This window comes from Dipodomys merriami, unplaced genomic scaffold (genome assembly GCF_024711535.1).
Source record: "Dipodomys merriami isolate MVZ:Mamm:240054 unplaced genomic scaffold, mDipMer1.0.p SCAF_1, whole genome shotgun sequence".
Classification (NCBI taxonomy): Eukaryota; Metazoa; Chordata; class Mammalia; order Rodentia; family Heteromyidae; genus Dipodomys; species Dipodomys merriami.
This window is the reverse complement of record NW_027202270.1, coordinates 33317371-33605728: the sequence shown is the minus strand read 5'-3', so window position 1 is coordinate 33605728 and position 288358 is coordinate 33317371. Positions and strand designations below refer to the sequence as shown.

The following is a 288358-nucleotide window of genomic DNA, read 5'->3' as shown; positions in this document are numbered from 1 at the left end:
GTTAGAGAGACAGGAATACCTCCTGATGCTAGCAGGATACAATAAAGAGAAGATCAAGGCTTGAAAAGCTCCGTTTACATCCGAACTTATTTTAGCTCATCAACTCTGACTGTATTGTTACATGAAAAAAAAAAATCTCGTGTTTATACTCTTAGTTTTTTCTTTGTTAAAAGAGATACCATGATTTCCCTTATTTGTAATATCTAGTATATGTCTAGGATGAGCAGAAAAGGTCAAAAGCTATGTACATACTTTGGTATGTTCTTCCCCCACAGTATAACCCCTGTTTTCACTGTATTTGATTCTGGTGCCTCGTATATACATTTTTTTCTAATTTGGGGAGGGGAAGGGAAATAACAAAATGCTGAAATAAGGATACAGGTTTAACCATTGTAACAATGAGATGTACAAGACACTATGTTGAAAACAAACTTTACAACTTCGGCAGGGGGGAAAGGAGTTGGGGAGGGGACATGGGGAGGGAAAGCATGGTAGAAAAAAAACAAAAGAGGAAGTAACAATGCTCAATAGGAAATGTACTCATTACCTTACTCAGGTAACTGTAACCCCTGTATACAGTATTTTTACAATAAAAAAACATAAAAAATAAAAAAAGAGATCCCAAAGTCCTTATACTTTGTAATGTGCCTGGTGGGAAAACATTCATTTAGAAGCAACTTGGTAATGCTCTCATTTCTACTGCAAATATGAAATGAGAAGAGAAGTGGATTTTGGCAATAGCTAAAAGAGAAACTTTTCAATTAGGTCTTATTGTGATGTTGTAAAGCCTGATTATTAGTAAAGATTCAGTTTTTAGACAAGAGATGGCAGAGTTGGCAGTGGGACTAGTAAATGATTGTCTTCAATTAAAGTCAGCAATATACTAACCAGAAGTACTGTATGATACACAGTGTTTCTCATCCTAATTTTAAAAATATTTTAAAAGATTGTATTATGAACTCACAATTATAATAATCTATTGTTATGTAACTTAGTTGTCAGTAGTAATTATATATAGAGAACATCTAAAGAGGCTTTTAAAAAGTTAGGTTCATTTGTTTAATGATGGAATCTGTAGGAACTTATGTATTTGAAGAAAATCACCTACAACTGCTATGATTAATACATTCTCAAATACAATGTAATAGATGTGTGTATAAATGTAAAAAATGTAAAAGTCAATTTTCTATAGAAGTGAAATTTGACTAAAAGGAAGTTTTCTTAGGCCATTCAAGTGCTATCAATTACATATGTGATTGTTTATTTTGAAAATATAATACTCTAAATTGAGGACAGGAAAGAAATACAAAGGTAAAGGGAATATATTTCTGAGCAGCCCACTTTATAGATGGACATCCTCAGTGGTTCTCTTAACAGAGCTTTGAATTTCATTGCATCTCTAATGGGCATTTCTAATTTTATAAAAACATTTGTAATTAGCCTGCAGCATTGCTAAATGTATTAGTCATTCTTTATTTGCAATATACAAGACATTTTAAGATCATCTGATATGAATATTATATTGAAATATTTTGTCTCCTACATGAATTATTCTAGACCACATCTAGCCAGCTTTATACAACCCATAGAACCATCGTAAACATGTTTTCCCTTTGTGATAAAAGTATTTCACATTTTGAATGTATAATCTTTAGTTTAATAGGATTAGAAGAGCCATATATAACATTCCCCCTAATAATAAAGATTTTATTCCTGTGGTCAGATCTTCATTTTAGAGTATTTAGATATTTATTTTAGAATCCATGTTAAATTACTGTGTAAAATGTGACCTGAATGCTTTTGTTTGTGTTTTTACAACACTGCTAATTTGCTATTTGAATCCTTACTATATTACAAAGTACTGACCGTGATTGGTTCTTGCTTGGTAATGATTTCCATTTTTTATTTCCGTTGTAGTTTCCTAAGGTTATTTGTTTACTTACAGTTCTCTGTGCTTATTATTCATGATTCATTTGTGTGAATAATAATCTGAAGTTTAAAGTTACCAATGTACTTTTTGTGGTGCCAATGCATTTAACATTGGTAATGGAGGATTGGACATAGTGGTACAAGACTGCAATGCCCAGATATACACTAAGAAGGGAAATGTTATTCTATTTTATTGTAAAGATGCTGTACAGAGAGGTTACAGTTACACGAATAAGGTAATGAATGCATTTCTTTTCAACCATTGTGAGTACAGCCCTGATAAAAGTTAGCAAGACTCTGTATCAAAAAAAAACCAACCCATAAACAAACAATAAAACAGCAACAACAACAACAAAAAACCAATCCAGTTAATATAATAGGCTACGAAAGAAGTAGATATAGGTAGATTGTAGTCTGGATTGGTCCTGGGAAAAATATGTGACCATTTATCTGAAAACAAAACAAAACAACAACAAGAACAAATTAGGAGTGGAGGCATGTCTCAAGTGGTAGAATTTCTGTCCAGCCATCACAAAAATATAAAGCCTTGAGTTCAAACCCAAACACTAACATTGCCTAAAACCAGCCAACCAACCAATGAAACAAATCAAATATACTAGTAATGGACATCTAGGTACATTCTGTATCTTCATTCCAGATTTCTGTCAAATATATCCTAAGTTAGAGATATAAGTTCATGAGTGCATTCACCACAGAGCAATGCAGATATGATACCAAAGCATGTGAAGAAAGTCTTATAAATTAGATTGGGCAGAGAGTAGTTGGAGTGTGAATCACACAAGCATTTTTGTCCCAGTTGCCATTGTAAGACAAATTCTCCTGAGAAATAATCATGAGCATGAAGAAAGTTGCCTGTTCAACAACAGCTAAGAAAAGAAAAAGAAAAAGAGAAATGAGAGAAAAAAAAAACTTTGCTGAGAATTAATGGTAGCAAACGAAATGCTTCAGCGAAACAGAATAATATGCTTCAATACTAAAACATTTTTTGTTTGATAATCTAACATTAAATAAGATAAATTCATCAAGAACTTGTAGAAAATGATTTTGACTTGTTTTTTACCCTGTTTTGTGAAGCAAAAATTTAAATTTATTTTTAAATCAATGATGGTCATGGATTGAAGTGAAGATGAGAACTTGAATACATCTCACTGAATTCATCTGAATTTTTGGCTAATTTTGTCCTAGAGTAGTGATGGCTGGTTATCTTAAAAACATGAGATTAGAAATGCAGATACTTTCTTTCTTGGAGGTAACATATACTTGAGAATTCAAAGAAGGAATCTGATCTTCAGTGAGACATGGGGATGGGATCTCAAGTGGCACTGCTGCCTTGGCAGCATGTTGGAGCCGAATCCTGGGGCTGTCATCAGATTACTAAATTTTCTCCATACGTAAGGATTGCTCTGGTCTCTACTACCTATAGACTTGGAGAAGTTTTTGAAAACTGAATCATTTTGATTGTCCAGAGTTTAAAAGTAAAAGCAATGATGGGTAACAATGCTTCATGCCTGTAATTCTACCAACTCTGGAGGCTGATTTCTGAGGATCACAGTTCAAAGCTAGCCCAGGTAGGAAAGTCTGTGGGATTCTTATCTCCAATTACCCAGTAAAAAAGCCAGAAGTAGAGCTGTGGCTTTAGTGGTAGGGAATTGCCTTGAGCAAACAAGATGAGGGACAGAGCCCAGACAGTGAGAACTAGGCCCTGAGTTCAAGTATTAGCCCTGGCACAAACACATGCATACACAAAAGTAATAACAACATTTACTCCAATATGGTACTGAAAGTAAAAACAATTTAATGAAAAATTTCATAAGATACATGACGTTCTCTTATAGAAGAGATAATACATATAAATAAACTTTTGAAAATCTCAAAATACTGGAGACATATGAATCCAAGGCTTCACTGGAATTCAGCAAAAGCAAAACAGAGTACTAATTATATTCTGTATTTCCTCAGAATATACCAGAAAAAAAGAAAACCTGGAAAGCTTTAGTGTAGGGGAATTCAGAAATTAGTAATGTGATGTCACCTTTTCTGCTTATGACAGTATAAAAACTCTAATAGAATTTTTAAAGTTAGTTTAAAAATCTTGAAATACTACAAATTCACTCATTTTGAAATGATCATGCATAAATTTGTGATAACTTGGCAAAATGTGATATCGCATGTAATATATTGCTTTATATACTAGAAATAGTTTTACTCAGTTTTTCCCACATTATTCTATATCGGGCTGTTGATAAGAACATTTTGATGTCCTTGTTCAGAAAGAGAAGGTTAATTACTTTTCATTTAACATATTCAATGAAATCAAAGTAAGTGTAAAATCAGTATTACATATATTTTGTTACTACCATATATATTATATATGAACTATAAATATACTATATATTATATATAATCATAAAATTGTCCTAAGAAACTCAACTAAATGAAATTTAACTTGGCATTTCATATAATATTTTGTCAGTGAGTATTAGTGAATAATTTGAAAGTGCAGTTTAATTTGATCATTTAGCAATTTTCTCCTATTTATATATTGAGCCTTTAAACAGAAAAAAAAATCTTTGGGTATTGTCACAAAATTCTATTTTCATTTGCAATCTAAATGTTATTAAGGTTGTTCATTTTCCAAAACCTGGATACATTATAGCAGGAGTTCAAAATTGGTAATTAAATAAGAACATTGAGGATTTTGTCACATTCAGAATATTTAATTTCCCCTCCATCTGATAATAATTTTGCATGTAAAAAATAACAAAAAAACTAAGTCAATTTGAAATAACCACCCACACACCTTATGGAATTAAAATACTGTGTGGGTTTGAAATCATGAGTATGTTCTGTAAGCATGATCTCCAAAACCATATTTTTCTCAAAAAATTATGACAGTTGTTAAACCGAATGATTTGATATTTTAACATCAGTAACTAGCACAGTAGTCGTTGTATTGTGCTTTATAGTGTTAACTAGAACATTTGGGATTCAAGGACATAGAGTCTCATGATAGTAAAATATAGTAACACAAATTTTAGAATGAAGAGGGAACAGAAAGTCCATTAAAAGCTATCATTTTTAGCACTGCATTGAGGAACTTGGGTGCACATTTGTATATGGAAAACTATGTTCTATATCCAACAAAATACTACATTAATACCATATGGACACAATCTAAGCCTTAGGGTTAATCTTTCCTGGGTACATCTGAGATCTCTGTGTTTGAATTCCTGGCACTGTATAAGTTAAAAGTAAAGTAAGCTTTACAATTATTATGCAGATAAATTTGATATTTAAAGCAGGATAAGAAAATGTAGACATTACTTTCACCCTTACCATCCATTAAATGAGTAAAATTGTTTACTGCACATACATTTTTCAGGGATTCAATAGTCCCAGAATACTAGCTATACTTTTATATTTGCTTCAAAATTACTGAATAGAGAGTGGTATTCTTATACATATGCACCAAATTTTTCTCTATAGAATAATTTTCATGCATAAAACAAATCATTAGAGATAGGAAAAAGAAAAGATTTCATTAGCTGAAAATGAATTGCGCACAACTAAAATGCAATGAAAGTAAGTTATGAAAATTTGTTAAACATTCTTCTTCTTTTGATATCTTCATTAAAGTTAAATTTACCCGGTTTACACTCTCATAACTTAAGAACACGAAACATTTTAAGGCTATTTATTACATTGTTAAATTAGCTTGGAAATTAATTATTTCAATTACTATTTTGGAAAACGTACTTTTGAGTAACAAAGTTTAAATCGATGAACTGTAATTATTTTAGTATTCTTAAACTTAGCTTATACAAGTATTTTCATTTCATCCTTAACAACTATTTCCTCTAATTAAAAATGTTGAGAATTTATGTGTCTTTTTTGGGGGGGAGGGTGGGAGGGTGGGGTGTCGGTTATCAGGATTGAACTCAAGGCCTACTTGCTGTCCTTGAGCCTCTTCTTGCTCAAGGCTAGCAGTTTATTAGTCAAGCTACAGCATCACATTCAGTTTTTGAATGGTTAATGGGAGATAAGAGTCTCATGGGGCCTTTTCTTCCCAGGCTAGTTTCAATCCACGATCCTCAGATCTCAGTCTCCTGAGTAGCTAGGATTACAGGTGTGAGCCACTGGCCCTTATGTGCTTGTCTTTTGTGAGAATTATGAAAGAAACATAGACTACATGATTGGTTAGCATATTTTCTAGGTTCAGAACACTGGATAAATTATAGGTTTCCTTCACAATCATATAAGAAAATATGTCATTGATGGACATGTGACATAAGTTTGAAGAAGGCTTATATTGTCAATGGATATTAAGTAATAGAAAAAATACATTTTTAAAGCTAATTTAAGAAAAGTATAAAAAGGTAAAAACTGCATTCCACATATTAAGATATGTTTAAGTACAATTCACAAACTCTGCCATCAATATTTAGGGTTGACAAGCCTTGAGAGTTCATATTTGCTGTCAATGTTGTGAATTTCTGCATCCCTAATAATGCAATTTCATTCATTTTTAAATCATAATGTTGATAATTTACTTTCTATTTGATCTGTTTAATTAACCATAGTTGAATCTCATTTTGAATCTCAGAATTCTAAGTATTAACTTAGTTTTTGATTAACTTCTCTTTGGTGATATTGGAGATTGAACACAAAGCCTTGGGTTTCTTCATTTGGCCATGACTCTAGCGTTACTTTATTCAGGTTATTTGAAGATAGAATAGTACAGATTTTCTGTTTGAGTGTCAAATATCAATCTCCTCAGTAGCTGGAATTATAAGTATGAGCCCCCAGCATGAAGTCAAATAGATCATTTAGCATATAAAAGAGTACATCTGTATTAGAAAAATACATCTGATTGCTATAATTGTGGCAATTGTAATGCCAAAGGAAAACACTTAAATGTTGTACAAATGGCTCTTCCTTGGCAGAAGTATACAGGCTCTGTGACTAGGCAGCTTGCTAATTGATCCCAAAGTCACTTCAGTTCTGCTGACATTCATGAAAGTTTGTTGCACTCATAAGATATAGATTACATGGAAGTCACAATAAGGGTACATATACTGTTCTTATATAGTCAACAAATATTAAAGTCTACACTGATATACAAACAATTAAAATAATTTTGTCAAGGGATCTCTATGGAAGCTCTACATATTAAGATTACAAAAAGTCACTATATTTGATGTCAGTATAACATGTGGAGGAGATGGGGACAAACAAGTCGTTTAAGGATTCAGGTGGACCTGTTGCAACAATGAGAAATACAAAATGTCATGTCAAAACCAGCTTTACAATGTCGGTGGGGGGGGGGGAGGGGGGTATTATTGGGTGGGGGGAGGGGGGAGGCTGGGAAGGGAGGTGAAGGGTAAACAAAGGAGGAGGCTGCAAAGCTTGGTAAGAAATGTATGCATTATCCTGCCCATGTAATTGTAGCCCCTCTGTACAGTATGTTCTCAAATAAAATAAAATAAAATTTAAAAAAAAAAAGATTACAAAAAGTCGAGTAGTAACTTGGTGCTGATGGCTCATGCCTGTAATCCTAGCTTCTCAGGAGGCTGAGATTTGAGAAGCATGGTTTAAAGCCAGCATGGGCAGGAAAACGCTGAGATTCTCACCACCCACTAACCACCAAAAAGCCAGAAGTGGAGCTGTGGTTCAAGTGATAGAGCACTAGTCAAAAGAAAGAAAGAGACACAGGGAGAGAAAGAGGAAGAAAGAGGAAGAAAGGAAGAAAGGAAGGAAGGAAGGAAGGAAGGAAGGAAGGAAGGAAGGAAGGAAGAAAGAAAGAAAGAAAGAAAGAAAGAAAGAAAGAAAAAAGAAAGAAAGAAAGAAAGAAAGAAAGAAGCAATTCAGAGACAATAACCAGGCCTTGAGTACACATACACTTGTAAGTGTGCATGCGCATTGACACCTGCCCCCTCCACACACACACACCAAAGTCCAGTAGCTGGGAGCTCATATTCAAGCTTCCCCATTTCTGGTTGTATCGCGTGGGAAAGAACACAAAACATTCCCATCTTTAGTCTTCTCACATAAAGACTAGGTAGAGTAACAGCTCCTTCGAGGTTTGTCATGAAAAACAAGCCAAATTCCATATACAAAGTTGTGAGGCTAGTAAGAGCACATAACAGGTGTCCAACATAATATCATTTTATCAATGAAAAAGAGAAATGTGCCCAAAATGTATAATTCTTCTGCTAAGTAATTGGTAGGAGTATTTTATATGTTGTGCTACTGTAGAATTTAGAGCTCTTTAAATGTGATACAACTTTAAGAGGTAAATATGATTACTGATCCATATATCATAGGTGAGGAGAATGAGGCTCAGACATGATAATCTAACAGCCAAGATCAGGTCTATTTGCCAATTGCAGCCACTGAAAAGACTTGTGGAAACTGGCTATGTGGGGAAAATTATATGTGTAGAGATTTGGGGATAATTGAGTTAACTAAATATTTTGTGCTAGTTTGATTGTGAAGATTTCCTCTAATTGGAAATCCCAGAATTATTTGTGCTCAGCCACTTTTCAAAAATGACATATTTATACTCACACCTATATTTATCATTTGTGCTTTAACTACTTTGAGCTCCTCTTGGGACTCCATTCTTTTAACTGTGCCCAAAGAAATACCTCATGCTTTGCATTTCCTTAAGTACCAAAGGAAATTCTCTAAATATAGACTTATTTTCCAAACTTCTGTCCTGTACCTATCCAAACTGATGACTTAGTTTCAGTCAAGTGGGATTTTTGCTGGATTTTCTTGAAATCATTTAAATTTTACTATACCATTGATCACATTCACTTCTCCCTTGGGATAATTCTCCCTTGTCTCTCATTTATTTAAATACTTTCACTACTCCAATATTTAGAGGGAGTCCTCTCTTCTTCAAGAAACATCCATCCCTCATAATTTCCCTGCATCATAAGCAAAATCTCTTGGGGAACATGCTCTGAGAGCCTGACTTTCTGTAAAGTTGAAGCATGGAGGTCAAAAACGAGCCTTGGGAGGGACTTTTTCTGTCCTTCGGTTTCTGAAATAGGATGCTTAAGACAGCATGTCTTCTTTTTCATTATAATAGAAAACACTTTCAAAGTCTGTAATTCTTCTCTGTAAGATAAATAGCATTTCAAAATATGTAAAATCCAGCTCCAAAGGATGTAAACAATTCAGGAGGTTATCAAATGTCATTTTTAGCAGGTATTTCCACCCAGATTTGAATCACCATAATTGATTTCACCAGAGATTGTTATCAATATTTTTCCTTTTCTGCAATTTTTTCTTTACAGAATGTGTCCCTCTAATCCTAGCCTCAGCCCGATACATTAATAAAGATGGCTTCCAGAAGTTTATGGAAAACACACTTTTCTAATTTCTGTCCATCTAGAGGAAGATGCTATGTCTGGAGAAAGTGTTTCAAATCCAGCATCCTGAGAGTTTTTAATTAGATTGACCAAGTTGAATAAAATCACTAAGTCTATTTAAGTCTATTACTGGGCTAAAGCAATGGAAAACTCTTTTTGATTCAATTTAAGCCATGTGATTTGCTTTTGCAGTCTAGAGTTCAATTCTTAAGAACAGGGGGAGGACTGAGGGACCAGAACTCAGTTACCTTAAAAGTACTGAGTCATCCAACCAAAGAACATTGAATATTTCCTGGTCACCTGGCTAAAATGAAATTTCCCTCAGAATGCTTTATCATTACCAATTTAGAAGACTTACATCTTTTAAGTCTCCTTCTAGGTATAATGTGTATTCAATGTTATTGATTATGATATTGCATTCAATTTATTTGGTACATTGAACTTGTAAATGGCCAACTTATTATTTCACTTACCATTTTGACTAACTCTAATGTACTTACTTATGTGTATAATTAATATTATTCATATCAATTATTTTAAATAAGGTGCAAAACAAGTCATCTTAAATGTGACAGGGTTTCCCTTTCCTTTTCTCCCCTCCTCTCCTTTTTCTGTGCCAGTCTTGGAGCTTGAAATGAAATTAGGGATTGGGCACTGTCTCTGAGATTTCTGAGAAAAGCTAGTACTCTTCCACTAGAGCTACAGCTACAACTCAGACATTTTGTGTGCTTATTGGAGATAAGAGTGCTGAGAACTTTCTGTGAAGACTTTGAACTGTGATCCTCAGATGTCAGCCTCCTGAGTAGATGGGATTACAATTATGAGCTACTGGCACCTGACCAAATATGGCAGTTTTAATTTGGTAATATTTTCTTCTTCTCTTAAAAAATATTTTGTTGGGCTGGGAAGGTGGCTCAGTGGGAGTGCTTTCCTTGCATGCATGAGGCCCTGGGTTCGATCCTCAGCACCACATAAGCAGAAAAAGCCTGAAGTGGCACTGTGGATCAAGTGGTAGAGTGCTAGCCTTGAGCTAAAGAGCTGAGGCACAGTGCCCAGACCCACAGTACAGGCCCCACGACCAACAAAAAAGAACAGAACAGAACAGAACAGAAAAGAAAAGAAAAGAAAAGAAAAGAAGCCTTGGATCTAAACAACTGCATAGACCAAATAGACTTAACAGATATCTACAGAATATTTTAACCAACAGCATCAGAATACATGTTCTCATCATAACACAGAAACTTCTTCAAAATAGAGCACATATTAGGTCACAAGCAAATTTGCCCAAATTCAGAAACATTGAAATTATGCCCTACATTCTCTCAGGCCACAAGGGAATAAAATTAGAACACCAAAAGCCATCAAATAAAATCCTGTAACATATGGAGGCTAAACACACTGTTGAAGCACCAGTAGGTCATGGTAGAGATTAGAAAGGAAATTAAAATGTTCATGATATTTAATAAAAATGAAAACAGAAATTACCAGCTATGCTGGGACAACAAAGGCAGTACTCAGAGGCAAGTTTATAGCTCTGAGTCCCTACATCAACCAATTGGAGAGATTGGAAACCAACAATTTAACAAGGCACCTGAAGCTCCTTGAAAAAGAGCAACAAGTTAAACCTCAATCCAGTTTAGGGAAACAAATAACTGAAATTAAGTCAGAATTAAATGAATTAGAATCCAAAAACAACAACAAAAAAACCATAGAAAGAATAAAAAAAACAAAGAGTTGGTTCTTAAAAAAAATTAACAACATTGACAGACCCTTAGCAAATCTTTTAAGAAAAAGATGAGAAGACACAAAAATAAACAAACTCAGAGATAAGAATGGAAATATCACCACAGAAACAACCAAGATTAAGTACATAATAATGGAATACTTCTCAAACCTTTGTGCTAATAAGTTTGAGAATCTTGATGAAAGGTAAGAATTTTTAGCAAATACTGACATGCTCAAACAAAACCAAGATGATTTAAATCAACTTAACAGACCCATATCAAGCATTGAAATAGAAACAGCAATAAGAGACCTCCCACCCTAGAAAAGTGCAGGACTGGACAGCTTTACAGCTGAATTCTACTAGGACTTCAAAGCAAAACTCACACCAATAGTCCTCTAACTCTTCAATGAAATTGAAAATGAAAGTTTACTACCACCAAACTCTTTCTAAGAATCCATCATAACACTAATCCCAAAACCAGGTATGGACTCATCAAATTAAGAGAACTATAGGCCGATTTCTTTGATGAACATTGATGCAAAACTTCTCAACAAAATTTTGGCCAATTGACTTCAACAACTCATCAAAAAAGAAATCATACACCATAATCAAACAGGATTCATTTCAGGGATGCAAAGTTGATTCAATATACACAAATCAGTTAATACAATTCATCACATCAACAAGAGCAAGGATAAGAACCACATGATTATCTCAATAGAGACAAAAAAAGCATTTGACAAGATCCAACACCCCTTTATGATGAAAGCTCTGGAGAAACTAGGATCAAAAGTGATTTCCTCTAAATTCAGGAACAAGACAAGGATGTCCATTCACTCCAGCTCTCTTCAATTTAGTATTAGAATGTCTAGCTAGAGTGTAAGACAGGATGAAAACATAAAGGGGATCCAAATAGGGAAAGATGAAGTAAAACTCTCCCTCTTTGCAGATGACATGATCTTTTATTAAAAGAACCATGGACTCCACTCCCAAGTTACTGGCAAAGTAGCAGGGTATAAAATTAGCCCTAAAAAATCAATGGCTTTTCTAGACACATGAAGAAATGCTCAACCTCTCTAGCCATAAAAGAAATGCAAATCAAAACAACACTGAGATACAACCTCACCCCAGTTAGAATGGCTATAATCAAGAACTCTAATAACAACAGATGCTGAAGGGGATGTGGCCAGAAAGGAACCCTTCTGCATTGTTGATAGGAATGTAAACTTGTTCAACTACTTTGGAAAGTAGTATGGAGGTTCCTCAGAAGACTCCACATAGAGCTCCCCTATGACCCAGCTATCCCACTTTTGGGTATTTACCTGAATGATCACAAACAAGGCCACACTAAAGCTATCAGCACAACTATGTTTATTGCAGGATTATTTACCATAGCTATGACATGGAACCAACCCAGATGCCCCTCATTAGATGAATGGATCAAGAAAATGTGGTATATACACACAATGGAATTCTATGCCTCCATCAGAAAGAAGGACATTGCCCCATTTGTTTGGAAATGGAAAGACTTGGAAAAAATTATATTAAGTGAAGTAAGCCAGGCCCAAAGAAAGATAGGTCCCATGGTTTCCCTTATTTGCAATAACTAGTATATGACTGAAATAAGCAGAAAAGGTCAGATAAGTTCATGTTAGGAGAAATGAACCCCAAGATAAGTACACAAGTGGTTTTTTTTCTTTCTTGCTATTGTTTCTAAAGTATTTATAGGGTAATTTTTTTGTTGCTTTGTATGTCCCTACCCCACAGTATAACCCCTGTTTTCACTGTATTTGATTCTGGTATACTTTGGGGAAACAAATTGTTTAAATAGGAATACAGGTGGACCCATTGCAACAATGAGATGTACAAGTCGTTATGTCAAAAAACAAAATTTACAACTTTGGCAGGGGAAGGGAAGAGTGTAGTTGTGGAGATAGGAGGGAAGGGATGGTAGGGGAAAACATAGGAGGAGGCAACAATGCTTGATAAGAAATGTACTCCTTACCTTGCTCCTGTCATTGTAACCCTTCTGTGCGGTATTTTCACAATAAAAAACTTATTTAAAAAATCATTGGCTTTTCTCTATGCCAAAAACAAGAAAAGTTTGGCTGAAATCTGGAAAGCAACTTCTTTTGTAATATCCCCACAAAAAATAAAATACCTAGGAGTTAACTTAACTAAAGAAGTGAAGGAAAACCAAAGGAGGAGGCTGCAATGCTTGGTAAGAAATGTATGCATTATCCTGCCCATGTAATTGTAACCCCTCTGTACAGTATGTTCACAAATAAAATTAAATTAAATTAAAAAAAAAGAAGTGAAGGACCTCCATGAGGAAAACTTTACAAAACTGAAAAAGGAAATTAAGGCAACTAAGGAAGTGGAAAACCTCCCATGCTACTGTATTGGGGGTATTAACATCATGAAAATGGAAACACTGCCGAAGGGTATCTACAAATTAGATGCAATACCCATCAATATCGCAACCTCATTCTTCAATGAAGAAGCAATCCCAAAATTCATATGGAACAATGAAAGACACCAATAGCTAAAACTATCCTTAGCAGAAAGAACAATACTGGAGGAAGATCAATACCAAATTTCAAATTCTACTACAAAGCCATAGTAATAAAAACAGCTTGATACTGGCACAAGAACAGAATTGAGTACCAATGGAATAGAATGGAAGACCCAGAAATGAACCCACAGGCTTATAGCCACCTAGTCTTTGATAAGGGAACTAAAAAATTAGAATGGAAGAAAGACAGCCTCTTCAGTAGATGGTGCTGGCAAAACTGGTTAATCACCTGTAGAAAACTAAAGCTAGAACCTTATACATCACCCTGTACCAGAATCAACTCCAAATGGATCAAAGACCTCGAAACAAAAGCAGATATCCTGAAAACATTACAGGCAGGAATACGAGAAACACTAAGGCTCTTGGGCACAGGCCACAATTTTCTTAATAAAGTCCCAGAAACACAACAAATCAAAGAAAGGTTGGACAAATGGGATTGCATGAAACTGCAGAGCTTCTTAATAGCAAAGGACATAGCTGGCAAGATCAATAGAAAGTCCACAGATTGGGAGAAGATTTGACTAGCCATACAATGGACAAGGGTCTCATATCTAAAATATATTTAGAACTCAAAAACTTAAATTCCCCAACAACAAATCCTCAAAAAACAACTGCCCAATTAATAAATGGGCTAACGACTTAAAGAGAGACTTCTTTGAAGAGAAGTAAGAATGGCCAATAGACACATGAAGAAATGCTCAACCTCTCTAGCCATAAAAGAAATGCAAATCAAACAACATTGAGATTCCACCTCACCCCAGTTAGAATGGCTATAATCAAGAAATCTAATTGTTAGGTTTTTAAAGAGACACTAGAGTAAGAACAACACCACACACAGTAGTACTCACGTAAGCAGTAGATTTATTCATCATTCCAGCTGGCACCAGGCCAGGTTGGCACTCCATGAGGCCAGGAAAAGAGGTCCTCTGGCCCTGGCCCATGCCTTATCTATGGTAGGGGCAGGGAGGCGGGGGTCGGGAACTGTGGCCAGGTAAAGGAAAGTGGGACCATGTAAGAAGTGGGACCAGGTGGGAAAAAGGTGTGGCTGCATCGAATCCAGACACCTCAGTGCATGCAGATGTGACTTCTTCCATGTGTGCCAGTTGCCTTGGTAATGCAAGTATGGGGCAGAGATTTGGATGTGGGGAGAGTGGAGGCTGCTCATCATGCAGGAGTAGACCTTACACTAATAACAGATGCTGGAGGGGATATGGCCACAGGGAACCCTGTGTATTGTTGGTGGGAGTGTAAGCTTGTTCAACCACTTTGGAATGCAGTACGGTGGTTCCTCAAAAGACATAGAGATTTCTATGACCCAGCAATCCAACTTTTGGGCATTTACCCAAACAATTACAAATAAGGCCATACTAAAGCTACCATCACAACTATGTTTATTGCAGCATTATTCACCATAGCTAAGATGTGGAACCAACCCAAATGCCCCTTAGTAGATGAATGGATAAAGGAATGAGATATAGATATAGATATAGGTATAAATATAGATATATAGGAATCCTATGCCTCCATCAAAAAAAAAAATGACAACACTCTCTTTGTTAGGAAATGGAAAGACTTGGAAAACTTATATTAAGTGAAGTAAGCCAAACCCAAAGAAACATAGGTCCCATGGTTATTTGCAATAACTAGTTATTTGCAATAACTAGTATACATCTAGGATAATCTTACCAGACAAACACAAAATGTCAAAAGCTATATCCATATAATCATATAAGATGATCCTAAAAGAAATGAACCCCAAGATGGGGAAACAAGAGATTTTATCTTTGTTGCTGTTATTTTAATATACTTATAATATACTATGTGCTTTTTTTGTTTCTTTTGTATGTTCTTTCCCCATAGTATAACCCCAGTTTTCACTGTATTTGATTCTGGTGCCCTGAATCTTGTATATACATTTTTCTAATTTGGAGATGGCAAGGGAAATGACAAAATTCTGAAACAAGGATACTTTACAACTTCAGCGGGGTGGATGGGTAGGAGGGAGGAGTTGGGGAGATGGGAAGGGAAGGGATGGTAGGGGAAAAACAAAGGAGGGGTAACAATGCTCCATAGGAAATGTACTCATTACCTTACTCATGTAACTGTAACCCCTCTGTTCAGTATCTTTACAATAAAATATATAAAAAAATTGTTATATGGAAAAACCAATATAATGTTTTATAAAAATTATGAGAATAAATTTCAATTAAGGCAAAAGAGCATTGAATGTTTTACCATTAAATATGGTACAAAAAGTTAATTGTAGGTAAATTATCTTACTAAATAATGTAAGTTCCCTTTGATGAGTGTTGAACATAGCAAAATTCCTCTTCAGATCTTGCAAAGTATTGAGAAGTTCCTGAAAATACAATTCATTTCAACATATTTTTCTAAAAACTGTTCATTATATGTTAATTGTTAATTTGATATTCAGTTGCCTAAATATCTGGTTATGGACTATTAATGCTTGTAACAATGTGCATATTTTAATAAAAATTCTGATCACATCTCTGTCTTGATTGAAAATTACTAAAACAGAAAATGTTAATAATTGTCTATGTTGTATCTCTTCTATTTCATTTAGTTTTACTCTTACATTTATTATTATTACCTGTTATTATTCTGTGCTTTTTTATTTGGATTTCATATTTCAAGATAATTTCTTATGTTGAAATATTATGTTTGACATTACAAACATTGGCAGATATATATATATATATATATATATGATGTTTGAATATGGAGAATATATGCTTATATAGGTGAATAGCTATACATTTTATATAAATATATATATATTTAAGAAGTTGGTTTACTTGATGTAGTGATTTTCTGTATCACATTAATTTTCTTTCTTTTAGTTCAAATGATTTTTAATTGTGACTTCTTGAAAATAAATTATTTAACACATTATCACACGATATATAAACATTTGTGAATCATCCTTCTATTTTTTTTTTTTGGTAGGTCATGCATGGGGCCTGAATTCTGGGTCTAGGCGCTGTCCCTCAGCTCTTCAGCTCAAGGCTAGTGCTCTACCACTTGAGCCACAGCACCACTTCTGGCTTTTTCTGCTTATGTGGTGCTGAGGAATCAAACCCAGGGCCTCATACTTGCAAGGCAAGCACTCTACCACTGAACCACCTTCCCAGCCCTCTCTGATACTTTCAAATTCTCTGTGATTAATTACTAGCATGGATTGTTTGAGTAAATAATCTATATTTTGCCTTCTTTGAAACAAAACATATGTTTTCTATGGTTACTTCATCACTTCTGTGTACATATTATAAACATAGACACATTAATACTTTATGTACATATAATTTGTCAATTACTGTGTGGTGTTGTTTAAACAGAAACAATGTGTACTCGTTTATAGCCAGTGCTGTCACCGAACAAGACATAGAATAGAAAGAATCCTTTTGCTGACATATTTTTAATATAAAATGTAACATTACCACTAAAAGAAAATAAATTTCAAATTCTAAACAAGGTTTTTAAAACTAATGTTTAAGGAAAGATATAGAAAAACTTGGGAAGAATTTTATAGTTAATCCTTGAGCACTTTGATTAAAAGGGACTGAAAAATTAGCTCCTTTATAAAATCCATATTGTCTATGCATATTCCAGATTTTCCAAAGAGAAACTAAAAAGTACACATTTTACTTATAGTAGTTTTCAATTTCAAATTATATTCAGAACCTCTAATATTGCATAAATAATTTTAATTTGATGTGCAAGTATAGCTAATGGAAATGAAGTTTAATTATAAAATAAGTGTATTAGGGCATTCCTAGAAACTCTTCAGGCATAAGATGATTTAAATTTTAGGTGAAAAGTTATATTGTTTATTCCTTAAAAATTTATCTGTGACTAATGGTAAATTATTTTTAAGGATGTCAGAAAATAAATATAGAATGATTAAAATCATTCTATATTATATATACAAAATTATATATATATATATTATATATACAAAATTTATTAGCTCTTTTATATGTTTAAATTTTTAGCTTCTATATAATTTAAAGAATATACCAGAATTGTTTTAGATTAAATGTTTCCATACTTTAGATTACAGCAAATAAAATTTGAAAAACTGACTGTCCACAAAGATCAAATAATCACCTCTCAGCCAGATGACTACACTTTGATTACTTCAAAATTGTGATGAGACTGTATTTTAAAGAGTCTTATAATTTTTTTATTCTCTAGGAAGAAGTTTTGAAAAGTCTGTGAAAATTGTCTTAAATAGTTGAACTTAAAAGTCTGTAAATCAAATAATCTGTGAACTGTCCCAAATGGAAAGGCTTTAAATGTTCATCTAAAATCTATGTTGGTGACAATGTATTAAGGTTTGATTTTTCTAAAGATTCTAAAATTTGAAAAACATTCTTAAGGTTCTACAAAATTTAAGTTACATTTTTCATGTCAAAAAGTATTTTAGGCTGGGAAGGTGGCTCAGTGGTAGAGTGCTTGCCTTGCATGCAGGAGGCCCTGAGTTCGATTCCTCACCACCACATAAGCAGAAAAAAAGTATTTTAATTCATTTTACTCAATCATTTATGTATATTCAATGTAATAGAATATTACATATTTTGAAACTGATGCTGATGAAAGAACCATAGATAGTGGGCATTGTGAATCATATCTATAATCCTAGCTGCTCAGTAAGTAGATAGAGGTAAGAAGAATTATTTATAGTTCAAGGCCAACCTGAGCAGAGTTGAAAAGTCCACCTCTCACAATTATGCTCATCATGGTGGTACATATTTCTAAGACCAGCTACATGGAGGGTATGAGTAAGAGAACTACATTCAATGAATCCAGCCCTTGGCAATAGAATAAAACACTAGCTGGAAACTATCCTAAAGCTAAAAAGGTTAAAGTTATTGCTCAAAAGTTAGAACACTTGCCTGAATTCAAACCTTAGTCCTGTAAAGATAAAATAATAATAAAAATAAACAAGTATTGATTTCACATAATCCAATCATCTTTTCCAAATGAGAAGACCCAGATTTAGGAAGTTTTCAGGACTTGAAAAATACTATCTGGTAGGATTAAGAATGAAATAGTAGTTTCTTGATCTTGATGATCTTGTTTGGATCCCTCGAGCATTAACTAAAGGTCTCATAATTATTTCTGATTCCACAGACTATACTGTGTGCTATGACTATGCGGCCTCATGTCAACCTCATTGTTCTTTTGTCCATCTAATCTTAGGTCTAGAGAAAGACTCATAAAACAGGAGTTCAGTATTTTATAAATGAATACATTTGAGAGTCAATGGCAAATAGCCTGTTTGCAAGGACTGATTTATAGTTATCCTAAAAAAATATGAAGAAATTCATGCTAGTTTCACTTGGCAATGTGTAAAACTACCATGATACATCTATGCAGGAGAACCTAATTTTACATGAATATGAAACAACAGGAACAATACTTACACACCAGCATGCATGAACTGTTAATCACATTACCTTAATTAAAATAGTCCACAGTCAAATGGTAAGGTACAGTATAATGTGATTTACATGCTGTTTTTTAAAAATACCAAACCATATTAACAGAAAAAATATTTAATTCCTTTTAATTCATAGAGAGAGGGTAGTTTTTGACTGAAAATGGCAAGGAAAAATATTTAATGTAATTTAATAATTTAATAATTTGTAGGTTGATTGTAGTGTGACTGTTCTCCTTTAGATTTTTTTTAAGTTTTGTTGTCAAGGTGATGTTCCTTTAGATTTTGATTTTACATTTATTTCTTGAAGCATAATTTCCACAAACTGAAGACTGGAAGGAGAGCTGTGGCTCTAAGTGGTAGAGCCCTAGCTTTGAGTAAAAGAGCTCAAGGGACAGCAGCCAAACTGGTGCTGAGTTCAAGCTGTACAACCAACAAAAATGGTAGTTATAAAATAATGGCATAATTTCCATTGTCTTTAGCATGAAAATTATAAGATCATAATTCACGTTGTAGTGGAGGAACAGAAAGAATACTTAGGAATTTAAGAATACTTAGGACACTCTTTGATAAGTAATTGATCAATCAACAACATTTAGATCTCAATTTCATGGACTAATACTGCACAAAAGTTTTATCATTTATCTTTTAACTTTTGGCTAGTCCTAGGGCTTGAACACAGGACTTGGGCACTGTCCCTGAGCCTATCTGTGCTCAAGGCTAACATTTTACCACTTGAGCCACAGAGCCACTTCTAACTTTTTCTGAATAGTTTTTCCAAAAGAGTCTCAAGGACTTTCCTGCTTGGGCTGGCTCTGAAACGTGGTCCTCAGACCTCAGCCTCCTGAGTAGCTAGGATTACAAGTATGAGCCACTGGGGCCTGGCTGTTTTATCATTATATCATATGTGCATTCTTTATTATCAAATATAAATTTTACCAAAACTTTCAAAATTACTGGCAAAAAATTTAAAGAGGATATATTAAATTTTCTCCAAATGGCTTCCATATATATCCCTTGATGCTTGGATGTATTCAAGGGAGAATTGGGTGGGGGGACAGGGGGAGGATGGGAAGGGATGGAAAGGGAAAACAAAGGAGGAGGCTACAATGCTTGATAAGAAATGTACTCATTATCTTGCCCATGTAATTGTAACCCCTCTGTACAGTATTTTCACTGTAAAAAAAAAAAAGAATTAATTCAGGGGGGGTAGTGAGGGGAAAAAGAAGAGAGGAGAGAGGAGAGAGCAAAGAGGAGGGAGGAGGGAAGAGGGTAGTTGGAGGCGGGAAGAGAGAGGAAGAAGCAAAATGGAAGAAAGAGAGAGGGGGAGAGGGTAAAGGAGAGATAGAAGAAGGAGAGGGAGAGAGAGTGAACTTGTACATTTCTATCTAACTTATTATGAGTGACTTATTTTCAGATGAAATATTTTGCTTAAAATTGTGTGTTCTGTTATGGTGCATCTTTTTAATTATCCATCTTCTAAAATTCTATTTTTTTCCAGAATGACCATTATCCGAGACTCAGGTACAATGAAAATTAATATCAAGTTATTTATTCTTTTGCCCATGCCTTTACTTATCCCCATCCACATGAATTTACACACTTCAGCCTTTTCAGTAAACTAGTATTGAATTTAAAAGAAAATGCAATGAATTTCTTGTTTCACTGCAGGATATAAGGAATGTAGAATCTGACACATCTATCTTTACCTCAAGGTATAAGACCTCAAGTAGAATTTGCATGGAGAGATAAAGAGTAATAATCACAAAATACATTCTACTCTTATGGAGCTTCCTTTAAAACAAATATATGTCATTTAAGAGACAATATTTACCAGAGTCATAAAAGCTAAAAAAGCTAAAAAAGAATGTACCTCTCATTCCATCCATCCCTACCATTTAACTTTCCATAAAAAGGAGAAAATAATGATCCAATGAAACCTAATATATTTCAAAAAATTAGTTATGGAGCTAAAAAAATAGAATAGAACAAAGACAGCCTCTTCAGTAAATGAGCCTGGCAAAATTGGTTAATCACCTGTAGAAAACTAAAGCTGGATCCTTATATACCACCCTCCACCAGAATCAACTCCAAATGGATCAAAGACCTCGGAATCAAAGTAGACACCGTGAAAAAATTACAGGAAGGAGTAGGAGAAACCCTAGGTCTCCTTGACACAGGCCGAAATTCTCTTAATAGAGACACAGAAACACAACAAATCAAAGAAAGGTTGGACAAATGGGATTGGATAAAACTACAGAGCTACTGCATGGCAAAGGACATAGCTAGCAAGATCAATAGAAAGCCCACAGATTGGCAGAAGATCTTCACTAGCCATACAACCAACAAGGGTCTCATATCTAAAAGATACTTTGAAATCAAAAAATTAAACCCTCCAACCACAAATCCTCAAAGAAACAACAGCCTGATAAATAATAAGGTTAAAGATTTAAAGAGAAATAAAATGGGCTGGTTGAATTTTTTTAAAATACATAAACCACAACATAATAGCTCTCCTTTGTTTGTCTTTTAGATGTGAAAATAAATTCCAAACTAAACTTAAAAAAAAAAAGATTTAAAGAGAAACTTCTCTGGAGAGGAAATAAGAATGGCCAATAGACACATGAAGAAATGATCAACCTCTTGAGCCATAAAAGAAATGCAAATCAAAACAACATTGAGATTCCACCTCATCCCAGTTAGAATGGCTATAATCAAGAACTCTATTAACAACAGATGCTGGAGGGAACCCTACTGCATTGTTGGTGAGAGTGTAAACTTGTTCAAACACTTTGGAAAGCAGTATGGAGGTTCCTCAAAAGACTCCACATAGAGCTCCTCTATGACTCAGCAATCCCACTTTTGGGCATTTATCAGAATGATCACAAACAAGGCCATTCTAAGGCTACCAGTACAACTATGTTAATTGCAGCATTATTTACCATAGCTAAGATATGAAGCCAACCCAGATGCCTCTCAGTAGATGAATGGATCAAGAAAATGTGGTATATATACATATATATGTATATGCATATATATGTATATATATAATGGAATTCTTTGCCTCTATCAGAAAGAATGACATTGCCCCATTTGTTAGGAAATGGAAAGACTTGGAAAAAAGCCAGGCGCAAAGAAATCTAGGTCCCATGGTTTCCCTTATTTGCAATAACTAGTACATGCGTAGGACAAGCAGAAAAGTTCAAAAGCTGTGTACATATGTCCATATAAAATGATGTTAAGGGAAATGAACCACAAGATAGGGCCACAATTTTTTTTCTTGCTTGCTATTGTTTCTAACATATTTATAATGTACCATGTGTTTTTTTTTGTTTCTTTGTATCTTCCTCCCCTATGGTATAACCCCTGTTTTCACTGTATTTGATATTAGGGCCCTGCAGCTTGTATATACACTTCTCTAATTTAGGGAGGGAAAGGGAAAAAAACAAAATGCTTAAACAGGGATATAGGTTAACCCATTGTAACAATGAGATGTACAAGACACTATGTTGAAAACCAACTTTACAACTTGGAGGGGGCAGTTGTGGAGGTGATGGTAGGTGAAAAATAAAGAGGAGGCAACAGTGCTCAATAGGAAATATGTTCATTACCTTGCTCATGTAACTGTAACCCCTCTGTACAGTATTTTTACAATAAAAATGTACAAAAAGTTTTGGGTCACTGAATCCAAGTAAGGAAATTGAAGGATAAATATATTTTAAAAAATGCAAAGGTCAAGTCTCCGTGTCATAGGGCCTCTCAAAGACTGAGACTTAACTGTAAAAGTACAGATGTCTTCTTCTATATTCTCTGCCACTTCCCCAACCTTAAGTACTTTTGCATAAGAACAGTAAAAAATGGATGAAATGAGAGCAAGATATAGACTATCTCTGAGAAGTTGTACTTAGGCTGAGAATGATATAGGGAAATAAAACTAAGGAAACTAAGAAAATATGAAGTCCTCTGCATCCATGCTACAGCAAGCATCAAACACAGACTGAGTTCTAGTCATAATAATAATAAATTATCCATGAAAGTTACAGGTTTTGAATGTTACACTAAAATAAATAAATAAGCAAACAATAAAGAAATGCAATAAATGAATAAAGCATGCCAAAATTTCTTGAAGGAAACATAATTTGAAGAAATGAAGTAATTTTAACAAACACCCTTAAAATGATAGATTTTCAAATCATGAGAAAGACAATGTAAAATAAATATGATGATATGTTACGGAATCTAATGAAAAAATAAGTGATGGATTATTGAGTAGAAAGATGGAGGTATGGGCCAATGGCCTCAGCAGGGAAAGAAGACCTCCAATTGAGAATTATAGAGAAAGCAATATTATCCTTTAAAGTAAAGTTTTTTTTTTCTTGTACTCAAAACTTCTGGGACTTCATTGTCAGAACATCTTTCCTGTAAAACTTTGTATGAGAAATGGCATAGATTAGAGGCATGGTAATTCATACAGAAAATCTTTCCCCACTGATGTAACCACTGGAAAATATTTTAAAGAAAAATATTTGATATAGTAAGAGAAGTAATTATAAAATTATAAAAATTATAAAATTATAAAATGTAATTATATAAAATTCAGAGCTAAAACTTGATAAAACAGAAAAAATAGGACTATATAAAGGAAAAAATAAATGCAATAAAGACACAAAGATGTTGGATATTAACACAAGTTAGGCCTATCAAAATAAGAGTACACTGATATATGCAGATTGAAAATAAAGTAATATTGAATAATAGAACAAGACAATACAAGTGAAATAAAATATAGTATAAATTCAGAAAAAAATAACTACAAAAGAAAGAAAAGGATGAAGAGAAAACTAGATATTGCCTACTAGTTGCCTATTAATAAAGAGATCTATTTTCCAAAAGGCAAAATAAATTTAAGCATTTATGAGACTTTAATCACAATATCACAATGGATGAGATGAAGCAATGATTGAACTGACATGGGAAATGGACAAATACACTATTACAGTTGAAGACTCCAAATCTTTCTTCTAATGATTGATATATCAAGCAGACAGAAAATCAGTACAAATATAGAAGACTGAAATGGCATTGTCAATCAACATGACATTTATAATATATTCCCCATAGTTATTCAGTGTGGTTGAAAATTTCTCTTCACTCAAAGATACGAATTTTATAGATTTATTTTTATGTTCAAAAAGTGAGGGAAACAAACAGTTGTCTGTTGATAATAAAGGCATAGTCACACACACACACACACACACACACACACACACACACACACACACACACTCACACACTCACATATGAATGCTATTCATTGATAATAGGGAATGGACTATCAAGCCATGTAGAGGCATCGGTAAATTTGAAGTAAGTGAATATACAGCCACACCAAATCGGATATGTATTTTGTCATTCCACTTACCTGTTTTTCTGTGTAAGGCAAAAATAGAGACAGAAAAGAACACAGGAGATGTTTTAGGATGTAGCCATTCTACATGACACTATAATGTTGGAAACAGAGTAGTGTTTGTTTTACATTTTATAGTATATAAGTAAGCCTAGTTCATGAGACATTTGAAGTTATTGCGGTCTGAGATCTTCAGATGGAATGGAAAATGTGATATGAAAATAGATATTATAAATACATAAAAACTTTACTCACTCATGTGACATATTGATGCACATGTTAATAGTTTTAAAAGTATTCTAATTCTGTATGACCAAGTTTCAATTAAACTGTACACAAATACTATAGTCTAGATAATAATTTTCCATTTGTGTAAGGGTTGAAAAAGCCCAAACAAATATATATGTATAGTGAAATTAACCATGTACATTAGCTGACAAAGGTTGGTTGCTAGACATTGACTGTTGGAATGGGAGATTTCATGACAAGAGGTAATGTTGCAGTGCATTACGATTGGAGTTATCAGTATGTTTGTTTCCTTTAATAAAGATACTAATAGCTATATAGGCATTTGAATGTTTATGAGTTGTAAGCACTCACATATTTCCTAGCTCTTTCATCTGAAAATAATCCATAATCAACCAATAGCATCATCTCATGTCAAGATTTTAAATTTTCTTTTGTTAATGTATTCGATTTTATATTTATTTTTCATTCAGGCATAAAACCTGAAAGTTGCACATAATGTGATTTTTGATATATGCATAATCTTTCATTATGTAATATTTAAGGCAAATTATATACATGTCTCCCTAAAAATGTATAATTTCCTCATGGTGAAAAGATTCACAATGCTTTCCCTTAGAATGTTTCTTTCTTTTTGAAATCTGTAGTTTGCAAGTATTATGCATAGTCACTCTAATATGCAATAGTACATAGAAAATTTCTCCTCAGCCTAACTCTAATTTAGTAACCAATAACAAAAATAGACAGGGTTCTTGAGGTAATGCTTAACTCAGAAGTTGCTGTCGCAAATACAAATACACATATTGTCTGGAACTTATGAAAGGGTTTAGTTTTGCCTTTTGCTACTAGCTCTTAATAAGTTTAAAGAGAAATGAGCAAATTTAAAGAAGAATTTTACTATACCCAATGTGAACTGAAAATGGACTGGAGATAAACACCTGAATATTGACAGTTTCATCTACCATTAAATATGCTTAGACCAAATTGTTAAGTCTTACAGTGAAACTCACAGTTTTGTCTTAAATAAGATGCCATAATTATCATGTAATAAAGTATAGTGATAGATATTGGTAATGACAACTATATATTTATAGGCATATAAATGTTTATTAAAATTGTTTACTAAGTTGGGACTTATTTAAAATTAATGAGTTTTGCAATTTTAAGGGTATCAGAGACTAGCTCAACTAGAACATTTAAATCCCTGATGATGGCAAGAAAAATATTTCATACTGTATGGAAAATTATGCCCCGAATTCCATAACAGTAATTAGATTATATATTAATAATGTTTCCATTAGTGAGATGTTTCATGTGTGAGATGAACTTGTATTATATGAAGAATATACTCCTATTTAACCTTTTAATGTAACATTTTATTTCTGATATTAAACTATTGTATATTACTAAATTAATGGACTATTTTACTTTGCATAAATTAAATTTATCTTCTATTGTCATTTTGTACAAATGATGTTTCGTTTTGATATAAAATCCTATGTATCAAAGCAATTTCTAAAGAGCTTATGCAGCATTACACAGAAAATTAGGAAACTCCTCTGGATATGTTGTATAGTAACATTAACCTGTGATATTTGAAGATAGTTTCTCTTTCATGCTAGAAATTACAAAACGGTCATTCACCTTTGTTAATTCATTTTCTTAGAGTTCATAATGGGCAATGGTATCATGACTATACCCCAAAGCAAAGTGCAAAATGGGATTAAATTGAGTTCTTAGTTTTCTGGCCACTCTTGTGAATTAATCCTTGATATATCTGCTGGTTTCATTCAGGTGTGCTTTGTGTTTATTTATTGTGTATGTTTTCATGCGAAATTAGAGGCGAAATTATGAGTCTTTTTTTTCTTCTTTATGTTTTTATTTGACAACCAGCAATATCATGTTTGTCATTTTAATGTAGATACAATTATTAGGTTATCTGTCATATTACAATATTTAAGTTCTTATTTTATGTCCTTTAAGATACATTAAAATGTATCTTTTTTATTTTTTATTTGAGAACATACTGTACAGAGGGGCTACAATTACATGGGCAGGATAATGCATACATTTCTTACCAAGCATTGCAGCCTCCTCCTTTGTTTACCCTTCACCTCCCTTCCCAACCTCCCCCCTCCCCCCCACCCAATCATACCCCCCTCCCCCCCCACACACAGACATTGTAAAGCTGGTTTTGACATGACATTTTGTACTTCTCATTGTTGCAACAGGTCCACCTGAATCCTTAAACGACTTGTTTGTCCCCATCTCCTCCACATGTTATACAAGCGGAAAAGGTCAGATAATGTGATGTTAGGAAAACGAACCCTTAAATATGTATTTTAATGTTTTCGTTTCTTTCATGCATGTGTTTCTAACGCATTTATAAGATTATTTCTTTGTTGCTTTGTATGTCCCCTCCCCCACAGTGTAACCCCCGCTTTCATTAAAATGTATCTTAAATATTCATTTTAACCTATTTTCTATATTACCCAAAAGGAGAATTTGACAGGCTATTCAAAGAATTCTCGCTAGAAACTCTTCAAGAACCATTATTCCAGCCATATTTTTGAATGTTTTTACTGTCTTTAAGTAGTTGTACAAAGGAGTTGCCATTCATAGAAACAATTTATGGTACAGTGAATACTGATCAATGTCACCTCTTTCAACATTCTTACGTATCCCTTCCTACCCACCTGTTCCTTTATGTATATTATTTTTTAGTTACGTTTTGAATGTTTTGCCATTTAACAGAGCCCTGTATGTGTATAAAACATTTTGATCTGTGTCATCACTTCTTCAACATTTTCACTCCCCTTTGACCCACCCCTTCCCTTCCTTATATTTCTCAATTCTGTGGTATATACAATGAATTCTTGCCTGCATTCCTCCTTCTTCCCCTTTTGTTCTTCTACCCCACTCCCCTGGCCCCACCTTCCTCTCTTGCAAGTATCCATTACCCAGTACTTTGTTGTTAGACTTTGACTTACTCGTTTTCAAGAAATATACTATTTATGCTCTACTTAGTTTCTATTATACATAATTCCTTCCTTGCTTACCAGACAGTGTGTTTACTTGTAGATTTATGGGTATTTTCAAGCTACCATGTATGAGGGAAACCTATGTTTCTCTGTAACCTATATTACTTTGCTTAATATAACTTTTTCCAACTCTTTCCATTTCCTTCCAAATGGAGCAATGACATTCTTTCTGATGAATAGAATTCCATTTTATATATACATATGTAGATATATGTATATATGTATATGTATATGTATATATATATATATATGCTGTATTTTCTTGATGCCTTTGTCCACTAAGGGGCATCTGGGTTGATTCCATATCTCATCGATGGTAAATAATGCTTTAATGAACATAGTTGTGCCAAGAGCTTTAGTGTGACCTTGTTTGTGGTCTATTGGATAAATGCCCAGGAGTGGAATTGCTGGGTTGTAGCATAGCTCCATATTTAGTTTTTTGTGGAACCTTCATACTGCTTTCCAAAGTGGTTGGACAAATTTACATTCCACTAACAGTGTAATACATTTGCCTTTTGGCCACATCCAAGCCAACATTTGTTATTGTTAGTTTTCTTGATTTTGGTCATTCTAACTGGGGTGAGGTGTGATCTCAGTATTGTTCTAATTTGCATTTTTTTTTGGCCAGAAACATTGAACATTTCTTCATGTGTCTATTGACCATTCTTACTACTCCTGAGAAGTCTCTCTTTAAGTCATTAGCCCATTTATTATTTGGGTTATTGTTTCTTTCAGAGTTTATTTTTTGAATGAATAATTTTGGGTTCTAAGCATATTTTGAATATTGGGCCCTTCTCTAATGTATAGCTGGTACAAATATCCTCCCTTTCTGTGGGATTTTTATTTATCTTGTTAACTACGTACTCTGCCATGTAGAAACTTTAACATTTGATGTAATCCCAATTATACAGTATTTCTTTGGTTTGTTGTGTTACTAGGTCTTTACTTGGAAAATTTCAGCTTTTCCTAGGATCCCTAGTGTTTCTCCTACCCTTTCCTGTAATATTTTCATAATATCTTGCCTTACATTAAAGTATTTGTTCCATTTTGAGTTGATTCTGTGGCAGGGTCATATACTCTAGTTCAGTTTTCTGTATGTGGATAGCCTATTTTGCCAGCACAATTTGTTGAAGAGTCTTTTTTCCAACCCATGTGTTTGGCACCATTATCAAATATTAGATGGATTTTGGTCTGTGGAGTCATTTCTGCATCTTCTCTTCCATTGGTCCTACGGCCTATTTTTGTGCCAGAACCTAGTTGTTTTTTATTACTATGTCTTTATAATAGAATTTGAAGTTTGGTATTGATATTCTTTTAACACTCATCCTGTTATGGATTGCTTTTACTATTTGTGATCTTTCATTATTTCATATGAATTTTTGAAGTGTTTTCTCTGCTTCATTGAAAAATGTTGAGATTTTGATGGGTATTGTATTGAATTTGTAAGCTGCTTTGGCAGTATCGCTGTTTTCATGGTGCTAATTTATCCAAACCAGAAACACGCAAAATCTATTTCCTTAAATCTTCACCAATTTCTTTTTTCAAATCCTTAAAGTTTTCATAATAGTGGTCCTTCACATCTTTTTTTAAGTTAATTCCTAGTTGGTGGGTTTTTTTTTTTTTTGAGACTATTACAAATGGGGTTGCTTTTCTGATTTCAGTCTCAATCTTCTCATTATTTGGCATGCAGAAAACTACTGATTTTTTAAATTTTTTAATGTTTTTATTTAAAAATAGTGTGCAGAGGGGTTACAGTTACATGAGTAAGGTAATGCGTACATTTCCTACTGGGCATTGTTAACTCCTCCTTTGTTTTTCCCCTAACATCCCTTCCCTCCCATGTCTCCAATTCCTCCTTCCCCCCACCAAGTTGTAAAGTTCGTAAAGTCTTGTACATCTCGTTACAATGGGTCAACCTATATCCTTGTTTCAGCATTTTGATATTTCTCAGACCCAAGGAAACATAGGTCCCATGGTTTCCCTTATTTGCAATAACTATTATAAATCGAGGACAAGCAGAAAAGGTCAAAAGCTATGTACATAGACCATATAAGATGACGTTAAGTGAAATGAACCCCAAGATAGGGACACACCTTGCTTGCTATTGTTTTTAATGTATCTAAAATATACTATGTGATTTTTTTTGTTTCTCTTGTATGTTCTTCCCCCATGGTATAACCCCTGTTTTCATTTTATTTGATTCCACTGCCCTGCATCTTGTATATACATTTTTCTAAGTTGTAGAGGAGCTACTGATTTTTGTAGGCTGATTTGGAACCCTGGTCCTTTGCCAAAGTTTAGGATGAGCTCTAACAGGGAGAAGAGTCTATAAGGTCATTTAAATATAGGATTATGTCATCTGCAAAAAGGGATAGTGTTACTTCTTTCCACCTTTAGTTACTCTTTAGATTATTCTAGTGATTTCTTGGTCTTGCTAGGTATTCCAGGACTATGTTAAAGAGGATAAAGTAGATATCCTTGTGTCATTTCTGATTTTAGAGGAAATGATTTTTATATTTTCACCATTAAATATAATTCTGGCTGTAGATCTGTTACATAGTCTTTATTATATTGAGGAATGTTCCATCTATTCTTAGCTTCTCCAGAGCATTTATCATAAATAGGTGCTGGTTGGGTCAAAAGCTTTTTCTGTATCCATTGTTTTACATCTATTGATTTACATTTATTGAACTAGCTTTGCATCCCTGGGATAAATCTCAATTATTGTAGTGGATGATATTTTGATAGTTGTTGAATTTGCTTTGTCAAAATTGTATTGAGAATTTTTTCATCTATGTTCATCAAAAAGATGAGTCTATACTTGTCTTTTTGATGGTTCCCTATCTGGCTTTGGAATGAATATAATGCTGGCTTCATTGAATGAGTTTCATAATGATTTTACACTTTCTATTTCATTGAAGAAATTTGAGGTGTGTTTGCACCAGTTCCTCCTTTGAAGTCTTTATAGAGTTTCCCTGTGAATCTATTGAGTTCTGGGCTTTTCTTAGGTCAGAGGTCTTTTATTGTCATTTCACATTCATTACTTATTATGGGTCTCTTTAATTGCTTTAAATCTTATTAGTTCTTTTTGGGCATATTGAGGTCCTCTCAGAATGTATCCATTTCTTCCAGATTCCCCAATTTGTTGGCATAAAAGTTTGCAAAATATTCCCTTATCATATTCTGATTGCTTAGTTGTGATAGTGCATCAATCATCTCTAATTTCATTTATTTGGGTGTTTTCTCTTCTTAGATTTGTTAAGGGACTGCATTTTTTCAAAGAACTCAGGCTTTGTTTTGTTTATTTTTTCACAATATTTTAGTTTCTAATTCACTTATTTTTTTATCTAATTTTTATTGTTGCTTTCTGTTTACTGGTTTTGAGCTTGGCTTATTACTGTTTTTCAAGCAGCTTATGGTGCATTAGAGTGTTGATTTGAGATTTCTTAATTTGCTGATGTAGGAACTCAAAGCTAAAAATTTTCCTCTGAGTATTGCCTTTGCTATTTCCCAGAGAATCTGGTATTTTTGTATTAATATATATATACATAGAGAGAGAACATTACATAAATGTTTAAATTTCCTTTCTTATCTCTTCAATGACCCGGTGATCATTCAGTAATGTGATTTTCGGTCTCCATGAGTTTGAGATTTTTTTTGTAATTGCTTTTGCTGTTGAGCTCTAATTTTATTTCTTTGAGGTCTGACAGGGAACAGGGAGTAATTTCAAGTTGTTTTTTTTTCAATTTGCACAGATGTTCTTTGTGGCCTAGGATATAATCTATTTTGGAGAATATTCCATAGGCTGCAAAGAAGAATATTTAATCTGATTCTGCTGGGTTAAATATTCTGTAGATATCTGTTAGGTTGAGCTGGTCAGTGCAGTTATTGGTCTGAATTTCCTTTACTGGGTTTGTGCCTAAATAACCTATCTAGAGGCGACAATGATGTGTTGAAGTCACCAACAATGAATGTATTTGGATCGATGTGTGTGAGTGTGTGTGTGTGTGTATGTGTGTGTGTTTCAAGTAGCATTTGTTTGCTGCTCCAGCATTTGGTACATAGATCTTTACAATTGTCATTTACCCTTTATGGAGTGTTTTCTTTATTAATATGTAATATCCTTTTTTGTCTCTTCTTATTAATTGTAGTTTGAACTCTATTTTATCTGAAAGTATTATTACTTTGGCCTGTTTATGGAGGCCATTTACTTGAAAGATTTTATTCCAGCCTTTCTCTTTGAGTATCTGTTTGTGTCAGCAAGACATGTCTCTTGTAGACAACAGATAGAGGGTTCTTGCTTTTTGATCCAAGTAGTCACTATATGTCATTTAATTGGAGAGTTAAGTCAATTGATATTGAGAGTTAAGACTGAGAAATATCTGGTTACTCCTGCCAGGGCTGTGCTTCATCTACTCTTACTATATTTATCGGATGATCTTGTATGGAGCATTTTCTTTGCATCTAACATAGATCTTTAAATGCCTTAATTCCTCCAAGGCTTTTTGCATCTGTGATATGTTTATGGAAAAGGTACCCTTTTGTCTGGGTTTCATCCTTTCTCCTGTTGTTTATTATGCCTACTGCTTTTGAGTTGCTTGTGTGTGTGTGTGTCTCTCTGTGTATGTGTGTGTGTGTGTGTCTGTGTATGAGAATATATGTTCTCTGTCACATAAAACATTATGTTGATTAAATTTAGATTTTTATTTAAATTCCTTCAGGTGACATTATAGAGTACTTCTGAATGCTTCTATTTGTTATCACTTAAAATTTTGACAACTGAGATAGGTGCAATTATATTTTCCCTAATTACTTGCATCATTGTACTGTTGTTAGCATCATTCTAAGTGAAAATAGATGTTGTTTTATTTTATAGTGAAAATTAAGTTTACTCTGATAAAAAATCAGTACTATATATGATCATTTGAACAATTTCCTCAATCATTTCATAGTAATTTTTTCTAATTATGACATGTTCTGAATAATTATTATTTCTTTAAACAAAACATGATATTCTTTCACTATCTTACTCAGGTCTGGATAACAATTTCAAAAGGTAGTAAAGATCAGAAAACAAAACAATTGTTGCAAAAAGTAACTGGCTATGTGGCAAATATATTTTTGACTTAACATTTGACTCATTTTTATTTATGTAGCAGTATCTACCTTTCTTAAGACATTCAAATATGTGACATATTCCAATTCAACAATTTTCTTTTTCTTTCTTGCTTGCTTGCTTGCTTGCTTGCTTGCTTGCTTGCTTGCTTGCTTGCTTTTTTGCTTTCTTTCTTTTTTCTTTCTTCCTTTCTCTTTCTTTCTTCCTACCTTCCCTTTTCCCTTCCTTGTATTTTTCTTCTTTCCTTCCTTTCTTTCTCCTTCCTTTCTCTCTTTCTTTCACCTTTCTTTTTCCTTTTTCTTTCCTTTCTTTCTCCTTTTCTCTTTTGGTCTTTGTCTTTGTTTCTTTCATTCTCTTTGTTTTTTTCTCCTTCCTTCCTTCCTTCCTTCCTTCCTTCCTTCCTTCCTTCCTTCCTTCCTTCCTTCCTTCCTTCCTTCTTTCCTTCCTTCCTTCTCTTCTTATCCTGGGGCTTGAACTCCGGGCCTGAGTGCTGTCCCTGAGCTTTGGTGATCTGATGCTCTGCTGCTTGTGCCATAACTCCATTTCCAGCTTTTTGGTGGTTAATTGGAGAAAAAAGTCTCAAGGAGTTTCCTGCCACAGCTGGCTTTGAATCATGATTCTCAGATTTCAACCTCTTGAATAGCAAGTTTTACAGTTGTGAGTCACCAATGCCTGGCTCTTCTTTCTTTCTTTTCCTTTCCTTTTCTCTTCTTTTTTTTATTCTTTTCTCCATTAGACTTTAAAATGGAATTCTTAGAGCCTTGAACCCCTTCTTTGAGGAGTTCTTGTTTGTAAAATCCAGCTTCAACTGCATCAGTTTATAATATACAGCTTTATATTTGCAAAATGTTTTACAGTTAAAAAAGATATCAATTCTATCTTTGTTAAATGCTTGAAATAATGTAGATCTTTAAGAATTACCTAAAATGTTGTTGGAGGTATAAAAAAGATCTGCTGATTTCACCTTGTAAATAATATCAGTATACCTCAATATAACCCAATCACATATAAGCAGATAAAAAATGCCTATTGTGAATGTGCCTGTAATCCTAGGTACTCAGTAAGTGGAAACAGAGGACCCTTTTTGTTATTTTTATTTTATCTTTTAAGTAGTTATCAAAGGAGTTGCTGTTCAGCAAAGTAGTATATGACAACAATGAATCTCAATTAATGTCATTCCTTACACAAAAGGATCTTAAGTTAGAATTCAGCATGAGTAAAGTTAAGTAGGCCCCATGTCAAAATCTACATATAACTAAAAGTGCTGAGAGTTTGGCTCAAGTGGTAGAGTGCTTGCCCATCATGCATAAAACCATGGGCTCATTTCCCACTACCATAAATAAATAAGTAAAAGAACACCTATTACAGCCTACTCCACATATATACTGTATTAGAAATTTAGAGTGAATACATTCTGTAGTAATGAAGTACTCTTTTGTTCCATGTGTTTAGGATTGAAGCCAGGATGGTTATTGTGCTTGCTACAGAAGCATATCACCACTGAGCTTTATCACTAGCCTGAGAAGGTACTATGTTGAGTAGATCCTTAGGTTTTCCTCAGTTGGTTTCTAAATTTTTACAATTTTGCAAGAATCTAGCCTCTGCATTATCTTCTCCTTATAAACCTTTAAGGACTTTGCTCCTACTACATTTTCAACAAAACGGTTTTATTTACCAGAAAGTAATCCCAGCTTACCTCAAAAAAAAATCTCAGTTCAATTCATAGTCTCCCTGACATTGATTCCACTTTTCTCACCCTGGTTTTTCTTCTTTCTATTTCTTATTTGCCTTTCCTAATCCTCATACCCAACCTGTTATCATTTTAAATGTGTATCTATAATCACTTATATATCCCAAGACTATTTGGCATTCTAAACATTGTAAGCTCTCATGCCCTCTTAATTTTATGGTAAATCAAATTTCCTGAATATACTGACTACATATATTTTTAATAATCTCTGATTGTTCTCAGCTATGTAACTTCTTTATAAAATATATATACTTTATATTATATGAGCTATAAAAACTATATGTGATTGTTATTTATTATACCTTTTCATTTAGTTCATTCTTATAATTTTGTATCATGAATTATATTTAATGTTATCTATAATACATCTTTTGGAATGTCTGTATGATTCAAGTCTTTTCTATTATTTCAATTTTTATTATTTATAATATTGATCATATTTTATGAAAAATTAAATATCTGATTCCTTCTTTAATGTTTATAAACATAGCTTAGAATCTTTGTAACTGAGTTTAGAAGTTGAACCCTACAGGTGAGTTATACAAATTCATACTTATTCAAATAAAAATTTTTATAAGGTTTCAAAGGTATCATTTAGCATGTAAAAATAAGAATTCATCTTTAAAATCATTCTCCATTGTATACAGGAATGCTTTATAGTATCAGCTGACTTCTTCAAGCTGCTTAGAATCCAGAAGCACAAAACACTACTGGCCCATCATAACCCTGAACATGAGCCTTTTGGTCTGGTTTGGTTCATGTACACAGCGTAGATTATACAATTTGGTAAAATATTGGGTAATTTGAGAAATGGAAGTTAAAGTTACGTTGATAGTGAGAGGAAATATATGTTTATTAATTAATTTTCATAAATAACATACTAATAAATATTTCAATCTGATTTTTGCTCATTGCCCATTTCATATTATTTTATAAATCTTGAAAATATTTTAAGATGCAAATTATGGAATGAATATATTTTCTTTGAAAAACAATGTTGAAATAATAATCTCTAATACAATATTTGGATTATCAAATTTCCTCTTTGGAAGTAATGAAGTCATGTTGGAGTTTTTGTGAATGGGATTGGTAACCTATGAGAAAAGACAGGAGATGGATTTTTTTTTTTTTTGTCATGTGGAGGTACAGCCAATGAATGTCTGCACAGCAGAGACAGGATCCTTGTCAGAGTAGGAATCATCAGGGAACATGATCTTGAACTTCCCAGTCTTTGGAACTGTAAGGAAGAATTTTCTTTTGTTTAAGCACCCTTTCTGTGGATTTTTATTACATCAGTCTGAAATCACTAAGACATAAATCACTTTGATAGGTTAATAAAATATATACGACTTTAATTTACATTTGCTTCTAAGTTGACACAGCCATAACTAAATCTGACGCCTTAGTGAATGTCGCTTGATCTTTCACTTCTTATAGGGAAGGAGTATACTAGAAAAGAGGTGAGTTACTTTTTCTTACATATGACAGAAATCATTCTACAAAGTGCATTTCATATAAATATCCTGTGTACCTGGTTCCTTAGCTATGGTGTCGCGTTTAATTGAGTAAATTAAACATAATAATAATCCAGAAAATTGTGTAAATTTGTCAATCTATATTTTGTTATAATATAATTTATCAAGTTATGTAGATTTGTAAACTATGTTTTTGTTACTTCTTGCTCACAAAGTCACCAATGACCTTTTTTTTTTTTACTTGCCTTATTAATACTATTCTTCATATTTGCAAGCTACTATCTTGAAACCAACTCTTTGTTTGGAGAAAAGTCTTTCTTAAGCATCTCATTCCCATGATTTAAAACCTTCTTGGGCATCTCTTTTTCTATTTGTTTAGGTTATTGTTCCTAGTGTCACTCCTATTCTAAGGCTTTTCATCCATCACTTAAACTTTCATGTGGTCTCAACTACATTACAAGCTATAAAATAGCTTGACTCCCAAATATATATCTGACCGAACTCCAGATTCACTACTAGTATATGCACAGATGAGATACATCTTATTATAAATAAATCTAAATCTTAACATTTTTGCCAACTTACTTTTCTCCAGACTTGCCCATCTCAATGAATTGCATTACTAATCCTCTTCAGCTAGTGTCAAAACTCTCAGTTGTATTTGGTTGATCTCTTACATGAGCCTCAGCCTATCAGATAACCTCATCAATTCTGGCTCACAAATTGTTCCTATCTTCCTATCTCTACTTAATACCTTAGACCAATCATTTTATTTAAATGTTTTAAAAAATATTCTTTCTTGCATTCACAAATCTTTTATAGTCAGTTTATCACATATTAAATAGATTTACAAGTAGAGTAGAGGATATTTATATCCTTCATTTTTCTACCCAGCAAGGTTTCCTTTTGTTTTTCCACTCTCTCTTGTTTTTATCCTGATATATCTCTCCATATTTATTTCATCTTCCCCCTCTCTCCGCCCCCACCCCCAGTTTCTTCTTTTCTTCTTGTTCTCTCTGGTAGCTCATATATGACATTGAGAAACTCATATCAACAAATTACATGATCTTTTACTTATTAATTCTCTTACAATAGTAAGTACTTATATAAGTATATAGTAAGTACTTATATAAGTACTTACTATTATATAAGTATTATTATGTAAGTACTTACATAAGTACAATAGTAAGTACACAAAACCAAGAAGTATTTTATACTTTCTATTATATTTCTTTATGTTTTTTATATGATAATGCAACTCGGCAATCCTCTCAAATCAATGAGTATAGATAGACTCTTTCATTTAATAGATACATGGAAGTGTGCAGTATATATCATAACTTACACTACTATCATCTTAATGAACTTATCCCTCTTGTCATTATTTATCTTTTTTTTTTATTTTTTTAATTGTGAAAATACCGTGCAGAGGGGTTACAATTACATGGGCAAGGTAATGAGTACATTTCTTATCAAGCATTGTTGCCTCCTCCTTTGTTTCCCCTTCCCATTCTTTCTCATCTTCCCCCGACTCCCCCCTTCCCAGCCCTCCCACCCCCCAGCCAAAGTTGTAAAGTTCATTTTTTGACATGACATCTTGTATATTTCATTGTTGCAATGGTCCACCTGTATCCCTATTTAAACTATTGTTTTTTTCCTTTCCCCTTCACAAATTATATCAACATCAAAGACAGTGAAAACAGGGGTTATACTGTGGAGAGGGACATACAAAGCAACAAAGAAATAATCTTATAAATATGTTAGAAACAATAGCAAGAAAGAAAAAACATTTGAGTCCTTATCTTGGGGTTCATTTCTGCTTGTCTCAGACATAAACTAGTAATTGCAAATAAGGGAAACCATGGGACCTATGTTTCTTTGGGCCAGTTTACTTCATTTAATATAATTTTTTCCAAGTCTTTCCATATGCCAGTTTTTATCTTTATGAATTAATGATGTTGCAATAAATGTTCTTGCAAATATTCTTTAAGTATTTCTCTTTTCTGTGGCAAGTCTCAAGAATTCAATAGCTCAGTCAAAACTTATATGCAATTTTAACTTTAACAAATATTACCATTTTGATTTCAAAAAGACTGTAAAACATAAGAATACAATAACTGTTCATTCTTTATACTTACAAAAATATATTTTTGTTGTATGTTTTGATAAGTCAATTAACTGGCATCCAATTACATAATTACTTTCACAAAAATATTGAAAACATATTTGGCTCTAAGTTATCCCTGCCCTGACCTTTATTCTAAGGCCACCTATTAGAATTGAAAATAAAGGGAAATATTTTCAAAACCCTTATATCAGTAATATATGTTTTACAGGAAAATAAGCTTTCTATCATTATTTTAAGATATGTCAAAGTTCTGCATAATATAAACTTTATAGTTTAGTTTTTGAGCTTGAACCAAAGAAAACTAGAAAATTTTTTCTCTGCTCATTTTTTTCATTGTGTTAATTAACATGTTTCAACAATCCCTATATTTCTACTATTTATTCAGAGCTCACATCATCAAATAGAAAGACAAATTGGTGTCTTGTTCTATTAGTTTAAGTTATACCATGTGTTCAAGATTCAGAGGAACTGAAGCATGAAAACATATAACATCAAGTTTTTATTTTTCCTTCTCATTTAAAGGTTAAATCACTGAAATTCAGGAATGGAATCTATGCAGTTTACAAAGAGATAACGATTGCTTTAGTTGATGGTATCTTGAAGTCCTTTGTAGAAAGGCATTCATTGTGATATTGTATACTTAAATATAGGTCCTAAACTTTACTGATTATAAGATATCATTTTTCATACTATCCCTAATTTATATATGGCATGTAACCAATGACTCACACAGTTTTTAGGAATGTGTTTTCATTCATGTAGCTTTATTAATTAATTTATTATTTTAGTTCTTCTTCCCTTCCAGTATAAAATTCGAAGCCAATGACTATATCACCACCACAAAAGCTTGCTTCTCTTGCAGTATTATTTTTTGTTTTTTACTCACTAGTAAAAAACTTGTGCATGTGTGTGTGTGTGTGTGTGTGTGTGTGTGTGTGTGTGTGTGTGTGTGTGTGTGTGTGTGTGTGTCTGTGCTGGTACTGGGAATGAGCTTTATTTTAAATAGCAGAATTAGAATACAGAAACAGGAAAGTACCTATGAGGCTATTTTTAGCTAATGATTACCTGATAAATACTTTACAAATGATCTGCTTCCTTCAGGTCATACAATAACATCCTTACCTTCAGATAAGGTCAGTATTATTGATTTAATATGCGAGTATATATTTAATATCAGTGTCTATTTGATATACAAGTGTATCTCAGTATTTCTCAGAATTAAATAGCATATATAGTCTTTTAAAATATTCTATAGCATATAGTAATTATACTTGTTGCATAATTTTACTTAAATGTGTTAACATCAAGCTAATTATACAACCCCATATGCTTATAATTCTTATGTAAACACAAAACAAAAAAAGAAGTCAAATGAAAATACAACAGGCAAAATATCCAAATTTGCAACCTTAATTTAATACAACAGATGATGTTGCTTTGCTGAAACCAAATCCTCTCTCAAACATGAGTTTGTTTATGACTGTTTGTGTGTCAATACTGATCTCAGCATACATGAAGTTTATGGGTAACATGTGTGCTCTGTGATAGTAGTCTTCTTCCAAGACTTTCTCCAGTTTAAAGCTGCAGTACCACATCAGCATGCCCCAATAACATTTAGATTTGACCTAGATCAAAAACACTGTTTATATGATGAATTCTGAGATTCATTCTCCTTAGCACAAAAGGATAAAAAAATGTAATAAAACTTGTCACTAATGTAATCCTGAACATGAATATAAACCAAAAATACAGAAGCAGTACTTAGCAACAAATTATCTAGCTATATGGTTATGCAGTTGGTCCAAACCTTTTTTCTTTTCTTTTCTTTTTTTTTTTTCTTGTCTGTCGTGGGGCTTGAACTCTTGGCTTGGGCGCTATCCCAGGGCTCCTCAGCTCAAGGCGAGTGCTCTATCGATTGAGCCTCAGTGCCACTTCCGGTTTCCTAGTGGGTTATTGAAGGTAAGAGTCTCAAGGACTTTACTGCCCTGCCTGGGTGGCTTTGAATCGCAATCCTCAGATCTAGCCTCCTGAGTAGGTAGGATTTTAGGAGTGAGCCATTGGCGCCCATTATAAGTTTTTTTGTTGTTGTTGTTGGTTCTTTTTGTTTTTGTTTTGTCTTTCTTTTTTGGCAATGGGATTGAACCCAGGACGTTGCACTTGCTAGGCAGGTGCTTTGCCACTGAGCTACATCCCAGCCCTTTTCTTTTTCTTTCTTTCTTTTTTTTTTTTTTTTTTGTCGGTCATGGGGGCCTGAACTCTAGGCCTGGGCACTGACCCTCAGCTCTTCAGCAGCTCAAGGCTAGCACTCTTCCCACTTGAGCCACAGCGCCACTTCTAGCTTTTTCTGTTTGTGTTGTGCTAGAATCTAACCCAGGGCCTCAGGCATGCAAAGCAAGCACTCTACCATTGAGTCACCTTCCCAGCCGGTCCAAACATTTTAAGATTATTGTAATAATACAATAATTATTTTGCATCTCATTCATGTATTTCATGACAAAAAAGAATATGCCACATACACATTTGAAGTAGCACTGAATAAGCTTTTAGTTTATTTTCCCTGATGATACATGAGTGAAAGCTCAGTTCACAAAATCTCAAATCCTGACGCAATTTTAACATGTGGGTTTTTCAACCAATTGTTGGAAAACTATCCATGCAAATAGAGTAAGCCCACCTAGTGACTAAGAGAAGTATGTGGAAGTTGTAACATGTGGCCCCAAAGAGCAGGCTGCAAATTCAGAGATTTATTCACTTTAAGAAAAAAAAAGTACAACAATGGACTCACTGGACATTGATGAAAGTGAACTATGCAACTCATGGTGAAGATGTAAGGGAAGAAATGTGAGGGAATGAGAGAACAGATGACACTGTATGTAAATATAATCTCACTGTACATGACCACTAAAACAACAATAAAGTAAAATTAAAACAAACAACAACAAACTAGACTGAGCTGGGTGCTGGTGGCTCATACCTGTAATCCTAGGTACTCAGGAGGCTGAGATCTGAAGATTGAAGTTCAAAGCCAGCCCAGGCAGGAAAGTTCACAAGGCTCTGAGCTCCAATTAGCTACTAGAAAATCAGAAGTGGAGCTGTGGTTCAAAGTGGTAGAGCACTAGTCTTGAAAACAAAAACTAGACTGAATGATATGATGAATTCCAGCCATTGGTTTGGGAAAGAAGGAAAGACAGTGGTTTGCACATTAATGCAACAATGAAATCCCATGAATGACTGATAAAAAGTCAGTATTTCAATCTGATTTAAGCAAAGCAAGAGAGGAACAAGCAACGGAGTATGTAAGTGTAAACACAGAAAACATTAATCTGAAATATAATTGGAGAAAAGTTAAGATTGAAGTAAATGTGGGGCCAAAATGAACTTCAATTTCTTTTAGATTAGTGTCAATTTTGTATTTAAATTCTTAATTCAAGTAAGAAAGTAAGAAATTAATTTTTGGTAAGAAACTTGACAATTAACTACATGTGAATTATAACTATTCATGAAAATATATTAAACAATTTGTGACTTAAAATATTAATTTTGCTTATTTATAGCAACATATTTCAGCTGATATTTCAACCTGTTTTAAAATGAAAGTGACATGATTCCACAGAATATAATTCATGTCAAAAATGCTTTACAACCTTCCTTTACAAACAATTCACAATTGTTTTAAATAATCAGAATAGACTATAGCTATCACAAGTGCTTATTATAATATAATAAAGAATTTAAACATGGTTCCTCATGTGCATCATCTGTTTAAATTGACACAAAAATGAAAGAAAAATGAATGACACGAAGGCAGGAATTGTAATTCATCACTGTTACCAACTTGAACTTAGAACTAGAGAAAGGTCTTGCTATTCTTTCTGGAAGTAGAGTGTTCTCATTTCCTATTTTTTCTCTTCATTGTTAAATTTACTTAAGACAAACAATCCCATGTTTTGGGATAAGAATTCTTTTATACCTAGTAGGTATTAGGTGTACTTAGGAACCAGATTTCATATAGTGGGGCTCACCCTTCTGGAATTAAAATTCATGCAGTGAAAAGTCTGTCAACAGAGCTCACTGGTAATGATAAGTGAAAATCTAGTATGAGAAGTAGTTTAAATGACTGATATAGGTGTAACCACTAAATTTGGATAAAGACGCATAAAAGAAACGTTACAAAATATATTTCTTTGCAGAGACAGATTTACATCATCAGACTTAGATATTTTAAGATATATTTCTTCATGTAGAGAAAAACAATAACTTTGTGAAAAACTTTTTTGTCTTTTCTCTTGCCATCCTTCATGTTTTATTTGTTTGTTATAATTTAGACATAGGGTTAGATGTAATTTATACATAGGATTACATGTCATTTATACATAACATTAGGATTGCCTGTCATTTATACATAACATTAAACTTGATTTTAAAAAGCTACTACCTCAGCATCTTTCCAAAAATCTAAATAAAAAAGGCAGACTATTCTGATTATGATGGATCTTGTCAAAGGGCACTAAAGATTTCAGTAGTTTGATTTATGATGTTTGTGTGTATATATGCATGCATAAACACATATGCATGTGTGTATGTGCAATATTTTAGGGTAATGACAAATTGGTATTTAAACATTATACTTTCTCAGTTAGAGAACTGGCAATTGAACACCAGTGATCTATAATCATCTCCTAAAATATTTAAAATAATTTTTAGTTTTAAAAATTAAAAAAATATTTGTTACTAGAAACAAAAATTTTGTATATAGATTATTATTCTTGCACAGAATATTCATATAACTCTGATTTATGATTAAGCTGGAAAGTGAACTTCATACTGTAGGCAAAGTTTGGAACAGTTCATCAGAGATAGATGATATACTTCAAGTAAACCTAGTTTAGATTATTATTATACAAACATTAACACATTCTCTCTCCTTCTCTCTCTCTTTCTCTCTTTCTCTTTCTCTCTCTCTCTCACACACCCAAACCCCAGTTCATTTGGTTTCCTAAGTGTTTTCTTTCTGCCAAAGGTGTTTCCTTTAAGGAAACTGAAGTAGTTTACTTGGTAATGCTCAGTATTAGTCTGTATTAATAAAGGATTTTTTTTTTTTACCTCTTTGACCCCGGTCCCCAAGTTGTAAGTTAAAGGATTTTTTTTTACCTCTTTGACCTTGGTCCCCAAGTTGTAAGTTTCTAAATCTCTGAAAAACACATAATGATCAAGCATTTCTTCCCAAAGTGTTATCTGCAGAAAATGCTTGTATTTTCAAATTACAAATAAAAACATTTCTGTAAACAATTGGAACTAGGAATTGATTCAACTTCCAAAAATATTTAGTAGAGAAAATTGAATGCTTTTTTTTTCCTAATAGGATTGTATTCATACTGAATCCTAACAAATCTTTGGTAGCTCTCTTTCAAAGAGACTAGAAGTTTCAGAAATTTTAATTTCTCTTCCTCTCAACACTTCCAGACTCCCCCAAGTGGATGTCTGAGAAATTTAGCCAAAGACTAAATAACTGACACTTCATAATGAGCTTTAATCAATCCACATCAACTTTTCTTTAAAAAACAAAACTGAAGCATGCTACATGAAGAAGAATTTCTCTTTAGTTGAATGTAATATTCTATTTCATCACCAAGAACTTAAAATTTACTTCCTTAACTACTGGGACTCCTGCCAAGACTCCCCTTTTACCTGGCCCACCCCCTTTTTCACAAAGTGAAACCAAGCAGTCAGATTCACTGAAAGACCATGTTATGATTTGCAGGATTCCTGCGACATAAACCCTCCTATAGAACACACGAAATAGACTGTGTGGAAACTGACCACTCAACAAATCAGATAAGCGCCACTCATATCTACAGCACCCTTGACTCTGACTTGGAGGCATCAGAATGTCTGGAATCTGCATTAACCAATTAAGCCTTTCAAGGCAAAAAGAAAATAAAGCCTTCAGAAAATCCAATGAAGGCATCGTCTACCAGCCCCGCGTGGCCTGGTATCGATCCCTTTAAGTGCCGACTAATGAGTCCTATGGCTATAGCAGCTCCGTGGCGCGTTTGTACCTGATGGGACTCTTCCCTCAGCCACCTCAGAGGAGCTAAACTTACACAAAGAGAGGATTTAACTGGGTAGGAGGGAGGGTGAGAGGGTGGGAGGAGACAGCCAGGTTCGGGGCCGCCTAGACCCCTTAAAACTCAGCCCCAGAGTCTTGTCTCCCAGGAATACAGCAGACCCCATTCCCTACTTTCCGGAGACAGCCCCGTTCCTTTCGTGCGCAGGGAAATTTTCCATTCAGGTCGCTTGTAGGGCTCAAGCTTTTGTTCACCACCGCTCCGTGGTGAGCAGGAGACAATTGCAAAGCGAGCTCGTGGCGGCGGCGTCTTTTGCCGCAAAGCATGCCTTTCCTCTAGCTTTGGCCATTGAGGAAGCACGGCTGTTCCCGGGGGAGCTGGGTGGGGGTATGGGAAAGCCAGGACCCAGGACGCATCAATCAAGGAGTCCCAGTTTCTTCCTTCAGTCCTAGTCCACTCCATTGCCCCCACCCGTCCCCCAGATGATCATCACACAGCATGCACGCTATCCGAAAATGGGGGCTGGGGTGGCACAGCTTCCCTGGCCTGAAAAAAAAAAGATTCTGAACAGAATACCATTCTCCATATTCCCCAAATCATTTGGAGAGAGAGAGAGAGAGAGAGAGAGAGAGAGAGAGAGAGAGAGAGAGAGAGAGAGAGAGAGAGAGAGAGAGAGAGAGAGAGAGAGAGAGAGAGAGAGAGAGAGAGAGAGAGAGAGAGAGAGAGAGAGAGAGAGAGAGAGTCTAGCAAAGAAGCCAAACCCAGATGAGTAGCGATTATCTCGAGAGGCCCCCGAGGCGGGCACCAGCCCTCGTGGCCTGCAGTTGGAAGTGGATGTCTTTGGTGCTGAATTATTAATTTATTTCTCCCCCCCCACACGCACACACTCGCCCCCACCCTTCCACCCCAACCCGCCGCAGACCAGAAATCGGCGTCTCTTCCTCCCTCCCTCCGCCCCCACCTCGGAGGAGTCTCCCGCGCCTCGGTGGCCGTCGGCTTGGCGGGCCTGGGCAGGCCACCGCGCGGTGCGGGGCGGTGCGGGGCGCTCCCTCTCACGCCCGCCCGGGCTGGCGCGGCCGCGGGTCCCGGCGGCGGGGGCGGGCGGACGGGCGCGTGGGGTGGGGTGGGGAGCAGCGGGTGACAGATGTACTCTTCTGACAGCTCTCAGTATCAGCCCAGTGGCTCCCTGCCATTGGCTCCGTGCAATGGACCGGCAACGCCGCTCACTATAATAACACTCATGCCTGCCAGCGGGAGCAGCTCCGAGTGCGGGCGCCGCGCGCGGGGGACGCCGCGGCCGCCGCGATGCTGCCGCCACTGCTGCCGCCGCCGTGCGGGCGGCTCCCCCTGCCCGCTTCCGCTCGCCACTGACTGAGCCTGCCCGGGCCGGGTCCTCGCAGCCCCGATCTTCCCCGGGAGGAGGGGCTGGGGAGGAGGAGTCGCGGGGAGCTCGTCGTCCCAAGCCGGGAAGCCAACAGCGGCTGCACTCCAGAGACTGAGCAGAGCGCGGGGAGCATGCGGCGGCCGGGGAGCCTGGGCGCGCGGGGCGCGGGGGCGCACTGAGCCCGTCCTCCCCGGGGCCAGCCGGCTATCGACGCTGCCCTCCTGGCCTGCTGGGGCTCCGGGCGGCCCACCCTCCCCTCCCCGCGGCTCCGCGCGAGCTGCTGCTGCGGGCAGGCGGGCGCGGGACGCGGGGGAAGCTGCGGCTGCGGAGGAGGAGGCGGCGGCTGCCCCATGGAGTGTTACTACATTGTCATCAGCTCCACGCATCTCAGCAACGGACACTTTCGCAACATCAAGGGAGTTTTCCGGGGTCCTCTCAGCAAGAATGGGAACAAAACTCTGGTAATCACATTCTCTCTCTCTCTCTCTCTCTCTCTCTCTCTCTCTCTCTCTCTCTCTCTCTCTCTCTCTCTCTCTCTCTCGTTTAAGAATCTTAGAGAAGGCATTTGCTGGATTGAGGTTACAGCGAGGTTTGGAAGGTGTTGCGATTAAGTATAGTTATAATATATTCATTCATTATCTGATGGGCGTGGGGCGAGGAGAATTGGGGGTAGACGGGGGAAATGAAGGCATTTTAGGTATGCTGGGATCCCTGGCTTTGGCAGACACTTCCAAAAAAACCCCGAAAAACAAAAAAACAAAAACAAAAAAACTTGGCCACTACTCCATAAGGCTGAAGATTAGTACCGCAGTCGCTTGCTTGAAACGGTATTGATAGTTCCTCTTGAAAAAGGGGTGGGGGGAGGGAGGGAGAGAAAAATCCTATACCTAAGCGACCCTATCACCTATCACCTCGTTCATCTGAAGGTGAATGAGGATGTGGAGTCTCTGAGGGAGACAGAGGTGGGGAGCCATGTGCCTGGCTCCTGGGAAGGAGGAGGTGGCCCGGTGGAGTTATCATGTTGGCTCTTCCCTTGAAGGACTGTTTGGCAGCAAACTTCTCTAGTGAGAACTTGTCTGTACTCAGCAGAATGATTCCAACACCATCTCACCCTGTCAGCTTTCAGCTTGTCACTCCATGAAGTTTGGGGGTTAGGGTGTAAAGGGCAGTGCCCAGGTCACACTTCAGGCCACTGGGAAATGTGTTCGACAAACCCAACCTACAGTGGTAGAAGGTTCTCACTGGATCACAGAGCTACAACGTTCAGCATCCTAGTAGGAAAGGGAAAAAGGACTCCTGATTGGTGGGAAAAGATGGGCAGAGCATAGAGAATAGTGCTAAAGTGATGGCTCCTACTTTCATTGCAAATTCCTTTAGCTAGAAAAATTCCCTGCCAGGACCAGCTCTCCTGTACTAGTGTCTCTGGAGAAGTAGGTATCTCCATAAGGGAGAAGAGAAGGAGGCTGAAGTCTCATTGGGCCACATACTGCAGAGAGTAGAGCCAAAGCGAAGGTGTAAATTTGGATCCACTAATGTCTGGGACCATTAGCCAGCAGTTTTCCCCCTCGTATTTTTTTCCCCCCAGTATTTTCTTAACTTGACTGGAGTAGAAGTTTAAACCCAAAAGTAAACACATTATTCTTAATCTATTTTTGCTATATATCTTAAAATGCATTTTACACACACACACACACACACACACAAACACACACACACACACAAAACAACAACTGTAGTGTGATTTCCAAGGAGTGAAAATTTTCATCTGAAGTTTTAAATGAATTCTAGCATTGATGGAATGCACCCATGTCTTCATGTTTTTCCTTGTCACAATTGGCTACCTTCTTCCAGGTCCCTTAAAACTCAGAAGCAAGACTAATTTTTGTTTTTCTTGTCATTCTGGATGTGGTTGATTGTTGTTATTACTGAACAAAAGAAAATTTTGTTTGGATTTCTTTGTTTGAGTATTACATAAAGTAGCAAACAATCTAAAGGAGATATTCATACTATTCTGTTCTTAGGGAACTCAACTAGGTGGAAAGGTAAAACTTTGAGGAGGGAAAACTTTTCATTTAAAAAAAGTAAGCACTGATGAAAAAAATTCAATTTCACTCAGAACAAAAAGACAAACTTATTGAATAAGATTTCATGTCCCTAGTTACTCTAACAATGTAGGGGCCAAACACAGTACCGTTCATAGAAAACTAGTTGTTCAACTTGTTAAAATATGATGACTGTTGATTCTTAATTGAATCTTGGGGTTTCTGACAGTGGTTGAATTTGCTTATGCTGACTGGTTGTGTAAGTTTGAAGCTGATAATTTCTTTATCGCTAATGTCTAGGAAAGGTAGGTTAAACATAGTTTTTCCAGTGTAACCTTGTAAATAAAATGAGTAACAAACAGCAACCATCTCAATGAAGTTAATAAGTGTAAGTATAGGCAAATGTCAGAAACAACAAATAATGTGATCTGAAATGACTGACATCATATTCGTTAATCTTAAGGATGGAAATTTAGGAATCTTTTGTGTTCTAATCCTTTCAGGTTGTTTATTAACAGTCTAACTTTGTGTTACTTGTGTGTGAAATTCATACTAAGTCATGCATATTTTCATATGATCATCAAACTATGTTTGAACAATTTCTTTACCAAAATCATATATGTGTTTTCAAGACACCTTTTGATAAGTTTTGTTGTTGAAGATGATGAAATTTATGTGTGTCTTTAAATACAATACAAAAAGTTCTAGACATCTTCCTAAAGGAATGATTTTAATTGTTAAAAGAAATGTCTATACTTATCATTAAAATGTACATACAATGCTATGAAGACTTACTATAAACTATAATTCATTCACAACTAAAATTAGTATACAAGTAGCTTATTAGGTTTAATGCTCTATGAATTAACAACTTTAATAAGAAACAAACTATCTGAAGAGAATATAAGACTTTTGAAAAAGTACTTTGAAAAGTACAAGTTTCTCAATTTATATTTTTAAATTTAGAATTGCCAAATAAAAACCTATGTTTTCCACCTGGGTAATGTTTTTAATCTCAGAATCATGGAATAATAATACAACATTTTATATTTGATTGTTGACATTCTTGAATTTGACTTTTAAAATGTTACAGTTTTAGATTTCATAAGGTGTAATAGTTTTAAAGAATTTGAATAATATCACAAAGGATCTTTTTTTATTTTATTATTTTTGGAAAGTGTAACAAAGCTACTCGGGGAGAAAGTATTTGGATTTGTCCCCCCAAAAGAGCAAATTAATTTCATTTACAAGATGATGAATGTTTTGATTTCACTAAGATTCATATAAAAATAATTTTATAAACTTCAAAAAAGTTCACGAGATTAATGTAAGACATAGAACTGCCAACACTGTATAAAAAGTTACTGCAGTCCATAGTTCAGTGACATTGATTAATATTTTAGCTTAAATTCAAGAACAATTCTGCCACTCATATTGAGATCATCAAAGTATACAATCCTCTCGATATAATATTATGCCTACTAAGCACAGCATTTTGTAAAAAGAGTACCTAAAGACAAACTTGCTGTTAATCTTCAACCTGCTCAGGAACTTTTTCCATTTGACAAATTAAAAATTTACAAATCTCCATTTTGTTCTGTCTTTTGAAGTGATGTCAGTCAACTTGTCATGAGATCTTTTTTTTTTTTACAAACTGCAGCTCTAATATACCTTTAATTTTATGGAAAAAGAAATAAACTAATACTGTATTAATTTCCCAGAATATTTCTGGATAAATTACAGAATCGGTGGCAGTGAATAAAGTTTCCATTTAGTTATATACTTTTACAATTGATTACCCTGAACATATTTGTTCTACATATATACTTAAAAACTTGTAATATAGAATTTCTAAATATGCGCCATATTTTAACTTTTAATTTTATAATCTTAAGTATCATTTCTGAGATTTTGCTTACATTCTGTTAAGTAGTCAGCACTTTATTATCTTATGTCTTGAGGCTGTTTCACTTACTACTAAATTGAAAAAGACTGTGTACTTTTTGGAGTTCACACAAGAAGTAAATATTGATATTGCAAATTTCCTAAGAGATAATGTTACATATTCAGTTGTAGGCATTTTATTTTCTGCTTGCTTCAAAATATGGAGAAATATTGCCAGATTCACAGAATACTTTGACTCTAACTTTATGTTATCTTTTATTCTCAAATGTATAAGCATCACTAAATTCTGTCTGGCCTAAATCCTGTTCCTGTAGGCTGCCCTCCATTTCCAATATAAATGGTAAGGTCAGGAAGACAAGACATATTAATTTATTAATTGGTTCCTCACATACTTGTTATTTAATCCATTCAAAGTTCCATTGCAAAGCCCGGTTCTAGGCACTACAGGTTTTGTGTTTTCAGCACGACTATTACGTGCTATGGTTAGTAATGTTCCTATTCATTTTGGTTCCGCTGAAAAGAATATTCATCTCTTTTGATGTGTGTATAGATTTCTTGTTACTCAGGCTATTTTCACGTGAATAACTTTGCAAAGGAGGAAAACATTTTTTTGTGTATATAAGAACTTACAAAATTTACATAGGTGTTTAAAATACACTATGTGATGGGAGGGGTAAATTCTGGGACTTGAACTAAGCCTGGACACTGTTACTGAATAATTTTGCTCAAGTCTAGTTCTCTATTATTTCAGCCACAGCTCTGCTTCAGACTTTATGATGGTTTATGGAGCTAAGAGTCTCATGGACTTTCCTGCCTACGTTGGCTTCAAACCATGATTTTCAGATCTTGGCCTTCTGAGTAACTAAGATTACATTGGCTTCAGTGGCTATTTTGTTTTAATTATAATTATAGAATATATTTTATTGTGCATGTTTTTTTCCTAAAACGTTTCCTAAGTCTCTTACAGAATGCAATCTGAATACATTTTCCCACTCACTGAGGCTAATTTTGTTGATAAATTAATAGTGTAACTAGGGTTAAACAGATCAATTTCTAGATAGTGCAACTGAAAATTTGACATTGGTAGATTAACATTCTCAACAGAGTTTAAGAGCAAGGATAGATTACTATGGCATAATAATATATTCTCAAACTGTCCAACTTGATTTTTTCTTTAATCACTTTCCTTAAAACTCCTATACATTCACTATTAAATATTATTATAGCATACCTTGTTTTTCTGAACTTTATCTACCAAATTGGTTTTTATTGTGGTGAAACTTTTTATCATATATATATATATATATATATATATATATATATATATATATGCCTTTTTAGAACACGTTCAACTAAGGAAAACCACTGATAGTTAAATTTTTATTGTGAAATGTAGGCGATATTGTGGAGGTGAATGTTTTCAAGTAATACTCTTGATTTTGATTTTCACATAAGCTATTGATTCAGTTACTTGAGGTAGGTGAAATTTACATAGTGGCATTGTATCTTGTCTTTCCAATATTTTGTGGTTTATTGATGGTAAAATTTACATTCTTACCAAACATGAAGGTGAACCAGATCTTCGACCTAGACCTAGACCTAGACTATTCATACAGTTGCGTTCAGGATCAAATTTAGGCCATGGAAGCACTTCATTGAATGTGTATATTTGGTTTTAAATGTCAATTGAAAACTAATGTACTTCTGTTTACCACATTTCAAAATTGATTTTTCTTGTCCTGCATATTCTGTATTTATTTACACTTCGTCCTCTAATGATGAAAGCACTCCAAAAATCAGTGTGCTTATGGATAAAGAATTTTCATTTTTGTACATGGGCCTTGATAGAAGCAATTCTTAGAAAAACAATAGCCTACAAAAAGTTTCATCATCTTTCTACCCCTCTCTAGTATCTGCTTACCATACAGTAGTTGAAGTAATTAATGGACAGTTCTTTTCAGATCAAATATCTAGAACTATTTTCACAGTAACAACAATGGAATGGTTTTAGAATAATATATATTTGTATTTAAGATGCAAGTTTTGGTGTGGCTTAGTGGTAGAACACATTCTTAGCAGTTCTGGATTCTATTGCAAGCACACAAAAAAATCTTAATAACTAAATTAAATTAAAACAGCAGGCTCTCAGTTATTTGACAAGTGTCTTACATATTTCCTTGTTGCATTTGCTCTTTTTCAAAATTTATTTGAACATGATTTTATTCTTCACTTTATGACTAAATAATTTTAGCAGTTTACTATATAACCAAACAATTCACGTAAAATATTTGTAAACTGGTTTACAAGTGTAGCAGTAAAATAATTTTCTTTAGTGACTCTGATTAACTGAGGTAGTACTATTGAAGGTGATCACTGAGATTTAAGAATTAGATTGATCCTTTGGGAAAAAACAATTGTAATTACAATCTGTGGTATACTGAAGTCAGAATTTTTGAAGACAACTTACACTTTTAAAATCATATTTATATTGCCAACTATCAGAAATACAACTGAGAAATATATATGTCTTCAAAGTTTAGCTTGAAATCATTTCACTTGCTGTGTTTCATATTTAATTATCCATTAAATATAAGAAAAGCTTGCAATATATATTTATAATGTCTTCAGCTAGCAAGGACCATTAATATTTCTAAGTGTGTTATAGCATACTTCCTGGCACATTGTAAGATAGAGTCTGGGTAATAAATAATTAAAATTCAATCCTAGTTGTCAATGTAAGCAAAAACCATTACCTGATATACTGTTCTGAACTCTTTCATAATGGCTTGTTACCACTACAAGAAAGTTGCATGCTTTTTTCAATTAACTAAATGTTTATGAGAGCAATGTTGTGTTTAAATGATAAGAAAACTTTCTTCTTAAGTAGCCTTAAAAATCAGTTATATTCAATATAATGGAGAATTAACTAGTCATTTAACCAAATATTAACCTAGGTATTGCTGTTTAGCTTATCTTGTCAAAGTAATTAATATGTAGAATCAGTTGACCTTAAGTTGAGAGAACATTGTCCTTGATAATGTGAGTTAGCATCTTGAAGGCAGTTGATAGTACTTAAGAACAAAAACTGAGGTATCTTGTAAAAGAAATTATGCCTATAGCTAATGAATCAGTTTCTATGTTGGCTAGCAAGGGAGACTGTCTGATTGTCACATTCATGTTTATCAGCCACTACAATTAGTCAAATCCTTAATGTAAATTGTATTTGTATGCATGTACACACACACACACACACACACACACACACACACACACACACACACACACACATGAGTGCACCTCTAGTACCAGTTGTTTCTATGTAGTTGAAGAATTCAGATGTGCAGCATTATTTCATAAAATTGTTTTTAAAACAAGGCAACTAAATGTTGAAAATATAAATTCCATTTGGATTTCATAGCAATAAACCACTGTATGTTGATAACTATATAGGGCTAAACCTTTTTTTTTAACATTTGTTGACTTATAAACCACTGCAAAATAAATTCATTTGAAATCTCTGCTTACATTACAATCTGTTTCTCAAAACTTCCTATCAAAAAACTACTCTACCTCACTATTCCTTTGTAAAGCTGACTCATTTTCATCTACCCTACTCTGATAGTTAGTCATATATACTTTTCTTTGTACTGAAAGAAACTAAATCTGTCTCTGAATGGGAGAAAATACTTTAAAGTTAATTTTAGAAGTACACACTTTATTAGCCTAATATAAAAATGAACTCACTAGAATAATGTAACATAAATGTTTTACATTTTACAACAACAAAATAAAAACCATGAAATATATACAGAATTCCTTTTATGTCCACCAACCAAATCTTATCAGGAACATATCTCAAGCTGAATGAAGCAAGCCCATTGGTATTCATTTGAAGAAGGTAAACTAAGCACAATGGGGAGGGAATATTATGTCATCAAATGAAGTTGTAGATCCAGAGGATTTGGAATTGTTTGAGGTGATTTTTCTAGGTAGGTTAGTAAGGCAAGGGTCACTCTGGATTGGTTACTGTGCTGAAGATTGGTTGGGTTTTTAGATTGGAGTTACAAGGGATAGAGTGGAAGGATAGTTAAAGCAGGTAGAGAAGTTGATTTTGCTTATTTGGGCTGGTAGATGGGGATGTTGAGTAACAGAAGTTCTGGTTCTGTTTATATCAGTGCTCAGGCATTAAGGGGTGGTCTTGCTTTTGGCTAGTATCACCATGATCATAGAATGATCTCATGAGATGTGAGTGTTCTGTGAAATTGTTCATACTGACAAGTAAATTCTATACCTGATTTTTAGATACAGACATACTTCTAAGTGATAGTTCTCAGAAATGTCTGTTAATGATAAGACCAGGGAATGGATGGTTCCAAACAACTTAGGTGAATAAAATGATCAGAGTGCACAAGGTCATCAGAAGAAAAGTACCCAGAGGAAAGAGTTATCCAAGGCCAAGGATAACTCAGGACTAGGTGAACAGTGTCATCAGAGTGTCATCAGAGTGCTATAATCAGAGTGCTATAAGTCATCAGAGATTATAAGGTGACCATAATACAAGGTGACTGGAGGACATGGTGAAGGGAGTTTAGAGAAATGAATTTTGAAGCTGGATTCTAGGCATGAGGAACAGAGGTAGAAAACTTGAGAAGTATGAAGGAACAACAATGAGAATATTTGCCTATATTGTCACATTAGTAGAGGAATTAGTTTGTTGGTTGGTTTTTAATTATTCCTTAGAGCTTCTGCTCTGTGATCCAGTCTGGACTCAAATTATAATCCTCCTGCCTTGGCCTCTTGTGTACTGAGAATATGTGCCCAGCTTACTAGCAGACTTAAGAGTGGTTATACATCCACCTCTTGGGAGATACAAGACAGTGATGTTTCAAAGGAACGGGTTTTATTTGAAGCAAAAGGCAAAGCTGTGGCTTCAGTAAGAAGTTTAAACTATAGAGATTTATTGATAACAGACATTCCCAAGTTGAAGAGATCAAAGTTCAATTGCTTTAAGGCCCAAGAAAACATGGAGAATTAGAAAAGGCAGTCTGGCCTAGCCATATGGAGACTGATGTTGGGGAAATTAAGAAAACTTCTGTCCTGAGCTTGTGATGATCAACATCATTGAAGGATAAGTGTTGTTGTGATAGTCGCAATGTGACCAGTAGAAGTAGTAGAATGGTGAGGGAGGACAGGTGTCAGAGTCCCTTGGGGAACACTCAGAGTCGTCGGGCTCCCCTGTGACTTCTTTGTGATACTGAATCCTGCATAGTTCTAACCTGCATCTAAGAGTTTCTCTTGTCCCATTCTGAAATGTTCTGGGAACACTTACTCCTGTATTTCCTTTCAATCTAGAGTTGAAATCATTAACAGTAAATCAAAGGGCTGCTGTGAAGACAAATAAGCATAGACTACATGGGTTAAAGAATATTTATTTTTCATAGTTCTGGAGGCTGACAAGTCCAGCTTCAAGATACTAGCTGAAGCCCTGCTTCCTGGTTTGCAAATGGCTCTTTCAATGAAGGTTCACATGGTGAAGCATAAGCAGAGAGATCAGCATTAGTAACCTTTATAATACATGAATCCACTAGTGAGTGCTGTGCTGTCATAGCCATTACCTTACAAAAGCTACCACACTGAGTTAGAGTTTCAGCATATGAAATTGGAAGTAAGAGAGATTCAGTGCGTAACAACAATCAGTAGAGCAATATTTGCATGCCTAAGACAAGAAATACTTTAATTAATGACTTGGAGTGACCAATTTTTTTGTCAGTTGTAGGACTTGAACTCAGGGCCTGGGCATGGTCCCTGAGCTTTATTACTCAAGGCAACTTCTCTCCTACTTTGAGCCATAGTACCACTTCTGGTTTTCTGAGGGTTAATTGGAGATAAATATATGAACTTTCCTGCCCTGGTTAGCTTCAAATGGTGATCCTCATATCTCAGCCTCCTGACTAGCTAGGATTACAAGCATGAACCAACAGTGACAGGGAAGCTTTTATTCTGAGATACTTTAGAGAAAAATTCTGATACTCAGGAAGTCACCAAGCATGTGCCCAAGGTTATGGAAAGCAGAGGATTTGGGGACAACAAATTATACGAAAAGGGATTAAGAGCAACTGCAGCTAAGGAAGGGAGGTAAAGACAATGATGCTTGAGTGATTCCTTTAAGAAACAAATCAAGGCATAAATGATGAATTTAAACATAAATTCTCTCTTTGTCTTACGAAAATGTCTCAGTATTGTAATTCAGCATTCTCCTCCAGGAAATGTCAGTGGAAACACTGAGGATCTTCATAATACCTCCTTTAGAACTGGATATATAGCCAGTTAACTCTTGTTAAAAATTCACTTCTGAACAAAACACTTTCATGGTACTGAAGAGGATGGCTTTCACTCCAGAAGTATGTTTAACATCCAGTTGGACATGTCTAGAGTACTCACTGTCGTACTTACCCAGTGATTGAAAGCAAACACTTCATCTCTAAGGACGAGTGTAAATCTTAGCTCTACCTTGGTATTAATAAACAGTGTGTATAACTGCTGTAACCCAAATTCTTAATACCAGTTATGTACCCAAATAACACTACAGTTTTTTAATATAAAAATTTTATAAGAAATTTCCTAGTAGTTTGTGTTTTTTTCTAATGTGAATTGAATGAATTAGGTCAAGACTAAACACATGTTTGTCTTTCCATTTTCCCACTATTGTAATGTGCTTGCTACTCTAGTCATCAAATCTAAATTTTTAAAGTAGAACAAAGAGTAGTATGGAGGAAGAGCAAGAAGTTAAATGTTCTTTTTGCAAGAAAGTTTCCCTGACAAGGTTTGCTTACATCACTTTGGGCAGAGGTATGCCAGAGAACACTAAATGCAGAGAAGTATGCAGTTGTGAACTAAGAAACCTATGCATTACACATTCCAGTATTCCAACAAAAGTCAGGGCTGTGTTAGGAAGAAAGAGGAAATTAATCAAAGAGGCCTAACATGACAAGTCACTCATTATATGGGCGAGATGCACTTTTCTCATTGGCAGTTATTTTATTTTTAAAAGGTGGTACTATCTGCCTTAAAGGTTATTTACAGATCATACAAATATGATAGCAAATGTATAGTAATCTGCACTAGATTCAATACAAAAGCTCTCAATGATCAGTGGTAGCTATTGGCAGTATTTTATACTGTAATGTTCACAGCAGTATTCTATTAGAATACTATTCCCTCATTCATAGCATTTGGTTTTATATAACTTAGACACTTTTAGCTTTGAACTCATCAGTGTTCTCTTTCTCTGTGTCTTACATCATTTCTGCAGTTATAACAGTGTGTCATTCATTAGGTGATTTACATTCAAATTGAAGTTATGTCTCATGGAATTAGAGGTTAGGAAATGCAAAGACACATTGCTGACTGGTTTGGTATCTAGGGAGAGCTTGTTTCCTCAAAGTGAATGCCTCACTTGCTGTTACCATATATGGTAAAAGAGGCAAAGGAATTTTCCCATATCTACCTTATTGAAGTACCAAATGCACTCCTAAGGTGGGTTCTTCAGGATCTGATCATTGTCCACAGGCCAAACCTCCTTGGAGCATTGCCTTGTGTGTGAGAATTTCTACTGGATTCATATGAACATAGTATTCCTGTCATAGAATGCAGTTTATCCATGGCACTCCTACTTTGTTTCTACCTTAGGAATGCATATATAGCAGTGATACTGAAATTAAACATACAACTTAGGGGAGAGGTGATGGAGATCGGGATGGACAAAAACTGGGAGAAAATAAAGGAGACAGTGACACTGTTCAAAACAAAACAAAATGAAACAAATGTAATCATTACCTGACTTATGTAACTGTAACCTCTCTATATATCACCTTTATAATAATATTTTTAAAATGAAAGAATGTATATAATATCCTCGTAGATTAGGTCCCACATATTTGAAGTGATATAAAAATGAAAATCCTAAGGAAACTTTCATATCCTAGTCTATACCTTGACTTCTAAAGTCCATAGAGCTATAGAAACTGACTCTTCAAGTAAACCAAGGATTTCATTTTTACTCTCTTTAATAATAAAAAACGCTGTGATTTCCTTGCTAAGTCTTCTTTACTCACTGCTGTTCTTAGGCTGCAAAATTAATATTTACACTAGGGGGCGGCATAACATTTCCTCTTACACTCCTATAGACAGGCATAAGCAAATAACCATATATGAATACATTTGTCAAATAGAGTTCACACAATTGTCTTAGGTAAAAGTCACTCTAAATTTCATTCTCTAGGAATTCTAAGGAAATATGATGTTGGTTTGATACATACTTTATTCCTGTGCTTTCTGAAGTAGTGATTTCTGACTACTCTCTGTCATCTGTGGATAAAAGTAGGTAGTTAAGGCCATACTAAATAGAGTTGATGACCAGGGACACCTCTATTTGCTGAACTCATGACTGTCATATTAGCCATTATTCATACTGAAATTCACCTAAGTTCTTATTACCAAAAGCCTACTATTTTAATAACTCATAATAGGGAGTTTATTTTTATTACCAATTTATACTAATTTGATTCACATTTTTACAGGCTACAAAATTAATACAATTAAAGTCAGTATATACTGACTACTTTTATTGAAAGAAGGGAAGTTAAAGTATGAAATAAATAATGAGTATTTGGACAAAAATATGGGATTCTGAAATTGATTTCTTACCCATTTGTCACAACTGATACATAAAAAATAGCCGAGAACTTTAATGACACAAATTTTCAAGCTTTATAGATTTAAAGAACTTTCTTCCATAGTAATTGGTATCTAATTTCTTAGAGGGAAGGGTGTAGATTATATAAATAATTCAAACTTTTATTTGTATTTCTAGTTGCTTTGAAATTATTTATTCAAGATACATTTTTTTGTGGAGTAGGATTTAGAGGAACTGATAATATAATACATTCTTAAAAATTTAAAAATTTTTCAGGTAGACTGATGCTAGTAGAAGTTCAGATATGCCTATTACATATTGCTGTTCTAGTAAAGACAATTAATTGTCATACTCTACAGAAAAGGATTAGTGAAGAACAATAATAAAATCAACAAATAGATCCTTGTACAAAATGTACCAAATTGAGCATAAATTGAGAATATAGGAAAAATAACTCATAGTGCTTAACCACCTTAATTAAAATATTATGGCAATAATTCAATTTACCCTTGCTACTGTACCAGTAACTATTTATATTTCAGGTATCAAAATATACCAACTATTTTAGCTAATTAATAAAGGACTGATGTAAGTTTATCAACTATAGAAATGATAGATTATTTTAGGGACTCTCTTCTTTTCCTCTAGTAACACACCTATAGTAGGGACACAGTATATACATAATCTTAAGGGAAGCACTTGTGAATATAAAAAGCAAAAATTCTGCCACCAATCTCTCCCTGTTCCGATCCTGTTCCCCTCCCCTGGCTTCTTCTCTTACTTAACATCCCATATCAGTACAAGCTATTTCAATTTCAATCTGCTTGAATATAATGTATATTTCTCAGAAATCCTTATAATTTTACTAGCTTTTAAAAAGCATCTAAAATTCATTTGAGAAGTAACTAAAATCTTCTGATATAATATCAGAAGTCTAAAAATAATACTAGTAATAGAGAGAGAAATCTGAAGTAAAGCAAAGATCACTGTTCACTTGTGGCCACAATCCCATTTGCATGGGAGAGGAAGAGGGAGGGAGGAAGAGAAGGAATGAAGAAAGGAGGGAGAGAGAGACTCTTTAATGATTTTTAGGTCATGAAGGAAAATATAAGGTAATAGAAGCCAGTACATTGCCTTGAATAACACCCAGAGTTACCTGAAATTGCTCCAGTTTACATTGCTGTCCTGACTTGATTGTAAAAGTGACACCACTTTGCCTCTCACAATTACTCTAATTTGGATGACAATTCATGCGATTGACATGCTAAATGAAGAAACCTCCACAGTGACAAGAGCTTGCCTGTGATGATTCCTTATTGTCAAGCATTCTGACTTGAATTCTGCATTTCCTTAGGATTTGAAGATCCCCACAAGTATACAAAAATTACAGAACATATGTTTAATATTAAACTGTTTTTCTCTATTCAATCTCTAATAGGCATAATAGGCATAATAGCCAAAACAATAGGAATGTAGTCACTTTCTTTCACCATTCTGGTGGGTTGAGTTTGGCCACGTGCAGGATGAGGAGAAATCACTGAAGCCTCTGGGGCATCTGAGGTGCAGTTGTAAAGGTAATACAGTCACAGCAAGTGTTGTCACTGCACATGAACTTTCTCAGGGAAAAGTTCCTGAGAATAGTTGTGTGCTTTGTGTTGTTTCAACAATGTCAGTGGCAGAACTTTGCCTCAAGTTTGAGCAGCTTTGGTTTCCTAACAAACCAGTGCAACAGGCTTCTCTATGAATCTTTTCAATACATGTATTTTATAGGTCATTAGATGAACAAAATGTGTTTATTAAACCTTGAAAATCTAGAATTGTGGTAATTATTTAGTGAGGAAAATTAGGATAACTAAGTTATTTTCTACCACATTGCTTTATATTTACATAGAATAGGCACAATGTTTCTTTACATATCTTTGCTGTTCTCTTTTCTCCTTTTCTGTAATAAAAATTGTGAAGGCATTTCTAAACCTGAGTTTACTTTTTTTGCTGAAGAATGTGAGCAAGAAATTTACCTTGGTTCCTGTCCCTTTATAGCTAACGAAACATGTTTGATTTAGTCTCTTCTATATTACAAATATCATTCTAACATACTATATATGAACATATGAACATATGATCTCTTAATATTATATATGATCATATGAAATATGATCAGATGAATCATACATAATTACTACTGAAATTTCCTAAGTTGGGTGAATAGAATTATTGTAAATATTAACAAGGTAAGGGAAATGGCTAGTTTGGTATCTGATTAAAAAATCAATTATTGTTATTTTTACAAATACTGCTTTCTAAAAGAAAGCTTGTCCTCCTCTGTTACAGATATAATACATGGATGCTTGTTTTTCAGATCAAAAATGGGATGCCAAGGATTAGAGTATAGGCGGTTATGGGAAAACAATGGAAATACATTCAGGGGATTGGTCAGAAAAATTTAGCACTTATATTCAGGATTCTGAAGCTTATTCTATGCATGTTTGCTGTTCATGGAACACAGATTCAACTCTAGATGATGACAATTATCACCTGTAGGTTCAAAAAAGTCACTTTGGATCTCACTTCATAGGTACAGAATCTTCATATCCATGGACACAGTCCAGAAGTGATACTTTTGAAGAGTGCCCAGGAGACTCTTGTATTTCTAGAATGAAAGGCATTTGGCTTGATTTCAATGGATTTGTTCCAAAAAATTGCTTCGATGTCACATGTTCTAATTAATGGCAGAGATGAAGCTTTGCTTCAACATCACTGAGATTGTCTTCCCACCAATCTTTATACCTGTTGATCATAATGATAGTTCATTTAGAAAATTAGCTGCAATACGTTTATCTCATAGTTTTGAAAAGATGAAACAAAGGAGCTTTGGCTATTAATTCTTTGTCTGTTGACTGGTTAGCAATAACTTTCTCCAATTCTGTGGCTTGTCTCTCGGTTCTAGTTATCGTTTCTTTGGTTATGTGGATATTTTATTTGATGTAGTCCTATTTTTAAACATTTTTCTTGTTTACTGAACAATTAAATTAATATTAAAACAACAAACACCTGTGCCTATAACTTCTACAGATTTCCCTACATATCCCTGTAGTAGATTTGAAAATTTGTTTCTTATGTGAATTGTTTGATTCATTTTCAGTTAATATAAGCACAGGTGAGCAATACAGGTTCATTTTCATTATCTTACAAATAGACAACCAGTTTTGTCTGCACCATTGGTTGAAGAGGCTCTCTTTTCCCTTATATATGCTTTTGACTCCTTTGTTGAGCATTAGATGGCTGAATCAGTGTGGTTTTATGTCTAAGCCTTCTATTCCATTTCATTGGTCATCAGGTCTATTTTGTTTCATTTCCATGCTGTATTATTACTGTGGCTCTGTATTGTAATTTGATATTAATTATTGTTATACCTCCAGAATTTCTCTTTTTACAAAGAATTTAAAAGTTAAATAGCAGTGGGATAAATACTTTAATTAATAAATGGCAAGAAGATCTAATTATTTGTTTTGAGAAGAAGAAATATAAATGGCTACTAGATACATGAAGAAATATTCTGTATCCTTAACTACAAAAGAAATGTAATCAAAACTGTGCTGTGATCCCATCTTCCTCCAATCAGAATTATGATTGTTCAGAAAATAAACACCAATAATGTTGGTGAGGATATGGGAAAAAGAAATGCTTTATATGGTGTTTATGGAAATAGAAATGAGTGCAACCACTATGAATATCAATATGGGGGTTCTTCCAAAAACTAAAGAAGTCTATCTTATGACCCTTCCATATCACTATTGGGCATATATCAAAAGGATTATGAATGAACATATGAAAATATATCGGCATACCCATGTTTATTGCAGCTCTATTCATAATAGCCAAAGTCTGCAAAACAGACGAATAGACAAAACATATGGAATATATCTATATCTATATCTATATCTATATCTATATCTATATCTATATCTATATCTATATCTATACACACCTTTGGATATTACACAGTCAAAAAGAAGAGTATTTCACTTGCATAAAAATATATGGAAGTGGAGATGATTGTATTGAGATAACCTCAGGCTCAAAATATCAAATATTACATATTTTTGTTCATTTGTGAAGGTTAGACCTAAAGGACAGATAGCATACATGTATATGCTTATACATACATACATACATACATATATATATACATATATATATATATATATATATATATATATATATATATACCAACACACACATAGAGCATGATTCTAACTATTGAACTATTTAGGGGGATGTTTACAAAGTTTAGGTGAGAGAAGCTAAAAGACAATCAGATGGTAAAAGATTCCAAAATCCATCTATTGCAACTACAAAGATTGTGGTATAAGAAATCTTAGTGAAAACTGAGGAGCAATATGAGGTTAGGGTGGGGAAAGAGAAAATAATAAGATTATTCTGATTAAAATATAATATGTACTTACAATGGTGAAATGCTTGCAGTTAAGCAGGCTGTTTTGTGCAGTGGGTGGGTCATCGTGGTGGGGAAAGGGTTGGGGTAGCTGAATGAGGACAAATAGGTTGGATTCATTAGTTGAATATATGAAAATAGAACAATGAAACATGTTGAGCTTGTTTTAGAATGAGTGAAGGTGAGGGAGAGTGAAGGAAGGAGTAAGTTTGATGTATTGTATGCGTATGTGGAATGTCACAGTGAACCACTACCTCTTTATACGGAATATATGCTAATATATTTTTAAAGAAGGAAAATAGAAAATTAAGTAAGGCAATTAACCGAAATATTGTTAGGTCTTATAAAAAAGAGAGTTAAAACTTGTAGCTGTGTGAGGTAGCACAAAAAGTAAAATCCCACCACTAGGCAGTCAAGTGTGGAAGGGTGACAAATTCACACTACTCCGGGCTAAATTAGGAGGCCAGCCTTGCCTATAGAGTGAGGCATTTTCTCAAAAAAAAAAATAGATAAGAAAATGTATTGTTTTATGAAATATAGGTAATGCTAAGTACTTTTGTAAAAAGTATATAAAACATTTAACAAGTTAAATCTCAGATTTTATTTATGACAGGTTTGCTTTAAGATGCCAAATAAAGTTTATATTTCCTAATTTATACTGTATTCTTAAATTATGACTTTCACAAATGGGATTATCTGTCACCATTTAGGATCTTTACTTATATTGTGATTATGGTATCAGCAGAATAAAACCTGTGTTTTTAAGTGTGGTCCAGTCAGTTTCATAAATTTCTTAAAAAGCCTTTGTTTAATCTAACCTTGAGCAATTTTTTTTGGGGGGGGATCCGGTTGTGGGGCCTGCACTCTGGGCCTGGGTGCTGTCCCTCAGCACTTCATCTCAAGGCTAGCGTTCTACCACTTAGGCCACAGTGCCACTTCTGGCTTTTTTCTTTTTTGCTTATGTGGTGCTGAGGAATCGAACCCAGAGCCTCATGCATGCAAGGCAAGAGCTCTACCACTGAGCACCTTCCCAGACCACCATGAGCAATTTTTTAAACTATGTTTTCAAATCACAAGGATACAGTAATTTAATGTATGTATGTATGTATGTATGTATGTATGTATGTATGTATGTATGTATGTATGTATGTATTTTGTGTGGGTTGTGGGGCTTGAACTCTGGGCCTGGACACTCTTCCTCAGCAATTCAGCTTAAGGAGATTGCTCTACCACATGAGCCACAGCCAATTTTCTGATGGTTTATGGGAGATTAGGAGTCTCACGGACTTTCCTACTCTGGCTGGCTTTGAACAGAGATCCTCAGATCTCAGCCTTTTAAGCAGCTAGGATTACAGGTGTGAGCCACCAGTGCCCAGCCCATCTTTTCTTTTTTGAGTTGTGTTAGATGCAGGGCTAAACATTATGTTTTTAACTTTTATCTGTCTTATGACTACTCTGGAGAATGCTCCAGAATAGCACTAGTAACATTTTTATGTGCATGTCTATAATATTTTGTTTATATTTCCTATATGATTAGAAAACTATATGATAATATAATCATTTATCATATAGTTTTCTAATCATATAGGAAATATGGCTATATATAGCTATAGAGATTAAAATTACAGAACATACATGTCTACCAATAACCATTACTTGTCTCCTCCATCATGGTTTTACTTGTTAACTATATTTTCTTTCATTTCTTTATTTATTTTCCTATTTTTAGTACCAATCTGATCCTTAATTCAAATTCACAATATTTCTTGCTTTGTTAGTTTATCAAAAATGTTCACCAAAGACATATACATGTTTTCTTTTTTCCTAGTATAGATAATTGAATAGACACTATTCAATTAGACTAAGTCAATAGCCAAGTAATATTTTTCATATCTCGTATATTTCACCACATAGAAAAAGTTATTTAATAAAAAATACGATTTTAGGAAATTTGTTTCATTTTCCTCAGCATTTTCTCTCCCTAGTATTTACAATTTTCTATTTGCTAAAAATTAACCATAGTAAATGTTTTTAAAATAGGATAGGTAAAGAATTATTTGCAAGCTGGCTGTTCATTGCTGAAAGTGTACCATCATTTTCTGGTATATATTATAGAGTTTTCTACTCCAGGAAATAAGGTAAAGCAGCTGAAATCTAATCACTGGGCTTTGTAGCACATATTTGTAGAAAGCTGGCTTTCAGTTCTCGTGGTTTATAATATGTAGGTTATCCTTCTGTCTTTCTCAGAAGATTATTTTCAGGGAGAGTACAAGAAAATGAAAATACCTGAAGCTTTTAATACATTTTTCTTTTGGTAGAGAGCTGGTGATTATAAATTTAGTTTCTCTTAATTGCTGTCTGTGCTACAGAAGAAAGGGACAGGGAATAAAAGCAGGAGGGAGCTAGCACCTTGGTATGTGTGAACAAGGAAGAGTCTGCAGGAAGTCTTTGAGTAGCCCTTTGGCATATTCTGGAAGATTTCCTGTTGTCTCTATCCTCATCAATTTAGTCCAAGATAAATTTGAACAATATAAATTTAAAAGTTTAACCAGAAACATTCATCTTATTTAAATAAATTTCATGGCCTTAAAAAACGATTGTAGCCTAACATTATTGTAATCCAAAATATCCTTTGATATATGGGTGGAATAGGGTCATTTTCAAGGGCTAAAGATGTTGCTACGAGGACAAACTATGTTAGTAACTTTTACAGTTAAGAATAAAGGAAGTCATGGCTGGGAAGATGGCTCAGTGACAGAGTGTACCTTGCATGCATGAAGCCCTGGGTTCAACTCCTCTACACCTTATAAGCAGGAAAAGCTGGAAGTGGTGTTGTGGCTCAGGTGGTAAAGGGCTAGCCATGACCTAGGGACAGTGCCCAGGCCCAGAGTTCAGATCCCACAACCAGCAAAAATAAATAAATAAATAAATAAAGGAAGTCAAGATAGTTGGATAAATGAAGCTAGAAATAATGACTGTGTGAATAAAAAAGAAATACACAAATATCCTTAAAATGGAAGCTCACATTATATTGTGTCCGTGGATCACATCTAAGTTCATATTTTATATAATATTTTATATAAATTTTATACAAAAATTCAGGTACCAGTACTACCTCCATTTGACTGGTGAAGAACTGAAGAGAATACTTCTGATTGATTCAGCTTAATTTTGTCTTAGATTCTGTTCTCACCATAATCACAATAAATGATCCCTACTTAAATTCTCATTAAAGTAATGAAAAATTAATGTAGTATTTGCATAAATATCCTAATCTAAAAAATGATAATTAAGCATACATAATTATAAAAATATACCAAATTATAAAGCAAACATGTATTTTCCCAGATAAATTTGTAAATCACTCAATGAATTAAATATGTTGAGGCTTTAAAAATAATTTCTATTACAAAATTAGTTAAGTATATCAAAGAATGAGTTAACAAATATTACACTACTTTTAACATATAAACTCTTGACTATCGGGACATAATGAAAAATAAATAGTACATTTACTTAATGGTATCTTCTAGAACTCTTGCTTGCAAATCATGTTGATTTACATACAAAAGTATATTGCTTAAACTGCAATGAATCATTCTGGATGATAACTTGATCTGATGATTATCCATTTCTCCTCTGTGAGATGCTTAGTCATTAGGGTATAGATTCACACATAGTATCTTGAGCTTGTTGAAAGTCATGCTCAAGGAGAGTATAGTATTACAATCAGTAGAGAAACACGGGAGGAGGGAATTTAAAGTGGGAGACCCAAAATTGCAAATGCAATAAGAAATGCAATACATTCTGGAAAAGTGTTAAAATTATTGGTAGGCTAAAATGTGGAATACAGAAAATACCTGATCAGTTCCTTAATGATAAACATTAATTTACTACATATATAATTTCAACTTGAAAAGCTAAAATGAGCCATCTCTGTCCAATTGTACTACTTAATGACAAAAAAACTGTTATGTATTTACAATAGAATGTTTGGTTATTTAATATATTTTATAAAATCCTTAATTTTTACTGATTAAGAATGATTAATGCATGATATGTAGTGAAAAAATAACATTACTATATAATCACTTCTGTCAACTCTGGAATTTCTGAAAGCTAGAAGAAAGTACTAATATATACTATATAAAAATACTTCAAAACTTTATCTACTTTCCCAAAGTTTTCTCTACTTATTTCTTATAAGAATCATTTAGAAAAGCAAATTTCCTGTAAAACAAGTTTTTCTTCTTAATTTTAACAAGACTGACAGATAATTTTATAAAACATTTAGGTATTAAGGATAAAAATGTAAAATGCATAATAATTTTTTGCAAAACACCTTAAAAATCACGTTAATTCCAGTAAATCATTAGCTCCCGTTCTGACCATTCATGTTAATATTTGCATAGGAGTATGTAATTATATTAAGCTCTATACTGTTCATCTATATATTTTTTATTTGGTCATATTAACATAATTGCAAGAACTTTTATTTTAGAAATTGAAGTCTTAAATTCTGTTGTTTTTGGAATAATTACATATAGGGTACTGGAGAAAGTATATTACTGACTTAGGCACATAGACTTATTTTCCTTCAATCCTCTTGATGACCTCCATGTGACAATTAATATACTAACTGTTATTTTTTCTGTATTAGGCACTAACACTTCATTTTTTTTTAAATAGAGGTACTGTTGAGTACAATGGTTTACAAAGTCAGGTACATGTCCTATAGGAAAAATTATAGATATTAAAAGTAATCTTGATGGCTGGAGATGTGGCTCAAATTGTAGACTATACCAACATGAACAGGAAAGCTAAGTGGTAAAAATAAAATCTAAGTTCAAGCCTTCATATTGGTCTAAAAAATCCTAGTTATTATGCTAATCTCATTTAACATGTTTATATCACATTTTATAACACACTGACACAAATCGATTATATTAGTGTGAAATATATTGGTGTTATACTATCAAAAATTCTTATAATAGATTAGGATATGAGGAAATAATGGAAAGGGATGAAAAATCTTATCATAGCCATAGAAAATAAATTTAAATATTTTGTTTATGATGTAAACATAGAAATTAGTTATTATTTTGTGGCTGATAGAGTCCACACATCCATGGATATTTCAGCTTTACCTTAGTCTTTTCAGTGGCAGGAATTATAGAAACATGTCACAATGACTGGCCCCTGGTCACATCTTTCTTAATTTTTTTTTATTTTTATCAAAAATTTAAGATAGTTAAATCTTATAACATGTTGAACACTGAACAAAGTCTTAGGAAAATAGAGACAATTGAAGTAAATTCTCTTCACCAATAAGAACTTCAGCTTAAAAGTGGTTTTTATCATGGTATTTTATATTATGTGCATATAATATCAAATGCAAAACTTTTCCACCTTCTTGAGAAGAATTTTATTCAGTCAGAATCAATTTACGTCATATATACTTTCGAATAGATTAATCTATTACTGTAGTTCTTTTGTCCATTTTCATAATACACAAATTGTATTCTCTAGATTCAAGCAGCTTTCAGAAAACACTGTGATGCTAAGGATATAAAAACAGTCCAGAAACAACAGAGAAAAAATATTTGATTTGTAAAAAGCAAGTGTGTATATGTATGTGTGTCTGCTAAGATCAACAAAGAGTGAATCAATTAAAATTATTCTCTAGGATACTAATTTAAAATTGATAAGCAGAAAAACAAAAAAAGGAAGAATAGACCCCATGTGCTAACAGATTTTTAAGAAAACCTTCAGTGAGTGGAATGCTGTTTGATTGTTTCTTATAAAGTAAAATAGAAAGTGGCATTTGAAAAAAAGATAGCCACAGGAGAGGAATGTGAGGCTATGCTAAGAAACCAAAACACTGAGTAATCCATCTCTCTTATTATCAGTGGTATTCCACAAGAGAAAAGCCATACACTGTTAGGAAGACAAGAAAGCCAGTCTCTGTATTTGCTGGAAAAATGAGTAGTGGGTATTTCAGTAGTAATTTCTGGATAAAATATTATTCCTTGTCCAGGCAATGGTAACTAAATGTCTGAATATCACCTTCTATCCTCTACCCAAAATCTGCAAAGATAATCGTATTTAACTTTCCATTTGTGAAGTTCAAAATCAAATGATGGGTTAATGTGTACAAGGTATTATAAAATAAAATATTGGGGTATAGTATTAGAAATGTATCTTCCAAACAAACTGACAAAACAAATCTTCACATGAAGTAATATAAAAGTAAATTCTCAAATATAAGATATAGAAGTATTTCCTAACTATACATCTGTTGTACCTAGAGAAATACAGAAAACTGTCATATTGAAGACAGTGAAAAGAAATGATGGAAAATTATTAAAGTGCCAATCTACTAAATTAATATGAATTCTAACCAAATGAAAGCTCTAGTTTTCACTACTCTTATTTTGCTAGTAGCTCCAAGAAACACACTCACATACACACACACACTCACACACATATACACACATTTTTTAGGCTCAAAGTCATGCCAAGTTTTCATAAGTGACAAAAACCAATATCATAAAAACACACATTTGTGGAAAGCGACAACCTTTTCTAGCATTTAACATTAATCAATGCACTTATGGCAGGATTTTTACCACAGTTTTTGCCACCTTAGGAAAATAATTTGTAAACATACACTGACTTGTACATAGATTCTCATTCCCTAGGCAATGTGTAGCAAATATTACTATCAAACTTGAATGAAAATGTCTGATGGATAGAAAATGCAAGCCATATTTAGTTTACATTTCTGTTAGAGACCAAAATACTCTTATTTTCAGGGGAAAATATAATGAAAAGATGTATGTAGAATAAAATGAAGAACTCATTATGTTTTTCTTAACAATTAGTCAAATGTATTAAGAATTCTTTGCCATGTCTTTGAGAGCCTTACAAAATGGTCTTCCTTTCTCATTATTGATTGACAAAAACAGTTGAAGTAATGGTGGCCTGTTGATCAATTTGCAATGGAGTAAAGAAGTTTGGTCTCTTTTATTCAGAATTTCTTTTGAGCAATGTTGATTAAAAGTACTCCAAGAGTGATTTACTGTCAATAAGAATATATTTAATACCAATAAGCTGTATACATAATACCAATAAGTTGTAAATTTTATGTTTTGTATATTAATGGTGATATAAACAACCAAAAATTAATATAGATGATATATAGACTCACTCTAAATGCAATATTTTCAGCCTTCTGTGCACATCTTTCCTTTGCTAAAGAGATGTTTAAAGTATGTAATTTCTAGTGTCCTCCTGATATGCATGTGTATGTTTCTAAGAGAGATAATAAACTCGGTATCATATGCTTTTTTCAACGAACCAGCAATGATTTTACATTGTAAGATTTTTAACTGAATTTATGTGCCAACTTGGATCACTTACAATCTGGGGAAGATACATATTTTCATAAACTCTGATTTATTCATCACATAAGTTCCAGCTTGTAACAGAGAAAAAAGGATCCATATGTAGTCCCTTCCACAGTACAAAAGTTCCATCTTTCTTGGAGGAACTTCATACCCTTTTCTACATAAAAATCTAAACATTTATTTACTATTTGTTTTGTCTCTGTGCCATTTTTCATGAAAGATAGTTATCACTTGCAATTCACTACTATTTAGTTCTGACATTTATAAGCTAGAAATATGGCTGATCAAATTCATAAGCAATATGGTATGTACAGACTCTTGAAAAAATACCCTGCTTTAATGAGTGGGGGCAGGGGAGTGGAAAGCAGCCGCATCTGCATATTGAATTTCAACCTTCTACCTCTGACAGCAGTGAGTGATGGTTCTGTCTGTGAAGGGAGCCTTCTCCTATTGCTTCCAATCATCAAAACAAGCAGGATACTTTGATTATATCTAAAAGGCATTCATGACTGAAACAATTCAATCTCTAGTTAAGAGTCCTCAACTGTAAATGTGAAGGATCAGGTTGGTGAGAGTAGAAGAGAAGTAACAATTCCTTTTTTGTTGTTGTTAAACACCATCTTCAATAGTACATTGCTTGAAAACCATGATTTCAAAATTTATATTAAATTTTATAAAATCATTATTAATAATGTTACAAAAATATAAAATTTCTTTCTTAGCTACAAAGTTGTATGAGTAAAACTCACTAGATAGCAGCCCAGTGGAAATTTAAAAATTATGATAAAATGTAATGCTTTATAACCATATTGACAAAAATAATTTTACATGTAGAAAATCAAAATAATCTCAGGAAATGGATATTTTTCATTATCCTTTTCATAAAGACATCACAGTACAAATAACATTATTTATGTCAAAGAATAGAGCATCTGGAGAGATGAGGATGTAGATTAATCACTTTATGAAGGATACAAATTTAAGTTGAAAGGATTACTCATAATTCTTGTTTGGAATTATTTTAGCTTTTTTTTTTTTTTTTTTGGCAGTCATGGGGCCTGAACTCTGGGCCTGGGCGCTGTTCCTCAGCTCTTCAGCTCAAGGCTAGCACTCTATCACTTGAGCCACAGAACTACTTCTGGCTTTTTCTGCTTATGTGGTACTGAGGAATTGAACGCAAGGCCTCATGCATACAAGACAAGCATTCTACCACTGAGCCACCTTCCCAGGCCCTTATTTAGCTTCTTAATTAGAGGATTTTGTGGGAAGAATTATTTTATATTGTATTATTTCTGTTACCAGATTATCAGTCAATACTACTTTTTCACTGATTGAATTTGAGCAATATAACTGTTATCTATCATTTAAATTCTTCGCTTAAGTGGATTTAAATGAAAGTACTAAATATAGTTAATCACAAATGAAGCTTTATACAACTAAACATGAGCAGATCAGCAGATGATATTAACAGAAACTTTTCTCTTGAAAATTTAATATAAAATATTTATAGTTTTGTTCTCATCATCTAGTTTTTATTGTTTTAATCAAGTTATGTTTGGGTGCTAGTGCTTGTCTAGTACTGTGGATAAAGTTATTCATTTCATAAAGTTTAATATGTCACCCTTCTATTTTTTTTGAGGCTATAAGAAGTCTCTATTTTTTATTTGAGGGAGTGTATGCCAGTCCTGGAGCTTGAACTCTTGATTAGAATTTTTTAAATTTTATTTTATTGTAAAGATTCTATACAGAGGTGTTACAGTTATATCAGTAAGGTAATGAGTATATTTCTTATTGGGCATTGTTGCTACCCATCCTTCTATTTTTAAAAAGATGATGTTAAAATTATTATGCTTCTAACCTGTTTTAAGCTGTTTTGGTCTGTACGTGTATCTTACACTTGGTCATAAGTAAACATAGCTGTGTCAGAGTTATATGGAAATGGAATGACTTAGCTGTTACTGTTGACAATATATATATTCAACAGAAGAGGATTATGTTTATTTACCCAGACTGTCCTCAGGAATGATATATTTATGACTGAGGATAGCATAAACTCTAGTCTCTGTGTCAAATTACTAGAATATTGGGCTTTAAAGAGGATATGTAATTAGCATACCTGGGAAACATCTTTAGAAATACAATTATAATACTACAAATTTATTTTCCTTTCGGTTTCATAAAAATGTATATTAGCATTTTAAAGATGTAGATGAGTGTCAACAGAAATTACACTCAAGCCATACAGACTGTCTCATGTTTGTATTATATTACATTAGGAAAATGATGATTAATCCACATTAACAGTAATTGTATACATTTAGTCCATAGATAAAATGATATTATCTCTGATGATTCTGAAATGTAATTCCTCCCAATATCTACTGTAAGTTAAGCATGGAAGATGAACTTACATTTTTATTCTGTAAAAATGTACATTTTAAATGGTGTTAATGCTCTGGAATAGTGCCAATATCAGGGAAAGCTAACTAGGAAATTCATTAATTATGCTCTGTTTACCATTTTATTGTCAACTCTGATCATTAAAATGATCTATCTTGACTACTCTCATTAGTACCTAAAGTGAATCATAATACAATCAAGCTTAAACAGTATATCAAAATTTCATATTTGTCCTGTTTTCAGAAAAATAAATATGTTGATTTATTGTTATGTAGAATGAACATGAGTTTGTATTTCATTTAATTTGATAGCTCTCTTGTTAATTTATTTCTAAGGAGCTTCATTGTTATGCAGAAATATTTTTACTTGAACACTATATTTTACTGGAAAACAATCTGTGTTCCATTTTATTTTTCAACAAAATTTTCTTACATGACAGAGATCTTGTCTAGAAATGAAATGCATTTACAGTGTGACTACAATGAACTAGCCTAATTAGTATGAGTTTAACATTTATTCATTATTATTGAGTTTATTAGCAAATAAATTGTGCATATCATATGCATAGTATATGGGAAATATGCAATTTAACTGGTTCTGTTTGTTAAATATCCTTTCCATTACAAAAGTATCTAAGAGATGAATAATTCATTTGGTCTGAGAAGTTCTTCAAGTTTATCTCTTGGTTACATTAAGACTCAAGTCATTAGAGATACCAGTCTTTAAATTCCCAGTTTATTAGACCAAAATGGCCTCCAGTTTCTTAGAATGACTTAGGGGGGCTCATTGAAGCATAGAAAGAAAAACTAATTCACTTATTATTTGTTAAATATGTAATTTCTTATATGTGCCAGTCAAATACTCTCAGAACAAATTGAGGAACACATTTATCCTGTTTCTAACCTGTGGAGCTTGGTCTGCTGAGTTAGTACTTGATGGTAATATATCTCTCTATATATAATATATATATTATAAATATGTAGTATAATATATATTATATATCAGCATAAGTATCAGCATCAATGTCTATATCTATATATTACCAAACCAAGAAATCACTTCAAAAATGAAGAGCTTTATATTATGAAGTCTTATTATATAGGATGAGGGCTATTGTGAAATTCAGGTTAAGACCCATGTAAGATAAAGCAGAAGGATATAGGCAATCGTTTACTTTTCCTTAAATATATGTTGAATGAAGCCACTATTGAGTGATTTGAGGCATTCCTATGGGAAAAAAAACACAACAACCTCTAAATTCGTTTTTGTTCAATATTTAATGTTACTAATATGAAAAGCTTGACATATGTCATTATTTATTTATTTATTTATTTATTTATTTATTTATTTAGGTCAATATGGAGTTTGAACTCAAGGTCTGGGAACTGTCCCCAAGCTTTTTTGCTCAAAGCTAGTACTCTATCACTATGAGCCACAGTACCATTTCTGGTTTTCTGGTGGCTTATTGGATAAAAGTCTATCAGATTTTCCTGCCTGGGCTGGCTTTTTTTTTTAATTTAATTTTTTTGTAAAGATAATTTACAGAAGGGTTACAGTTACATATGTAAGGTAATGACTTTAGAACTGTGATCTTCAGATCTCAGCCTCTTGAGTAACTAGGCTTACAGGTGTGAGCCACCATTGCCCAGCTTTCCTTACTGACTTTTTAGACTATAGAGACAACCTCTTGCTTCAAAACATGGAAATGTAGGTTTTGCTACCTAAATTAAGTATGTATTAACAAATATACAACAACCGCTTGCTCCAAAACATGGAAATGTAAGATTTGCTACCTAAATTAAATACATATTAACAAATATGCTCGCAATACCTGGCAAAAATTTACACTTTTCAGCATTCCTTTTGGAGGGTGGTATGAACCCAAGGTTTTCCACTTGTTAGGTAAGCATTCTGTTCACTGAACTGTGCTCCCAATCCTTTTATACCCTAGCTTATTTTTCATATAAGGTCTTATGATCTATAATCATCTTCATACGTCACTCTTATGATGAGGTAGAAGTTATATATTCACATGTTCAGTGTATTTATTGCCTGAGATGCTAAAAAGTCATCAAGTTTCTCTACATAAACTGCCTAGAACCCTATCTCCAGAGAAACAAGAATTAATACATGAAGTTCTGTGCTTGAGAATAAATTTCTGTTATTTGAAGCCAATAATTCCATTGCAAAAGCATTGAAAAACTAATACAAACTGAAAGAAAATGTTTGTGACATTTGCCAGCCTTAAAGGCCTTTAAATTTTTTTGTAGTCTATTAAATTCATATTCAATTTGGTTTGAAATTTTAAATTGATAATCTTGTTTCCTTTTTGTGTAAAAAAGCTGACTATGCCCAAGTTTCATAGAAATTATATTGTTCTTGGTATAGAAGAATGATTATATTGTGTACCAATCTTTTACTTTTGAACTAATTATAGCTTGTTTAATAAATACATACTACTTTGGAAATATACCATTTTAAAGAACAAAGCTATTATGTATTTTGCTCTTTCCTTTAACTGTATGTACCTGTTGGGCAGATAATTTCTATACTTTCAATAAAGTAGTTCTTTCACAAGACAAGCATTTTTTCTATTTGAATTAGCTGCATATTGTAGTTCTAACACTGAAAAGGATTTTCTATGAAAGTTGAGAAGTTAAATTAAACTAGATCCTCCACTTCAAGACTAAGGACTAGTTTGGCAGCAAAATTATAAACCTGCCTGTTTGCTTTTATTTAGACATCATTAAGCACTACAGAATACTCAGTAATTACTGCTGTTTGAGGTACTATAATCACCTTGCATAAAGAGATAGTATGAGAGATAACACTATAATCACCTTGCATAAAGAGATAGTATGAGAGATAACACAATTATAATTAATCTTATATTTTTATGGCTACAGTATTATTAAAGAAAGGAAATATGTCCTCCACAGTCTTACCCCTTATATTTTAGCAAATATAAATTAGTTAATAAAATTTAGCTCAATGAGGGTTGATTAATTTAGTAATTAAATATCTCTTTCTTAATTGCTGACATACCATAACTGAATTTAATTTCATACATCATATTATCTCTATCAAAATGTCTTGTGTTAAGAAATATAGTCAAGACATTGCAGATTTAGTACACATACATTCATTGAAATAGTTGATAGTAATATGTTAATTAAGTACGAAGATGATGATGATGACAGTAATAATTTTGGTTTGTTTTTGAGACATAACCTTGCTATGTAGTCCTAGCTGGCCTCAAATTCAAAATCTTCCTGCATAATCTCACAGTTTCAGAACTATCCTACCATACATTGTGTAAGGTCGATTATTAATTCTCAGTTATGCCCAATTACATACAAAATGAAAGCAAACTGTTTCATAAATTTTACTGCATTGAAAAGCAGTCCTAGATTTTATTTTAAGCTCTTAGATTTTATTTTAAGCTCATTTATTTTTGTGTACTTTATATTTTATATTTTTATATTGTATTATTTTATCTTTTTAAAGGAAAATACTTCTTTATGGAAATATCTATTCAATCTATTCATGCTCTCTGAAATCAGTAATTGGATGATTTATGTTTATCTTCTCCCCAAATAATTTTTGTTCATGCCTGCAACTGACAATGGTAACATAAAAATAATAACTATTAGAGACATTTACATACAATTATTTGTGGGACAGACAGAAGAAATTAAAGAGAAGTGTGGTTTTGGGTTTTGTCTTTCTTTCTTTCTTTCTTTCTTTCTTTCTTTCTTTCTTTCTTTCTTTCTTTCTTTCTGTCTGTCTGTCTGTCTTTCTTTCTTTTTTTCTTCTTTCTTTTCTTTTCTTTTTGCTAGAAAGTCATTGTCAGGAAAGTGGATATTGGCAGCCACCCTGAGCTTTTGACCTTGAGTGAAGGAGGCTGAATGCAAATGTCTCCAGTAACAATGCATATACCACTGGCCATTTTTTAAGAAGAGCAATGGGAAATTAAAAGAATTTTTCCATAGGTATGTCCTTCCCCCACGGTATAACCCTTGTTCTCACTGTATTTGATGTTGGCATAATTTGGGGAGGGGAAGGGAAAAAAGAAATTGTTTAAATAGGGATACAGGTTGACCCATCGCAACAATGAGATGTACAAGATGCTATGTCGAAAAATGAACTTTACAATTTAGGCTGTGGGGTGGGGGGAAATGTAGTTGTGGAGATGGGAGGGAAGGGATGTTAGGGGAAAAACAAAGGAGGAGGTAACAATGCTTGATAAGAAACGTACTCATTCCCTTGCTCATATAACTGTAACCCCTCTGTACAGTACTTTCACAACAAAAAACTTATTTAAACAACAAAAAAAGAAAAAAGTCTATAACACTGTGCTGGAAATTACAGTGTTAAAAAAATGGAGGATGGGATAAGGATACAGAGGTCCCTATGTAGAGCATCACATACTAAACTGGAGAATCTGAGATCCTGAAACTAATATATGTTCTTTCAGTTTGTATTATTTTTATTTATTTATGCATTTGTGTTTTATATTTTATTAGTAATATTCATGCATATATTCACAGGGATATTTTTAGTTTTAATGCAATTTTAAAAAATTGTATCAATGAAGCATTGGCTCTGTGAAATGAGAGCATTTCTTTCTTTGTTTTCTGAAAACAATTGTATAGTATCAATTGGTATTTCTTTATTAAATGATTGTAGAATTAGCTAGTGATGGCTAACAGGCTTTACATTACAAAACAAAAGCAAACTCTGAACAAAAGCTCCTTATATAACCATAAAATTGTTTATTAATATCATCTGAAGATTACTAAATCTTTTAATGTTATCAATGTTTGTTTTCTAGGTCATGTTAATGCATTTGTATTTTGATGCTTCTCTAAGTTCAGATCTATGATGATACCCAGGCTATATTTTATTTTATATTCAGTAATCTTGATCTCATTTTTTCTGACTTTCCCAAAATAAAACCTGGCACTTATATATTCAACACACAGATGCATTACAAATGTTTTAATTCTGGAACCTCATCATTTAAAAAATATCTCATGTCTTGCTCTTTTTTAATTTGCTCGTCAAAAATTGTTTCACCTATAAATGTGATATAAAAATCCCAAATAAAATATTTATATTTAATAATTTCAATAGTAATAGATAAAAGAAACTGAAAAAAATCACAATTCCATATTAAGAACAGCAGGAGCCAAGTATGGTAGCTCATACGAGTAATTCCAGAATCTGGGAGGCTGAGGCAGAGAGAACTAGGGTTTAAAGCCAGCCTAGATTAGACAGGGAGACCTTGTCCCCAAAGGAAAAAGGATGTGGAGAAAAGTGAAGAAAGAGTCTAAAGGAGGGGAGATAGGAATGAGGAGCACTAAAGATTTAAAGAGCATGTTTCAGTGACACAAAAGTTTATCTTCTGAGTCTTCAAGTTTAAAGAAGGCTCTTTAAAGAAGGGAATGCCTGTTGTGACTTTTAGAAGATCCTTGACAAAAAGACAAAAATAAGGCCTGTGACCATGAGCTTCAATGATAAGAACATTATAAACAAATGTGCAAATCAAAGGAAGAGCTTGAGGAACTACAAAGATTGGACTTGATGTTCAGAATTTGCCAAAAGGACACAATGTCAGAGGCGCTCTGTCCTAGAAAAGACACATACTATTTTAGAGTTAGATTACATTATAAAAATAGATGAGTCCATTTCCCCAGCTTTTGTGGATTGAGGTGGTGCTCACATGATCGAAGGTATTGGGAAGGTCACAGAAGCAGGCAGTTAAATATTACTTTTTTGCAAAGGTGTACACAAAAATTTAAAAATACTAACAGGTTGAAATAAATGGTTCCTGTAAAATTAAGTATGGCTTAGGAGGAAAAGTAGGCCAAAGTAATTAGCATCCTCAAATTATTGAAAGTTGTATTATATTGCTATGATCTTTTTCCCTCATTACTGTAGTGAAAATAAAAGACTTAAATTTAAGTTGTATGTCCTTCCAGGTGGGAGTGATGTGAAAAATAAATGCCATTTAAAATCATCTTTTCTTTAGAAAATGGCAAGTTTTGCAACTTTTTGTATACACTCAATGCTGTGAACAAAGCAATGTGCTTTACTGTTTGAAGGACTAGGAGGCAAATTTCCATCATGTACAACTTCTTTCCTTTACCTGCTAATAATTTTGATTACTAAAAAACATACACTAAAATTACAGTGTTCTAAATTGTGCATTCTAAATTAGTATTCTAAAATTGTAGTATATTTCAATTTTAACAACGCAAGTGGAAAGATTATTCACCATCTCCATGATTTCCTTAAAGTCCATTTCTTGTCATATACAATTTTCCAATGAGCATCATGAAATCTTCCCATTGGGTCCTTAGAATTCTGACACTAAAGCACTTGATTATAATGAAGAAATATACTGTAGATAAACAGCACTTATTGGAAAGATTCATGGTTTGAAATATAAAATTTAAACGAACCTATGATTCTATTTCAGGATTTAATGACTAAGTATTCAAGCTTGTACTAAGATATCTATTTTGAGAAGATCCATATCCAAGTAGTTGAAAACCCTATCTTTAGAGAGGTGCCTGTCACCATGTCTTGTACTGCTTCAACCACCCTGGAATTCAGGCTTAGGAGATAAGTTTGTGCTTATGAAGAAGGTGGATGTGAAAGAAAATGTTGTGGATGGTAAGCATTCATGTGGAGATGAACACAGAAATACATGTAATTTTGATAGTATTGAAATATGCAGTTTTCTTGCTCCCAAAATAGAGAAATAGAGACAAGGTATTGAAATGGTAAATGTAATAAGATACATTCAGGGACAAGGGAGGCTAGAAAGCCACTTAAGAATATCCAAGAAACTATTTGTTTTAAGTACCTAATGGGTTGTACATTTGCATAACACATGCCTATGAATATGTAATTCAATATTAATCGAAGATTTAACCACATATTCTTCTTTTTGTGGCTTCTAGTGACAGTGGCTTGTAGCCTAAGCTAGCCTCATATACAACTCTTTCCACCACAGTCTCCAAGTTAAAGGATTACATACATAGACTTCTAAGTTTAGCTTAGATTTCAAACTCTTCTAAGTTTATTCTAATTTAAAAGCATAACCATGAAATGATCAGAAACATTTAAACAGATAGCATATTTTATATGCCATTATGATAGTGACTCTGCAAACCAAGGACCACGGAGGAGGTGCTTTCAATTTGTAACTTTTGAAAATTTATTTGTGACTGCTTATTTGAATATTGTTCAACTGTAGACCAGTAAACTTTGACGAAAGCTTGCTCTACAGGCATAGTCTACTTGCTACTAAACATGGGTTGTTTGATATTTATATTATTTCATAAACATATCTCAATGGGTTTATGTGTATGGGTTGAAAGGATTGAATAAATAAGTTAAATGGAAGAGTAATCTCTGTGATCACAGGCTCTTATTGTTGCACACTAAAGAAGAGTCAGAAGATATTTGACAAGAAGCAGAATGATAGCTGACATACAGTAGCAAGGAGGACAACAAATATGGCATGATTCTGTGCATCTATATACCAGTTCCAGATGAGGCAAAGATTGTCTGCAATGTTCCTAAACCAGATAGGCTGAGGGATCACATAACCATTGCTGGAAACACTAAAGGACACCATTTTCCAGTTGCAAGGGGCCAAACTAAAATGCTTTGTTTTCCTTTGATCAAGGTTAGTGCTTTACCACTTGAGCCCCAACTCTACTTTCAACCTTCTGGTGGCTAATTGGAGAAAAAACGCTCAAGGACTTTCTTGCTGGGGCTAGCCATGAACTGTGATCATTAGACCTCCTTGCCTCCTGAGTAGATAGGATTACAGATGTAAACCACCAGCATCATGCTTGGCTACATCTTTTACAAGTTAAAATTCAAATAATTCAAACTATATAGTTAGTTATTAGTAAGCATAGTAATTCTAAAAGCATTCAAAATGCTTCCCTCTCAAACATAGGCAGAAGAATGTATTACACCTGTTGAGTACTTTATGACATATTAATTCTGTGCAGAAATGCACACAAGATAAATCTACTTTGTTAGTACACTATTCCCACTTTGAATAGAATTTACTAGCATACTTTGCTGTAGGTCCTTTCAGATGGTAGCATTGTATTATTTCATGTTTTTATATTTAGAATGCAATAATGAAATGTTAAATGGTTATCAAAATAAATCTTTTTCATAAATATAAAAATCTTATATATAGCCATTCAGGCTGTATTTGAAATGTTCTTAAGTCTCTGTGTCTGGAGAGAATTAATTTGCCAGTATAAACATTATGATTTTTTAGCATAGAACTGACTTTCTTTGTGGCTAAAAATTCTTCCAAAGTTGAGGAAACTACATCAGCAAATAGTTCATATCTTATCTGCTCTTAATTTATTACATATTCATAAGTTCTGAAATGACCACCTGCAGCAGATGAAATTGGTCTTTTAAATTTAAAAATGTCCCTATTTCCAAAAGTAGATTTTAGTTTTATTTTTATTAGCTTCTACTTCTAAAAGTAGATTTTAATTTTGTTTTATTTTTTATTAGGTTACATTATACAGAGAGGAACTTCATAGATATATGAACAAAGTAGGTTTTAATTTTGAGCTGTATTCACTATAAGAAGATATGCTTGAATAACTTTCTGATCTTGCTTCACAAACTATTGAAATCACAGTCGCATCATTATGAACCAATTTTATAATATTCTACACATCGTTTACAAATACAATTTGATTCAAATAATAGTGGGTGTTAGCAGAAAGTAGTTTTAATTTGAAGTACCATAATTTATAAGAAAATGCAATAAACAGAATAAATAGAGGATTACAATGGAGAGTAAAGGAAAATGACTCAGTAGAGATATTATTATAGTGGATACACACACACACACACAGAGTCATGCACTGCATAAGGTCACATATAGTCTATAATAGATCATGTATATGATGCTGATTCCATGAGATTATAATTGAACTGAAATTTTTTATACCTAAAGAAATGCACACATTTCAACATTATACTATGACATTACTCATGCTTGTGGTTCTGAAGGCATGTACAAACATAAAAGTCTATAACCCTAGCTACTGAAGAGGCTGCTACCTGATGATTGTGGATTGGAGCCAAGCCAGACAAATCTACAAGACAGTTGACTTCCAGAATTGGAGGAATGTCTTAAAAGGTAAAGTGTCAGCCACAGTGTACAAAGAGAGCAGGAGGCCCTGAGTTCCAGCCCAATACCAGCACAAAAGCAAAACAAAACAGAAGCAATAGGATTTCATGACTTTAAACTAGAATTACTGAGATATTCTCTATGATTGGAGTGAACATCTATGAAAAATACACAGTGAACATGAAATTTATAAAGGAAAAACTTCCCATTCACATCTAACCTTGGAAAGAAGGCAATAATTCCCATTCTAAGCATCTGTCACCTATATTTTATACCTGGTAATAGAAAGTATTGAATAACTGATACACAGAACAGCAGGCCTGTATTTCAAAAACATTATGCTGAGAGCAAATCACTTAGAAATGGGAGTGTAATCTCTAGTGACAGAAAGCAGATCAGTGATTGCTTGGGGCCAGATGTGGAGCTGACTAGAAAGAGAAACAAAGGAGCTATTTTCAGTGACACAAGTATATTACATCTTTATTGTGGCCCTGATTGAGTAAGTATACAAACTTATCAAAACCAAACCCATAGCAATATACATTTAAATGACTACAATCATATCATATTTAAATTTTAACTCAAAATGTTTATTTACAGAGCTAAATAGTTTTTATAGAACAGAATGTGTATACATCTATAGCACTATATTTAATACCAAATTATTTCTGAAAAGACATAACTATTTCTCATATATTAGGGATTTATAAATCTGCTATGAAATTCTCCAGCCTGTGCATTCTTTCTCTGGAATCTAATTATGCCAAATATTAAATGAGAAAGGCTTCCTTCCACATAGAAACAAGCTATTTCTGATAGGTTACCTACCTTTATTAGTTGCCTAGGTTTAAGAACAAAATATTTTCATGTTAATGTGAAATGAATCTCTTGCCTAAAAAGATAAGAGAACATTTTCAAAAGATTCACAATTGTTTAGGGTTGATTTTTATTATCTGAGATGGCATGTCTTAACCATAATGCTGACCTGCCTTGTCAACATATAGTATATACATGTATGAACATGAACACAAGTGAACACACAACAGACATGGACACATATGCACACACTCTTGATTTACATCCAAATGACATGACTGAGGATGTGAGGATGTTGAAGGAAAATGCACAAAGCCTTATAAATTGAAAGGTTTATAAGCCCTGTCATTTGTTTTATAAACAGTCGTGTGTTTTGTTTTACTTACTGATGTTTTATTACATCAAGTTGATTTTATTGAATTCTATGACTTCACTTTGTATTGAAAGGAACAATATTATCTTTCATTTCTTAATTCTTAATATGCCCTCAAATGGATATAGTACAGTGTCTCTGCTCGATTCTTCTCCATTCTCTATTCTTTGCTTTCTATGGATGTTCACTCATTTGATTTTTTTTTTTTGGGGGGGGGGGTCCGGTCGTGGGGCCTGAACTCTGGACCTGGGCGCTGTCCCTCAGCTCTTCAGATCAAGGCTAGGGCTCTACCACTTGAGTCACAGCGCCACTTCCGGCTTTTTCATTTTGCTTATGTGGTGCTGAGGAATTGAACCCAGGGCCTCAGGCATGCAAGGCAAACGCTCTACCACTGAGCCATCTTCCCAGCCCCAGATGTTCACTTATTTATTGAACCTTTCACATACTTGTTTGGAGTTTGTTACAATTTACTGTAACAAAAAGATGGTGCCTAATAATTTGTTTTAAACATTTCCTTTTAAGTTGCAGCTTTTTTTTTTTTTTGGTCGATTGTGGGCCTTGAACTCTGGGAGCTGTCCTTCAGCTCTTCAGCTCAAGGCGAGTGCTCTACCTCTTGAGCCACAGCACCACTTCCAGTTTTCTGGTGGTTAGCTGGAGATGAGTGTCACAGACTTTCCTGCCCTGGCTGGCTTTGAAAGGTGATCCCAGATCTCAGCCTCCTGAGTAGCTAAGATTACAAGCTTAAGCCACTGATGCCCAGCATTGTTTGCTTGTTTATGTCAATGTCTTCTTAAACTGCAACAGTTTTAGAAGCATGATTACATTAGTTATAATAAGATGTAGACTGGAAGTAAGGTTGTATGAGTATTTCTTATTCATTATGTCCTGCTTTTTTTCCCTCTGCCTCTTTTGACATTATCTTTGCAGGCATATGTCACTTGATAGCTTATAAAGACAAGTTCATTAATGGCCCTGAAAAACTCCTAACTCATTTTTCCTACTACCCCCAATTTGTAGCTAAATTATGGAAGCTATCAGCTGCCATCATTCTACCTAATTGTAGGTATAAAAATTATCAGCTGCCTGTAATCTTACCTAGTTGTGAGACTAAAATATGAAGAATTGAAATTTGAGGCCTGCCTATGTTAGAAAAGTGTGTTAGACACAGAGGATCCAATGCCTCTGTGTCTCTGATCATATACAATAATAGTTATCAAAATGAACTATGAGAAATGGAGACAAGTTTTTTTTCTTTTTCTTTTTTTCTTGTTTGTTTTTCTGGTTGTATGTATAATGAGGACACAAAACAAGGGTCCATAGAGTGAACAAATGCAGCAGTGGTACTCAATAGAAACCATGTTGAAAATGAATTATACAACTTGTGGGTAAGGACAAGAGAGAAAAACTGGGAGAACAAAGGAAGGGGCGATGTCCAAAAAGAAATGTACTCATTACCTCCTGATTTCTGAGGTGGTAACCTCTTTTTGTTCATTACTTGTATAATTCAATAAAATTTTAATTAAAAAAAGAGTTAGAGTAAATAACAAAAATAACCAGCAAAAGACATGTCTGTAGTAGAGAAGCAGCCAAGCCATCAAACAGTCCTGAGTTCAAACTCTAGTATACTGCCAGAAAAGAAAAATTAAATATGGAAGCTTTTGTCTAAACATGGAGGAAATCCAAAGGAGAAATAGTGGAGACCACACTTCCTTCTTATATTCCAATACAGCTATAATCTTCACATTAAAAAATATTCTTTTAGGATGATGACTGCAAAATGTTCTAGGTACTGTGGTGGATAATGACATATATTTAAGACCACATGTATGTCATGCAAACATGATAAAATGCATATCAATATTCCCTATGTTTTATTAATATAAAATAAATATAAACATAAAGCAAGTATAGTTCTATTCTATTGTACTATAACATGTTAAATATCACATTTATCTAAAATGATAACCATGATGAGACTGTAGTTATAAATTATTTTTTTCTTGTGCCAGTCTTGGATTTTGAACTCAGGACCAAGGCTACCCTGAGCTTTCATGCTCAGGGCAAATACTCTATCACTTTGAACCACAGCCCAATTTCCAACTTTTCAAAAAATTTTGGTAGTTTATTGGGGATAATAGTCTCATAAACTTTCCTGTCTAAGCTGTTTTTCAATTGGAGTTCTCAGATCTCAGCCTCAAGAGTAGCTAGGGTTGCAGGTGTGAGCCACCAGTGTCCAGCTTAAACAAGACATTCACATTAGAAAACCACAGCCAATATTCTTATGTGACTTAAAGTATTGAAAACAGTTAATATCCTATTTTTTAATTTTTTTTATTGTGAAAATACCATACAGAGGGGTTACAATTACATGAGCAAGGTAATGAGTACATTTCTTCTTAATATCCTCTTATCTATTTTCCTTTATACACTGAATATTACTTAGTGATTTTCCATTTATTTCTATGTTGAAAGTTAGCCAATTTTGATTAAGAAATAGTATACTCAAATATATACAGAGTAGACCCTACTTTTTTGACATTAGTTGAAGATTTTGGTAAATTCATTTAAGCTCTTCTCATAGTAAAAGATGTTGAATCATTTTGAGTCAGATGTGTGGCATATTTGAACATTTAAAAGATTGGGGAAGAAGGATTGCAGGTTCAAGGCCAGGCTGAGCCACAAAGTGCAAACATCTCAAAAAATAAGAACATGTTACTGGGGATGTCCACCATTATAACACTTACCTTCTTATTAACCTTCTGGTTAGTAATCCTGTATAAAACAAATACTCCTATAATTTGTTTGTGTACCTCATATGTTCATATAATTATGTATACCTGCATATATATATATATATATATATATATATATATATGCATTTAAAGAGATACACATGTAACGAAAGAAAAGGTAACCAAAGAAAAAAATAATGTCATGAATCAAACACAATCCAATTGACAATCTGAGTTCTGAAGTCAGGGATCATGCAGACAAATTAAATTTCATCAGTAGAATAATTCAAAACTTATTTTACTGTAAAAATTTTAAACCACATTAAAATTAAGAAATATAATATTAACTGGATTATTTGTACTTAATACAGAGTGTATGATATGGAATTAGAAACATTTCTCTTAACTCCTAAAACATTCTAGTGGAGGAATTTTCAAATAGGTAGCTATCAAAGTCCAGAGCATTATCTTAATCATTAACATAAAGACAAGATTTAATGGTTGAATGAAGAATATAGGGCTTACAATATAACAAAACCAAACACCTCGACAAGTTTATATCATTGAAGTGTCATTGGAGTGTTATGATTATATTTATTATTTACATAGTGTATATAATATATATTAATAAGCAAAATATTGTGTATGCATTATCTTTTCTTAGTTTTGGTCTAAGCAATGTTTTCAGACCAAGTTATTTTCTAAGAAAAATGAACTTAATAAAAACTAAAATACTGAAAGGCATGTCAGTCTTATTATTTAAAAATATTGAAATCTACAAGTAGATATTTGACAACTTCAAATTTTATGTAGTTCAATGGAGTTTTATGAACTTTTTTTTTTTTTTTTTTTGGTATGTGTGTGTCTGCTGTCCTGAGGCTTGAACTCAGGGCCTGAGGCTTTTTTGTTTTTGTTTTTGCTCAAAGCTAGCTCCACTTCCAGGTTTTTGGTAGTTTATTAGAGATAAGAGTCAAAAAAAAAAATAAAAAGAGTCTCACAGTCTTTCCTATCCAGGTTGGATTTGAACGACAATCCTCAGATCTCAGCTCCCTGAATAGGCTAGGATCACAGGTATGAGCCACTCTCCCCAGGCTATGTAGACATTTAATAATGATATCCTTATACAATCTTATACCTGTGTTTAATATTTGCACCAAAGGTAGGAAAAGTAGTTTCTTCTCTTTTCTTTTTTTCCCACATGTTATATAAATGGAGAAAATTTTCTCTAGCATCAATAAAACCAATTTTGTGGTTGAGGTTCAGATTGTTGAAAATCTCTATAACTTAATTTCTTAATCTGTACTTCCTGTCTAAAACACCTGACAATGACCTTATCAGAGACATTAAATATATAGATTTTATCATTCAAATCTCTGATGTTTAATATTGAACCACACTGGGGCAGCAGTTGGCAAGATTAGTTTCTTTACATATAAAATAAGTCAGAAGTACCTGGTGTTTGGCTTTTACTTAAAAGGCTAACAATAACTTTACTTTTCCTTTCTTCTTATGTTTTGCTTCAGAACTATAATGTATTTATAATTCAACTGTGAGAAGTTAACACAGAGACACTTGCAGTTCAACAGATCATCCTCAGAAATTCTAAAAAAACAGCACATATCCATTGATGTATGTTATCTCTTACATATTTATTTAAAAATTAAACCAAAAGGAAAATCAGTTTTCTTTGTGTGTGTATATATATACATAAATATATTACTATTATTATTTTATTTTTGTCAGTCATGGAGCTTAAACATTGGCACTGTCCCTCAGCTCTTCAGCTCAAGGCTAACACTCTACCATTTGAGCCAGTTATGGTTTTCTGGTGGTTAATTGGAGATAAGAGTCTCATGGGAGCCAGGCCCTGGTGGCTCATGCCTGTAATCCTACCTACACAGGAGGCTGAGATCTGAGGATCGGGGTTCAAAGCCAACCCCAGGCAAGAAAGGCCCTGAAACTCTTATCTCCAATAAACCACCAGAAAACCAGAAATGGCACTGTGGCTCAAGTGGTAGAGCGCTCGTCTTGAGCTAAAGAGCTGAGGAACAGCGCCCAGGCCCAGAGTTCAGGCCCTATGAAGGAAAACAACAACAACAAAAGTGTCATGGGGGATTTCTTTCCCGGGCTGGCTTTGAACCGCCATCCTCAGATCTCGGCTAGGATTACAGTCGTGAGCCAATGGCACCGGGCAGCTTTTATATTTTATTTGTATCAGTTGCTGTAGCTTTATTTCTGATAAAAAATAATTCATAATTATTTTCCAGGTAATGTTTCTTAAAAATGTCAGTGGTGTTTTTAGCCTGTGTATTATAGCCAATAATTGGGGAGTCTGAAGCAAAGAGGCCCCAAAGCTACAAAAATGTAATTTTTGTTTGTTTTTGTCAGTTGTGGGGCTTGAACTCTGGGCCTGGGAGCTGTCCCTCAGCTCTTCAACTCACCACAAGCACTCCTCTTGAGCCATAGTGCCACTTCCGGTTTTGCGGTAGTTTATTGGAGATAAGAGTCTTAACGGACATTCCTACTGGCTTTGAACTGTAATCCTCAGATCTCAGCCTCCTGAGTAGCTAGGAGTACAGGCGTGAGTCACTGGCTCCCCACTATCATTGAATTTTAAATTATGTCTCCTGCATCAATGTTTTGGCCTTTCATGAGTTAAAGCAATGCTATCTATATAGAAAAATAGTTGTTTTTTTTTTTTTTGGTCCGGTCGTGGGACCTGAACTCTGGGCCTGGGCCCTGTCCTTCAGCTCTTCAGCTCAAGGCTAGCGCTCTACCACTTGAGCCACAGCGCCACTTCCCGCTTTTTTTTTTTCTGCTTATGTGGTGCTGAGGAATCAAACTCAGGGCCTCATGGATGCAAGGCAAGCGCTCTACCACTGAGCCACCTTCCCAGCCCGAAAAATAGTTTTAAATATGTTTCTTTCACATCTTTGATGCTTGATGAAATAGTTTTCTATTTTACATGGATACATATCAAAGGTGTTAATACCATAAATAGTAAAAGAGCAATTAATTTTTCTCTGGAATATTGTTAAGGGTATGATGACCAATAACCCAGGTTATTAGCATGACAATTTCAGAATTTATTGTTCATAAGAAGGAATGGTAGTTGCTTTGAAATATTAATTTCTAAAGTATAGCTATTTATATTCTAAAAATACTACTAGTGGGTAGGTAGTAGAAAAGTATCAATTTAGAATGGAAGAGAAATGGTAGGTACATTGTGGGAATATTGTAAGTAGAGAATGCTTAAGAGCAAACATAACAAGTATTGACACAGTGTAATAAAAACTTTCAAACTTTTCAATGATTTAAGAGTTTCAAAATCTGCATTGTTGATGAAATTTGAAGTTAATACATAGCTTATTTAAAATAAAGTATCTGTAAAACAAGGCTATTGTTAAATGACTTGTTAATTCAATGTCTTCCCAAGCACTTTTCCTCCCCTTTGTTCAGTGAAAATCTATATTGTGATTTTTTTTCTCAAATTCTGTCTGCTTTGTTTACTCATTCTCTTAGAATGATATGAATCAATGCAATGGCAAATGTAATCATTTTTCTTGATTGAAGGCTCAAATAGTATGCAGATGTGTCTATTTAATGGTCTTTCAAATACAGTAGAAATTATGTTTATATGTACATTTCCTGAGCACTTAAATGTATATATTTTCTTTCTATAATACAAATCCAGATTTGATATTCACAAAAAAATACATAAATGGGATTGCCTCAACTCTTGTTATTTCTATTAGTTGAGATATCCTGGCTTACATTTGACAGAAATGCATTGACAAGCAGAATGAGAAAACTTTAAAATGAGAAAAGAACTGTTTCAGGCATATTGTGATAGGAGATTATTGACATAGGAAAACAGTAGGCAAGATAAATGTGAGTCAGTCATCACATGCAATTTGTTTGGAAAGCATTGCTGGCTTCTTCTGGTTGGTCCTTAAGGAAAAGTAGAGTGGACTGGCTATTATTTTTCATGATCCAATCACTCTTGTTTCATTGCTGCTCAACCTATGATTCTGAATTCTTTGCTACAGCTGTTATACTCAGACATCTATTGCCATGCCTGATCTAACTACTGTTTATTTTTATATTGGATATATCAGTTTTCCTTTTTGGCCATTTTCTTACTTGTAATACATTGCTTAATTTGAAAAAGTCTTGACATGATAGGAGATCATTGTTGTTAGGTATCAGTTATCTCCATCTTCAAATGTCTCATGAAAACTTCTTGACCAAGATTTTGTAACTGAATGACAATCATTTTATAAGGCAGCAGCTGTGAAGATGAATGTAGTACTCCAGACAGAATGCTCTGAGGCAAATTCAAGATCTCTGTCAAAAAAACAAGAGCTATTAATAATCCCTGAAAAGGCTTTGGGACGAGGAATCCTAATGACCAAGCTAAATCAGGAGACTACATCTCATAATGCCGTGAAGATCAATCATAGAATGTCAGGAAATTTTTTCCTTAAGATGAAATACCTCCCATGTTTCATTTACCCAAGCGCAACAAGAAGTATTAGAAATGTCAGGTGCCACTATGACTAGCCAACAAGAAATCTCAAGTAATTCATTTGAGCTGAAAGTGAATGGTATTCCCTCTAGGGCAAAGGTGATGCTCTTTATAACTTCTGCAAGAGCTAGTTATTCGGTTCTCACAGAGTTTTCTATGTGTATGATTCCCATCATTGGTAGTAATTCTCTACTTATTTACATAAACAAATCAATCCTTCTCTAACTAGATCATTATCAAATATGCTATCATTTTAGAACACATTTCTGTATCATAAATTCTAGCCTTGATGATTTCTAGAATTAGTGTTTCTGTTCTTGTTTCAGAGTGATACTGCTAAACTGGACAAAGTTTTAGTCTGAGGCATACAACATTGACTTTCACATGAAGGAATATAAAGTAGGATTGCATGGAAATTCAGTTAAAGTTTGTACTATATTGAATAGGTTATAAATTTAATCTCTATTAGCATTTCCTACATATTTTCTATCAGTTGTACAAATAATTTATTAATGATCAGCAGAATTTCTAAAATTCCAATTGCATTCATCACTTCAATCAGATAAGCATAAAACTTGATTTCTGCTAATTAACCAAAAGCAAAGGAAGGAAGTTGACACATTAATTTTGTATTCACATTAGTATTACCATAATGTTCATGTGCATGGGGAATTTATTTGTTTTTATTTGAATTTTGATTTATCAGAATTTAATTTGTCAGTATTTTAACTAAGGGCAGCATTTGTTTACAAAATTATTGCTACAAAATGATTTGTAGAAAATTGGCTACCTAGAAAATTGTCCCACAAGTTATGTCATGGAGCCTAGTGTTTGTTAGATATATAAATTTTGGTTTGGGCTATAAGGAAAGTGTATTTACATTTCAAATGTTTAAAAAATTGAAGGTAGAGAAAAGCAAAGAAACTGCCAGGCATGGGTGGCTCATCCTTGTAATCCTACCTATTTAGGAGGCTGAGATTTGAGGATTGAGATTCAAAGCCAGCCCTGGGACAGGACCGGTCTTGACAATCCTCTCTCTAATTAACTCACCATAAAACTGGAACTGATGCTGTGGCACTAGCCTTGAGCAAAAGAGCTCAGGGACAGCACCCAGCCCTATGATGGAACAGAAGCTCAATAGCAATGTGGATATGACTAGATAAAATGATACTTATTGAAATGATCTCTAAGAAATGAAGCAAGGCCGACTTTTTTAAAGTACTGTTTGCAGCTATTTATTTTTTATTTCTCCACTGCCCTTTGCTTTATTTCCTGTACTCACTAGACACTATGCTGGGGATGAGGGAAAAGGGGAAGCAGGAGAAAAATGAGGGGAGGGGTGACACTGTTCAAAAGAAATATACTCATTACCTTACTTATGTAACTATAACCCCTTCGTACATCACCTTGATAACATTTTTTAAAAGGTAGTATAGAGAAATGGGGAAAAGATAGATTCTTCTTACAGAGTGTTATTCATCAGCAAAGGTTTCACAGAGAAGGTTATGTTTTGCCTAATTTAGAATAATGAGAAAGGAGAAAAAATTTGTAACTCTTTCAATATCTAAATGTTCATGTACAAAATACCACATGCAATTTTCCTTAGATCAGGAAATTGAACACGCTGCCATTCATGTTGAAAAAAAGTTAAGAAATAAATGTGTCAAACAAGTTCACTTTTTTTGAAAATTAGCATAAAATGCATGATATTTATTAGGATCCATCACTACCATCCCAGGAGACCATGTGGAAGCAGGCAGGCAAAAGAGAAAGATTATATTAGAGGGGCCATATTTCCCCTAGGAAATGGGGCAATATAGCCTCTGCCCCTGTCCAGGTGGGTAGCTTTGGGCCTGTAGTGAGGTAAGTGGGCAGGTAGGTCTGGGTGGAGAATGGGAGTGGCTAGCTATATGGCAGAACTCTAGGGTAGGGAGAAGCTCAGTTCTGGGGTGGAGCTGAGGACTGGTGTTGGGGATAATGCTAATAATATTGATGTAGGAAATATGTTTTAGACGAATTTAAATTTGTGGCTTTTTTAATACTTTATTCTTTAAATTTTTATTTATATTTATATTTAGGGTTTATATTTATAAAGACATAATTCATGCAGTGTCAATCATCACAGAATAACAAATATAATTATCATTACTATGTTTATTCAAATGTGCTTTTTATTTATGAAAAGATGGCCACACAAAGCATTGTGTCTTCTTGTTGCCATTGTTTTACGCCAGTCATGGGGCTTGAACTCAGATCTTGGGCACTGCCCCTGGCATTTTTTTCCCTCCAAGCTTCTTTTGCTCAATGCTAGTGGTCTACCATGTGAGCCACAACTCCATTTCTGGCTTTTTGGTAGTTTAGTGTAGATAAACACAGACTTTCCTGACCAGGATAGCTTCAAATTGTAATTCTTAGATGTTAGCCTCCAGAGTAGCTAGGATTACAAGAAGAGTGAGCACCTGACAGGCACCTGACAGTACTGTATTTCTCATCTATTAAGAGATACATAAAATATTCCATACAAATAAAATTCTCATACAATGTATAATTATTCATTATTGACATGTTTTTCTTGACAGTGAGTTCTAAATGGACAGTATTAAATCACTTTTTACACTTACCAGCAGTATTGTCTCAGAAAAGTGGTTGAAATTTCCTTCTCGCCTATCTAAAAATCAGTGGAAACACATTACTTATACATATTACTTAAGTTACAATACATATAGCAAGATTGGCCAATAAATTTTAATAATTTTAATTCCTTTTTTGTATATTGACTATCAGCGCTGATGTATCAAAAATAAACAGGAGAAATATTTTTAATTGCCTTTATTACTGAAAATTTAAAAATTATGTTTTCAAATTTTGTCTTCAAATTTTGTCTGTAGCTATTTAGATGACTGCCTTCAAGTTGTGTTTTTGGTTCTCTTAGATGATTTGGACATAAAATATAATTTTAAAATTATATTAAAAATCTAACTATTTATAGGCTTTAATTAGTAAGGAAAAATATAGTAAATCAAATTTAAATAACGCAGCTAATGTGTTCTATTTTGTTACAAAAATATTAAATGTATCTTCTACAAATGGAAAAGATGTAACAATGTTCAAGTTCAAATATTTATTTACCAGAAACTGTGCTAAATGCTCTTATTATATTTTTTTTACTTAACAATTCACAAAAATTATTGAAGAATGTTTCTTATTGGTATTTCCATCATATTAGAAATTAACAAACTAATCAATACATGAATGCATACACAAACTCATATTGCATAGTTTTGATTGATAAGTCAGTTTCAATGTTTTAGAATAAATCAATTTGTTTTAGCTTTTATATTCATTGATTACATTTTTCTGTCAAGTATGAATATTCTTCAGGTACATGATTTCTCTCTATTGTTTGTTAGTCAGAGACTTGAAGTCAGGGCCTGGGTGCTATCCCTAAGCTCTTTTGTTCAAGGCTAGTACTCTACTACTTTGGGCCACAGCACCACTTCCAGTTTTTGAATAGTTAATTGGAGATAAGAGTTTCATGGGGACTTTTCTGCTGGAGCTGGCTTTGAATCACTATCCTCAGATATCAGCCTCCTGAGTAGCTAGGGTTGCAGGAGTAAGCCATCATTGCCCAGCTATGATTTTGAAATTATTTCAGTGATGGCCTATTATGATTAAAGCATCTCTTTATTTGTTCCTATGAACTTTTATCTTCAACTAATCTTTCTAGATTAAATTTTGAATTTAACATTTACTTTTGTAATTTTAGTTAGTAATTTTCTGTCATTGTATTTTATGAGAAGTTTATTGCCAGTATAAATAGTTTTTTTTTAGGTAAAACTATCTCTTTTTACTGATAGCTTTAACTTTTTTTCTTTTTAAAAATTTTATTCTTATGTAGTGCACAAAGAATTTACAATTCTGTAAGTTAGGTTATGAGTGTAAGTATTTTCTTGAATGTTATATATGTCATACATTTAATTTATAAAGTTTTTAACTTTTCTTTACTTCATGTGTATTCAATCAGTTATACATAGTCCAGTTATACATTTGAAAAAGTCTCACCTTTTTTCTTTTTTTAATCTATGAAGGACTTGTGTGTGATTGCCTTTATCTTGTGTTCTGGATTATGTGTTTAGTTCCAATCACAAAAAGAAAAAAGGAAGAGGAGAGAAAGAGGAAATGAAGGAGAAACGAAGAGAGGAAGGAAGTGAGAAAGAAAAGAAAAAGTGAAATGGAGCAAAGGAGGAAGAGATAGAGGGAGGGAAGGAGTGAGGAAGTGTTAGAAGAAAGAAAATGACAAGGGAGAAAGGATGAAAGAACAGAGAGACAGAAGAAAAAGAAACCTTGGAGCCTAAATTACTTCTCAGATTAGTCCATTTCTCAAAGTAAAAGAAAAAGGCATTGCTTAATAATCAAATGAATTTGATGACATAGTCATGTTTGTTTTATAATTTACATATAGAAGTCTCTTTCCAATGTTTATAAACTCTGTGAGACCCATTTTGCTATTGTCATTAATTCAGGTTGCTTTGTTCCAGTCAATAAAACACTCCATATCCTGTTACTTCAATTGCTAAGAAAGCTCTGTACCACTTAGGTCAGATTCAGCTGTGATGAAACTTATGCAGAATAAATATTGCTTGTGAGAGCAACTCTCTTCCCAAGGCCTATGAAATGTGACAGTATCCTGCTTGCTGACAAATTGCCCTGTAGCAGGAAAGATGTGACCATAAGTATTGATTTCTTTTGTGCGTAGGACTCATTTTGCCACAGCCTGTGAATCGCTTTCCTGAACTGGCAATCCATTAAGTATCACTTTGTGTGTCTCTTTCTTCATTATTGCTTCTTTACTGCTTTATACTTTACTACCTTCAAAATAGATTGCCAACAAAAAATAGGCAAAGAGAAAACTCTGGTGATAGCTCCACATTTCAGAGGCAAATAAATGACTTTATTAGGTAAAACTAGATTTTTGCAACTATGTACAAAGATAGACTTTAAAGAAAATAGCTTAAAAGCATTCATTAAAATATCTTATGGTGAAATAAGTAGTCAAATAAGTAACTCTCTAAAACCAATAGGTTTACTTTGACATTTCATGTCCATTGAAACCAACTCAAAAACATATTACCCACTAGTGACAACATTGTATTTTTATTTATTTCTCTATGTCAGATCAGAATTTTTATGTGTAAATGCAAAGACTACTTCACAGCTTAACTTCCACTATTGCCAATTGCCAACTAATTTATATATTATAAGTATGAATATTGAAGGGAACCTTACTACATTGTTGGTGGGAGTGTAAACTTGTTCAACCACTTGGGAAAGCAGTATGGAGGTTCCTCAAAAGACTTCACATAGAGCTCCCCTATGGCCCAGCAATCCCACTTTTGGGCATTTACTCAAATGATCACAAACAAGATCATACTAAAGCTACCAGCACACCTATGTTTATTGCATAATTATTTACCATAGCTAAGATATGGAACCAACCCAGATGCCCCTCAGTAGATGAATGTATCAAGAAAATGTGGTATATATATACACAATGGAATTCTATGCCTCCATCAGAAAGAATGGCATTGCCCCATTTGTTAGGAAATGGAAAGACTTGGAAAAAATTCTATTAACTGAAGTAAGCCAGGTCCAAAGAAACATAGGTCCCATGGTTTCCCTTATTTGCAATAACTAGTATATGTCTGAGTCAAGCAGAAGAGGTCAGATAAGTTGATGTTAGGGGAATGAGCCCCAAGGTAAATATTCAAATGTTTTTTTTTTCTTTCATGCAATTGTTTCTAACATATTTATAAGATGATTTCTATGTTGCTTTGTATGTCCCTCCCCCACGGTATAACCCCTGCTTTCACTGTATTTGATGTTGGTATAATTTGTGGAGGGGAAGGGCAAAAACAAATCTTTTAACTAGGGATACAGGTGGACCCATTGCAATAACGAGATGTACAAGTAGTTATGTTGAAAAACGAACTTTACAACTTTGCTGGGGAGGGGGAGGATTGGTTGGGAGGAGGTAGGGGAGTATGGGAAGGGGTGCAAAGGGGAAACAAAGGAGGAGGCAACAATGCTTAATAAGAAATGAACTCGTTACCTTGCCCATGTAATTGTAACTCCTCTGCACGGTATTTTCACAATAAAATTTTTTTTTAAAGTATGAATATTGAAGATGATATAATTTATTTGATTTATTTTCTTGATTCTCTTATTGGTGAATTTCACAGTGAATGTTTAAACCTGAAATGCTATAAAATAGCATACTATCTAGCTTTACATATTTATGTTATTTTCACTCCTTTTTATAAAGGACTGGCTTAAGTTTGAGCTTTCCATAAGGTGGTTGAAGCATAGTTGAAGCAAAAGAAGAAAAAGCTCACCTCTTGTAGTTAGAAGAGCTAGAAAATATATTATCTTGATGTTGAAATAAATAGAAGAAACAGAGGCCAAAAACTAAAAATAATAAGGATATTTAAGCTTTTTACAAAGGGACATAATGACCTAAGGGAAGCAAAATGAAAAAGCTTAAACTAATTTGGAAATACTTTTGAAACTTAAGTGTAGATCTGTACTTGGTATCCAGACATCATTATGGTTATGGCTTGGGAAAAACCCCAGACAAAATATCCAGACTACCATCCAAAATTAATGAAAGCAAAAAATGTCAAGCAAGTAACACATCTATTTTCTAGCAAGTATGAGGTTCTTATTTCAAACTTTAGTATCACCAAAGAAGAAAACAATAACAATAATAATAATAATAAGGAGAAATTAGTTGTATTTTAATACATACAAGTGTAAAGTGAAAGAATTAGTGAGAAAGGAAGAAAGGATAGTCTTTGAGATCAACATAACCAGAAAAAAAATATAATAAGAGTAAATAAAATATATCGATTTCTGTATTTTTGGAGTTAGACACCCAAAACTCAGAGCTACAACCAAACATGAAAAAATGATCAGTAATATCTCACATATTAGAAACCAAGAAGACAATATTTAAACATTGCACATACACTGTTGAGCACTAGTGGCTCATGCCTATAATCCTAGCTACTCAGGAGGCTGAGATCTGAATGAGGAGCATGGTTCAAAGTCAGGGTAGGCAGAAAATGTCTGTGAGACTCTTAACTCTAATTAGCAAAAATATGGAAGTGGATTTTTGTTTTTGTTTTTAACCTATAAAATACTTCTTTGTGGATGCCTTTATTTTATATTCTGGATTCCATTAATACCCAGTTATGAATCATTTATTGATATTTTTCCCTTTTATGTGGCATTCTAGCTATTGTCTAGTGTTTTAGTTTTCAACATTCTACTTCACTAAGATAGTCAGTTAGTGACTTATTTAATGACTATATTTTATTTAAAATATTTAACAGTTTTACCTTTTATTTGGTAATTTTTGAATAGAATCAATATTTACTTATTTGAATGAATGCTATATATTTTATTATTTGAGAACTCTAAATTTACTTATTTTAAATTCTACAGTAGAAATTTGTAGTCAGTCTGCATTCTCACTGAATCTCATAGAATGTAAATTAAAACATGGATGTTGACTAAGACCCAAAATAACTAAAATGTATTCACTTGAAAGCATACACAGGAGATTACCTGGCTAGGTGGAAGAAGGGATTGATGTTTTTCTAACATAAAAGACCAAGTACAGTCAGGCATTACTAGACAAGTTCTAAGAAATGCATCATTAGGCAATTTCATCATTGTGCCCACATCAAAATGTCTTACATAGACCTAGATGGTATAGCTAATCCATATTCAGGTATGGTATAGCCTGTTTCCCTGCATGATTTGCTCTACCATACTTTTCTGATTTGTTCTGACAGACTGTCTTTGTTGGATTAGTTCTGGAAAGTGATTTTTTTCCTTCCCAATCAGTTTATGTAGTATAACCAAAATGTCTCAGTTGTTTTCACAGAGACGCTGACAGACTCACTACTTACTTTCACATATGAAAAGGTATTCATTCAGATATAACACTAAATTCAACATTTTAGACAGTTCTAGACTTTCAATATCTCAACCAAACTTTTTTTTTTTTGCTTTAAAAACAGGTATGGTGCTGCAAAGGCCAAATTTTATGTCCTGTCTTCAATTTAAGTCAAAGTTTCTCCATATTTCTTATAGCTCTTCTCCATTTTATTTATTATATTTGAACAAGCCTGTCTAGATCTATTATTGTATTTTGGGAGGAGGAGAGATATGTATACTTGGATTTTAACTTGGCTCCTTATACTTGCTAAGCAGATGGTCTATCACTTGAGCCATGCCCCAGTCCTATCTTTTCTGAGTTATTTTTCAGATAAGAGCTAACTCTTTTTCTGGTCGCTTTAGAGCACATCTTCTTATGTTTACCTTCACCATGTCCTGCCTACCAGTTCTATCTTTATTTATTTATTTATTTATTTGTCTGTCGGTCGTGGGCTTGAACTCTAGGCCTGGGCGCTGTCTCTGAGCTCTTTAGCTATAGGCAAGCACTCTATCACTTGAGCCACAGAACCACTTCTAATTTTCTGGTGGTTGCTTAGAGATAAGAGTCGCAAGTACTTTCCTGCCAGTGTTGGCTTTGAACCACATTCATCAGATCTAATCCTCCTAAGTAGCTAGGATTACAGGAGTGAGCCACTGGCACCCAGTGATCATTTTAGTTTTTAATCGATCTATATTTTGTTTCCAGATCAATCACTTAATATGGCCTGTCTTTAACAAATATTTAGCAATTGATTTAGATGAACAAAAACAACAAGAGATTAAAGGAAGCAAAAGAACAAATGATCTAATCAAGACAGGTAATTAAAAGGAGATGTTTGAAGCTTTTGATTAGTTGAGTATGATATATTGCTTTTCATTATCCCTTCAAAATATAAATAGAATGAATAGAACAATAAAACTGATAGGAGTAAACACATAAACAGTAGAAGAGTTGCTTATTACCATCAAAAACACAATGTGTTGTACATGATTGCATTGCATTTATACTTTTGTATAATTGGCAGTATGAAGGGGATTGTCTGTATCAGTATCACAACAAGTGAGTGATACCTTGCACTATGAAGTTAGGTTACTTAGTGATAGTAACTTTTCAACTTAAGTAGAATCTTATGGGCCACCGTAATGTGGGCAATCCATTTTTGACAGAATGATAATTGTACAACCCATGACTCTAATGCAAAAGACAAAAATAACTCACAGTCAAGGTAAGTCAAGTAAAACTTAAAGTCTTTTCCTCATGCCACAAAAAAATACTGCTATATGCAGAGTCTGTGGGGAAATATTAAAATATACTTAGCATTTTTGTACACAGAAATTAGAAATCATGAATGATGCTTGGACTCTGAATTCTCTCCAAACAGTGCTAATATCAAACTGACATTATTCCTCTTCAATATTCATATACAACGATAGGTCTGTGGAAAGATATTGCTTCAGATGATAAGGTAAGGAAATGCATAGTCCACACAGAATTATAAAAATAATAAAATCAACTGAAAAGAAAACTAAATTTTAATATTGGACTGTAACAGAAGTTCTGAATGGTGTCTCTGGTAAACTCTACGGCTCTAATATTTTCATTTACTTTTGTTTTAAGCATTGCTATTGTTATGGCTCAGTGTTTATAACATGATTTAAGTTTTTAAGTAACACAGTAATTACTTAGCAGTTAATAAACATTGTATTGTATATGGACTTTAATTTGGAGAACTTCAATAACACAGTCAGCTCCTGACATATGTAGACTAACTCTGTGTGATTCTTTTTGTTGTTGGTTTTAGAATTACCTCTAGTGGGTAGAAGTCACTCCAGACCTAGATGATGTCTCTAACCTTTTTGGCACTACATTCTTCATTAAAACAACTGATTATAAATAAGCAGAGGTAGTGCATTGGAAAAATAAAATAGAGCATGAATTATTCAACTCTGCTACTGTACATGCAAATCAACCTCTCCAGTTTGTGGAGTTGAATTATTATGGAAGCATTTAGTTCATGAGCTCTTTCTCGCATCAATTAAATTAATATAATTGAAACAACTTAGTTTTTTTTTTAGCTAAACTGCAGTATGTATTTTAATACTTATTTTATTTCATTCTCATGGCATGGTTTTATGCTTGTATGTTGCATTCCTTGAATGTCTTTGTAAATATATTTCCATAAAAATAATGAATAATTTTGCATTTATACTCACATAATTATTTAATTAATTTTATTATAATTACTGGAAATAACTTGTGCATTATTTTCCCTTCTTTTCAAGTATGCTGAATAAATATTTCCTTGTGTAGTGTTCAGCTAAACTTATTCATTAATAACACATTTGGAATATCAGTTGCATTTTCTTCCAATACCAGGTATATTAATGTTGAAGGCCAAATGCAAGTATTTTTTAGCTTACTTTCATGATAGCATCATTCTACAATTTCTTTTCTTTTGTGGGGGAGGTTATCTGTGGTTTCTTTTTTTAATTAATTAATTTATTTTTATTGTGAAAAAACTGTACAGAGGGATTACAATTACATGTGCAAGATAATGAATACATGTCTTATCAAGCATTGTTGCCTCCTCCCTTGTTTCCCCTCCCCATCCCTTCCCATCCACTTCCTGCCTCCCCTACCCTATCCTCCCCCCAGCCCCCTTGACCAAAGTTGTAAAGTTCATTTTTTGACATAACGACTTGTACATCTCATTGTTGCAATGGGTCCACCTGTATCCCTGTTTAAACGATTTGTTTTTTCCCTTCCCATCCACAAATTATACCGACATCAAATACTAGTATATGTCTGAGTCAAGCAGAAAAGGTCAGATAAGTTGTTGTTAGGGAAATGAACCCCAAGATAAGTATTCAAATGTTTTTCTTTCATGTGATTCTTTCTAACATATTTATAAGATGATTTCTTTGTTGCTTTGTATGTCCCTCCCTCACGGTATAACCCCTGCTTTCACTGTATTTGATGTCGGTAAAATTTATTTTTCTTACACATTCCCTGCACTATTGTCCAAAGGACTTATTTTTCAAAATACTGCACTTCAACCAAATATTGTACCTCTGATTCTGTGGTCCTAAAGTAGAGCTGATAATTGGTAAAGGGTACACAAAAAGTGTACTTCTAACACTGCTGTGTGAAAAGAATAAAACAACAATTGTACAATTCTAGATTTTAGAGTGTTAAAAATGCCATATACATGGCTATGAAATTTTAATAAATATAGGAAATAATTTTAGTTAAAATAGCCTAGAATGTATATTCATTTATATAGCACTTTGAAATTTATTAAGATTATTATCACTCATCAAATATTCCATTGAATGTCTTTAATACTAACTGGGGCCTTGCTCTTGTCCTTTGTTCTAGATGACATCCCGTACACATCCATTTCCTTTGTAGCATGTATGAGTAATTTTCCTTTGTAATCTTTTATTGACTGTCTGAAATATCTATTAGCTTGTTCTTCTCTTCCTTATTTAACTAGCTATTTCTTTAAAACGTGAGTCTAGCCAGATGTAAATATACACAGGCAGTTGGGTCTCCACTTATTCTTTTTTGATACAAAAGCAGCTTCTTCTGAGACTTAGACTTTACAACATCCTGGCCTAAGGAATGATGGAGACCTCCATATCTTCTAGTCCTAAGATGATAGAAAACCATAAACACAAAGAATATTGTGTTTACTAAATACATAAATATATGTATATAATTAGGTAATTGTTTATGTGAAAGACAGAATTTCTTTGTGAATAAATATCCATCTAGCATGACTATGAAAATAGTAAAGCTATAAAACTACATGTATTTTTATATAGGGTTGATGATACTCTGATTTTATTGAAGCTTTTGTTGCCTATAAAAAAATCCCTACTGTCCATTATAGATATAAAGTCTGAGTTTTTTGAAGGTGTAATATATAGTTTCATATAAAATGATGGTAAATAATACATTGCTAGATGTTTTCAAAGGTATACTTTAACTTAATTTTATTTATTCAGCATTTGTGATCATTAGATGATATTTTTTGAGTTAGGTCAGAACAAAAGGTAAGGCAATAATGAATGTTGAAAGAAGTCAGTGGGTTGTAACTTTTCAGGAAATAAAGTATAAACTGTGATTTATAATTACTTATAGGATTGTCAAATGGAAACATTCATTTTTTAAGTTAAAAGTGAAATAGAATTCAGAAACTAAGAATATTACTGATGGCTGGAAGCAAGAAGAAATGGTAAGATAATGCTGTCTGGGGTAAGGAAAAGTTTTGGAAATTGGTAATGGTTGATGGTAGTAGAATTCAGAAAATGTAATTAATTAATGACCTAAGCTGTATACCTATAATGCTTTTAGTGGTCAGTATTGTGTTATATATATATCTATCTCTATCTCTATCTCTATCTATCTATCTATCTATCTATATATATATATGTGTGTTTGTGTTATATATGTATATATATATATTACCACAATAAAATATTCAGACAATTGTACAAACTGTGAAGATAATGTTAGGGATATATAATAAAGAACTTCAAGATCACAGCATACATTTTATATATATATATATATAATATGATATAAATGTGTATATATGTAGGCATGTCTAAGTATACTCAGTATACAGGTACAATCAATTATGTATTCCCCCCTTTCTCTTCTATTCTGTTTATGTTAGACAGGATTGATAGGTACAATTTAGGCTCAATGGAGAATTTTACTGTCTCCAAAATACAGCAATACATTTTGATACTTGGCATATATTATTCATTGTATTTTGAAGAATAAACTAAAAACAGTAATAAAAATGATTTAAAGTTATTAATTCCATCCTTTTTTCAGACTAGGAGTCTTTGAGCTGAAATTAAATTGCCATGCCAGTCTTACTTATTTCATTATTTCAACTATTTCCTACAAATTCACACTTTGAATTTTTCTCAGTTCGTATTGCTTTAAAAATAATTTTTTTTTGGTCGGTCGTGGGGCTTGAACTCTGGGCTTGGGCGCTGTCCCTGGGCTCTTCAGCTCAAGGCGAGTACTCTACCGCTTGAGCCACAGTGCCACTTAAAATAATTTTAATGTTTATTTGTATTGGTATGCGATATTAGTTTGTCTTCTCTGAAAACTCATTCTAGTAGACAGCATCAAGGAAAAGTGATTGAAAAAATGATGTGCTTTTGTGCTAAAATGACATTAAAATTGAATATATAATATATATTCTATACATATATGTGTTTATTTAGGTGCTATTGGCTGACATGTCTATTCTAGCTACTCAGAAGTCTGAGAACTAGCAGATTGAGGTTCAAACATGCCCTTGGCAGGGATGCCTCTGAGATTCCATCTTTAATTACCTGGCAAAAATAAAAAGTAAAAAGTAAAAATAAAAAGTAGAGGAGGCTCAAGTGCTTGAGCACCAGTCATAAGCATGAAAGCCAAGTGGGGTAGACAAGAGAGATAAGAGTTCAAGCCTCAGTACCAGCACAAATGAGTATGTACACACACACACACACACACACACACACACACACACACACACACACACACACATCTCAATTTGAAATATAAGAAATAGCTGAATATTCAAAGAAAAGTAATAAGGAAAGGAATAGGTTATAGAGGCACTGCATTTCTGATACCACTGAAATTCTGATTTCCATAAACAGAAGATGTAGATATTTTCCCTAAAATAAAAAATATAGAGAATCATTAATATAGATTGAGTATTAATACAGATTGCCTAGAGAATACAAATTAAAAGAAAATGTTAATGAATACTGACAGAACATTTGGAGGAAGACACCTGCCAGCTTTTGTTATACTATCAAACTTTGAATGAGTAACAAGCTTTCTGAATTTAAAACACTACATTTCTTCTGAGATGCAGCTACTACAATTATTGATATTTCATCTAAATATTCAAACATTGAACAATGCCTCAAATGATAGTTTCCCCATACATTTGCATTTTATAATGCAGTTCTTTCAAAAAATAAATCTAAAATTTCTCACCATAAAAGAAAATAAATGATTTCAGCAATATGATGTTTGACTTATTCTTTAATAATTTTATAACCAATAGAAATACATGATGATTAGTTATTTGATCTTTGAAATACATATATCAGTAACAGTTACATTTGCCTAAATGTTTTAATAAGAAAATACATTTAAAAGCAATTAATAAATAATAATGTATTTTCAGAATGCAGAGCCTCAATAGCTACATGAATACGATCATACAAACTAATACTTTATGAAATGAACTCGAAGAAAAGGCACGAAAAGTTTTTTTGTTGCTGTTGTTGCTGTTGTGTTGTCTTTTCCTTTTATCTTGTTTGTTGGGTTATATGTCTTTACGGGGAAATGGGGGGGCACCAAAAAGCTTGAACAAAGAAGGAATAAATACAATAGAGGTACTCACTATATGCTATGTGGAAAATGAATTATGTATCTTGTAGGTGAATATGGAAAGGAAAAACTGGGAGTGAGGGAAGGGGAGACATGGTTCAAAAATAATTGGACTCATTATCTGACTCATGTAAATGTAACCCCTCTGTATATCACCTCTACAACAACAATAACATACATATTTAATAAAATATAAACAATAAAAAATTGCAAAGTATTTGCTTGAAACTGGGTTGTGCTATGTAATCAATGTTAGCCTTGAACTCAAGATCCTCCTACCTTTGTTTCCAAAATGCTGACGTATCAGCATGCACGGATTCAAAAATAGTCCTATACATATTACTTGCTGCCAGGCTGTGGTGTCTCACTCAGGAGGCTGAGATCTGAGGACCGCAGTTCAAAGCCAGCCGAGACAGGAGCATATGTGAAACTCTTATCTCCAATTAACCATCAGAAAACCAGAAGTGGCCCTGTGGTTCAAATAGTAGAGCTCTCATCTTCATCTAAAGATCTCAGGAACAGTGCCCTGGCCAGATTCAAGCCCCACGACAGACCAAAAACAACAACAACAACAACAAAACAAAAAACAACCAAACAAAAAAACTTGTCATGACCTTACAGCTGTGTTTTAGAACAAGTTCATACCTACTTGTAAGATATTTTATAGAGCATAAAATATGTTACAAAATTAGATGTATTTAATTAGTTTTTTCTACAAACTTGAAATCTTTAGGAATTTATCAACCTGGGTTAGACCTAAAATTCTGCGCTCTTACACGACTGTAGCAATAGAAACTCGATACATGAAAGTGGTTACTTAGAATATTTTAGTTGTATTTCTTCTCTCAGATTCCCTGTGATCTGGAAAATGATGTTAGTTGGAAGTAAACAAAATGTAACCCAGGGGCAAAAATGAAATATTCAGCAATTACAAGATTTTTTTTTCTCGTTGAATGACACATGAAAATAAAAGTGGCTTAGATTTTTAGGGAAAAAAAAAGTTTAACACAATATATTGCATGTCAGTTCACTTGTAATCCACTTTTTTTTTAGTCCTAAGGTAGAACTCAGGGCCTGGGCTCTGTCCCTGAGCCTCTTTGTGTTCAAGGCTGGAGCTCTAACACTTGAGCCACAGCACCAGTTTTCAGCTTTTTCTGAGTAATTTATTGGAGATAGAGTGTCATGAACTTTTCAGCCCAGACTGGTTTCGAACCTTGATTCTCAGATCTCAGTCTCTTAAGTAGCAAGGATTACAGGCCTGAGTCACAAGTAACTGCCTTTGAAATCCACTTTTAAAAATCTTTTTTGTAGTACCAGGAATTAAACTCAGACCATGAAAAATATTTTTTTAAGTAATAACATAAATTTTAAGAAATAGAAAAGTTCTTGAGAAGCATTTGTAGGCAGACTTTGATATAAAAAGCCATTTTTCAGGGCTGGGAAGGTGGCTCAGTGGTAGAGTGCTTGCCTTGTATGCATGAGGCCATGGGTTTGATTCCTCAGCACCACATAAGCAACATAAGCAGATAAAGCTGGAAGTAGCTCTGTGGATCAAGTGGTAGAGCACTATCCTTGAGCTGAAGAGTTGAGGGATAGCGTTCAGGCCCAGAGTTCAGGTTCCACGACTGACAAAAAAAAAAAAAAAAAAAAAAAAAAAAAAAAAAAAAAGGCACTTGTCCAGTTTTTGATAATGATGCATTGAGTCAACAATGCCTCTGGAAAAATGTGCTAAATAAAATATATTAAAGTTATATAGGCAGACTGAAAAATTAGTGTGCCAAAGTGTATTCCTGGACGTGAAATTCTCACTATCAAAGTGCTATGTAGACTGCAAAGGTATCAGGAGAGTTTGATTATGTTGTGTGCTTGCCATTACTTTATAATTATAAGTAAATTTCTTTGCACATTTTAGTCTACTCATTCAGTGAGAAGTTCTGTAAGGCAATAATTAGTAATTATTATTACTAATAAGCAATGTTAACATACAAAATTTACAAGATCACTTGGTGAAATATCATAACAGAGTAGAAATTCTAGGAATGGAAATTTCTTAAGGCAATGCAGGCTATTGAAAAAACTTGCTTAAATTATGCCACTATTTTTTATGTAACAACAGTGTGGGATATCTTAATTTTTTTGTCAGTTAGACTGCATGGAAACTGAGTTGGAAATTTCTAAAGGCATTTTTTACAAATCTGGTTTTTTTTAAGACAGTTGAACTATAGATGAATATAAACTAGATATTCAGTTAATTATGTCTGTTTAGAAAAACAACTGGGTATTGAATTCTATTTTATAAGACAAAAATAGACAAGTACACTTGTTCCACAATATATGTTTATGAACCTTAATTGGTTTGTGTATGTATGTATGCACACGTGTGCCTGCATATATGTGTATGTGCACAGTAAATGTGCATACTTTTGTGTATTTGTTTAAACCCAGAAATAGCAACCAGTAGCAGCAGGACTTCACACACTGATTCAGCACTTAATTTCTATTACAAAATCCTAAATGTCTTCCTTTGGTGTGAATATGTCTGCCCCTAGGGTAGCACCATGTGTTGAAATTCATTACAGTCTTTCATAAGAACCCAGGAGAGTTTATTCACAGATGTAGATTTGCTGCTGACCCCCCACAACTATCTGCTTGGTCTTTATTATGAGCACAAAGACAAGAAATTATCCAGTGGGAATAATTCATAGTAGTGCATTAGAAATGGTAAGCATTACTCTCAGAAAGGCTGGGGGCTGATAGTTTGTGACACCTGACTGGTATTGTGGCAGCCCTAAGATTTATTTGGAGGATCTTAGCTCCTTTCAATATCATAGCAGACACCGAGATTTTACAGCTTCAAAGAAAGTTGGCACCAGAAATCTGTCTGTTTTATTGATTTTCCCATAAGTGGTTTTAATTATTCATTGAAGGATCCATTTAACAATCTCTTCTATTTTTAACCAATTAAGTTCACATTAAAGATTTACCAATACTCTTCTAATAATAAGTGTTCTTTTGTGGCATTGAGCCATCAGGACCAATTATTAGGATTATTGAAACTTAAGATTATACACATCCAAAGTTAGTGTGCTATCTGACAAATAATGAAAACTATATCTATCTATCTATCTATCTATCTATCTATCTATCTATCTATCTATCTATCTATATCACTGACTAACGTAGAATAAATTTTCAAGTTATTGTTCCTTATAAAACTAGATACATCCTGAACTCATAAATGTTAATGAATGAAAATGTGTCAGCTCTGTATGTCTTAGAATAAGTATAATTGTATAAAACAATGAAATGAAGTAATCAATCAATATGGGTTAGACCCCACAATTATTTCTGATATGTTCATAGAAGTATAGGGTTCTTATTCTTATTGACCATAGAGGAAAAACCTAAAATTAATATAATTTATCAACTATCTGTTTGAAAATTATAGGATATACAAGTTGTCAGATCTTTAGAAAATATAAATATAAATATATAACAAAATATATATAACACATAATATCTATAATGAGGTACTTTATATGTATATAATGTATAATAAACAACTTATTTTATAATTAAATATCTATAATGGTTTGTTGGAAGTTATTTGATTCAGTCTGAAGACTGGATCTCATGTTACATCTTCCAGTTAAGAGTTATTTCTACCTACCTACATATGATAAAACTCATAGTTTAATCTTTTTTATATTATACTCACATAGATTTTTTTAATATCTCAATTTCAACCCAAATAACTACTCATGTAGGATATATTAAAATTGGTTCCTGACAGTCATGTGTTTTCACTTGGTAAGAAATCAACATTCCTAATGTCAATACATTTGCATCTGAGCTCTACAGTATCTTTATATCTAAATATGCTAAAACAAATAGCAATAACAGAAAACAGGGACTAGAAAGGTAGCTTTGCGGTAGAGTACTTGCCTAGCTCTGGTTTAATTCTTTGGCACCACATAAATAAAAAAAATAAAATTAAAAAAATACTTTCAATCTATGTTTGCAGATTTTTTTCTCTTTTCATTCTTTTTAAAATGTATACAGAGCTAGAGTTTATTAAGAAATTGTTTTTCTGTACTTTTAAGTCTTAATGGACTTTTTTACTACATATAAAAATGAGTTGAAGTCAATGAAATTGCTGTAAATAAAGGAAATCAGAATTTCCCTAGTAGTTAATAACTACAATTTAAAAAAATGATGAATCTCACGTTAAAGGCAGGTGCTGGTGGCTCACACCTGTAATTCTTGCTACTCAGGAGGCTGAGATCTGCAGATAGCAGTTCCAGGCCTGCCTGGGCAGAAGATTCTCTGCAAGACTCCTGTCTCCCATTAACCACTCAAAAATTGGAAGTGAGGTTGTAGTTCAAAATAGTAGAATGCATGGTTTCCCTTACTTGTAATAATTAGTACATGTCTGAGACAAGCAGAAAAGTTCCCATAAGTTGATGTTAGGTGAAATGAACCCCAAGATAAGGACTCGAATGTTTTTTTTTTCTTTCTGGCGATTGTTTCTAACATATTTATAAGATGATTTTTTTGTTGCTTTGTATGTCCCTCCCCCAGGGGATAACCCCTGCTTTCATTTTATTTGAAGTTGGTATAATTTGTGGAGGGGAAGGGCAAAATCAAACCGTTTAAATAGGGATACAGGTGGACCCATTGCAATAATGAGATGTATAAGTCGTTATGTTGAAAAACGAACTTTATAACTTTGGCAGGGGGAGGGGGGAGGGTTGGAGGGATGGGGGGGAGATGGGAAGGGATGGGAAGGGGAAACAAAGGAGGAGGCAACAATGCTTGATAAGAAATGTACTCATGTAATTGTAACCCCTCTGTATGGTATTTTCACAATTAAAAAAAAATAGTAGAGTGGTAGCCTTGAGCAAAAGAGCTCAGGGATAGCTCCCAGGCCATGAGTCCAAGACACAAGATGGACAAAAAGGGGGAAAAAAAGAAACTAACATTATAGGAAAACTCAAAGTTATACATTCTGTCCTAAACTTTTTTTAAAATGGAGAGTACCAAAAAATGGTTTTTACACAAACTTTATTCCTTTACCTGTTATGCTTTACTCAGGTTTAATTAATGTAACAGTATATAACTGGCATTATCCAAGGTTGCATTCTTCAGATATATGGCCTATCAAAATAATTCAACTACATGTAGCATGCTGAAGAATGAATCCCAGATTTAGCAAAAAAAAAAAAAAATGGTGTATAAACTGAACAAAGTGAAAGCTTAATTTTAGAACACTGAATGTTTATTTGAAATGTTTTGAGCATATTTTTAAACAGTATGCATTATTTTTCTAAAATTTACATTAGTCTCAGAGTCTTTTGTCTGACAACCTTCTTGGACAACAGGTAGTAAGAAAAGATAAAGCAGGGGGGAAAAAAAATTTAAGTTGCATGTGTCCATTGGGATCTACTGTCCTAATTTGTGAAAGGATTTCAGTGGGGAATTAAGTGAATTAACTGCAAAGTTGGACCCACCTTCGGGATGCCTTTTTGTACCAGCATCATTCAATTATTTACTGTGGACTGTGAGGGACAGGGTGAAATGAAGGTGAAATAAACTACTAGATAGACAATTCCCATTTAGCCGAGGGTAATTCTTCAGAGAACTTGGTAATCAATAGTTGATAATCAAAAGTTGATATTCAATAGTTATTTAATACAGACCTGCTGTTATCTCCCACCAAACCAACTCTATTTTCCATCAAGTGGAAATACATTATCTTTCAAAAGGTAGAGAGTTACAGATTAACAAGAAAACAAAGAATTACTTTAAAAAAATTCAGGCCTCTATGGCATCCTGTATATAAGATTGTTTTATAGTTGTTCCTGTTTTTAATGGAATCTATTTTGTTCCCAGGTTTCTTTTTAAAATGGGAATACAGTTATATCTTCTTTTCCCTCCTTCTTTTCCTTCACTTTATCCTCCTCTTTATATTCTATTTTGTTCCCAGGTTTCTTTTTAAAATGTGAATACAGTTATATCTTCTTTTCCCTCCTTCTTTTCCTTCACTTTATCCTCCTCTTATATTCCTTCTCCTCTTTCTCCTTCTTCTTGCAAAAGTTATACTGCATTTTTGCTTATCACAGAGTCCCCAGTTCTAATGGGAATACCCAGTTATCAACTGGTTTTTATGAAACTATGGATGGAGTCCAGAGAAATGATAATATCAGAAATAACGTTGCTTTTACCAAAATATTATATATGCATTAGTTTCCCAGGCCAGAGGACACATTTTGGGTAAGAAGGACACAAAGTTTCTCAAGAGCCAAGTACACTAATCAACAAAACAAGACTAAGATGAGAAAACCAATTGGTATGGAATGATGTGCTTTAAATATTGGGGAAAAAAAGAAAATGGCATCAAATCTGTGTTAGTATTGGATTTTCAATTATAGAAAACCAAAGGCAAGGTGCAGAGGTGAGTGTAGAAATAAGTGAGAAAAGTTCTGATCACCCAGAATTCTAGTACTTTCTGATGCCAGCCAGTACTCCTGAAGTATGTTAGGTTTCTGTACTAGTTCCGAAGTTTAAGGAATGCCATCTTCCCCACATATCAGCTATCACCAAATGCAATATTACTCATTATACTTATCACTGATATATGGTTTGTATCTGTCAAATCAGTCAACATTCTATTCAATAGTGTAAAAATAGAGCTTTATGAGAATGTGCAATTCTAAATAGAAATTTCAAATATTTTTTATTGTGAAAATACCATACAGAGGGGTTATAAAGAAAAAAGAATTATCTTTTTCCATTTGAAAGAATTAACTTTTTTACTATGTTTTATTTATTCTTGTTATGAATATCATTGTTACATTAAAAACCACCTATGGTAATTAAACTATTGTTTTCCTGAGCTTAAATGAGTATCTGTGGCAAGTAATTAAAAATGTAAACTCGACTGTATTACAAATATTTGCCAAGACGACCAAGACCCCATTGTTCATTTTTTAAATTTAATTTTATTGTAAAGATGCTGTACAGAGGGGTTACAGTTACATAGGTAAGGTAATGAGTATATTTCTTGTCAAGCATTGTTACTCCCTCCTTTGCTTTTGTCCTACTATCCCTTCTCTTTCTCACCTCCCTCATTCCTCCCTGCTCCCCCAAAGTCATGAAGTTCATTTCCAATATAGTGTTTTGTGAGTGTCATTGTTGGAATGGGTTATCCTATGTCCTTGTTTCAATATTTTGTTATTCTCCTCTCCTCCCCAAATTAGATAAATGTACATGTAAGATGTAGGTTACCAAAATCAAATACAGTGACAACAAGGGATATTCCATAGGGAGGGGGGAAACATACAAAAGCAACAAAAGAAAATCACATAGCACATTAAAAATAATAACAACAAAGAAAACCCTCCTGTGTCCATCTCTTGGAGTTCATTTTGCTTAACATCATCTTATATGGTCATACGTACATAGCTTTTGAGCATTTCTGCTCATTTGATAAGATTATCCTAGACATGTACTAATTATTGTAAATGAGGGAAGGCATGGGACCTATATTTCTTTTTTCTATATATTTTTATTGTAAAAATACTACAGAACGAAAACTATAGAAAGAATCAACAAAACAAAGAGTTGGTTCTTCGAAAAAATTAACAAAATTGACAGACCCTTAGCAAATCTTATCAGAAAAAGAAGAGAACACACACAAATTAATAAACTCAGAGATGAGAATGGAAACATCACCATGGAAACAACCAAGATTCAGAACATTATAAGGGAATACTTCTCAAAACTTTATGCTAATAAGTTTGAGAACTTGACAGAAATGGACCTTTTCCTAGCAAATATTGACATGCCAAAACTAAACCAAGATGAGTTAAACCATCTTAACAGGACCATATCAAGCATTGAAATAGAAACAGCAATAAGAGACCTCCCAGCTAAGAAAAGTCCAGGACCAGATGGTTTTACAGCGGAATTCTACAAGGCCTTCAAAGCAGAGCTCACACCAATACTCCTCCAACTCTTCAATGAAATTGAAAGAGAAAGGTCACTACCGAACACATTCTATGAAGCCATCATAACCCTCATCCCAAAACCAGGCAGGGACTCATCAAAGAAAGAGAACTATAGACCCATTTCTTTGATGAACATTGATGCAAAACTTCTTAACAAAATTTTGGCCAATCGACTTCAACAATTCATCCAAAAAATCATACACCACGATCAAACAGGATTCATTTCAGGGATGCAAAGCTGGTTCAATATACGCAAATCAATTAATATTATTCATCACATCAACAGGAGCAAGAATAAGAACCACATGGTTATCTGAATAGATGCAGAAAAAGCATTCGACAAGATCCAACACCCCTTCATGATGAAGGTTTTGGAAAAATTAGGAATCCATGGAACATTCCTCAATACAATAAAGGCTGTATATGACAAACCTACAGCCAGCATTATACTCAATGGTGAAAAATTAAAGCCATTTCCTCTTAACTCAGGAACAAGACAAGGATGACCACTCTCTCCACTCCTCTTCAATCTAGTATTGGAATGCCTAGCTACAGCAATAAGACAAGATGCAGACATAAAGGGGATCCAAATAGGGAAAGAAGAAATAAAACTCTCCCTCTTTGCAGATGACATGATCTTGTATTTAAAGAATCCCATAGACTCCACTCCCAAATTACTCAAGCTGATTCAAATCTTTGGCAAAGTAGCAGGTTATAAAATTAACCCCCAAAAATCAATGGCTTTTCTGTATGCCAACAATGAGAAAAGTGTGGCTGAAATTAGGAAAGCAACTCCATTTGTAATAGCCCCACAAAAAATAAAATACCTAGGAATTAACTTAACTAAAGAAGTGAAGGGGAAGTGGCGCTGTAGCTCAAGTGGTAGAACACTCGCCTTGAGTTGAAGAGCTGAGGGACAACGCCCAGGCCCAGAGTTCAAGACCTCTATGATGAAAACTTTAAAATCTTGAAAAAGGAAATCAACACAGAACTAAAAAAATGGCAAAGCCTCCCACGCTCCTGGATTGGCAAGACTAACATCATGAAAATGGCAATACTTCCCAAGGTTATCTACAAATTCAACGCAATACCTATCAAAATTCCAACCGCATTCTTCAAGGACATAGAAGAGGCAATCCAAAAATTCATATGGAACAATAAAAGACCCCGAATAGCAAAAATGCTCCTCAATGGAAAGAACACTGCTGGAGGAATATCAATACCAAATTTCAAACCCTACTATAAAGCCATAGTAATCAAAACAGCTTGGTATTGGCATAAGAACAGACCTCAGGACCAATGTAATAGAATTGAAAACCCAGAAATGAACCTACAGACCTATAGCCGTCTAATCTTCGATAAGGGAGCTAAAACAATAGAATGGAAGAAAGACAACCTCTTCAGTAAATGGTGCTGGCAAAATTGGTTAATTACATGTAGAAAACTAAAGCTAGATCCTTATATATCACCCTGCACCAGAATCAAATCCAAATGGATCAAAGACCTTGAACTCAAAGCAGACACTCTGAAAACATTAAAGGATGGAATAGGAGAAACCCTAGGTCTCCTTGGCTCAGGCCGAATTTTTTTGAATAGAGACCCGGAAATACACCAAACAAAGAAAGGTTGGACAAATGGGATTGCATAAAGTTGAAGAGCTTTTGCAGGGCAAATGACATAGCTAGCAAGATCAATAGAAAGCCCACGGATTGGGAGAAGATCTTTACTAGCCATACAACGGACAAGGGTCTCATATCTAAAATATACTTGGAACTCAAAAAATTAAACCCCCCAACTACAAATCCTGAAAGAAACAACTGCCCAATAAATAAGTGGACGAAAGACTTAAAAGAGAAACTTCTCTGAAGAAGAAAGAAGGATGGCCAATAGACACATAAAGAAATGTTCAACATCCCTAGCCATAAAAGAAATGCAAATCAAAACAACATTGAGATATCACCTCACTCCAGTTAGAACAGCAAAAATCAAGAACTCTAACAACAGATGCTGGAGGGGATGTGGACAGAAAGGAACCTTATTTCATTGTTGGTGGGAATGTAAACTTGTTCAACCACTTTGGAAAGCAGTATGGAGGTTCCTCAAAAGACTTCACATAGATCTCCCCTATGACCCAGCAATCCCACTTTTGGGCATTTACCCAAAGGTTTACAAACAAGACCACACTAAAGCTACCAGCACAACTATGTTTATTGCAGCATTATTTACCATAGCTAAGATATGGAACCAATCCAGATGTCCCTCAGCAGATGAATGGATCAAGAAAATGTGGTATATATACACAATGGAATTCTATGCCTCCATCAGAAAGAATGACATTGCCCCATTTGTTAGGAAATGGAAAAACTTGGAAAAAAATTATATTAAGTGAAGTAAGCCAGGCCCAAAGAAACATAGGTCCCATGGCTTCCCTTAATTGCCATATCTAGTATATGTATGAGTCAAGCGGAAAAGATCAGATAATGTGAGGTCAGGAAAATGAACCCTTAGATATGTATTTTAATGTTTTTTTTCTTTCATGCATGTGTTTCTAATGCATTTATAAGATTATCTCTTTGTTGCTTTGTATGTCCCTCCCCCACAGTATAACCCCTGCTTTCACTATATTTGATGTCAGTATAACTTGTGGAGGAGATGGGGAAAAACCAGTTGTTTAAGGATACAGGTGGACTTGTTGCCACAATGAGAAGTACAAGTTGTCATGTCCAAAACGAGCTTTACAACGTCGGTGCAGGGGGGGGGAAGGGGGGGAAGGAGAAGGTTTGGGATTGGGGGGAAGGGTGGAGGCTGGGAAGGCATTTGAAGGGTAAACCAAAGGAGGAGGGTGCAATGCTTGGTAAGAAATGTACGCATTATCCTGCCCATGTAATTGTAACCCCTCTGTACAGTATGTTCACAAATAATATAAAATTAAATTTAAAAAAATACTACAGAACGGTTACAGTTACATGAGGCAGGTAATGGTATATTTCCTATCAAGCCTTGTTACCTCTTCTTTTGTTTTCCCCCTACGATTTCTTCCCTCCCCACCTTCCAAACTCTTCCCTCCGCCTGCCCCGAAGTTGTAAAGTTCATTTTCAACATAGTGTCTTGTACATCTCATTGTAACAATGGATCAAACCTATATCCTTATCTCAGCATTTTATTATTTTCCTTCCCCTCCCCAAATTAGAAAACTGTATATACAATATTCTGGGCACCAAAATTGAATTCAGTGAAAACAGGGGTTATACCACAGGGGAGGAACATACAAAAGAAACAAAAAAAAATCCCATGGTACATTATAAAAACATTAAAAACAACAGCAAGAAATATAAAACCACTTGTGTCTGTATCTTGGGGTTCATGTTACTTAGTATCATCTTATATGATCATATGTACCTAGCATTTGAGCTTTTCTGCTTGTCCTAGACATATACTAGTTATTGCAAATAAGGGAAACCATAGAACCTATGTTTCTTTGGGTCTGGCTTACTTCACTTAATATGATTTTTCCATATCTTTCCATTTCCTTACAAATGGGGCAGTGTCATTCTTTCTGATGGAAGCATAAAATTACATTATATACACCACATTTTCTTGATCCATTCATCTAGTGAGGGTCATCTGGGTTGGTTCCATATCTTAGCTATGGTGAATAATACCGTAATAAACATAGTGTTGGTAGCTCTAGTATGGGTTTGTTTGTGGTCATTCGCGTAAATGCCCAGAAGTGAGATGGTTGGGTCATAGGGAAGCTCTATGTGCAGTCTTTTGAGGAACTTCCATACTGCTTTCCAGAGTGGTTGAACACATTTACACCCCCACCAATGGTGCATTAGGGTTCTCTTTTGGCCACATCCCTCCAGCATCTGTTGTTATTAGAGTTCTTGATTATAGCCTTTCTAACTGGGGTGAGGTAGAATCTCAGTGTTGTTTTGATTTGCATTTCTTTTATGGCCAGAGAACTTGAGCATTTCTACATGCATCTATTGGCCATTCTTATTTCCTCTTCAAAATAGACAATCAACACATATAAATGTTTTTGAACCAAAATATTTTATATTTTATAATGAAAAGATAAATATTAACAATAGAGATCCAATAAATACATAGAAATGTCTTTGAACCAAAATATTTTTATATTTCATAATAAAAAGATATATATTAACCAAAGATATTATCTATGTCTAATCTTTATTACTCAGGAGTGTGAAATAAGAAAATCCTAAGCTTGAGGCTATCATATGCAGTTACAGAGCTGGTATTTCAAAATCAAACAAACAAACAAAAATTCAATGAAACAGAGAAAACTCCATTTGTTATAATTCCTGGATATATAAGCAGGGGTTATATTTTAAATGAATTCTATGAAAACTTCCAGCAGCTTTAAATTTCTAGAGATAAGGAATTGCTTTGAATATTAAGATGTCATTAACAAATTGAGAGAATGTCTAAGCTTGGTGAAAGGAATAATTAAGAAAACATTTTCTTTTTTAAATTTTTTTAATTGTGAAAATACTGTACAGAGGGGTTACAATTACATGGGCAAGATAATGAATACATTTCTTATCAATCATTGTAGCCTCCTCCATTGTTTCCCCTTCCATCCCTTCCCATCCGCCCCTCACCCCCCCAAAGAAAACATTTTCTGTTGGAGGAAAGGACAAAGGAGTAAAAAGCAGCTGAGTCATTCCCTAGGTCCTGCATTTCTTTCTGGAGTGTAAACTATGACAAAATTCAAATGAATCTTTGAATTGGATATTTTCTTTGATGGAATGACAACCACTACTTACATTAAATGCAAGAAAATTGCAATTTATTGTTAATTCAATAGTTTCATTTAATCTGCTAATGTGTAAATTTAAGTACAGTTATTACAACCAGAAAAAAACATGTTACCTCATTCACAGGGAATTGCACTTTGAATAGGCTAATAAACTATATTAGGAAAATGGAAAAAAAAAACACTGATTCTAATGAAAGCATGGAAATTCAAAAAAGCAGTTATCCAAACATTCATTCAAGAATGAAACAAGTAACTCTACTAAAGTTACTGTCAGAAGTTACCACTTTAAAATAACTGAAATATTAAAAAATTATAAAAGCACTATACTTCATCATGTTTACAATCTTAGCCTACCAAAGCTACAAGAAGGCCTTAGATTCCTCTAGTTCAGTGGCAAACTAGTCTCAATCAAAGTAGATCAACATTAGATGGTGATATTCATGCGGCTCTTCATCTCCTCTTTTTTAATTTTTTTTGGTCGGTCGGGGGCTTGAACTCTGGGCTTGGGTGCTATCACTCAGTTCTTCAGCTCAAGGTGAGTGCTCTACTGCTTGAGCCACCGCGCCATTTCCAATTTTTTAGTGGTTTATTGGAGATACGAGTCTCATGGACTTTCCCGCTCAGGCTGGCTTTGAACCGTGATACTCGGATCTCAGCCTCCTGAGTAACTAGGATTACAGGCGTGAGCCCCCAGCACCTGGCTTCCTCCTTTTAAATGAAGCATATTTGCTTCATGTCCCAACATATTTGTGATATTAAAATGGTATTTTATTTATCAAATAATTGTTATAAGAGTTTTGCGAAGGAGTTTTCAAATTTTGGGTTTAATGAGTCTATTCAGTGTCATAAAAAAGAATTAGTTTTTTCTAAATTAAGAAATATAATCTGGTTAGAGACATTGCTCAGTTAGTATCATGCTGCCCAAAGAGCTAAAGTGTCAGATAGTGAGTCTGAGTCTCTAGTCTCAGGCCTAAAAATAAAAATAAAAAGAAAGGAGAGAAAGACAGAGAGAGAGAGATGGGGGGAGGGGAGAGAGAGAGAGAGAGGAGACAGTGAGTTTGAGTCTTCAGTCTCAGGCATAAAAAAAGAAAAAGAAAAAGAAAGAAGGGGGAGGAGGGGAGATAGAAATAAAACAAAATACATTGAATTATCTAAATGCACTAATATAAAAATCTACTCACTGTGTCATGCTATTTTAGATGTTATATACATCTACATCAACAGTTCAGTTTGGTGTTTATAAAGCATAATGTTCATCTATTTTAAAATGATGATATTCTCAAAGTTTTCATATACATTCTTTATCACAAAAATTCATTTCTATAGACAGAAAAACTATGTCTTGCTACTTCCTGTACTGCTAGAATATATTTCAATCATATTACTGAAAAATGAATGTACTATTATTTTAATTTGAATCATATAGGTATATTTGTGCCATAGGCAGGGTAATAGTAAAGGTATTTGGGGCTAGTGTAACTTATTCTTTTTTTAACTCTGTATCTTATATTTTCTAATAGAAAGCATGATCTTTAGAATATCATTATTATCTTAATCTTAAGTGATTATATGATTATAATCATTCAAAATGTTTTATTCTGATAATAGCAAGAAATTCTCATTTAAACATACTTAGAAAATTAGGGGCTTTATTTCTAGGGCAAAATTGATATAACAGATCTATAATAGATTTTTGTAACTTGACAGCTCAGTATATGTCATATTTGACCAAAATTCTGTCCATCTCCCAGCTCAGCATCCTGCATGTTGGATGCATTTTTGCCTGCTAATAAAATATCAGAATAATACTGGGTATCATATCTAGATCCAACAGTATCAATGGTTCAAGAAAAATATTTCTTATGACTATCTTTTAGAAATTAGGAATAATTTGATGAAAGAAACCCTACTTCCTGATTTGTCACATTGAATTACTTGGAATACTTGTATATTTGCTATCAATCAATGTCAAGGAAGAATAGTTAACTGGAACATTATGTCAACTCTTGACTCTGGGTAGTGAGTGGATCACATGACTCTGTATCACAAAGTCATATGTGTGGTGTATGAGAGTATATAACTGAATAAAACTTAGATTCTGTGACTAAAGGGAGAGGTGTGACAATTAGGCAAATCTCAATGTTTAATACACACTGTTGATAGTATATATTCATCATCAGCAATTATGAGTACAGACAACTAACAATAAAGGAAAACTGAATCTGAATGGAGTACAAAAATACCATTTTGGGCCTTTTTAAACCAAAGTCATTTCTCACCTCGACTCTGCTTTAAAATAATATTCATATTTGCACTCATAGTGGTAATATGAATGTATTTGCAAGGTTAAATATTGAGGCATCATTGTTCATAATGATCCACTGACTAAAGAGTAAATTAAATACTAAAGCTAAGTAACCAAATGACCTCAGGAAATTTGGCATAGAAGATTGCCAAAACTGCTGCCAACATGCAGACCTTACCTGTCAACGTGGACCTGGTTGTCTTGAGCCGGCTCTTATATTTCCAGTAGTATATCCATCAGAGAGAATATGGGAAAATATTTTATGCAATTCATAACAATAACACTAATATTTCAAAATCTTTACATGTACTTTATATACAAGACCATTATTTCTCATAATTATGTTATCATGCATATTTTGGGTGTCCACTTTGCCACATACATACACAAGCATCCTTGTTGAATGGATAACTGATTGAATTAATACATAAGTGCTACTTAGTCAATCTAATTAGCTCTTAATAGTTCTACTGATTTTATGGTATCTACTGAATAAATACTTGCTGAATAAAAACTGCATTTCCAGAAAATTTCAGCTCATAAAGTCTTTATTTTCCAAGGCTCCGTGTTCTAAGATTCTGTAGAGACAAAAACCAAACAACAAAAAATAAATGAAATTCACTTGAAAGTAATAGTAGTGTTAATGAAAAATAAACAGCATGTATTTTATATAGGCTTTAATTATAAAGACTTATGAAACAATGTAAATACAGACATTAGCTTTCTACCTACAAATCCTTAAATGACTTAATGTTAACATGACAAGAGCAATTTCTGAACAAACAAGATCAACAAAAATAGCAAAAGTAATGTGCAGAAATTGACATCAAAAATGTATTATGTATCTGGAACCTTGACATGGAGTATCATTATCTGAACTTGGTTAAAATTGTATCATGCCAAGTGCCAGTGGACTATAATTGTATTCACTAAGGAGGCACAGACGTAATGATCTTGGTTGAAAGTGAGCATGTGTAGGAGAGTCTGTGAGATTCTCCCTTCCAATTAACAGCACGAATCTTGATGTAGAGATGGAGCTAACAGTAGAGTTGCCAGAGTTGAGCAAAAAAACTAAGGAAAAGTGAGAAGTCCTAAGTTCAAGCTCCATGTGCTTGTGTGCACAATACTCATATACACACACATTTTGTATCTGCAAAAGTCTTGTAAAATTGTTATACAGAAGATATTTGTTTTTAACAGATCATTGTTAAAATGCAAGAGTTGTAAAGAAAGTTGTTTTATATAAAATTTGCCTTATTATAATGGCTTACATCTTAATTAAAAATATGATTAAGCCTTTAAAATAATGTTTTATAATGAGCAAATTATCAGGAATTATGAAAAAATACTATCATAAAATGGGGATAAGAAATAGAACTTTTTATGCTTTCATGTATAATTTCAAGGAATACTTAGAAATTCAGTATGTATAAAACAACATAGGAAGAGAGCAAAGCTTTCTTTTTAAAATATATTTTTATTAACTTTAAGTAGTTGTACAAAGGAGTTGCCATTCAGCAAAGTAGCTTTCTTCATTCTGCTCAAATAAATGTTCTATTTCTTTCAGTGACAGAACTTTTTCCAAAATAATTTGAATATATGCCTTTTTTCCTTCAAATTATACTTTAGTCAGTTTATATTGTTGCTTAAAATTGTTGGTTAGAGGGAAAATTAACATCTAGTTTGATTCAAAAGAAATTAGCTCCTTTGCTTGTCAGTCCTTTCAGTCATTTTCTAATGGCTTAGAAAACATTTTGTCTACAGGAAAAAAAGAAAAGATTTTTTGTGGCACTAGATTTCTAAAATAATCAAATGGGAATTAACAGTTTGATTTTCTTCAAAAAGGAATCGTTTTTCTGCTAACTTCCTATCATAAAACTCTGAAGGCACATGAAAATTTATAAATTCATAGAGCATTCTCCCTGGGAAAAGGCTTTGAGTGGAGAATTCTAACCAGAAACAAATTACTGCAATTAGAGCTACCTGAGTGGTACAGTACAGCCATCTACCTCACTGAAGTGATATGATCCCGGAATTTGTACTACTTGCATTTATATAAAGACTCTCTGAGTGTGTAAAAGCAGATACTTAATAATAACTCATTTGATAAAGAACTTTGGTGACAGAAGAGTTGAGTTTAGATTCTTATAAATCTAGATTAATTATAGTTCCTTAGGGAAATTCTTTGGTATTTCTGTCATAAGCAGAGCAAAGAAGTTCACTATGCTACAAGTAGCATAAAAATAAAACCTACACTTTTAAATCTTGACTTCTAAACTGCAAATATGTTTGCATAAGAATTAAACTCCCTACCTCAGTTGCAGTCAGTAACTGCATATACATCATGACGATCCTCTTCAGCAGTCCTTGTCAGCTTTTGAATTAACATTTGAAATAATTGAATTAATTTAATTTAAATTAATAGTTAATTGAAATTTAAATTCCTTTAAAATTGTGGTATTTCGTAGAATTATTATTTTACCTGTAAGAATAGAAAAAATGAAACAGTGATATGTTCACAACAACACATCAGAAATACTGCCAATAGTCAGGTGCCAGTGCTTCTTCATGCCTATAATCTTAGCTACTAGGAGCCTGAGATTCATTCAGAGGATATTGGTTTAAAGCCAGCCTGGGCAGAAGAATCCACTGGATTCCATTTCCATAGTCGCTAGCAAGAATAAAACAAAACAAAACTACTGGAAAAGTGGCTCAAGCACTAACAGAGTAGGAATAGAGCAAGAAAGTCAAGCAAGCTTGAGGATCTGACTCACTTACTACAAAAAAATAAAATCCCAAATACTATAGAACTCAATAGAGAATGCTAAGCATCATATAATGTATCTCTCTCATCCCATATATAGTGTGCATTAATATGTACATATTTGTATGCACGTGCAATACATGTACAAATATATGTGCATACATATCTATACGTATACATATGCCTGCATATCTATGTACATATGTATATATTTGTGTACACATATGTACATATCCATATAGTGTATATGTGTGTATGTTGAAATATGTATATACATATATACATATGTATATATGTATATACTTTTAGTTCAGCTTCAAACCAGGAAGCTCATGCTAATATTAAATAATATATGTTTGATAAAAATGAAGCATGCTTCTTTAGTATTTTAAATTTCTTATTGTGCTTTAAAAATATGTTTTTCTATTGTTACTACATAGCTTCTCATATCTATGTGTTTGGAATTTTGCTTTTCAATTTGAAATAACAACTTGGACCTAGAAAGAGTTTACATTAAAGTTTCAGGAAATAATTTACAAGAGTGCTACAAGTTGTCTTACAAGTTATTTTAGTTCATAATTGAACATTACAGGAATATTCTTATAAGAATAAATACAGAATCTAATATTTTGCCTCAATCAGATTTAGGATTATGGTTACTATAAATTCAGTGAAATAAAGCTTGCAATATATCGGATACTTTTTCCACTGCAGATATGTTAGACAATTTACAGGAGGAAATCTGATGATCATTTACCTATATAGTCCTTATAAATTCATCCTTATAAAGAATTAACCAACATCACATTTGAAGATACAATCAGGTAATTATGCTACACAGTAAGATGCCCATAGTTATGATATAACAAATTTTGAAGTGATGGCACCAAGAATATGTTTTCATGTTTCATAAATAGGAATATGGCAGTTGTGAAAATGCAACAATCATGGATCATCAGAATGCTAGTAAAACATGTTGAAAGTGTTTATCATGTGAACGATTAAAAATCCATTGTGATATTTATGCTAGGGAATGCAAGCTAACATTTTAGAAGTAATACTTTGGAAACATGGTAGAGTATGCAGCAAAGTATGTAGAATCATCGGTCTTAGTAAGAAAGCTCACTATAAAAGGTTGGAAACAAGATTTAACTTCCATGTACTTAGATATCCTATACTGTCAAGCATATCTGCTGTAATACCATCATTATTTATAGAAGAAAATGAACTATGTCACTTTTACTTCAAATACCTCATTTTAGTCTTCAAAGATTCAAGCTAGTATTTGTCAAAGGTACATTTTTTGTTCAAAATGAGCTATAGATTTCATTTCAATGAACAAGGCAGGGGCTGAGTTTGTAGTGATGTGAACTTTTACAGGTCACAATGTGTTCTTCATTGATTAAATATATTTAGGAGACCATGTGGTATCACATCATGTTTCACTCCAAGCATTGGAAAGAGTTTGAACAAGTACAATGCATTTATGTATTTACTAAATCTGTATTTGTTCTAAGATGCACAGGTTCTCACTCTGGAGTAAACTACAATCTGAGTGACTTAAAAGATCAACAAAAAGTTCCTATTTTTTATAATTTTTTGTTGTTTTAGAGGGTATACAAAGTGGGCTTACCTTTACATAAGTCATTAATAAGTACATTTCCTTTCGCATAATATCATCTGTTCCCTCATTCGCTCCCATTCCCTCCTTCCCATCTCCATCCACAAGTTGTATAGTTCACTTTCATCAATGTCCAGTACTCTCTGCTGCTGCGCTTTTTCACCCTTTTTCCTTTAATTCTGTGTCCTTCTCCCAGTTTCTAATAAATTTATATTTATCACCATTAACATATTGATATATATAAATATGTATGCACATATACATATTACTGTATATTGTACAAATATTTATATCACTATATTTATGGGATTCAGGCACTACATATAGGAAGGTGACATCATACCATTATGTTGCCTTCATAGGCATCTCAGTTTGTTTAATTTTACTTCATAATTTTGTTTTTGTTGTTCATGTGTCCTCAACTCTAGGCCTGGGCACTATCCCTCAGCTCTTCAGCTCAAGGTTAGTGCTCTACCACTTGAGCCACAGCACCATTTCTGGCTTTTTCTGCCAGGGCCTTATGCATGCAGGGCAAGCACTCTACCACTGAGCAACCTTCCCAGGCTCCATATTTTTGTATAGAGGAAAAAAATACCTAATTACTTTTTCAAGTTGTGTCATTAACGTTATGGTTGGCTATTCATAGATGGGGTGGTTTACTTTTCTTTAGTCCTAAATCACTTGAGAAGAATTGGAAATATGCTCTCCTTTAATCTTCTACTCCAACAAAACTGATATTGACAAAGGAAAAAGATGTACAGAAATGTAGGTTGCCTATACAATTGGCTTTTAAGATAAATGACTGATATTGGCAATGGTTCTCAACTAATGCTGTGCCATCTGTTATTGTCATCTAGAAATGGAAATGTATGAATTTCTTAATTGTCAGGAATTACTATAGTGGAAAGTGACTTTTTAATATAAAACAACTTCCCTTTACACGTAGTGTAACCCCACAAACACATATGTACATATCAGTTAGAATATGACTACTTCAGGTGTTGAAGAAAATATGGTTTAGAACTTGAAAACTAAAGTAGTGATTGCCATTTCATAGGTATCAATTGAGCAGCCAAGAGATAATTGGCATGAGCTTCATCTCTGCTACCTTGGTAACATGTTTTGTGGAACTTTAGGCAATTATGGGGCATATGGGGGGAAAAGTCTGACTTATATTCACATAACTGGTAATTTTATCTGCTGGCCCATTTAAAATTCTCTTCTACTGAAGTCACTGGTGAGTATTCATATGAGGCATAAATGTTTTGCACCTATGTAGAAGTTTTGTCTTCCTATTTTGTCAATGGTTTTTCAATTCTGTTCCTTCTGCACTCTTGTCCATCCAACCATTTTATATTTAGTTCTATGATCTGTGATAACTTATTGAGTACCCATATAACTTACATAGATAGGTCAAAATAATCTCTGTTCATTGAATAAAGAGCTTTATAGGTCCCTCATAATTTCTTCCTAATTTAAATATTTCAGTGTTCTTCAAATGCATTCAAACTCTTCATTGGTGTCCATGTACCCATGACTCCCATCTTCTTCCTACTCCAATCCCACCTCTCATTGCACACACTCAAGCCCATGCTCACTAAAGATGAGGCTTCATGTGACTATTCTATTCTTGTCCTTCAGTTCTCTCCTTATGTCATATTCCAAATCACAAGTTTTGGTCTAAAATTCCCCTTTCACACTAATGCTAAAACTGTACTCAATTTCTACTACTTTCTAAAGGAATGTTTGCAACATGTTAGCAATATTTTTGCTGTTCTTAAGATACATGCCATCCTTCAAGGTACAGCACTATCTTCCACTTGGTCAAAAATACTGCTTGAGAGATTTAAGGCATATGACCAGTTTCTTAGGCCTATCTAGGTGGTCATTCCTGTAATATCAGCACTCAAGTCTGAGGCAGAGAATCAAGACTTTGAGTACAGCTTGGGTGACATAGAAAATTGCTCCAAAAAGAGAAGTAAAAATGTTCAAAGCAGAAACAAGTGAATTTCACCTTGTGAAGAATATTGCCTTAGGATCTTCTCTAAACCTCATAAATGAAACCAAGGCATGTAGGCATGCACTAGTTATGAAGTTATATTGAGAATGTATTTGGATTGGACTGATATGTTTTATTCAATACAGAAAATTAAGGGACTTGAAAACATACACATTCTATGCCTGATTTCTCAGAATATTTTCTTGATTTCCATTCTGAAGACAGTATTAGAAATGAAGGACATTTAATAAATTTGACATCTCCTGAATATAAGGAATACATTTGTGCATTTTGAATAATGGAAAATGAGAAAGAGTGCAGGTGAGCATATAATTTACTGTAATTAATGTGTATCAAAAAACCAGAAGATCCTTTCTATAAACATCATAAAAATAATTGCTTTAAGATGAGGAGTTACAATAAATGATTCCTAAAGGTGACTTCCAAATAACGAAAGTTGTGTTGTTGAGGGAAATTTTATTTTTATTTTTAACTCTTGTAGAAAAAAAAAAACAACTCGTTTTCTCTTCAAAAAATTCTACCTCACAGAACATTTCTCAAAAGGAATGATATATCTGTATCTTCTTTGCATTTGCCATTATATCTTTCTTTGTTAATATAGTGCAGAATCACTGCAGCATTAACTTTAGGATGGTCATACCCACTGCAGAGAATGTTATGCGTTTTGAAATAGATATACATGAATGAAACCATCACCATAATCAAATTGAACTTCCTCATCACCTTGTTTCATCAGACCATTTTAACATTGCTTCTCTTGTATTGACCATCCCTAGTTTCTAAGAAATTCTTGATTCATCAATAGTGAACTTTTCTAGATTTATGAAAAGTGTACATTTTGGAGTTTGATTTTTTATTAAGATGTTTAGTGAATGGAATAACTGATTTACACATCAATTTTTGTATCCTATGACTTTGCCATTTTTAACCAGGTCTAACATCGTTATGACTTACCTGAGAGCACAGATAATTTTAGGTTTTCATTTTCATTTTCGTATTTCCCCTGCTTAACTGTTTTGGCTTGAATCTCAGGTAATGTTTACTAGAACTGTTATGAGAATTCCTGTTATTTTTCAGATCTTAAAAATAACCTTACATGTTTTACTATTGAGTTTATTTTTCTTTTTTAAAAATTATTTTATTGTAAAGATGCTGTACAGAGGGGTTACAGTTACATGAATAAGGCAATGAGTACATTTCTTGTTAAGCATACCACATTTTCTTGATTTATTTATACATTGAGGGGCACCTAGACTGATTTCATATCTTACCTATGGCAAATAGTGTTGCAATGAGCACAGTTGTGCTCAGTTGCCATTGAGTTTGATGTTACCTATAAGTTGTCATACATAGGCCTTCTTCATATGTAATCTTTCTTCCTTTTAGTATGTTCTGTCAGTACTGATCTATTAAAAGTTTTAGGTGCTTTACAATCAGGAATTTTGCCATGTACATCGCATCAATTGATTTCTCTGTAAGGAACCAATGTTGTATTTCACTGATAATCCTGCTAGATCCTAATGCGTATTTGATATGTTTAATGTGAATTATATGCATATGTGATCTGTTATATATGTATATATGTAGATTAGATAGGTAATACATATGATCTATCCATCTATATCTATATGTGTATATAGGATCTATTTAATAATAAGTTTAGTTCAATAATAGTCTGCTAAGTTCTTTTCTATGTTCTTTAGAGAAATTGTCCAAGATTTTCGTTTGTGGTGATGTCTTTATTTGGTTTTGACATTATGGTAACAATAGTCTCACAAAAAGAATTTGGAATTTATCCCATGTTTTCAACTTTTTAAATGAACTTAAGAAGTATTGGACAGACTCTTTTTTAAATGTTTCATAGGACCCACTAGGAAATATTTGGATCTCATACTTTATGACTACATACTCACGTTTTCTGTCTTCATTATTGATATTTTCCAACTTTTTCTTTTTTGTTTATTATTTTCCAGTTGTATGTTCATAGAAATTCATGTTATTTATTAGCTTGTTGCTTTGTAATTATTCATAGTATTCTCATAATCGTTTTTGTAATGTTCCCTGAGGTTTTTTTTTCTTTGTTGACCTAAGGTTTGTCAAGTTTAGCTAAACAGAAAAAAAAAGAAAATAAAAGTGTTTCTCTCAGATTATTGTATCATATTTATTATTATTTTCTAATTATTTTCCATTGCTTTATTTATATAGTAATATTTTTATCTTCCTCCTTCTTATAATTGAAGGCGTATTGCTTTCCTCTTTCTCTAGTTCCTTAGAGTATAAAATTATATCATATTTCATCTCTTCTTTCTAATGTAGTCACTTATCACTCTATATTATCCTTTTATGATTATATTTGTAGTGACTCATATATTAATGTTTTATTTTTATTTTATTTGTCTTGAGTTAGAATATTATTCTTGTTTTGTCTGTATACACACACTTTTAGCAGTAAGTTTATACTTGAATATATCAATATATCATATGCTTGTCTCTCTCTCTCTCTCTCTTTCTCTCTCTCTCTCTCTCTCTCTCTCTCTCTCTCTCTCTCTCTCTCTCTCTCTCTCTCTCTCTCTCTCTCTCTCTCTCTCTCTCTCTCTCTCTCTCTCTTTTGTTTGTGGTATTGGAGTTTGAACCCAGTCTCTTATGCTTCCTAGACAAGTATACACCAGGCCTCTAATCATTTTTACTTTTGTTATTTTTCACATAGGGTCTTGCAGTTTTTATTTTGCTTGTCTTGGACAACAATCCCCCTACCTATGACTCCCAGATAACTAAGTTTACAGGTAGAAACTACCTAGTTTCTTTTTACATGAGGGGCTTGCTAACTTTTGCCCACATTGCTCTTGAACCACTATCCTGAGTTGATAGGATTATAGAGATACTCCTCCCCCCACTTTCTTAGTGCTTCTTCATTTCAACTTGACTCATATTTTGCAGGTTCCTTAATTCATATTTGTGGTAAAGATCTCATATGACTTTTGCTTAGCTAGGAAACTATTTCTCCTTCAGAGAAACACTATTTCTGGATACATTATTTTTTGCTTTCAATTCTTTTCTTTCAGCTATTTGAATATATCATCCACTCTCTCCTTACATATAGGATTTGTTGATGCATATTTTCTTTTTATTTTTTGAGTCACTTTTTCTTTGGATGCCTCCAACAGGATACTTTCAGTTTACCTGTTTGAAATGTATATTTTTTCATTATATTTAATCAAATCTGTTGTTGAATCACTCTGGCAAAATATTCTGATCAATTATTGCATCTCTTGATTTGTATTTTTTATTTGCTCTTGTTTCTATTTCCTTGTTTTATTTAGTTAACTGTTTTTCTGTTGTAATTCACCAGCTTTCTTTAAAATAATTACCTTGATTTATTTTTCAGACAACTCATATGTCCCTTTAAGGGTGTTAATAGAGATTTATTTAGCATTCTTTATTATTATGTTCTCCTGAATTTAGGTGTGTTATTAGCTTTGTGTTGGTGTATATTTGTTTGTAGGAACATCACATTATTTTTATTTTCACATTTGCCAATCAGCTTCTCAGATTTCTTTAACTGATGTTTCTGTCTTTGACTTTCAAAGTTATTTTTTGTTTCTTTGTTTTTATTTTTAGTTTCTAGAGCTCATAAAACATCCCTTTTCTTTTGTTTGATCACTATTGCCTGATGTCACAGGCATTTTCCCCTCTCCTATCCCATTCAGCTGGAGAATATTCACATGATGCTGAAATATGCTCCCATGATAACTTTCCTGCTAGATTTTTATGTACTCTTAGTGTGATCTTTCAACTGTGAGGATTCTGTCAACACTTTGGATGTGACACAACAGAAATTAGCCCTCTTGGATGGTGCATTTGAACATCAAAATGTTTAAAACATGCTCTGTTCTTTTCCCTCCATCCACCATACATGTATTAAGTTCTGAATCCATTTTCATTCTTGAAATGGTAATCGGGTCATTGGAAGCCACAAACTACTTTCCCTTGACTCATACTTGTTCCTGAGCATGGGAAAGATAGAAATCAAACCTTCAGAAGTCATTCTGGAATGCTGGGATACTGGATGCTGGGTGCAGGCTCTACTACCTCCATTCCTTCTGGGTGAGAATTTGTGATTCAAGGCAATCTCTCTGTGTGCTAAATTGTGCTGACTTGGCAAGAGTTGACATGGATAAAAGGATATTGCTCTTTTATAAATTTAATTTTGCCAAGAAACACATTGATGATCTTATTTTTCTTGATGCTTTCTTGATTCTTATTGATTCACATTAAACTTGTTAGTGAAATCATTGGCAATGCTTATTTTTAAAGGTAAGTTTTGTAAGGCGCGAACTACTGCAAATAACTGATAAGGTATAGTTAATTAACAAAACCTCCTCCAAACTGTGATAACAAATTCACTCATAGAAATATGCAGTGTGTCTTGAAGACTGTAGTGTTGTGCATGAACACTGAGAGAAATAATAAGATGCTTCCAACCTTAACACAGGTGAATATTCTTTTGTTAGGAAGATAAATCTCTTGGATAGAGGTAGGCATTGGCATTATTTGCTTTCTTCATTGTAAAATGAAGGCATATCAAAGCATGCTGCTTCCTGAAAGAGACCAGAATCAGTCAATATCGTTTTAACAAACTACAAATGGTAATCTGGTAGTCAGATTACCATTTAAATACCCACTGCCAAATGGGTTAAGGGAAAGAAAAACCTCACATAGATTCCCAAACAATCATTCTCTAGAATATGCTTTTCTGGGCCCCATAATTCAAATGGCTTAATTCCTCTATTGCTAAAGCTCCTGCAAGGCTGACGTTTTCTGGAACTATAGAATGAGTATAATCTAGGAAATCTCTTATTTGTGGGAATGACACAGTTGACGAGGCTCCCCTGGAAATATAGTGATTTTTATACCTGAGTTAACAGCTCTAGCTCTTAAACTATAAGACCAATAAATGAAGGGGGCTTGAAATGTATGTCAGTGGTAGAACCCTTGTCTAACATACCTGAGAATGTAGATTTGATCCCTGTTACTGAAAAGAAGGGAGAAATGAAGGAAAGTAGGTAGAAAAGAAGGAAGGAAAGATGGAAGGAAAAGAAAGAAGGAAGGGAAAAAGAAAGAAGGAAAGGAAAATAAATTATGTATGTGCAGTGTTTTCTAAAACATATTCATCATGTTCTGATATCTTTCTTTAAGTGTATCACTATTTTGTGATATTTTAATACAGTTTTAATTATATTTATAAAAGACAGTGAGTACAGATTAGATTTTGAATGATAAGGATTCAGAAGATCTTATTGTTATTCTCTACTGAGTCTGCTTTGTCTCACACATTCTTGTATCGAATATGCATTGAAAAACACATGATTTCTGAAAAAGTATATGCAAGCAGGTGCACATATATTCTCTCAGGTAGGTAAGACTACAATAGATGCATAGCAATTTACAGAACAAGCACATCAAAATTTTGTAATTTCTATCAGAACCATAATTACAATTACTAAGTTATGTTGAACTAGGCAAAAACAATCAGAGATAATCAATTCAGTTTTAATTGCAGGGAAGAGGAAAATAATTATTTAGGAATCCAAAGAAGTATTATGAATCTGGAATAGTTAACAATTAATTGAGGTCTAAGTATAAACATACATACACTTTAACAGAGTTTAATAATTTTAATATTTGACAGTACCTGTTTCATGTATTTGCCCAAGAGAAAGTTTTATATGTATATTATTCTCTATATAATATTTTAATATAAAGATTTTAATAAGAATATTCTTATAATAATATTATGTTATCTACTAATCAATGGGTAATCCTTCATGATTTATGGATAACCAAATCAATAAAAAATTGCACATAGCAAAAAACACATAGTACAAAATTCTATAATGTAAGAAAATAATTTCCATTTCAATAGCTCCTGATGATGATACTATTTTAATTATCTTCAGGTTGTGGAATTATATTTAACATAAAAAGAAACAGATTGAATTATATCTCTTATTTGTGAAGTGAGAATAATACATAAAAACCTGTGTTACCCATGGCATGAAGATTACAATCATTAAGTTTTTAATTTCTTACCATTTTTGTTGTATGCTTGAGACAAATATTAACTTTTAACCCAAGCTGGAATGGAACTTGGTCAGTCATTTTGACTCAACTTTCCAAGTGCATGAATTATAAGCATGTGACATTAGACTCAGCTTTTACTCATATTTTATTACTAGACAAGACAGACTCAACAAATAAGCTGATCAGGCTGGGTGCCAATGGTTCATGACTGTAATCCTAGCTACTCAGGAAGCTGAGATCCGAGGATCGCAATTCAAAGCCAGCCCAGGCAAGGAAAGTCCATGAGTCTCTTATCTCCAATTAACCGCCAGAATACCGAAAGTGGTGCTGTGGCTCAAATGGTAGAGTGCTTGCTTGAGCTGAAGAGCTGAGGAACAACACCCAGACCCAGAGTTCAAGCCCCATGACCACCACCACCACCAAAAAAAACAACCCCCCAAAAAACCCTGATCATTCTAACAGTTAAAATTGCTTGTGTGTATTTGTGTGTGCATGCAAGTTTGTACACATGTAAGCTCATATATAATATATATATGGAGAGAGGGAGAATATCTAGTTTTGTAACTACTGTGTCATGAGAGAGGATATAGTATTTTAAGTGATTATTAAATATTAAATGCAACTTTTTATGTCAGCAACTTTTATACAATAATCTCTAGGTTACAATGGTTTGATTTGCAATGTTTTTAATTCAAAACAATAGGCTTGCATTCAATAAAATGCCTAGATAGAACTTTAAACTTTTGTGTTTTCTCAGTTTAGTTGTACATGGTATGACACTCTCTCACAGCACTCAGAGTTATGAGTCACAACTCCTACTCATCCATGATATCATGAAATTCAGTAAACACATCTTCTTCCCTGAATGGTATTGCTAATCTTCAGTAGGTTAGGGGGGTTATGTGCGTTTTTGACATATGATAGTTCCAACGTGCAGAAGGTTTTATGGACTTAACCTTATCACCAATCAAAGAGTGATCAATTCAAAGCATAGATCACTTTGCAAGTGCCTATGAATGAATTCTATCATAATTTCTTTAAGACTAAAGACATCTTATCAGGGAAGAAAGTTAGACTAATGAATTAGATACCAAAAATTGTATAATTTTTACTAATATTTGTTGAATATTAAAAGGAACCTTTTTCATACTGTATTCTGCAGCTTCTTAAAATAATTTATTTTCTGTTCCTTTTTCAAGACCTTCTTGTGTGAGATTTCCTGCATTCTTTTGACTTATTTCTATTTTTTCAGAGAAATTTAATGTTCAGACCTTTCTCCATATCAATGGATAGACTTGTTTGGTTCATTTTCTGATTGTCTCCAGTAACTCTGCGCTGCCCTTCCAAGTTACTATCACGAAAGCCCCAACTCATTCTGTTTCTCTGTTCACAGCTTATTCCCAGGTCCTAATGTGGCAAAGTAACAATTCTTCTAGAGAAAAGAAGACCCAGATATAATCAATTCACACTAATCACTATCTCTTTTATGCCACAGATCTATTAATTGATAGAAGTTCACAAAGAAACATAATTACATAATTACATAATTACACGTGTGTTTTTAATGAGTTTAAAAAGAAAGTGGGATACTGAAAACAAAAGTGAGAATTTCCTAAGTAATGAAAAATGTGTATTGGGCTCAAGACATAAAATTAGATGTCTCTGAAAAAAGCGAACCTCAAATGCTCAAAAAATAAATTTGATACAAAAATGCTGTGTGAAGAAAAATCCAGGCTTACTAGTACTCGCCCAGTTATCCTATTTTAAGTAATCTGTTTCATACTACAACAAATAAATTAGACACATCTTGGTAATGTATACCTAGATACTATAAACCTAATATTGACAAATGGGCAGGTTAAATGTGTGTTGCAAAGGTCAAATAATGCTACACAGATATAGTTAAGCCAGGCTTCTGTGGCTAGTGCTTGTAGAAATCACTACTCAGGTGGCTGAAATCCAAAGGATCATGTATATTTTGAAGCCAGCCTAAACAGAAAAGTGTATGAGACTTCTTTGCCATAATAACCACTAAATGTCGGACTTAAGGAATGAGTCAAGTAGTAGAGACCCAGCCAAGTAAACAATCAAAGTGAGGACCACAAGAATCTGATCGAACTTCAGTATTGCCTAAAACAAAACAAAGAATGAGCAGCAGAATAAAAGAAGTATTTTGTAGAAGAAACTGATCATATTTTTGGTGTATATCTCTAATATTCACATTATAAACAGAGCTGTGCAGGTCTCCATTATTATTTTCTGGACTGATTGTTAGTTTATTACTGAAATGATACTTTATAAAAAGTATTCTCTCACAGAAAATTATCATCAGATTGTGAAAGTGGCATTGATGGAGATCATAGAATAGCTTTAAGAGTGCTTCAAGATAATAGCATTTACTCTACAGGAAAGATAAAACTTCATTTACAGTGTGAAACCAATCATAACAGTGTTACTTTGCCTAAACTAGTAAAGTAATTATCCAATTTGAGAAAATATTAATGTGAAGACACCATCTGGCATAATACACAATCTAGAGGGCAAAATTAGTCTTATGATGGTTTCTTATAAAAGCATAAACAACACAGACAATCTTTTAAATAGCCTTGTGCATTATTAAAAATGATCCCTAAAGATAAAGGAGGTCTATGAGCATACCACAGAATACTTCTTTATTTAAGGGAATCCCATTCTGTAGTCAGTGTGTAAAGCCTTACTATGTTTAAGTTGGAAGAGGTTTACAAATTGAACTGGCGATATATACTTAGTAGAGTGCTGATTGATATATGAGGATTTCTCTACATGAAAGAAATAGTCATGTTATGGAAATGTTACCAAACAAGCTATGCAAAAATGTCAGAAGTAATTAAAAACTTGTCAAGAAGAAATATTAGCAGGTATATTTCAATTAAAATATAATTTATTTGAATAGATCACAGAAGTTGCTTTGGAGCATACTATAGCTACACATGTTGAGATTACTTATATTTCATTAATATTGCTCTTATTGTTTTATAGATGTATCTATCAACAATTAGGCATTGTTATTTCAAGTGGAATCATAAGAACACAGAGCTCCTTTAAAGAAAACATTTGCTTAAGCAAGCTATTCATGTAAAATATGTCTTGCTTATGGTTTCCAGTCCATCAATTGCTCCACTAAATGCACATATTAAGCACTATAGAAATGGCAACTTCTGTCCATATGGTTAAGTGGCATTAATGTATAACTCAGTGGGAAACTGTAGTGATTAGCATTAATGTTTTCAATGTTTTCTGGAATATGTTGACTACTAGGTTGCACTGCAAGGTATTTGGAGATTTGTTTAAAAAATAGCTATTTTATTTCCATTCATAGTTGTGACAGATTTATCTAAACAGCAATAGATTAGATAGATGACAGTTAGCTAGCTAGCTAGAGAGATGAAGACAGAGCTATATAGCTAACTATCTAGTGAAATAGATGACACATTTTAGAATGTCTTTTATTATCTATAAATAGTTGACCTGGCTATTTAAATATAACCACAAACTTCTATATAGTTATAAAAATTGATAAAAGTTTCTTTATATAACAAGAAACTTAATATAATATAAAATATGTATTACATATTATATATTATACATCATATAAAATTATATAATATATGCACACATAATTATTATATATTATATAATAAGATAATATAATAAATATAATAAATTAATAATGTAGAATCAATGAGGCTGCACATATGTGTTCAATTGTTTTATATCCTAGTCATGTTTTGTCCATTATTCTTTTTTCCCTCTGCTCCTCCTTAGAATCTCTTATCCTTGCCTCAAAAATTATGTGGTAAAGGTAATGATGTGAATATATTCTTTAAAATGTAATAATAAATGACTTAGAATTATATTTTATGCCCAGTGAATGAAGATTTTGAGTATATGTAGTTAGTGTTCTATATGCATTTACAGGGAATTTAAATGGCAAGGCATTTATAGTGGTGAAAATTTTAAACTAAAAGACTGAAATTTTGACATATCTTTTTTTTCTCCTACAAAGCAGAAAAGTGTGTTATGGATATGATGAGATTACATATAATGAATTCAGTCCACAGTCAGTCTCCCAATGCACTAATTCATGGAAGCATGAGAAAGCTTGGAAAAATATATAGGTGTGTGCTGTACTGATTTGCCTGAGGAGTAAGTCAGAAAAGATACCTAGTGATATTAGTAGATTGAGTAAATGGTGACCACCTGCTTATCTTCTCAGTGCATACCTTGTGATAATTTCTCCCATGGAAACATCCTTGAACAGAAAGTATTCCATTTCTAAGCAATTTTACATCTAACTGTAGATAAGACTATGAACAGAAGTAATTACAATGCAAGCTGAGTGACACTGAAAATGTTTATCCATGACTAAGAAAACACAGGTAAAAATGGTGGAAGGTGAAAAGAAGTGTTCCATAACTAAGTTCAACCACAAGAAATCAATTTACAAATATAAATAAGCAGTACATCTCACTTTTCTTTTTAAAAGAATTGAAACCAATGTACAGTGCACAGTGATTAGGTGCTAGGATGTTGGGGGAAGAGTTCTTCATTTTAAATCTTGCTTGTCTGTTAAAAATGGAATGCCTTTTGAAATGTTATAACTTTTCTAAATTTCTTTTAATGACCTATAAGGCAGAAGTGACCGAATTTACATATTAAGTATGCATGGAGAGTACGTCTGGAAGCATGTAAGTCAATAATTGTCACAAAGTAACTATCTTCTAATTGTTATGAAGAACATACTTGTCACTTTTGCATGGAGAAGTACATTAAAAATAGCATTTCAGAGACACCAACTATGGGAAACAAGTAACAAGTAAACACCCATATACAGAAAAGGAGTAAATAAACCTGTAAATGTGTAGTTTGAGTGAACCTCTGAACAAACTCCTCAACAAAATACCGAGTAGGTTAAAAAATGGCCCAGACAAGCAAGTATGAATGCTTCAATTTACAGAATACAAAAAACAATAGAAAAATCCTTAAATTTACAAATAAGTAATTCAAGAAAAAAAATCTGTATGTATAATGTAAACAAAAAATTCTTCAGATTTTAATATCTATGACACAATTGAAGCTGATGGATCAACATTGAGAAATGAATTGTGTTGATGCTTTTAATCACAATGATCAGAAAAGTCAATCAATAAATGGTATCAGTCCATTTGTGTTATTGATTCTATGTGTTATCCAATGAATTTACAGCAAGAGTTCTGATATCCTTGAACTCCAGGCCTGGGTGCTGTCCCTCAGCTCTTCAGCCCAAGGCTCTACCAGTTGAGCCACTGCGCCACTTCTGTTTTCTGAGTGGCTTATTGGAGATAAGTGTCTCAGGCTTTTCCTGCCTGTGCTGGCTTTGAGGATTGGCTTTGAACCGTGATTCTCAGATCTCAGCCTCCTGAGTAGCTTGGATTACAATCGTGAACCACCGGCACCTGGCAATACTTGCATTTTATAAACTGTATTTGGCATTGTTACAGTTTGAATAGGAAATATACCCTGCCAGCTCATGCAGTGAATGCGTGGTCCCCCACTGGTGGCACTATTTAGGAAGACCTAGAAAGTAGATCTCTGAGGACATGCTTTGAAGGCTATAACTGGTCTCTTTCTCTCCTTTCTGTCTGCCATGAATGGAGCAGCCTCTGTCACATGGTCATGATGCACTGTCCCACCATAGGTAGACTCCCTGCAGCCACTGTGAACTTTGAAATCTCCGAACCAGTTTCCTCCCTCAAGTCATTTATGTCAGATAGTCCATCATGGTGGTGACACACAGTCTGACCAATAAAGCCATTCACTGGGTAAAGGTTTTCAAGCAAGGGATTTTCTGATTTTCATTTGAAAAGTGCCACTAATAAGATTCCAGATAAGATCCTGAATATAAAGTATCTAAGCTGGACTTGATAGGTCAATGCTCACAAACCAATCGTGGTATTTGACCATAAATAACAGACTTAAGTAAAATTGTCTCAATAACCCTTGGAGTCCTTGGAGTTGAAGAATTTGCTATTAAGTCATAAGATCCTCTTGTTCTAAAACTCATTCATTTTTGTCTAGAAAATCATTTCATTGTTGGTGCACAGAAAAGCTATTAATATTTGTGGACTGATTTTTATATCTTACTGTTTTGCCAAAGTTAGTTATCAGCAATAGGAGCTTGGAGGTGAAGCCTCTAAAGTTCCTTTAGATAAAGGATCACATCATCTACATATAGATATTTGGCTTCTTTTACTATTTGAATCCCATTTATGTTATTCTCTTCCCTTATACTGCTTGGAAATTCAGTATTGCTAAAAAGGAAAGAAGAGGGTAGACAATCTTTTCCTGATTTTAGAAGAAATGGGTTTTGGTTTTTCAACATTTAATATGATATTGGCTGGAGGTTTGTTGTAAATAGACTTTACCTTTATTGTGATGAGGCCTGCTGCTTTATTTAGCTTGCTTGATCAATAATATGATATTAGACAGACCGACAGATAGATAGATAGATAGATAGATAGATAGATAGATAGATAGATAGATAGATAGATAGATAGATAGATAGATAGACAACAAAATAGAGAAATAGGAGAGATAAAAATAATTATTTTATATACAAATTAATGGAATAAATTGGGCATCATGAATTAATACTAGAAGTTGGAGTCTGTTTTATTACTGGAGGAGTCCAAGTTTCTAACAGTATTTGATGATAACAATATTTGATGATATGTCTAGCCGGATATTAAAACCTTTGACTTTAAATGATATGATTAAATTACAAAGCTTAAACCATTTTTTCCGTATTGCTTCTACCATTTACTTAATGAATCATACATTTTCCTGGAAAAATATAACTTCCAAGTCATGCCAAGCTTTGCTAGGATAGTTATTGTGGTACATCTTAATGTTCAGAATGTGTGAGATAGTGAAGTTCTACTTAGACAAGCAGAAATGCCAGGGCATTTTTAATAAGACCCTAATTGAAATGCTACCATATGTTCTGAAGAAAGTCCCTTTTAAGAAATCACAAAATAAATGTTATGTTTTTGTGTGTGTGTTATTTCAATTTTAGAAAGATTTACTTTGGTTATATTACCAAGGAAACTTTTCCAGTTCTATAAAATTCCTTTATGCTAGAGCACTAATCCTCTATTTACTATTTAGTTTATTCTAATATGTTTTTATAGTCTTTTAATTTGTTCCCTTTATTTAGGAATATAGAACTCAAATTTTTAGAATTTAAAATTTTTATCAGGAATACAATTCCCTAAGACTTATGAATTAAACCAAAGTAAACTAATATATATTTTTAGAAAGGTATTATGAAGAGCTTTATTCAGATATAAATTCTAGGTGTGAGATAGTAGAAAAATAGATAACATGTTACTGATTTTAATACAGAGAACAATATTGGCTTGTGCAAATTTTAAGAAATTTTCTTTGATACAGTTAAAATATATTAAATAAATCATTTGAAAATATATATTCATGCTTTTTCCAGATTTAATCCTGTGGTTTAGAATGGGTAGGAAAGAAGGTGTTAGGACTTTCCTATGTCAAAATTACTCTCATGCTAAGTTCATTTTTGAGGATGGACAGACTTCTAACTCCTTGGAGTAGAATCTGAACCATATGTGTAACTGTTGGAATTCCCTTATTTCGTTGGGACACTGAGTGAAGTTTTTTTGGGACTACATGTGTGCATCACTGCACTTGGTCTCATACATTGATTTTACACTGGTTATTTGTACCCTTAGAGTAACATCTACTGTTTGACAGTTTTCTGTTCCATTTCTTAATTACTCACTTTCTTTATTCTGTAGATTCAGAATCATGACTGCTGATCAGTAGAAGGAATATTTAAATTACTTATAACAATAATTATTTTGACTGACATGTTCTAAAGTTCACCTAATTTTGAAGTGGCAAGGTATATGACAGGGCCTCACTATGCAGCCGAAATTGATGATCCTCATACTTGGGCCTCCCAAGTGCTTGAATGTAGTGTCACCACACCTTACTTTAAATTTACTTCCTATTGCTCACTGTTGATGATTGAGGTAATGGTAGTTGAAGATTAATACTTTAAAAATTGTATTAATATGATTCTATGTGGACCAAAACAGTAATTTTCCAAGGACAGCTCTTTGAGATGTCTCTCCTTTTCAGTAACTAAAGTGAAAATAGAATATAAACATGTGGTTTACTTCTGTACTAATAGAGGACAAATGTTTGTAGGAAAGGATGAAGCAAATACCATTTTTTTAAAGAATAGATTTGTCCATGTCTCTGTTTCTGAAAGGTAAATCCAAAATTACACATTTAAAATCTAGCTGGAAAGTGCCCATTTATCAATTTCTGTAAAACAGATCTTATTTTTCTTCTGATTTTCCCTGCTACTATTCTCTATTACATATTTTTCTAATTATAAGTTTTGCTTCATTAAGTTCTATTTCCCTTTGGCTCTGGCATTCAGGCATAAAGACATAGATAAGCCTACTTTATGACATTCTAGCTCATTATAAATGATAATGAGATATAAACACTGTTGAAGTTGGGAAATCAGAAATCCTAAGTGAAGTCTGGTGGAGGGATTATACAGAAAGCTTCCAGGTCTTTCAGTTCTGATGCTTCCTCTCCTATTGAACTGATTCTATCACAGGTACCAGTCCCTTGAAGTCTAGGCTACAACTTCTGCTCTCCATTGATTGTTCATGGATATAAAAAGCATAGCTTAGGGCAGTGTGATTCATAAATACTAATGACTAATTGGTTGAGTGAAAGGAAGGCAATTTTGTCAACTAGTCATTTTTTGATATAATTTCTGTTTGGTTATATTTGTAATTGTTAGCATTAAAATTATAAAATTTATGGAGCAAATATTGAGCTAGTCATATATATTTTAATATTTATATTTTAAATTTGTATTGACCAAATCATTTCTAGTTATAAATTTATAAATAGTTTTTCTCTTCCATTCTAATAATCAGGCCAGGAACCCATTACTATACTCAATAGTAACCATGTTCATTAAAAAAATCCTCTTTTCTCAGTTTTATGAAGAATACTTTATACATTTATTTCTTAAGTCATTGGTTTCATATAGATTTTGGTATTTCTCACATAGACTTAGAAAAACTCTCACAACTATCCTTCTATTTTTTTAACCATGAAATGTTACTAAACTTGTCTATATGTGTGTTCTATAGCAAACTTTCTCTTTTATAATATATGGATTGAAATATAACTATTTCTGTAGAACTTTATAGTTCTAATTTTAGTCAGATTTTATGACTATCATAAGTGACTACTTTAATGACCTAATAATTCTTTTGAACTATGTATTCTGATTGTTCTCTTAATCATTTGAAATTTTACAGATCCAAAAACCTAGGTTGTATAACATGTTCATGTATATGATAGCTTTTCAGATTAGTAATGCCCCATTTGTCTAGCATAAATAAGCGAACCATTTGACTCATATCAATACTAACTAGATTGAGGAATAAAATTTTTTTAAGAAATAAACACATTTCTCCAAAGAAAATAAAATATCATATCTAAGGTTAAATGTCACACAATCAAGTGAATAGTATAGTAGGAAAATATACAATAAAGGTTAGTAGAATAAAAATTAAAAATCAATTTTGAGTTATTGGTGTATGAGCATCAACCAGAAAACATTTAAAATTATAATTTGGACATACTTTTCTCACATTTGCAGGTTCAGATGTAGTCATGATAGCTTACTGGAAATTTGGGAACCTAAAAATTCTTGGATTATGTGATGATCAATTTTTCTCTGCTGTCTTTCTTTAAATTATATAACTTAATTGAAATGACATGGTTCCTACACAAAAATATTGTAATAAAGTAGAAAATAAATGATTTTGCAGCCATAACAAACTTATATAGTTAATATATTTTGACTCATTCGCTCCATTTGCTGCATTTACTAACCTCTGTGTACCTAAAGTCAGGTTTCCATTGGCTTAATCTGTGGCAGGTTTTCCACAGAATCATCAAAATGACAACAACTGTTCATCTAAAACTACAACGTAATCATAAAATGGTTTGTCCAAGTGAAGTTTGGTAAACTCAATGCTGGTATCTGTGCATTCAAAACACTGAAGCAAGACTTTCTAAAGTTTACTTGAAACTAACTTTTCTTTTTTCTTTTTGGTCATTCCTGGGGCCTGAACTCTGGGCCTGGGCACTGTCCCTCAGCTCTTCAGCTCAAGGCTAGAGCTCTACCACTTGAGCCACAGATCCACTTCTGGCCTTTTCTGCTTATGTGGTAACTGAGGAATCGAACCCAGGGCCTCATGCATGCAAGACAAGCACTCTACCACTGAGCCACCTTCCCAGCCCTAAAACTAACATTTTAAATGTTTATTTTCTGATAGTTGTATAAAGGGATTATGATTTGGTGTTTCCATTTAAGTACACAGTGGATTTTGGTAAGATACCTATTTCATTGTTCTCCCTCTGTCCCACCTACCCTCCTTTCCCTTTGAATTGCTACTGGTATAGGATAAGAGTCAGGGGTCCAATTTCAGTGTTCTAGATGTAAATGACAATAAGTACCATACAATTTTGCAAAAACATGCACAGAAAAAATATGTACTGTTAATTCCTGTTATTTATATGTGATGGGCAAATAAGATAGACAATTTCATGACTATTCTTTGTAGGAGTATTGCCAAATGCAGAAGTGCAATAGCTTCTTCCACCATACGGAAGAACTCAAAATTTCAGTACTTTAACTTACCTTGCCATAATATGATTAGAATTAGTCAATGCATGTACTGTCTATATCCATTGCTACATTCATTTAAGAAGAACTAAAATGCTGAATTAACTGAGACATCTCTTTTCTTCGACTTATTAGTCATTTTGCCCCTGTATTTTAAATCTTTTGTAGTTTATACTTGGGAAATGAATCCTGATGCTCATTCAGCACTGCTAAAGTGAATATGTCATGGAACTCATGGTCTCAATGTGTGTTAAATTAGTGCCTTGGTGATGTTATAAGTGAAATTTCATATTTGCTCCATATTTCTAGCATCTCCCAGGTTACCTTCTTCCCAATGTGAATGCATGTATGCATTCATTTAGTTATGAAGGTGATTAACAACAGGCAAATTTTCTAGAAATTCCCAGTTGAGTTATAAGGTTGCTGTTGTAATCCAAATTGGGTGTAATCAAAAAAAGGATGTTAAGAAACCAAGTACGCATTATGATGACATGCAAATAATATCCTTATTGTACTGTATCCAAGACTCCAGTTTGATTGTTTGGTGGTGCTAAAAAGTATGTCTTAAACCTCAAAATAGATTACAGGCCAGACTTTTCCATTAGAATAAAACTGAATAATTATTTTTCTTTCCAAATTCAACTTCCTTGTGACTAGAAAATCATCTTGAGAGATATCTTTCAGAACTAGAGTTAGGTCACATATTCATTTTATGAAAACAAGGAAAGGGAACTTGTCTATTACATTATTGGTAATTTAGTTTGTAAATTTAAATATTTAATTTATATTCCACCTATTCCTAACTCAATTTTATTATCTGCACAATCAATTAACATTGTTAAATTTGTATGGTATTAAAGAATTTCAAGCACAAAGACAAATTATAATAATTAATTAATATTAAAATAAATATTCATTTTCCTTTGCTACTGTGAGGGTTTGTTTTGTGATTTAGAAGAATTTATTCATCGTTTCAATAACTATCAGTATAATAGATGTAATGACAATATCAATTCAGAATAGTTATACAAGGATAAAATAGAATAAACTATATTATAGATCAACACATTTAATAAGTGTTAGCTATAAAATAAAAATTATTTATTTTGTGGATCCTGGAGCTTGAACTGAGCGCCTGGGTGCTGTCCCTGAGGCCTTTTTTGCTCAAGGTTAGCACTCTACCATTTAAGCAGGAGCACTATTCTGGCTTTTTCTGGGTAGTTTATTGGAGATAAGAGACTCACAGACTTTGCTGCCCTGACTGGCTTCCAACCACGATCCTCAGATCTCAGCCTCCTGAGTAGATAGAATAGAAGGTATAAGCCACCAGTGCCCGGCTTCAAGTAATTTAATATTTGCAAAGTAAGAGAACACTCTCTCATGCCTCTGTCATTCCAGATGCCAATTGCAAACTTAGATCCCCAAGCTCCATACTTCTGACAGAAGATGCAACTTTACGGTTCTATCAGACCTTCAGTTTCAATAATTGAGGACTCTTGTAATTCACAGAAAACTACTATACTCACAGTTATACTTTAATTCATTAACAATATAAATTAATATCAGTCACAGGCTGAGTTTAAGGCTGAGCTAAAGAAAGTAATATATACATGAGGCTTGAGTCCTTTTCTCTCTTTTTTTTTAATTTAAAATTTTATTTTATTTTATTTGAGAACATACTGTACAGAGGGGTTACAATTACATGGGCAGGATAATGCATACATTTCTTACCAAGCATTGCAGCCTCCTCCTTTGTTTACCCTTCACCTCCCTTCCCAGCCACCCCCCTCCCACACAAACAATCATACCCCCCTCCCCCCCCACACCGACATTGTAAATCTGATTTTGACATGACATTTTGTACTTCTCATTGTTGCAACAGGTCCACCTGAATCCTTAAACGACTTGTTTGTCCCCATCTCCTCCACATGTTATACTGACATCAAATATAGTGAAAGCGGGGGTTACACTGTGGGGGAGGGACATACAAAGCAACAAAGAAATAATCTTATAAATGCGTTAGAAACACATGCATGAAAGAAACGAAAACATTAAAATACATATTTAAGAGTTCATTTTCCTAACATCACATTATCTGACCTTTTCCGCTTGAGTCATAACCTATACTAGATATTGCAAATAAGGGAAACCATGGGACCTATGTTTCTTTGGGCCTGGCTTACTTCACTTAATATAATTTTTTCCAAGTTTTTCCATTTCCTAACAAATGGGGCAATGTCATTCTTTCTGATGGAGGCATAGAATTCCATTGTGTATATATACCACATTTTCTTGATCCATTCATCTACTGAGGGGCATCTGGGTTGGTTCCATATCTTAGCTATAGTAAATAATGCTGCAATAAACATAGTTGTGCTGGTAACTTTAATGTGGTCTTGTTTGTAAACATTTGGGTAAATGCCCAAAAGTTGATTGCTGGGTCAGAGGGGAGCTCTATGTGGAGTCTTTTGAGGAACCTCCATACTGCTTTCCAAAGTGGCTGAACAAGTTTACACTCCCACCAACAATGCAGTAAGGTTCCCTTCTGTCCACATCCCCTCCAGCATCTGTTGTTATTAGAGTTCTTGATTTTTGCCATTCTAACTGGGGTGAGGTGGTATCTTAATGTTGTTTTGATTTGCATTTCTTTTATGGCTAGGGAGGTTGACCATTTCTTCATGTGTCTATTAACCATCCTTCTTTCTTCTTCAGAGAAGTTTCTCTTTAAGTCTTTAGCCCACTTATTTATTGGGCAGTTGTTTCTTTGGAGATTTGTTGTTGGGGAATTTAATTTTTTGAGTTCCAAGTATATTTTAGATATGAGACCCTTGTCCGTTGTATGGTTAGTGAAGATCTTCTCCGAATCCCTGGGCTTTCTATTGATCTTGCTAGCTATGTCCTTTGCCATGCAGAAGCTCTGCAACTTCATGCAATCCCATTTGTCCAACCTTTATTTGATTTGTTGTGCTTCTGGGTCTCTATTCAGAAAATTTCGGCCTGTGCCAAGGAGACCTAGGGTTTCTTCTATTCCATCCTGTAATATTTTTAGAGTGTCTGCTTTGAGTTCAAGGTCTTTGATCCATTTGGAGTTGATTCTGGTGCAGGGTGATATATGAGGATCTAGCTTTAGTTTTCTACATGTAGTTAACCAATTTTGCCAGCACCATTTACTGAAGAGGCTGTCTTTCTTCCATTCTATTGTTTTAGCTCCCTTATCGAAGTTTAGATGGCTACAGGTCTGTAGGTTCATTTCTGGGTTTTCAATTCTATTCCTTTGGTCCTGCGGTATGTTCTTATGCCAATACCAAGCTGTTTTGATTACTGTTGATGTGATGAATAATATTAATTGATTTGCGTATATTGAACCAGCTTTGCATCCCTGAAATGAATCCTGTTTGATCGTGGTGTATGATTTTTTGGATGAATTGTTGAAGTCGATTGGCCAAAATTTTGTTAAGAAGTTTTGCATCAATGTTCATCAAAGAAATGGGTCTATAGTTCTCTTTCTTTGATGAGTCCCTGCCTGGTTTTGGGATGAGGGTTATGATGGCTTCATAGAATGTGTTCGGTAGTGACCTTTCTCTTTCAATTTCATTGAAGAGTTGGAGGAGTATTGGTGTGAGCTCTGCTTTGAAGGCCTTGTAGAATTCCGCTGTAAAACCATCTGGTCCTGGACTTTTCTTAGCTGGGAGGTCTCTTATTGCTGTTTCTATTTCAATGCTTGATATGGTCCTGTTAAGATGGTTTAACTCATCTTGGTTTAGTTTTGGCATGTCAATATTTGCTAGGAAAAGGTCCATTTCTGTCAAGTTCTCAAACTTATTAGCATAAAGTTTTGAGAAGTATTCCCTTATAATGTTCTGAATCTTGGTTGTTTCCGTGGTGATGTTTCCGTTCTCATCTCTAAGTTTATTAATTTGGGTGTGTTCTCTCCTTTTTCTGATAAGTTTTGCTAAGGGTCTGTCAATTTTGTTAAGTTTTTCGAAGAACCAACTCTTTGTTTTGTTGATTCTTTCTATAGTTTTTTTGGATTCTAATTCATTTAATTCTGATTTAATTTTGATTATTACTTTCCGTCTACTGGATTGGGGTTTATCTTGCTGCTCTTTTTCAAGGAGGTTTAGATGTGTCATTAACTTGTTAGTTTCAGATCTCTCCAATTTATTGATGTAGGAGCTCAGAGCTATAAACTTGCCTCTGAGTACTGCCTTTGCTGTGTGCCAGAGGAGCTGGTAATTTGTGTGTTCATTTTTGTTGAATAACATGAACATTTGAATTTTCTTTCTAATCTCTTCCATGACCCACTCATGATTCAACAGTGTGTTGTTCAGCCTCCATGTGATACCGGACTTTCTTTGGTGGCTTTTGGTGTTGAGTTCTAATTTTATTCCCTTGTGGTCAGAGAGAATGCAAGGTATAACTTCAATGTTTCTGAATTTAGACAAGTTTGCTTTGTGGCCTAAAATGTGGTCTATTTTAGAAAACGTTCCATGTGCTGCTGAGAAGAACGTGTATTCTGATGCTGCTGGGTGAAATGTTCGGTAAATGTCTGTTAAGTCTAGTTGATCTATGCAGCTGTTTAGATCTGCGGTTTCTCTGTTGAGTTTTTGCCGAGTTAATCTATCTAGTGGGGAGAGTGGTGTGTTAAAATCCCCAACAATTAATGTCTTTGGATTTATATGGGATTTGAGGGAAAGTAGTGTTTCTTTGATAAATTTGGCTGCTCCATTGTTTGGCGAATAGATATTTAGAATTGTAATATCCTCCTGAAGGAGAGATCCTTTAATAAGTATGTAGCGACCTTCTTTATCTCTTCTCATGAATTTTAATTTGGAGTCTATTTTATCTGATATTAGGATTGCAACTCCCACCTGTTTATGAGGGCCGTTTGCTTGGTAGATTTTGTTCCAGCCTATAACATTGAAAATGTGCTTGTTTTTACGGGCAAGATGTGACTCCTGCAGGCAGCAGATAGAAGGGTCTTGTTTTTTAATCCAACTAGACAGTCTAGAAAATGTGCTTGTTTTTACGGGCAAGATGTGACTCCTGCAGGCAGCAGATAGAAGGGTCTTGTTTTTTAATCCAACTAGACAGTCTATGTCACTTAATTGGAGAGTTCAGTCCGTTAACGTTAAGAGATAGGACTGAGAGGTATTTGGAAGTTCCTGCCATGTTATCCACCTTCTTGGGGGCTGCGAAAACTGGGTTCTTCCTAAGGTTCTTGGATTCTCAGTTTGGGTGCAGTTTCTTGGCCTTTGTTGTGGTCTTGTTGGTTTTCTATGTGTAGGACATCTTTAAGAATCTTTTGTAGGGCTGGTTTGGTGGAGATGTATTGTTTCAATTTTTCTTTGCTATGGAAGGTTTTTATTTGGCCTTCAGTTATGAAGGAGAGTTTAGCTGGGTACAGTATTCTTGGTTGATAGTTGTTTGTTTTTAGGGCATGGCATACGTCATTCCAGGCTCTTCTTGCTTTGATTGTCTCTGCTGAGAAATCTGAGGTAATTCTAATTTGTTTCCCTTTATAGGTGTTAACCTTTTCTCCTTGACAGCTTTAAGGATCTTTTCCTTGGTCTGGGTTGATCCTGTGTGGATTATAATGTGACGGTGGGGATCCTGTTAAACAAATTTCCTAGACCATTAACTTCTGTTTCTAGGTGCTCCTCTACACCCATTATCCTTAGATTGGGCCTTCTGATGGTGTCTTCCAGGTGTTGGATAGACCTATCATATTTCTTGGACTTGTCTTGGATGGTTGTATGTTCTTTCTCTATAATATCTAGGCTGTCTTCAATCCCTGAGATTCGATCTTCTGCATGGTCTAACCTGCTGTCAAGACTCTCTACTTTGTTTTTGATCTATTTTCCTTCTAATTGATCAGCTTTGATGGCTTCAAGTTCTTTGTTGAAGCTCTGTTTTAGGTCTTGTATGAATTTCTTTACTTCCTTAATTTGGTGTTCAGTGTTTGTTCTCAAATCACTTAGTTGATTGGTTATGGTTTCTTTGGACTCCCATTCCTTCTGTTGGGTTCCATTCAGCATTCCCTTTGTGGTCTCCCTGACTTCCTTCAGCTCTTTGTTAATGGATTCCATGAATGCCTTTAGTGATCTCTGTGTATTCTCTACCTGGTCTCTCAATTCCTGAATTACTCTTTGATTGGCTTCCTCCCGTCTGTGGGATTCCTGCAGTTCTCTTTCTTCCCGTTCGTGGGATTCCTGCAGTTCTCTTTGAGTGTTCTCAGCCTGCTCTCGCCATTCCTCCCTTTCTCTTTGAGTATTCTCAAGTTGTTCACGCAAATCCTGTATCAGTTTTTGAGTTCCTTCCTCACGCTTATGATATTCCTGTATAAACTTCTGGAATGCCTCCTCTCTCTCCCTATCACACTCATACAGAGTCCTTTGTACATTGTCAAACTTCTCATTTATCATGTTTGCTAGTAGTGTTTGTAGACCTATTTGGGAACTCTCCTCTGGATTATTCTTTATCTGTTCTAATCCCTGATTATCAAGATTGGGAATTGAGATACCCGAATTTGCCATTTTTCTTGTGTTTTTCCGGCTTACTCGGCCCATTTGAGATGAAGATAGCACCAGTTTTGTGCTAGAACACTATCTTAAGGCAACCATCAACCAAATTTTGCGTTTGTGCAGTCAATAGTCTACAGATACAATCTAGTTCAACAGATACATCTATTCAACATCAAACAACTATATGTTAAAGGACTTCGAACCACAGACAAGAATTTGGAAAACCAGAAATTATTAGGATTAGGGAGAAATGTGCGTAAAAAATAGGAATAGATTGGTGTGGGGAGGCACAGGGAGAGTTAACTATGTCCTAATCACAATGCAGGAAATGGGTTGGGTAAGATGCAAGTAGAGGGAGAGAGAAAAAGAAGAGATGGAAAGGGGAATGAAAAGAGACCAGAAAAAAAAATAGAAACGAAAAAAATTAATGTTATTATAGAGGTTAAAAGACCGTCTATTTAGAGAGGAATGTGAATATGTTGAGAGAAAGGGAGGGACATAGAGGAGATGTGAAAAACTTTAAGGATGGGAAAGGGAGAAGAAAAGATCAGAAGTTCAGTAGAGCTAGACAAAAAACAAAAAGATATTTAAGAAAGAAAGAAAAAGAGAAAGAAGACAAGAAAAGAAAGGAAAATGCTCATTCACATATTCCTAAAATAAAAATTATTAGAGGAGAGGAAAAAAAAAAGTTACTGGAAAACAATTATTTTTTCAGAAGAGGCAAAAATTAAAGATTAATAAAAGTTTTAGAAGAGAATAAATTTATATATATATATATATATGGTAACAAAAAACAAAAAACAAACAAAAAAAAGAAAAGAAGAAGAAAAAAAAGAAAAAAAAAGTCTTTTGATTTTTTTTTTGGGGGGGGTGGGAAGAATCCTGTATCTCCCTTTTGTCTGTAACCAGTCTCTTGTTGGAGTCTCTGGTCAGCTTGAGGTCCTGTGGCTTGATTGGTTTCTTAAGTCGGTTGGTTGGAAGAGGCAGAAAAATGGTCTGCTTTACCCAAGATTTTGAGATCCCCCTCCCAGGTTAGTTTTCTTGGAGGGTGATCTGCTTTGAGAATCACAAAAGTGGGGGATGCGGTGATGAGGCTAGGTTCTGGGTAGAGTTGAGGCCTTTCAACAAACAGTAGCTTTTCCCTGGGGCTATTTTGTGATAAAGCTCACAGCGCCCAGCCTGGAGCCATTCTCAGGGTTTCGGTTTTTCAATTGATTGTGGAGGCTGCTAGAGGGAGGGGCAGCCTCTGGCTCTGGTTACCCAGTGAAGAAAGCCACTCCGATGGCTGGCACCTGAGCTGGGTGACTTTTCCCTGGATGGAGCTGAGTCTGGCAGGTCACTTCCCCATTAAGTTCTTGTGACCTGCTAAATGACTCATTTTATTCCAAGGCCTGAGCTGGAGCTAGCAGCTCCTCCGAGCTTTGTCGGTATCCAAGATGGAGATCACTGGTGCTGGGGGGGGAGGGTTGGCCTTCCCTCCTCTGCTCCCTGAGAAGGAGTGAGGATGTCGGGCTTGTACTCACGCCAAGTCTTGGATCCTGGGTCGTCTCTGGTCTGCAAACTGCAGGATGAAGATGTCCGCACCTTGTCGGTTCTTGTTGGTGTTGAGTAGAATCCGCCCGTCCGCTGCGTCTGGCTCCTTCGTCCCGGACTCTCTGTGTGAGCGCTCAGGTATGACCCCGCGGCGGTGGTCGCCACCGCGACCCTGCCGCCGCAGCGGTAGCTGCTGGCAGACGCTCAGATGTGTCTTTTTGCCTTGGCTTTCCCTCTCTTGTCTAACTCTCTGTCCTGTGATGGCAAACTTGGTGTGATTCTCTGGCTTAGGACTGTTCACTGGAACTCTAAAACTGCTTTCTATGCGAGAGCTTGTTCAGATTCCAGCTTCTCCTCTGCCATCTTCCCGGAACCCCCTTGAGTCCTTTTCTCTTAGTGCAAGTTTAGAGAGTACTATCTTGCCAGGGAATGTTGTGTGACTATAATCTGAAATACTGCTGAACAGGATAACCCACCTGAGCTTTTGTGTCCATACCCTTTATACATGGGTTAGTGGCATCATGATTACATGAGTGATTATGCTTTTAATTGGTCTCAATGCCCAGTTCTTCAGGAAGTAGAGCTAGTGCTTCATACTTCCAAAGACTCTTCTGTAAACCATAACACTAGTGAATCTAGCATGGTGTGTTGCCATATAATGATGCCTTTTTTTAATGAGGTAAGACATTTCAAAGCTCAATTATTATTTCCCAAGAGCTGAGTGAAAAGACAAGAACTCTCTTTGGGCAAGACCAAAGTTATTTGCATTATTGAAAATTTAAATGCTGATATCAGTATTTTGGTATGGAAATTTCAGGTTGCAGGTAAACATAGAAGCAATCACTGCGGCTTCCCATTTTGTTAAACAGGAGCACATTATTTTTTGTGGACTTTTTTCATTGGGAAGCTAGACACTTTAGAAAGAATATTTTGGTTGCATCAGTAGCTTTTGTTTTGGTGTTTAGCAAGTTAGAACTTCATTTGCCCTCTAGATAGCAAGTGAAAACTTCAAATTGTGCAGTAGAATTGTAGCTGCCATTTTGTACTTTTATTTAAGTAACAAACAGTTTAGCTTTGCAATTCATATGTTAGGTTTAATTTTTAAACATCAGTCAATGTTGAGTTTTAGGTGTTGGTTCTATTGATTTTTATCAGTTTAATCAAACGTGATTTTTAAAAATGTAGTCCTTTTAGAATAAATGCAAAGTACTAATTTACATAACATTTTGAAAGAAGTAATCTTAAAAATCATTTTAGTCTAAAATGTAGTGTGTAACTATACAGACAAGTATCTTTGCACATTCATTTCTATCGTTATGATAATAAGCTTAAGAAGATAAAAGCTGCTGTTTCTTACTTGGTATTGTTCAACCTGTGCAAGTGTTTCAATTACCATAATTTTGAAAAGTTTTTCGGCTTACAATTCTAAGGTAATATATTCCCTTTCTTGTATTCCATTTCATTTTTTTGTGTTCAGTTGAAAGTACCTGACAGCTGCCTTTGAATTTGTTTTGTAGGTATTTGAAAAGAGTAAAGTATAGGGTACAAATGGAAAAAAAAAGCATAGAACAATGTTGATTCTGACAACCTATCATGTGATAAGAAAGAATTAGAGATTTCTACTTAGATAAAAATAGCATGAACCTTTTATTGCTCATTTATTATAAATTTTTATTTTAAAACTACACATTGAATTTCACTGCCTCAGAACAGATTTGCTAATCACTTAGTCAATAAAATATTTTACAGACATTTATTGATTCCTTATTAAGTATAAATGTATAAATAATTCCCAAGCTCTATGATGGTCATAATTAATTGAACCAGATCTCAAGCAATGTGGTTCAAATGAGCTATTTTGTATACAAGTCAAACTATTGCACCCAGTTTCATGGAATATTGTTCTCTGCTTATTTGATATTGAATCCATTTTAAAATCACTATTGTTCCATCAGAGATGATTTCTTGTACATATCTTTGCCATTTTGATTGAATCTATGAGTTATCCCTGGAAGATGTTATTGATGTTATGGAACATCTTAAGTCACATGACCATAGCATGGTCTATGCAGAATGTTTTACCAGGCTACTGCCACTCTTAATTACTAGATTTAAATTTTTGTATTTTACTCTAAGCAGCACCATTGTCCACTGAATTGTTTAAGCTCAAATGTCTAAATTACTTGTGATTAAGCTTAACATATCTATTGAACAATGGTTACTATTACCTCCATGCCCAGAATTTATTCAAGATGTAAAATTGTTTCTATTATGAATGGGGTCTCAACTTACTCCCAATGTTCAAAATGATTGCCTCATTGAACGATTTTATCTCTGAAAATAACTTTGAGGTCTACATATGAATTGCAACTTAGATTCTTTCCACTTTAGAGACTTTCTCATTGACAAGTTAATCCACACATATCCATTACTATCCTAATTTTTCTTAAAGTGCAAAAATATTTATAATAGATGGAATTGGAATATTGTTAAGATACAGTCAGAAACAAACTTTAATACTCAATAAAATTATATTGCTAGAATCCAGTACTTGATACTACTGTGAAAAGATTACTAGGTATCATCATATCCTATCTTATCTTATCCTATCAAATCTCTATACATACATACATATATAACATATATAGTATATATATCACATATATGCATATATCCTATAAATATATATCTTTGAATAGATATTTTGGTTATGAAATTATATTTCATATAAAAATATTGTCAGGAGAAATCAATACTTTCTAATCTTAAAATATTACTGATGACATAATGTGAGATTTTTCTAATTTATAGCTGAATTATACTGGGAATTATGCAAATTAAATGAAAATTATAAGACACAATTTGAATAGCTTATTCAAAATTAGCATAGACTATAAAAGTCTAAGGTGAAGAAAATTTAAGAGCTGAAGAAGCTGCCTGAAAAAAAACTGTAATATATAGTAACCATGACTTTGGCATCTATATACTAGTTGTAGACATATATGAAAATATCTTACTACAAATATATTTAAGTATGCATAAATCACAAATGTAGATAATATATAACATATTCACATGCATTATATCAACCAATTGATTGATGGGTAAGGAATAAAAAATAAAGAGGGATCATAGGGGTTTTTAATTTTTTTTTTTTTTTGGTCCGGTTGTGGGGCCTGAACTCTGGGCCTGAGCACTGTCCCTCAGCTCTTCAGCTCAAGGCTAGTGCTCTACCACTTGAGCCACAGCGCCACTTCCGGCTTTTTTGCTTATGTGGTGCTGAGGAATCGAACCCAGGGCCTCAGGCATGCAAGGCAAGTGCTCTACCACTGAGCCAACTTCCCAGCCCCATTTTTTTTTTCTTTTTGGGGGGAGGGACACTGTCACTGAGCTCTTTATGCTCAAGGCTAGTGCACTACCACTTTAAGCCACAGAGTCAATTCTGGTTTTCTGGAGCTTAATTGCAGATAAGAGTCTCCCAGATTTTACTGCCCAGGTTGGCTTTGAATTGGAATCCTCAGGTCTCAGCATCCTGAGTAGTTAGGATTACAGGCATGAGCCACCAGAGCCCAGCTACTCATAGTTTTATTGACTTATTTTTATCCTTTTAAATAGATTGTCCATTTTCTTGAGGACAGAAATATTTTTTCTGACTTCTGGCTTCAAAATATTTCTGCATGTATTGGCTTCCTAGTTCCCACCAAAATTAAATAATACTGTATTCAAATAAAACTGGTATTGATTTTTCACTTTATTTAGCTTACACTTGAGATGATTACTCATTGATTAACTTAATTGGAAATAATTCTTGCAAAATATTTAAGATACTATAAAAGTATAAAGAGGCTGGCTGATATTTCACACTTGTGTCAGAACATTTTATTAGGATTTTACTCAGGTTGATAAATATTTACATATTTATTTAGATCTTTAATTTATTTTTTTGTACCTTGTGGTTCTCAGAAAGTTTGATGATTACTAAAGTTAAGAATGTGTGTGGTCCTTTATTTTTAATGTTTAACGGTTGTAATGTTTCTTTAAGATTTATATTTTAAACTGGTTGAAGACTCATCACTCAGTTTTATTAACTTCTTCAATTGAGTTTGTAAACCAATGTAGACATATAATAGCAATAAATAAAAGACCCTAAATAAATAAAAGTAGAAATTAAATGGGGGACTTGATCACAAATCCCAAGGAAATCTGGTAATAACTATATAATCCTTTGGAAGCCTACATTTGAATATACTGTAAGAAGTACCAGAAATGGATGTATTTCTAGAAACATCTTTTTTTTACAATAATTGGACCAAAGTGATATGAACCACTTAACAGATCTACAGGAGGCATGAATGTGAAAGCCCAATAGAATCTCCAAAGATGAAAAGTCCAAGTCTAGGTCAAATCACACCTGACTTCTGTCAGAACTTTAATAACTAACACAATACTCCTCAGACTTTCCATTAAATAGAAAGGGAAGGAACATCTCCAAATTAATACTGTAAATCCTAAGTTACACTAACTTGAAAGCCAAATCATGAAACAGCAAAAACAGAAATTATAGACCACATCAATAAAAATTTTTCAACAGAATTTAACAACATATTTGAAAGATCAGACACCACAATCAAGTTGGTTTCAGTTCAGGAACAAAGACTTCCCAATACATGTAAGTCAATAAATGTTTTATAGCACATAAACAGAATCATAGACAAAATTTAATTGTCCTCACTGGTGCAGGAACAGTCTTTGACAGAATTCAACATCCTTTTATATTTAAAAGGTACTATTTTCATCTTTGTCTGGGTATTTTATATTTTTATTTGGTAATTTAGTAACCATTATTCTTACCACAAGGCAAGAGCGAACTAAAAGGGATTTAAATATGAAAGTTAAAAAGTCTACCCATATTCAGAGATGGTATTATCCTATAAAAAAACCCTAAAAAATCTACCAAAATGTTTCTGCATTCATGAAACACTTTTTAATATATTTTTTCAATATACAAAAAGTAAACAAGAAATTGAAAACTGATTTTGTGCAAATCACCTCAAAAAGTAATATAAAATAAGATTTATAACAACAAAGGGAAATAAAAGACTTCTACAACAAATAATATAAAACTCTTATTTTATGGATTGCCTCTATTTTAAACACCACAAAGCTGGGCAATGCACAATTGTTTAGCATTGTACAGAAAAAAATGATCATAATTGAAAATTTTGTTTTTAATCTCTTTAGGTTATTTTTCAGTGATTTTCTTTTAATTTTACCCACATATAGTTGCCTCAAAGCTTTGTCAAATGTGAGGCCTTCTCTCCATTATCCATACTGTTGCAAGGTAAATCATGATGGAAGCCACATTTTGAAATATAAAATATTGGCGTCTTTATTATATAGTTAACAGGCTGCAGGCCGCCAGTTCTTACAAAGGCCTGCAGCATGCAAATACATATAACACAGCTAGAAACATGCAAAAGAGGAAAGAAATAGTAAGAACAATACCAACAAGCCAATTCAGCCCTAATGGAGAGTTGAATTGGGACTCCATGATGACTGGAGACGAGCCAGGAGACAGGACACAAGACAAGATCATGGTGACACACATGGCATGGAGTCCTAGGCCTAAATATGTCGGAGCAGGGGGCAGTCCAGTCCCAGGCACTGGACTGACAGATCCAGTAACCTATCAGCCAAGTGCCTGCCCCTGCCTCCAGGAGTCTGGGCCCGCTCATTACCTGAAAGGCTGGTGATTGTTGGTGGGAAGTGGGGGGAGGGGTTCTTCCCCCACCTGAAGAGGAGATGCCAGACCCTACAATTCACCTTGTGGCCAATATGGTGCGGGCCAGACCTGGCCTCCTTACTTCAATACCTCTGTGAGGGTTTTTTTGTTTTTGTTTTTGTTTTGTTTTGTTTTGTTTTTATTGTGAAAACACTGTACAGAGGGGTTACAATTACATGGGCAAGATAATGAGTACATTTCTTATCAAGCATTGTAGCCTCCTCCTTTGTTTCCTCTTTCCATCCCTTCCCATCCTCCCCTTGCCTCCTCAACTCAATCCTCCCTACTCCCCCCCCCCACCAAAGTTGTAAAGTTCGTTTTTGACATAATGACTTGTACATCTCATTGTTGCAATGGGTCCACCTGTATCCCTAATTAAACGATTTGTTTTTCCCCTTTCCCTCCACAAATTATACCCACATCAAATACAGTGAAAGCAGGGGTTATACTGTGGGGGTGGGATTCTATGCCTCCATCAGAAAAAATGACATTGCCCCATTTGTTAGGAAATGGAAAGGCTTGGAAAAAATTATAAGTGAAGTAAGCCAGGCCCAAAGAAACATAGGTCTTATGGTTTCCCTTATTTGCAATATCTAGTATATGTCTGAGTCAAGAAGGCGATGTTAGGGAAATGAACCCTAAGATATGTATTCAAATGTTTTTTTTTTCTTTCATGCGATTGTTTCTAACACATTTATAAGATTAATACCTCTGTGTTCTTATCTGCTAATGTTTTCTTCTCTACCATCCAATAAGTGGCTTCATTCTTATTAAGCCTCTATATTTATCTTGAATTTAATTTACATTTTCCTTTGTCATTTAACTGAAACTGTATTTTCATTTATGTTAATCATCAAGAGTGTTAGAAATCTTTAGAAAGCCAAATAGCATTTCAGCTTTGAGTTCCTCCTAAAACACTTTACAGAGAAGTTAAATTTGAATTGCTGCCTCAGCATGCTTTTCATGAGGTATGTTAGAAAGTCAAGAGATGAAGCAGGCTTGTGATTTCTATAGAAAAACTTGACAAACATAAAAGTGGTATAAAGTCATTATGCATAGAGGCAAGCACAGTTGGGGTGTTTTCAGTCTGTCAAGTTTGCATTTTTAAGAAGCTAGTATGGCTTTATGGAAAAAAATTACTTTTTCCAGGTTCTGTTATCTGTTCCTTTGAATTTCAGATTCCATTTGTAAATCAAATTGTGTTCATCCAGATACTGCTCATACCAGAAGCTTAAAGCTTTAAAGGACTATTGTTAGTCACATGGACAGGTTGGTTTGATGTGCAGAAAGTGAATAAAATAGCATTGCAAATTATCAATACAACACTGGGAGAAAATCTATTACTAATAACAGTCCATCCTGGCACTTATTTTTAAGTATAATTGAAAAATCAATCCCACAACAATTTATTGGGTCTTTTATGTGATAGGGCTTAAAGACAAGTAGGAAATAACAAAATGAAAGTAAATAAAATAAAACCGTTTTCAACCTCCCATTAATCACATAAATGTGCAAAATTTGGGCTAATATTTTCTTAAAGGCCATGTTTAAAGTATTTAGTTTTAATAAGCTTATACTATAGGGATTCCTAAGAGTTCTCACGGCTGTTAAGGTCATAAAGATTATGAAAAACTGAGACAGACTTTGGTGAGGTAGGTTTGATCTCAAAAGCTGATAATTGAGGCTCCTGGTGAAATTTGGAAGGTAGAATAATGAGCAAAGCTTCTGATCATCTTCTCACAGAGGATACATCCTGAATTGTCTTCCCAAATGAAAGCAAATTCTGTAGTTTAATTCCTGCATCAAACAAGTAGAGAGAAAAGGAAGGAAGATAATTTTGTCACATTCCATGATATTTCTTTCCTTTTATTCCATTATATCTTCTCATTATATCTCAGATTACAGCTTGTCTTACTGCTAATCTTTCTGCATTGGATAATTTTGTCCATAGACAGATTTATCCTTCAAATAATTTTCAGTGAGCAACTACTGTTAATCAAGTATTGTTCTTAGCTTTATGATTACAGTAGTATGCAAGGCACAAAAATTATTTCTTTGCGTATCAATTAATTGGACCATTGCATTGTGTCCATATCTTCAGACAGGACACATTCTCCCCCTGTGGAAAACCAATTATTGGTTCCACTTTCACGTGAGTACTTAAAGTGACTACATCAGAACTCCCTTGACACTTCCTGGTCGTCTTCTATCTTGTAGTGTCCAAACTCTGGACAAGACCTATTTTATCTTTCTATCATTCATTTATTTAAGTGTACATTCACTGCTCAGAGGGTTTCACCAAAGTATTTCAAATGTATAAATACAGTATTCTACTCAGATTGACTCTGTCTTTCTAACTTTCTACAAGATACCTATTATTATCCAACAGCTTTATTTACACATGCAATGTATTTCAGTATTCTTTAATCTAGACATTATGTTTTCCTCCTTTTACTTCAGTTATGTCCTCTTCATACTCTGTACATATGCATAATACTGTAGGTGTTTATATATATCTTTATGTTATTGATCTAGCATCTGTATGTGAGAGAAAACATGTAACTTATAAAGCAAGCTTACTTCACTTAGCATGATGATTTCCATCCATTTCACTTGAATGGCATAATTTTATTTTAATGGCTGAGTAATACTCGTGTGTGTGTGTGTGTGTGTGTGTGTGTGTGTGTGAACTATATTCTTGATCCATTCATCAGTTTTAGGGAATCTGGGCTGTTTCCATAGCTTGACTCTTGTGAATAATGCTACAATAAACATGAATGTGCAAATACCTTTTGTATACAGATTTACATTTCTAGGGATAAATGCCCAAGAGTGTACTGTACAGTATGGTAATTCTATTTTTTAGTTTCATGTGGAACCTCCATACTGATTTCATTGCTAGCTGCCCTAGTTTCCACTGCTGCCCTCAGTGTACACAGATTTCTTATTTCCCCAATAATTTGTTCCTTCTGATAAATAGCAGGGAAGGTCTTCACATTCTTGAATGTAAATCTGTATATTCTATTAATAATACATATTACAAAGGACAGCATATTCTCTGTACTTCTAAAATTCTAGACAGAAAAAATAATTTAATTACTTTTAATTTTGCTTATTTGCTGCTGAACTGGACATGGATATTTAAAGAAATAATTTAAACAGAATTGATCTTTTATATTTGATGGCAGTTTCTTTTTATGAACTGATTTGTAAGGCTCATAGAAACCTTGTAGTTGAGACACAATTATTTGCAAATATGGATAATTCAGGATTATAAACATCAGAAAACAACTATAAAATGGATTTCTTAACAAAAATTCCTTTGAAGAATTCTCCTCAAAGTAAATAAAGAATTGTGAAAGTTGTGTGGCTCTCTCAAAAATGAAGTAGCTCCTCATGTAAGAGTTCCTAGTCACAGAAGTATCTAACTGAATATAAAAGAGCATTTGTTTCGGGCTGGGAAGGTGGCTCAGTGGTAGAGTGCTTGCCTTGCATGCCTGAGGACCTGGGTTCGATTCCTCAGAACCACATAAGCAAAAAGAAAAAAGGTGGAAGTGATGCTGTGGCTCAAGTGGTAGAGCGCTAGCCTTGAGCTGAAGAGCTGAGGGACAGTGCCCAGGCCCAGAGTTCAGGCCCCATGACTGGATTCCCCCCCCCCAAAAAAAGAATGTTTGTTTCACTCATGAATTGCTTTTTAGCATAGGCAGTAAGTCAAATAACCCCCCTTGTGAGTAATAGGCCTCAAACCACATGTGAAACATTGCTCTTGTAAAGATTTGTTATAGAGTAATCTTTTCCTGTAAAACATTCTAGCTGGTCACAAGAGAAAATGACTTACTGTGCTTACTATATTATATCTACTGGAAGAGATAAGTTGGTGAAAAAAATATTTGTACAACACAGCTAAATCAAATGTAAATTAAAGCAGCACATAAAATAGGAAAAGGCAATGCGATGTGAGATTACAAAAAAAAAAAAAAATAGAAACTCCCAGGCACAGTGGCTCTTGGCTGAAATTATAACTCCTCAGGATGCCAAGATCAAGAGAAATGTTGGTGAATTGCACTCTGGGAAAAAGTTGGGTAGATCCTCATCTCAAACAACATAAAAACAAAAGCCACAAATGGCAGGTCATGCCTATCATTCCAGTCTACATATTAAGTATAAATAGAAGTATTATGACTAAAGTCTTCATGAACTTACTTTTAAATTATTTGAACAATTAAAAACAAAGGCTAGATATTTAACTCAAGTGGTAGAATGTTTTATCAGAAAATACAAGATAAATAGTTTTAAAAAATCACCAACAATATTAATAAATAAATACTTGGAAAGTAGTAAGTAGGCATTCAATTTAGCCCAAAGAAAGAATAAGATTTTATTCGGCAGAAATAAAAGATAAAATTAACAATTTTCTCACTGCTCAGTAAGAATATCAACAATAGTGATTTTTAAAATTGTAAGGATATATGGCGTGCTTTAGAACACATCTTATAATAATAGAGTGATGTTAGAATGTAAAGCATGAAGGGAAAACTAAAGAGAAGCTAAGTACTTTTGCCAAACATATGAAAGGTGTGTTGGCAGGTAAGATAAAAGCTGAGTTTTAGAGAGTAGGAATTGAATGGGGGTTTAAATACTGAACATTACATGCTCTTGTTTACAAGCAGTGTAACTGACTTTCAATAGAAACAAAAAAGAAGTCAGTGGGAAGATAGAAGATAGCTATTAAGAGAGTTACTGTGAAGAGCAGACTTAGACAGATGGTAGGGGAGAAGCAGGGTTGAGCACAGAGTCTGCCCTAACAACGCCAGCACTGGGATTTTCTACAATTCTTGCAGGACAATCCACATTGCTGATTTTGGGGTCTACCATTACTGCTGTACTTTGAGAAAAAAAGTTGAGACTTTTCTTGGGAAATCTTCATTAACAGCCAGTGACCACCAGTGATAGTATTTATGTAAATTGCAACCTTTATTTACCTTCTTTTAAAAAAAAAGATTTTCATACTATTTGAATTACACTCATAGTTTATTTTTGTTAAAAAGACTGCTTTATGAATGTGCTCTATTGCTTTCATGCAAAATAGTCTTCTTGTACTGACAAAAGTCAATGATCTCTTCAATGCACAATTAAAGTACAATTAATAAAAGTAATACACTGCCTTATAAGATGACCACCCTAAATTGTCTGTAAAATTTTGGAGAACTTGTGTGAATTCTAAAGTGTATCAGATATTCCACAAAGGATAATTTAAGAAAACAACACTTATCTCTTTGGTTTTACTATTTTTACCTTTCATTTAATTCTGCTTAATTTTAATATTGAAATCTCTTCTAAGAAGAAAGTAAGTGTGCAAATACAATTTACAACAGAATAATGCATCAAATGATCTAAGGACATATCGTTTCTAAGGAAAAAGTTCCATACATACACTCCTCTTAAATTGACATGAAGAGAATTATGGCATACTGGCTTCTTTCAAAACAGAATATTACTTCTAACAACTTAAGTTTAGTTTCAGCAGTGAATATCTTTATCTTGTATCCTCTCTCAATGTCATCTCTTCAAAGCAGGCTTGCTTCTTCACTGCTATGAATTTTTTTTAAATTTTTTGTCGGTAGTGGGGCTTGAACTCTGGGCTTTGGTGCTATCCCTGCGCTCTTCAGCTCAAGATGGGCGCTCCACTGCTTGAGCCACAGAGCCACTTCCAGTTTTCTAGTGGTTTATTTGAGATAAGAGTCTCACAGACTTTCCTGCCTGGGCTGGCTTTGAACCGAGATCCTCAGATCTCAGCCTCCTGAGTAGCTTGGATTACAGGCGTGAGCCACCAGTGCCTGGCTTGGACATTGAATTTCTATGTCCAAAAGATACAGTTGAATTCAGTGAGTTAATGAGACAAAATCCTAGAAAATAGAGAAGACTTTGTAATTTTTTTTTGTAAAATTCTTGTCACTTTACTTATTTATTTACATTTTGGTCAGTTGTGGGGCTTGGACTCAGGGCCTGGGCACTGTCTCTGGGCTCTTTTGCTCAAGGCTAGTGCTCTACCACTTTGAGCCACAGCATCACTTCCAGTTTTTTAAGTAGTTAATTGGAGATATGCATCTGATGGAGACTTTTCTACCCAGGTTGGCTTCAAACCATGATCCTCAAATCTCAGCCTCCTGAGTAGGTAGGATTACAAGTGTAAGCCACCAGTACCCAGCTTTGTCACTATTTTTAAAAGCATGTTTGAATTTCATTAGGATCTTATTATTTATGGAGAAACAAGTATCATTCTGGAATCATACAGCATATTTCATGATTCTCAAGGCAAAATTTATTTTTTTAAAGAATGGACACTACTACAATGCAAAACCTATCATAATTCTACCTCTGGAAAGCATTAAAGAAATGATTTGAAAAATTATTTTTATTTGTTTATCTGTTCAATAATTTATTTATGTATTGTCAGTTGTGGGGCTAGAACTCTGGGCCTGGGAGCTGTCCATGAATTTCTTCGCTCAAGACTAGCACAGCCCATTTCTGGTTTTCAGGAGGTGAATTGGATGTAACAGTTTCATAAACTTTCCTGTCTGGGCTGGCTTTGAACTGTGATCCTCACATCTCAGCCACCTGAGTAGCTAAAATTATAGCCATGAGCCACTGGCACATAACTTATTTGCTTGTTTGTTTGTTTGAGACAGTCTCACTATGTGACATAGGCTGGCCTCAAATGCATCAGCCTCCCAAGTACAGGGATTATGGGTATGTGCCAACATACCAGCACTAATACAACTTTTGAGTAAATAAAAGCATAAAACCCATATCTTTTTTATTTATATGACTCCTACCTGATATGGATCCATCCTTACTAAAATAGCCATTAAACCATGTTTATATAAGTATATATAAAGGTTTTGTGATTAGCCATGTCATTAATTATAGTCTGAAAAATCCTAATATATCTCTAGTTAACTAGCTACATGCCATACTAGCAGGGATTGTATAGGGGGCTATGAGGTGTTCTTTTACCCCCGATTTCACAATACCTCTGTGACTTGTGTAGCAGTTAGAGGTGTGGTAGGTTGCCTTTCATCTATTTCCCTGGCACACCCCTTCTGATTTTTAAGTGCCCACCAGAAAATGGCCTACACTAATTGCACACTTTCTCTTCATGAGGTTCTTACCTGCTTCTGTTAAGGACAGAACACATGGGTGAGTCATTTTTGTGAGGATGGAAGTTCCAGCAACAGTCTTCCGGAAGTCTTCCCACCTTGTTCTTTATTATCTCAGATTTGTCTCAGCCCAGTGTCTGAGGATACTCTTATGCATCATACTGAACAAAAAAGAACCATGCGGCCTAGGATTTGAAGAAAGAAAGAAAATGTTCTATTTCTAGGACCAAAAGTAATTAATTGAAAATGCAGCAGGAGCACAACAGATGTCCCAGTGTAACAGTGTGTTGAATAATAGAGTTTCAATTGATCTGAAAATCCTCATGAGTATATCTTTTCTTTTTCTTTCCTTCTTTTCTTTTCTTATAATTTATCTTGCAGAGGAAGTTGAAGATCTGAGATTATTTAAGCAACCTGTACTAAATATTTAAGATTTCATCTTTTTGGGGCAGAGTGCAAAAGGAACAGATTATCATCTGAATCTAATGGGATTTCCATCACAAAACAATGCATCCAGGTGAGGCAGGGCAGAACCAGGAAAGCCAACAAAGCCCAGAGACATACACACTCTCAGAAGTGTAGAAATAATAGAAATAGATGTGTATATAGCTCTATGACAGAATTATATCCTTTATTCATAACCTAGGCTTGCTAATCGGAGTTCAGAGATAGCAAGTAAACTGGCATAAAACATCTTTGAAGAGGATGAGTATACATGTTTCTGGAACACTGTAGATGTTGCTCCTTATTTTTAGGAATCAAAGAAGAGAAAAATTACATGAAATGACTAAGCATCTGTGGTTCGTGCCTGGAATCCTAGCTATGTACGGGGTTAAGATTTGGAACTTCTCAGTGCCTAGCCGGCCTGAGCATAAAAAATCCTAATATATCTCAAGTAACTAGCCAGATGCCATACTGGCCATACTAGAGTGGTTCAAGTTGTATTGAGATAGTTATAAGCAAGAAAGGCTAGTGAAAGCACAGGCTTTGATTTCAAATATATAAATCAATGTATAACCCAGGGGTATCTTTTATGAAGTAATTAAGATCACACCTGTATTTGACAGAGTAGAAAATATGTGTATATGTGTGTATCTAGATGTGTATGTATAGTGAGATTATAATCTTAGGAAAAATGCATGAATCTGTGTATGTGTGGATTCATGTTTATGTAAAAATATATGCTTTATTTCTCTCTGAATCATAAATCTACATACTACTACAAAAATACGTAAAATCAAAGAATAGAATGAGTGAAAGAAACTTAGGAAAACATTTGGCTTTAGAACTATGTCCACATTTTTATCACAAAGAATATGTGAGTCGAACTTCTGAGTACATGTTTTATGAAAAAGTGTGTTTATACTTTCATATTTTTCTTTCCTTCTATATTCAGCACCTATTTCTCAAATAAAACCTCCCTTAAAAATGTACATCACCTATGTTGCATTTCAGTATAATGAAAATCTATCTCTCCAAAGTTTGATATAGGATTGCTACTAGAGAAGGGAACTAAAGACTGATAAAGATGCAATTCAGTCCCTCAGATTCAGTCTCCCAGATTCTACACTAAACACCCAAAATTGAGACTTACATGAAAAATTTTTTCGGGGTGTATCACAAGAAGGAAAAGTGTCAATAGGTAGAGGTTTGGGCAAAAATTCATTTTAGTAAAAGAGAGCTAGTAGGAAGAAATGGAAGAAAGAGGGAGAAAAACATTTCCTAACCTTCAGTCCTAGGAAATGGAGAGTGAAAAAGAGTCCATGGTGATTCTGTCTTGAGTATTTTACCTAGAGGATTTCATATTTAAATCCTATCTAGATATCATATTTCCTTGGTACTCTTATTTGTTAGATACAGTGGATTTGCCAGTGGCTTGTGGGTAGGATTATTACCTAAAGCATGTCTCAAAACTCAGAGAAATTTGTGTGAATCTGCGAACTTCCATATTCTCTGCATGATTTATAGATAGAGTGGGAAGCTGGGAAATAATGACACATGTATACACATATACACTATGTGTGCATCTGTGTTCCTGTCACCAAAACAAGAACATATAACAGTATAATATACTTCTTTATTTCAAGAGAATGTAAGGTTATGGTGTGAAACTATTTTATAGTGTGTGGATGATTCCTAAGGGTAAGATTCTTTAAAAAAATCTCATTATAGAAGAAGTGTTTTTGTTTCTTTCATTTGTTTGGCAAGAAATAATAAAGGGGATACTTCTCCACTAAACAAGATATTTGCCACCAGAAGTTTTCTCCACTTGTAAGAGAGTTCATTCTTCATAACATGAATACCTTTCTCAAGATCCAGGTCTGTTTCTGTCATATATAAATATAGAGATTTTTCAAGGTGTAATGAAAAAATCAATGTGTGTCATTTCATCTCTGGAGATTTTATGAGTGATTCATTTATATTTTAACTTGTTAAAAACACCTCTTCAGTGTAAGAATGCCTAGGCTTAAGAATAAAGCTTTTCTTAGATGAGGTAGTGTTAATAAAAGAGGAAAGCATTGGCCACTGTGAAAATATGTGAAGGAGAGCCGGGTACTGGTAGCTCACACCTGTAATCCTACTCAGGAGGCTGAGATCTGAGGATGGTGGTTCAAAGCCAGCCTGGGCAGGAAAGTCAGTGAGACTCTTATCTCCAATTAACCGCCAGGAAACTGGAAGTTGTGCTGTGGCTCAAGTGGTAGAGAGCTTGCTCAGGGACAGTGCCCTGGCCCAAAGTTCAAGCCCCACGACCAACCAAAAGCAAAAAGAAGAAAGAAAAAAGAAAAGAAATGTGAAGGAAATCAAAGTGAGAGAAGTTAAAGCCTTTGTGGTGTAACCCTCATAGCTGTCAGTAACATTATCATGTTCTGAAACATTAAAAAAAAATGAGGAAGTGACTACACATTTTTTCTCCTCAGTTTTTATTTATTTATTTTTAAATGAAAGAAAAAATTAGAGATGGGTTGCTCATATATATAAAATCTTAGCAACTCAAGAAAATGAGATGGAAGATTTGTGGTTCAAAACAACTCAGGCAGAAAAGTGAGATTTTGTCTACAAAATAACCAGTCTAAAGCAGGGCTGTAGGTGTGGCTCAAGTGGTAGAGCCAGCTGAGTGATATGTCAGATCTTAAATTCAATCCCTGGTACAGGAAGAGAGGGGAAAAAAAGAGAAAGAAGGGAAAAAAGAAAGAAAAGAGTGAAGGAATAAAAGAAGGAAGGAAGGAAGGAAGGAAGGAAGGAAGGAAGGAAGGAAGGAAGGAAGGAAGGAAGGAAGGAAGGAAAAGGGAAGAAAACCTTGCTGAGAGAAGTGTTCATTATTTGTGAAGAAATAATTTTGAGCTAGTTATCATAGTCTGTGTCCTTTCTGACCTATTATAAATCATCTTAGAAATATGTAATTATGAACATGTTTAATATGGATACTTTCCTCAATAGACTCTAAAATTGCTTTGAAGTTCTTAGGAACTTTAAATATATACTTATGCAAAGATTTTTAATGTGTTACTATATATAAACACTTCATTGAAAAGCCAAAGGATCTTTAGAAATTTTGAATTGTTGACAATTACATGATGGAAAAAAGTTATTTTACCAGTTTAGAAACCAAGATTTGAATCCTACAACAATAATTAAGAAGCAAAGACACAATTTTTATCACATAGAACCAACTATAGGGAGAGTCATTCTGAAGGAAAGTTGGAGCTCATGGTCACTACCCTTTATTCTCTGTCTGAAGCAAAGCTGCCTTCTGCCAAATTGTAGAGTGGAGGCTACCTTTTGCTGGAATTTATGCACTTCATTGAGAGAAAACAGTGGTATCCTATGTGACTGTCAAGTGGTCAAAAATCCCTCCACTGATTTTAGTTCATCCTTACACGAAGCACTTTTCTTCTTAGAAATTAGGAATAATTTAAAAATGTTCTTTTTTTCTTTTACATATATATTATATATGTATATATATATATATATATATATATATATATATATATTTGGTAAAGATTCTGGACAGGGAGGTTACAGTTACATCAGTAAGGTAATGATTACATTTCCTATCGCTCATTGTTACCTCCTCCTTTTTTTCCCCTACAATTTCTTCCTTCCCCACCTCCCTAAATCATCCCTCCCCAGCACCAAGTTGTAAAGTTCGTGTTCGACTTAGTGTCTTGTAGATCTCATTGTTACAGTGGGTCAACCTGTATCCTTATTTCAGCATTTTGTCATTTCCCTTCCCTTCTCCAAATTAGAAAAAAATGTATATACAACATTTGTTTCATGTTTTCAAACAACTCTCCTCAGGCTATTCCTTGTACGTTAATTATCCACAGAAGCATGGATTTGGGAAATCAATCATACAAGAATAGACATTTGCATTGCTAAAATATTTCCTAGATATTAAACAAGGAAAAAGAAACATTAATTCTTGTTACCAAAAATGAAGATGGGGGGCTGGGTGTTTAGCCCAGCGGAAGGGCGCCCGCCCCGCGCGCGCGCAAGGCCCTGGGTTCGTCCTCAGTCCTGGAAAAAGAAAAAAAAAAGACAAAAAAAAGCTACAAAAGACCAAAAATGAAGATGGCTGATTGAGGCTGAAGCAACAGCTATTTGGATATAAAAACACATCTTTGTTAAGCGAGGTATTAGTATTTTATGGATGAATCTCTAAAAGATCTAAATTTACAAAAGATCTACAACTTGACTGGCCTTTAAGAATAATTTTACTTAGAAATATGCCCACACTTCCTCATCATTACTGATTGTGTTTATCAAATGGCTAGAACTAAGTGTGTTCATTTGTTTTCTGTACTCTCTACAGTAGACTCCAGGCTTGACAAGAAAAATGCCAAATGTCGTGGGAATGACAGACAGTGTCCATGCTCAGCGGTAGTTTACTTTTTAGCAGAAAAAGAAATTAAATAATAAGCAAATAAATAAATGCACGGGTAAATAAATATATAGTAATATTGAGACTGATTATATTCACCATTTTTGGTAGAAAGTGTTTAGTTGATATGCAAAAGTTCAGAAAATTCTTGAGAGAGACATCAGAAATCTGGAATGACAAAGAAAACAAATGGAGATTGACATAGTAGAGATCACAGTGTTTTGGATAAGAATGGTGACAGCAGACGTAGAAAACAAAAAAAAAATGTGCTCAGTTTCCTTTTACTAAAACGCTCTTGTCATTGCTGAGTGAATAGATGACACTTTCAGGTTCTACATTTTGTTGGTTGTTTTATATAAACCACAATGTCTTTTTTAAAAAAATAAATCTCGATGTAAAAGCTAATACTTTAGAAGGAGTAATTATCCTCTCTGTTTGTCAGAATAATTACTCATACCTTTTGAAAGAAGGCAAATTTGGATGTGACAGCGTTCTGTGTTATTAAAAAAAAGAGAGAGAAAAAGTTACCTGAGGATTATCTAGGAGAAATATAATTAGTGCAATTGGCATGTTGAATTTATTAAAGATCCCAGGATTAGTGAATTTTTATATAAACCTGAATATTGCTCAGAATAGAGCTGATAACTGCAGGGATTAGTTTTGGTATGATTAGATATTGCCTGGTTCTCAACATTGCCTGTGAATGGCTTTGAACACCTTACAGTTCACCTCATTAATTAGTGAGTAGAGCAGATTCCATGACATATGTGTATTTTGTATTAAAAGTGTGAGTCTTGGTATGTTTAAATCGGTTTTCAGTTATATTTGAATATATGAGCAATTTGCTCCCAGCTTTGTGGCTGGGGTCAGCATAATCCTCAACTCTCTCTTTTTGATTACTAGGGTGCAAAAGAGGACAGAAAGGTGCTTTATTCATGTGATTAGTCAATCATATTTGGCAGAGGAGTTTTGTCTTAGTTTTCATCTCTATTTCTCTCTGATTCAATGGGCTGTTCTCATTATAAAAAGGTATCTCATAAGTCTTACCTAGCCCCTGCAAACACCTGTTAAAATTTCTTCTTTCTTCAGTCACCACTCACATAATAAGCACTGAGTCCACAGATAAACCATCTCAAATAACTTAGTCTTTTTGTGACATTTCATTGTATTAGATTTTTCTTTCATGATCTCAATTTCTCTAGCACTTAAACCAACTACTATACCCCCCCCAAAAGACATCCAAACCTCTTGTGTATATGTGTGTATTCAGATATTTCAGATATCAGATGTTGCTGTTTCCTTCTCACGAAGATCTGAGAAGCACAAAGAAGTATTTAAACTCCTCTTGGCATCATCACAATGCCTCTGCATTTCTCTTCTCATCCCATGCTATCCCCAAATCATAACCATAAGTTCTGTAATCATTTTTACTTCTAAGAGATTAATTCCTACTTACCAAACAAAGTAAACTGATGCAACCACTCAGCATCCAAGTAAGATTCAAAATTACTTTTAACCTGTATTTTCATGTAAATTATGTTTTCATTGCTTCCTGTTTTTTAAATGGTTTAGGAAATATGATATTTTCATTGTGTGTTCTACAGATATTCTTTTCCTCTCTTTTTCTTCCTAAAGACACCCCTGTGGTTTCAGGAACTATAGTGTTACTCAGCCCCATAGAGGTGATTTTGAAGTATTGACAAAAACAGTAGGTAAATTCTTTAAAAATGACGTTTACTAGACTGAGAAGCTTAACATAAAAACTAATTTATTTACATGATTATAATTGAAATTATGCTCCAAATGATTGTTTCAGCTTTTTGTTGTCTTTTCTGTAGGATTTAGTGTGTGTCATTGAAGCTATATGGCATCACCAGTTCAAAGTCTACTTTGATATTGTCTGATAATATGTCCACTAAAGTGTTCCTATGTAGTTTTCTACATCAAAAATATTGACTTAGCAAAGATTTTACCTTAGCAAAGATTTCATGCCAGAAGTCTTGCCAGACCACTATAGATAACTGGTTATTAAAAGTCACTACGAATATATTAAGCAAGTGTGTCCAGGTTATGGCTAAAATCACCACAGAAAAGAGATTTTTATTGAATTGGAAAAATAGTAGTGTTATATTTTTAAGTGAAAAATACAAAAGCCTGTTCTACTTCAAGTTACAAATTATTATCTTTCTGGCAAGGAAGAACTTAAGGAAAGGGATTTCTGAAATTATTATGGTTTCAATCAAACAATGTGTACCTATTACCTCCAGAACCAACACCAAGTTAAATCACACACTGGGGCAAATGGAATAAAAAGAAAAGTACAAATGGTGACAGCATTCAGAAATGAAAGTTTCTGGAGTTCAGGTAAATGCTGAGTCAAGGCTTTTGACACAAGAGCTTCATATATTAACTGAAATGGAACAAAGGAAAAGAAAACTCACCCTGGAGAAATTACACCTTCAATAGTCATTTTGAAGCCAAAAGTGTAAATCTAAAATGCTTTGGCTAAGATTTTTTTTCCTTAGTGAATTAAATGTTTAGGAAATGTAATGGGTAAACTGTAAGAATGGCTACTTGGGTTTCACTTCAAGCTCTGCCTTCCTTATTTCAACATGTCCTACAATAGTATTTTACTCTCGTAGTAGGAAAATGCTGGTCTTCTGTTAGTTTCTTTTTAACTGTATTTTATCTTTTCTTTTTTGGTCCTCAGGATTGAACTCAGGACTTTGCAACTGCTAGGCAAGCATTTTGCCACTGAGCTACATCTTAGCATGAGTACTAGTCTTCTGAAAGACTGAAATTACAGACTGAAATGATCAGATTACTAATAACAACTCAGATATAAATTCCTTGAAGTGTAGCTGGGGCATGTTTTCTAAATCCTTATTCTATTCTCTGCAAGAATCGCGAATAAGTGTAATTGCTTTCATCCTTTCAGATTACCAGAAACTTCGATCACGCTTATTTAGATCTGGTCAGTCAAAATATGCATTGTATTTTTTCTAGAATTTTACCTATCTTGAAGAAACAGAGACATTTTTGTAGGCAATAAATCCATAATAATGATTGTATAGAAATATATCTTGCTTTGACTAGCATTTATATAGGTATATATATACTTATATACAAATATATAGAAATATAGGTATATATAAGTATATATACCTATATATAGGCATATATATATAGGTATATATGTGTGTGTGTGTGTGTGTGTGTGTGTGTGTGTGTTTGTGTGTTGTCTTGAGATGTGCCAAATAAATATTTCCTGGGTGCAAATTCTATGTCAGATAGTGCTTTGTTCAGGAAATAAGGAAAACAACTAGCTATTCTATACCTTAGAAAAGAATGATTACTTAATAATATTTAATAGTTAATTTATCTTTTACTATAATTAAAATTAAAAGGATACATTAAATATAAGATAAAGTACCATTTTATTTATTTATTAGAAAATTTCTGTTATATAAATTCACACAAAAAACAACAAATGAAAGATGCTTCTTAGAAATTACCGCGCTTTGTATCTTCCATGTGGCTCAATAGAGATTTAGTGAGGTGAGCTATGTTATCTTTTAAGCATTAAAGATAATCAGATTGTGTGTCCTGAGAAAACTAAATTCCTAAACTATCAGGAAAATATTGGATTTCTAACTTCTTCATCAAAAGGATATTTTGCATGGTAAAATCTTAAATTAAATGATCTATATTTTTCTCTTTACCTGTTGACCCTGCATATCTATCCTTACAAGATTATGGTTTAGATATTATGTATTATCACATAAAAATGTCACTATTCTTGTTTGAGCCATGATTGGTACACATTTCATTCACCTTTACTTCAATAATGTTACAGTTTTGTTTAATTTAGTTTATAATACACCAAGCTGTTGATAATAGTATTTCTTCTTAGCAACTGGTGGAACTGTGTGTAAAAGTAATGATTTTCCTACCACAGTGGAAGTTAAGTCTCTAACCTGGTTAAATTGGATGAAATTGTCCACTAGGCAAAATTTCTCTGTACTCCAGCTTCATTTCTTTTGGGAACATGTAATGTTCCTATAAATTATGCCCTATTCAAACAAGTATTCTTACCAACTTTTGTCTCAAATGAACTTTCTTCTTAATTTTGTTAGCTGATCATTACAAATAAATATCAATTAAACATTAGCCATCATCATAACTTTCATGTTGAAAGGTAGTAATGCCATGATTTCAAAGAAAGTAGAATTTATGAACTTGGGTTTGGGTGGTAAATAGCTTTACCTGTAGTTCCATAATGAAGTCACCAGAAGGAAGTTGACTCTACTTATTTATGCTTTAAATTGCCTGCTGGCACTTACTCCTTCACACATAAACTACTACAAATAATACATATCATTATATATATATACATATATATATCAAGCATGATATATGTAAGGTATTGAAAAATTGATTTCAAATAGAAACTTTTTTGCTTTTATATTGCTTATAAAATCCATGTAGCATTAGGCTAGAATCCATGCAAGATTCTTCTCTTGAATTCTGTCCCAAAGACTAGACATTCTCAAAATGTCTAAGTGACTCAAATATGTCTAAGTGACCTTTTCATTCTTTATCGTCTATTTGTATGTTTACCTATCTTAATTCAGCAGGAATATAATTCCCGGTCAGAACTAGACTGGAGAAATTTGATACATGAATTTGCATAAATTATTGGTAGTTTATTTTAGAAATTGAGTATTCCATGTGTGAGTACTCTGTGATTATTTTAAGTGCTCTTAGTGCAATTAATGTAATGAAGTACTAATGAAATCCAGCCACACATTTGGATAACACAAGGTTCTCTGAATAGCTATTTCTTTTCATCTTTTTAAATTACATTTGTTATTCACACTATTGATTCTCATGATATTGCTGTGGAGAGACAATTGATGATAACTGTGTGAAGCTTTTAAACATGAAAACTGTTTACTCTTCTACATTCTAAATAATTTTTGAGTGTCCAGGCTAAACAAAACACATTCATTGTGATTTATGAAAGTCAAATACAAGTCTGGCTGAACAAGTAAGAACAAAAATCTGTAAAAGACCTACATAATTATCTAGACAGATTCATATATATATATATGTGTGTGTGTGTCCATATGTATACCTACATATACATGAATATGTATGGCATATCATATATATGAAACACGTGTTCTAAACATATTGATGCACATATTACACTTGAATTTTTATGATATGAAGAATTCAGTAAAATAAGCTTAGATAATTCAACCTATTCAGATAAGCTTCAACTCATCTCAGCAAGATGGAATTCTTTATGTCAGATAGAGTGACACAAATGATCAATACTTGTTATATTTTCATTTATTTGAGTTCCGATATAGATCTAACTGAAGCTGATGTAGTCTGAAATTCAAAATGTGTTACCATGAATAAAAATGCAAGATTTAGAATTTTGAAAAATCTACCAAAAGCTTATCTTGATTCCAAAATTAATCGTAAATTTAAAAATATCAAAAAATTAACTCCTTAAAATTTTATATAAGATGATATTTTAGACATCTATTGCTTACTTTACCTATCCTTATGCAGAACTGTAAAAAGAATTGTCAGCTAACTTTTCTTTGGATTCTTAAACTAATAAATAAATTATATTACACAGGTAAAAGAATTCTATCTTCTGTACTCAACTATTGAAAACATTTCATAAACAACTATCCAATGACTTATTTTTATATTGTATAGAACAAAAAATATGAACTAAAATAAATACTAGAAATCAACATTAGGAGATCCATTTTGAAAATATACTAACCAGCAGTATTGAAATTGCCAGAGCTGGACTATAGGTTGATAGGAGTTCAGTCATTACTCTTTCTTTTGATCTGTTTGACTCTGATATTTTGTTTAATTCACTGGAGCATTATAAACCAGAAAAGCTATCCTAAGCATCAGTGATTTCCTTCTTCATTATTTTATTATTATACTCATTATGCTAAGTGCTTGTAGCTCATGTTTGTAACCCTAGCTACTCAAGAGGTTGAGATCCGAGAATCTGTGTTTTACGCCAGCCCAGGCAGAGAAATCCAAGAGATTCTCATCTCTAGTAAGCCGGCCAAAAGCCAGAATCAGAAGCATGATTCATTGAAGGCTTCTTCAATGGGACAAAGCCAAACACAACTTTAAGCAAAGGGGGAAGGGAGGAGGGGGGAGAGGGGGTGGGGAGATGGGAGATGGGAGGGCAGCGATAGTAAGGGGAAACAAAAGAGGAGGCAACAATGCTTGATAAGAAATGTACTCATTACCTTGCTCATGTAATTGTAACCCCTCTGTACGGTATTTTCACAATTTAAAAAAACTTATTAATTAAAAAAATAAAGAGGGAGCCCTTTATTTCAAATCCAGGTACTGGCACGTGTGCACACACACACACAAACACCCCCCCCCACACACACACAAATGAATTTTACTTATTATTCTTCTATCTGATTGTCACTGGTTTCAAATTTTAATGTGGATCTGATATTGATTTTTGTGTATTTCTTCACCCAATAAAAAAGCCTTCATTTTAGAAAAAGACAAATTTCTAGAAAATTTTCAACGGTTATGTTGTTTACATATGTCCAACAACCAATTTATGCTATTATGTATTATTAAAGTGGTTTATGAACAAGTAGTGATACACTATTATAAACTAAAGCAAACATTGTGTTTCAGTTTCCTTGGACTTACTTCCTGTTATTTATCTATTATATGGTAGGCCCCAGTATACTTCTTTGCATTAATCATTGTATCTCTTGCTCTCACTCATGACACCTTCTGAAAATTTCTTTGTTTGTTTCTAAGATCTTGCCAGTTTTAAGGAGTACCCATATACCTTCATTGTGGTTTGTCTGTAGTGATTTTCATTTATTTATTTGTCTTCTAGCTTGCTCTTGATAGAGGTAAAGGGCTGTTTTCATCCCATCAGCATAAGCAAGTTTGTGTCATTGTGATTTTCTTGGCTCATTTTGGATTTGGTTAAGTCCTAAGTAGTTACTGTTAAGTTTTTTCCCACTGTGACCTCACTCTCCAGTCCTTCTTCACCATCCAATAGTCTTCTCTTTTTAAAAAATAATCAAAACACACTTAAAAATTGGTTATGGTTGTCCACCGGAATGACAGCATCTATATGAACATGAAGTGTTCTGTGTAGACATTTGACTTTCCAAGGAGAGTAATATCTAGAGTTTATTTTCATTTTTGTTTAACTATTGAACTCAAATGAAAACTTTTAAGACATACTTTTTCCATCTCCATCAGTGAATTTTTTATACATATATATATTATTATTAAATTGTTTTATTGTTATTTATATTCATTATGTTATTTTTTTACTTTCTATATATTTTTTATTACACACATTAAGGTTCATTTCCATGATGTAAAATTTAATGGTCACTTAGGCAATACTTATTGCCATATATCCTTAATCAGAGTTACATACAAATAATTTCATTGCTCTGCAACTCCTTCAGGGATTCATATATTCAAGCACTCCATCACTCACCATGGTCCCTTTACAACCACTGGGCCTTCTTCTAACCTTACAGTGTTGCTGTTTCCAGAATGTTACATAATAGGAATCAAGTGGTAAGAATTTATTTAGATTAATTTTTTTCACCTATAACTATCAGTTAAATCCATCCCATTTGTTTTTATTACTTGCTTGCCACTTTCTTTCATTGCTAGATACTATTCCTTTGTGTAACTGCAAAAAGGCTACGTGATTCACCAGGAAAGGACAACTTACTTGTTGCAGGTCTGAGATTTCTCAATAAAGCTTCTATGAGTATTCAAATGTAAGATTTTGTTTGGGAAGACCTAAGTTTTTAAATCAATTGAGTAACCATCTTGTGGTGTGTTTTCTTCCTCTTAAGATTATACATAACTTTGGAAGAATTTGCCAAAGACATTTCTAAAGTATCCATACCATTTTTCATTTCCATAACAACAGACAAGATATCCTTTTCCCCTACATCCTTCCTTGCAACAGGGACTAAGAGCAGGAATTCAGATGTTCTCATGGGGATATAGTGGTATGTCACTGGCCTTACTATAAATGATTCCTGTGCATCTTCACATGTGCTTACTTACATATGTATCATCTGTTTTTCTTCACTGGTATTAATGGATATAAATATTTTGTTCAATTTGTTAAACGAATTATTTTGTTTACCTAATGTTGGCTTTTTATGGTATGGCAAGGTTAACCTCATAACATTCTTTTTTGTTAAAGTGCATGTTAATTATTTGAAGAGTCATAACCAGAGTATTTTATATATGTACGTATTGTATAGATATAGATATACTTTAATTAGATTGAGTTCCTCATCCACTCTTGCTTTCCCCAAGCCCCTATACCCTAAAAAATTTGCCAATATTATATAATCCTTTGTGTGTTTATGTTTATCTTTTAAGTCTAGTGTCTACATTTCAGAGAAAGCATGCAGTTATTGAGCTTCTGAACCTACTTTACTTAATTTGATGATCTGTAGATCTGTTTTTTTATTGGCTGAATAATGTTACACTGCATAAAAATACCATATTTTCCTGTTGCATTTATCAGTTGTAAGGCATTTGGATTGATTCTATTGCTTGGCTATTGTGAATAGTGCTGAAATGGACATAAATAAAATAATCTAATTTCTTATAAGACAGAGCTGAAATAGGGATTCACTGGACTTACCCTTTTAAGTGATTATTCTTCACTAAATTACAGTTCTTAACATCACCGAAAGTTTTTTCACTATTTCTAAAGCCTTTATTATTTTTTTTAAAAAAATTTATTGTGAAAATAATATACAGAGGGGTTACAATTACAGGGGCAAGGTAATGAGTACATTTCTTATCAACCATTGTTGCCTCGTCTTTGTTTCCCCTTCCCATACCTTCCCATCTATTCCCCCTACCCCCCAAATGTTGAAGCATTAATTCATCCTGTTCTAAAAGATGTAAAAAAAGTGGTCAGACTCTAAATTTCAATCATGACTCCATTCTGTTAGGTATCTAGCATTAAGAAAAGATTTTGTAAATGGATGAATGGATCAAGAAAATGTGGGGTACATATATATGTGTACACACATATATATGTACATGTATATATATATACAGGCATATGTGTACATATATATATATATGCATATATATATATATATATATATATGTATATCCTCCTGATTGCTGCCTCCTCAGTAACTAGCATTGAAGCAAATAAGAGTCACTAGCATTTGGCCCAATACTATTTATTCTTTTATGTTTATTTTCCTCTGCTTTTTTCTTAAACTGCATAAACACAAGTAGTCTCTCCATTCTAAATATCTGTAAATATTATCTAGTGATACATTAGTTAAATTATAATTCATATTTGGTAACTTCTTGTTGATAATTTGAATGCTGGTGAATCACATGAAAAGTATTGCTTTGTAATATGTGAGTGTGTGAGTGTATACTAGTCTATCAGTTCCCTTGAATTATCATCAAATACATATTTTTAAAAATGTATCGTAAATTACTAGCAATTTATTATTTCACAATTTTTTATACTAATGTCCCAAAGCAATGTGTCATCAGATGTGTATCTTCCAGTAACTCTAGAAAAGAATACTACTTTACCTCTTGCACTGTCTGATAGAGCCAGGTGTTACAGTGTCAAGCTATATAATTTTAACCACTGTATCTGCCTCCCCATGGCTTTGGCTATTATTGAGTATGTGTTCTCTGCAGTCATCAATAAGGATATTTATCATTCTGTTTAGAACCTAGCTAAGTAATTTTAGATTATCTAAGCCCATTATTTAAAAAATTATCTCAACTTATGATTAACCAAGATAGGACTTTTTCTTTTCTTTTTTCTTTTCTTTTCTTTTTTTTTGTCAAATAAGGTCAAATTCAGGTCTGAGTACACAGCCTTCCAACCATGAAGATATTAGTATGTTTGATATTGTTTGCAAAGGACTTGTTGACTGGTACCTAGACATGCCTGAAAGAATAATAATTAAATTGTTATTCAAATTCTAATGCCTATGTCACAGCTGGAATCTTATATTGGAACACTACAAACAGAATCAGGATTTACACCTATGTCATGGTACACACACACACACACACATACACAAATGAACTACAATGAACTGGAAACCAAATGACAAATATTGTAAACTTTCTGAAAATAAGTGCTGGGCAATTTACATAAATTGGAAAAGTGAAGAAGGGAAGGAAGCTTAATATAGCCTGAAAGTAGAGCTCAGATTAACTATATGACTATATGGAAAATAAGAATTGAGCAACTGAGATATAGATACAGCAATGAAAAACTACAGATTTAGATATATCTATATTTAACTTCAGATGATATGGAATACTTCAGACTCATGTGGAGCTAATGTTAAAACACATAGTTTTATATGTATCCTTTGAGTTTCTGAGTTAATCGCTATAGTCAGGGCCAATACTTAATTTCTAGCATGTTACCAGGCAAACTGATACATCTGGTAAGGAGAACTTTATCTTCACAATTATGTAGAATTTTTATTCAGGTGTCATAATAAAAGTGTAAATCAAGTGGCTAATAAACTTGAACCCTAAATTTCCTTAAGAATGTCTTTCCCATCAATTTCTTTGAACAAGTCATAAGAGATTTTCTGCTTACAAAGTAAACTGACTAAAAGAAAAACATAGATGAGAAACATATTTCACATGGAGCTATGTAGTTATAACTTATTTGAGTGTCTTAAGGTTTCTAGCAGGCCAAAAGTACTTTTAGCTTTTTATTTTCTACATGTATAGTTGGTAATGTGAAGGAGACTGACTTTGGAATGTGGTTATAAAATGGACAAATTAAATGGTAGAAAGGTTGAGTTAGGAATAATATACTGTCCCCAAACCCTAGAGTTATTTCCTAAATACTTCAGAACTTCTTTCATGTAATTAAAAGAAAATTATAAATTGCCAGGGTAAAACTATCAGCAGTTATTTTTAATCAAAAGTTGGAATTACTATAAAATTAAAAATTTAAATTTAAATTAAAACTTAAAAAGGTTTTGAACAATTTTTGACGTTTTCTCAGAATATTTTAAGTGTAAAGGCTAGAATTCATTGGCAATTTAATTAAATACAACTAGCCAAGTACTTGAAGAAATTAAGATTATAACTTTTTTTAACAGTAAAGCAAGGATATAAAAAAAAATCTGAGTTAATGAGTTTCAAAGCCAAGAGTTTTCCTCCTGAAATATCCAGTCAGTAAGTCTGTTACAAGAAATTACAATTTAAAATGAAGGAATTGTTTATTTTACAATTGAGGAGACTCTTGTCATCTGTACAATGTCTATAATTCTGTAGAAGATCATAAGCTGAATTAGACTGAAAATGTTTAGTCATCTCTGAAGTAAAAAAAATATGCAAGATAAATTCACATTAAAAGAGAGTTTGAAAACATTCACTTTGGTTCCCAGGATGTTTGTAGTCAACTAGTAATTATGCTTTCTGTCCAGCATGACCATCTTCAGAAGACACAATAAATGACACGGAGGAAAAGCAGTACATCCTTGGCAAACTCAGAACTGAACAAGTATGTTTTCAGCAGCATGTCAGAATAACACATAACACAACAGCAACAAAAAATTTATATACTCGTAACTGCTTCTCAGAGAAGTCTCCTTTCTGCATTCATTCATAGACCATTTTTTCCCTAGGTCATATTTTGTGTTTGTTTTTTTCCAAGAGACCATCAGCAAAATTTTGAAATTTAGCATAACAATTCCTAAAAATGCATAAACTTTTAGTTAACTAAGCATATATTTTTCTTAATTTCTAAAGTAACATTTCACAAACATTTTAAAGGGTCAGTTTTTTAAAATCCTATTTCTCATGCAAACACATATAGGAATGGTTTCCTAGGTGCTAGTAATATTCCTCATAATCCTTTTTGACCAGGACTAACAGTTGTAATAACAGAAGATATGCTGTTTAATATATACCAATATATGACACATACTGTGAGATTTATATATACTTAAGACCAAGTATAATTTTCACTTTCACATTAGAAAATAATTACTACCATCTTGCTCATTGTACTAAAAGTAACACTGATAAAATTACTCAGGTGCCTATGGATCATGCCTGAAATACTAGCTACTCAAGAAACTGATACATAAGTATATGATCATGGTTTGATGCTAGCCTTTGCAAAAAGCCATAGTGGAGATATAGCTCAAGTGGAAGGGATCAGCCTTGAGCCAAAAAAGCACTGAGATTAAACCTCAGTAATGATACACACACACGCGCGCACACACACACACACACACACACACACACACATACACACATACATGAGAAAGGTGGAATTGTTTTCTCAGTGAAAAATTAAAATTGCTCTTAGGATTATTAAGGCCTAAAATGAATAACAAACATTAAATCTATCAATCCATCTGTTTTAATAGTAGAGTTGCATTGTTAAATGTACCTATTCTGCTGCTGAATTATCTAAACTTCTAAAAGAAATGCTTGTGTATTTTGTCCTCAATAATGAGGAAACTGGTATGAACAAATATTTCCTGTGTCCTGTGTCCTTTACAGAGAGCCAACATCCTACTTAGCACATTTTACCTTGCCTATTAAAAAAAGGTTCACTAAATATGTATATCAGCTCTAACTCACAAATAAAGAAAACATTGCAACAATCACACTAATCTCTAGTCATATTACTTTTCCTGTAGTGTACAAAAGAATGCTGGAAAATAAAATTGCAGGACACACACCTCAGGTGTCAACTTGTCACCGTGTAACATGCAAAGTGGTTATTAAAATCATTATGCTATCAACTCATGAAGTTTGGAAGTACCAAATATAGCAACCTGGTTTAATTGCTTGCTGTTTTATTTTGAGTGAAAGAAAGAAAAAAGCGGGGTGGAGGGAAAGAGGGGTAGAAGGTGGATGAAGGAAGCTATATGTTTGAAAAATACACACAATTTTCTGTACAAGTGCAGTGAAAAAATTCTCAGCATGAAGAGATTATTGAAGACATTTTTATTGAACTAAGGTTTATAGTCTTCAAATTTGAGGAACAATACATCTGTCTAATCTCAGCTTGAAGAAACACTAAAAGTATGGTATAAAATAATTCAAGTAATCCAATCTGACATTGCATAACAATTGTGCTTTGTGAAATTAAACAGGACAAGGCCCACAAACTCTTAGTTTTTCCCAATCTGTTGGAATGATGAACTGACCAACAGTGCTGTCACTGTGGATTACAACTTGATTTATTTATACTTAAGTGTCCAGCATAGCAATGCAGTCCAGAAAAAGTACTTATTAAACCACTCAATTTTTAGATTCTCTTTTTGGCATTCATATGAATACGTAGATCAATACAACTCAGTGAAAATAAGGAAGAAATAGATGCAAATTCAATATTAGAGTTAGAATACAGGTATGAATTTGAGATTATTATTTTGTGATAGAGGAGAGATTAATATTAAATTTGATTATATTTTAAAATTAAATTTTCTATAAATTTGTCAAAGTAGTAAAAGAAAGTAAACATCTCTCAACTTGATGGAGTTTAATTTCATAATAGTATTTACTGAGAATATGAGACTCTGAACTTCTAAATGCTTGTATGTTTTATAAATTTGTTTAAATATAACAAAGGTTGATAAAACAAGCAGATATAAAGGTCATATAACATATACTCATAGATTTTAATTTTATATTTACCACATCTTATCATACAATAGTAATTTTTATTTTGTAGTTTACTATAGAATTATATAAATAAAGACTTTTTACTTTTTTCATTGAAAGTTAAAACTATTCTTTTACAAAATATGGCTTATATTATGTCCAATTTTTGTTTTGGAGGAGATTGAATTGATCCTGTAATAACTCACAATTATTAGCAAAGGTCAAAGTAATTTACTTCTTTCTGGTAAAGTGATTTAGTCAATCAAATGTATCTCCAAACAAAGCATATTACATATTTTTCTTGCTAGCATTTATTAATTGCAAACCTCATTGTCTTTATAGAAATATTTCATGAATGTATTCTTTTTAGAAAAGCTTAAATACAACCATAAAGAAATTTAAATTCTATATATAACTTAAATTTAATATTTACATTTAGAAAAAACAGGCAGAAAAGGCCAAAAGCTATGTACATATGACCATCTGTTATATCTTACTGTTTTGTTTTGGATTAAATCTTTGTTTTGTCTTTTAATTATTATATAGACTACATTTGTCACACGTTTCATTTTTGCACTAATATTCTTTATGGCTAATAAAGAATGAAATACCTGATATCTGAAGAGATAGACAGTAGCCAAATAGACAGGTGAAGCCTACATATCTAGAAAAATGAGTTTTTTCAGCAATACTCTGACTTACTGATTTTTTTCCAATTGTTGGGATATTATCAAATATTATCTGCTAAGCTTAGGCTTAATACAATTAGAGTTGTTTCTTAACAATATTTTGGATAACAAAATCAGGAACTGAAGAAGTTAATTGCTGAAAGAGTACCAGTTAGGCAATATTTGGGGCAATGCTATGGAGAGTGGATATTTCATGAAAGGTGGGGTGAAACGGATACATAGCACATTTGAGAAGATTCATGTTTTCTGGTTATACTCAGTTGGAAGTATAGAAGGCACAATTGAATTATTTTAACCCTCATCAAAGGACAGAAATTTCGTTCACTTTGACAAGGCAATATTTTACTTGAAAAGATATTACTAAGCTCTTTACAAAATCTGTATTTAATATGTATACAATATATTTCACAGTAAGTTGGCCAATATAAGTTTTCACTTTTGAAGATGTGTGTTAAAAATCCTGTAAAAAGTATCTCTGTATATACATGAATATAGAAATACGTATTTAATTGTATATGTTTATGTGCTCAGTATATAAACTATTTACATTGCATTAATACTTTGACCCTTTAAATAATCTCCCTATGTTTTTCTTCATATGTAAAATGAGTATAATATGAATACTCCAAGTATCACAGAAAACATAAAAATAATGTTAACATTCAATTTATGTTAACTTTCTAATTAAATGCTTTCATATATTAAAACTATAAATGAACTAAAACAATTACTTCTTTAATTTTTTTAATTGAAAAGGTGATGAGCTGGATTACAGTTACATAGGTAAGGCAATAAGTACATTTGTTTATAATCATTGTTACCCCATCCTTCTTTATCTCCCACTTACACCTTCCTATCCCTCCCCCAGGTTGTAATGTTCATATCCAACAGAGTGTTGAGTGTCAATATTGCTGTGGTTCACCCATTGTTCTGCTGTTTCTGTGATTCTCTTTCCCTTTCACATATTGCATTGTTTATTATGCAAAACATGAGGTACAAAAAACTAAGAGAATTGAAGAAAGAAAAGTAAAACAATAGAGAAAAAAGAACGAACTATATACAGGAGAACTTCTAAGGTTCTAAGGAGAACCTCTTGTTTCCATAAGTTGTAGTTCATATGAATATGGTTCTATATATATTTATATATATATATATATATAGTCATTTGCACTAAGCACTTGGGTTATTGAGATCCTATTCAGAAAATCATATACATATTCTGCTTCTGAAAATTGAGGGAGATCATGTGATCTACTTTACTTTAGGTCTGGCTTACTCCATTTAATGTAATTTTTCCCAAGTCTTTCCATTTCCTTATGAATGGAACAATGTTATTCTTTCTGATGGAAGCTTGGAACTCCATTGTGTATAAGTACCACTTTGTTTTGTATCCATTCAGCTACTGAGGGGCACTTGTTTGGTTCCATATCTTGGCTATGGTAAATAATGCTGCGATGAACATCATCGTACTGGTGGCTTTAGTGTGGCCTTGTTTGTGGTCATTTGGGTAGATTCCCAGCAGTGGGATTGCTGGGTCATAGGGTATCTGTATTGAGGAACTGCTTTCCAGAGTGATTGAACAAGTTTGCACTCCCACCAACAGTGTGGTAGTGTTCCCCTTTGGTTGCATCCCCGCCAGTATCTGTTGTTAAATTTCTTGATTATGGACAATCTAACTGATGTAAGGTGGAATCTCAATGTTTTGATTTGCATTTCTTTTATAGCCAGAGAGCGATTCTTCATATGTCTCTTGGCAATTCATATTTCCTCTTCAGAGAGGTCTCTCTTAAGGTCTTTAGCCTACTTTTTAATGGAGTGATTGTTTCTTTGGGGATTTGTTTTGGGGGAATTTAATTTCTTGAGCTGTTGGTATATTTTAGATATGAGACCCTTGTCTGCTGTATGGGTGGTGAAGATCTCCCAGTCTGTGAGGTTTCAATGTATTTTGCTAGCTATGTTCTTTGTTGTTCAGAAGCTTTGCAGTTTATTGCAGTCCCATTTATCCAACCTTTCTTCAATTTGTTGTGTTTCTGGATCTTTATTAAGAAAGTTTTAACTTGTACCAAAGAGCCCTAGTGTTTCTCTTATTTCTTCTTTTAATATTTTCAAGGTAAAAATCTTTGATCCATTTGGAGTTGATTCTGATTCAGGATGACAATTAATTCTTAATAATATTTGTCTTGAATCCTTTGTTAAGTAGATCACATTTTTGTCTTTTGTTTGTTGATCAGATATGGACAAATTGAGGTCTATTATCCATACCTAGCTTGCTAACAACTTTGATAAAGACATTTTTATTGAAATAAAACCATACCACCTGTCTATGTATTAGCTGTGATTGCTTTTGAGAAGTTATGATAGATTCAAAAGACAGTTTGATAGTGCTTACTATATGTGACTCCCATACATGTTTTTAAGAACTATTTGCATTTTCAATTATTAACAAATCACTAATACGTTTTGACAGATGGTTTTTTTCCCAGTACACATATTTGCCTAAAACATCACACATTCCAAGAAACACAAAAGAACCAAAACATGATCCAATTTTTACTTAATACTCAATTTGATAAGCATAGTTGATATATGCTCATTATACTTTTTATTTAAATTTTATTGTAAAGGTGATGTACCAAAGAGTTACAGTTACATAAGTAAATTAATGAGTACATTTCTTCTTGAATTCAAGAAGAACACTTCTTGAATCCCTCCCTCATTTTTCTCCCCATGTTTCCCCTCCCTACTCCCGTCTCCCTCAAGTTGTTCATTTCCAACAGTGTCTACTGTGTATCAATGTTGAATTGGCTCACCCTTTGTCCCGCCATTTCTGTGCTTCCCCTTCGCCTCCCCAAATCAGATAAACTCATATGCAAGACAAAGGATGAAAAAAAAAAAAACAGTGACAAATGGAATGAACTGAAGGGGGAGGGGAGAAAAAAAACTTCAAACAGTACAATAAAAAAACCTCTTGTTGGGTAGGGAAGGGACAGTAGGGAAAAACAAAGGAGTAACAATGCTCTGTAGGAAATGTATTAATTATCTTACTCATGTAACTGAAACCCCTGTGTACACTATCTTTACAATAAAAAAAATTTTAAAAACCCTCTTGTTTCCATTTCCTGGAGTTCATTTCGACAATAATCATTTTATATGGCCAGATGTACATAGTTTTTGAGCCATTATGATCCTCTCCTAAGAATATCTTCCTTTATTCTCGCTGTGTGCATGTTTAGAGTGTGCTTAATTTATCAAGTCCAAGTGGTTTATTTTTTCTTTTACCATTCCATGTGTTTACTTTTAGGTACATTTTAGTTATAACAAATGAGGGAAACCATGAAACCTATGTTTCTTTGCGTCTGGCTTACTTTAGTTAATACAATTTTTCCAAGTGTTTCCATTTCCTTCCAAATGATATATCATTCTTTCTGATAAATGGCTAGAATTCCATTGTGTGTGCATATGTATATATATATATATATATATATATATCAAACATACATATATATCATATTTTCTAAATCCATTCATCCACTGAGGGGCATCTGAGTTGATTCCATATCTTAGCTATGGTAAACAAAGCTGCAATGAACATAATTATGCTGATGGATTTAGTGAACATTTGTGTAAATGCCCACTAGTGCGATTTCTGGGTCATAGGGAAGCTCTATGTTTATTAGTCTTTTGAAGAACCTGCACATTGCTTTCCAGAGTGACTGAATAAGTTTATATTTCTTCTAAGAGTTTAGTGGTGTTCCCTTTTGGCCACATCCCTACCAACATCTGTTATGATTAGTTTTCTTAATAACGACCATCAGAATCCCAACAACATTCTTCAATGATATAGAAGATGCAATTCATATAAAATAAGAGAAAACCCTGAATAGCAAAAAAAAAAAAAATCCTTACCAGGAAGAACAGTGCTGGAGAAATATCAATACTAAACCTCAAACTCTATTACAAAGCCATAGTAATAAAACCAGCTTGGCACTGGCACAAGATAGGCCTGAGGATCAATGGAATAGAATAGAAGACCCAGAAATTAACCCACAGACCTTTAGCCATCCAATCTTTGATAAGTCAAAACCGCAGTATAGAAGGAAGACAGCCTCTTCAACAAATGATGCTGGCAGAATTGGCTATACAAATGCAGAAAACTGAAGTTAGGTCCTATGTATTACTCTGCACCAGAATCAATTCCAAATGGATCAAAGACCTCAATGTAAGATGAAACACACTGAAAATATTACAGGAACGGATAGGGGAAATATTCGGGCTTTTTGCACAGGTCAAAACTTCCTAAGTAATGATCCATAATCACAACAAATCCAAGAAAGACTGGATAAATGTGGTTGCATCAGACTAAAGTGTTTTGCATGACAAAGGACATAGCTAGCAAGATAAATAGCTCATTGAATGGGAGAACATCTTTACTGACTATGCATCAAACAAGGGCCTCATATCTAAAATACACTTAGAGCTCAAAAAATTAACACCCCAAAAACAGATCCTTAAAGAAATAACAGCCCCATTAATGGGCTAAAGACTTAAAGAGACTTCACAAAGAAGAAATAGGAATGGCCAAATGACACATGAAGAAATGCTCAACCTCTCTGGCCATAAAAGAAATGCAAATCAAAATGGAAAGGCTTGGAAAAAATTGTATTAAGTGAAGTAAGCCAGGCCCAAAGAAGCATAGGCCCCATGGTTTCCCTTATTTGCAATATCTAGTATATGTCTGAGTGAAGTAGAAAAGGTCAGATAAGGTGATGTTAGGAAAATGAACCCTAAGATATGTATTCAAATGTTTCTTTTTCTTTCATGCGATTGTTTCTAACACATTTATAAGATTATTTCTTTGTTGCTTTGTATGTCCCTCCCCCACAGTATAACCCCTGCTTTCGCTGTATTTGATGTCTGTATAATTTGTGGAGGGGAAGGGGAAAAACAAATAGTTTAAATAGGGATACAGGTGGACCCATTGCAACAATGAGATGTACAAGTTGTTATGTCGAAAACGAAATTACAACTTTGGTGCGGGGGGGGGGGGCGGGAGGGGGGGGGAGGGGGAAGGGTGAGGGAAGATTGGATCGAGGGATGGGGATAGAAGGGGGAAGAGGATGGGAAGGGATGGGATACTTGATTAGAAATGTACTCATTATCTTGCCCATGTAATTGTAACCCCTCTGTACAGTATTTTCACAATAAAAAAATAAATATGTTAGACACAACAACAACAACAAAACCAATATTGACATTCATTATCATTATGCTTGCTAAAATTAGCCTAGCATTCCCATTAAATTGACCAAATATAATAATTGTTTTTCCGCCACATCTTGTCACCAAAATAAGAAATATAGAAAAGTGTTTAGATGTCCAATGTGTCTGAAAATATGTACTCATAGATAAAAAATAAAATTTCATTAATTGTCAAATGTCACAAGTACTTCCTTCACAATATAATTCTTTTCATAGGCAACATTATTGTGTTAGACTCCTCCAAAGCATAGAAAAATCACAGAATATTTGATTTGCAGATGAATTTCGCAATGACAAGTACTGAGGTGTTACAAATTCACAGTACAAAATTGAGCTCACATTTGTCAGATGTTCCCTATTGGGGATGAAAATAGCCAATTATGGTCACAATTAAGTGTCAGAGCTCAGCCAAGCTCATCAGGTACCAACACAAAATCACTGATGAGGAAATGACACATAGCACCAGCTGGCCCACATTTCAGTCACATGCTCCTCATTCCTCTGCAGTTTTGGTAGTTTGGCCTACCAATTTACCTTCTAAACTGTCCACCGATCAAATCAGTAAATTGAATTAATAAATTAGTAAATTGAATTAACATAAATGATAATCATTTATTTTCAATTTTGTCCTAAACCACTAGGCAAATGTTACCAGGAGTATTACTATTATGGCTTAGTAAGAATTTAATATACAACCAATGTTTTTCTTTGATTTATTTTCTTTAATTATTATTTAATAAGCATAATAATAAAAGCACTAGATTATCAGGACTGAATTATCAAATAAAAACTTAAATTTAAGATGAATGAGTCATTGCAGAATTGCAGGTTCCACTTAATAATCTAAAATTACAACATAGCTGCCAAACAATACTTTAAGATTTTTCCTTTCAACTCTTACAGACTAATCCTGGGGAGAAGTATCATTAAAAGAAGGATGTTATTCTTTTACAATAGATGAGAGAAATGCTGTCTGTCACAGGGAAGCATTCTATCTTGGACCATTTTTGTCTCTCATATTGTATACATTGAGTCAATCTCTACACTAGTATATAAATGAAATGTAAATCAAGACCTTGGATGATAGCATTGCTAGATGAAAACTGTAAATTAAGTATGTACCTTGGAGGCTTGTTCTACACTCATTTGCCTGTAGATTCATAGATCAGTTATTTTCATATTCTGAAAACAAAATATCCAACATAAAAAGAAAATCACAGGGTCCATGAATCACAACAATATATGTCTCCTTTGGACCCTAGTTCTCCAACTACATATTCTCAGAGAGAGTGAAATTTGGTCAAAATCTCAGAGAAATGAATATTGAGGAATAGTCTGGATGAGGAAAATATCTCTTTATTACCCTTGTGCTAATTTCATATTTATAAACTTTTTTGGTTAAATGAAATATATTACTAAAAATTTTAAAGGAAGGACTCATGATTCCAGAAGAACTGTTAATTTAATATTTGCATATTCCATCTTTTCCCTGTTAATCATTCTACTTAAGATAACAGTTAATAAAGTAAAACAAGCTCTTCCTCTCTCAGTTAGATTTGACCTTGGAAGATCACTGGGAGAGAGGTTATGAGAAGAAAGGTCAACTCTTAGGAAGGTATGAAGTACAGTCACCAAAATTTTCATTCAAGGGACAAAGGTACAAAATTCCTAGTAACGTCATCCAAAGAAGATCTAGGTTCCCTCTGTTAGTGGGAATGGCATTTTTCTTTTTTCTTTTTTTTAAGCATTGGGAGTAGAAGAGGGGTTGAGGGTGGTGTTAATTGGAAATAAGATCTTGCAGACTTTCCTGACCAGGCTTGTTTTGGACTACAATACCCAGGTCTCCACCTTCTGAGTTGCTAGGATAATAGACTTGAACCACCAGCTCAGGGGTGTTTTGTTTTTTAAATCAATATAGACTTTGGTCTGTATTCCTTCTTTTTTTCTAAGTATAAAGGTGATGTACAGAGGAGTTACAGTTATATAAGTAAGAAAATGAGTAGAATTCTTGTTACTCCTTCCCTCATTTTCTCCCACCATCCCTCCCTCCGCTGACTCCCACCCTCTCCCCAAGTTGTAAAGTTCATTTCCAACATAGTGTCTTGTGAGTATCACTGTTGTATTGGTTCACATTTGTCCTTTGTTTCACAATTTATGTGGTTCCCCTTCCCATCCCCAAATCAGATAAACTTACATAAAACACAAGGTGTAAATAAAAAAACAGTGTTAACAGGGGTAAAAAATTAAAAGAAAAAAATTAAAGAAAAAATTAAAAGTGAAAGAAAAAAAGAAATAACTGCATACAGTGCACTAAGAAAAAAACACAAAACAGCAACAAAAACTAAACTTTGTTATTGTATCTTGTAGTTTATTTTGATTAGTATTATTTTATAAGGTCATATGTATATAGCATTTTCAAATGTTTTACTGTAGTTGAAACATCATTAGGAAATCATGGAAAGATTATTTTTTTGTGAGGATATTGACCCGATTTAATTTGATGCTACTTGGTTGATGGTATCAACTCTGCCATTCTCCAGAAAATGGAAATAGACTGAATTCATTTCATTTATTATTAATTAACAGGAATAACCATCCATGAAAACAAATTAATAAAGTAAACAATTCCTGGTGAAAAATGAAACACCTATGTTTAAGTTAGAGAACTCTAACTCAATAAAATTTATAACTCTAAAGACATATATCTCCATGTATGTTTGTGTTACTGTGTGATGAATAGCACCATGAGACCATTTGTAGCATCCATGACTGTGAATTTTATTGTATTGATTTGTTCATTTTAGCCAGAAAACTATGGATACCCAGTGAGTTACATACCTTATCTTATAGATTATAGGATACTGTGGAAAGCATTATAAGAATAAAAGGATATGTAAAGTTACTCTCTATTCTTAAAATACTAAATGGGAGGTAATATAACTAATATAACAAAATTGTAAAATGTTCATTCCTGAATGATGAGATCAAAAATTTTAGGTAGAATTAAGATTTGAGTTAAGTGTTGAAACAACCCCCTATCTAGAAAATGACCAGTAAAAAAAGAAATTCCAGCACAGAAAAAAAATCTGGCCACATTGTAAAAGATTTTGTATAATTGACAGAGTACAGGTCAGCCAAAAATCTTACCTAGTATGATTAAAACAAAAATTTAAATGGGGAGTGAACAGATGTAGCTTCATTGGATCATCACTTGCACTTGATTTTCTGGAAATATCTCCAAGGATTTTTAAAAGCAAAATTTAGTTATGACACCTACTTGACTATAAGACTGAGTCACAGAATTCTCATCCAACCTGGAGCATAGTCACTGAAAGTATATCATGTTGAATCACATAGTGTGTACTTTGATAAAATGTCTTTTGCCACCCAGTGATTATTAATTAAGCTCAATGAGAATGATGAGTTTTTGCCTTTTTTGTTGTTGCAGTGAGTCTACACACACACACACACACACACACACACACACACACACACACACATTTTGCTCTATTCTCAGCACTTAATACAGTAGTGGCCCCATATAAATTTCTCAAATTCATATCTAAACTGACTTTCTTGACAGTAGGAAGCTTACTTTAGTAATCTCTTGAATGATAAAAAAAATCACAATGCAGTATCTCTAATTTCTACATATCAAGAAAACCACAGTTAAGCAAATGGTTGATTAGAAAGAATAACAGGTAGCTGGAATCATTTAAAAGTACCAACTATCATGTTGCTAGGAAGATCACTACCTAGAGATTTAATTGTGAATTGCAGAGCTATTCTGACTCAAAATTGCTGTGTTACACTCATCAGGACAGTGAAGTTATTTACATGTCAGTTTCTCATTTGTTAAATTAAGGAACTGGCCATTATACAACTGTTTTACTTGTTGGGAGCTATTTTTACACATTCACCACTACATTTTTCAGTGAAACCTCTGCTTCAAAGCTTGTTGCTTTGCTCCACAAACATGTAATTTAACACCTAATTGTCTCTACATTATAGGAAATGAGAAAGTTGTCATGGAAAGGTCATTGAGGAGAATTTATTCAGCACAGCATGGCAGTTTCTGGCTCTCAAGTGCTGCTTGGATATAATCACTTGTCTGGTAGCTAAGAGGCCTTTCTAAACTTGAGTAGATTTTTCTGACCTATTTAAAACCCTCTTAAATTTCTGGCATCTTTTTGGAACATAGGGACTTAATTTGACATATGTAAATGAGTTCCCTTTCACCTGGGTAGTTGCACCGCATATCTGTTGGGTTAATAAATGCGGTTTTAAGCATATCTTTTGTGTAGGTAGAATTTTAAATACAAGGAAAAAATCAAGGCCCTGACATCTTCAAGCCTTGTAGCCTCTACTTCACATTGTTATCCTTAAAAGTCTTCATTCTGAGCACTACTTTTATGACTTATGAACATGTTCCTTTTAGAAAACTAAAAGTATGCTTCAGGAAGAAATTGTCCCCTGTCAACCATGTAACATTCATAAGTATTTTCCTGTGAATGGTAGTGTTCTCAATGGCCCTTACCCATTTCTAGAATACAATGCTGTACTCGTTAAATTCATCATACTGCAAACTAAAGACAAACAACAGCCTATACTGAAGGGTCTCACTAACATTTTATTTATTTATTTACTTACTTACTTTTGGTCAGTCAAGGGCTTGAACTCTGGGCCTGGGTGCTGTCCCTCAGCTCTTCAGCTCAAGGCTAGCACTCTACCACTTGAGCCACATGCCACTTCAGGTTTTCTGGTGGTTTATCGGAGATAAGTGTCACAGATTTTCCTGCCTGGCTGGCTTTGAACAACGATCCTCAAATCTCAGCCTCCTGAGTAGCTAGGATTACAGGCATGAGCCACTGATGCCCGGCTTTCACTAACATGTTGACTTCGTTAAAATAAAGAAAAGATTTATGGATCCAAGTAGAAAAAGGCCACAAACTTTTTTGTTGTACGCATTTTTTCTTGTATTGTTTCACTATGGCATGTTAGTTTATGGCCTCTTGTCAATTTTTCTTGTTTTGATACATCTAAACACTAAGTGACTTAAGTCTCTAGAATGACATTTTAAAATAAAGAAGTTCAGAACATATGCTGTCACTTGACAAATGCATTTTGAACGGAGAACTGGGAACACAAGGCCTTTTGCCATCATTACATTTTCCTTACTGTTGATTCTAGGCCCCTCAAGCAATACAACACCCAGGAGATTTCTTAATGGAATATAACTTTTGGCCACAGATTTATTATCTTAAACAAAGAATATGGCAATTGTTCCCAGATGGATTCAGTAAACCACAAGGCAGCCATGATACCTAATCCCCTGAGTGACTGGTACCTTTTTCACTTTTAAAAATTGTTTATGTTTCTTTTTTACTATCTTTAAATAGTTTTACAATGGAATTGTCATTTAACAAAGCATTTGTGAATATAATATACCTTGATCAATGTTACCTCATTCAATATTCTCACTTATACCACTACTACACTTCCCTTTTCTCACTCTTCTTAATTTTTTAAGATATTCATTGGAGTATCTTTTAACACCAAATTATGCTTGATGACAAAAATTGGGCTCTTACTCTTGCCTGATGTGTATATTTGGAAAATGCTTTGTTTTGCAAATTCTTTATTGTGATTAAGTGGTTACATAATTTCACAGTATTGTGGGATATTGATGCTTAGTTAAAGTCACAAACATATTCTATCTTTCATGGGGCAAATTGTCTATCACGGTCTATAAAATTTATGAGTTCTATGACCTTTGCCAATAGTTATTTCTTCCACATTGGGCGATATGTACATTTCTTTTGTTTTGCATAGCATCAGCTGTTTTCTCTTTCCCACTTGTTCCCTCCCTCCCATTGCTGCCATTGAATTGGTTAGTTCATTTCGATCAATTTCCAGTGCAGCTGATGGGTCCCACCCATATATGTGATCAGCAGTGTGGGGTTATTTAGTAGTGATTTAACCAGATGAGTAGAAATCCTTTGTTTCTCAAGTCTTGTTAAAGTGTCTATCACCTTTTCGATTTAACATCCATTTATCAGGGAGACCATGTGCCATTTGTCTCTTTGCTCTTACCTCACTCAACATGAGTTCTTCTAGTTCCATCCATTTCCCTGCAAATGCCATTATTTTGTCCTTTCTATGGCTGCATAATATTCCATTGTGTATAGATACTACAATTTTTGGAACCATTCATCTGTGGTGAGGCATCTGGCTTGTTTTCATATCCTGGCTATTACAGTGCTGCAATAAACACGAAGGTGCATATGTCCTTGTATACTGGTTCCTGTTCTTCAGGAATACGCTTTTTCTTAATCTTGAAGGACAGTAACTATCACTTGACCCTTGGTCAATTAGAGAATTTTAAGACTTACAAGAAATGAGATCAATTTCTTTTTCAGTAACTGCAGATTTTAATAGAAAATTTTATCTCAAAATGATTCAGAAATTTCCTCTTTACTGTGTATCTGTTCTCACTACCCCACATCCATTTTTTTCTTTATGTAGTCTTCTGATTTGTTTACAATTTGTTCTTTAGAACTAATTGGTGCCAACCTTAAAAATACTCCAATGTTTCATCATTCAAGCAATCAATCTTGTCTTCCTCAGATTCTAGTAACATTTCCTTTTTTTTTTTTTTGTCGGTCATGGGGCTTGAACTCTGGGCCTGGGTGCTGTTCCTCAGCTCTTCAGCTCAAGGCGAGCGCTCTACCACTTGAGCTACAGCGCCACTTCCGGTTTTCTAGTGGTTTATTGGAGATAGGAGTCTCACGGTCTTTCCTGCCGGGGCTGGCTTTGAACCGCGATCCTCAAATCTTAGCCTCCTGAGTAGCTAGGATTACAGGCGTGAGCCACCGGTGCCTGGCTAGTAACATTTCCTTTTGTCTCCTCTTACCACTCAACATTTGAATATGTTGGCTCCTCATGCTCTTTTTTTTTTTTTTTTTTTTTTTGTCATTTTTAACCTCTCTTATTACTCTGAAGGACAGCACTGTTGTTTTATTGACTGGCATAGCTACCTTCATGCTTGGCTCACTAGATCAGAAATTGTTAGTGGTTACCGAGGAGAAAACAAAAGAAAAGGTGAAATTAGAAGTGGCACTTATGCTTCATTAGGGATCTTGACATTTATCTTAAATATTTGAGTAATTAACAAATTTTAGCAGAGTAGTTACTAATTCAAATGTGTAGTTAAGAAAGGGTATGACAACATTGTGAGAATTGTATAAGAGGAAGGTTAGGAAGCCGATTAAATATAAAGAGCTGTAGATTAAGAGATTGAATGAAGATAAAGATAGTTTTATATTTTTATATAATATACATATATATCCAATTTGAGACTGGTTTTAAGAGGTGAGTGAAAGGAGGTATATAGCATAAGCATTTCATTCCTGCTTAAACTTCTATGAAAAATTTTGTTGATTTTAATGTAGAAACTGTTTTCAAGATGGATAGATCTTTGGGTAAGGGGAACTGATCAATTTTTGGTTTATAGATTTATATGATAATCTTGTGAACACATACTCACATATTTATTAAGCAACTAGATAAAGCAGTATTATATAATGAGAAATACTATTCATCATTCTCCAACAAACAATTTTAATTTACATGTCTGACAGCTACAGTATTCATTGAGTTAATTTAGGCTAAAGTCTGATTTTTGTCTGTGTGTTCTTTAGTACACATCAGGATTATATTTCTGATTTAGAGTGGAAATTGATAGAAATGGTCCTTTCTGTAATCCACTGATACTGCTTGAACAAAATACTACAGAGTGAAAAGTTTATATAAAAAAGTAGAAATTTATCCCACCCAAGGCTGGAGACAGAAAACTAAAAAAAGAAAGAAAGAAAGAAATGTACTTATTGCCCATGTAATTGTAACCCCTCTGTAGAGTATGTTCGCAAAAAATAAATAAATAAAATAAAAAATAAAATAAAAAACAATTATTTTGAAGAAAAAAAAGAAATGTACTTATTACCTTGCTCATGTAATTGTAACCCCTTTGTACAGTATTTTCACAATAAAAAAATTAAAGAAAAAGAAAGAGAGAAGGTAATAAAATGGATTTTGGAATGCACACAGATATTCAGATGATAACGACCATAGAAATTCTCTGATCAGACAACAGCGATTCCCAAAATGTAGGTGTTTCTCACAGCAGTTAGCCATCATAAATCCCTCTTAGTTCTCTTGGAGCCTCATTTACATGGAAACCAGGCGGGGAGGCAAGGTTCATGAGGAAGTTTAGCTGGAGGCTCCAGCTAAAGTCATGGTTGCCAGACACCAGCAGTTACAAGACATGTAAATGAGCAAACATTCAGGTAATTTCATTTAATTATTTAATTTAATTTAATTTAAATGTTCAAATTATCCCTTTCCTAAAAAATAGGGCAATGTCATTCTTTCTGATGGAGGCATAAAATTCCATTGTGTATATATACCACATTTTCTTGATCCATTCATCTACTGAGGGGCATCTGGGTTGGTTGCATATCTTAGCGATGGTAAATAATGTTGTGATAAACATAGTTGTGCTGGTAGCTTTAGTATGGTCTTGTTTACTGAGGGGCCTCTGGATTGGTTGCATATCTTAGCTATGGTAAATAATTCTGCAAGTTACATAGTTGTGCTGGTAGCTTTAGTATGGTCTTGTTCGTTATCATTTGGGTAAATGACCAAAAGTGGGATTGCCAGGCCATAGGGGAGCTCTACGTGGAGTCTTTTGAGGAACCTCCATAACGCTTTCCAAAGTGGTTGAACAAGTTTACACTCCCACCAACATAGCAGTAAGGTTCCCTTCTATCCGCAGCCCCTCCAGCATCTGTTGTTATTAGAGTTCTTGATTATAACCATTCTAACTGGGGTGAGGTGGTATATCAATGTTGTTTTGATTTGCATTTTTTTTTGGATAGAGAAGTTAAGCATTTCTTCATATGTCTATTGGCCATCCTTCTTTCCTCTTCACAGAAGTTTCTCTTTAAGTCTTTAGCCTACTTACTTATTGGACAGTTGTTTCTTTGAAGCTTTGTTGTTGGGGAATTTAATTTTTTAAGTTCCAGGTATATTTTAGATATGAGACCCTTGTCTGTTGTATGGCTAGTGAAGATCTTCTCCCAATCCGTGGGCTTTCTATTGATCTTGTGAGCTATGTCCTTTGCCATGCAAAAGCTCTGCAATTTCATGCAATCCCATTTGTCCAAACTTTGTTTAATTTCTTGTGTTTCTGGGTCTCTATTAAGAAAATTTCAGCCTGTGCCAAGGAGACTTAGGGTTTCTCCTATTCCATCCTGTAATGCTTTCAGATTGTCTGCTTTGACTCTGAGGTCATTGATCCATTTGGAGTTGATTCTGGTGCAAGGTGATATATAAGGCTCTAGCTTTAGTTTTCTACAAGTAGTTAACCAATTTTGCCAGCACCATTTACTGAAGAGGCTGTCTTTCTTCCATTCTATTTTATTAGCTCCCTTATCGATGTGGTATATATACACAATGGAATTCTATGCCTCCATCAGAAAGAATGACATTGCCCCATTTGTTAGGAAATGGAAAGACTTGGAAAAAATTATATTAAGTGAAGTAAGCCAGGCCCAAAGAAACATAGGTCCCATGGTTTCCCTTATTTGCAATAACTAGTATATGTCTGAGTCAAGCAGAAAAGGTCAGATAAGTTGATGTTAGTGGAATGAACCCCAAGATAAGTATTCAAATGTTTTTTTTTTCCTTTCATGCAATTGTTTCTATCATATTTATAAGATGATTTCTATGTTGCTTTGTATGTCCCTCCCCCACAGTATAACCCATACTTTCACTGTATTTGATGTTGGTATAATTTGTGGAGGGGAAGGAAAAAAAATGGTTTAACTAGGAATACAAGTGGATCCATTGCAACAATGAGATGTACAAGTTATGTACGTTATGTCGAAAAACGAACTTAACAACTTTGGTGGGGGGTGGGGGGAAGATCAGGTGGGGGGAGGGGAGGAGTATGGGAAGGGATGGGAAGGGGAAACAATGAGGAGGCAACAATGCTTGATAAGAAATATACTCGTTATCCCGCCCATGTAATTGTAACTCCTCTGTACGGTATTCTCACAATTAAAAAAGAAAAAAAGAATCTCATGGACTTTCTTGTCCTGGCTGGCTTTGAATTGCGATCCTCAGATCTCAGATAGTAGTTAGGATTACAGGCCTGAGCCACCACTCCTTAGCAAGAACCCATTTCTTAGTTTATTTTTCTGATAAAATTCTGTCCTTTTGCCCCAGCCTAGACTTGAACTACAGTCTTGAACTTTACTCAAGGCTAGTCTTTTGCCACTTTAGCCACAGATCCACTTCGACATTCATGCTGGTTAATAGGGGATAAATATCTTACAGCTTTTCCTGATTGGCTATCTTCATGTCTTGATCCTCTGATGCCAGCTTCCTGAGCAGCTAGGATTACAGTTGTGAACCACTGATACTATGTCTGTCTAATTTTCTTATTTTTAGCTTATGAAGTAAGAAATGAATCAGTCTACCTAACCCACTTAATAAGTGTATTTTATGAATATTATGTAATATATAATTGTGGCATCAAAATATTCATTTTCATGTTTTGCTTTTTGAGAGATCCTATTGTAGATGAGTTTGTATAATTCATATTTGAAGTTGAAACCCCCTGATTTTTTTTACAGTAAGAAGTCCATCTCAAAAGCAATTGTTTACCTGGAGATGTAATATCTAATATGCTTGAGGTACTTAAAAGTCCCAGGTATAATAACATAAGCTAAAGATTGGGAATTTCTTTGATGTAGAAGTTCAGATTTAATTGTTACTGGTATTTATGGCGGACATAATTGCATAGATGTTTACCTGAGTAGTTGGCCATTAGAGGCAGACTTCTTTCTCTGGGGAGTGATTAGAGGGGACTGTGAATTTCAGTAAGTGATCAAGTGAGTAATCTGTCTGGCAGCTCAAGAGCAGTAGAGTAGGCTAAAAAAGAAAATTGTTAGTACACAATGGAGAATACTTTGTCGAACCTAGTCACTAAACTTTAATATCAATATTTCCTGGTGAGTCACCTTCTACCCTTCTCATAAAAAGATAAGTTGCTTCTCTGGAGCCTTGAGAAGGTTTTTATAAGAATAAACCATTTTAATAGAGGATGGGATACAGCTTGGCTATAATTTTTACCAGATAGTCCCGAAAAACTAACAACACTAAAATATAAATCTTCTTTAACTGTAGCCTCAATTTGTAAGAATAAGCAAGTGAAAGAAGAGGCAAAATATAGTTATTCTTCTAAACTAAAGCTTGTCAACCAAGTATGTTTTTTAATCTTTAGAATATATTGCTGGTAACCGTTCTATTTCATAATTTTTAAAAGCTATGTTCGGAAGAAAATAAGTAGATTTGTTTTTAAATTGAGGTAGAAAAGTGAGTCTTTCCTTTGAAGAGCAGCACCAATTGTTAATATACTTCTTTCTATGTATATAATTACTAAGAAAGTAACTTTTTTTCTTTTTTTATTGTGAAAATACTGTACAGAGGCGTTACAATTACATGGGCAAGATAATGAGTACATTTCTTATCAAGCATTGTAGCCTCCTCCTTTGTTTCCCCTTCCGATCCGTTCCAAGCCTCCCCCCCACACCCAAACCTCCCCCACCCCCCAAACAAAGTTGTAAAGTTAGGTTTTCACATGACAACTTGTACTTTTCATTGTTGCAATGGGTTCACCTGTATCCTTATTTAAACGACTTCTTTTTCCCCTTCCCCTCCACAAATTATACCGACATCAAATACAGTGAAAGCAGGGGTTATACTGTGGGGGAGGGACATACAAAGCAACAAAGAAATAATCATATAAATGTGTTAGAAACAAATGCATGAAAGAAAAAAAAACATTGAAATACATATCTTAGGGTTCATTTTCCTAACATCACTTTATCTGACCTTTTCTGCTTGACTCATACATATACTAACTATTGCAAATGAGGGAAACCATGGGACCTATGTTTCTTTGGGCCTGGCTTACTTCACTTAATATAATTTTTTCCAAGTCTTTCCATTTCCTAACAAATGGGGCAATGTCATTCTTTCTGATGGAGGCATAGAATTCCATTGTGTATATATACCACATTTTCTTGATCCATTCATCTACTGAGGGGCATCTGGGTTGGTTCCATATCTTAGCTATAGTAAATAATGCTGCAATAAACATAGTTGTGCTGGTAACTTTAATGTGGTCTTGTTTGTAAACATTTGGGTAAATGCCCAAAAGTTGATTGCTGGGTCATAGGGGAGCTCTATGTGGAGTCTTTTGAGGAACCTCCATACTGCTTCCAAAGTGGCTGAACAAGTTTACACTCCCACCAACAATGCAGTAAGGTTCCCTTCTGTTCACATCCCCTCCAGCATCTGTTGTTATTAGAGTTCTTGATTTTTGCCATTCTAACTGGGGTGAGGTGGTATCTTAATGTTGTTTTGATTTGCATTTCTTTTATGGCTAGGGAGGTTGACCATTTCTTCATGTGTCTATTAACCATCCTTTTTTTTTCTTCAGAGAAGTTTCTCTTTAAGTCTTTAGCCCACTTATTTATTGGGCAGTTGTTTCTTTGGATATTTGTTGTTGGGGGATTTAATTTTTTGAGTTCCAAGTATATTTTAGATATGAGACCCTTGTCCGTTGTATGGTTAGTGAAGATCTTCTCCCAATCTGTGGGCTTTCTATTGATCTTGCTAGCTATGTCCTTTGCCATGCAGAAGCTCTGCAACTTCATGCAATCCCATTTGTCCAACCTTTATTTGATTTGTTGTGTTTCCGGGTCTCTATTAAGAAAATTTCGGCCTGTGCCAAGAAGACCTAGGGTTTCTCCTATTCCATCCTGTAATGTTTTCAGAGTGTCTGCTTTGACTTTGAGGTCTTTGATCCATTTGGAGTTGATTCTGGTGCCGGGTGATATATAAGGATCTAGCTTTAGTTTTCTACAAGTAGTTAACCAATTTTGTCAGCACCATTTACTGAAGAGCCTGTCTTTCTTCCATTCTATTTTTTTAGCTCCCTTATCAAAGATTAGATGGCTATAGGTCTGTAGGTTCATTTCTGGGTTTTCAATTCTATTCCATTGGTCCTTTAGGTCTGTTCTTGTGCCAGTACCAAGCTGTTTTGATTACTATGGCTTTATAGTAGAGTTTATAGCGAATGCTGAGAATCTCCCTCCTTTTATGCCTTTTGATAAGTAATATTATTTTAGGTTTTAAGTTTCTTCCCTTTAACTACATGAATAATTAAAAATATATGTGGATTTTTAAAATAAATTAAGAATTTCCTATGGAATTAAGGTAATCTAAAATGAAAACATCTGTTTGTGCAATTTAACCACTATTTCTCTGAATAAAACTAGCTATTAGTTGTTTAATCTAGAGGCTTAACCAAAACAGCTAATGATATTTTAGATAATATTCAAAGAACTCTAAGACACATTTTCAAATATTTGATACATTGTCTTTGTAATTTTGGGTTTTCAATTGAACTGAATTACAGCAGCATCTCTGTTGTTGAGGATGTTCTAGAAACACAGATCTCCAGGTCCCAGCTGGGCCTATGTAGTCAGAACCTTCAGGAAAGGTGAGTTTGTGGCCTGCTTATATCTCAGGGTGGTTCAATAATTCACATCTGAAGAAAGGAATTTTGTCATATGTAGTGTTGTTGTATTATAATCTATACAAAACAAGCACTACCTTTAACTCTAAAGTGGTAGGGAAATGACACCATTTTAAAAAATGTTTTACTTTCCAGTGAAAATATTTCATCAGTTTCCAATTCCTGGACAACGGCATGAGCAAAAAGGGAACCCTGACTGCCTTGTAGAAATCAAAATTCTTTTTTTTTTTTCCCTAAACTTCTAAATGTGAAAGCAATACTTGACTGGAGAGTAACTTTAAGATTTTATATTTTCTCAAATCTTATCACATGGAGAAATATAAACACATTCAAAGACACAAAGTTTATCAAGGGTTAGTTGTTCTCTATAAGGCTTTTATGCAACCTCACAGTGATGTACAAAGTCATCAACATATACCGGGCCTTCCAAGATAAATATTCAATTTGCCTTTCTTTTTGATCCATATCATAATAAAGCACTCATTCCTTTCTTCTACAAGGAATCATTGAAGTCTTGTCATCATTTGAAACACAGGCCCGTGAGTGCTCTTCACACCCAAAGAGTTTCTGTTTGGCAATTATGGACACAGCAGGAACTTCCCTGTGTATTGGAGAATGTGGACTTACATGGCTTCTTTAAGTTTCAATTCTTACTTTAAGTCTACACAGAATCAAAGATTAACAGGAGAACTAAAATTAGAACTTTGTAGAAAAGTTAAATGCTTTCCAGACATTATTATTATTCTATGATGCATTTTCAATGATTATTCTTAATGCAAATTTCTCTCTGCAAAACTATTTTTTGCTACTTTTATGTGCTAACAATTATTCATAATGAAACCAATTAATGTGGATAAAATATGGATTTATTAACCTTAAAAATACCTCTTTCTGAAATGCTGAGTCAAATTGTTTTCTACTATATTTCAAAACTGAGATGTCAATAATGAATTAATCATACTAGTTCATGACGTATTTCTTTTTATTTATGTAAGATCTCACAACTTTTTTGTTCTATAGTATTTTAATTTTTGTTGCAATCATTTTCAAACGCCAGTAAATATCAATTAAATGTTGACTAATATTAGGTTACTTGTGGCTCATGCCTATAATCCTGGCCACTCGGATAGCTGAAATCTGAGGACAGTGGTTCAAAGCCATCCCAGGAAGAAAAGTCCATGAGAATTTTATTTCCAGTTAAACACCATAAAACCAGAAGTGGATCTGTGGCTCAAGTGGTAGAACACTGATCTTGAGCAAAATAGCTCAGAGATGGTGCCTAGGCCCTGAGTTCAAGCCCCAGGACTGGCATAAAAATATTGATTAATACATCTTCTTAAATATTCATGCAATGTGAATTTTGATGGGTGTTTTAGTATTTTGCATGTATATGAATGGTATTTTGCCAAAATTTCGTTCGATTTTACTCCATTTTCCATATTTTTATCTAGTTTTGAGGATTACTCTTGCCATACATCCTCAACAGAATTCATTCATATTTCACTTGTCCATTCTTCCAGCGATGCAGAATTTTGTATTTCCTAGTAACTCATGCTGTCATAAACAACACAAACTTTTATAAGGTAAATAAGAATTTACCTGAAATGCTATCGTAGCAGTGGAATTTCTGAACTGCATATGCAGACTTAATTTAGCTAAACAATTGTGACTGTTCTATGTTATAAATATCCCAGCTCTGTCCAAGAGTTTTGATCCGTGTTTACTTCAGCAATGTAGTTAACAATTTTGCTTCATTAATTTTCTGTCTAGGTTATATGATTGCTTATTGTGTTACTTAGGGCTAGATTCTATGTCGCTCTCTTTGTCTATTTGCCAAAACTGATATATTGGAATCTAATTACAAATGCGGTTGTGTTAGCTAGTAAGAACTCAAGAAGTAATTAGGGTACAACCCTTGTGCATGGTATGTGTTCTTAGGACAGAGGCTCCTTGGAGTGGCCTAGAACCTTCCACCATGTGAGGACACAAAAGGTGCCATATAGGAAGCAAGAATTTTTTCCTCATTAAATCTTCTCTCACCTTGATCTTGAACTTCCCAACCTCCAGGAATATAAAACATAAATGTCTTTTGTTTAGAGATTATTAAATTTGTTTAATTTCACTGTAGAAGTCCAAAATGACCTAAAACAGCCATGTTTTCATTTTTATTTTATACAAGGAAGTTTCTATCTGCAGAAATAAATGATACTTTAAAATTACATTGTCATTTTAACTGCTTTTTAGAGAATTTTCATGTATTTAGAGAATAAAGTAGAATATTTTCTGCATGTTCACACAAATCTGTAAAGCCATCACTATAGTCTAATTTTAGATTTTTCATTCACTTTTCATTTAGTTCTTTAAAAAGAATCAATTAGCCATTGCTTTCTCCCATCAGCTATCCAGCATAAGGAAAGCAGAAACCCAATCTCTTTCTTTATAGTTTATTTATTCTCAATTTTTCTGATAACTAAAATTGAACCATATTTTCTTTGTGATTGAATTAACATTATATTCACAATTTATAGAATTGTATAACTATTTCCTTTTTATAGTCAAATAATATTCCATGGTATAAATATATCATGTTTTGTTATATCAATTAATATATATATTGTTGGTTTTCTGTTTTTGCTACTTTAATGCTGTATATGTATACATACATATGCTGATGTATACATACATTCACAATTTTTTCTTGAACAATATTTCATTTCTCCTTGTAGCAATTGTCTGGTAATATGGTGACTGTGCATGTAACAGTTTAAGGAACTGCTAAAATGTTTGCCAATGTAGGTCTACCATTTTACATTCCCTAAAGAAATGCATTTCAATTTTTCTACATCCTTTCTACAAATGCTATTATCTGTGTTTTCTTTTTTTTTTTAATTTAGTTTCCACTCTTGGGGCTTGAATTCAGGGGCTGGGTGCTGTCCCTGAGCCTCTTTGTGCTCAGGCTAGCACTCTACCACTTGTTCCACAGTGCCATTTCTGGCTTTTTCTGAGTAGTTTATTAGAGATAATTGTCTCATGGACTTTTCTGCAGGGCTGGCTTCAAACCGCAATCCTCACATCTCAGCCTTCTGAATAGCTAGGATTACAGGCATAAGCCACTGGCACCAAGCTATTATCTGCTTTTCTAAAGTATTTTTGTTATGTTTTATTTTTTGTTTGTTATGAGAATAATCTTTAATATTATGACTGTAGTTAAATTTTACACCTACCATTTTGTTCCTGTTGTCTGTTTTGTATTTTTTTTGTTTTGTTTTTGGCCATTCCTTCTTTAGTTACTTATTTTTCTCTAAATTGACATTGCCAAAGTGAAAATTATAATGATTTTTAACTACATTTTATGCATGTATGTATGTAAGTATGTAAGTATGTATGTATGTATGTATGTATGTATGTATGTATGTATGTATGTATCTATCTATCTATCTATCTATCTATCTATCTATCTATCTATCTATCTATCTTGTTGATTGTGGGGCTTGAACTCTAGGCCTGAGCGCTGTCCCACAGCTCTTTAGCTGAAGGCTAGCGCTCTACCACTTGAGCCACAGTGCCACTTCTGGTTTTCTGGTGTTTTACTGGGGATGAGTTTTTCACGGCTTTTCTTGTCTGGGCTGGCTTTGAACCATTATCCTCAGATCTCAGCCTTCTGAGTAGCTAGGATTACAGATATGACCCACAGGCTCATTCTAAACTACATTTTAAAGTTACTTTCTCAGGGCCCCAAGTGGTAGAATGCACCTGTAATCTCAGCTACATGGAGGTTCCATGGAGGAAGAGAGATTGATGTTCCAGGATAGCTGGGGGAAATGTGTAAGACCTTATGTGAAAAATGAAATAAGACAAAAATGTGTTGGGGGGTATAGCTTAAGTGATAGAGCTCTTACCTTGAAGGACCAAGCTCTGAGTTCAAACACCAGTAGCACCAAAAAAAAAAAAAAAAAAAAAAGAATAAAAGTTAATTTCTCAGTGTTTTTTCTTATTATACTTTGTGATTAATCAGAAATACTTCTAATTTATATTAATGTAACATTCTGGGTACAAAATTCTATTCTGATATTACTATATGATATCAGCTCAAATTTTGCAGTTATGTATTTACACACTAGATATTGCACATACTAGAAACCCACAAATACACTCCTGACATTATTATACTGTATATTTTAACCTTTAAATCAGCTGGGATAAATGTGAACAGTATACATTTAAATTGTTCATTCTCAGTCTTTCATTCTCTTTTTCCCCCAGGCTGTCAGGGTGACTATTTCTGTTTTATGCTTGGGAAAATGGCTCCATTTTTACTCAAAGCCATTTACCTTGTTACCAACACCAAAGGAAAATCAGAAATAAGATGATTAACATTAGCATCAATAAGAAATTCACTTGGTATTTTTTAACTTACTTTAGTGAAAGTTTAAAATCTTTAAAGGAAAATTTCTAAATTGGAAGCATAGTTCAGCATTGGGCAAGCTAGGCAAACCATGTTAATACTAGTGGAAGAATAGAGCACAGAATATTAAGAAAGTGGGCTTCATTTACTTCCCACCCTCTTGATCTGCACAATCATTATTTATTGGGTAATATTTATCAAACATTTTTCAAAGTCTTTTAGAAGTCTTTAAATTTCACAATTCTATGTGTTGGCATCTGTTTGACCATGAAGGAAGGGCTTGATTCAAATTTCGGAGCTCTTTGTAAAATCAGGTTTTCAGTTTTGTCCTGTGACTATGAAGTACAGTGTACCACCTCTTCAGTAAGAAGCACACTCACCCCTAGCATGGAACAGGTTGTGTGAGAGTTTGCTTCTATTTCTCACTCCATTCAGGTTTAATCTTTCCATCTCTAATCTGGCTTCTTCTGTATTTGGTTCCTACCTTTAAAATATCCTATGCCTTGCACAAAAGTGATTATCTTAACACTTGGTCTTGTATCTAACCTATATTATTTTACACCTATTTAGGCAACACTGACAGCTTCTTTCCCATGGTGCAATCTCCCCTGTTCCCTAAAGCTGCTACTGATTCACACAGATCTCATTACAAACTACATGCTACAGTCTGTGCTGCAAACTCATGCTCAATTTTATGTAGTTCCATGCCTTTTTATGTTTAATTCAGCCCTTTGCCTGTGTCCAGGCTTCCATTAACATGGACTGATTGCATATGAACACTGCAGATTACCCAGAATTCTGATCACTTTTCATCCTATTTCACAATGTCTTGAAGCATACAGACTTTTATATTAATATTCATATATTAGTACATCCCAACTGAACTCCTCAATAACTGCATCATTGTCTTTTAGCATTTAAAATTATAATGGCAAAAATCAGGGGAGGAAAACATATGTAAGTGACTCAAAAATAAATTCAGAGAGTTAACTACATTTAACAAGGTCTCGTGTGCCCTGAAGGAGGAGGCACCTGGTTTGAAGAGGGTAATTACCATGTCTAAATAATTGCCTATTTGGAACTTCCGTGACTGCAAGGTCATGGAACCATAAGTTTGCTTTCTTACAGACAAGGTGCCAGCAACCTCTTTAAATAAACAGCCGGGTCTTTTTAAGATCTATGTGAAAAAATACTGCAGATTTGAAGTGTGTGCCCTACTTTCTGGCTTCTGGATAAACTGTTCTGACTAAACTAACTCAGTTCTGTCAAGGCTTCATTCATCCTACTGTAGATCTTCAACTCATTGGAGGTTCCATGGGAGAACATATCCAATCTGTGAAGACCTGCAGTAGCAGTAGTATCTTGTCTTCACACAGCTAATTACCTTCCCCAGAATATTCTTAATTTCTCTCTGGGTGACAAGATTGCTTTCACCACTGCCTTGTTCCTTCAGACCAGAGTTTCTTACCTCACCTCTGAATCCAACAGCAACCTGGAGGATGATCTATTAATTTGCTACTTTCTATATTTCTTTCTCCTTTTCCTATTTTGACATACCATTTGAAGTCATGTCTTATTTCAGTGCAGATGAACTTCCTTTGTGTTTTCCCCCCAAATATATACTATTTCTATGTTTCATTGACCCAGTAATACAATGGCATACATACTAGTCTATACAAATTATTTTTCAATCAGTTAAAAAAGAGAAAGAAATATATTATCATATGTTTTTGGGTTATTTGCATATAATCTTTTTTTTTTTTTTTGCTATTTTTGGGGCCTGAACTCTGGGCCTGGGTGCTGTCCCTCAGCTCTTCAGCTCAAGGCTACTGCTCTACCACTTGAGCCACAGAACCACTTCTGGCTTTTTCTGCTTATGTGGTGCTGAGGAATCGAACCCAGGGCCTCATGCATCAAGGCAAGCACTCTACCACTGAATCACCTTCCCAGCCCTATTTGCATATAATCTTTATTGATGCTTTTGTGTATGGGTGGAAGGGGGTTAAGATATTATCTACCACCACTAGTTTTCATCCTGAAGAACTTTATTAGAATATTTTCTGTAAATCAGCTCTACTTCCAGTGCTTTTTCTAGGTTATGATTATTCGAGAATACATTATATTTTCCTTTATTTTTGACAGACAATTTTACTAGGTATAATATACTTTTTAGAGTCATTTTCCCTTGTTATTTTTCTCTTTTTATTTCAAAAATTTGAATATGATAGCTTATACTTTGTGTAGCTACTGATTTTGATAAGCAGATCAACTATTGAAGTATTAAGGATAACTTTCAAGAATTTCTCTTTGTGTTTTGTAACCAAATATCCATATTTGAGTCTGTTTTTCTTTAGTCTATTTGGCATTGTTTCAGATTCTTGAATGCATATATTCATATTTTGCCTTGTAAAATTTGGCAAATGTTATGCCATTATTTCCTTAAATATATTTTAGCTCTCTTTTCTTCTATTGCTATGTCATGTGTATGTTAGTGAATTTACAAATGCATTATGAATTAGTTGGCATGTACTCACTCTGTTTGCTTTTTCAACAGCCTATTAAAAATTTTAGTCTCAGTAGAACACTATCTTTGCATTCCTCTGGGTTGGCCTAGCTATCTCAGCTTTGAAACTGTTCTCTAACTTAGATCTCTGAAATCTATTCAAGTCAAAACCAAAAATCAGCTATCTGTTATGAATCAAGCTTAGAAGTGAGCATTTGGAAAGATAACCTAAAGAATAAACCGTTCTTTCCTTAACAAGCTAACAGGGTAGAACACTCAGGAAGGTGGACATAATGCATCAAAATACAGAGAAGAGAGAAACAATCCACTTAATTCAGGAAGGCATAGAAACAAATCAGAGAATAATGAAAAAGAGATGGCATTCAGAGGAACCCTAAAGTATAAGCACACTCTAATGGAAGCAGATGTTTGGTGGGAGAACACATAAGGCATGCTTACCAATATATCTTCACTTATAACATCATGTTAATTCTTAGATACAGTTTGTTACTAAGATTAAGGAATTAATTTCAGCAGGTAAGGATTTCATTTTAAAAACCAACCATAAGTTAATATGAAATATCAAAGAAGAGGATATACATAAAAGTCTTAAACTAACACATATTTTATGTTTGCTTTTTAATAAATGAGATCTGTGGTCACATAGCATTTCATAGTCTACAATTACAAATTAGCCTAATATCCTAAGAACATTCTATGTAACATATTTTGCCCCTATGGACAATGATGATACACAGATGAAGGTGGATTTTGTGGTAGTAAGTCTTCAGTGAGAAAATTAAATTGGGAAGATACTGATTGAAAATGAAGTTATGTTGATAATGAAAGTAGAATAGATTTTCATTGTATAAGAAGTAGAAAACTATTGTACATTATAAAGTAGAAAAAAGTTGAATAGTCAACAATTGATTTAAATCTTTTCTCTCACATTCCTTCTGAAACTTGAAAGAACTACTAAATCTTTCTGGTCTTCTTTCCTAACCTATAAATTAGAAATAATCATCCTTTTTTGTTGTTGTTGTTGGTCATGGGGCCTGAACTCTGGACCTGGGTGCTGTCCCTCAACTCTTCAACTCAAGGCTAGAGCTTTACCACTTGAGCCACAGCACCCACTTCCGACTTTGTCTGCTTATGTGGTGCTGAGGAATCAAACCCAGGGCCTCATGCATGCAAGGCAAGCACTCTACCACTGAGCCTCCTTCCCAGCCCCCTAAAAATATAAATTCTTATTTTACAGTTTGTGTAAGGAATATATTATATATGATTGGGATAATGCATGAACAGTTGCAATTACTCCTGAAAATAAAAGCATGAAATAAAAATGAAATGTCTCTGGGGGAAAGAATTTGTATTATATAGCTTTCTGTCACTACACCCAGTGCCTGACATAGTCATTTTATAAAGAGAGAATATTTGCTTTGGCTCACAATTTTGAAGTTTTCAGTTCAAAATCAATTGGCCCCATTACTTTGTGCCCTATGTGGTAAAGCAGCAAACTATGGAAGGTGCATATAGTAGAGCAAAACCACCTACCACACAGCCAGGGAACAAAACAGAAAGAGAAGTATAGGGTGCTATAATCCCCTTTTAGAGCATCCTCCAATCACCTGACAACCTCTTACTAGCCTACACTTTGTGTTGGGGTGTGTGTGTGTGTGTGTATGTGTGTGTGGCTGGTTGTGAGGCTTTAACTCAGGGCCTATGCCTGTCTCTGAGATTTTTCACTCAAGGTTAGCACTCTATCACCGAGTCACAGCTCCTCTTCAGGTTTCCTGGTGGTTAATTGTACAGAAGAATCTCATTGACTTTCCTGGCTGGGCTGGCTTTAAACCATAATCCTCAATCTTAGCCTCCTGAGTAGGTAGGCTTGCAGATGTGAGCCACTGATGCCTTTTATGATTTCCACTTATCTCAGAAGCACACAGCTGGTAACCATTCCTTTAACTCTTGGGACTATGCAGGGACATTTCAGAATCATTCTATAGAGAGATTAAGGAAAGACAATGAATTACAGTGCAGCAAAGTCTTTCCTCTTGATGCCTGTTAGTGAAGACAAGAAGTTTCTTAAACAGAGGCAGTGAAATAAGACTGAAATCCATCAATGTTCCCAAATCTGGAGGTGTGGCTCTTTTTCAGACTTGTGTCTAGAAATGGCTACATCTGCCAGAAGATGAAATTAATGCTTTAGAGAGACAATAATAAGAGCATTGAGTTACAATGGAGCTATAGGATTAAAATGATGAATGAACATTAGCTCCATGGAACATTAAAAATGGAGTACTTCAAGTCAGATTTGATAAGTTCATCCTTTGTAAGTTATTTAATAATGAATATGGCACATAATCAGAAATACATCATATAGAATTTCTATATGTCTTGGGGAAATGATCATATATCATTTTTTTCCAATACAGCCAGACTAAGTTAAACAATGGCTTTTATATGTTATACTCAATGCCTTTACATTTTTCTCTCCATTTTTATCTTGTATGTCTCTTGCCTAATATTTGATATCCTAATAATATAAAACTGCTTTTATTCTCTGGTATTATCAAATGTTCATATAGATAGATAGATAGATAGATAGATAGATAGATAGATAGATAGATAGATAGATAGATAGATAGATAGATAGATAGATAGTGTGTGTGTGTGTGGTGTGTTTTATTGCTGGAAATGGGGTCAAATATTGCTTTTCCTAGGTAATCATTACAGATTCTTCAAATCTCAGCTCAGTTGTCACTATCTCAAGAATTCCCTTATCTTCAATGTGATGCACTGCAGTATATCCTAGATCTTTACTGTAGTGTATATATTGCTACTAATATTTTTGTGACTATCTCAATAGCTACTATTTTCCTCTATGTAAGCAATCTGTCTTATATAGTATGGAACTTAGTTAAGCAGTCATCTATGCACAGAATAGGAAGGATATCTCTCTTTTGGATAGTTTGGTTCTCAAATCTAGGCATTATATTTAGTCTTAATTTGATGGAGTCTAATGGTTGATGTGGATACATGAGATATGGTTTTTATTTCAAAAGTTTTATTCAAATTTGCATTTTTATTGACAAAAATCTTTGTATATATTTTTCAGATGCTTATTTTTAACTCTTTGCTCATGATAGCTTGATATTTTAAAATTCAGAATTAAAATCACATGTGGCATAAATTAAATATATATTTATGTAGTGATACAGTTATACAGTCATAGTGGGATAAGGTTTGCATGATAATCTCCTTTGTCAATGTTCAAAAACTGACTAAAGAATTATCATCTTTATTATGTTATTCAAATTAGCACTTTCATAATTTGACACATTTTTGACTGAATTTATGAAGTAAACAATACAAAGATCAATGCAAACCTAAAGTAACACTCCCCTAAAACACAAGTGTAGCACTAAAGACAAATTCCTATCAACATCTCTTAAACATTTATACAGTTTAAATAAGTTAGGGATTGCCATGTCTATACATGCCACTAAATAAATTTTGATTATCACTTAATGAGCGTTACAGAAACTTGTTGCTGTAAAATGTAATGCCATTAATATAAGATCTTAGTGATTAATATGTAACAATCTGGATGCTTTACTAAATTAAATATGCTCAGATTAATAAATATTTTTAATCTAAAATTCCTTCCTTCCTTCCTTCCTTCCTTCCTTCCTTCCTTCCTTCCTTCCCATTCTGCGGCTTGAAGTCAGGGCCTGGGCACTCTCTAGCACTCTCCCACTTGAGCTAAAGCTCCATATCTGGGCTTTGGGTGATTAATTGGAGATAACAGCCTCCTGCCCATGAACACTTTGAACAATGATAATCAGATCTCAGCCTCCTGAGTAGCTGTCATTTCAGATGTAACCTACTGGTACCTAGCTATTTCTTAAAGTTAAATATTAATCCGTAGAGGAAAAGTTGTATTTTAAAAAATAATAACATAATTCAACACTGACTCACAGCTGTTTTTTTTTGGGGGGGGGATCCGGTCGTGGGGCCTGAACTCTGGGCCTGGGTGCTGTCCCTCAGCTCTTCAGCTCAAAGCTAGCACTCTACCACTTGAGCTACAGTGCCACTTCCTGGCTTTTTTTTTCTTTTTGCTTATGTGGTGCTGAGGAATCGAACCCAAGGTCTCATGCATGCAAGGCAAGCGCTCTACCACTGAGCCACCTTCCCAGCCCTCACAGCTGTTTTATAGAACAGAGAACCTAAGAATAGACTGGCCTATCTTTCAAAAAAATTATAGCACAGAATAAATTTGGCAATAATAACAGAAGATAAAGGGTCCAGAATTGAATATATACTTACATAATAAATTTATAATATCTTTGAATAATATACTTATTTAATGGCATGCTTAATAACAGGAAATAGTTTTATGGGAACAATGTACAATTAAGTGCAAATATTGCTGTGTGAAATTTTGGGGCTTTTGAGATTTTGCATTTTCAAATAATTATCACTTACCAATTTTAATAACATTTATTTTTTAATTGACTGACCTCAGTGAGGAATTTTCTTGTACTTTTTTATTGTAAAAATGATGTACAAAGGGGTTACAGTTACATGAACAAGGTAATGCATACATATCCTATTGAGCATTGTTGCCTCCTCCTTTGTTTTCCCTCTACCATCCCTTCCCTCCCACCTCCACAACGACCCCTTCCCCTTCCACAGAAGTTGTCAAGTTCATTTTCAACATAGTGTTTTATACATATCATTGATACAATGGGTCAACCTGTATACTTATTTAAGGATTTTGTTTTTTCCCTTCTCCTCCCTAAGAAAATGTGGTATATGTATGCAATGGAATTCTATGCCTCCATCAGAAAGAATGACATTGCCCCATTTGTTAGGAAATGGAAAAAATTATAATAAGTGAAGTAAGCCAGGCCCAAAAGAACATAGATCCCATGGTTTCCCTTATTTGCAATAACTAGTACATGTGTAGGACAAGCAGAAAAGGAAAATCCATATACATATGACCATATAAAATGATGTTAAGTGAAATGAACCCCAAGATAGGGACACAAATATCTTTGTTCTTTCTTGCTATTGTTTCTAATGTACTTATAATGTATAATTTATAATGTGATTTTTTTTGTTGCTTTGTATGTTCCTCCCCCACAGTATAACCCCTATTTTCACTATATTTGATGTCGGTGCCCTGCATCTTGTATATATACTTCTCAATGAGAAATTATAACCAGCCTTTCAGATGCTACTTAGGAGTCCCAGGAAAGCAAAGCTACATGTGTTTCCCAGTTGATCATTTACCTGAATAAAAATCTTCCTACTTATGAAGATTGACTAAATAAAACTGAAAAATGTTGTTTGTCTGAACTATGAATTGACTTTGATTTTATGATTGGTAAGAGCTAGTGAGTTTTAGTTATTTTTCTGTTTTTGTCTGCATAAATTAGTTGAGAATTGAATTTTTGTTTACAATATTCAGTTAAACACATACTTGAAGCTGAATTAAAAATGATATTCTAAACTGGTAGCATCATGTATAATTGATTCACATATCAAAATCTAGGTGTTCTTTGTGCCCTCCAATATCATATAATAATACTTTTATATAGCTAAAGAAATGCAAGCCAAAATACTTATTCTTTTATTTATGAAAAGAAATGTAGCATCCAACTCTCTTCTTGAAGCACACATGCACACATGTATATACAACACACACACACTCACACACACACCCCTACCCTACAAAAATAAATGAGGGAATTTTTTTCTCACTAGTTTCTTTTTTTTTCTTTCTTTATTTTTTTTATTGTGAAAATACCTTACAGAGGGGTTACAATTACATGGGGAAGATAATGAGTACATTTATCCTACTTTCTAGTGTTCTGAGTTGCTATGTTCAACTTCTTGCCTTTGATATCCAACAGCTCTTATTCTTTGCATTTGTAATTACTCCAACCTAGACTCTATCTTTAATATAAAATCATTTCCTGAAAGCCGGGCGCTGGTGGCTCACGCCTGTAATCCTAGCTACTCAAGAGGCTGAGACCTGAGGATCGCAGTTCAAAGCCAGCCCGGGCAGGAGAGACCATGAGACTCCTATCTCCAATAAACCACCAGAAAACCGGAAGTGGCGCTGTAGCTCAAGTGGTAGAGGGCTCGCTTTGAGCTGAAGAGCTGAGGGACAGCGCCCAGGCCCAGAGTTCAAGCCCCACGACCGACAAAAAAAAAAAAAAAAAAAAAAAAAAAAAAAATCATTTCCTGGCCATGTATCTTGTTGCATTTTATTGCAAGTCAGAAAAAAATCAAGAAGAGATTTTAGCATAAATGCTATGGGTGAACAACTAAAAAGTCAAAATGAGTTTTGCCATTTCATGGAAGTGGATTTAGTTTTCTGTGTTTTTGTATTTTTTGTTATTTTTACCTCAGTGAATTTCTCTATTTCCCTGTAAACTTAGCCCTCTAGTCATATGAGTGTGATTCCTCAGTCATCCTTCTATCTGCTTTGATTTATCCATATATGTTTTATTAACACAATCAAGAGGAATATAAATGAAAGCTTTTAACTTCTTCAAATGAAACCAATCCATTTCTGATTTTGTCTATATCTACCACTTCAGAAATACTAGGGAAAGCGTAGAGATGGGCAACATTTCCAATTCCCCACAAGAGAGCATTGTGTCCTTAAATAAAAGACCATTATTAAACAGAAGTACAATGACATATTTAAAAATTATATATTCACACTACATTTTTACTAGAATTTAATTACGGTTAAAATTTATAAATGCTTTTAATCCCCATAGTGTTTCTATTATCTAATCAATGTCATAATTATTTATGATAAATTCTATTCATGAATGAAATTTTAACTACTCATAATGGTTAGTTAAAACTGCATCACTGATATGTTTCTTGGGCTTAATGTAGTCTTAATTGAGCCATTTGTATAACCTTATATGAATGCTACTACAAGTGGATCTTCTTCAAATATTCTAGCTGACCAGACAAAACATATTTAAATTAAAATAGAATAAAGTGTTTTGTTAATATCATATTTAAAATAGAATTATGTTTAACATTCTTAACAAAAGACACATAATTTTCAATTTTTTTGTTTCTTTCCAAATCTGTGTTTAGGATCCATCTTTGTGCTGTTTGTTTACTGAGAAGTTCTGTTTTGTTTTGTCTTTGTTCTGTCCATTATTGACTTGTTTAAACTGAGAGCAAGGTCAGGGATCAGAGAGGTCAATGGGAATCCAATGTATGGTTGAAGACTTTAAGCAAGTTCTCCTTCTTTTCCCTTCCTTGTCTTGTTTTCCTTATACTCAGAATGAAGCTAATAATATTCACTCCAGGGTTAATACTGTGGTGACCGAGACAGTTTGAGTGCAGTGCTCATTTATAGCAATCAATGAATATATTGATATGCCCTTCCCTTCCTCCTTCTGTCTTCTCAAACTTTAGTTCTAAGTTCTTCAAGTTAAAATGCTTCACTTTTCCAAATATCCATGGTTTTTTTGATATCTGAAACATATGATTATTTCCAAATGGGCTTTCCCTGCTGTGCTAACAATGTATCAAACGCAGAGACTATCACTTCCATTTTGAGTTCAAGACAAAGCAGAATTAACCAGACGCAGAGCCTGCTGGCACTAATGGGAAGAACAGCAGGTCTCCATATATTGTTCCTCTTATTACAATGTAGGGCTGCATGATAATCTCTACAGGTATTTGGGGGGGCTCAGTGATGTGACACCTATAGTGTCATACTTGTTTTTTGAGAAAATATTTTCTACAAATGCATAACGGTAAAAGCTTTGAGGACTATTATTTTACCTTATTTTGGTCTCAGCAAGATAGTTTCACTTTGTAGCAAGGAAATGAAACAAAAAATAGTACATTCATCCTAGGAAGTAGACTAACTAGTCTCAAATTAATTTCAATCTATCTTGCACTTTTTCAGATTTATAGTTATGATATAGCTATATTGGATATTTAGAGTAGGTGTTTTTATCTACCATTTTCATGTAATTTTCAGTGATAGAAGATAGACAGCCAGACATACGTATATACTCCCACAAGGCTTGCTTACTAGGCTGGTGTTCTACCACTTGAACCATGCTGCCAGCTTACTTTTGCTGGTAACTTTGGAAATGGAATCTCATAGACTTTTCTTTCTGAGCTGACTGTAAACCATGATCTTCTAGAGCTCAGCCTTTTGAGTATGTAGGACTATAATTGTGAACATTCCTCTCAAGTGATTTGTTTGATCTATATATTTAGCTTCCTAAATTTCACCCTCAGAAATACAATATTAGAAAATATTCTTTCTCATTCAATCCAAAAGTATTCAGAATACCATTTGTGTGTGTGTGTGTGTGTGTGTGTGTGTGTGTGTGTGTGTGTGTGTGTGTGTGTGTGTGTGTGTGTGTGTGTGTGTGTATGCTGGTAGTGAGGCTTGAACTCAGGGCCTGCTCGCAGTCCCTGAGCATTTTTGGCTCAACGTTAGAACTCTACCACTTGAACAACAGCTCTACTTCCAACATTTTGCTGGTTAATAGGAGATAAGAATCTCACACAGACTTTCCTGCATGGGCTGGGATTCAGCTGCCATCTTCAGACCTTAGCTCCCAGGTAGCTAGGATTATAAGTTAGTGTGCCAGGCATCAGAATACAATTTTAGTCTCCAAATAGTCCATGCTGAATTACAATGTAGGCTATTCTAGATTAGAGGGAGTATGGCTAGCTCCTTTATGAAGGTGAAAATATGGATAAAATAACCTTAGAACACTTTGCTTTTAAAAATATAGTTGTTATATCTTTTAAATTTTATTTTTATAGAATAATAAAGCAAAAGATTTGGAATTTTAATCTGTCTTATACTCTAATGAAAATATCTAATAAGTTAATATGTTGGAAAGAGTAACAATTGGCCAACAAAAAGGTAATACAATTAAATTCAATTACATCTAAATAAAAGCTAGAAAATATTAAGTCACTCAAATCTAGGCCTAGAAAAAGCAAGCCTTGATTTTAATATAAAGATGAATATTATACCTTTACCAAGGTAGTCTCTAGAATTAAGTAGCTACTAGTTCACATTTAGTAGTTGGAATAATATATCAGCTATCTTACCTATCAGTCACTCACAATTGTGAAAATAATTGTCCTCATAATTCAATTGTCTCATGCCACTCTGTTTTCACAGTTTCCATACCTCTCCATTATGTCTTCACTGAGAGAGTCTTGTTCATTAATGATATCACTTTTGTATACCTGAAAACTATGGCCTTACTAGTCTTTTGTAGTCTTTACTCAATTTCTGTTTTATTCCTTGATATAGAAAATAAATCTATTGACCATCCAAAAAAAAAAAAAAAGAAAGAAAGAAAGAAAAGAAATCTAGAAGAGAATCTGGAATTTGATCAAATTTGGTCTAATTTAAGTTTATGATTCTTCATATATGATTAAATTTTATGGAATATAAAACCTACTTCACCTTTCTTTCATCTATTTTATCCACTCAATGAATTTGGCATAGTTTATTAAAGTCTCATGATTCTTTCCACTGTAACTATTTGACTATATTCCCAGCTTTCAATAGGCCAAATTGGCTTTGGACTCAAGCAAATTAATCTCTGTGTCTACATTTTTCTTAATATGCTTTTCCCTTCAGAGTTTGAGAGGATGTTTTACAAATACAATATACAGTCTATGAGAACTTGATTTTTAACATTATTTTTCTTTTTGTTAGTACAAAAGCAATAACTTAATTTTCACATATGTCAAAGCTGATATCAACTTTGTATTTTAGCTTCCTATTCACTGTAGTCTTCTACCAGTGTTTCCTGATCTCTCAGATAAAGCGCTTTAAATCACATTGTTAGAATAAGCCATTTGAGCTCTTTGTCATAGTCTCCATTTCTAAGAGAACTCAAAGTTCACCAGTTAACCCTATTCAATGGCTACAACTGCAAATGTAACAAATATGCACTAAATTGTTATACCTTTCAGAGAAAGCAATTGCTGCCTATAAATTTAAGAAATTTCTAGAATGAAGTATAGTGCACCTCCCTGGGACCTAATAAGATTTTTCACTTTGGGAATTCTATAAGACATTACCTATATAAACTAGAAATACAACACAAAATCAATTAGTGTGCAGCTTTAGAAAATTTAGTATATGTTTTCCTAACTACTTTGGAAGGATCAGACCCATTTAAACCATGCTTATGTACAGGGACATCACAAGCTAATATTAAAGCTTAGCCAACTGAGTGATTTCAAACAATTCTGTTTCAACATCGAGTCAAGTCTTCTAGCATATTTATGACTGGTTTAAATTAACTATATAATATGTACTATTGGTAGGCTAGGACTTCTGAACACTAAAAAATTAAAAAATGAGTTAAACATGTCTCTAAAGAGGCCTTGCTTTGATGATAAATATATGCAAGTGAAATGTACAAGGTTCTACCTTGACAAGGAAAGTTTTGAAAACTATGCACAGTTTGGAAGGTTAAGATTTATGCTATTTTACCAAAAAAATCATCATCAGCTAAATAATAATAGCGAAGTAATTAAAGCCTCGAGACTGTCCTGTTGCCTCAACATATTTTGCAAGAACACTTCTGTGCTCAGGACTGTGAGTATTAAAAGTTCACTGTTGCACTGTACTTAACTGAGCACACAGGAGATGTATTGACATACAATAGTCAGTAAATACCTTCTTAATATTCAGTGTGTTACCTTTAAAGATGATGATTTTCATTTTTGGGGTCTTGTGTGTGTGGTTGTGATTTAAGTGGGGATTAAATTCAGGGCCTGGTTGCTGTCTGTAAGCTTTCTTGCATAAGGTGGGTATCTACCACTGGAGCCCTACCTCCACTTCCAACTTTTGGTTGGTTATTTGGAGCTAAGCATCTCATGAACTTTACTGCTGGGCTGATTTCCAACTCTTGTCCTTAGATGGAAGCCTCCTGAGTAGCTGGTACCTGGCTCTATAACACAGTTATTAGTTTTTCTTTGTTTTTGTTTGTTTTGTCAGTCGTGGGGCTTGAACTGTGGGTCTGAGCACTGCCCCTGAGCTCTTCAGCTCCAGATTAGCACTCTACCACTTAGCCACAGTGCCACTTTCGGTTTTCTGGTGGTTTATTGGAGATGAGTCTCATGGACTTTCTTTCCCCGGGCTGGCTTTGAACCATGATCCTCAGATCTCAGCTTCCTGAGTAGAGAGGATTATAGGGGTGAGCCATTGGCACCCGGCTATGAAATAATTTTTAAAGAACTTAAATATTGTAATTCCTTCAAAAGGCAAAGGCAAAGTTCATCAGGAAGCAAGTATTTGAAAAAGTTACAGCAGAGTCATGGGGAAAGGACTAGACCAATTTAATAGGAGAAGAGGAGAAGAATGCAGTCAAGAATTCAATGTAGGGGCTGGGAAGGTGGCTCAGTGGTAGAGCACTTGCCTTGCAAGCCTGAGGCCCTGGGTTTGATTCCTCAGCACCACATAAGCAAAAAGAAAAAAACCGGAAGTGGCACTGTGGCGCAAGTGGTAGAGCGCTAGCCTTGAGCTGAAGAGCTGAGAAACAGCGCCCAGGCCCAGAGTTCAGGCCCCACGACCAGACCCCCCCCCCAAAAAAAAGAATTCAATGTATATTCTACAACATTAAGAAAACTGAGGGAAAGGATGGGTAAGAATACTGAAAGGAATAACATTAAGTTTAATCATGTTCATGAATTTCTTTGTTAAATTTCAATTCCTCTGCACAACTACTTAAAGGTAAATGGAGACCTAAAATGATCATCAATATCTTCAACTGCAAAAAGCGGGATATTTAAATATATATTATTTATGTTTTTCTGTTCAATGCACTTATACATGAAAATATTACTTTCTTTTTTTTTATTGTGAAAATACCGTACAGAGGGGTTACAATTACATGGGCAAGGTAATGAGTACATTTCTTTTTTTTTTTAATTTAATTTAATTTTATTTGTGAACATACTGTACAGAGGAGTTACAATTGCATGGGCAGGATAATGCCTACATTTCTTACCAAGCATTGCAGCCTCCTCTTTTGTTTACCATTCACATCCCTTCCCATCCGCCCCCCTCCCCCCGCAATCCCAATCCTTCTCCTTCCCCCCCCTTCCTCCCCCCCCCCCCCACCGACGTTGTAAAGCTCGTTTTGGACATGACATCTGGTACTTCTCATTGTTGCAACAGGTCCACCTGTATCCTTAAACAACTGGTTTTCCCCCATCTCCTCCACAAGTTATACTGACATCAAATATAGTGAAAGCAGGGGTTATACTGTGGGGGAAGGACATACGAAGCAACAAAGAGATAATCTTATAAATGCGTTAGAAACACAAGCATGAAAGAAAAAAACATTAAAATACACATCTAAGGGTTCATTTTCCTGACATCACATTTCTTATCAAGTATTGTTACCTCTTCCTTTGTTTCCCCTTCCCATCCCTTCCCATTTCCCACCCCCAGCCCTGCCCCCCATTCCTTTTTACCCCCCCTTCCCCCCCTCCCAGAGTTGTAATGTTTGTTTTTCGACATAACGACTTGAACATCTCATTGCTGCAATGGGTCCACCTGTATCCCTATTTAAATGATTTGCTTTTTCCCTTCCCCTCCACAAATTATATCAACATCAAATACAATGAAAGCAGGGGTTATACCGTTGGGGAGGGACATACAAAGCAACAAAGAAATCATCTTATAAATATGTTAGAAACAATCACAAGAAAGAAAAAAAAACATTTGAATACTTATCTTGAGGTTCATTTAGCCTAACATCAACTTATCTGACCTTTTCTGCTTGTCTCAGACATATACTAGTTATTGCAAGTAAGGGAAACCATGGGACCTATGTTTCTTTGGGCCTGGCTTACTTCACTTAATATAATTTTTTCCAAGTCTTTCCATTTCCTAACAAATGGGGCAATGTCATTCTTTCTGATGGAGGCATAGAATTCCATTGTGTATATAAACCACATTTTCTTGATCCATTCATCTACTGAGGGGCATCTAGGTTGGTTCCATATTTTCGCTATGGTAAATAATACTAAATAAACATGGTTCTGCTAGTAGCTTTAGTAGGGTCTTGTTTGTGATCATTTGGGTAAATGCCCAAAAGTGGGATTGCTGGGTCATAGGGGAGCTCTATGTGGAGTCTTTTGAGGAACCTCCATATTACTTTCCAAAGTGGTTGAACAAGTTTACACTCCCACCAACAATGCAGTAAGGTTCCCTTCTGTCCACATCCCCTCCAGTATCTGTTGTAATTAGAGTTCTTGATTATAGCCATTCTAATTGGGGTGACGTGGTATCTCAATGTTGTTTTGATTTGCATTTCTTTTAAGGCTAGAGAGGTTGAACATTTCATGTGTCTATTGGCAATCATTCTTTCCTTTTTAGTGAAGTTTCTCTTTAAGTCTTTAGCCCGCTTATTTATTGGACAGTTGTTTCTTTGAGGATTTGTTGGAGGATTGAAACTATTATTTTCTGACCCAATTCTTAGTTTTCTTTCCATATTCTTCTAAATGCATTTGTGACTTATGCTCAGGCCTTTGAGATAATAGAATTTGGACTTTCAGAAGAAAATAACATTCATGTTAAGTCAATAGTAGAGACTTTTATTCCAGAAGTGGTTGTTCATTTGCCTTGTGTGTAAGGTATGTCAGATGAAGACTAGCATGAGGACAACGAGAATCTATTTCTTTTTAGAGTTCTTCTGACATTTAGAATATAGCATTTTCCCTCACATTAATTTTTTTTGGTTCTACCACTATGTAACACAACTCCATTTAATTCTGACATTAACTGTCTGGTGTTACTTTGAGACCCACACACTAAGAGCTTCATCTGAAAGAGTGTCCCACTTCAAATGCCAACCTTAAGTTCAAGGCACCTGTACTTATGACAATTATCTGAAATTTGTGGGCTCCTTTAACCTTCTCAGGTTTGATAATTTGCTAGAATAGGTCAAGAACTCAGAAAACAATTCACTTGCTATTACCAGCTTATTGTAAGGGTATAACTCAGGAAAAGACCAGATGTGAGAAATCTACAGGACTAAGCATGGGAAGGGTTGGCAAACTCCCAAGCTCTCTGTAGTTATTGCATCCTGTTATAGAGGATTCATTATGTAGATGCGAATGACTGTCTCATTGGCTGAAAGTTGTGTCAGTTTCAGGATCCCATGTCTCCTCAGAGTTGAGTTTGAAATATCATCCCTATAATTACACTTGAGTCCATCCATATATCAACCTGAAGTTATATAGGCATGCCCTGCCCCTAGTTGTCTATTTATCATGCAAAAAGATCATCTTATCATTCTAAAGATTCTGAGAGTTTTACAAGTTCTGTATCAGGAACCAGTGATGGAAACCAAATGTTTATTTCTTACCATATCACAATGAGGACATTAATTAATGGCATCTTCTAGATGATGTCTTTTGTTGTTATTACAGTTTTGGTATTCTAAAACTCAAACATGTCCCATTATTGTTTCACTCTTGAATACATATTCCCTTTTTTAATAATAAATTTGCTCTTTATTAATTTATTTTTGTTATTTTAAAATACATGCACAAAGAATTTTCAATTCATCATTTGCATGGAGGACTTTTCTTTTTTAGAAAATTATTATCTTTAGTTGGTTCTAAAAGAAAAGAAAAAGAAGTAAGAATGTAAAGATTTAAAAAGTATTTTTCTTCTTGAAGAATGACAAAGAGGGCATAAGAAATAAATATGTATTTTTTTCAGATATCTGCAAGAAGAGAATGAATGTTTCATGAAAACATCTGTTATAAGAGATCCTAAGAAGCATAATTAATAAGTCCAAATATCAAAGTGAATATATAGTTAAGAAAGTTTCAGAAATGTTAATGATTTTAAATCGTTTAAGTTTTAAGGAAATAATAGAAGTGGTGACATATGTTGACAGGAGCGAGGTAAACTTGGACAGATATGCCTTTTAAGGATATTTTAAATAAGGATACTGAATCTAAGTAATGCCATCTTGGCTTTGTAATTAAAGATGGGGATTTTCTGAGAACTCTAGAGGTTATAAAAATCTTTCTTTGGGTTACAAATATGTCCTGAGTTGTAGTGCTCTAGGAAGCTCATTCGTCCTCTAGATTGCCCTTGTTATTCCCCTGGATAGGCTGTTCTGCCTGTGTATAACATTTTTATGAGGATTAAGTATTCTCATTTAGCTTGCTTTGTGTAACACTTTTGTTGGGTTTGGTTGCCCCACCCAAAGATGTGGTTTTTGTCTTTAAAAGCTTGATTGTGGGCTTTGAGACAAGAGTCCATCTGTAGATGCCAGCTCTCCAATGAAGACTCCCAGTTCCACATCTCAAAATGTGGCTTCTCTGTTTCTCTCCATACATTATTCTAACAATGGTGAGGTATTATTGTATTCAAACTAAGAGATAGTATTATCTTCAATTAAGCCATTAAATGTGGTATGTTCACATGATATTCTTAGAAAATGTGCAAAATGTAGGTTCTTAATCCAGCTTTCTTTGAAAGTCAAGTTCAGAATTCAAGCTTCAATGCAGAGAATGTATTTGGGGAATAATTCCAGGGCACACAAAGTTCGGGAGGAGTAGAACAAGAAAGAAAACCTAGTTTATTATTGTATTGTTTGTCACTATTACAAGTAGGCTGTGTTCCATCTCCCTAGAGTACTCAGCAGGGTCTTAGAAATCCCTACATGGGAAGTTTTTGCTTGAGACCAAAAGAGAAAGAAATTATGCTTCCACTCTTACCTACCATAATAGTCATATGATTGTAGCCTTAAGTGCTTAAAACTCCAGTGTTGTGCACATATAAGAGAAACTATATTATGAGTTCAAGAAGAATCTGGTTACAAAGAGAAAACTTCCTCATTCTTGGGATGTGGAAAATAGAGGTGGTTGTCCAAAGTAACTAGAAACAGTCTCATATTCTACCACTTAAGTAATGAGTGGAATTAAGTTAACACAGAGAACACATACTTCTGCACAGGAATTTCCAAATGAATGTCTGAATATTCTCATAGAAGAAAACAGTTTTGGCATGGATTCTATGATTCATGTCTTAGACACACTTGTGTTGTAATTTATCCTATATATAAACTACAAACAAAGATGCATTTATTCTTGGTGGAGAAATAAGAGAGAATAAGAAAATTATTTTCACTAGCATTTTAAGTGTAAATTATATTCCAACATTCCTTTTCAACACATAGAATACATATTAACAGTGCAGTTTTAACTGCTTTAAATAGACTATTCCTTCCATAAATACTAGGATATGATATATATTCAAAAGTCCTGTTTAGCAATGTTAATTTGTGTGTGGAATAATTTGAGTTTTGCTCTAAAAGAGTTGCTCAAATGATTAGGTACTTCAAATTCCAACATTGGTTCAACATTTAACATTTTAATAATATTATGTATCTGACCATGGTATCATCTGGTTATATTTTTATATATTTTCTTTAAAAATATATTTAATAACTAAAATATATAAGCAATTTCTTGTAGAACATGTCATTTCAAGCTATGTATACATGATGGAATAGCTATATCAAGCTAATTTTCATGTGTACTACTTCACATGTAATATTTATTATGATGAGAACAGCCAAAATTTATTCTTAAACAACCAGGGCATTCCATTACAGCTCCCCATTGGAGTTGATCTGTTTTGTTAGTTTTGTTTTTCTACTTTTTCTTTCCTCTCCTTCTCCCACAGCTCTGTTTTCTGGTTGTGTTAAGTGTATTTGAGGGGCTGCTGGTCTTTGAGACAAGAGTCCACCTGCAACCTTCCACTCTCCCAATTTGACCTCTCAAAATGTGGCTTCTCTGTTTTCTCATAATTGAATTCCTGTAGAACACTATAACTTGCCATGTTGTATGACAGATGTTTTGAACTTATTCTCCCTGTCTAACAGAAATTTTAAATTTTTTGAGCAGCATCTCTCTAGCCATTACTTCACTACTCTTTGTCCCTGGAAACTTCTACCTTCACATTTCCCATATAAGGGAAATGGTACAATATTTAGCCTTTGGTGTCTAATTCATTTTACTTAAAATAATGTCTTTTAGTTTCATCTATGTTGTCACAAATTATGGGATTCCTTTCTGTTTAAAATCAAATAACATCTCATTGTATATTCATATATGTGAGTTGTATTGTGTGTCAATTTTCTTTATCCATTCATTCATCAACAGATGGACACTTACTTTGATTCTATGTATAGCTTTTTGTGAATAGTACAGCTATGAACATACAAGCATGTGTATGCATTTGTCTTACTATTTTAATTTCCCTTTAATGTATAGCCAGTAGTGGAATTGCTGTATCATATGATAGTTCTATTTCAGTTTATAAAGAAATTTCCACATTCATTTCCATAAGGCCTCTACTAATTTATATTCCTGTGAAAAGTATATGAGCTCTAATTTCTCCTCATCATCTCAAGAATTTGTAAGTTTCTTTCTTACTTTTGTTTGCCATTTTTGATAATAGCAATTCTATGCTGGATATAGGTCATATCTCATTGTGTTTTTGTATTACATTTTTGTGATTATTATTCATACTCAAATATTTTATCATTGTTGGCAAATTGTGTTCTTATGTTACTCTCCCCCCACATTAGAATTATTTGTTTTTTTAAATTATCCTTACGTCTTACTATATAAAAAAAAATCAAGTCAAAATGAATCAAGGATGTAACTTTAAAACCTGAATGTATAGAATTAGTGAAAAACAACAATGGGAAATAAGGCTTTATAATTGGATAGGAAAAGATATTTTAGATACAGCCAGTATGTTCTAGCAAGAAAAGTAACACTAAACAAGTAGGACTGTACTAAAATGGGATTATATCAAATTAAGAAATTTATGTACAATGAAGGAAATAACACAGTTAAGTGACATATTACATAAAAGGAGAAAATATTTGACAACCTACTGGGCAAGGATTAACATGTAGAATATGTAAGAAATTCTATATATGATCTGGTAAAAGGTGTGTGTGTGTGTGTGTGTGTGTGTGTGTGTGTGTGTGTGTGTGTGTGTGTTTGATGCTTATTGAACTTGACCTTGTTCTTCACTTTCTACCATCAGAGTAAGAGAATGCTTGTAAAGCTGTGTTTTCAGATGGACATAGAATGGCAATGACTTTTTCAGATACAGGGGGAACATTTGAAGTTGAATATGCATGCACTTTATTTTCACCTTGTCCAAGTATATTAGTTTATGAAGTCTTATGCTATGTCCAATATGTATAGAGACCTATTTCAATATCATCCACAATGAAGAAGGAGCCCTGAGGCTTAGCTAGAACCAGAAGTGTAGAAAAATGTAGTTTTTTGTAAAAAAATAATTATAATCAACAATATGTATGAGTCTGGGTCTTTTTCCTTTGGCTTAGGACATACCGGCAATAATAATCACACTGTTCTGTCAAGGTTTTCTCATGTTAAGTCTTGATTCCTTACTTTAAATCAAAGACAGATTCAAAAATGTTTCCTATTATGCTGCCTAACATAAACCCATACTGTGTTTCTTTTTATATCTTGTAATAGGGTAGAAACAGAAAGAGGAAGATAGAGCTGCACAGAAATGATGAATTATTGACAATATTTTATTTTTGACACCAACATATAAGTTTATTGTCATATTTTCAAAACTTTTATGTACATCTGTAGGAAAGGATGGGAGATGGGAGAAGACAGGATACCATGAAACAAGTTTAACATTGAGATGATAATTACATCTGAGTGGTATTATAGTATATGATAATGAAGCTTACTATACATTTCTCTGTTTTCTGTTTAAAATTTATTTAAATGCTGTACACCAGGTTACCTGGTTCAAGAATGGACTACACGCTTGTTCTCTATATCATGGAAGCAGTTACTTAACTTTCTGTGCTCTCATATTCTTATAAATTGAGCAAGTGATTAGGATATGTATCTCTATCACTTTAATCAGTATTAAATAAGTTAACACACCAAAATTCTAAATAAATGTCTGATGCTATATAAGTCTGATGCTATATAAGTAGTGAGTCAATGTTAACTGGTATCATTATTCTAAAGTTATGGTTTTTCTCTTCAAATTTAGACTAATGCTGATATTTATTTTAGAGAATGGAATTTACCTAATATAAGCTTATTCCACTAAAATTTCTGGCTTTTATATCAAAGTAGGAAATAATTGTGTCTCCAGTGGAATATCAGCATGAAGAAGAAAAATACTTATACCTTAAGAGAAATAATCAAATATCTAGAAAAGAGAAAGTAAGATTTACTGTAATTGTAATTAATTGGAACAATGAATGATTGTATTAAGAAATTCCTTTTAGTTCAAAATTATTCTGAGAGCTAATTCAGAGTTGATTGCAATGCTATCTCTGTTGCACACAGTTAAGCCATGAAATTGTATTGGCTAATTTTTGTTTTATTTAAATTGTCAAGTCCTCAAAGTATTATTGATGATGATTGAGTATATAATGTTCAGCCAGCAATGTAGAGCTATATGACTCATTTTCCTGTTTTAAAACTAGTTGTTATATAATAGAATTAATAGAATAGAATAAGTAATTTTCACAAATCTGCTGAGAAATGGATAAATTAATTATTGAAAATGATGAAATCATGCACAAGCCTAATTTAAATGATTATACCATCCATCATCTTTTTTTCCTGCAATTGAAAAACAATAAAACTTAACAATGAATAAATATCTTTAAGTGAAAAAATGACCTATGTATTTATAGATTATGACCTATAGTTGATTACTGTAAGATATGAAACTCAAAATTGTGGTAAACTGTATCATGTGTTTATGCACATATATACAGTAAAATGACATCACATAAGTCACCCATTAAATCATTAATAAAAAATGTTTAGATTTTATAGATGCAAAGAAAATATTTGCCATCACCACACACAGGTTAGTATGATTTAATCTCTAAGTTCCAATAACTAAAATAGGGTCTTGTCTGACAAGAGCAGCACCTAAAGAGATATGAAATGGGTAATTTGTATCTAAGGAAACCTGAAAGACTTAGTCCAGAGCTTGCTATTTCATTATTGTTAAACAAAACTTACTGACAACTGACTATAAATTTCCTTTTATTTTTTTCAGGGACATAGTTGAGAAATGGTCTCTATTGAGTCTAAGTGTGTTAATTTTCCAAAGTAGATTATATTTAAGTGTCAAGGTAATTGAGGTGGGCTAATGAAATCTAGTTTCAATAGCTTTTTTTTTTTTGAGCCCAAACTCTGGGCCTGGGTGCTGTCCCTCAGCTCTTCAGCTCAAGGCTAGCACTCTACCACTTGAGTCACAGTGCCAATTCTGACTTTTTCTGCTTATGTGGTGCTGAGGAATCGATCCCAGAGCCTCATGCATACAAGGCAAGCACTCTACCACTGAGCCACATTCCCAGCCTAGTTTCAATAAATTTTTATAACAGTATGTAAGGAATCCAAGAAAACACTAAATTGAAATGTGTGCAATATAGCCTTCCTAAAAAAGGACACACTTTAACTGGTCCCAGTGGAAAAGCTTCTACTCTACACCACAGCCAAAAAACCACAAGTATTTTGATTCAAAATACCTTTTTGATTTTCACTTTTAATGCTGACATAGTTGTTTGAAGACTTCTATTTATTTCTGTGACTCGTTTTTCTGCTCCAGATTTCTGCTACTCTTTCCCTTTATTTTGGCTTCCTTTCTTAATACTTTATTTACCAGAACTCATATTTTTTTCATTTGGTGCCCTAGTATTTGCTTATATTTCCCTTCTTTTATATTCTAGTTCTAATTCCAATTATTATACAGAAGTTGACAACTGTCCAAATAAAGTAACTCAAGGGAAAGCTAATTGTATTCTTCGTTCAACTTATATATTCCAGGACTATGCTGAGAAGGAGAATAGCATAGCGAAAGCTCTAGAAGACTTGAAGGCTAATTTTTACTGTGAACTCTGTGACAAACAGTACTATAAGCATCAGGAATTTGACAACCACATTAACTCATATGATCATGCTCACAAACAGGTAAGAAAGAGACCTTCAGAATGCCTGGCATTTCTGCATTTTGTGATATTGTAAGCATAATTTTTTTTAATTTAAAATGTAAGATGTAATTTTGAGATGATGATTTGATATCATATAGTGAGAATCACTTTGAAATCACCAAAAGCAATGTTTGAAACAAATTACCAATAAAACAATATCATTGAATTGTCTGTCCCATGAGTGTTAGTTTTTAGAAAGCAACATTCTACATGTGATGATCCTTTAAATATCTTGAACTGTTTTAAGTTTCAAATATTTTATCCAACATTATAGTCATCTAATGTTAGTAAATTTTATTCACAATCATGTATTATTTAATGACAAGGAATATGTCTTGAAAAACGTATCCTACGGCAATTTTCTCATTATGTGACTATTTTTAAAGTGTTCTTACACAAGCAAGAAGGCCCTGTCATTCTATATGTTATCAATCATTGACAAAACTACCATGTGGCTCATGACTTTAGTTCTTTCTGGAAAGCATTTTATTCTTAAATTGTCATAGAAATGTAAGTAAAAGGAATGCTCAAGATTTTACAGAGTATTTATTAAGCAAAACTAAAATAAGTGTATAAGTTTGTTTATTTAGTGATTGATTGCTGGCAACAGGAATTGAATTTAGGGTTCTTACCTGCAAGGCAAGTGTTCTACTACTTGAATCATGTTGCCAGTCTTTTTCTTTTAGTTTGTTTTTCAGGTAGGGTCACATGACTGTGCTCTGGCTGGTGTTGGACCATAATCCTCCTACCTCTGTCTATGAGTATCTGGAATTATATTTAGGCATTTGATTTAGAAATAGGGAATCATTAGCTTTGGCCTAGGATGTTCATTGATAGTTATGTGTTAATAAATCTCACATTGAATTTTTTTGTGTGCCAATGGGACTTAAACTCAAGACTTGTATGCTGTACCTGAGCTTTTCCTGTTCAAGAATAGATTTCTACCCCTTGAGCCACATCTCTACTTCTAGCTTGTTAATGCTTAATTGGAGACAAGAGTTTCATGTATTTTTCCTGCCCAAGGTGGCTTTGAACTTTGATCCTCAGATCTCAAGCCTACTGAGCAGCAAAAATTACATGCATGAGCTAGGAATATCTGATCTCACATTGACACTGTATGTGCATATTCACTTAATAGTAGTGAATATAGATTCATTTGTAATATGCCTCAACCAGTCTAACTTCATTCATTATTGTGTTCATGACAACAGTTTTAGCAATTTTATTTATTTACATACTTACTTACATACTTGGTTAACTTTGGTCATAGTGTGGCTTGAATCCAAGGCCTCATGCTTGCTAGGTAGAAACTTTACCACTTTAGCCATGCTCTCCAATTCCTTTCTTGCCCTCGTTATTTTTGAGATAGGTCTCACCCCTGACAAAGAGCATTCTTAAACTTTGATTCAATGGTCTTTGACTCTCCTCCACCTGAAAATGTATAGGGTTTTAAAGGCTTGAAAAGTGTTCTGATCTCTGAATTTGGTGTCAATACCTTCAGTATTTTCATGTCACTTTTGAGTTCTAATAACCCACATGTTTGGTCTTTTAATTGTATACCAACATTCTCCTGTGCTTCCTTCTCTTTACACATCTTAATTTTTTCTCATGAACTTATATTTTGATGTTACTCTCTTTACCTAAATATTTTTTGCTTCTGATGCTTCTACCCTGCTAAGATGCCTTCTATTGCATTTTAATGGCTAATTTATTTTGCAGCTCAAGGGCTGTTTTGTTGTTGTTGTTTTTCATTGCTTCCATCTATTTGTTATGTTTCTATGTTAGAACATCCAAGTATTTCTGTGTTTTACACAGGCCTATTGAGCTGTGTAAAAATAGCTGCTTTAATGTTCTTGTATATCTTTGTATATTGACTATTCTGTATAAGTAAAAAGTTTGAGAGCTCTTGATGCTTTTCCCATGTGTAGTCCTTTAGGCATTGGAAAATTAAGTATATACGGCCACTTTTCATAACTCTAATGTATACGTGCTTGACGTTTCAGAAATCCTAAGTAGGCTGTTAATTTTCTTTGAGCCTATAAACATGTGCGATAGTTTTAGCACTAGAAGGAAGTCCAAGATCACTTCTGTCCAATAATCAGTTGGTTTGCTGTTCCACATTAACTTGAGGAGAACCTAGAAAAGGAAGCCCATACTCACAAGCCATATACTTGTTAGGTAAGCACAAATGCTTCATCTGTAGTTACTAGGTTGTGGTCAGGCAGTACAAAATTTGATTTCTACCAGTACTAGGAAAAATTATGAAATTCCCACAGTGCCACATCATGTCTATAACCACCAATGTCACAAAACTGTGCCATATCATAGACCTATGGACTCAGTCTAGTACAACACAGGGTAGAACCAAGGCCCACATTGCTATGGGCTCCCTATTTGTGAGGAGAACTCAAAATGTAAGATCCATGTGAAAGGGCACTCTAATGTTGGCATGACAGAATTACTAATGACTGTGGCCACTTTCCTCCACTTGACTCAGGCCTAATACAAAGTCACTATCTCATGGATCAGATTTGGGAATGGGAGCTCTTAAAACTAATTTTAGTGTTAGGTTTGGTCAGCATAACAATTATTTCCAAGACAATGTCCTCTGCTTACTACCCTTAGTAGTAAGGGAAATCTTAGCTAATGGGATCTTAACTTCACACTATACATTTTAATGTGTACAGTCAATTCTTTAAAAGATAGTTCGTTGGCTACCAAGGCTGACACTAAGTTGAGTTATACTTGAGTTTCATCTGACAGTCCCAGGAAGACACCCTGGTCCATGATGCAATAGGTGGTCTTATAGACTAAAGCTCAAGTATGTATACCCAAGCAAGGTCTCAACATAGAGCCTGGTGTCTTCATACTCCATCTATAAGCATTGGCTTGGAGATAAGCATGCTCCCAAGATGAAGGGAGAGCTGGTCCAATCATTCTTTTGATTGCTAAGACTGATGCTACACTGGGTCACTCCAAAATCTCATACCCATAGAGACTTTCATAGAATAAGGAGTGGTGGTGCTGGACCAGTTTCAGTCAAAGCCAGTCAAAATTTGACTCTGTTTCACCAGCATAGAGGCCTTTGCCTATTCAAGTAGAGAACTTCTAGAGGCTCTTGAACTCTCACCTGGGTGCAAGGGATTTTGCTTAACGCCTGTTTCTGGGTCTTCCTATTGTGGGTTTAACACTGTAATTAAAATGAAAATCCAGTGCTAGGTTCTTTGTTTTGGGTCCCAGTAAATGGAGTCTTGCTCTTCTATACTGTAAAGCTGAGGAAGGAGTTGGGGAAGTATTCCCTTCATTTCCTAGCTAATATTGTTCTAGCATTTCAGAGCACAAGTGTTGTTCCAGTAAAGCTCAAAATAATGTAGGTTTAGTGACCCACAGTCAATTTAACTTAGAATAATATATAGGAGTTGGAATAAAAAATTCATATAATAGTTAAATTTATTTTTCAAAACATACTGCATAATTTCATGTAAGAAGAAATGCAATGTTTTAACAATAAGTACATGTCTCAGTCTTTAAGGACAGTCACATTCTATACCCAGTAGTCTGGTTTAATTATTGCATATTATATTTGGTTAATAAATAACTTGATTTTGATATTATTTAATATGTATGCTTACTAGAAAATAGCAATATATATGAACATTATATGAGATAAAATTTAAGGACAAGAGCCTCTTCTTTTGTACGTTTTTTATTGTAAAAATTACGTACAGAGGGGTTACAGTTACATGAGCCAGGTAATGAGTACATTTCTTATTGAGCATTGTTGCTTCCTCCTTTGTTTTCCCCCACCATCCCTTTCCTTCCACCTACCTAACTACACTCCCGCCCCGGGGGCCAAAGTAGTTTGTTTTCAACATAGTGTTTTGTACATCTCATTGCTAAAATGGGTCAACCTGTATCTTTATTAAAGCATTTTGATCTTTCCATTTCCCTTCTCAAATTAGAAAATTGTATATACAAGATGGAGGGCACCAACAGCAAATACAGTGAAAATAGGGATCATATCGTAGGGAAGGAACATAGAAAGAAACAACAACAAAAAAAACAAATGGTACATTATAAATATGTTTGAAACAATAGCAAGAAAGAAAAGATATTTGTGTCCCTATCTTGGGGTTCATTTCCTTTAACATTATCTTTTACAATCAGATGTACATAGATTTTGGCCTTTTCTGCTGTGCTACACCTGTACTAGTTATTGCAAATAAGGGAAACCATGGCACCTATATTTCTTTGGGCCAGGCTTACTTCACTTAATATAATTTTTTCAAGTCTTTCCATTTCCTAACAAGTGGGGTGATGTCATTCTTTCTGATGGAGTCATAGAATTCCTTTGTTTACATATACCACATTTTCTTGATCCATTCATCTACTGAGGGGCATCTGGTTGGTTCCATATCTTAGCTATGGTAAATAATGCTGCAAAGTACATAGTTGTGCTGGTAACTTTAGTATGGTCTAATTTTTGATCATTTGGGTAAATGCCCAAAAGTGGGATTGCTGGGTCATAGGGGAGCTCTATGTGGAGTCTTTTGAGGAACCTCCATACTGCTTTTCAAAGTGGTTGAAAAAATTTACATTCCCAACAACAAGGCAGTAGGTTTCCCTTTTGACCACATCCCCTCCAGCATCTGTTGTTATTAGAGTTCTTAATTATAGCCATTCTGGGATGAGATGGAATCTCAATGTTGGTTTGATTTGCATTTCTTTTATGCCTAGAGAAGTTGAATATTTCTTCATGTGTCTATTGGCCATTCTTATTTCCTCTTCATAGAAGTTTCTCTTTAAGTCTTTAGCTCACTTATTTATTGGGCAGTTGTTTCTTTGAGGATTTGTTGTTGGGGGATTTAATTTTTTGAGTTCCAGGTATATTTTAGATATGAGACCCTTGTCCGTTGTATGGCTAGTGAAGATCTTCTCCCAATCGTAGGCTTTCTATTAATTTTGCTAGCTATGTTCTTTGCCATGCAGAAGCTCTGCAGCTTCATGCAATCCCATTTGTCCAAGCTTTCTTCTATTTGTTGTGTTTCTGGGTCGCTATTAAGGAAATTTCGGCCTGTGCCAAGGAGACTTAGGGTTTCTCCTATTCCTTCCTGTAATATTTTCAGGGTATCTGATTTGACTCTCAGGTCTTTGATCCACTTAGAGTTAATTCTGGTGCAGGGTAATGAATATGGATCTAGCTTGAGTTTTCTACTGGTGATTAACCAGTTTTGCCAGTATCATTTACTGAAGAGGCTGTCTTTCTTCCATTCTATTTTTTTTTAGCTCCCTTGTTGAAAATTAGGTGGCTATAGGTCTGTGGGTTCATTTCTGGACCTCCAGTTCTATTCCTTTGGTCCTCAGGTCTGTTCATGTGCCAGTACCAAGCTGTTTTGATTTCTTTGGGTTTGTATTAAAGTTTGAAATTTGGTATTGATATTCCTCCAGTGTTGCTCTTTCTGTTAAGGATCGTTTTGCTATTTCTGGGTCTTTTATTATTCCATATGAATTTTTGGATTGCTTCTTCTATTTCATTGAAGAATGAGGTTGGAATATTGATAGGTATCACATTGAATATGTAGATAGCCTTTGGAAGTATTGCCATTCTCCCAATGTTGATCCTTCCAATCCAGGAGCATTCTGCTTTGATTTCCTTTTTTCAGGTTTTTAACATTTTAGTCATAGAGGTCCTTCACTTATTTAGTTACCTCCTAGGTATATTATGTTTTGTGGGGTTATTACAAAAGTAATTGCTTTCCTGATTTCAGCCACACTCTTCTCATTGTTGGCATACAGGAAAGCCATTGATTGGGCTGGGAAGGTGGCTCAGTGGTAGAGTGCTTGCGTTGCATTCATGAAGCCCTTTGTTTGATTCCTCAGCATTACATAAGTAGAAAAAACTGGAAGTTGAACTGTGGCTCAAGTGCTAGCCTTGAGCTGAAGAGCTGAAGGACAACACCCAGGCCCAGACTTTAGGCCCCACGACTTACAAAAAATAATGCCATTGATTTTTTTAATTTTAATTTTTTATTGTGAAATATTGTACAGAGGGGTTACAATTACATGGGCAAGACAGTGAGCACATTTCTTATCAAGCATTGTAGCCTCCTCCTTTGTTTACCCTTCCCATCCCTTCCCATCCTCCCTCCTCCCCACCCAATCCTCCCTCCCCCAGGTTGTAAAGTTTGTTTTCGACATGACAACTTGTACTTCTCATTGTTGCAACAGGTCCACCTGTATCCTTATTTAAACGACTTGTTTTTCCCCTTCCCCTCCACAAATTATACTGACATCAAATACAGTGAAAGCAGGGGTTATAATGTGAGGGAGGGACATACAAAGCAACAAAGAAATAATCTTATAATTGCGTTAGAAACAAATGCATGAAAGAAAAAAACATTTAAAATACATATCTTAGGGTTCATTTTCCTAACATTACCTTATCTGACCTTTTCTGCTTGACTCATACATATACTAGATATTACAAATAAGGGAAATCATGGGACCTATGTTTCTTTGGGCTTGGCTTACTTCACTTAATATAATTTTTTCCAAGTCTTTCCATTTCCTAACGAATGGGGCAATGTCATTCTTTCTGATGGAACAGGAGAAACCCTAGGTCTCCTTGGCACAGGCCGAAATTTTCTTAATAGAGACACGGAAACACAACAAATCAAAGAAAGGTTGGACAAATGGGATTTCATGAAGTTGCAGAGCTTCTGCATGGCAAAGGACATAGCTAGCAAGATCAATAGAAAGCCCACAGATTGGGAGAAGATCTTCACGAACCATACAATGGACAAGGGTCTCATATCTAAAATATACCTGGAACTCAAAAAATTAAATCCCCCAACAACAAATCCTCAAAGAAACAACTGCCCAATAAATAAGTGGGCTAATGACTTAAAGAGAAACTTCTCTGAAGAAGAAAGAAGGATGGCCAATAGACACATGAAGAAATGTTCAACATCCCTAGCCATAAAAGAAATGCAAATCAAAACAACATTGAGACACCACCTCACCCGAGTTAGAATGGCAAAAATCAAGAACTCTAATAACAACAGATGCTGGAGGGGATGTGGACAGAAGGGAACTTTTCTTCATTGTTGGTGGTAGTGTAAACTTGTTCTACCACTTTGGAAAGTAGTATGGAGTTTCCTCAAAAGACTCCACATTAGAGCTCCCCTATGACCCAGCAGTCCCACTTTTGGGCATTTACCCAAATGTTTACAAACAAGACCACACTAAAGCTACCAGCACAACTATTTTTATTGCAGCATTATTTACCATAGCTAAGATCTGGAACCAACCCAGATGCCCCTCAGTAGATGAATGGATCAAGAAAATGTGGTATATTGCAATGCTTGGTAAGAAATATATGCATTATCCTGCCCATGTAATTGTAGCCCCTCTGTACAGTATGTTCTCAAATAAAATAAAATAAAATTTAAAAAAAAAAAGAAAATGTGGTATATATACACAATGGAATTCTATGCCTCCATCAGAATGCCATTGATTTTTGAGGATTAATTGTATACCCTGCTACTTTGCTAACATTTTGAATCAGCTTGACTAATTTGGAAGTGGAGACCATGGGATTCTTTAAATACAAGTTCATGTCATCTGCAAAGAGGGAAAGTTTTACTTCAGCTTTTCCTATTTGGATCTCCTTTATGTTTGCATCTTGTCTTATTGTTCTAGCTAGGCATTCTAATACTAGATTGAAGAGAAGTGGAGAGAGTGCACATCCATGTCTTATTGCTGAGTTTAGAGGAAATGGCTTTAGTTTTTCACCATTATGTATAATGCTGGCTGTAGTTTTGTCATATACAGCCTTTATTGTAGTGAGGAATGTTCCCTGGATTCCTGTTTTTTCAGACTCTTCATCATAAAGAGATATTGGATTTTTTCAAATGCTTTTTCTGCATCTATTGAGATAATCATGTGATTCTTATCCTTGCTCTTGTTGATGTGATGAATTATATTAATTGATTTGCATATATTGAACCAGATTTGCATCCATGAAATGAATCCTGTTTGATCGTGGTATATGATTTTTTGGATGAATTGTTGAAGTCGATTGATTGGCCAAAATCTTGAGAAGTTTTGTATTGATGTTCATCAAAGAAATGGGTCTATAGTTCTTTCTTTGATGAGTCCCTGCCTGGTTTTGGGATGAGGGTTATAATGGCTTTGTAGAAAGAATTTGGTAGTGAACTTTCTCTTCCAATTTCATTGAAGACTTGGAGGAGTATTGGTGTGAGTTCTGCTTTGAAGGCCTGGTAGAATTCAGCTTTAAATCCATCTGGTCCGGGACTTTTCTTAGATGGGAGGTATCTTACTGCTGTTTCTATTTCGATGCTTGATATGGATATGTTAAGTTGGTTTAACTCATCTTGCTTTAGTTTCATCATGTCGTTATTTGCTAGAAAATCATCCATTTCTTCCAGGTGCTCAAACTTATTAGCATAAAGGTTTGAGAAGTATTCGCTTATAATGTTTTCAATCTTGGTTATTTCTGTGGTGATGTTACATTCTCAGCTCTGAGTTTGTTTATTTGGGTGTATTTCCTTCTTTTTCTGATAAGATTTGCTAGTCTTTCAATATCGTTAATTTTTTCAAACAACCAACTCTGTTTTGTTGATTCTTTCTATTTTTTATTCTAATTCATTCAATTCTGATTTAATTTTAATTATTTTTTTCTGCCTACTGGATTGGGGTTTAGCTTGCTACTCTTTTTCAAGGAGGTTCAGATATCTCATTACATCTCTCCAATTCTTTGATGTAGGAACTCAGAGCTATAAACTTGCCTCTGAGTACTGCCTTGCTGTGTCCCAGAGGAGTTGGTAATTTGTGTGCTCATTTTTGTTGAATATCATGAACATTTGAATTTCCTTTCTAATCTCTTCCATGAACCACTGGTGGATCAACAATGTATTGTTCAGCTTCCATGTGTTACAGGAATTTCCTTGGTTGCTTTTGGTGTTGAATTCAAATTTTATTCCCTTGTGCTCTGAGAAAAATGTAGGGCATAATTTCAGTGTTTCTGATTTGGACGTTTGCTTTGTGACCTAAAGTGTGGCCCATGTTGTAAAATGCTCCATGTGCTATTGAGAAGAATATGTATTCTGACGCTGCTGGGTGAAATATTCAGTAGATTTCTGTTAGATCTAGTTGTACAATGCAGTTGTTTACAGCTGCAGTTTCTCTGTTGAGTTTTTGCTGGTTTGATCTATCTAGTGGGGAGAGTGGTGTGTTAGTGTTTCTTGGATAAATTTGGGTGCTTCATTGTTTGGTGAATAGGTATTTAGAATTGTAATATCCTCCTGAAGGAGAGATCCCTTAATGAGTATGTAGCGACCTTCTTTATCTCTTCTCACTAATTTTAACTTGAAATCTATTTTATCTGATATTAGGATTGCAACACCGCCTGTTTATGGGGGCTGTTTGCCTGGTAGATTTTATTCTAGACTTTCATTTTCAGAGTATGTTTGTTTTTATTGCAGCAGAGAGAAGGATCTTGCTTTTTAATCCATCTAGACAATCTATGTCACATAATTGGAAAGTTAAGTCCATTAATGTTGAGAGTTAGGACTGAGAGATGTTTGGTAGCTCCTGCCATATTATCCACCTTCTTGGGGGCTGTGACAGCTGGGTTTTTCCTATGGTTCTTGGATTCTCAGTTTGGGTAGAGTTTCTTGGCCTTTATTGTACTCTTTTTGTTTTTCTATGTGTAGGACATCTTTAAGCATCTTTTGTAGGGCTGGTTTGGTGGAGATATATTGTTTCAATTTGTCTTTGAAGGTTTTTATTTGACCTTCTGTTATGAAGGAGAATTTAGCTGGGTTCATTGTTCTTGGTTGATAGATGTTTGTCTTTAGGGCCTGACACACATCATTCCAGGCTCTTCTTGCTTTAATTGTCTCTGTTGAGAAATCTGAGGTTATTCTAATTGGTTTGCTTTCATAGGTGATTGATCTTTTCTCCTGGACTACTCTAAGGATCCTTTCCTTTGTCTAAATTGTTCCTGTGCGGATTATGTTGTGATGGTGTGTTGTCCTGTTATGTTCTAGTCTATTTGGGGTTCTAAAAGCTTCTTGTACCTGAATAGGCCTATCTTTTTGCATGTTTGGGATGTTCTCTGCTGGGATCCTGTTAAATAAATTTCCTAGACCACTAACTTCTATCTCTAGGTGTTTGTCTACACCCATTATCATCAGATTAGGCCTTCTGATGGTGTCTTCTAAATGTTGAATAGATCTATCATATTTCTTGGATTTGTCTTGAATAGTTGTCTGTTCTTTCTCTATATTATCTAGGCTGTCTTCAATCCCAGAGATTCAATCTTCTGCATGGCCTAACCTACTGTCAAGACTTTCTGCTTTGTTTTTTTATGTCTTTTCCTTTTAATTCTTCAGCTTTGATGTCTTCAACTTCTTTGTTGGAGCTTTGTTTTAGATCTTGTATGCACTTCTTTACTACCTTAATTTGGTTTTCAATGTTTATTCTCAAATCCCTTAGTTGATTTGTTATGGTTTCATTGGACTCCCTTTCCTTCTGATGGGCTCCATTCAGCATTCCCTTTGTGGCCACCCTGGATTCCTTCAAATGTCTGTTTATGGATTCCATGAATGCCTCCATTGATCTTTGTTTATTCTAATCCTGTTCACACAATTCCTGTATGACTATTTGATTAACTTCCTCACGTTCACGCAATTCCTGTATTATTCTTTGACTATTTTCAGCCTGCTCGAATAATTCCTGTACTAATCTTTGATTAGCTTCCTCATGCTCACGAGATTCCTGTATTAATTTTTGGTTAGCTTCATTATGCTCGTTAAGTTCCTGTATTAATCTTTGTTTAGTTTTGTCTTGCTCCCTATCATGCTCACACTGGGTTCTTTGCAGGCTTTCAATCTTTTCATTCACCATGTTTACCAGTAATGTTTGTAGAGATTTTTGGGAACTCTCCTCTGGATCATTCATTAACTGTTCTATTGCCTGATTATCATGAGTGGGAGTTGACATACTTAGACTTGCCATTTTTCTTGTGTTTCTCTGGCTTGTTCTGTCCATTTGGTATTAAAGAAACACCAATTTTGTACTAGAACACTATTTTAAAGCAAGCATCAACCAGAGTCCTGTAGTTGCACAGATTAATTGAGGCAGTCAAAATGGCTGCAGATACAATCTATTTCAACAGATAAAATCAAATTCAACATCAAACAACTATGGTTTAATGGGCTAAGAATGTCAAAGAGGGATTCAGCAGACCAGAAATTAATTGCTTTAGGGAGAATTGTGGGAAAAATAGGATTAGAGGAATGTGAAGAGGTAAAAGGAAATAGTGGATTTAACCAATCCCTAATTTCAGAGACGAAATGGATACAACAGATTGAAAGGAGGGGAGAGATAAACAAGAAAAAATGAAAAAATGAAAATTTAAATTTAAGAAATGAAACACAAAATTATGCAAGTATAAAGAAATAATACTGATAGAAGAAAAAGGTAGAATGAGAAGAGAGACAAAAAGGAAAAATGAAAAAATAAAGAATAGAAATTTTAAAATGGAATACTTAACAATTATGTAAGTTTAAGGAAATAATACTATTAAAGCAGTTAAGCATAAGAGGCTGTGAATTGAGTAATCAATTTCTGAATTAAGTATGCACACAATGAAGCATAAGTTCTAATAATTGACGATGGGTATATATCTGGAGATGAGCAGAACAGCAATTAAGTCATGCAAAAAAAAAAAAAAAGGACCAAAAAAGATTTTAAAACACACACACACACACACACACACACACACACACACACACACACAAACACACACGTAAAGTAAAAATTATGAAAGAAAAAAAATAGAAAAAAAATTAACATTTTTAAAAGATTAGAAAAAAGAGTTCTTCGATTTTTTTTTTTTTAATGGGGAAAGAATCTTGTATCTCCCCTGTGTATGTAACCAGTCTCTTGGTGGAGTCTGTGGTTTGCTTGTGGTGTTTGGTTTTCCTGTGGCTTGATTGGTTTCTTAATTCTGTTTGTTTGAGCAGGAAGAAAGAAGCTCTGCCTTACCAAAGCTTTGTGATCCTCCTCCTAGGCTAGTTCTGTGGGAGGGAGATCTGCTTTGCATATCACAAAAGAGGGAGATGGCTGTTTCCTCTAGCTTGGAGTTGCTGTGATGAGGCTAGGTTGTGGTTAGGGTTGAAGTCTATCAGCAATCAATAGCTTTTCCTTGAGGGGTTAGCTCCTGAGACACTCACAGAGCCCAGCCAGCAGCCATTCTCAGGATTTATGTTTATTGAGTTTCAGTTGTTTTTCTCTTACCCCTCCTGTTGTGAGTCTGTGGCCTAGGCTTCAGTGGGCTGGGGCAGCCTCTTGATCTGTTTACCCAGAGAAGATAGTCACTCCTCCAGGGGTGGAGCACACTCTGCCTGAGAAGGGCAACTTTCCCCTGGGTGTAAGTGAGCAGGGCAGGTCAGGTTTATGTGACTTGTTGAATGGCTCTTATTATTTTCTTCCAAGGCCTGAGTTGGAGCAAGCTGCTTGGGCTAGGCCTTTGTCAGTATCAAAAATGGAGTTCTTCTCTGGTGGTGGGGGAGGGGTTACCGTCCCACTGCTGCTCTGTGAGAAGAAGTGAGATGTCTTGGGTGTACTCACACCAGTCTCCTGGTTTTGGAGCCATCCATGGTCTGTGATCAGCAGGATGAAGATTTCTGCTCTTTGTCAGTTCCTGCTGGCAGTGAATAGAATCTGCTCTCACACTGCATCTGGCACCTTTGTTCCGGGCTTTCTCTGTTGATATGGTGGCCACAGCAGCAGCAGCCACTGTCATTGTGTCGGACACCAGCAACTACTCAAATCTGTCTCCTTAACCAAGCTGCCTGAAGTTTTCCTCTCTGGCTAAACTCTCTGTACTGTGATGGCACACTTGGTGTGATTCTTTAGCCTAGGACTGTTCACTGGAACACTAAAACTGCTTTCTATGTGAGAGCTTGTTTAGCCTCCAGCTACTCCTCCACCAGACTTGATAATAGCCTCTTATCTTTATTATATATATACCCAAGGTCTAGGATATCAAAAGATTGCTTTTAAAGAACTATAAACAAGTCATATATTTAGAATGTTTATATGCATCTTTGAGAAAACAACTGAAACACACATTGCATGTATAACAAATGTATTTGTAGAATCCAGATAAATGGATAACTCCTTTTGTTCCACCCTTGCTAGTCATGTGGACTTCTTGCTATATTGGCCCTAAATGGTACCATTTCCTCACCTGCCAACAGAAAAGATTTTGAGTCTATACCTTTCATAGTCCAGATTTAAATTTTAATAGTCCAAAATCATTAATATAATCCATAATTAAGACCAATATACCTGTCACATATTTTCAACATATAATCAATTCTCAATTCCATATCTCATAAAAAAGAGATGTTTTTAAAAAGATGAATAAGAGACTTTTCAGTAAAGTTCTATCATTTTATATTCCAGTCACTGAGACTGAATATAAAAGATCAGGGGCTCAGCATCAGGTATCAAGAAAATATTTTCCTCTAAACCATTTCACCTGTTCGTTCATCTACTCTTAAGTAAAGCCACATTGAGTTTGTCCTGTGGGCAATTCAAAGTTATTTTCCCTGCAAGAGATTTGTCACAGCAACACTATGGAGAGATAGAAAAGGAATGATTGCCTTATTGCTACTGCTCAACAAACATCTTCAGTTTTGCTTTAGTGACTGCAATGTGGCTGAAATGCTTCCCCAAAGACACCGATGTGACCTTCACACCAGCAAGTCAAGATTCAGAGTCTGGAAACTTACTATTTTGTTCTTCCCTGAGGAAGTCAAGGTCAGGCTAGGTTGTTGGAATCTGGAGTTCCTACAGGGACGTTTATTGCCCAAAACAAGAGCAGCTCTATTAGAAATGTAAAATTTCCCCATTAATTTAAACTGCTGTTCAGTTATATGACACTTGGTGAAGGAATTACTTCTTGGTACTTATGTGTAAATATTTGCCAGCAGAAAATTTTACATTAAATTCATGGTTAATTAAAAATAATTTAAAAATATGAGTTATTTTATATATGGAAATGTCTGCTAAAAACTACATAAAATGTCTCCCGAGGTATGTGGTGTGTACTGTGTACTTCATTCTAATTGTGTGATTTTCCTATTTTAAAAACTTTTTTTTGTAGATTTTCTCATGAATTAAGGGAAGTAATATAATTTGCTCATTTAGAACCTCTGACTCCCCCAAATGACATCATGAAGAATGAGTGTGTATGTGTGTGTGTGTGTCTAGCTTATCATCTATTTTGACATTTCCTACTCAAAGCAATTTATGAGTCACACAAAAATAAATTGTAGGTTTATCTTGAGTTGCCACAAGATTTTGAGTAAAGTGATTATTTCTAGTATTTGAAATGAAGCCATTTTTATAAGCCCTTTTCTAACTGAAATCAAGTTTTCTTCCTTTGTTTCTGTGTTCTAACATTTATCAGACTGAACAGATGACACATGGACTTAGATTTGTTGAGTGTAGGGAGAAAAGCTAGAATTAGATGCAAGTTTCTTTCTACCCTAGGTTCTCTAAAACATCTAGAAAAAGTTTACAGGGGGAAATTATAGCTAAATGTACAGGTGTCAATCTATAGATATCAAACAAGCACTATGAACAAATAAAAAAATTCAACTGTTTGGTGACTATGTAAACTTTGGGAGAATATACTTTCTTTAGTTGACATGGCACTTGGTCAGTGGTCTTAATAGAACTGTATGTCATTCTCCTACATTTTTATCCTCATTGTACTTTGTTACCGATCAAACCACACCAAATGTAATTTCTAAAAATTTATTTATTTTGAGTAGTTTATAGATTTACTATATATTTTTATTATGTAGATTTTTATATATGCTATCTTTTATTATTAAGGAATTTTCTTTGAATTACTAATAATAAGATCAACTTTTAAAGAAAAAACTCTTTTAGAAAAAAATATATGTAAGATTAGCATAATTGGGGATTTGAAAGCCGTATCTCCTTAAGTATCAAATATGTTTTTTGCTGATCATATCCTAAATTGAACTTTATATATTCAATGTATTGCATTTAATATATGGAAAGATTCTTCTAGAGACTATAAAAACTAAGACATCACTATTTATAATCTATGGTAGGAGATAGATATGAAGAATGTAGAAATATTATTTCTAGAAGAATTCTAGAATGACAAGAGATTTTTTTAGAGTAAATCTTTGTCTGGTATAGGTCCCTATGACTCTTCTTCAATATTTGAAACTTTAAGTATAATTTGAGACTAAGGTTATAAAAGGAAATGAAGACACACAGGGAGGTAAAGTTATTGTAGACACTGCACTTGGATGACATAGGTACATTCTTTTCCAATCTAAAGGAAAACAGCAGTAAAAATGTATGTGAAATAGTAGGCCTACAAGGGGGATAATGCTGAACGGGTTGACATTGATCATGATGCATTATATTCATAAATGGCTTTGTTAATTGCTTTGTACAACTACTTAAAGATAATAACAAATTTTTAAAATAAAAATATAGAGTTTAGTGGGGGGATAACAAGAAAAATGAATAGAGCAGGTTTATATGATCATGGTATATTATTGCATGTATGAGTATTAAATAAAAACCACCAAATTATATGAAAAAGTATATTCCTTCTACTTCCAAGCAGTTATTTGAAAGATAATAAAATAAGATGGAGGAAAAAGTGAGGAGAATAGAGAGAAACAGTTAAATGAATTTTTCTGCATATATATGAACCTCTACCAAAATTGAATTATATTTGTCATTTGAATGTGTTCAAGCAAAAGTTTTGTAATTCAACTTGTTCAAGACCATTTGCTTTGATTTTACATAGATGTTTGAAAATTTCCTTTTATCCTCTTTATCCAACCTCCAACTGAGTCTATTTTACTTTCTTGTCATTAGTTTTTTTTGCTTTTTCAGTATGTATTAATTGCACCAAAAGATCTTACTATGGAATTCAGAGGTGCGTATATTATAATCTGCTATTCACAGTTTTATATGGAAGCAAAGTTGTATTATAAATTACTCCAACAGAGCTGGGAAGGTGGCTCAGTGGTAGAGCGCTTGCCTTGCATGCCTAAGGCCCTGGATTCGATTCCTCAGCACCACATAAGCAAAAAGAAAAAAGCTGGAAGTGGCGCTGTGGCTCAAGTGGTAGAGTACTAGCCTTGAGCTGAAGAGCTGAGGGACAGAGCCCAGGCCCAGAGTTCAAGCCCCACGACTGGACCCCTCCCCAAAAAATTATTCCAACATTGTCAACAGCATTATTTTTCCTTTTACAGATTTTTCACAGTAATTCTATGGACTCATATCCATCAATACTGTTACTAAATGTCTACCTGCTGGATATGAAAACATTTCAGTTCACTTACTCAGTTATTACTCAATTTTTCATCTTCATATTAAGATATAGAAAAAGAATATGAAATAAAGTATGTTAATTCTGAGTTTCATCAAAAGTGTGAAAATCTAACATTATTTTCACAGGAAGTTATTTTCAAATTGGTCACACATGTCAAAACTTCATTAATTAGCAACTTTATTCTTTTTCTATATGGCATTAATCAGTTGGGTAAAATTTTATTACTAAAATTTAATAACATTTCAAATTTAATTTTTGTATTTTTACATAATATCTATATTGTTTAAAGATGTTTATATCAATGTATTTCACATGTATACTTTTGTCCATTCAAACATAGCATACTGTGTATAGGATATCTCTCTATACATATGGATAATATATATGAATATATTTCATTAAATTCAAAAATATTAAAATAAATATCTTCATTCACCTTATTTTCTGCATATCATTTCCACTAACTAGGAAACATTGTACAATATTCCTCCATTTTCATACCAGCTCAAATTTAATGCTTTAACAATTTGGAAAATATTGCCTAAGTTTTTAGTCTAAGATATTTGCTATTTGCAGTGTTGTGTGTGTGTGTGTGTGTGTGTGTGTGTGTGTGTGTGTGTGTGCGTGTGCGTGTATGTGTGTCTATGTGTGTGTGTGTGTGTGTGTGCGTGCATGTGTGTGTGTGCGTATGTGTGTGAGAGAGAGTGCTGATCCTGGAAGTTGAAGTTAGGGCCTGAGTACTGTTGCTGAGTTTTTTTGCTCAAGGTTCACTCTCTATCATTTGAGCCACAGCTCTACTTAGAGCTTTTATGGTGAAAAATTGGAGGTAAGAGTGTCATCGACTTTCTTGTCCAGTCTGCGATCCTACTATTTGTATTTTTGAAAGATGGAGGAAACATTACAGTGAAGAGAATGATACCTCCTTAGTGATATTCTTCAGGGTGACCAATAGTTAAGTTATCCTTGTGATCTGTTCCAAATAATAAAGTATAATGCAGAGAGCAAATTGTCCTAACAAAATCCTCCCAACAATAGGAAGTACTTTATTTTTAGCAGGCTGATATTTTCTTGCATTTAAAAATGTCATGTCATTGTGTTTTCTTACTTTCAAAAGTTATGGGTGAAATGCTTAAGTGAAAAGTCAAAAGAAAAATATTTGCTAGATGTTAACCCAACATTATTTTCTATAAACACTGCTGTGAGCTGCAAAACTCTTTTTAACTGTGGAGGTCCCTAAGAAATGTCAGCATTGTCAAAATCAAAGTGTAGCTTTTTTACAGGGGAAGATAAGGAAAATATAGTATTGTATATAAAAGTATGAGAAAGTTATGTTTCAAAGAAAAATATTGTATGCTATATATATATATTTATTTATTTATTTATTTATGTATATACAAGATGCCCTCCATCTTGTATATACATTTTTCTAATTTGGGGACGGGAAGAGAAAACATAAAATGCTTAAATAGGGATAAAGGTTGGCCCATTGTAACAATGAGATGTACAAAACACTATGTTGAAAACAAACTTTACAACTTCAGTGAGGGGGAACAGTTGTGGAGGTGGGAGGGAATGGATGGTAGGGGAAAATCAAAGAAGGAGGCAACAATGCTTGATAGGAAATGTGCTCATTACTTTTCTCATGTAACTGTAACCCCTCTGTACAGTATTTTTACAATAAAAACCATATAAAAATAATTTTATTTTTTAACAAACCAAATTTCAAATGTCATTTTACAAATGTCTCGAAGCAAGTAGCATGTAAGTGCATATATATAGATGTAGGTTTGTGTGTATGTTATCTTTTTCTTCAAAAATAAATCCATGTCTTAAAGTATAATATAAAATATCAAAGATTTATTTAGCTCATTTTTAAAGTGAGAAACGATACAAAGACTACTTCAAAGAATCATTTAAATAACTTTTTTCATTTATAAGTGTTTATATCATATAGAACAATTAAAGTAACATTTTGGCTCATTTTTAAAGGAAAAAGTCAATTGTATTTTTTGCACAAAATATGTGTGCATTAAAATAGACAATAATTACTCAAATTGATGTTTCCTTTCTCCAAACATCACATACCAAAGCACCCACATGAATATAATCAAAGAATAAAGCTGACCTGGGTAGATAGAGTCAGGTGATACCTAGAGTGTTCCCTGATAGTGGCCTTCACTATCACTACAACAAGTAAGCAACAACAGCAAAATGTTTTATCCATTTTCAAGACCTGAATAAATCTGTATTTATCCACGTACAGCATTTTATATTTGATATTACTCCATCATTATAAACATCAACTAGGTGAAAGTTTCATTCTTAAACTACATGATTATCTTCCTTTATGCTACATGCAAGATCTGTCAGAATACTATTATGTCAGAATGTACACACTATATTTTCTTACTCATTTGTTTATCCAGATTGTTCGCATGCCTTCAGAGAAGTAACTATTTCCCTGATTAACATTTATAAAGAGTAATGTCTCAGTTATCTAAAGAGTTAATAATTAAAAATTATGAATTGTTATAACTTTGATCAAGCCATTTGTCTCATTGTAATGTTTTTCTTTAAAATCTCGATTTAACTTCTTCAGAAAAGCTGAAACTGCTTACAGCTGAAACTTTGCTAAAATTGTAGACAATAACAGGAAGAAATCACTGTGTGAAAAAAAATCCAATTCGACAGATGACTACAGAAATAACAACTCATCTTCCTCTGCAGGAAATAGCCTCAGTTTTCTTCATCAAATTCTATTTCACAATTATAAGTTTTGAGAATCAAAGTAATATTTTCAGAAAATTTGTATTTTCAGTGAAATAGTACTACAAAAATATCAATATATCACCTTAAAGGTAATTTTCCTCTCAAATCTCCAAAATTGCATAATAATATTTAATAGAAATTTATTTGATACAGATAGAGGGGTGTGTGTGAGTGAGCTAGTGTGTGTGTGTATACAGATACACAAATCTGTATCTTGGATATTGCTCAAATTAACCCAGCTTTAGCTATTATAAAAATATTCTATTATCTTTTGAGACCATTTGAGAAATTGTCAAATGTCCATCAAGTTTTTGGTTTGTTTGGTTTTTTTGTTTCTGTTTTTAGACTTCTTTATAAAACTAGAAGATGGTAGAGTGTGTAGGATTTTTGTTGTTGTGTTTTGTTTTTGTTGCTTGTGGGGCTTGAACTATAGGCCTGGGTGCTGTCCCTGAACCTCTTTGTGCTCAAGGCTAGTGCTATACCACTTTAGCCACAATGCAACTTTCATTTTTGAGTTGTTAATGGGAGATAAGAGTCTCATAGGGACTTTTCTGCCTTGGCTGGCTTTGAACTGAGGTCCTCAGATCTCAGCCATCTGAGGATTACAGGTGTGAACCACTGGCACCTGGCCTGTTTTAGTATCTTTATCTTCTAAAACAAAGGATGAATCATTTCTCTGGCAGGTTATGATTGATTTTTGTGCAGAGTGCTATTAAACTCCATGATCTAAACTCTATCTGCTTCTTGTCACTGGGTTCATTGGTGATAGCTTTTTAACAGCAGAAAAGTGTACAGGTATATAATACATGTGTATACACATAGCTGTAAATATTTTATATGTATTACTTGTTTCTACGTGAACTTAATTGTAGTCTTGTATTCTTACCTCTAAATATAACCTATAAAGTCATAGGTCATTCTAGTTTCTTCTGGCTTATATATTAATTTTAAATGTATTATCACTGATTCATTTATTTGTTTCATGGCCATATATATGTATAAAAATAATGGTTAACATAAACCTTTAATACTAGAAAACAATACTTTTTGATTATTTTTCTTCAGAAAAATTTTACCTAAGAGTCTTCCATCTTTGTTCCTTTTATTTGTTCAACTAAAATAGTTTAAACTGAGCTGTTTGTAAGAAGAAAAAAAATATTTTGCAGTTTTGGAGGTGGAATTCCGAGGTCAATTTTCAGCAAATTTACTGTCTAGTGAGAGACACTCAACAGAGCATCACTTTCTCACCATGTTTTCACATGGAGAAAAGGAGCAAGGCTACATGCTGAGAACTCCTAGGTAAGAGCATAAACACAAATCATGAAGCCTTCGCTTGCAGGATCTAATCACCACCCATTTCAAATGACATATGTAATGCCATTGTCTTAGAAGTTAAGATTTAAACAGGTGAATTGTATGGGGACCAAATCTTCAGACCATAGTGAATGTCTTCTTTTATCATTCATTATTGATATTTTCTTATACACTTAAACTGCAGTTAATTTTTAACCTAAATTTTTATTAGTTAATATTATTTCTGCAAGGAGGGGATTTCATTGTTACCTCTCCTCCCATGTTTACATGGTATTCCATTCAATCTGACCCATTCTCTCACACTCCATGCCTCCCTTCCCTAAAATCTTTTTCTTTTTAAAAACTTGAAGTGAAATGCAGGAAGGGTGAGCAAATGCAGTCACTACACTAAATGTACATTACATAAATACTGAACTGGAGGGTAGGGATGGGAAGCGGATAATGGGAGAGAAGGATGGAGTGGGTGATATTAATGAACAGGAATGTATTCATATTGATTACATTGAGTTATAGAATTGCTACCTCTTTGTACAACTACTTAATACAATTTTTTAAAAAACTCAGATGATACCGAGAGTTTTTAATTTTTCTTCCACATCCATCTTAATATATTATCACTAATTTTATTTCTATACCATTCATTCTTATTCATTTGGCATGGACGTATTACATGTACAAACAAAGTCAAATGTCTTTCTGTACTGCAGGAGTAGAGAACATTTTTTCTGGCAAGGGTCATTTGGGTACTTACATTTCTTTCATCATAGTCTACAACCTTTTCCTACACTTCTTAGTTTTGTTGATGTATTTTGTGAATTTGGGTACTGAAATATTTATTCTTTCATTTTGTAAAGGTATGTGTGTTTTGATAAATCAATAATATCATGCATCTACCACTATATTAGCATATAAAAGAGTTTCAAAGCTCCCAAAACCCTTGAATTTGACTTGCTCACTCAGTTCTTTCTCTCCTGAAAGTAGCCATGTGAAATTTTATTTTTTTATTTTCCAACATACATATAAAATGTTGCTGTATATTTTAGTGGCTCAGAGGCACACATACTTGCATTCTGCTATATGAATGAACTGAAAGCTTAACTCCATTTATCTAGGAAATACTTTGCTTAGTTTTGGAAAATTCTGAATAAAATGCGTATAAACATCTGTTATAGATCTTTGATTAGGAGTATATTTTGAGTTGAATTTGGTAAATAAGTAGGAATATAACTTGTAGATTATATGGTAAGCAGAAATTCTACTTAGAAAGAAAATAAAAAAATTATATTCCAAGTTGATGAACTGTTTACATTCCTAGGAGCAACAAAAAGGAGGCTTTATAGCTTCTCATTATCATCCACTCTTACATTGCCAAATTTTAGGACTGTAACCCATATAATACTATGTGGTAGTATGTTTTATCATGCTATTCTCTAAGGAAGACAGCATTAAACATATTTTCATATGCCTATTTGTCATTTATATCTATTATGTTAATGTCTTTTCAGATTTTTTACCACTTTTTAAATATTGTTGACTGAGACTTAGAAACACATTGTGTATTGTCAATCTAAATCATAAGATATGTTAAAGTTTTATTGTTTTAATTTTATGTCAAATATCTATGTTTAGGCTTGCAATGTACTATAGTTAAGTCCATATTATACTATTATTAGGAAGGATTCACAATATACAGATTATAAAGAATAGAACATTAGAAAAATCAGTATGTGTGTTTGTGATGATAGCTGAATATAAGTGAATTGTATTAACACATTTGATATAATCTGTGAGAAGGATATGAAGCTACTTTGACAGTAAACATGGCAGCCATGAATTGGGAAAGAAAGTTGTCTTTACTCTTTTCTAGTTCAGTGTCTTTACTTTGAAGTGTGTGTTAAAAATACTCCATCACTCTATCACTTGATTTAGAATATCAAGTCCAAGGTAGAAATACTTCTTATCTATATTCATCATCTTCCCTGATTATATCTGAACTGAATTCACAGAAATGAGAAAAAAAATTTCAACCCAGTTGCAAATGTGTAATAAAGAATAAGAAATCGTTATACATAGTACATGGTATAAAGGAGCTGCAATTTTAGAAGTTTTCATGTTTACATTTCATTATATCACATAATAAATTTGAGTTCTTTGTGAAGACACTATTGAAAAAAATCATTGATAATTTGCTTTTATGTAGGATGTAACCTTCTTAAATATAGGATAATACATTATTTGCATTATGTTCTTACTAACTCTTAAAAATTGGCCAAGCTTTCATTGTCTATTTTAATGTCTGTAATTATTTATTATTTTGATGTGGTTAATTAATCTTGTACTTACAAATGTAGTCACATATACTGTTGATCAAATACAATATGTACATAATTTATATTTAATTGTCTTTGATTATGAGTATGATATTGACTTACTCAGCATTTTATATGACAGTCACCATGTCAAGGGATTTCATGCAGCTCCCAGGTCATTTTCATCACTTTAAACATCATTGCTGTTTGTATTATAATTAGTCTACTAGTAGTTTTAACTTCTAGCTTTTTTTCTTCTTGGCCTGGGCACTGTCCCTCAGCTTTTCAGCTTCAGTTGGTGCTCTACAGGCCACTTCTGGTTTTCTGGTGGTTTATTGGAGATAAGAGTCTCACAGACTTTCCTGCCTGGGCTGTCTTTGAACTGCAATCTTCTGATCCGTCTCTTGAGTAGTTAGGATTACAGGTGTGAGCCACCAGCACCCGGCTGCTTCTAGCAATTTTTAAATACAATTAAATTTAAGATGCATATACATTGTGTACAACCATGTTTGAATGAAAGTACATGTGGGTGCACAATTGTGTGACTATTTGTAGGAATCAAATGTTGACTTCGGGGCAGAGTATGTGGAGTGCTTGCATAACATGCAACATGTGGAGTGCTTGCATAACATGCATGAAGCCCTGGGTTTAATTCCTCAGTACCACAAGCTGCTGTGGCTCAAGTGGTAGAGCACTAGTCTTCAGCAAAGAGAGGCTCAGGGATAGTGCCCAGGCCCTTAGTTTAAGTCCCAAGACTGGCAAAAAGCAAAACAAATGTTGGCTTTGGCAGTTACAATAGTTCAGAAATATCACTCACTGAGGTGAGTCTCATAGATTTTAGAAGTGCACAGGAGAAACACAGTTGTAGTTTCTTAAATGTGTTTTCATAGGAATACACACATGTATATAATATTTTTAGAGTAGGGTGATATACATATGTACAATAACATTATATATGTGTCTATACATAATTATTTTTTTCATGGTATAACAGTTATATAATGTTGTGAAGATTCTTGAGTGTATCTCAGCTTGTACACTTGAAGTGTGTGCTGTTTGGCATAAGTCAATTAACCTCCCAGCCCTGTTCTCAGAATTTTGAATTCCAGGATATTAATACAGCAGCTTTGATTGATAACATTCTTATGGTGCAAGATTGGCAATGGACCTACACCGGTCCAATAATTTGAAACATGTTTTCATTTTTTCAAAGAAAAAGAACTAGTAGATGAATAACGTGTGGTAATCAGCAGTGTTATAGGATATAGACCTTACAATTATGAAAGAGAGAAACACAAATGAGAAAAGATGGGTTAGAAAATCCCAAGCAGTTCTTTCTCTGGTACAGTTCTTTCTGCTCTTCATTTCAGGAGATACAAGTCTCTTTTCATTCTTACGATGTGAAATATGTCTTCTGGTTTTTACAGCTAACCTCCATCAATGACCCTCAATTTTTTTTATCTTCCCGCAGGAGTTTAATATGACTTAGTTCTTATAGGTATTACTCATTCTACACCTTCAAATATTTGACCTATTTTTAAATGGAAGAGTCCCACTCAATCAGGACAGACATCTCTTGTTATTAAACTTCTTCCTTATGCCAAGAACCATAACCCTAACCTATTTACCATGGTACTTAATCCATAAAGCAGTGATTGAATCTGTTACAAAACTCCATCTTACAGCATATTTCTTTAACTATTCCTGGCAGCACTCAAATAGTTTGGATATTCCTTAATTCCCGAGAAGGATGGATCAAAACAGAAATATATGTATTAGAACAAATGTTTATAGAGAATAAATGGGAGGGAACTAGAGAAAGTAGGAGAATCTTGGAATTACAGCACAAGACTATTGTTTTAAGAGAACAAAGGTAAGGAGAACATTTTTGATATTTTTTTGCCAGATATATAGGAAACTTTTATTTTTATCAAATTCAACTATGAGAAAATTCCTGTGTGGTATAGAAATGCAACTGTATTAGTACTGATGCCAGGCTCAGATATGGCTCAGAGGAGCTGGGGAAATTTGGTCTCAGTTTGAACATGGGAGTTTTCCAAAGTAGGTGGCTGAGGCCAAGGAGGAACTGTGCTTGAATCAGCAAAGGATTTGAATGGTAAATTTTCTTGGTCACCATTTTGCATAGGAATTTCCAAGGGCATCAGTAGCATTTAATGATAGAAATGTTATTTTTATTAATAAACTGTGAATGAATATTTGTGCTCTAAGTATTATGCTGAACTTGAGAAAAGTATTCACACGTATGTATGACGGAGCTAGGAGGTAACAGGCTTGTCACTTTTGTTATTATTTATTCTGTTTACTGATTATAAACCTTGGACTCAAATTTGTAGGTAGTAGTGGATTGTTTTCAAAAAAAGAATTAAAGTGTGAAGTGATTTCTCTGTATGCCTTTATGTATGTGTGCTTTCTATCTTATAACAGCTTCTCTTAGTTTCCATTTGTGAATATACACTGACTTTTAAAAATCACTAAGTGAAACGTACATTCAGATTCATTTTTCCTAAAATTATAGTGTCATACAATTTTTTCCAAGTATTTGGAAGCATATTAGTTGTTTTCTGGCAAAATCACTTTAGAATTAGCCAGTTGGACTGAATAAGGATTATCTCAGTTTTGTTGGCAACATTGAAACAGCAGTCAGTAGTCAGATGAATAACTCATATCTCCATTAATCCTGACCAAGCTGTCAACCTTAGTCAGGTCAAAGTCATCTTTGACATGGTGTGTGTTGGCTACAATAGCTATAAAATGCAGTGTGCCCTTTTTCATACAGGAGAACTTGAAGTTGTCATAGAAGTCGACCTGTTTCTCCCAGGGATGCTCTTTCAAGAATAGTTGAGTTGTCCTATTAGGAATCATGTTGACTCAGACTGCTCAAAAAGTTAATAACATTTTTATTTTCTTCCCTTCCTTCTTTTCTTCCTCCCTCACACCTTCCCTCCCTTCTTTCTTCTTTTCCGACCTTTTTCCTTCCTTCCTTCTATCCTTCCTTCTTTCTTTCCTTCCTTCCTTCCTTCCTTCCTTCCTTCCTTCCTTCCTTCCTTCCTTCCTTCCTTTCTTCCTTTTATTCTCCATCTCTTCCTCTTTCCCTCTCTTCCTTCCCTCTCTCCCCTACTCTGTCTCTCTGTCTCTATCTCTGTCTCTGGCCTTCAAAGCCTTTGCTTTAGCTTTGGGTTTTCAGAGAGGTAGAAGACTCCTTTGTTTTTTTTTTCTTGTAGTATTATCTTAAATAATTTTCTAAATATTATTTTCTTGCATCCATGTTATATTTCATTGTTTCATTTTGGGTCATTTTTATAATGTTCCAAATGAACCAAAATTGCCTTTCCATTCATAGCTTCAGATTTATTTGAGTTTCTGAATGTTTTATTTTACTTTACAGAACCCATAATCATTCAAGTAATAATGTTTCTTTCTCAAGTAGTTATATGGTAAACTCAAAGCCCATTCTGTGACCTTGGTCAAAGTCATTTGGCATAATACACATTATGGCTTTTAACATGTTATTGTGCTGATGTTCTGTGATGGACCCACACAATTCTTTGAGCTACAGCTACAGAATGTATAGGATGTAAAATCATTTTACCTAATCAGATCTGATTTTTTTAAATACACTGGATGTACCTACTCATTAAATAATGCTCCCTAGCAAAAAGCTCTCAAGCACTTCAGTAGTAACTATTTTCTTAAGAGAATTTATAGATTGATATCAAGTGCCACTTAGTCATGTCTCAGGCCTAGTGAAAGCTGTTTTTCACAATACATGTCCATACTATTCAAGACTGTCAACATCTCAGTTGCATCATTCTGCACTGAACCCCACAATTCATGTGTCATATTTGATCCTCTTAAATATGAGTCAGTAAAAACCCAGATGAGACATGACAGGAAGTTTTCAAGTCAGGAAGACAAGGGAAAGAGGGGAAACAGTCACAGTTTAGGAAGACAAAAAAAAGGCAAACAATTCTATCACTGTATAAAAAATAATCTCAAATAAATGACTAAAAATGTGGTAGAGCGTTATCCTAAAGTACAAAAGCACTGGAACACAGACCTGTATAATTTATCATGTCCCAGTGTGTGTGTGTGTGTTTGTGTGTGTGTGTGTTTGTGTGTGTGTGTGTGTGTGTGTGTTTTAATTATTCAGTTTGTTTACTTGTAGACTTATAGGCACATTCTAGCTACTACAAATGAGGGAAACAATACAACCTATGTTTCTTTGGATCTGGCGTAATTCACTTAATATAATTTTTTTCCAAGTCTTTCCATTTCCTTATGAGTGGTATAATATTATTCTTTCCAATAGATGAGTAGAATTCCATTGTGTATATATGCCACATTTTTTGATCCATTCCATTGAGGGGCATCTGGGTCAGCTCCATATCTTGGCTATAGTAAATAATACTACAAGGACATGGTTGTGCTGGTAGCCTTAGTGTGGCCTTGTTTGTGGGTCATTTGGGTTAATGCTCTATGTTTAGTCTTTTGAGAAACTTCCATACTGTTTCCAGAGTGGTTGAACAAGTTTACATTCCCTTAAACAGAGTTCCCTTTTGGCCACGCCCCTGTCAGCTTTTGTTATTGTTAGTTTTATTGATAATGGCCATTCTAATTGAAGTGAGGTAAAAATATTTTACAAGGGAGCCAAAAATGTAAGTTGAAAGAGAGTCTCTTCAACAAATGGTACTGGTAAATTGGCTATCCATGTGCAGAAAACTAAAGCTAGATCCTCAAATATCACCCTGCATGAGAATCAATTCTAAATGGATCAAAGACCTCAATGTAAGGCCAGATACTGTGAAAATATTACAGGAAGGGGTAGGGGAAACATTAGGCCTTCTAGGCATGGGCCCAAACTTCTTAAGATCCAGAATCACAACAAATCAAAGAATAAATGGATAAACAACATTACATCAAACTGAAGAGATTCTGCATAGCAAAGGACATAACTAACAAGATAAATAGAAAGCACAGAGAATGGGAGAAAATTTCTCCCAACTATACATCAGACAAGGGCCTTATATCTAAAATATTCTTAGAACTCAAAAAATTAACCCCCTCCCAAAGAAACCACAAAAACTCAACAATCCAATCAATAACTGGGCTAAAGATTTAAAGAGAAACTTTTTAGAGGAAGAAGTAAGAATGTCCAATAGACATGATGAAATGTTCAACAACTCTGGCCATAAAAGAAATGTTGTTTCTTTCTTTGTGCCAGTCTTTGAGCTTGAACTCAGGGCATGGACACTGTTCCTGAGCTTTTGTACTCAGGGCTAGCACTCTACCACATTTTTAGCCATTTATCTTGAAATGACTTTTCACAGAGTGATAGAACTATTTACCCTCTCTCATCTGTCTTCCTAAACTATGACTATTTCCCCTCTTTTCCTTGTCTTCCTGACTTGAAAACTTTCGATTATGTCTCATCTGTCTCTTAATGACCCTTCTCTTATTATTACTCTGCTCTATGTTTGATAATTTACTCAAATTATTTAGAATTCTTCATAATTTTTTGCTTTCTTGGAGATATAGTTACTGCCTCCCATGGAGATCTACCAGTATATATTCTATCTATGAAAAATGCTATACTGAAATCATTCATTTTCCCATATCTTATTCCATAGCACTTTTTAGAACATTGAAGATCTAAATGTAAAAATCATATCCTTGGACTTAACTATAACACAACAGAGACCAAAACTGTAACAAATATCCCTTCACATGAAAGAAAGATTTAAATGAAAATGTTATACTGTTAACTGTGAAATAAACTTATTTTGGTAGAAAGTTAGGCTCCAGATTCAAATTTACTTCATCGAGACAATAGTAATGAAAAGTTATAATAATGTCATGTAATTTTACAGATGGAGAAATATTACCAGATTTTTTTTTCTATTTTGAATTTAAAGTATTTTAAAACATAGGGGACTCACATTAAACAGATGAAGACACAAATACCTTTATACTTTATAAAGCTATCACATCTAATGTTTAATAAAGCCTGGAGGTTTGATAACTTTTATAACATAAGTCTGTTCTCTCCCCAACACCTATATTCACCCAGCATAGTAAATTTCTGCAGAGAACAAAATATGTTTGTACATATGTACCTTAGGTATTGTATTTATTTTCTGTTGCATCAGTAACATACACTACAAGGTAACATTTACTACAAGTTTTGTGTCTTTAAACAAAAATTTATCTTACAGTTGTAGATATCAATAGTCCTAAAGCAAGGTGCCAATATGGCTCTTTCCGTCTGAAATTACTACAGGAGAATACAGGTCTTTGACTTCTCTACTTTTGACAGATCATATTTATTTTTTGTGTTATGACCTTGTCTTTATTTTTCAAAGTTAGAATCAGCCTAAAATCATTGAAAATTCTCTCTGTCTCTCTCTCTTTCTCTTTCTGTCCTCTCTTGTGTATCTATCTCTGTTTCTTTCAGTCATTTTTCCATTCACACACACACACACACACACAATTCTGTATTCTGTTCACCACAACTATCTATGGCAGACACAGACAATACCAATATGTTTCTTTGAGTTGTAAGATTAGGATATTTCTAAAAGAACCACTCCATCTTTCTTTATTGGATGCCCTCTGTTTGTTAGTATCATACACATTAATAATATGTAAACAGCTATTTATAATTGTTTTAACATAATTATACAAAGTGGGTTAACGCAGAATGCAAACTGCTACTCTATTATTTAAGTACAATCCTAATCAATTAAGGCAGCTAGGCAATTAAATATGAGTGCACTGGAGTAATACATATTAAGCAGAGGAGTCAGAAAAACAAGTATTTTCACTAACACTTATTCTGTGATTTTTTTTTTTTTTTTGTCCATCCTAGGGCTTGAACTCTGGGCTTGGGCACTGTCCCTGTGTTCTTCAGCTCAAGGCGGGCACTCTACCGCTTCAGCCACAGCTCCACTGCTGGTTTTCTAGTGGTTTATTGGAGATAAGAGTTTCATGGACTTTCCTGCCTGGGCTGGCTTTGAACCGCTATCCTCAGATCTCAGTCTCCTGAGTAGCTACAGGTGTGATACACTGCACCCCACCATTCTGTGATTTTTAGTTTATAGAGAATATTAGATTTTTAATGTGGGCTGTCACTTTTAAAATAAAGTCCTAAAATATAGTTTTATTTAACAGTAACTTTGAGAACTACTCAGACTCATACTGAATCAAGTTATAAACTACTTTTTCATTGGGATGCAGTGTAAGTGGTTGTTTACATGTTAATGTCTTGTTTTAAACTGCATGCAGCAATAACCTAGGCCCCATCACAACTGATTTAAAAAAATTTAGTAAAGGCATAATGGGGACCACATTTGCAACCCTAGTTCATGAGAGCTACCAGCCAAGGCTGGTAGCTGGTGAGACCCCCACCCCATCCCAGGCAATAAGCTGGATATAGTGGTACATTCATTACCCAAGATACAAGGAGGACATAAGTAGGAGAATCATGGTCTGCAGGTGGTCCTGGCAAAATTCAATTGGCTGTCTGAAAAATAACTAAATTAAGAAAGTGCTCAGGGCTTGACTCAAGTAGTAAGTATGCCTTCCTAGAAAGAAAAAGGTTCTGATTTCAATCCTAAATATTAAAAAAAAAGAAAAAAGAAAAATACAAGATTATGAATACAAACTTTAAAAGGATAGATGCATCTCTTCATTAAATACTGAGATGAATGGCTTATAATATAGAAATATGTGATACAGAAAAAATATGTAATTTGTGTTTCTCTGAATTTTAATTTTCTTACAACAAGCACATATGAGTCATTGCTATAAAATGAACATGATTAAAAAATTTAAAAAGTCAGCAACCAATAAAAAATGTTGGTAATTGAATAATAGAAGATAAAGTGCATTCTAAAATATCTTATACAACTTTATATGTTGTATGTATATTATATATTAATATTAAATATGAATATATGTTCATAGAAAACATTCTTGATAAAATGGGTTTAAATGAAAATACTCTTGATATTTGATTCTGTAAAAAATTATTCCACGTGATTAAATATTATTTTCCTAAAGATTTTTTTCTGTGGTTATAAAACAAGAGAGGCTCTGTGTCAGGGAATTCAGTCTTACAAGAGATCCTTTCACATTGCCTTGCATTCAACCTTTAATCATTAGGGATCTCCTAATGAAGAGCAGAAAGCTGATGTTTGTGAGTTGGGAGGAGGACTGTAGGTAAGATTTTCCTTTCCCATTTTATAAATGGAAAAATGATCACAAAGGAAGCACAAGGTAGAACAAATTCCTCCTCTTGACATATTTCTAAATTCATAACTTTGAGTGAATAATTACGTACATTTTACATTAGTGACCTAAGTTTATAGGTGAAAGCAATGCTAAAGGCATATTACTATAGTACCAAGAGTAGAATTTGGGCAATGTCTGGATCAGTCTCCAATTTCAGTTTTCTTTGAAATAGTACTTTAACTAATAATAAAAAAAGAAACATAGCCTTCTTAGATACTCTACACTTTAATGAGGACAAAATGATAATAAATATAACTCCTTAAATTTGTTTGTTGTTTCCAAAAGTCATCTGAAACCTCCTACGACACCTCCATATTACTAGATTTGTTTTTTGTTTGTTTTGTCTTTTCCAGTACTGGGATTTGAACTAAAGGCCTTGCACTTTGCTAGGATCTTACAATATAAGTGAGTCATTCATCCATCTGTTCACATATGTTGGACACTTGATAAGATATAATATTTACATTGAAGACTACCAATATCTAGACTGTCTTTATATTAAATATAACTGTATCCATTGATGTATAAAATTAAGTTTTTTGAACTCCCACTTAGTTGTCCTGTCTGTTGTTTCTCAGACTTTCAGTGTTACATTCAAAGAACCAGTGCCAAATCCACAATGATAAAGTTTCAGCCTACTAATTCATTTGACAGTATACTAAATTAAATTTTTACTAAATTTATTTTTTATTTAATTTAAGCTACATTTAAAAAATAGTATTGGGAGATGTCTGTCAGCATTCTTTTATAAACTTAGTTTCAATCTTATTTTAATAATCTGCTTAAATACAGTTATCTTTTTCTTTATTCTTATATGTTATATTTTTGAACATTGTATATAAATTTAATGCTATGATCCAATATTATGATTGGTTCATACACTGTAATTATATATTGGATTGTATATATTTTTTATTTTATTTATTTTGTTTTTTTTTTGGGGGGGGTCTGGTCATGGGGCCTGAACTCTGGGCCTGGGCGCTGTCCCTCAGCTCTTCAGCTCAAGGCTAGTGCTCTACCACTTGAGCTACCACGCCACTTCCGGTTTTTTTCTTTTTGCTTATGTGGTGCTGAGGAATCGAACCCAGGACCTCATGCATGCAAGGCAAGCGCTCTACCACTGAACCACCTTCCCAGCCATGGATTATATATTTTTATTTGAACTTATATAGGAATAAAGGACAGGCTATGCAACAGAATATAGTTGTGTAGGCTTTTATATTTAAGTATACATTTACCTTAACCACTGTGCTTGGTGCTGGGGGAGTTATATGACTTCAAGTAACTCCTGCTGTTCTTTAACTAAAAATGTAAGTGTATTCTTTAGCATTTCTTGTAGGGCTAGTCTATTAATAACAGACCTCTTAGATTTAATTTTTCTCAGATTTACTTTTTCCGAAAAGTATACTTTCAAGATACTTTTGTCATATTTGACATTCTTGTTTGACAGTTTTTCTTTTGCCAGTTAACTAACTGGGGCAAGAGAAAAATCAATGCCTCACTAAGCTCTCCTACTGCGTTTATCATCATTTTTCTTGATTCTATTATCATGGTTGCTGTAAACCTTTGACTCTTTTCCAAAACTCAGAAATATTAATTCTGAGGAAGCAAGAGACAGGGGAGGGATTTTGTAAATGGTTGATTTTGATTCTTTTTTTTTTTTTGGGGGGGGGGTCCGGTCGTGGGGCCTGAGCGCTGTCCCTCAGTTCTTCAGCTCAAGGCTAGCGCTCTACCACTTGAGCCACAGCGCCACTTCCGGCTTTTTTCTTTTTACTTATGTGGTGCTGAGGAATTGAACCCAGGGCCTCAGGCATGCAAGGCAAGCGCTCTACAATTGAGCCACCTTCCCAGACCCTGAATGGTTGATTTTCTTTGGGGGTTTCTATGAAGAAATGGGCTCTTGAAAATTGCACTATTCAGTTTTTACTTCTTTTATCTAACAGGAGTTTCCAAATATTTGAAAAGCTGCTCAGTTTCATCTCTATTGAATCCCTTGTACTCTGCATTCCCAACATCATGTTTTGTTTTTTTTTTAATTGGGGGCTGTAGTAAAGCACCATAGTCTTCGTAATTTATAATGAATACTAACACTTTTGAGTGCTGTGACAATCCAGATTCAAAGAGTGACATCTGGCAAGGTTTGCTTGTTCCCTCATCCTATGGTGGAAAGGACAAACAAGGAAGGAAGACAATTGAAAGGGGCCAAACTCTCCCATAGATATCAACCATGACAAACCTACTCCTGAGACAATAGCTGTCACCCACCACTTGACCATTAGGGATTAATTTTCTAACCCATGCTTTGAGAAAATATTTTTATGATCTAACTGTTTATACAAGGAGTTGCCATTTAACAAAGCAGTTTATGAATACAGTATATACTGAGCCATGTCACCCTTTTCAACATTTTCTCCTCTCCCTCCCTATTCACAACTTCCCTTACTTAATTTCGGGTTATGTATTGAAGTTTTTACATTTAACAAAGCAGTTTATGTGTACAATGCATCTGGATCTGTGTCACCACTTCAACATCTTCACCCCTCTCTGACCCACCCCTTCCAGTTCTCAATTCTGTGGTATATACAATGAATTTTTGCCTGCCTTCACCAACCCATGCTTTTTTTCAGGGATCATTGAAACCAGAGCATATGGACTCCTCCCTTTAGACTCAGCTGGCTGATTCAGATGTTCAATAAGTCTTTTATATTCACTTATCTACATCTGTGGAAACCTATGTCAATACGTCTTTTATATTCACTTATCTACATCTGTGGAAACCTGTGTCAGAATGTGTATCCTCAAAACTTGTGAAACGAATCCAAATATTCTAGGGGTACAGATCATCATCTCCACCATGTCCAGTTTTGTTTTTCATGGCTATGATGGCAGCTTGCATTCATCTGGACTATTATGTTACATATCTATTAATGAATGATTGTTTCACATTATGTTCATGTAGAAGGACATAAGCCAGTGTCTCACAGACTTTCAGGAGGAGTCTTTGTAGTCTCAAAGTGGTTTGGGGCTCTTTTCTTTGGCATCAACTTACAGATTTATGACATCACATGACTGGATGGATACGGAAGTATCTGTGGTTAGAAATTCCATCTCATAAACGGGAACTAATACCACTTGTAAGCTTTATATGTACATCACCACAGCTCTGGAAAGCATTAACTCTGGAGCTTCAAAAATGCCTTTCCACCAAGTATTATGAAATGCTTCACATTCTTCTCCATTCAGATGCAAATTGTTAGCTTGCAATCATAAACACTTTTCTAATTATAAAAGACATTTCTCTTCATTAAATCTTAAGAAACAAGGTTCTAATTTTATACTAAGTTGAATTCCTCCATGGAGAACCAAATATTTGGCAGTATATTTTTCACAAACTCATTACTACATAATAAGTAAAAATATCTAAGTCTACAACTATGCATACATTTTTTTTTTGGTCGGTCATGGGGCTTGAAATCTGGGCTTGGGTGCTGTCCCTGCGCTCTTCAGCTCAAGGCGAGCGCTCTACCGCTTGAGCCACAGGCCACTTCTGGTTTTCTAGTGGTTTTTTTGGAGATATGAGTCTCACAGACTTTCCTGCCCAGGCTGGCTTTGAACCGAGATCCTCAGATCTCAGCCTCCTGAGTAACTAGAACTACAGGCATGATTCATTGGCACCTGACTATGCATACATATTTTAAAGAGCAAAATGTAAAAAGAAAGAACAAAACAATGGTCTTATGTTTATACAATGGAATAACATATTTCACACAAATTATTACTACTACTATACCAGCATATTATTTTACCATTCTACCAAGATGACAATAACATAAACCATTTCAGAAATTTCATGATTTAAAAAACATAAATTTTCAGTTTTTTTTCTTTTTTCTTTTTAGCTATATTGATTTATTTTCAAATGTTCCCATAGCTTAAACATATTTGCAACAATGTATTTATTCATTAAGTTATATATATATATATGTATATATAGAGATAGATGATAGATATAAACATATGGTAGTGGTGTACATAATAATAATTTTTGTTTCAGTTTAAAAAATTATCTTTCAAGGCGGGGAAGGGAAGTGAAGGGTAAACAAAGGAGGAGGCTGCAATGCTTGGTAAGAAATGTATGCATTATCCTGCCCATGTAATTGTAGCCCCTCTGTACAGTATGTTCTCAAATAAAATAAAATACAATTAAAAAATAATTATCTTTCAGTAATTGTACAAAGAAGATGTCATTTAACAAGGTAGTATGTGAATACAATGCATCTTGATCTGTATCCCTACAACACTCTCCTCCCCCTTCAATTGATCTCTTCCCTTACATTTCTGAATATTGTAGTATATACAATGAATTCCTTTTTAAAAATTCATAATAAATTTTATAAGAAGAAAAAGCTGTAACTTTCAAATGTTTAGAACAGTTTTGAGGGGAGAATAAAAGGATTAAACCACATACAAGTGTTAAATGTATTCACTGAACTATGAACTCATTAGCAGAGAAACAGCCTTCAGAAATAGTCAAGTATCCCTCCTGAAAGTCTTACTCACTTGCAAGATGTCTCTTACTGAACTAGCTTCCTCAAGTCTTTCCTAAATTTGATGTATTTTATCTCATAAAATAATTTTAAAAATAACAATCATTAAAGTCACTGAAAACAGAAGAAAGAATGTAACTGGGCAATTAGAGAAAGGTCACATCCTTGAAATAGCTTTTCAATATGTAAAGCATAGTGCTGGCTTCAAAAACAATGAAAAAACAAAAGACTTTCCATTGTAATATTTATGTATCAAGAGCTTCAATCATTTTCAAAATGGTACATAACTAATATTCAAGATACCAGTACATAGCCAGGCAATAGTGGCTCACTCCTGTAATCCTAATTACTAAGGAGGATCTGAAGGATCAAGGTTCAACTCAGCTGAGACATAAAAGTCCTCGAGTCTATCTCTAGTTAATCAACAAAAAGTAGGACTAGAGTTATGGTTCAAGTGGTAGAATGACAGCTGAGTAAGTGAGCCAAATGAGTACAAGGCTCTGAGTTTAAGCCCCAGTGGAAGGCTGGGTAGAAGCCAAGATAGGAGGATCAAAAGTGTGAAACCAGCCTGGCTAGATCAGGAAACCCTGTCTAAAAAATATCAGTAAGCTACACTCATACCATACATTAGCTTCATTGTTCTTCATACAGTTTTAAACTTGGGATGAAGCTAAAAGAGGGAACAAAGTAGCATAGAACTGATAATAAAAAACACTTTAAAATATTAATTATTGTGACATATAATCAAATGAAAATCAACCCTACATTAACAAAGAAAAAATATGATTACATAAATAAGTTCTATTCTTTACTAAAATTTTCCATTGTCAGAAAGTCCGTGATTGAATTAAGGAATATATAAAACTGGATCAGGAAGTAAAGAGGATCATTTGGTTCTACTCAGTCTATTGATCCAGCTGCCAGCCTTGTAAGTCTTTGGGTTCTCAAAGGAGTGTGACCAGTTCTTCTGAAGAGATAGGGTGAGTGGCAACCATGTTGTCAAAGTCAGCCTTTTTTGCTCCCATTCATACTGGCACAACAAAGCCCTGCAGTGTTTCATCAAACCCAATTCCCGGCATATGGATCCATACCACCTTTTCTTCTTTGTTGACACAAACCATTTTCATCATGCATTTAATACAATGAATTCATCATTGCTTTCTCCCCTCTCCCTGCTTCATTATCCTCTCCTTTTTGGCCCCACCCCATTGCAAATAGCAATGGTGCTTTATTTGTTGGGCTTTGACTTAGTCTTTGTTAAAAAAAAAAAAAAGAAGAAGGAAAACTAACAAACAAAATCAAATCACAATATGAACCTTCTCGATAGCATCTAGTATAATTCAGTCAATTCATTTGGAACTGCTTGCATACCACCCAGCGTGTTTACTTACAGATTTATAGGGACATTCTATTGATCACAAATGACAGAAACTATGTGACCTTTTTCCTCTGTATCTGGTTTACTTCACTTTATATAATTCTTTCCAAGTTTTCCATATCCTTACCAATGGTTCAATGTCATTCTTTCTAATGGATGAGTAAAATTCCATTTTATATATATGTATATATATATATATAATTCCATTTTATATATATATGATTTTCTTATTTCATTAATACATTGAAGAGTATCTGGGCTAACGCCATATTTTGGCTATGAGGAATAGTGCTACAATGAATGTGGTTGTGCTGATGGTTTTACTGTGACCTTATTTGTGTTTTATTGGATAGATGTCCAGGAATAGAATTTTGGAGCGTAATGTAGCTCTATGTTTAGTTTTTTGAGGAACCTCTACACTGCTTTTCAGAGTGGTTGAACAAGTTTACATTCCCACCAACAATGTATTAGAGTCTGTCACAATGTTACCAGCATGTGTTATTGTTTGTTTTCTTGAAGATGATCAAACTAACCAGGCAGAATCTCAGTGTTGCTTTGATTTGCTTTTCCTTCATGGCTAGAGAAGTTTAACACATTTTCATGTGTCTATAGAACATCATTACCTCTTCTGAGAAATCTCAGTTTGTCTTTAGCCCATTTATTAATTGGGTTGTAGTTTCTTTGAGAAGATAATTTTTTTTAGCTCTAAGTATATTTTGGATAGTAGACCTTTGTCTGATATAGCTGGCAAAAAGCTTCTCCCATTCTGATCTTTCCTTTTAGCTTGTTAGCCATGTCATGTCCTGTGTAGAAACTTCATGCAATCCCACTTATCAATTCTTTACTTTGATATGTTGTGTTGCCTGGATCTTAATTTAGGAAATTTCGACATGTGCTCAGGAGCCCTAAAATGTCTTATATCTCTTTCTGTAACTATTACAAGGAAATCATACACTATAATCAAACAGGATTTAACCCAGGTATAGAAATCTGATTTACCACACACATATCAATAATACAACACATCAACTAACGCAAGGACAAGAACCACATGGTCATCTCAATCCATGCAGGAAAAGCTTTTGGCAAGATCCAACACCCCTTCATGATAAAATCTCTGGAGAAACTAGGAATACATAGATTTTTTTCTCAGTATAATAAAAAGCTACATTTGATAAACCTACAGCCAGAATTATACTTAGCAGGGAAAAATGTTTTAGTTTCCCCTAAAATCAAGAATGGGACAAGGATGTCCACTCTCTCCATTGCTCTTCTATATAGTATTCCAATTCCTAGCAATAAGGCAAGAGAAAAATACAAAGAGGATCCAAATAATGAGGGAAGAAGTAAAACACATGACACGATCCTATATTTAAAGGATTCTATAGTCTCCTCCCCCAAACTTCTATAGCTGATTCAATACTTCTGCAAAGTAGCAGGGTATAAAAATCAATCAATCAAACAAAAAAAACTGAGCACCTTTTCTGTATTCCAACAATAAGAAGACTGAGACTAAAATCAGGAAAGCAACCTCATTTGTAATAGCATTAAATATCCATGATTTAATTCAACCAAATATGTGAAGGAACTCTTTGGTGGAAGCTTTTAAAATTCTACTCTTCTGGATTGACATTTTGAAAATGGCGATACTGCTCAAAGCAGTTTACAAATTCAATGCAATACCCATCAAAATCCTAATAAGATTCTTCAAGAAAGCAATCCAAAACTTCACATGGAATAACAAAAGACTTCAAATCACAAAAGCAATCCTAAGTGAACCGAACAGTGTTGAAAGAATAACGATACCAAACTTCAAATTCTACTAAAAAGCCATAGTAATGAAAACAGCTTGGTACCAGCACAAAAACAGACCTGAAAATCAGTGGAACAGAACAAAAGACCCAAAAATAAACCCACAGACCGATATGCACCTTTTTTTTTTGTCGGTCATGGGTCTTGAACTCTGGGCCTAGGGCACTATTCCAGCTCCTGGCAAGCACTCTACCACTTGAGCCACAGAGCCACTTCTGGTTTTCTAGCGGTTTATTGGAGATAAGAGTCTCACGGACTTTCCTGCCCGGTATGGCTTTGAACTGCAAACTCAGCCTCCTACGTAGCTAGGATTACAGGCGTAGCTACAGGCGCCGGGCAACATGCATATTATTTAATAAAAAGAGCTAAAAATATAGGCTAGAAAAAAAGACACTCTTCAGCAAGTGGTGCTGGCAAAACTGGATATTCATGTGCAGAAAACTGAAACTAGACCCTTAGATATCACCTTGTTTCAGTTTTAAAATACATTTGCTTTTAATTTTTCAAGTGTAAACTTAAGAAATGCTAATTCAATTAATACTGATAGTAAAAATAGAAAAAAATACTATATAGTGAAGAAGAGAACTAATTTTATTCTGAGTTAACCTTAAAAAAAGAAATTTTATGACATATTGTACATCTTGTTCTATGTGTATAGACATAGAATTTTGTTTTGTTTTGTTTTGTTGTTGTTGTCTGTCATGGAGCCTGAACTCTGGGCCTGGGGGTTTGTCCCTCAGCTCTTCAGCTCAAGGCTAGCTTTCTACCATTTGAGCCATAGCACCATTTCTGGCTTTTTTCTGCTTATGTATGTGGTGCTAAGGAATTGAACCAAGGGCCTCATGCATGCAAGGCAAGCACTCTACCACTGAGCCACCTTCTCAGCCCCAGTGTAGAAATTTTTATTATAAAATACTGACATATTCTTTTTAAAATATAATATTGAAGGAATTTTGTATTTTACAACTCATAATATTATATGCAGTAGCTGCATAATATGTGATTGTGAAGTTGAGGCATGACTCAACCATGCTACATTTTCTGTCTAGTGAAGTTATTAATGCATTTAAAAAAAATCAGCCAGGCACTGGAATTCCTATAACACTTATAATCCTAGTTATTTAGGAAGATGAGACCTGAGGTCAGTTGTTAGAAGCCAGCTCAAACAGGAATATCCATGAAACACTTTTCTCCAATTAACCAGCAAAAAGTCAGAAATGGAGATGTGGATCAAGTGATACAACACTAGCTTTGATCAGAAATGCTCAGGTATAACACACAGGCACTGAGTACAAGCACCAGTCCTGGCACAACAACAATAATAAGCAATAACAGTAACAGTGTCAACATTTCTTACAACTAATTTTCCATTGTTCACATTATGCTGTTTAGGATCTTATATAGTTTTGTGTTAGCAAATGTTCAAAGCCTCTATTGTATGAGGAAGTTAAGCCACCCTGTTTCAATTCAATTTGACAAGCATTCATGAGCATTTACAATGTATGAGACACTCCTGATCCAGCACTTAAGAAAATGAACTCTATGGTCAGAAAATCAGTTTTAGACATAACACACCCTGATTGCAAAGATTTTTATATTAGAACTAGAATGAGGTTTTTATCCACAAAGAGAACCTTGAGTTAATGGAATCTAAAGAATGAGAGGCCTTGGGGGAAGATATTGTTCAGATCTGATATGCCATTAAGAGATTAGATGCTTTTAAAGCTGCCACAAGAAAAGTCCAAATGATATGCATTCATGATAGTAATGGAAAATGAATTTTTTTTAAAAAATAAGAGGACTCTTCCACAGGATCACTCGGATAATGCCATTGATTAAATAATGACTAGAGGGAAATTACACCTTGAAGTCTGATTACATCCACTAGAATATCTTAACCTTCTCTGAAAAAAAATTATATTTGCTAACATTCTAATAAAACCCTCAGCTTAGTTTCTTTCCAGAGAGCTGAATTGATTCAGGAAATGGAGATGATGATTGAGTTGTAATTCTTAGAGATATTACTTTTCTATAAGGTAAAAGCCTACTTAGATTTTTCAAAAGCCATTGAAAATTGGTCTTGATGGAAAACAGTTCTCTTGGAATCAAAGGGATGTTTTAAGCTTTGGGAAACAGTAATAGTAGATAATGTATTATATATATATATATATATATATATATATATATTTATATATATATATATATATATATGAAGGCAATACCAGAAATACAAAGACGAAGACTGCCAGATTTGCTTTTGATAAGAATATCACTTAAAGCAATTTTTATTATTGCTCTAGATATGTTTTACTTAATATCTGCTCAATCTTAAAATGTGACATTTGAAAGATACACCTCAATATGTAAATATTGCAGAGACCTTTAGAGTTCATATGAGATGAGATTGTGTAGAGAATTAGTCAGAATAGACAGATGGATAGCTAGATAGAGATGTATCTATCTAGCTATCCATCTCTCTCTCTATATATATATCAAACTATGAATAAGATAAACCTCAATGTTAGCCTTTTTATTTCCAAATTACATAAGCATCAGAACAATACTGCTGCACCAATTGAAAAGACAATGTTATTTGGGACTGGTATCTTTCATTTTTCTGCTTTCTTGTTTGTGACCATCAAGGCCTCTGCTAAACTGTCAGCCACACCATTGAGAGAGCTGTTGCCGATATGTCCATTCAGACTCACAATCAGACATAAGTGGGGACTGTATTCTTTGATTAAAACTCAGAAAGGAAACTGCCTAGTTGAATGGCAACTCCTTTGTTCAATTTCTTAAGATAATTTTAAAAAAATCCTAAGGAGATTTTATTCTCATGAAGAAGTCATTCTGTTTTTTTTAATGTTTTGCTTTATTATTTAAGGATATCCACTTCAGAGATATTTGTTTACAATGCAATTAGTGAGAATCATGTTGTATAACCACTTATATACAAGAAAGGCTGGATCTTTAGTTTTTTTTTTCTTTTCACAAAGGATTCAAATGCTACTAATGAAAAAATAATGTGATATATATGTGAAAGCAACTAATAGTGCTTATCAAGAACATTAAATTAGTGCACTCATATCCATGAGAAAAATCTATTAGTCAGCATTCTCCAAAGACTTAGGGCTGGGAAAGGTGGGGATGGGCGGGGGGGGGGGGGGCATGGAGAGAGATTTTAATTAGCTGGTCTGTATACCTAGAGGAAATGATAAGTTCAAAGTTTACAGGGCAGAGTGACAGCTAGAATCCCATGGAAGCGTTGAAAAAGGTTGCCTGAAGACAATTCTTAGGAGTCTCAATTTTTTCCCTTGAACTCTTTAGTTCTAAATGAGCCAGATTTACACTTTATAAAAGGTGAGCGCCTTTCATCAAAGTTTGCTTACAATTTCATCTCATTAAAATAAATGCTTTCACAGCAAAATCTAGACTAGTGTTTGGCTAACTAGGGGGAATTATGGACAGGCCAAGTTGACCCATAGATTTAACCATTGCAAGTCTGCTTCTTCTTGAATGGGTACCCATTCACAGCTCCTTAACGCTTACCTAACATCCAACAGAAACACAATCACAAGGTTATTCTTGCCTAATATAATACAACTGTCATGGATAAAACTGAAAACCTACAAACCCTTTCCCCAAAATGTGATGCAAAATCATCATTCCTTTTTTCTTTATGTTCTATAACTTAAAAACTAGGATTTAAGTACCCATAACAAAATACTATGATAAATTCCAGTACATCTTCTAAGTTATGATAAAAGTATGGAAGTGAAAATGCACTGAATGTGTATCCTTTTATGTGTTTATTATCTGTATGTTTCTCATTTGTAGGTTCCACATCCATGAAATCAACATGGCTAAAAATAGTTGAAAATATCGCTTCCTTATTGAACGTGTACAAACATTCTTACCATTAATATTCGACTAGTACAGTATCAGAAATATTTACCCAGAATTTACATTATATGCAGTGGTGTAAGGAACCTAAAAATGATTTAACCTATATAAGAGGATGTATAGAGGTTATATGCAAATATTGTGCATTTTATATGAAGAACATGAACATGTATAGATTCTGATATTTTCTCAGGGACCTAAAATGTCCTTTATACATATTGAGGGATGATTGTAAATGAACATTACAGTTAATATTATATAATATTTAATGCATTATATCCATATTATATATAAATATGTGTGTGTGTATATATATATATACATATATATATATATATATAACCACAACATGAAGAAAAATTCCTGATGACAATTAGTGTTTTTACTTCTGTGGCTGCTCACATGGTTGTAACTGTGTTATTCTGTCATCTATTCCTGTTGTACTTAGTGAGCACCTTAACTATATCTATAATCACCCCTAAACTGTCTGTGCTCTCATTAGACTTGCTCGAATACAGTTGTCCTTTTTCCTTGATTTTTCTTCCAGAACAGGGTCCAAGGCATGCACCTGTATTCTACATATTACTCTTTGCTCCCATTTGTGGAGCAACAGCCCAATTGACTTTGGTAGTTTCCACAACACAGTGACTCCTTTTTTTACCTGTTCATTGAGAAACATGAAAAGACAAAAGTAACCAGGCCAAAAAAAATCTTAGTTTTTCATTAAAAAACAGCATTATGTCTCCCAGTGGAAACATTCCTCCCCCTGCATTAAGATATCTAGGCCAGCAGAGCACAAGGACACAGGTAGAAAGGTAATGGATCACTATAGGGACTGCAGCCACTCTCGGATTTCAATTAATTGATTTGTAGACCCATGAATCCTGGCTTTGAGATTCATATACATAGCACCCAGTATTCCATTCTGGTTCCAAGCATGTAACAGCCTATACAAGAACCTCACCGCAGTCCTGCAAGGTATTACCAGCTAGCTAGAGCTACTTCTGAAGATTGCAAAGGCTACGAAGCAGCTGCTTCAGAACATTTGTAAACATAGCAATCCCAGTAAATTTAATGATCACGGGTTCATTGCTGAACTTTATTTCCTAGGAAGTAAGTTATTTTGAACTGAACAATGCTATGTCAAATACAATATAAGGCATTGTGCATAAGGCATTCTGTGAATGGTTTGATGAGTGGTATTGGGTGCAGAGAGGACATGTCCATATCTAGAGTAAATTTCTATTCCAGGAAGAATCTAATGGTATTCCTTTAAAAATGGAAGCAGTCCAATTTAATCAACTGCTAGCAGGCAGCTGGCTGAGCATCCAGGGAATGATGGTATATTAGGGGTAAGTTTTAGTCTAGCTCCTGGAGCCAGGTTGAGTTCGGTGAGTGCAAATCTACTTGTTAGAGCTTAACCATAACCTGTTTCTCTAACAGCATGATTAATTTTTTTTTCATAATCCCACTGGGTGATAGCAAAAGTAGCTGGAAAAAGGTTTGCTGGTTGTCACACCACAAGCCAACCTGTCCGTTTTATTATTAAAATCCATTTTGGCCAACTCTGGGCTTTTCCCAGAGGACTGTGTTGAATTGTTCAGCCCATTTTGTCTCCAGCTTTTGAACATGTTTCTTCTAAGTCTATACCCTTCACTCAAATCCTTGTTTTCAGCTTATGACTTGATACATCATTTTATAAGCTGACCTTCTCCCTTTCCAAAGAAAATGAACAATCAGATTCATTGCATGAAGTATTGCCTGTTAGGGTATTTTCCCTCATTACTGTCCTCCAAGGATGTCTCAGCAAGGAGCTAGATAGCTGCATCTGTCTATTTTAGGGTGGTGACTACAGCTCACACAGCTGTCTTTAAGTCAGACCTAAATTTTATCTTTTGTCATTTGTCTGTTGCCCACAGTATGAATAGTTCTTTCCCCACCACCATTTGTAGACCAACAATTCAAAAGCATCAGTGTTACCAAGTAGTCATTAGTCCATTAGGGGAAGTAATTTAAACAGAAGTAGCTACTTTTACTTTTTACTCTGGCTGTTCTTGCTGCTTAGAGGTGTTTTCTGTTGCTGTTATTGTGGTTGTTTTGTTTTTGTCTTTAATCTGCAATATATCCTCACTTCCTTTTAAGTATTTTCTCAACTGTCACTATCCCAATGTGTCTTTCCATAGTGCAAGTGTTCCTTATTAATACTCAATAATGCCATTAGTGGGTCTATAATGTATTTTGTAACTGATGAAATATGAAAAAGTGAGTGGATGCCATACCATTAACTTCTATAAATCTACATTATGTGATACAGGAGTCTATCTGAGTAGAATGGAGTTAGAAACTGGTCCTTGTTAACTGGACAAAGAAGCTGTCATCTTGTAAAGGAGCTGGTAAAAGGGTCCTAGCCCAGAAAAGAGCTGCCAGTCTGTAGTTGCTAAGAGTGATTGCAGCAAGCAATAAAATTCTCAGTACTACAGGTACATCATTTTGAAGACATTGCAAGCTCTAAAGAGGAAATTTCCCAGACAGGCTTTCTGATGAAAATCAAGCCTAACAAACACCTTGATTGAGTAAAACACAGGCATACTGGCCCTTGGAACTCTATCAGATAATAAACATTGGATTATTTTAACATGGTGAATTTGTGATAATTTGCTCCAAAAAAATAATAAACATTCTCTAGTCACTCTATTTGAGATTTCTATCCCTCTTCTGGCCACAGTTCCTGCTTACTTTGCTTCACCCATATCAGTTTGCATTTTCTATAGGCTATATAACCACAATATTTATATGTTTTAATATCTTCATGTTCAACTATGATAAAATAACATTAAAAAGAATAGGATTTTTTCTCTTTGTCTTATTTATATATCAGCTGCATGTAGAATAACCTGATAGCATCACTCAATGAAAGATAAATGAATATATGCATCACAACCTTGTCAGGGAGTCCTTAAGAATTAACAGCTTGAATAACAGAGTAAAATAAATATGAAGAGAAAAATCATAAGGCATGTTTTAGGAAATTCTGATTCTAATGCTGTGCTGATTCTAACATTTATAATGACTCTTGAAAAGTCTCTAAAATATGCTTTCCTTCATTTTTTCATTCTGAATGTGAATAATAATTCAAGCTTTTTTGACATGTGTGTTTATTGCCAGAATCAAATCAGCAATTCTTATAATGCATTTCAGGAAGCCGTGTGGATGTTTGCAAAATATTTCTGCTTTCTTAGCAAACAAATAGATACTAACAAAATATTATCAAAATTAATATAGTAAAATAGTAACAACATTACTTGCTGTCTATACATTTTTTAAAAATGGGTGATGCTATGATCAATGGCTATGTTACACATTCTCATATATACTGAGGGAAATATGCAGTTATATGTCTGTGTGAAAACTATTCAAAACCTCAAAACAAACACTTGTGTATATTTTATTATTCCAACAGTTCTACTGTAAGAATGGCCATATGAACCCAGAAACATTTATGAAAATTTGGTTTGCAACTATGACACAATGATCATTGGTGTAATTATGAATTGAATAATCATACATATAGTTTTATATTTTCTCTTGTTGGTCAGGATTTGTATCTGGCTAAAAATACTACTCTGGAAGCCACGCAGGGTGCCATTTGCTAATAATCTCAAAACTCAGTAGATGGAGTGGAAAATGATAAAGATTAAATGCTGCTTCAATAAACAAAACAAAACAGCTGGCACTGGTGTCTCATTTCTGCAATCTTAGTTATGTAGTAGGCTGAGACCTGAGGATCATGGTCCAAAGTCAGCCTGAGCAGAAAACTTCCTAAGACTCTTCTCTCCAATTAACCACCAGAAAGCCAGAAGTGGAGCTGAGATTCAAACTGGCCTGGAGAGCAAAAGTTCAGGACAGTGCCCAGGCCAGAGTTCAAGCCCCAGCAACCTCTCTCTCTCTCTCCTTTCTCTCTCTCTCTCTCTCTCTCTCTCTCTCTCTCTCTCTCTCTCTCTCTCTCTCTCTCTCTCTCTCTCTCTCTCTCTCTCTCTCTCTCTCTCATTCTCTCTCACTCTCTCTCTCTCTCACCCACACACAAATTACATAATTTAATTTTAAGAATAAAATTTGTTACGTACAAGTGTCTCATGCCTGTAATTTTAGCTCTCAGGAAGTTGAAATCCAAAGGATCATGGTTTGAAGTCGCTTAGCAGAAAATTTTGCAAGACTCTTATTAACCAGTAAGAAAGTTTGGCTTGAAGCATGGCTCATATGGCATAGTGTCTGCTGAGCAAGCAAATAGACTAAGTATAAGACCTTGAGTTTTAACCTCAATATCAGAAAATAAAATAGATAAATCCTCCTCTGGAAAAACTTCCTGAACACATATATTAATGGATAGAACATGCTCAAAATAAATTTAAAATTTAATATATTAAAATTCAATAAATGTAAAATTGTTTTTATTCTAGAAAAGACATACATGTCTAGAGAGAGCTGATAGATTTATTTATATATATATGTGTGTATGTAAGCTTATATAAAATGCATCAAGTAAAATATAGGAAATAATTTGAAAATGGAACTCTGTGTATGTTATAAGTTGCCTTGGTTATATGGTGCTATGTAGATGGAATTGAGAATAATCAGGATAGTTCAGAGTTTAATATTATTAAATCAGAATGAATAGCATTTTTTGAGGTAGAAAATTTCTAATTTGGAGGATACAAGTCATTTACCTAATACAATGAACAAATAATTATGGAGTAAGTATGTATTGTGCATTCTTCTAAGATTTTTTATATGTGTATACACATATATATATATATATGTATGTATATGTACATGTATAAGGCATTTCTAAAATACTATTCAATAACTTTACAAAAATGTGACTGGTGAATGTTTAACTTCTCTAGAATACTTCACCAAGACTCTTACATAGTAAAAATGTATAATGACATGAACTTTCAGAAAAATGCTACTCTAATATATTGTCTCTGTGAAAGATATAATGATATAATTTGGAACATGGACTGCCTTAATGTCCCTTATATTGTATGCCACACAAATCTATTTACTATCTCTATTCAAGTCTTCATGCTCTTTTATCTGGCATTCAACACATAAAAGTTTCTCTAATAAAAATAAAAATAATTACAATATCCATAAAAATTTCCATCAAAGCAATACTGACCTTCTTCACTTCCTTGTATTTTTGAAAAAATTTGCCTGATATCTGAGAGAGGGGGTTACTAAAACCACTTCAGTAGAGGTCTTTTGCCTTATGGAATAATATCACAAATTTGTTTTTAGAAGACATGCAAAAGACCAGAAAACTTATAAGTGTAGAACTTGACAAAATATAAGGAGTAATATATAAAATTAAAATACCTAACTAAATTAGACTTGTTCAATTTATATTCAAGATGATTTTATTGCCTTGACTGAATTAATCAAACAAACATACCAGATAACAATTAGGAAGGAGAGGCAAGTTCTCAAGTCCAGTCTATATAACATATAGATATATCTTACTTTGCTATGATAATATGGTCTAATATTTTCAGAAAAAAATACTCTTGTTAAAAGTATGTTATTTTATGAATGATGTGCTTTCCTTTGTTGAACTCAGGTACAGTATACTGGAAAATTCCAACAAGAACAGAACTTAGAATTTACCACAAACAATACTACCATTAATTATTTCCATGTCTTTTAATAGAGACTCAAAGAACTGAAACAAAGAGAATTTGCTCGGAATGTAGCATCTAAATCCAGGAAAGATGAAAGAAAACAGGAAAAAGCACTCCAACGTTTGCACAAGCTGGCTGAGCTAAGAAAGGAAACTGTATGGTAAGTATTCACTGAAATGTTAAGTTTCCTTAAAATATGACAAAAATAAAAGGGTTGGAGGAGTGAGAAATAAAGGGCACAGATTTATCTTTTCTGTACCTAGAATAAAACACACACATTTCCATGGCCTTCTGTGGGTTGTAAACAGTAATTTACATTTTATTCAAACACCTGTCTATTGCACATTTCATTAAAACGCCAAAATCATTATAATTTCAGTTTTTAAATATAAATCTGGAGAGATTGAAAGAAGGGGTGACATTGTCCAAAAAGAAATGTACTCTTTACCTGACTTATGTAACTGTAACTCCTCTGTACATCACCTTTATAATACTATTTTTAGTCTAATATTATATTCTTAGACTATCTTAATTGAAAACTATTCTATTTTTGTGATATGGAAAACATGTCACTAAAGATGAGAGCAAGACTCTCTCTTGTGACCTTCTTAAACAAAAGCAGTTTTAAGGGGAACTTAATTTTTGAATGAATATTTGGAGAACTTTAATTCAAAGTTCTCTTTAAAATTTAAAAAGGAAATCAGGAAGATACTGTGCCCTTTACAAGCATATATCAGAATTAGTGTTCCTGTGAATAAAATATAACTGAGCTGTTAGAAGTTCACAGCTCTTAAAGTTTGACCTCTTTCTCATAGTGAGCAGTGGTTAGATATGAACAGTATTAAAATTCAGACCTTATAACCCCAGCTAGAAGAATGCTATTAAAACAAAATCACTTTAGAAAGTGCCTTTTTATTTTCCCAATAAATAAACCTTTTCTTGTTATTGTCTATAACAATGATTTAAACCATATCTATTTTTGTACTGAATAATGTTTTTGGATATATTGATATATCAGAACATTTTTAGGGAAGCTAAATTTAGACAACAAATCAAAGTAAAGTCTAAATATATTTAGAATTCTATGTGGAACAGTTAGAAAAAAATAAACTGTCACAATTCAGTAATGAGATATGTTTATTCTATATGAAAATAAGTGAAAAATTGATGAAAGATAAGGTGATAGAGAAGTGTGGGACCTATGTAATGTCTTATCCTAGAAGTGGCACTTGACAATGTAATTTCTGATATGGTATAAAAACAAAGCTCCAGCACAACTATGTTTATCACAGCATTTTTCACCATAACTTAGATATAGAACCAACCCAGATGCCCCTCAGTAGATGAATGGGTCAAGAAAATGTGGTATATATTTTGGAATTATATGCTTCCATCAGAAAGAATGACACTAACCCATTTGTTAGAAAATGGAAAAAAACTTGGAAAAAATTATACTAAGTGTTTTAAGCCATACCCAAAGAAATATATGTCCTATGGTTTCCCTCATTTGCAATAATTACTATATGTGTAGGATAATTTTATCAGATGAGCAGAAAAGCTCAAAAGCTATGTACATAAGACATTATAACATGATGTTATATGACACGAACCCAAGATATGGATATAAGACCTCTTTCTTTGTTGTTGTTATTTTAATGTACTATGTGCTTTTTTTTGTTTCCTCTGCATGTTCTTCCCCCTGTTGTTGATGTATTTGATTTTGGTACCTTGCATCTTGTATATACATTTGTCTAATTTGGGGAGGGGAAGGAGAATCATAAAATGCTGAAACAAGTATATAGGATGACCCACTGCAACAATGATATGTACAAGACAGTATATTGGAAATGAACTTTACAACTTTGGGGGAATGAGAAGAGTGGGAGAGGTGAAGGAGGGAAGAGTGTGGGAGAAAAACAAAGGAGGAGGTAACTGCTCAACAAGAAAAGTACTCATTACCTTACTCATGTAATTGTAATACCTCTGTACAGCCTCTTTACAATAAAATGAAATTTTAAAAAGAACTAGATTTAAAAATATATGTAGAAAAAACTCCTATGGTTCTTACATAAATTACTATCTTCAATATAGATCTCACATAGTTCACATTGAATACATAAAAACACTCATACACAGTTTTCCATTGATTTTATTCTTTTAAAGATATAGAAGTAGAAAGTGATGCTGGTACTTCATAGCAGAAAAGGTCAACACATGATGTTAGTGGTTAAAGAAAAATATTGAATAAATATTAGGAAATTTAAAAATTCAAAAAACAAATTTTAAGAGAATCAGATATTCTGCAATATTAATTCTGGCAGTGTAAGGATAAGATTTATGAATTTATTATATCTGCATATTGAAAAATATCATTTTTGTTTAATTTTTGTTTTGGGTGCCAATCCTGGGACTTGAATTTAGAGCCTGGACAAAGTCCATGAGCTTTTTTTGCTCAAGGCTAACACTCTCATAAGTGAGCTACAGATTCACTTCTGGCTTTATGCTGGCTAATTTAAGATTCCCACAGACTTTTCTGACTGTGCTGGTTTCAAACCACAACTCACAGATCTCAGCCTCCTGAATAGTTAGAATTACAGGAGTGAGCCAATAGCACCCAACTAATTAAATTCTTTAATCATACTAATTCATGGCTATGCTCTAATACCAAATTAGTAGAATTCTCATCTCAAACATATTCCATTATCTGGAATAACTATATATTATGATATAACTCAAAACTTCAGGATATTTTAGATATTGAGTCTAAAAATCCCCAGAGACTCAGCTCTCCTCATGCTGGTACTTTCTGTCCCTAAGATATCTTTGCTTGGCAGCAAATCAGTTGGAGGATCATCAATTCAATGAAAGTCAGTTGAACTGGATTATTCAACCAAATTCTCAGCCTTCCTACCTTCAGCTCTTCAACCCTTCAATTCTTCAACCCTCTTCATATTTTCCATATAGTGAGAATGATGTCAACTACTTGTAAATTAGAAGTATTGTACCTTAGGGAATTGTACAATGCTTTAAAATATCCCTGAAGAAACCAAGAGATGGAACAAACTTGGTGAGGAAGCACTGATTTGTGAACATAGCAATGGGCTATAGGCATTGCTGTTCATAACTAGAAAATGTCATCTCAAGACAATATTTCCATGTTGTCCCACAAATAATCAATAACTGGAAGGATGGCAATTTCACCACATGATAGTCATTTCCATACAAAGGTGTCAAAAGTGGGAAAATATTTTCATGGTGTTTTTAAGTTGTGTTTGAATACCTTTTTTCTGAAGTGTCCTATTTAACATGCACTTTGGTTTCCTATTGTAGTGCTCCTGGAAGTGGTCCCATGTTCAAGTCAACAACTGTTACCGTGAGAGAGAACTGCAATGAATTTCCCCAAAGTGTTGTTGTGGATTCGGTTAATAACCAGCAAGATTTCAAATGTACTTTGCAACATAGTGAAGAGAACACGAAAGATGTTACCACAGTTCCTGTCGATTCTGGAAGTACAAATAATTACACAGCAAGAAATAACCAACCCGGGGACCAAGCCCAGGGAATTCACAGACACAAAATTGGCTTTTCTTTTGCATTTCCAAAGAAAGCATCCATGAAGTTGGAGTCCTCAGCTGCAGCCTTCTCTGAGTACAACGATGATGCCTCTGTGGAAAAAGAATTCAGCAGAAAAAGTAGATTTGTCCCCAGCACTTGTCATCTTCAACTATCTCCCGCAACAGATGTGCTTTTGAATTCTGAGGAGAAAGCTAACTCTTTTCATCCAGCAGAAGCAATGCACGCTGACAAAGAGACTGCTCACACTCAAGAGATAAAAGAAGTCTCTAGTGAAAATGGTACCCTATCATTGCCTTCATTTTGCCAGCTTCAACTCCCTTTATCTTCCTATGCAGATAATTGCCAAAATTCAGTCCCATTAATGGATCAAATATCACTGGAGGAAGTTACTATTAATGAAGACATACCTGTGAATAGTGACAGTTCTGAGTTGTTAGAAAATAAATCCACAGTCCTTGAAGCATCTGATGATTGCATATTGGGACAAGCTGCCACAGAGGAAAATGTGAAGAGTAATGAATCTACAATTGAAAATGAAAATAAAAATTGTCTGGAACCCCTTGCCTCATTGAATATTGGAGAGGATAATACAACCTTACATAAAAAATCACATTTATGTAAAAGACAATGTGAGCCATTTGTACCTGTACTTAACAAACATGGAACTACAGTTCTTCCATGGCCATCAGAAATGTTAGTCTATACAACTACAGAACCATCAATTTCTTATAGCTGCAATCCTTTGTATTTTGACTTCAAGTCTAAGTTGAAGAACCACCTAGAAAAAGACAAGCTGCCTTTAGATGATTCTTATTCTCAGCAGAAGGAAGATGCTACCAAGGGACCAGTCTCTGATCACAGGGGCATATCTACTGCTGGACTCTCTGATTGTGAAATTTTCAGTAGCAAAAATGAACACAATCAAGTCGCTCCTATTTTGGCTGATGATTCTCCATTCAAAAACTGTGATTCTGGAAAAAATGAAACCCTGGTTCAGAAGTATAAAAATATTTCTTATAGAACCAGGAAAGCAGATAAGTACAATGCTACTAAAAGTCACACAAAACAGGACACTCTAGATGAGAAGTACAACAAAATAAGGTTAAAAGATGCTCATGAACACTGGTTCCATAAAAGTAGGAGAAAGAAAAGAAGAAGAAAGTTATGTCACTATCATCATGGAGAGAAAACCAAAGAATCCGAAACTCATGACAAAATGGAAGTGGAGAATCATTACACTGACACAACTAGGAAAAATCTTCCAGACCCAATCTCAGAAAAGCAGTATGTGGCTGCTGAACAGTTATTGGATTCATGTGAGTTACCTGATCAAAGACCGGAATCGGCATCTACAGATGTGAGTGAAAATGAAGAAATGTGGAAATCCTGGACAGGTGAATGCAATGACAAAGAGGCTATCAGTTCCATAAACCACCGCAACCAGTACTTAGTATCTTCACATGAGCAATCCAATCCAACACTAATCCATTCTGGGGAGCAAAGTTTAACATATTCCAGAACTTACTGTTGCTGGAAAGCCAGACTCTCAAGCTGTAGTCAGGATAACAAATGCTTAGTTCTTGAAAAAGACACAAAATGTGTGAATCAGAATCCTCCTGTCAAAAGAGGTTACAATTCACTCGTGAGTGAATCAGAGAGATTCCACCGAAAACGTAGACAACATTCATGTTCTTACTCTTCGGATGAAAGTTTAAATCGACAGAATTATTTACCCGAGGAATTCTCAAGGCCATCAAGTGCTTCTTTTGCTCTCTGTAGGCCTAAAAAGAAACGAAGGAGAAAAAGAAGCAGATTCTACCCTAGAGGTGAAACCTTGGAGGTGAAAGAAAATACAGAAAATCCCATGAAAGGGAATTCGTCTTTAAGTCACCTGGATGGGTTAATAATAAGTGAAGACAAAAAGGAGGAAACAAAACCACAAGAAGTTGCAAATGTGGAAAGGAACCCGCAACAATCAGAGAAAGGCAATGACCAACTGGTTTTCCACCCTGGTAATTTGCTTCCTTCTGAAGCCGATGGTGAAGCCGGGCCTTTGTTAATGGAGAGCACTCCTGGCGCGTTACCAGAGGCTTCCCATGATTCTCCCACACCGCCCTATGTAGCTAGTGTCCTAACAAAGCAACCAACTGATAATACCTTGCTTGAACACAAAGGAAGAAGTGAGCCTAAAAGTATCCGTGGAAAGCAGATTCCTTTCAAGGTGCCTAAGACTGAAAGGAACTTTCGACAGCCACAGCCTAAATCCTACCTTTGCCATTATGAACTGGCTGAGGCTCTTCCTCATGGAAAGATGAATGAGTCATCCACAGAGTGGCTGTGTTATAATTCAGGAATCCTTAACACACAGCCTCCATTACCATTCAAGGAAGCACACGTCACTGGCCACACCTTTGTAACCACAGAGCAAATTCTGGCTCCGTTGGCTTTACCGGAACAAGCACTGTTAATCCCACTAGAAAACCACGAGAAATTCAAAAATCTCCCATGCGAGGTCTACCAACATATAATACAGCCAAACATGCTGGCCAACAAGGTCAAATTTACCTTCCCTGCAACTCCACTCCCTCCCCCCAGCACACCTCTGCAGCCTCTGCCTTTGCAGCAGCCCTTGTGTTCTACCTCTGTAACCACTATCCATCACACTGTACTGCAGCAGCATGCTGCCGCCGCTGCCGCCGCTGCCGCCGCCGCTGCCGCAGGAACCTTTAAAGTGCTTCAGCCACACCAACAGTTCCTCTCCCAAGTCCCAACTCTCACCAGAACGTCCATACCTCAGATCTCAGTAGGACCAGTAGGACCCAGGCTTTGCCCAGGGAACCAGCCACCTTTTGTGGCTCCTGCTCAGATGCCAATCCTTCCAGCTTCAGTTCTTCATCCTAGCCACCTGGCATTCCCGCCTTTGCCCCATGCGCTGTTCCCTTCCTTGCTCTCTCCACACCCAGCTGTCATTCCTCTGCAACCCCTCTTCTAGTCATCACCATCAAGGGGCAAGAAAATATGCTCATGACGACTACTGCTATATGCATAAGTGTTCATCAAAATTGAAAGCTATTGAACCGATGGAAATAAACTGACCCAAATACAGCCTTGTTGATTTTCAAATCAGTTACTGTAAGTGTAATGATGCAAATAAATTCTTAAGTTCCCGATATAGAATATTATTAAAGCACTGACTAGTTTGCAAATCTATATAATAGATGCTGTATATTACAAGGATGTCTTAAACAGTATGTATAATGTACATACAATATATTTATAGTACTGTAATTTATGTTGTAAAGTATGCTCTTGGTTTCTTTTCTAATCTTTGTGTATTTGCACCTATTTAATGTTTAGACAAAGCTGATGGCACTATGTTTTGTACCATGTTCCTTGAAACTGTAAATTCAGTGAAAATTATCTCTTGCAATAAATTTTTGTTAACTATTTAAGTAAATCAAACATTGGTTTTTAGGTGGTCTTCACTATTACAAGATAACTAGAAACAGTATAATGTTCTATTTAGGGGTATGTCTGAATCTTGAACACGCAATAAAATATTTTCAGTCAACACTTAGATATTACCATCTAGCTGAATAAGTATAAAAAGGAGTTTCTTTGTTTTTAGGGGTTTTTTTGCTTATTCAAATATTGCTAATATTTAGAGTTTATTGTATCCTGGACTTCTCATTAGATAATAAGCCACAGAAATTCATACTAATGTTGGTATTTGGAAGGGTAATAAATTAAAACCATGCAAAGCACCTACCACAAATTCTTAAACACAAATGACAAATAATGAACATATGTTTATAAAACTTCTTGAATAATACAGTTCTTGAATGTATCATGTTAATTTTTGAGTATTATTTGAAATATATGAAAATAGAAAATCTGAAAATGTTTAACTTTAATAAATCACTGTTAAGTGATATCTTGGGATGACTGGCACTAACATTCTATGTTTTGATTTACTCATAGCTGAGGCTGTAGACTTAGGATGGAGATTAAATAGCCCATCCTTCTGCAAATCATTTTAGAACCCACCTTAGTATCATATTTCCATTACAGCTAGGCTTAACTAGAAAATTTCTTTGCCTTCCTTCCAGATTTTTCCTTCTTACAATTACCTCTGAATTATTGTTTAGTCAAATCTTTTTGGATATAATGACAAAGGAACACAATTATCCAATAGAAAACTTAAGACCAGTGTACTTTTTTCAAGAAGGCTGTTCTAGTAGGCCTCTGCTGCAGTTTTTGCCTTTTGGTAAGACTAACTCTCCACACCTGCTACCTGGGCTCATGCCATCAGATATAAATGTTAGAGGACTCTGGCAGTTTCCAATGCCTGACAATAAATTCTGGCATCAAGAAACCCAGAACAGACCCTGTGAAGGAAAAGCAAGTTTTGCTTGGTTCTCAGGAAATGCTGTTTTATGTGGCTGTCATAGGAAGTGGACATCTACATGATGTAGCACATAAAGTATCTTCCAAAAATAAGTATTTCATTATATTTAAGTAAGACAAATAGAGAGAAAAACCAAAGTCACTTACTTTCATAATTATTTTTCATAATGATTATTGATTTAAACTTTCTGAAAAATGATTGCAAAAGACTGAAGACACTAGTTTATGCTGACAAATAACAAGATAAAAATAGTAAGGAAGTAATTCTATTTCAAATGCTCTAAGTTAATTTGTCCCAAAATGTGAACTTAAACTGGAACAGATGACTCTCTCCCTGAGCAAAATATTTGAAACTACCTTTGAAGATAAAGTAGATGTGTTATCTTCTGGGAGATGTTGACCCAGTTTATTTTCAGACTGTCAGAGCATGGTTGTTTATTCTGCTGCTAAAAAGCCAAACTAATCCTTTGAAATATGAAGAACAACTCTCATTTTCATCATCTTTTGACTATCATTCTACTTATTCATTTTGTCTCTTGTAATGACTTTTATTCTTGATCTCTTTCTTTTTTAAAATTTTTTATAGTTTCCATTTGTCCATAGGTTTATCTCTTTTTTTTCATAATATCATTTTTTCTCATATTCAATAGCTCTTTTACTCTTACTTTACTAAATGATTTAGTTAAATATACCTAACTTCTTATTTGTAACAGAATATACTCAACTGCTAGCATATGGAAGTTTGAGAAGGAAGATTTGCATGTAAAGTTAGTTGAAATTGAGATAAATAAGTTGAATGGCTTTCATAAATACCAGTGGCTGGTATCTTCAACCTTATATATCAAAGCCACTATAATTATAGATTCCTCTAAATAGTCAATACTATGCTACAGTACTGATTATATTGTCTGCCCATCTCTCATTTGTTAGGGCCTCAAATGTGCAGATAGTTCATCTGCTCAACTTCAGAATACTATGGCTTTTGTTACATGGAAGATATATTATGTAGACTATAGCCTGAAAATGAAATATCAAAAGTAACTGAACACAATCAAAAAAAATTTTCTCTAGATCAAAGGAAGGAAAAGATTACCCATGTTTAAAACAGCTGATCTTAAATCACATGAATTAAAATAGTTTCCAAAAGTGGGAGCTTCAAAATATTTTCAAATATTAAGAATATCTTTTCTAATGAAATTGTGAATCATTTAAATCAAACTTCTATAGCAAAATACAAAAGTTAACTTTAATTCTTTCCTAATTAACAACTTGATTCCTCTAGTTTTTTATCTAGTTCTACATGTGTGTGTGTGTATGTGTGTGTGTGTGTATATATATGTCAATCTAATTACCTAACTATACCTACCTAACTACCTATCTACCTACTTAGCCACTAAATCATCTGCCTACCCATCCACCTACCTTTCTATCTACCTACCTACCTACTTATCAACTATAAACCTATGGTGTTGATTATCATCTATCTTATCATCAACTGTCAGTCTTTCTGCTAGAACTTGTCATCATACATGAATACATATATAATTTGTAAGATGAAAAAGAACTGTTAAAGGAAAAAAACATTCTTACGTATGAATATAGTCAGGGAAACTGACACACAAAATTCTATAGTCATCCAACCTTTGTTATTTCA

At 34.0% G+C, this 288358-nt stretch overlaps 1 protein-coding gene across 1 annotated transcript; it reads left to right on the top strand.

Annotated features, from left to right (window-relative positions):
• Positions 1–46048: 46048 nt before the first annotated feature.
• On the top strand, positions 46049–285719 carry Znf804a (zinc finger protein 804A). Its single transcript, XM_070019562.1, has 4 exons — positions 46049–46167; positions 230103–230246; positions 278751–278881; positions 282052–285719. The coding sequence occupies exons 1-4, from the start codon at positions 46057–46059 to the stop codon at positions 285287–285289; spliced, it is 3624 nt and encodes a 1207-aa protein (XP_069875663.1). The 5' UTR covers positions 46049–46056; the 3' UTR covers positions 285290–285719.
• Positions 285720–288358: the final 2639 nt, after the last annotated feature.

Bases quoted from the DNA above. Each gene is read 5' to 3' on its own strand.
- Znf804a (XM_070019562.1), top strand. From the start codon at position 46,057: ATGGAGTGTTACTACATTGTCATCAGCTCCACGCATCTCAGCAACGGA. The intron at 230,247-278,750 runs GTAAGAAAGAGA...GTCTTTTAATAG, and splicing joins ATGATCATGCTCACAAACAG to AGACTCAAAGAACTGAAACA. The intron at 278,882-282,051 runs GTAAGTATTCAC...TTCCTATTGTAG, and splicing joins CTAAGAAAGGAAACTGTATG to TGCTCCTGGAAGTGGTCCCA.